The sequence below is a fragment of the Euprymna scolopes genome, chromosome 20, assembly GCF_053919585.1.
Source record: "Euprymna scolopes isolate OS-2025 chromosome 20, ASM5391958v1, whole genome shotgun sequence".
NCBI lineage: Eukaryota > Metazoa > Mollusca > Cephalopoda > Sepiida > Sepiolidae > Euprymna > Euprymna scolopes.
Window position 1 is genome coordinate 1,590,909 of NC_136501.1, and position 288,358 is coordinate 1,879,266.

At 33.4% G+C, this 288,358-nt stretch overlaps 3 protein-coding genes across 7 annotated transcripts in view; 2 read left to right on the forward strand and 1 right to left on the reverse strand.

The window, feature by feature from the left end:
* LOC145241287 (calcipressin-2-like) overlaps window positions 1-18,464 on the forward strand; it is a 179,249-nt gene extending 160,785 nt beyond the window's left edge. Inside the window, exons 3-4 of the mRNA XM_080104035.1 lie at window positions 13,630-13,795; window positions 17,031-18,464. Coding sequence (XP_079960161.1) covers window positions 13,630-13,795; window positions 17,031-17,173 — 309 coding nt within the window. The 3' untranslated portion in view covers window positions 17,174-18,464. The remainder of the gene's footprint in view (window positions 1-13,629; window positions 13,796-17,030) is intronic.
* A 9,515-nt stretch (window positions 18,465-27,979) lies between these two features.
* LOC145241286 (TBC1 domain family member 15-like) lies at window positions 27,980-121,849 on the reverse strand. Of its 5 annotated transcripts, XM_080104030.1 has the most exons (17): window positions 121,664-121,829; window positions 114,041-114,145; window positions 89,137-89,251; window positions 87,513-87,726; window positions 84,678-84,789; window positions 76,072-76,116; window positions 67,276-67,470; window positions 55,101-55,160; window positions 45,740-45,868; window positions 44,726-44,829; window positions 43,301-43,395; window positions 40,561-40,677; window positions 39,359-39,459; window positions 37,867-37,966; window positions 37,439-37,536; window positions 33,689-33,805; window positions 27,980-28,807 (listed from the first exon to the last, which is right to left on the reverse strand). In XM_080104030.1, the coding sequence occupies exons 1-17, from the start codon at window positions 121,688-121,690 to the stop codon at window positions 28,472-28,474; spliced, it is 2,070 nt and encodes a 689-aa protein (XP_079960156.1). In that variant the 5' UTR covers window positions 121,691-121,829; the 3' UTR covers window positions 27,980-28,471. The 5 variants fall into 5 exon arrangements, with proteins under 5 accessions (XP_079960156.1, XP_079960158.1, XP_079960157.1 ...); XM_080104032.1 differs by lacking the exon at window positions 55,101-55,160 and having other exon boundaries at window positions 121,664-121,849; XM_080104031.1 differs by lacking the exon at window positions 76,072-76,116 and having other exon boundaries at window positions 28,334-28,807; window positions 121,664-121,838.
* Window positions 121,850-122,239: 390 nt separating this feature from the next.
* Window positions 122,240-190,730, forward strand: LOC145241288 (ras-related protein Rab-21-like). The gene is made up of 6 exons (XM_080104036.1): window positions 122,240-122,935; window positions 171,972-172,031; window positions 175,097-175,204; window positions 180,663-180,781; window positions 184,399-184,487; window positions 189,432-190,730. Exons 1-6 carry the CDS (start codon window positions 122,783-122,785, stop codon window positions 189,551-189,553), a joined length of 651 nt encoding a protein of 216 aa, XP_079960162.1. The 5' UTR covers window positions 122,240-122,782; the 3' UTR covers window positions 189,554-190,730.
* The last annotated feature ends 97,628 nt before the right edge of the window (window positions 190,731-288,358 follow it).

The following is a 288,358-nucleotide window of genomic DNA, read 5'->3' on the forward strand; positions in this document are numbered from 1 at the left end:
AAGTCTGCTATACAACATTTTTATGTGCATGTGTTGGAGAAGGGGGTGTGTATATGGAAGTGTTATATATATATATACTAGCAGAGAAACCCGACGTTGCCCAGGATTGAATGATGATCAATGAATGTTTCACACTCCCATATTTTTATTGTCATCGAAATCTGTGAAATGGCCCATTTTTAAATCAAATCAATTGATTGCCTGCTCTAGTTGGGAACCCATCACAGTGCACTGGGAGGAAGCTTCACATGCCCCCCTGCTTCCGCAGTAACTTAGTGCACGATACATCGTAGTTTACATTGCAATATAGACTACAATGTATTATGGAGTAAGGGACATTAAAGTTTAAAATGTAAAAACCAAGTATCATGCTTCAATCGTGCTCTCAGCAGAAGCATTCATTTCGAACGCACCTCTGATATATCAAGGAACCTGCTGTTGATTTTATATGCCTGGCCTTACTGCTTGTGCGGTAATAAACCTTCTCGAATGCACTTGGGGTGTTAGGTTGTGCAAAGTGTAAAATCTGGTCAAAATCACCTTCTTTCATTGGATTATTTTGATTATCGATACTTTTCAAAGACATTCTGCTACAAAACCTATCGAAGAATACTGCCAGGCACAAAGTACTTTTGTGTGAAACGTCATAAAAATCGGCCCAGCCATTTTTGAGTCCATAAGGAACAAACTCAGACACGCAAAGTTCCTTTTATATAATAACTAGCGGGGGATACCCGGCGATGCCCGGGTGTCTTGAGGTAAATCAAAACTCCGAGGGGGGGGGGGTTTAAATAATAATTAAAAAAAAATGTTTTGGTAGGTGAGTGTATGAGGATCGAACCCGTACCCTTGAGTTGGAAATTAATGTGTATTCAAAAAAACAAAAAAAAAAACGTGCTACGTTAACCATTGAGCCACGGCGACAGACAAAGTTAAGCATGTTTGAATTTATCTATTTAACTATAAAAAACAGGCGTGCGCAATAAAAATTAACTCTGCTGCTTCCATTTGACCTAATTAAGAAGGTCAAATAGAGGTCATGCAGCGTTTGGGTTGTTTACCCAAATTTGACTGTTTCTTCCCCCAACAGATGTTGGGGAAGGGAAAGCAGCTCCCAATTGTACTGATATACAAGATTGATCAAAGCTGATTGCTTCTGGACGTTTTTCCCAACGCAATGCTGAGAAGACGTTGTTTGAGTTTAGTTTCACATATTTATACTAAAAAGCCCAATCAACACACGCGAAGCCAAAATAGCAATAATTTTGTAAAAGTCGACGTAAATAAATCTATAAGCTACATGCGTTCCCAAATCCTACATATTATTATCTAGAACCTATATACACAGTTTTAAACGATAGTAACGAACCCGGGAGCGTGTGCGAGAAAAGCCTTTTGAAGACATACACGAAATGGTCACACATTTTGCCTTTTATATAGATAGATAGAGATATATAACTTAGTGTTGAAGCTTTTGAAGCAGTGGATAGGTTTTTTGTTGATCACATTTGGATGTGACGGGATGTTTTAGATTTCAATTGTGTATGAAGATAGACTTGCTATATCCGTCCACACTGATCAGTTGTAGACAATACCTATGCACTCACACATACATACAATTCAATTCGTTCTTTAATCCTCAAACTATAAGAAGTATTAAAGTAGAAGGCTTTTTGGTATCTAGGGACCTCAACAGTAAAGAGGTGAGATTTTGTTGCTCAACAAATTTGTGGGGGAGGGGGTTATGTACGTCGAGGGATACAAATACACGTACATCAGAGCACATTCTATTAAAATACTTGTAAAAGAGCACAGGTGTACAAGATTGTATCGATGGGACAGGGGTTAGTGTGGCTGATAGTGAAGGACCTATTAACTTTGGAGACTCTATTTTGGACTCTGTCTAAGAGGGAGGGACTAGTGATAGTTGCACCAGCCCAGGTGTGTGTGTGTGTGTGTGTACAATCACGCACACACAAAAATCTTGTCTGATATTTTCAACATTCAGAAATTTATTTTTGTCTTTAAATTAACGGGCGAAAATAATGTATTGCAGTTCTTTTGTGTTTTTAAATCAACAAAAACACAATATTTCTCAGAGGAGCCACTATTCTAGAAAAGAACTCTGTTCTTTCATTAGTTGTATTTGTTTTTTTTTTTTTTTTTGTTTTTTTAAATATTTTTCTATAAAATGAAAATCTGAAACAAGAGTCAATTCCAAATTTGTAATTCTAAGTTAATCTCGCCGCAGATCACTTAAATCCGATGAATATTGATCCAATCGGCAAAAGTCGATGTCAGTGGATTTTTCTTTGAGATAAATCTGCATCATTTTCCTGAAATAGAATCGCATAAAAATAGATTCGCTTATCGCCATTTTGTTTGTTCAGTTAGGGGAGGGGGGGTCTTATTTTTGATTATTTTCTGTCAAATAAGTTGTCGTCATTCTCATTAATAAATGATGAATCAAAATTTTGTCAAGTCTTTTTAAAGGACTTTTTTCAATCACTTTCGATAGATTGAAAGCGTTTATTAAAAATAAAAAAAGAGAGGCATCTGAAAGCCGAGTGTTAGAATATACAAGCAGGGCTACCCGGCGTTGCCTAGGATAAATGTGTAACATATTTCTATTAAAACTTTTATCTCTCTGTATCTCTATACGGCATAATAACATTGACACCCAGATTCTCATTATATAACCGAAATTAAGCAACGTTGAGCCTGACAATCCCAGATGGGTGATCAATTTGAGAATTCCAGGCACTGTAAGAGGACGTCGATACCTCCCTGCAAGAATTGCAAAAACCTAATGTCGTCATCTTCCCTAATGGGAATGCACATGCGACTGGGGACCAGTTGTGAATTCCATACTCTCATGGAACTTCCTCCTTTGGAGGAAGCCAGTTAAACACGCATAGGGTTAGTACCGCTTCCATCTCTATCTTTCTCCTTCTCCACTCAACCCATTTCTTTCTAGCTGGACATAAACACTGACAATTCTCTTTTCTATAACAGATTCCGCTAGGAATCCGTTTTGGAAATAGGGTACGATTATGAATATCTCCAGTATCAAATAATCCTTATACACTGTGAAATTTACTTTATGTATGAAAACCAAAGAGGGGAGGTATAACATATGAGAAATATTTAGAATCAAGTTTCCCCTTACTGTTATTTCAGATCATTTGAAACCATAGCATCAAGGCCAGAGGTTTTTGGAGCAATATCAGATATTTTGTAATTCATATGAAAAACTAGGAAAACAAATGACTATGATTAAAACATTTTATGATGTAAAAAAAAGTGCCAAAAAAATAGGCTCTGAATGATGGATGATCCCCTTAATGTGCGACATTAAGGGCAAATGTCACTTAGCCCATTACACAATTCACGTCACTACCTTTCCAACAAGCCTTCATTTGTTAAATTTTGATCAATATTGGCTGAGATTTGGAACTTATAAAATTGCCAAAAAAAGGTGCTCTCTCTCTCTCTCTCTCTCTATATATATATATATATATATATATATATATATATATATATATATATATATATATATATAATCACCTTTTTTGGCAATTTTATAAGTTTTTTTATTTTTATTTTTTATTTTTTTTTACATGGAGTTCACCACTTATCAAGGCCCAATGACCACTCGGGGATAAGGATTATTGTGTGTACACTAATCAAAGGGATAGTGTAGCAATAGTATTGGAGAATTGGTAAGGTGTCATTACTGGGGGGGGGGGCGGTTCATCAGTAATACAGTTCCAAAGCACCTTTAATCTCCAGATTTTAAATGAAACAGTAATCAAAAATTGTTCGAAGATGACTGAAAAAAATCAGTTGAAAGTACTTGCAAGAAAAAAAAAAAAAAACAGATTGATGCAAACGACTACGGAACTTTTCTACACAAATTCAACCGAGACATAACAATGATCGTTCAAAAAAAATGGAAAAATTACAAAAAAAAGATCATTAAGCAAAAACGCTCTGTGCTTTTTAACAATATCTCACTGAATGAAAACATGCTGCCTAAATACACAATATATATGTGTGTGTATATATATATATATATATATGTGTGTGTGTATGTATATGTGTATGTATATATATATATATACACACACCCACACACAGTTGAACATTTTAACATTCTGAAAGGAATAAGCGGTAAGATGGATATCTTTAAATTTAGAATATAGACTTTTTTGCCAGTTTTAATATATATATATATATATATATATATATATATATATATATATATATATATAAGTGAACGTGTCTGTCTGTGTACATTTTCCTTCGCAATAACTCTGCAAATTTTCAGTCTACAGACTCGAAATTTGATATACAGGGTACTTGAAATTTGGGAAAATCTTTGATCTGTTTTCGGCCAGAAATTTGTCTGTTAAGGGGTCAAAGTTCAACGATTTGACCTTTGAGAACTCTACCAAACTCCTCCGACAATTTGGGGTCTAAACACTTGAAATTTTAGATATAGGTTCCTTGGACATGGCTCTAACTTAATAACTCGATTTGAGCCTAAAACAATAAATTTTAAGGGGTCATAATAGGAGTCAAATTAAAAAAAAATTGACCGTTTTTTTTTTGCTCAACATACACCTTCAAACACCCGGACAACGCCGGGCACCCATGCTAGTGTATATATATATATATATATATATATATATATATATACGTTTTATTTTTTATTACCGTATCATTTTGTTAAGTTACATTATTGTTTCGGCTACACGGCCGTTTTTTTTTGCCGTCTGTAGCGTCCTCAGACTTTTACAGAAATGTAAAGTCTGAGGATGCTACAGACGGCCAAAAAACGGTCGAGTAGCCGAAACAATAATGTAACTTAACAGAAAGATATGGTAATAAAAAATAAAACGCATATTTGCTCTACAACAGTATTGAGCACTTTCTTCAGTTTTTATTAATTACCATCTCCACTATATATATATATATATATATATATATATATATATATATATATATATATATATATATATATATATATATATAGAGAGAGAGAGATAAACTGATTTTTGTCTACTAATAATAATCTTCAAGACACTAATTCTAAATGGTTAGTTTGACTTTAATTATATTATACCATTTAGATGTGTTCATAAGCTCTGATCGTCGGTCAATCTGTTAAACTTAAATTAAAAAAACCTTTTCATCATAAAGAGTGAATTAGCACATATCTATTCTGCTTTTAAATCCCCCCCCCTCAAACATTAATCTACTTTTTTTTTGTCCTTTAGTCTCTGTTACTTTTATTATCAACTATTAAAATTGATGTTTTCATCTTAGTTTCGTTGAAGCTTATTATATCCATCACACAATTCCGAAGGTTAAACGTACATTTTTTTTTTTTTTTTTTTTTTTTTTTTTACAATTTCTGTTTGTATCAGAAATTAGTAAAACATTATCTGCATTCTTCTGTGTCAGCTTATCAACAATTAACAAAAAAAAAAAAAAAAAGTTATTTTAAAAATTATTTCGAAAGATAATAAAACACTTGTTGTTCTAAAAACTGAATTTATGTATTTCTGTATTAGATAAAATGGAATTTTTCTTTTTGATTTTGCGTTAATGATAGTCCTACCTCCTCCATTACTATCTCCTCCATTATCAACAAATGCCACTCCAATCTCATGGATGCACAAAGGGATCATTTTAGAGCAGTGCTGAGGATGCGTAGATCCCAGCAGCAGTTTAGTGTAAGGATATGAAATCCAGTAACAAGAACAGAGCAAAGACAACCAGCATTCTTCCATAGCAGCAGCAGGAGGATGCTGGCAACTTCAGTTCATCAAAGGATTGCCTATTTGTATCATCATCATCTTTGGTTTAACATCTGTTTTAGATGCTGGCGTGTGTTGAACGGCTTAAAGAAATTGACTTCCAAACTAACCTATATCTGAACAGATCTTTACATGGATAGAACAATAAAATTGTCGCCCTAGAAAAGATGACATAATTCCATTTCCGTTTGATGAAAACCAGTTTTCTTTTTTTTTTTATTGCCGACCATCTACTAATTGACCAGTTGTGTACAAATAATGTTCAATGAGTGAGATTGGAGATGCGCCGTTGTACAACTCGTGCTCTCTACCAATTCAAGTTATGACGACAGGACCATTTCCAGTATCCTCAAAATGCAAATTCGGATGGTTCAATGCTTGAGTGCATTGCTCAGTACATTGGATAACCCACGGTTATGGTCATTTGTGTGCTTTCAAATGACGGCCACATCATGCCACCTCACATCTTCGAAGTTGGCTTGAATTTCAACACCAAAGTGAACCTGAATGCGCTGAAGAGTGGTGGCCGCTGGCAGACCGTCGGTTGTGATAGCAGAACTCAGCGCTGGCCCACAAGTCCAAAGAGACCCAGGTTTGGCTTCAGAAGGAGTGCTACGACTTTGTATCCTTGCTTTCACTTGCTCCCTTCCTCCTCCCTTGACCAGAACCCACGGTTACATTGAATAGATGTCAGCTCTACTACGTAGTCAAGTTACCTGAATTGATTTTTTTAATAAAAGTTTTAAAATAAAGTTGTGTTGGTTTTTCTTTTTAAGGCGACAATTTTATCGTTATTCCACCATGCATTTCTCGCACGTCTATCCGTATCGCTTCCTCCCATGTTTTCTGTGACCTTCTTCCATAAACTGAATTTGCTATCGTAACTGTTTTACAAATACTAACCTAAGAACTTTCAGCAATCCATTTTAATATGAACAAACTATTGGAGTCGCCAACAAACTGCATGAGTACAAAATCCATAGCTGCAAAAGATGCTGGAAATTCAATTCATTTAAGGATTGCCTATTATGTGCCGTCAAACATATTAATATATTTGAGTTTTTACGATCATTAAAAATAGATGAAGGAAGTGGTAGTCGGTAGGTGAGAGGTCTGGAGAGTATGGCGGATGAAGCAGATTCGTAGTCCAATTTGTTCAGCTTCTGGTTTAGCAATGTGCAGTCGGGCATTGTTGTGGAGGAGAATTGGGCCTTTTGTGATGACTAATGCTGGGTGTTGTTGTCGAAGTTTCTGATGCATTTCATCCATTTATTGACAGTACTTCTCCGCCATAATGGTTTCGCCTGTATTCAAAAACTAACATCCACATAACTTTTGCTTCCCTGATTTTTCTCCTTTAGTCCTCACATTCCATGAACACTGTTTCTGGCAAAGAGGGAAGAATTGCTGTTTTCTGAATCAGAATCATTTCCATCTAATACTTATCGTTGGCAATGTTTTTGACTTTTAAGTAGTATTTTTATTAATTCCTTACATGAAATGGCTTTATGCCTTGTCTGGAGCAATTTCCATAATTATTTTAAAAGTCGATAATGTCTACTTTTTATAATAACACGTTTTATATATTTTTTTTTATTGCAATACTTTCAGGTGAGTGATTTGTATATTCATTTATCCTCATCTTCATAGTTGTTGTTGTTTCCACCTGAAGAAGGCCAGAGGATGAATTGGCCGAAATGTGGTGAGACAACAACAACAATGAAGATGAGGATAAGTCTGCAAAAAAATAAAAATGGAGAGAATGATATGCAAATTACATCTTCTGCACCGTGAATCCATTTTTTTTTTTTTTTTTTTTTATGTAGACAATGAGAATTGTGCAAGTCTCGATGCGAGGATGTTTTGTGTTGAATGAACAGGTCATCGTTACAAGATTAATCCATCACTATTTTTGGAATTGGTTCCTATGGTAACCAACTCTTGTCATCACTGATTACCTGTTTTTCCTTCCCAATTTGGATGAAACGAATTGTAAATCACTCAACATAAATTATCTGTTTAAGATCACTCCCCTCATTCTTTATCCCCACCCCCTCATTCTTTATCCCCACCCCTTCATTCTTTATCCCCATCCCTGTATTTCTTTGTTTCCATGCCTTAAATGGTTTTAGTTTAAATTTTGATAAAAACAATAAAAAATTACTTTTTAAAAGTCAACGTTTTATTATAACAAAACCAATCATGAATTCTGAGGATTCGCAAAAAGCTTAGAAGCATCTTTAATAAAAATTAAAACTTTTGAACAAACTGTTTTGAAACCACATTAAGATATGCAAATATTTTATTAAAAGAAAAACATTAAATTTTTTAGCCTTGAAATTATTAAATTCATTGAATTATAAATTTTTATCACTAAATAACATTTATTGATAATGAAAATAAAAAATTTTTCTTTTTTTTTTTTTTTTTTTACTCAGATGAGACTTCTATAACGCAAATCTTGCAAATGTATTTTTTTTTAATTTTCAATTTAAATCGGAAAGTAAATTCACAAATTTTAATATGAAAAATTTTTAAATGAAGAAAAAAAAAGAAATATTTTTATTTCTTCTGTATTCATATTATTTGGATTATTTAATTCCAATTCTAATCTTAAGTTTTATTTTCATAATGTCTTGGTTGATTTAACCTCCAACCTTCTTCGGGTGTATTTTGTCACAATTGTGACTTTTTCTGTCAAACTCTGGTAATCTGCATTGAATTTTGAATGGAACCAATGATGCAATGGATAAAGTACTTTGTAAAATTCAGTTGTAAAAATTACACTCTTCTGATGGTTAAAGGTTCAATCTCCAGCACGGGTTTCACCCAAAATACAATTACAAATTACTTGCAAATTCTAACCAATCATGGCTGATGGAACAAAAGCATGTCATGCCTGGAGATAAAAAAAAGTTTTTTTTTTCTGATTTCACAGTTTGACCCCAAATTTCCTAAGTTTGATGATTACACTTGAAAAATGTCAAAGGTTATATTAACCGAAACGTGAAAATAAAACTCAAGATGAGAACAGTCGTCCGAAGAATGCAAATAATGAATTATCAATTTTCATCGAAAAAAAAATTCAGAACCGTAATTTCTTTTGTAGTTTTTAAATACAATTATCTCCCTTTTTCTTGATTGATCCTAATGTCATGGTCCAGTGTTTAGAATGAAAATCTGTCAACATTACAGAAACATGCTAGTTTCAATTTTGTCTCTCATCTAAATTTGTTTTTTGGTTGCAAACAAACAAGGAATTCGACCTTGTTATTCACTCCTGTTAATTTTTCTCAATAACCTTGGAATTTTTTTGTAAATTTTGCACAAACAAGAATACATTCTTAACACGTAATGGGCGCTATGTGAATATTTTTGATTTGTAGTTAATAATTGTTTTGATTTATAGTTAATAATCTTTTTTTTTTTTTTATTTATTTTTTTTTTTTTATTACATTTTCACCCCAAACAAGGCACATTGCCACTTTGGTGTAGGGGGCTACTATCAGGGGAAACATTTACTGGGGCACTATGTAGGGATTAGGGCAGCGAGATGTTGGTTCACGTTGCACTTGAACTTATGCATGTCAGTACAGTTGGGGAAGCAGTGACCTGGAATGGAATTCCAAAGTCTAGCAGTTCTGGGGAAGAAACTACTGGAGTAGAAAGATCTTTTACATCTAGGGATCTCTACAGTGTGGGGGTGGGATTTTGCAGCTTGTCGGGTCTGTCGAGGGTGTTCACGTCGTGGGGGCACAAGTGCTTGCAGTTCTTCAGAGCATTCACCATTATAATACTTGTAGAACAGGCAGAGGGATGCAACGTTTCGACGATGGGACAGAGGCTGAAGTTTTGATGCCAGTTTAGGGCCTATCAGATTTGCGACTCTCTTTTGAACCCTGTCAAGGAGAGAGAGACTAGTAGCCGATGCACCGGCCCAAATATGACAGCAATACTCCATACATGGGCGAATAGTGGCCTTATAGAGGTACAGGATACTTTCGGGTGTTAGAAGTTTTCTAGCACGGTAGAGAGAGCCCACCTTCCTCGCAGCGGCCCTGGCAATGCCCTCGATGTAATTGTTCCAGCTCATGTTTCCTGTGAACGTTAGGCCAAGGAGCTTGAAAGACGTACTCTCAGCTAAAGAGTTGTTGGCCATTGCTATAGGTGGTAGAGAAGGTTTCTTGTAATTATTGAATGAAACCAGTTTTGTCTTGGTGGCATTGAACGTTACCATCCATTTTTGTCCCCATTCCACTACTGATTTGAGGTCATCCTCTAGTGTTTCTGCCATTACTTTAGATATATGTTCATTTGTTTTCCTGTCGTGCCTGCTATAGAGTGTGGTGTCATCAGCATATATACCCATCTCAGAGGCAATTTTATCGGGGAGGTCATTTATGAATATCAGGAACAGCAGAGGACCAAGGATAGATCCCTGGGGCACTCCGGCATTTATATTATATTGTTTAGACGTACGACCGTCGAGGACAACCTGGATTTTTCTCTTATCTAAGAAGGATTTAATTATGTTAAGTATTCTACCAGTGATACCGTAAGATCTAATCTTCCTGAGGAGACCCTCATGCCATACCCCGTCAAAAGCCTTAGATATATCTAGAGCTACCGCTCTGCCCTCTCCCGCTTTGTCCAGTGAATGGTATATGCGTTCAGAGATTACAGTGAGGATGTCTGCCGTGGAACGGGCTTGTCTAAATCCATATTGATGGTCGGTCAGAAGTTTAGCATCTGTAAGGTGCTGGACTAGAGCATGGTTAATTAAGGTCTCAAATATTTTGGCAAAAAGTGGGAGGAGGCTAATAGGGCGATAATTTAATGGGTCAGTTCTTTCGCCAGAATTCTTGAATACTGGTACCACAGAAGCAGTTTTCCAGCAGCTCGGAAAGCAAGATTCATTAAGGCATTTGTTGTAGAGTTTGGAGAGAACTGGAGCTACTTCGGCTGAGCACTTTTTTAATAGCACAGCTGGGATGAGGTCGGGTCCACATGCTTTGGAAGTGTCAAGGTTTTTTATGATAGCATGCACCTGAGCAGGGGTGATTTCCAGATCGTCTAGCTTGGCGTCTGTCCGCATAGGAAAGTCAGGTAGGGGGTGGTTTAAAGGGTCCAGTGTAGAGTTGGAGGCAAACCGACTGGCAAGCATGTTAGCCTTCTCGGTTGCTGAGCAAAGAACCTCGTGATTGTTGGTTAGTGGGGGAATCGTTGATTGCCCATTATTTACTACACTGTTGTAGATTTTCCAGAAGTCACGAGTTCCTAATTTTTGTGCTTCGATGCGTTTTTTAGTGGTTTCCGTAAATTCCCTCTTAGATTTCGCTATTTCTTTCTTAACGTTACTTCTAGCTTCTATGTACTTTTGTCTGTTTGAACTGGACTTATGTCGGTTAAACCTTCGGAATGCATGCTGCCTTTGAGCAATGGCAGTTCCGCAAGTCGAAGTAAACCATTGGGGAGAGTGGGGCTTGCTATAGAATTTCCGCATGGGAACATGCGCTTCGATTGCAGTTTTGAACCATTCAGTGGTCTCAGTTGCACACTGTTAAGCAGGAAGAGAAAAAATATATTTCCCCATGGGGCGTCTCTGATAAGATCTCTGATAGCTTCCCAGTCAGCCTTTTTATAATATCTCGTTGTTTTGAGCACTGGCTCTTCAGTTTTGGGTCTAGAGTTTAGGGCGATTTCAACCATTATTACCGCATGATCAGCGTTCCCAAGTGGGCTGTCGGCTTTCGTTACACAATCATCAGGAATTGTGGTCAAAAACAGATCTAATAGTGATGCGTGTTGTTCTTCCTGATCAGGGAAGCGGGTTGGAAAAGTAACAATTTGCGATAGGGAGTGAGATACAGAGAAGCTATGAGTTGCGCTGCCTGCTGCATCTGTATAAGTAGAGAATCCAAGCCAGTTTTTGTGATGGACATTAAAGCCACCAAATACATGTACTTGGGCGCTAGTGTCGAAAGAGAGTGCTGTGTCTATGCTGTCAGATACTTTGTTTATTATGGTGCAGTCTTGGGTCGAAGGAGAGCGGTAGAGAAAGTAAAAGTAGCTAATGTTGTGTTGCATGATTAGTCTAAAGCACATAAAGGCTTGATCATCCGTTTCTAGGTTTGTTTCTCTAGTCAGGGGAAGGGTATTACGAATGTAAACTCCAAGTCTGTGCATATGTCTGTCAGAGTCCTTACGGCAGAGTGGGAGATATCCAGGCATGTTAAAGTAGTTAGAGGGGATGGAGGAGTGTAGGTTAGTCTCACTTAGTGCTAAGATATCCGGGGTATTTGTTAGGAGAAATGCTTCAACATCAGCTAAATTAGTTCTAAGCCCACGGATATTTGTGAATGCAAGCCTCAAGGGAGGAGGCAAGTTGGATTTGTTTGACCCTAAGCCTGGTTTAAGCTTATTTTTAGATTGTACTGTCATCATGTTTTTTAACGAGTTTCAGTTGGGTTAGGGGAAGCCGAACAGGAGGTTATGCAGAATATCACACATGCATCACAAGTAGACCATCAGCTGACCCTCCATCAACTAGGACTGTGGCCTCAGGAAAGCCCACCGGGGATGAGTGCAGGGTCCCTTTCCATGCGTGCCATGGCACTGCAAACATCCCGATATTATTCAACTGTTGATGGAGCAGCCGCTCTAAGCGCTACCAAAGAGTTAGAGGTCCTGTACTACCAGTCGGAAACAGCAGCCAGTAACTGTCAATCCGGTACCCTCAACCCATCAGAGGAAGGTCAACCCAATCTAATTGCTCAGGCATATGTGGTACTCAAGCATTCTCAAATGCCCAGCTTTAGGGGTGGGGTGTGTCGGGAGTGGGGGAAACGGCGTTCATTGCCCTAGACAAGAAACAAGATCTACCAATGGGTGTTTCTGTCGAATCACTGATAGTATCTCTGCGCCTGACTAATAGGCAAAGAAGGAGTATGGAAGCCGGGCGATAGGCAGGACCTATCTACTCCTTAAACCTGACGTTGTCCCAGATTGAATGATGATCAACAAATGTTCTACACTTTCAATATTTTAATTGTCATCAAAATCATTGAAATCGTCCATTTAAAAAAAAATTTTTTTTATTAAAACGTTCATTTTTTTAAATTTTCAATGAAATTGATTATCTCCTCTAATCAAGGATCCATCACAATTTATTTCCCTGCACTTATTTAGTCCACAATACATTCATTGCACTGTAAAGAACCTAGTGTTGATTTAAAAAAAAAAAAAGTTTTTTATACAATGGCTTGAATTACAGTTTTAAGTGCTAAAGTCAAGTATTATGGTTCAGTTATGCTTTAAACAGAAACATTCATTTCGAACGCACTCCTGTCTCATCAAAGAACCTACTGTTGATTTTATACCACTGATCCCTCTGCTTGTGTGGTGCTAAAACTTCTTAAAACCATTAAACATCACAAATACATTTAACTTTGGTCAAAAGCAGACTGTTCCTTCTTTAATCAAATTTTTCCATTATCGTTAATATTTATCAGAGGCATTCTGATACAAAACCTGTCTAAGAACACTCCCTGGTGCGAAATTTAAAAAAAAAATCAGCCTGGCCGTTTTGGAGTCCATATTGAACAAACTCGCGCATAAAGACAAAATATGTCAATAATGATAATTTTTTTCATAATAAATTTGTTTATTTATTTAAAAAAGTAGACAAATTTCTTCACACTTTGAGGGTTATTGTATTTAGAGTATAATTTTTTCATTTTTAACTGATAAAATCTGGTTATTTGACTAAATCTTTTTTTTTTTTTTTTTTTTTTTTTTTTTTTAGCCGACTAAATGTCTTGGCAGCCAGGCACACCTCGAACCTCCAAAACCTGTTCGACAACACTTGATCTCTCCTCCAGCTTCTCCGCCCGTCGGGTGGGAACCCACCTTGGAGTCTAACCCTGTGATAAACTATGACCTATTGGCTGCAGTGGCCAACCTCAGTCCAGGTTAGTATGAACTTCTTAAAATAATTTGAATAAATTTTTGTCGTACAAAATTTAAAAATTATCCTTAAAGCAAAGCAACACATTAAATGACGCAAACGACATCTAATGCATATATATTTTTTTTAAATTTATTAAATTCGGCATTAAATAATCCAAAAAAGGGGTTGGTATGCCGTGATACAAAACAACAAAATCATCTGATCACGACCAAATTTGATGTAATGGGTTACGATTAAAGGACAGTGGGATGAGAAGTGGTGGGAGGAAGGGAACGGATACATGTATTCAACATAAAGTTTCATCGTTCAAAAATGGGTTCAATCGCAACGCATTACTTCATTTTCTTTCGAATCCCGAACGCCACAAAACGATGCAACATGTGATGTAAAATAGTTGATTGGAATGTAAATCAATTTTATTGCAATACTCGATGGTCACCCGGCGTTGCCCGGTCATACAATTCGATTAAACATATTTTAATTTGTGCATTGTGTGATGATCATTGTGCAAATTGGGTAGCATTTGATTATTTAAAAGGATGGCTCAACAAGAACTTGTTTACATTGAACTTGAAAATGACCATGTTGTAGTTGGTTGGAAAGCAAACCTGTGGTATAATTCCACAGGTGCACAGTTTTTGGCACAAATAGTGTGGGGGGAAATTGTTAGTGGTTGTAGTTTGACGAGTTTTTTTTTGTGAAAGTTTTACAGGCATAAGGACCATATATTGAAACTCAGTTGAGCACTTGCAGATTCACAACGTCTCTTCTGTGAGAAAGAAGTTGTAAAGAGGAGAAAAGGAAAAAAGATTTAAAAAAAAAAAAATTTTTTTTTTTATTGATTGATTGCTTTGTTGCGTGCCATTATTTGGCATCTTCACTTTGTTGGGTTATTTTTTCTAGCAAATACATTTTTAATGATTTCTTTCGAGGGACATTTTCTTGTTTGGCCCCAACATGTGCCAACAAGAAATGAACTTTGAGGCAAAAGGCCAAACTTTCTTCCACCTTTTTTTTTTTCATCGTCACAAGCGTGAAATTTGTTAAACTTTTGAGATTTTTGTCGTTTTGATTATTAAGAATTATTGATTATTAATTTGATTATTAATTAAAAATTTGATTATCAAAAAAAGTTTTATTAAGAACGGCTGAAAAAAATTTTTTGATTCAATTGCTGTAAAACAAAAATTTTTATTTTTTATTTTCAATCATTAAAAGACGCTAATTGACATTCTTGTCGTATGTACATTTGATTTCTGCATTCAGTTATGAAAATGTTATTTCACACAAATAAAATCAAATCTTCATTTAATTGTTTCTTAGTCAAACATTATTAACGTTTCTACCACATTATACGTAGTTATTTCTAAAATTTTGAGATGATGATTGAAAATTTTTTTTTTTTTTTATTACATTTTCACCCCAAACAAGGCACATCGCCACTTTGATGTAGGGGGCTACTATCAGGGACATAAGCTACAGGGGTACTATGCGGAGTAGAAGGCTTTCTTACATCTAAGGATCTATACTGTGAAGGGGTGGGATTTAGCTGCTTGTCAGGTTTGTCGGGGGTATTTATGTTGAGGGGGTACAAGTGCTTGCAGTTCATCAGAGCATTCACCATTAAAGTACAAACAAAAGCAGATATTGAACATATGTTTTATTCTTAGGGGAGAGGAATCTTTCATCTCTATGTATTATTTGTTTTATCTACCCTAGGACTGGTATTGTTCATGTTTTATTCCTAGCATAGGTAATTTACAGCATGTATATGAAATTGTATTATTTGAGTTATTCAGACTACTGTTCTCATCTTGAGTTTTATTTGCACATTTCGGTTGATGTAACCTCCGACCTTCTTCAGGTGTATCTTGTTGAACTCCTGGAATCTGCACAGAATTTCGAACAGAACCTTTTATTTAATCGATGGAGATAGCATACTTGCGTTCCATCATTCATGACCTTAAATAATTCGCTATTGCATTCTTTGTATCACCTGCACTGAGGATTGAACCTTTAACCTCCAAAAGAGTGTAACTTACAAATTAATTTTACCAAGTACTTTATCCATTATGCCACGTCTCCTTGCAATGAGAACAGTAATCTAAATAATCCTCATCTCAAAAATTCAGAAACGTAATCCGAATTTGCACATTTCAAAAAGCATTTTTTCACCGATATTAACAAATATTAACAATTAATATAGATATGCCGAAAAATTGAGTCATAGGAAAGCCTTTAAAAAATAGTGACCTTAAGATTGAACCTTTTTTATGATCTGCGGACCCACCCTGAAACCCACAGTTCAAATTCGTGTAATGCAGAGCCAACCCTCTTTTCCTTAGTAGAGAAAAAGAAGCATGTTTTCAACACCCGAAGAAGGTCGCAGGTTGCAGCGACCGATACGTTATGCTGATAACACCCAGGATGAGAATAATTATCCGATTAATCAACATCCCACAAGCATGTGAAATACATATTCAACTGAGTTCGGTGAAACTTGTACATGTGACGACATTCACTCAGAGTGGGTTAAGCTGGCTGGAAATGAATTTGCCGCATCACGAGTCAAGTCCGTCCATCCAGGTCTGTCTGTTGCTGACTCCATGGCATACTTCAGCCATTACTGATTCCAAAAGATGAAATCTCAATTAGAATCAAAAATTGCTTTCTGTCAGCTTCGTAATCACCTTCGGTTGCAAAAAAAATCCGACTAACAAAAAATGCTGCATCTACCAGTCCTTCATTTACGCAAGTACTTGATATTCAAAAGCTTGAAATCTTTTGAGCGTGTTTTTTTAATTGCAAATTCTCAGGATTTGGATCTTTAATCACGTCACAAACATCAGAATCCGCCCAAAATGTAACTTTCAAGACTTCAGCAAATACTTATCAGGAGGCTTCGATTGTTTGGGCTTCCACCGCCTACCCTGATTCATAAGGCAACAGCATCAACACACTAGTGAGATGGCGCAAGAAAAGTGGTGAGTGACTGACAGGTCTCAGACACTTATCTCAGTTGGAATGGACCTGGGAGCAATGGTAATTGAAGGATGTCTTCATATTTTATAATGATCTGAAATTTGGGCGTCACCAATTGAATGTATTTTAAAATCATTCCAAAAATAATTTTGAATTTAAAACAAGTTTAACTTGAAATTGAAAAAAAAATTAATTTTGCATGAATACGATTTATTTTATTTTTTTAACTGGATTTATTTTTTTATTTCGTGCAGGTGAGGCCCATGAACTTCATCCACCAACAGAGGACCAGCCAGGTATTGTCGTCCATATTTGCGAGGACCCGGATGGATTCAAAGGTTCTGTCACACCTAAGCCACGGATTGTCCAAACCAAGTGTCCTGACCGAGTGAATTGATTAACCAATGGAGAGGAAGAAAAAAAAAAAGAAAAAGAAAGTCATGACCTCCCCCTCACCCCCCCCCTTTTATTTTTTTTAAAAACAACTTGGAAGATGGCGTGATGAAAGCGGCGGTATTCTTGAAATTCTGAATGTTTGGAATTTGTGTGTAAAATGAATGGAACTTTTGAACTTTTAAGTGTAACTTTGAATGGCATTTTTGGATCGCGTGTCACATTTTCACGATTCATTTTCTTGAACCTTAACCCCCCCCCCACTACACTTTATTTTTGTCTGTGGTTCAACAATGGCTAATTGACAAGATGTTCAAATGTTTTTCATTCAGTAACTTCACAAGAAATTACCACCTAATAATAAATAGATACACGGTGAATGAATGCACAAGGCAAAAAAAAAAAAAAAAAAAATCTGAAATATTTTTAAAGACAAAATTATCCAAATGTTTTAAAGAAACATAGCACAACAGTGGAGTTAAAAACTGTAGACATTTTTTTCTTTTTTTCTTTTTTTTTGCATGTTTGGTTGTGATGCAAATCTGCTATACACAAAGTCTATAAACTGTAACGTTCAAAAGAGTTAAATTGACGTGCAATTGTTGGTATTGATATCATCAATAAAAGCCGAGAGGGGGAACTTTCCTTTCAATCAGCGCATGAGGAGACAACCACCGATGATGAAAAGCTGATGTTGGTAAATGATTGAAAGAAGAAAAAAAAAAATGTTGTCGACAAAAAACGTAAATGGAAATCAAAGATGTTGAAATGAACAAAATTTGAAAAGGTGTTGGCTGTTTTGAAGTTGGTTTCTTCTATTAATCTTACGAACATGAGGATTTTTATCATTGGTTGTCATCACGTTAAATTCTGACGTTACTCTCGTGATGACGGGAGTTGAAAAAAAGAAAAAGATTTGTTTACAAATGAATGCTCGGCTTTTATTTTTATTCAATGTTTTGAGTGGATATCATCACAACGCAATCATTGTTGACCTCCCCATTCCCGACCTTTGCTTTTCAGCACCCCCACCTCACCCAGCACACCTTAAAAAAAAACTTAATATTTTTCTGTTCTAAAGTGAGCAAGAAAAAAAAAAAAAAAAAAAAAAAAATTATGCATTTTCTACAAATAATCAAGACCAAAACAGATTAGATTGTAACAAAAAAAAAAAAAATTCAGGACCATCCCCCCCCCACAAAAAAAAACCTATTCAACAAAACAGACTTGCCTCATTTTGGTTTTTCATTGGTAAAACAATGAAATTATTATTGCTATAAATATCATTTTTATTATTGTTTTAATGCTGTGTATTGTTATTTAAAAAAAAAAAAAAAAAAAAAAAATCAAAGTCTTTTTTTTTTTTCTTCTTTCAATATTTATTTATTTTCCATTTTCTACTTTTGTTGATTAAAAAAAAAAAAAAATAAATGTGTACATAAAAAGGCTTATCGGAAAGAAAAAGATCCAATCAATGAAGAAAGGAACAAAAAATTCTGTGATTGCAGAAAACAAGTGATATTTTTTTCCTCTTGCAATCACGTCCACCCATTCGTGCTTGAATTTTTTTTTTTTTTTTTTTTTTTTTTTATTACATAAAATTTGGTTTAGTTTAAAAGAAATTTTTGGTTTGACACACATTTGACAGTGTAATATATAACTTTTCTCCCCCAGAAATGATTTGAATAGAAAAAGTTTAATTTTCTTGTTTGCAGCTTTTTTTTTTTTTTTTTTTCTCTTGATTAAAATTTCACATCACAATTTGTTGTTTTTCAATTATAAATGATTTATATCCCCACACTCAGATCATGCACCATGGGGCAAAGTGTCTCTTATCGAAGGATGAAATTTGAAGATGTCATTTTCCGAAGCCCAAACCAAAGTGCAGTTACTCAAAATGACAATACTACTAACGAGCTCATTGGGTCATCAGAGGTTTCACATGGAGTAAAGCTATTTTTTTCTCTCCAAACAGTATGTAAATGACGTAACTGAATGGATCAAAGCACACATGCAGAAATTCTATAGCAAACCCCAAATCATTTACTTTGACTTGTGCAGTTGTTATGGTGCATAGACAGCAAGCACTCTGCCGATTGTTTGCAGCTGACAAATAGTGATTCAAATTTACAGCAAAAAAAAAAAAAATTGTCAAGTTTAATAACGACAGTTAAAAGTATGCATTCGAGAAGGACCAGGAAACACTCAAAAATGAAAAAATTGCTATTTCTTAAAAATGTGGCAAACAATTCCTTCACAATTCATGTCAGTGTCTACAAAGCTTCAGTCTCTCTTCCATCACAACGTTGCATAGTTGACTGTTATAAAAAGACTTTTATGGAATTTCTATGGAAGCCCCTTCCCAACATGCTGAAAAAAATTACTGTAAAAAGCTTTTCTCAATCTTTAGAACATCCTTCTTCCAAACATCTTGTTACACAACTCCCCACTAAGTTGTCCCTATAAATATCACACTATTCTCTCAAGTTCCTAGTGGCAATGTGTCTTGTTTGAAGCAAATATAAGGGGGGGGGGGTTATATAAAAATAAAAAAAAAATCTCCAAGACGCCAACAATTAAAATTTAATAAATTATGAATCTTCATCTGTCTTTCAGGATGCTTTACCACCGAATCTATACGACTTCTCAAGTTCTCTCATGGCAGTTTGCAAGTCCCAAACCCTTTCCAATCCTGTGTCCTAAAGCAGGTTATTAATGAAGATCATTCTTCTACTACGGTTTGGGTATCCAAAGAACTAGCTGGCTTCCTCTTCGCTGTGTCTCATGCAGTGACCAGCTACTCTCATACTTCTCTGCTGTACTTTCACGGATACAAGATTGTAAAAAAAAAAAAAAAAAAAAAAAAAAATTTCCAAAGTTTGTTACAAACTTTTGAATTACTCATTCACGCAAATATTTCTGTCAAAGAACAAGACTAACTTATATATTTTTATAACCTGATCATTTACCATGTAACTTGTCAGTGTTGTGGGTGGGGGCGTTTTTGGAAGAGCTGTTGCATCCTGGCATGGTCCCCAGCTCCCTGGTTGGTAAACACAATAGTCCATCCATTACATCATGTTGTTGGATCTTAGTCTTATCGTTACCAACATGACTAATTGTGCTGAACTGAATGTTTTAGCAAATGAGCAACAAACTTTTATAAAAAAAGGAACTTTGTGTGTGGGAGTTCTTTCCCTCTGGGCTGATTTATGAAATTTCACGTGAAGGTATTTTGTAGTAATTGTCTGTATTTTTGAGACGAGGTGTTTTCATTGAGATTGTCGGACTGACTTCCTCATCTTGGTTGTTATAGTCACAACATTTTGGCCGTTGTGACTATAACAACCAAGATGAGGAAGTCAGTCCGACAATCTCAAAGGTATTTTGTGCTTGGCAGTGTTCCTAGCTTTTGTGTCTTTGATAATCAAAATAATCCAATGAAAGACGAAACAGACGATTTTTACCAAAGTTAACACTTTGCACAGCCTAACATCACAACACAAGCAGTAAGGCCAGGCATACAACATCAACAGTAAGTTTCTTTGATAAAACATGGGTGCATTCAAAAATGAATGTTTGTTTACAGCACAACTGAACAATGATACTTGACTTTTACATTTTAAACTTTAATTCAAGCCATCTATTATATAAAAGTGAAACTGCACATTTTTGCATGTCTGCCGAAGGCTTTTTTCGGGGGGGGGGGTTGTACTGATTCTTAGAACTTTATACTCCTTAGATGATAATATCTAGGATTTATGAAAGGAGGTCATGTCTATCTTATTTGCATGACTTTTACATTTCTTGCACCCCACATGTTTGTGTGGCTTTTCAGTATAAATTTTTTTTTTTTTTTTTTTTTTTTTTTACACGGTGGTCACCACTTATCAAGGCCCGGAAGCCACTCAGGGATAAGATAAGAAACTAAAAATCGAAAGTGCTGTTCTCAGCCTTTTGTACCGGCATGTCCATTAAACAATCAGCTTTGATCAATCTGGGGAGAAAAACCCCTCATGCCAGAGAATTGCTGTTCATTTGGACACCCCCTTTTTTTATGGGGAGCTGGTTTTCCAACATCTTGGGAAAACAAACAAATATGCAAAAAGCTTCAAGCTTAACTGGCTCTGCATGATTTCATTTCTCTATGGCGTTATTTTTTTTACCTAGAAAATCAGACGTTCGTTTAATTTTGACCTCACTTCTCTGCCGTCTTAGGAAAGCGTGATCGCGATGCTAACTTCGCTTCAGGGCTTGAGCCTACCAAAACTTTTCTTTTACACCAAGTAACCCCACTAGCCTCTAATATAAATCTCACCTGTCTGTTTAAATGTATGTCTGCCTAAAACTTTGGACTGAGGCAACAGATTTTCACGAGATCGGTATCGTTTGTAAGCTCGACACTTCAGAAACAATTATCGAAAAATTAAAAGGGGGTGGGGGATAATGAAACATCACATGTAAAACATGAAAAGAAACTGGAATCTTAAGGAGTTTCCCATCATTCTAGGAACAAATCAGGCAAGTATATTCAGTGAACCAAGTGCAAGAGAAATGTAGACAATTGCACTCAAAGGGACAGAATCTTAAAATGATCTCTTGGTTAGAATATCTGAAATTGAGTAAAGGTCTGGCATCCCCAGCAAAACAAATAGAAAGGGCAGATAACTACATCGCATATTTCGGCCAACAGCTTTATAATTGAATTCTGAATCAATTATTTAATATCAAAATTCTTTTATAAAAATCACTAGAAGTGAAATCGTTGACTAATTTATGGTAGCTGTAATTATAAAATTTTATAATTTTTTGTTTCACAAAGATGTGAAACAGTCAGCTGTTATAGGACACCAGTTAAAATCGTTTAACAACTTCGTATTTCCTGTGTCGTTCAAGTCCGGCTTTGATTATATTGAACATTTTAATTTAAATGCAAAATTTCACCTTGGTCGGATAATTTGAGTTATCAAGGTTTCTAAAATATAACTTTCAGAATACATCATTTGAAGATAAAAAAAAAAAAAAATGGCATAGCAAACATTGATTGTGACGTCAATAGTATCACAGTGTTAAGAATTTAAAAAATTCCTAACAGAACAAAGTTATTCACAAGAAAACAGAAGGATCGGTCAATTTATTTTAGCGTTAGCTTTAGGGAGTGGCGAGGAGTTTTTGCAAGTTTACAAACAAGACTTGTTTACAACGATTGTCGACAGGTAAGAGTTGGACACAGTGGAAGACAGGTTGGTTGGAGCTGGAGCCAGATTGAGCTTTACAAGATAGAGATAAGCTGACAAACATGACCTCTACAGAACACGAATGTTAGACGATAGATGGTGTCACACACAGACAGCAACTGACATTGCAGAATAGTTTTTATACTTGTGAATGCCCTCAACCTCTGGCAGCTGCCAACATGAGAGACAACAACATGGTGAGAAGAAATCTACAGCACAACGTTGGGGGTCGCAATCATCAAGCAGGGTAGCACATGGTTGTATTATAGCGACGTGGTAGATTTGTTTAATGAATTTAATTATAAATTTAAGAATAAACTTTTTGACATCACGGGTACAAGAGTCAAATGTTTTGTTTGAATTTTAATTTTTTTCAATTAACACAAACAAAAATTTGAACTTTTTTTAAATAGCATATTAACTCTTGTGAAATATTTTACTTTGCATGCTTTTCATTCAAAGAAATGAGATGCATACTTGTGACAGAAAAGTCACATAAATTGAACAGTTTTATTTTTAGAAAGAAAATTTGGTACTTGTACAGTTTAATCAAGACATTCGAAAAGGTTATATTGTACGTATCCGTTTTGGACTGAAGATCTCCGGGGGGGGGGGGGGAATTAATTTGATAGATTTTTTTTACAACGTAAAAAAAACACATTCTTAGAGGGTGTTGGAGTCAGCCATTATGGAATTTGTTAAACATGCCATGGGGAGATAACTCCATTTAAAGCGCCGACACTCCCTCCCTATCTTTATTACTAGCTTTTCTTCCTAAAAATCAAACCTTTTGTGTCAATTTTTTTTTTTTTTTTTTTTTTTTTTTTTTTTACAGTGAAAAACAAATTCATTCTATAACATACGTTGAATATAACCTTTTTTCGATATTTGTATTTTTGAACATCTTAAACTGTACATGTACCGCAAACTTGAGTTTTTCTAATTCTTCAATGTTAAGATTGGCTTTCTAAAATTTGGAGTTCTGTTTTCACCATTTTCAAGATGGTGTCATGGGACATTTAAGAAAATCAGATTTTTTTATTTTTACGAATTGCTTAAATCAATTTACATGATTTTTGGCGCATGATTATTTTTTTTCCAGTCACAGATATGTACGTACATCTTACAGAGTTTTTATTTTTTGGAGGTTGGGGGGGGGCGACTATTTGATCGACTCTTCATATTTTTTTTGTTTTCACAAAAACAGTTTACAAACTTCATTTTTGCGATTCCAGTTTTGGTTGATTGTTGTACACATTGTCATCGCATTTTAGTGTTAGAAAGTAGAGGAGAAGGCTTACGTATCTGAAACTGAAAAGTTGTTTCCAATAAAAAAAAAAAAAAAAGCCATAAACAATGAAATCAAAATAAGATTTGCAGTTTTAATAATCTTTATTGTAATCGTAAAAATTACTTTTGGTTTTGGGAATTGCAACATAAATTTTCCCTTTTCATATACACAAAATACTTTACAAATAAATATATACAGCAGCATTTGCACGTCATCTCAAAGATGACCAGACAACAGCAGAGGAGTCTGCCTCTCAAATTTAGATGATCACATTGCTATTACAGATTTGAAATAAAAAATGAGGGGTGGGGGCGAGAAACAAAAACTGCTCACAATATTTACTTCCCTTTTTTTAAGCTGATTAAAAAAAAAAAAAAAAAGACGATACAAAAAAAAAAATTTTTGACTTTGGATCATGGAATTCTAGAGAAAAAACCTTCCAGTTGAGTTGAGATGAGAGACCTATTTTCTAAGACAATACTTTCCACCTTCATTTCTATTTTATCGGCATTGCCGTGCAAACCAAATCTAAAGATGTCATTACATTTAGTAATTTTTTTTTTTTTTTTTTTTTTTGTAGACTTGCAAGAAATTTAACAGAAGTTGACCATTTTGTACTTAGCGGATTAGTTTAAGTTTTGTGAAAACAAAACAAAAAATGGGGTGCGTGGAGCTTGCAAAATTCACTAAATGTAATTTTGTAATAAACAAGTTTAAAGAAATCATTTTTCAACTTCAATACAAAGGTAAAAAGAAAACTTAGTTTTTAAAAAATTAAATTGAACTGAAAATAGAAAGCATTTTTCGTTATCTTCTTTCCAGGTCAAGCGTAAGTTTGGTGAAAAGTGTTTCTGTGGAACGAACTGGATTTGAACATCGCATACACACGTTTTCAGTTCATATGGTAACTTCTATTAAGGAAAAAAAAAAGCTACTCTAATTCTAGTACTCCTGGAAGGTCTTTTATTAGCTTTAAATGTTTTAGAATTTTGCTAGAGGAAATTGGCATAGTAATAGAAAAAAAAAAAAGAAAAAAAGCCGTTTATCCAGTTTTCATGCCAATATAAGCGTCAAAAATTAATACTTGTCGTAGACAATGAACATTAAAATCAATTTTGGGGAAAAAAAAAAAAATCTCACTTGAAAATTTGGGAAGCAGATATTGAGAAAAATTTCTGCAACAAAAAGTTTTTGTTAATCTATAAAAAAATAAAAATAAAATAAAAAGTATTAGTCAATATTGGAAATGTTGAAAGTTCAACTTTCACGATTTTAACAATTTTCTGAAAAAATAAAAACATTTAAAATCCCCTGGGAAAAAAAAAAGTCACTACAGAAAATGTTAACAGTAATAAACTTAAAATGTGTGACAGAATGGATAAACTCATCCAACCATCTAATTTTGTCACTTGTAAATAATATTTGAAAAAATGAAAATTAAACTGGTTTGAATATTGCATGGTTTTAAAAATATATATTGATAATCACCTTTTAACATTCAATCATACACCCACCCCACACCCGCTTTTAAGTAAAAAAAAAAAAAAAAAAAAAAAAAAAAAAAAATCGACAAATTTAATACTTCTTTTCAATGACGAAAAGTTTTGATAAATAATGGTATGAAATTATTTCATGCTACAAGACTAACAAGATATTTGATATAATTTTAAGTTTTTATGTTAGTTTTTCTCTGGTGTCAATTTTATTATTGACTGAGTTGATAAAACAAATCAAAGAAATTTGGGAAAAATAAAATGTGGAATTATTTTTTTAAAGCGATTTTATTGCTTTAGCAGCTTAAAAACATTTTTAGTTTATTTTATGAATAAACATGTTTTAAAAACATTTTTAGTTTATTTTATGAATAAACATGTTTTAAAAATATTTTTAGTTTATTTTAGGAATAAACATGTTTTAAAAATATTTTTAGTTTATTTTATGAATAAACATGTTTTAAAAATATTTTTAGTTTATTTTAGGAATAAACATGTTTTAAAAATATTTTTAGTTTATTTTATGAAAAAACATGTTTTAAAAATATTAAGTTCTTTGCTCTAGGTACCCCACCAAGCCAGGAATTCAGCCAATGACAGTTATAAGCTGCTGATGAATATTAAGATGCTGAATAATAAATCAACTTTTAATTTCGAATTTATATTACAAGTGCCTGAACTATAAAAAAAAATATCTGGATAAAATACACAATACATCAACATGAAATGCTGTGGAGACAGGATGTATGGAAAAAAAAAAAATAACAGGATAAACATTACAGAAGAAAAAAAAAAAAAAAAAAAAAAATATCTTCCCAGTTTTGTGCACATAAAACTTTATGAAGATGTTTGTTGATCTCAACAAAACCGGTAAATCTCATTTTGATTTCTTCTGGTGTTTAACTGCTTTTCCAGGCATTTACACAACTTGAAAGGAAGCTTTTTCTTTGAAATTTTTCATGAAAAACTTTCAAACTTCCTTAACTGTTGATACTAAAACAAAATCTGTCTATCAGAAAAGTCAAAATTTTCTGTAGAAAATCATTTTCATGTTTAGAAATTTGTTAAAAAAAAAAAAAATAAATAAATAAAAATAAATTTTTTAAAAGAATCCAAATTTCAAGTGTTAAAATGTGAGATGATTGGATTTTTTTTTTTTGGAGTAAAAAAAAAAAAAAATAAATAAAAATAAAAAAGCAATGCATTAAAAATATTAAGATATAAATTAAGGTTTACAATTGTTAAAAACTTAAAATGTTTCTTAGCCAACGATCAAAGATGAAATCCAATCAACGTTTCCACAGAAAACATGCAAGAATTCTAAATAAGTTTAACTTTTTCAAATTTTCAACCATTTTGCTGAATATATAAATTCTAATTTTGCATCTGCCTTAAAAGTTTCATTTAAAAAGTTCGTCTAGGTTTTCTTTTCAGTGACGGTAAAAAGTATATAAAACTGAAATTTGTCTGCCTCATACTGCTTCCAGAATGGTGCGCCCCATTTTCTTTTCAATGTATGCATTTAAAGCTAAAACGGGCAAATGTACATTGAGAGATAATGCTATTTGCCGGGTTTTATATACTTCAGCCTCGAATAAAAAAAAAAAAAATTTCTCTATTATCTCCTTCAAGAAATACAGTTTATCTTTAGTTTGGAAATAAAAATCAACCAGCATCTTCGACTTCAGTTAATACACTTGGATTCCACCATTAAAATTCATATTCAAAATTCATCGCATTAAAAATCGTGTTGAACATGTTCATTTACACTTTTCTCAAAAAAAAAAAAAAAAACAAAAAAAAAAGTTTCCAGGTTGATTCTCAAGTTTTTAAATTAGATGATAGAAAGTAATTACTGGCTAGAATCAAAGTTTAGAGAAAAGTCAAGTATTAAGACTCATTTGTGCTCATAAACAAAAAGGTAAACTGTATTTCTCCGTGGAGCCACTACTCTAAAAAAAGAACCCAATTGTATTAGAATTACTTTTTTTGAATACAGACGCAAGAGGAAGACAAATTTAGTGAATTGAACAATCCACATTTTCTTTAAAGATTCTCATAAAAAAAAAAAAAAAAAAAAAAAAAAAAAAAAATCAGAATATTTACAAAATTTACGTTGCAACGCCATTGCAGTTGTTCGACCAAAACAAAAAAAAACTTTAAAATTCTAGCAATTGTGAAATATTAACAAAAATATTTTGAATTTTAGATTTCCAAACACATTCCTACCCGATCTCAACTGTCAAGAAATCAGGTATTTGCAAAGTTCGATTCGGAGAAGGTTATTAAAAAGCTACAATTACAAAATACTTTGGTCCAACAAATCCGATGTCAACGGCACTTTAGGTATTTAAAATCAAAAATATAAGAAATGAATTTCTCTCCTTTCCATAAAAAGCTGAAATTTGTATTTCTTGCAACATTTATTTACTGACCCAAAACACGATAGAATTTTCACAGGATTAAATCATTTTGAAAAAAAATTTTCATTTTTGTGCTCTAACAATTCATTCAGGCCGAGAGGAGGGGAATGGTGGGGGAAAAATATGAGAAGATTTGACAACCAAGTGAAGAGAAGGAATGGAGAAAATGAAATCGGAAGTGAAATTCTAAACTAAATAATTTTTGATACAAGATTGGTTGGTGCTTATTTAACCTATTTTCAAAACAAAAACAGAAAAATCTTAAAACTATGATGTATGGAGCAGACTGATCACAGAACACATTTAAAAAAAAAAAAAAAAAAAATTACAAATTGATAAAGTGCTTTTTTTTTTTTTTTAAAAAAAAAAAAGGGAAATCAAATTTTGAGGAAACAAGATAGTGTGTTTTGATCTGCCATGTTTACTGAAGGAAGGCAACTCAATCCGAACTACAAATTAACCTTGTAATTTCTACAGTATAGTACAAATTGCTAAAACTTGAAAACAAACTACTTGATCAATTTATTGGATTTTTGGAATATGACATCTTAGTTCTCTAATGGGTACATACAAAGAATTTTTCTGCAATTTATTTTAGAATAGGTTTAACGCTAAATAAGCGTCAATTGGTTTACTAAATCCATTCACACCTTTTTTTTCTAAACTTCCAAATCGCAGCTCACAGTAATTTCAGTTAAGAGCTAAAAAAGTAGACAATGTTTTTGCACAGAAATTAATTGAGCTTAAAATCATACTCAGCAGGATTACGGCTCTCATTCAACAGATACCAAGAAAGGATCCCCTCAAAAAAAAAAAAAAAAAAAAAAAATAGGATCAGTTGCTATTAGACATTTATATTCACAAGTAATAATTATGCAGTCCTGAAGTTGAAGGCTCACAGTTTTCTGGCAAGATTTCAATACTACTGTCATCAGGGCTCATCCGCCCCATACCACTGCCGGAAGCGTGTGCACAGTTTTCTTTCAAATTGGAAGGAAGTGCTGGTGCTGTCAAACCTGAGGGAGTTGTACAACTGGAACTGCTGTTGGAACTTGAAGGTGATGAGGCATCCATTTCAAGCATTTCTTTTATTGGCAGCGGAAGTTTCTTGGTCTTTTTCAGCTGTAAGTAAATACTTTCAGCTTTGTTTAACATTTGATCCACGTTGATCGTGAAACACATGTCATTTATGTGCTGCGGAGAGGAAATAAAAGATGAAGTACATTCATTTTGATAACAGTTCACGTTATTAGCATATTCAAAAAAAAAAAAAAAAAAATTCCAGACCTTTAATTACAATTTCAAAATATATTAGAAAGAATAAAAGTTGCATCAGATCAATGAGGACGAAAATGAGAGGAAAGTGGAAAAGAACCCATTTCAAAGCTAAATGCTTCTCCTCAAGAGAAGCAGCTTACATACAAAAACAAGAGTAAAAAGGCAAACTTATAAACATTCAGATTAGAAATGGAAATATGCGTGTGCAATTTTCAGCTGAGTTTCAAACTTTATGATTGGTTAATTAGTTAAGAGAATCCTTTACATATACTCAACTTGTGTGTCCGAAGCAAAGAAAGTGTAGAAAAATTTCAAAAGAGTAAAATAAAAAATAAAATGGTTCTTATTTAGAATTCAACAGATTTAAAAAAAAAAATTTTTTTTTAAATCTGTTAAAATATATAACCTGTAATGGAATGAAAAATGCCATATTCTAAAAATCATGTAAATTGACCTAGTAGTTTTTTTAACTAAGAAAATCAAATTTTATCAGGAAACGAAGACGGAGCAATGTTCAACAAACAAAAGGAGATAACTCAAACTCCAGAAATCCAAAACTTTTGTAAAAGCTAGGATTTTACTTTTAAATTTTTCTACACTTTCTGGTTAAAAAAAAATGATTTTATGCTTTTGACAAGAGTCACCACGCATCAAAGCTTAGAGACCACTCAAGGATAATGGTTAAGGAGTGTACAGTGATGGTAATTGAGTAGAAATTGACTAAGGGGCAGCTCAAGAAGAATTTGTTGACATTGAACTTGATAACCAAGTTGTAAATCAGCTGGAAAGCAAGCAGAACAATTCCACAGACAGGCAATTCTAGGAAAGAAGCTTTGTTCATGGAACTTGCAGCTAAAGGAATGCTTTTTGTGAAAATTTGGCAACGGGAGATCAGATTGAAGCTCAGACAAGCACTTGCCGTGAAAATAGAGCAGAGCTACGCTTGCAATGTGTCTGCTGTGAGAAATAGGAGGAAGGAGTCACTTGTATTTCAAAACCTATTTTGAACTGTTAAAGTAGGATGGGGGTGGGGGTGGGGCTAGAGTGGCTCCTCCACATACAAGTAAACGATTGTGTCAGGAATGAGACCTTCTGGAGCAGCAGAAAGACAACCATTTTTTGCAGCATTCTTCACAATAGATTAGATGTGAAGCTTTCATTTCGGGTCAGGAGTGAAAGTCAATGGAAGGAGCTTGAAGCTTCTTGAAGATGAGACATTCATATCAATTGGGGCCAAATGAGGATCAGAGCATTGGTGGTGAAAAGATAGAAGCTTGGTTTTAAATGTGTTAAAATTAACCATCCACCTTTCACATCGCTGCTCCACGTACTCAAAGTCAGAAGAGAGATTTTATGGCATATCAACCTATGTGGGCATTTAATGTCGGAGTCTTTTTTTTCATATACAATAATAGTTATAAGTTTTATGTATCTGGTGTTAATGTCTATGTTTATATAGTTAGATATTGTTTTTATTTATTAAATTTTGTTGAGTAACCCTGTTATCTTCAGATACTTAAGGGTAGTTGGGTCTACATGAGTGAATATGTTCTTTACAGTTTTTTCATTATATAGATTCAGTCGGTTTGTTTTCAAGTCTTCACATCTTGTTAATATATGATCGACTGTGTATGGCTCCTGACAGGGTATGCAGGGTGGGGCTTGTTTTTTTGAGTAGGTTAGGGTTATAGAGGTATGACCTATTCAGAGTCTTGTTATAATTTCCTCCTTTTTGGTCATTCTTTTGTTTGGTTTCTGTTTTCCTATGGTTTCCTGGATTTGGTATAGCTTGTTTTTAGTAAAGGAGTTCCACGACTCCTGCCATGTGTTTCTAATATATTTATTAATGATTCGTTTTAGATCGGTATGAGGGATCTTATCTTTGGTTATGGTCAAATTTAGTGCTGCTTTTGCTGCTTTGTCAGTTCTATCATTACCCTTTATGTTGATATGACTGCGTATCCAACAAAAGAGAATGTTTTTATCATTAGGAATATCATCAAATCTATTTAGGGTTTTCGTGATTATTGGGTTCGTTGGTTTCCTGTTTTCCAGTGTTTCGAGTACTGATTTGGCATCCGAACAGATCATGAATTGTTTATCTTTAGAAGATTCTATAAGATCGAATGCCATACCAATGGCTGATACTTCGGCACTTTAGATCGATGCTTTGTCTGGTAATCTTTTGATTAGGATTGTTTCATTGTGTATGGCTGCACATCCAACGTTATCTCCATCTTTTGAACCATCTGTATAAATTGTTGAGTGTCTGGAATATTTATCTTTAATTATTTGGAATTTTTCTTGATATACGATTGGATTGGTTTTTGTCTTAGGGTATTTAATAAGGTTTGATATTATTTTTGGTTGTTTTGTCAGCCGGGGGGGGGGATATTTAGGTTTTACAGATTCATGTATTGTTGCAATATCTATCTGGGTTTTATTTATGGATTCTTCCATACGTAGGCTAAATGGTTTTATAGCATTTTCTTTTCTATCAAGGAGGTTTTTGTAATGGGGGTGGAAGACACATTTATAAGCAGGATTAGTTGGACATGAAGCCAAATTTGCATTATATTGTAGTCCTAGTTTTTCTCTTCTGACAATGAGGGTTCATCTGTTTCTACATATAAGCTTTCCACTGGGGAGGTGGGGAAGGCTCCTAGGGCCAATCTTAGCCCTTGATGATGTATTACGTCTAATTCCTTTACATAAGACTTTCTTGTGGATCCATAGATATAGCATCCATAATCCAACTTGGATCTGACAAGGGATCTGTATGATTTAATTACCGAGTCTTTGTCTGCACCCCAGTCTGTATGAGCTACTACTTTTAAGAGTTGGATGGCTTTGTTGCATTTTTGTTTGAGGTATTTAATATGGGGAATGAATGTTAGCTTTTTATCGAAGATGATGCCCAAATATTTATACTGATCAACTATAGGTATAATTTCATTGTCCAGTTTCAGTATTGGGTCATGGTGCATTTTCCGGATTTGGCAGAAATGGATGGCTTTTGTTTTTTTTCTTTTGAAAATTTAAACCCGTTTTTTGTTGTCCATTCATTTATTTCGTTTAGACACAGTTGTAAATGGCGTTCTATTCTTGTAATATATTTTGATCTATAACAGATCAGGAAATCATGCACATATAGGGCACATTCTGTTCCTACATTTATATTTTTGACGATGTTATTTATTTTAATGCTAAAAAGTGTGACAGACAGGATGCTTCCTTGTGGTACCCCCGTTTCTTGTTTTTTACTGATGGATAGAGTATCACCTAATCATACATTGTCTATCATTTATAAAACTTGTGATAAAAATGGGCATTCTGCCTTTTAATCTTAGTTCTTGTAGATCTTTTATAATGCCATGCCTCCATGCCGAGTCGTATGCTTTTTCAATATTGAAAGACTGCTGTAAAATGTTCTTTCTTGATAAAAGCTTCTCTGATGAAGGTTTCTAGCCAAATCAGGTGGTCCATGGGGCTTCTTTCATTCCTAAATCCTGACTGATAATCTGTAATCAGATTATTTGTCTCAAGGTACCATACTAATCTGCTGTTAATCATTCTTGCCATTATTTTGGAAATACAGCTAGTGAGTGCTATATGTCAGTAATTCATGGGATTTGTAGAGTCCTTTGAGGATTTAGATATAGGGATTAATATAGCCTGCCTCCATATTTCAGGGACGTTGCCACTTTCCCAAATAGCATTAAATATTTGTAGTAGGTAGTCTGTAGACGTATCAGGAAGTTGTTTTATAAATTGATAGTGGATTTGATTAGGGCCAACAGCGGAGTCGTGAGCTTTGCTTAGATATACTTTCAATTCATTTTTAGAAAATGGCTGGCTGTATTTTTCTGTATTATTTGTCTGAAACTGGAGATTTTTCTTTTCTGCTTTTTCCTTGATAATTTGGAATTTTTGGTTAGAGTTTTTGGAGGAGAATTTTTTTTGCAAAATTTCAAGACAATTTACCATTTCTTTCTTGTTAGTAATTTTTTGGTTATTATAGATCTGGTTATTATAGATCTGGTACGTATGGATTGATCGTTCCTTTTATATTGATTCAGACATGATCAATTACTCCGTTTCCTTAGAGCATTTTTGATTTTTGTTGTAGCTAAGATTAATTCATGGCTTCTTATGACGCCTTTTGAAGTGTTTAACCTTTTGTGGGCAAAAGTCTTGCATTTATAAATATGGACTTTTCCATTCCTAAGGTTTTTTGCATCTTTTTAATTGTCTACCATAACAAGTAGGTTACCATTTTTCATTAACTGTTTTAGGATTACTATTTTCAGTTAATACCTTTTCAATTAGAAATAGAGACAGATCGCTGGTCTTTTTTCTTTCAAAGGTTTCAATAACTATGAATCTTGGGAAGTTTTCTTTATCAATATGTCCAAGATTAAATTCTTGCTCACTGAGCTGGTGACATCTGAAACGTCAGAGTGAGTTCTCTTGGTTTTTCAGAGTTATTTAATTATTAGATCCATGTATAGTTGTTGATTAGTTTTTCATTTTTCTTGCTCCCCACCCTCCTTGGAGCCCAAATGTGGGAGATGTTAGGGGGGAAACCCATTCGCCTTTTCATTCCAATAATATATATATATATATATATATATATATATACATACATACATACATACACACACTTGCTCGATTTACATGATTTTTAGAACATGATCAGTCACGTATATGTACATACAGATTTTTAATATGGACAATTCCAAATAATTACCAATAAAAATTTTAAAAACTTCTTTGAACAATAATTTTTGTCCTTACCTTTAAGATTTCAGTGAAACCAAATCGGTTTTCCATTAATGTTGCTCTTTCTGAATCCAAAATGGCTAAACAGATAAGTAAATGATAATTGCGACACGGCTTTTCAGTCCACAAAACCTGTGGAAAAAAAAAAAAAAAAAAAAAAAAAAAAATTTTAATAGTGTTTATGCAATGATGTTTGAGGATATGTGTTGCATGAAGAGAAATGGTAATGAGAATCTTAAAAGTAAATTTAGATTTGAGGATTTCAGAGAAAGATTAAATCTGAACAGTAGAGATGTGTGCAGAACAGATGACTGTTGATTTGGTCACATTGAAAGACTGGATGAGTTATTGGGTTAGTATATATAGAACAGTTGAAGTAGCAGGGTCAATTGGCAGGAAAGGCCAAGAAAAACAGGAAGAAATGATAAGCATGGATTTAAGCAAAAGAAGGATAAAGATCTGGCCAAAGATGGGTTTAGAATTTCTTAAAGCTGTCCAACACATGCCAGCCTGTAAAATAGATGGTAAGTTGATGCATAATAAAATATAGTTTATCAAACAGAAAATCATCCTTGCTCCATTTGGGAGATCGTACTTCCAAAAGATAATTGTTACATCGAATACACAAGTACATTTTCCCAAAGGCTCACATCAAATCTCAGACTAAATCTGCCAACATAATTGCCCTCTTTTCACAATTCAAAAACCTCAGTAAACAAAAATTATACACCATAATTCCAATGTAAAAACACTAAAAGATCCTTGAAGCACTGTATCAATTACAAGTCTAGCCACAAGATTTTAAAATGCCTAACTTAGTTAACGACTTCAAATCCTTAGCCGACAAAAATACAGAAAAAAAATTTTTTTTATTCAATTCTTAATTAGTTACTGCACTTTGCATGTGATCACATGTTGCATATAGTATCTAGTCACCAAAGTGTACATTTAAAACATTGCTGCACAAACAAATCTGCTTGAAGATCAGTGAAAACAATCGAAAGATACATTACTTGAAAGTACTTTGGTCAAGCTACGAGTTGGAATAGATACATCGAGAGCATAGCCAAGGCTGCTGCAAAGAAGGTGGGTTCTCTCTATCGTGCTAGAAAGTTACTTAAGCCTGAAAGTATCCTGTACCTCTACAAGGCCACCATTCGCCCATGTATGGAATATTGTTGACACATTTGGGTTGTCGTATTTGCTACTAGTCTCACTCCTGGACAGGGTTCAAAAGAGTCACCAACCTGATAGGCTCGAAACTGTCATCTAAGCTTCAACGTTGTCCCATCGATAAAATGTTGCATCCCTCCATCTGTTTTACAAGTATTTTAATGATGGATGCTCCAACAAACAAGCTCTTGCACCCTCTCAACGAAAATACCCGATAATCCCAAGAAGAAGTAAAGTCTCACCCCTACACAGTAGTGATCCTAGATATAAGAAAGCCTTCGCCTCTAATAGTTTCTTCCCCAGAAATGCTAGACTTTGGAACTCCCTTCCGGGTTTCTGTTTTCTCCACTGTACTGACATGCAGAAGTTCAAGTGTAATGTGAACAGACATCTTGCTACTCAACTCCCTACATAGTATCTCTGCAACTTATGTCCTTGATAGTAGCCCCCTACTTCAAAGTTTCATTGTGCCTTGTTTGGGGTGAAAATGTTAAAAAAAAAAAAAAAAAAAAAAAAAATTAAAAAAATAAAAATTAAACTCAAACCAAGATTGAAACCAAAAACTAAAGACAGCGAGTTAAGTACGATAACCATTAGGCCAGCTTGTTTATGATCTTACAAGTGTTTTCAAACCTACTTATTTCATAAGGAAATTAATATGTTCGTGCATGCACAGTCATGAAACAATTGGCAAACAGATAAAAATCTGACGATCCACAAATACCAATTTTTCAATTTTCACCCCTTAGCAGCCATTTTTTTCCAGATGATTTGGGTATATAGGTTGAAAAGTGTCCTCACATACATTCTCATATATATATATATATATATATATATATTATTGCTCTGTTTACCACATTGAGCTCTCATACCCGGATTTCCTCTGGAATTATTCCATTATAACACTATATATATATATATATATATGTGTGTTGATTTTTAAACAATGATATGGTTAATATCGTTTTCAACCATGAAGATCTTTTTCCTAAAAAAAAAAGGGAAAAAATCGCCCATATTTTTGGACATAAAAAATATTTACTTTTATTTTACAGTAATCTACGGACATGCAAGTTTCGAGGTGGTACTAGTAGAAAGATGCTGCCCTGGATCAAATGAGGAATTACTGAAATATGTGAAATCACCTATTTTTCAATCAAATCAATTGATTGACTGCTCTAGTAGGTGACCCACTGCGCTACACACGGATGAAGCTTCACATGCCTCCCAGCAATGATTTAGTACACAATACATTACGGTCTACATTGTAGATAACCTACCATTTCTTAAATATACTTGTGATGTTAACTTTTGCCAAAATCGAACTGTTCGTTTAATCAAAATTTTTTGATTAACAATACTTATCTGAGGCATTCTGATACAAAACCTAAGTATGAGAAATATAATACAGACTGACTTTAACCATCTAATAATTTTTTTTTTTTTTACACACAAGTACTTCCATGGAATGTGTTCCTATTAACTTACTTGTAACTCCCCAAAAAAGCAGGACAATGATGGCAGCTATTTTGGCGGCTGCCTCATACCCAGCGCTACAATCGTTAAAAAAAAAAAAAAAAAAAAAAAGTGAAAATACTTCCGGACCACCTGACGAGCATCAAATATCACTCATTCACTGTAGAAATTCTTAGATTTCCAAAAACATTTCTCGGATCCTTTCTTCAAACTGTTTACCTTTGGAATTCCCTCTCTGCTCTTAATCATAAAACGTGCAGAAATTTAAGTGTAATGTGGACAAACATCTTGCTGCCAAACTCCCCACCCAGGTCCCTCTTAATAATTAAGACAAATTGCATTATTTTTTTGTAAAGAAACCATTAATATTTTCAAACCGACAAGTTTCAAAATAAATTTTTTTTTAATTTGAAAGACGTAATATAAGAGTGGCGTTTTAAGTCTCGTGTTAGTGCTGCCACAAGTGGAAGGTCAAAGTTTCTTTTCCCAGGTGTAAGTCCCTCATCCTAACTTACAGAGTGAGGAAGTTTTTTTACTTGGAAGTCATGACTTATCAAGGCGTGAAGATCACTCGAGGATAAAGGTTAATGAACATAAGGTAGTAGTATAGTAATTAATGGTGCAAATTGGGTAGAATTTGTTTACATTGGATTTGAAAATAACCATGTTGTATTCAGCTGGAAAGCAGGACAGCGGAACAATGTTTCACAGGAAGGCAGTTCTAGGAAAGAAGCTTCGTTCATGGAATCTGCATTTAGATTTAGGCACAGACAAAGAGTGGGGAAAATCATATATAGTGGTTGTAGAGAGTCGAGTGGTTTTTGTGAAAGTTTGGCAAGGGGGAACCATTGATTGGAGTTCAGTAGATACACATACTAATGGTGATTTGGTGGAACAGTTCAATCATGTTTTTCAGGCGACGGTCGAATACAAGGAAAAAAAAATTGAATTCTTGTACTTTATGATGCTGGTTTGTGTCCGATGCTGTCAATTCAAAAGTGGCAGTTGCAGACAAAGACGGTGCCAATGTACACAAAAGGTGACAGAGTGCGAAAGTGAGAAAGAGAAAAAGCGAAAGAAACGAAAAAAAGGTGAATACATGCTAGACAATCTTACCTCCCACAATCTCTGAATATCTGGAAAACTAAATTCTCTTTTAAATACGATTAGAAGCCACCGGAAGCAGAAATAGAAATTTCCAGAATCATGGCTTTCTGAAAAAAAAAAAAAATAAAATAAAATAAAATAAAAATTTTAAAAAAATTTAAAAAATGAAAATTTACATTTATCAAACAAATATTTTGAATTTTTATAATACAGTATTTCCCACTATATAGAATATGATCCCACCCTTTGCAAAAAAGTTTCTAAAACTTTATTCCGCAAAAACATGTTTATGCAAGATGGCAGAAGTCAAAGTTTGGCCAAACTTATGACACATACAAACTTTTTTTTTGACAGTCGTTGTCTTATGTGTTTTGTTTTTTTTAGGACAAATTTCAAAATTTTTATTTGACAAATTCAGAATAAGAGTATTTCTTTACCAAGATAACTGCAAAGCTCTGGATCAACAAAATGCATCAGTGTATGCATCTGAGCTAATTGTGTTTTCATTCCTTGTTGGTCCATCTCAAAGTTTGAACTCTACAAGAAAAGAAATATGTTTAACATTGGCACTGAAAAATTCAGCTGATAGATTTGTTTATATTAAATTAAAAAAAAACAAAAAAAAAAACAGTTGATCAGCAAAACAAAAAGTATAAAAAATGTAGCCAAAAGACAGAGAAAGTGGTTCACAAAAGCGATCGAAAATAGTTAATCAAGGTGTGAGTAAAGAACCAGACATCAAGGTCGCTATATTGTGGCTTGGACTAGTTCGAAAGAGCTTTAGGAGACAGAGATGAGGAGCTGAACTGATCCAACCAACAAACATGGTCTCAGACAAGATGTGGATTTTAGTGTTTAGAAGGACATTCTGCAGTGGTGTCACATGTATGCACGCACATACCAACTTATGAAATGTTAGTAAAAAAATAAATAAATACTTACCCCACCAATAACCTCAAGTCTGAATGGCGAGTCCCCACCCCCAAAAGAAACCCTTTGCTTAAGCCTACAACCAATCCTAAGTGCGAGTGGCATTTCCCACCTTTAATAAATCCTTTAACCTTAAATTCAATTAGCAATTTGTCTAACGACATGTAATCGCAAAAAAAAAAAAAAAGAAACTCATTGGAGGGTGTTAATCCATAATACATTTATTGTACCGATATGTTATAACTTCATTTTTTTTTTAAATTTGAAAAGATTTAGCATTGTATACTTTGTCTGTGTGTGTGTGGGGGGGGGGGCAGGATTCCATTCATTATGTCGCTCTCATGAATTACATTAAATTACATTACTTCGATTGGCTTTAGTCTCTTTGTACAAACATTTGTCAGGACAATCTGCCACGCGGATAATTTTCCCTTCAAGTAAACCATGGCCAAATATTCAAAATACAAATAAACTTCTCACATCAATGTTACTTCAGGTAAGAGTACCAAACTGATACTTCACCAAACTAGATGAATTCTGCTTCTGTAATTCAATAAGATCAAAAGATACACTATGACAGTCAATTGGAGAGAGGAAAATTAATGCTCTTCCCTTATTTTACTTTATGTTAAAAGGCCAAAAGAGAACTTTAGTTGAACACTCAGATGTTTTTGCATCTATGCATCTCATATAGATATAAAGTGTAAGCCCCTAAGAGAGGGGTCCTTTAATTTTGAAGGCATTACACAGAAGTAAAACTGAAAACAAATACAACTGTTATTGCTTTAAAAACAGAAAATAGATTCAACAGTTCTTTTCATACGTCCAATCATACAATAATTCAGTTTTCCTTGTTCTGCTATTGACTCTTGACTGAATGAAAGAAGGAGGAGAGATGTATTCATACTCTTAGCCCCCCACCTTGCATAACCCCAATGCAGCATTTGTTCTTTCATACCAGTATTAATCCTAACAAAAAAATAAAATAAAATAACTGACCACTTTGTCCATAAATCCAGCAAAGCACCAAAAGGCATCAACTTCATTTTCCATAATAACCAAAATTGGAGACAGCAAATCACTCATTCCTTGGACATAACCTGACAAACAAAACATTGAACGGTTTAAAGATGAGATGTGAGAACCACCAGACACAGATTGAGGGAGAGGGGATGGAAAAAAAATACTAATTTGTCTTTTAGAAGAATTGGAAACCCCAATTTTAACAAAAGTATTAAAAGGATAACTTTTTAAAAGAAAATTTATGTACAGGAAAAGTTAATTTAAAAATTAACATTTTGAAGCGTTTTTTTTTTTTTGGTTAACCTCCCTTAATCAAAAACAAGTAAAAATTTGCAAAATGAAACTTTTATCTATTCTGAATTTTTGAGGTGAGGTATGAATGTTTGTATTTGGATTAATCAGACAATTATTCTCACCTGTAGAATTATCTGCACAACATTTCAGTCGATGTAATCATGTAAAAGTTGCCATGTTTTTTTTTTTATCAGGAGAAAAAGGAGAGATAAGCTTTGCATTCTAAGGTTTTGAATTTTTAGATATAATTAAAAGTAAGATTATACAAATTATAAAGATAAATTATCAGGGAAGACAGGTTATTTATAACTTATAATTAAAGTTTTTTTTATTAAATTCATTAACCAATTGTAAGCTCTTAGAAACATAACATTTACAAAAAATAAAGTTTCAGTATTTATTTTTTTATCATTTTTTATTTTTTTTTAAACGCATGCGTCTCATGTTATCAGTTTATTTTAACAAGATGTAGTTTAAAAACTTTGTTTAATCCAAATGATACAAAGACTTTAACAAAAAAGTTACTAGCGGTCTGACAAATCATCACTGAAAGTAAGGAAGACAAGGGAGATAAGTCAAAATTATAGATTGTCATTACCTCCCCTGAATTAACTTTTTTCACATTAAAACTAATTTGATAAATTTTATTTTTACTTGTAATTATTTTTCATAATTTTTATAATACATACAAATTTTCAATAAAAGTATAAAAATAAAGCTGTAGTGTTATTTTCTTGAGGGCAACAAGTTTATCGTTCCACCTTGTAATCATAATCCAATATTGGATGAATAATAAGATTAAACTTAGTCCAATTTAACGCAACAAATAAAAAATGACAATGTTTCTTGTAAATGATAAAAATGTGATTTTGTTTTACACTTACTGAGATCAAAGTTATACATGCAGTAAGTTCTGAGAATGTCATTAAGTACTTGAAGATTATGATTGCCATCGCCTTCAAAGAATTTGTGGGTACGATCTGTCCGGGAAACATCTTTTTCTGGAGTAAAAAAATAAATAGCATTTGTGGGAAGAGTGAATAACTATCAGCAAGGAACGAGGGAACAAACTCAAATTTTCAAATAACCAGTTTTTCACCGATTAGGATAATAAAATTTAATAAAATATAGAAATATCTTTAAAAACCTTTACAGAATGAAGATTTCATATTCTAAAAAAAAACAATCGTAAATTGTAATTAAAAAAATCTGATAATACATTTTTTTTAAAAAAAGTAAATCAAATTTGATGACTAAACAAGACATTATGTTTAGATTTGCCAAGTTTTATAAATAAAGTGTTCAAAATCAACCCTATAATAGAATTTAATTTACCATTTAAAATCACTTAACAGTAAAATATTTTCTATTAAAAACAAAAAACTTGATTAATTTATGTGATTTCTGGAATATTACTTATGTGACAGGTACATACAATGATTTTTCTGCAATTTAATTTAAAATAAGTTTAATTCTAATGAAGCAATTTTTTTTCCTTATAAATTTATAAGAAAAAAAAATGGTGCTTAAATCTGTAGGATGCCTGTAATGAAACAAAATCATATTCTAAAAATCATGTAATTTGATCAAGTAGTCTTATTCAAAAATTCGGTATCCAAGGAATGACTGCCTTGCCTTACATCCTGAAAAAAAAAAAAAAAAAAAAAAAAAAAGTCACAGGAAACTAAGGGAGATAACCCCATATTAGATTTATGCTGTAATACCTCATTCTCATTGATTGCTTAAAAAGGATTTTTCTTTAGAGATAAAGTTATTTGATAAATTTACATAATTTTTGGAATATGATATTTTTGTTTCATCACTGTATGTACATCATACACATTTAAAAAGTTTTATATAGGGTGAATTTTTTTTAGTATAGATACAAGTTTTACTTTTTATTTTTTTTTTACACAGTGATCACCACTTATCAAGGCCTGGAACCCACTCAGGGATAAGGGTTATTGCAAGTACAGTATGTTAGTGTGGAGATTTAATGAAGTGTTTACTTACGAGGGCGGTTCATTAGGAATTTGTTAACGTTGGACTTGAAGACATCCAAGTTGTAGGCAGGTGGGAAGCAGGCAGATGGAACAGAGTTTCATAGGCGTGCACTTCTAAGAAAGAAGCTTTGTTCATGGAATCCACATTTTGATTTAGGCACAGATAAAGAGTGGGGGAAATTTTTCACAGTGGATTCAGCTTGACGGGTGTTTTTCGTGAAGGATTGGCGAGGAGGGACCACAGATTGGAGTTCAGACTAGCACCTGCCATGGAAATAACGATAAAACAAGGATAGGCTCGCAACGTCTCTTCTGTGGGAGAGAGGTTGCAGGGTAGAAAAAAGGGCATCCCCCACTAAGCCACAAAGTCTATTTTGTACTCTGTCAAGGCAGGATAGGCTGTTTTTAGCAGTTCCTGCCCAGATATAGCAGCAGTATTCCATCCTTGGACGTACTTGGCTTTTATATAGATAGAGACTTGCATCAGTAGGGAGATATCTTCTGGAGCGTTAGAAGGATCCCACCATCTTTCTAGAGACCTTGGCAACAGACTTGATGTACGTGTTCCATTTCAGATCAGGAGTAAAGGACAAACCCAGAAGCTTGTCGAAACATGGGGCTTCTCCTAGACGAGAGCCATCCATTTCAATTGATGCCAGCTGGGGATCAGAGCGTTGATGATGTAAAGATAGGAGTCTGGTTTTAGATGCATTAAAGTTAAGCAGCCACATCTTTCCCCACTGAACCACGCGCTCGAGATCAGAGGAGAGAGAATCAGAGAGAACTTTGTCATTTACAGCCTTTGATGTGTTGCCGTAGATGGTCGTGTCATCAGCATAGATGTCAACGAATGATTTAAGTATGTATTTAGGGAGATCATTGATGTAGATCAGGAAGAGAGTTGGGCCAGGATTGACCCTTGAGGGACTCCAGCATTAATACTGCAGGCCTCTGATTTTTGTCCATCGACCACTACTCTTATGAGCCTATCGGAGAGAAATGATTTAATGATTGAGAAAACATTTCCAGTTATACCGTAGCTGGAAATCTTGTGAAGTAGGCCCTTATCCATACCTTGTTGAAGACCTTTGATATGTCAAGAGCAATTGCTCTAGAAATGAAGCCTTTGTCAAGAGATTCACTAATCCTGTGAGATATAACCGTTAGCACATCTGCCGTAGATCTTGCAGAACGGAAACCATATTGTGTATCACTAAGGTTATTTCTGCTGAGGTGGTTGACTATTTCTCTATTTAATGTGGATTCCAACAATTTACTCATAACACACAGGAGACTTATTGGTCTGTACTGAGAGGGAGATGACTTATCACCTGAATTCTTAAATACAGGGCAAACTGAGGAGGTTTTCCAGGGAGTCGGAAAGCACTTCTTAAGGCAACGCTTAAACAGTTTTGTAAGTATGGGAGCAAGTTCTGGTCAAAGCTTTTTCAACACTATAATTGGGATGCCGTCAGGGCCAGTTGCTTTACTGGAATCAAGGTTCTTGATTAGCTTGTCGACCTCATGCACAGATATTTGTATGTTACTATTGGTATGCCTATCAGTCTGGATATTTGATACCAAAGATATCGTTTACAAGTTATATTACTCGTTTACTTACCTATAAGAGCTTTGCTGTCTCGTAAAAGGGTAAATCTTTTTTCTTGTTCTTCACTAATAGTTTTCCATTGTAATTTCATTTTGAAGTAATCATCACTTGAATAAAAAACAGATTTTTGTTCTTAAGTACATTTCATGGCAACATAAGATGTTTTTTCTTTAACAATTCTTTCAGTTTTGTCATCAGCTGCATGTATTAAAAACATCTTTACACATTCATATGAAACGAAAACAAAACTCATTGAATACTTAATAGAATTCAATCCTAAAAAACTTGAAATTGCTAGTTTTTTTTGTTTTTTTTTTTAAACCAGACGAATAAAGAAATAAAAATAGATTGAAATATTCTCAAATTTGAACAATCAATCAAGAAGTTAAATTATTTAAGTCAATAGGAAAACTTTTTCATAGTAGCAGGTCTGGTTATAGTCAGCTAACATACCTCCTAACTTGCAACGTGGCTGCTACCAAATGTGATACTTTTGCTTTTTTCTCTCATGTCTAACCCCCCTGTGCATGTACTCTTTGTTACATTTTTTGATCATTTTTAAAAAAAAAAATTTTTTTATTTAATAACCATTGAAATGTTTGCAGTCTTATAAATCTAAATATCAAAATTAGTTTTTTTTTAAAGAAAAATTGAAAACACTTTAAAATCTTTTAAAACTATTTTGCGATATATTATGTATTGGATTTTTGTTATTTTGATTTCAATTTATACTTTCATAAACATTATATGAATTCAAATAAACTTATTTTTAAAATTAAAAACAAATGTATTTTTATAATTTCATAAACTTTTTTATAAATTTTATAAGAAATCAGTTCATTTTTTATTTTGTTATTAAGAGTGAAAATAAAATGTTTTTTTTTCATTTATTTTAATTTTTTTATTGTATATTTTTCAATAATAGCCTTTTCTTCTATTTCATTTCAATAAATCACTTCACAACAGAAATACTGAAGAACAATAAAGTGAAGGAACTGATTCGCCTTGTCACCGCTTCCAGTAACAGCCACACTGGAAGTTAGGAAGTATGTTAACTGACTATAACCTCAGGTCTTTAATTGATTTGATCTAAACTATTTAATATATTAAGGGGGTCCAAGGTGTTTTATGAATTGAAAGAAAAACTTTTGAAGATCATTGAAAAAGATAAACCATCGACAGAAATTTAACTTTGAGTAAAAAATTCTTTTCACGTGAATTAAAAAGGAGGGGGGTATTAAAAATAGGGACCAGGATTTTCTTGAAAGCTAAAAATGCACTATCTCTACTCATCGTAGGTTCACAACGTCCAGAAAATAAATAAAATAACGGATACACAACACGTTCATTAAATGCACTTGGGGGGGGGGGGCAGTTTAATGATTAACTAGAATCGATATTTACAAATTGAAGATAGAAAACAAATTTGTTAATTACACTTTTTTCTTTCTTTCTTCTGCTCTGCTTTTGTGTGTGGAATCCCATTTGTAATAATTCAGAAGAAATTTCCATACTTCCACACGTATCGAAGGCTCCACACCCTACAAATGAATTAGAAACAGATTGCGTTTTAATGGAAATTATTGGATTTTAATAGGGGAGTTGGAAAAAAGAAAATTTTTTAAATTCATACTCAAACAATTTTTACTTTTAAATTTTAGTTTCAAACTTAAATTGTATGCGTGTCTAGAAATGACATTCACCAATACTTTGAACAATCACTCGAGTTATTGCATCACAACCCAAAAGTGATGTTTTAAACAGTGTAAATATCATGAGGTTTTAGTTAAACTTTAAATTAATGGAAAATATTTGTGTTTGGAAAGTAAATCAACTCAAATTGATATTTTGTGGGTCAAAAATTGTACAGCAACAACAAAAACATTGTGATTAAACAAAGTTTTTATGCATCAAATTCCTTGCTTGAAAGTAAAGAAACTGTATGTGGCTATTGGTGCAATGCTTTAAATATTTCTTCAGGAAAAGTCAAGTATAAAAACTCCACATAACAATCATAAAAAAAAAAATCTCTTGGAAAAAAAAGATAAGTCAACCCCAAAACATGTGCAACTCATTAGCAGCTAGAATGCTGCATTTTCATGAAAAACGAGAAATTGGTTAGAGAAGCCAATCGCACTTTTAAATGACATCTAAAACAAGGTTTCTTAGGATGCAACCTAATTAGAAAAAACAAAAAAATCTTCATAACGTATCTATTCATCACGGAATGGAAATGTGATAAACTCATCAAGTAGTTTTTTTAAATAAAGAAAATCATTTTTAAACAATGTAAAGTGATGTGAAATCGATAATATTACTAGGCTGATCTTGCAAGTTTGAATTATTGTAGATTGATATGTCCTTGGAGTTTGTTTTTTCAAAATGGCGATGCAGAGCAGGCCTTTGATTTTTTTCTTATTCATAGTTCAAATATAAATAAAGATTCCTTACCCCGTGAAATATGACATCTTTTACTTCTTCAATTTTGATAACCCTGCCATCTTTATCCATCATTCCAGCCCATTGGTGAGCTTGTAACGGTTCTCCACGATTTACTGTTGGTCGTGGCGGCAATTTTGTCTGAAGCAGAAAAAAAAATTTTTTAAATAAAAATAAAAAAAATGTGTATACACTAAGCAGATAAACAATATGACTACAAAAGATTCAAATCTATGAAATAAACATAAAATATATTTGTTTGAAATCTCAAAAGTTCTAAACAGATTAAAGTTTAAATAGCAAATCAACTTTTAATATTTAAATAAGTACTTGTGCAGATTAGGTTTTCAACCAATGCATTTTGCGTACAAACATTATGTACTTACATAAAGTAACAGCGTTCGTGCACAACTACAGCCAGCCCACACCACTGGACTGATCATGAATAAACCTGGCATGATGGTTCTTCACCTAGAGATGATACACACCATTTTCCAAGGCAAATGGTCATAGACTATATCTATACTCCTCTACAGCCCACACCACCACTGGACTGATGACCAAACCGGACAATGATGGTCGCCGACCTAGAGATGGTGCACATCATTTTTAAAGGTCAAGGTCATTATTTGGCAAGGCTCTTCATAAACTCCCCACCTAGGGATGGTGCCCACCAAGTTGGGTTTGCCACCTCAGACAATGGTTGCTCTTACAACATTCACTTACCACAAGGGTGTCCGAGATGCGGAGACCCAAGAAGCGGATACTCGAACAAAGCTCAGGTGTTTTTGTAAGTAATTAGCATAAATTCCAACAATTAAAAAAAAAAAAAATGATCCCGTAGAAAATGTGATAGATGTAAAAAAACTTATGTTGTGACATTTTGTTGAAAAACTTAAAAAGCAAGGGAAACAAGTCAGTTTATTATACAGAATTGGTTGCACAACTCTTCTACACTGAAACATACAAAACTATTCGATAAATTCTATTTTCACTTCTATTTTTCTACCATATTTTTGTTTTAATTTATACTAATTTTGACACGACATGCAAGTACATAATGTTTTCACCTGAAATGCGTTGATTTAAAACATCAATATTCTACACAAGCACCCATTTAATTACTTTTGATTAAATGAGAAAATTCATTTCTTGAATATACCGAGTGTGAATACGTTACTTTTCTACCATTGGTTATTTTTCATCCGGCTGCACGGAGAAGTATCAAGGATAGAACTGTCTGTCAAGGCGAAAGGTCCAAACAGATGGGGGGGGGGGGTTGCAAACATAACCGGATAAGAAATTCGATCATCAAATAAAGGAAAATTAAATGAAGTTGGTGGCTCGATCAATGTTACATTTCTGAATTTTTGAGAGGAGGATTATTTGGACTATTGTTCTCATTTGGAGTTTTATTTTTCATGTTTCCGTCAATGTAACTTCAGAGGTATCTTATCGATATGGTGGATAAAGTACTTGGTAAAATTCAGTTGTAGGTAATTCTCTCCTGGAGGTTGAAGGTTCAATCCCTCAGCAGTGTAGGCAACACTCAAAATACAACTGCAAATTATGACTTCTACCCAAGCAAGGCTGACAGAATGAGAGCATGCTACCCTGTGGATTACATAAAGTGTTCTGCTAGAAATTCTGTGGATTCAGAATTCGACAGAAACATTCTAGTTTGACAAAATACACCTGAGGAAGATTGGAGGTTACTCTGACCGAAACATGAAAATAGCATTCAAGATGAGAACACCAGTCGAAAGAATCCAATTAATGTTTTATTCCAATGACAACATGGGGAAACAACAAACGACTACCTGTTAGAATGTTAAAAAGAACAGAGCTGGTTTGTATTTTACGGATGCAAATAGTTGACAGCAAAAATAGCTGCAATTGAGAATTTCTCAACCTGTCCTAACTACAATCATGAATTGTTTGAAGTTCATGGTAAAAATTCCCATTTTTAACAAGACATGTCATAAGAGGAAAAAGAAGGAAAGATGAGAGGAAGAGAGAAAGTGAGAAGGAAGAAAAAGAATGAGAAAATCCAGTCAAATAGGAATGGTAAGAAGATAAGGCTCTAGCGATTTGGAAGAAATCAATTTTATCTTATATATAACTATATAAACAGCAAAATCCCACCCCTTCACTGTTGAGATACCTAGATGCTAGAAAGCCTTCTATTAGTTTCTTGTCTTTGACTGCTAGACTTTGGAATTCCTTCAATTTCCTGCTCAGATTATACTAACCTTAAGTTTAAATGTAAAGTGAACAGAAATCTTACTGCTGAACTTCCCAGTCAGTTAAATACAATTCCAAGAACTAACCAGTTATGTTCCAAGAGGCAACATGTCTTTCTTTGGAGTGTGAAAAAATTTTTTTTTATTTTATTTACATACAAGTTGATTTTGACCAAAAGGCGAAGAATTCGCATAAATGGGAAGCCCTAGCAATTAGGATGGAGATCCACATTTCCTGAATACGCATACATGTGCGAGGACATTCCAAAAGTAATGCGTCTTTTCACCTGAATGGATGAGAGGGGATTGCAAATTGCATCTTTTTGATAACTGATGCATTCATGACCTGAAAGTTTTCATCTGTTGCAGATATTGACGGTGTGAGACTAAGAAAGCAACCCCATCATAAATGTGCATCAAAAGTAGAGATAAGTCATCGAATTTCTGGCAAAAGTACATTGAGAATGGTGGCGACGATGCAAAAAAGTTCTCGACCCTTAAAAGGGTGCTTGTTTTAATGGTATCACTCCTGTCTTTTTAGCTCTTCAACTTTTAGAGTAAAAATAAGAGGCATTACTTTTTGGAACTACCCTTTATATATAAGAGACACACACACAAATACACACACATATATATATATATATATATATATATATATATATATATATATATAAATAAAAATAAAAAAACGAGAGAACTCCCATTCCTGCTATTTACTTGCTTCCCCACGAGGTGGTTTTTCATTTTGTTTCGCTAGAAATAAGTTTAATTCCAATCTTCCAGCAATTCGGTTCCGAACTGATTAATGACAACAATACCACGAGGAGAATAACAAGAAATCAGAAATGGAGCTAATGCCCCCCCTTCCCCCTCCAACATGTACACGTTTCATTTTATTTACTTTTCAATAGAACAGCATCTTTTACACATTTGGGAACACATAACTCAAAAGGATGAGGATGACAGAAATTAAGTGACAATCAAGATCACCAAACATAGTTCATAAATATTTCTTGTTCAATGTACTGAAGGATCTTGTTTACAAAAAAAAAAAAAATTCATTAAAAATGCCCAACTGTTAAAATGTTTGGAGATTTCAACATTGAATTTAACACATCATTTTAAGCAAATTGGTCCTACACTGTCGGCCAACCAAACCCCCGCCCCATCATCGCAGTACTGCATTCCTGCGCTTGTTTTAAAAGTACTTTAATGGAATATACTCTGATTAACTCGGCACTTGTGCCCCTTGATGTAAATAATGCCTTGACTAATAGACAAGCGACAAAATCCCACTCCATCATTGAGGTCCCTACGTGCTGGAAAACCAACTCAATTTCTTCTCACAGACTACTAGACTTTGGAATTCCCCTCACAGTTTCTTGCTTCCCTAACTGTACTAGCCTGCAGAAGTTTAAATGTAATGTGAACAGGCATCTTGCTGCTCAACTCTCCACTTGTTTGAGATAAAAAAAAAAAAAAAAAAACTTAACATGTATAAAAACTCCCTCTCCCATCGTTTTAATAATTTTAATTCCAATCATCATATTCGGTTTAATACCAGTTTTAATTCCTAGCACGTATTCTGTGGCTTCAAGAAATTGACTTCCAAACTAATCTATCTCTGGCCAGGTCTTCTTTCATGTCGATTTGTATCACTCCCTTTCATGTTTTTCTTAAGAAAAAGCCTCACAACGAGATGGATTGCCTTATTGCAAGGAGTTTTGCTGAAAGTTTTGAAAATAATTTTGCCATCATTTTTTTTTTTTAAAATGAAGGTTATTAAAAACAAAAACAAAACTTCAATATTAAATTTAGAAGAAAGCATTTAGAATCCAATGCCGAAATAAAAAGAGCAAGTCATGCGATGAACATTATCAGAATATCATGCAAATATTGTCAATTCAGAAACAAAATATTGACAAAAATTTACAAAACTACAAAATTGTGCGAAATAAGAGAGAGAAAAAAAAAAAAAAAAAAAAAAAAAAAAAAAAAAAAACCCAAAAGTGATGAGAGGGGAGGAGGGAGGTGGGGGTGACAGATACATGCAAGTTACATTTTTTAACTTGATGAAAAATAAAATATCGGCACCAATTCCAATAAAAACTGGAATTGGTGCTGAAGGCTTAATTCTTTATACTTGGAGTATTAGTACTCATGTCAACCTACAATATCCTTAACTTTTTTTAAAAAGAAAATTTTATTTTAGTGAAGAAATATTTGGATTTATTCTTATAAAATAAACCGTCCTTATTTAGAATTCAATCTAATAATAAAAAAGTACAGAAACATTTTTGATGTCTGTACCTATCACGAAACAAAAATGTAATATCCCAAAATTCATAAATTGATCAAGTAGTATTATTTTTTATAAAAGAATTTTTTTAACGGTTTAAAGCGATTAATGTGAAATCAGTAGCATTACAAGACTGGTCTCACAAGTTTGAATTATTGACTTATCTGCTTTTTTTTTTTTTTCAAGATGGCGACAGAAGACTTCCTTTTTGCTTACTCATAAAATTTGTTTTTTTTAGTTAAAAATTACTGGATCAATTTAAGCAATTTTTGGAATATGACATCTTCATTCCGTGATGGGAACACGTGAAAGATTTTTCTATATTTTTAATTAGATTGAATTCTAAAGAACCAAATAAACCGTAATCCTATTTGATTATGGAAATGGATTAAGTTTTAGGATATAAAATTTTATGAATGAATATATTGCTGAATAACTCCCCCCCCCCCCACTGGAATCTTGGGGTAGGTGCTCTAGGTACAGGGAATTCAAGGTTCTAAACTAAGCATAAGTTTAAGTACACTCATTTGTACTATTAACAATTGCAAAACGTTCAGGATTAAAAAAAAAAAAAAAAAAAAATTTCCAGAGTTCAACATGTTTTATATGGGTTTTTAAGATGTTGAAATGCTCTAGAAAAGCGATTCTCACCTTTGAAGAGGGGGGGGGGGGTAACTCATCAAACCCCCATCACATTAGTTTTCTTCCTTATATTGCTGGATAAAAATTTAATTCTTTCTCAAAACAGTTGTTGCAAATAAAAAACCTTGACACTTCAAAAGCATGTGGACCTGATCTCATCCCAGCTGTGCTATTAAAAAAGTGCTCAGCTGAAGTAGCTCCAGTTCTCTCCAACCAAATGCCTTAATGAATCATGCTTTCCGGGCTGTTGGAAAACTGCTTCTGTGATACCTGTATTTAAGAATTCTGGCGAAAGAACTGACCCATCAAATTATCGCCCTATTAGCTTCCTCCCACTTTTCGCCAAAATATTTGAGACCATAATTAACCATGCTCTAGTCCGGCACCTTACAGATGCTAAACTTCTGACTGACAAACAATATGGATTTAGACAAGCCCGTTCCACAGCAGACATCCTCACTGTAATCTCTGAACGTATATACCATTCACTGGACAAAGCGGGGGAGGGCAGAGCGGTAGCTCTAGATATATCTAAGGCTTTTGACAGGGTATGGCATGAGGGTCTCCTCAGGAAAATTAAATCATACGGTATCACTGGTAGAATACTTAACATAATTAAATCCTTCTTAGATAAGAGAAAAATCCAGGTTGTCCTCGACGGTCGTATATCTAAACAGTGTGATATAAATGCGGGAGTGCCTCAGGGGTCTATCCTTGGACCTCTATTGTTCCTAATATTTATTAATGACCTCCCCGACAAAACTGCCTCTGAGATGGGTATATATGCTGATGACACCACACTAACAGGCATGACAGGAAAACAAATGAATACATAACTAAAGAAATGGCAAAAACACTAGAGGATGACCTCCAATCTGTAGTGGAATGGGGACAAAAATGGATGGTCACACTCAATTCTGCCAAAACTAAACTGGTTTCCTTCAATAATTACAAGAAACTTTCTCTGCCACCAATAGCAATGGCCAGTGACTCCCTGTCTGAGTACATCTTTCAAACTGCTTGGCCTAACATTTACAGGAAACATGAGCTGGAAAAATTATATTGAAAACATTGCCAGGGCCGCTGCGAAAAAGGTAGGCTCTCTCTACCGTGCTAGAAAACTACTGACACTTGAAAGTATCCTGTACCTCTATAAGGCAACCATTCGCCCATGTATGGAGTATTGCTGTCATATTTGGGCTGGTGCATCTGCTACTAGTCTCACTCCTAGACAAGGTTCAAAAGAGAGTCGCCAATCTGATAGGCCCTGAACTGGCATCTAAGCTTCAGCCTCTGTCCCATCGACGAAATGTTGCATCCCTCTGCCTGTTCTACAAGTATTTTAATGGTGAATGCTCTGACGAATTGCAGACACTTGTGCCCCCACAATGTAGACACCCTCGACAGACAGCTAAATCCCACCCCCATGCAGTAGAGATCCCTAGATGTAAAAGATCTTTATACTCCAGTAGTTTCTTCCCCAGAACCGCTAGACTCTGGAATTCCATTCCAGGTCCCTGCTTCCCTAACTGTACTGACATGCAGAAGTTCAAGTGTAACGTGAACAGACATCCTGCTGCCCAAATCCCAACATAGTGCCCCAGTAGTTGCTGCCCCTGATAGTAACCCACTAAACCAAAGTGGCAATGTGCCTTGTTTGGGGTGAAAATGTAAAAAAAAAAAAAAAAAATTAAATTTTTTTTTTTTCAAATACAAAACAGACGAGATATTTTTGATAAAGAGTAATGATCAAAATTAGACTCATAAATACAGCTGATCTAAATAACAATTTTTCTCCATCTCTTCCAAACACCAACCTAGTCCAATTATATTAAGCTACCAGTGCCAGTGATAAGCATAGAATAATAGATTTGGATAAATCATACTAAAAAAAAAAAAAAAAGCAGCTTAATTTATTACATAACGTCGTTTGTCTATGGGAACATAAAATGCTCAGTATTATATTTTAGTTCTTATTCTCAATAGAATTTATCGACTTATCAAGTTTTAATGTAGAAGAGTTGTGCAATCAATTCAGTAGGACAAACAGACATATCTTCCTCGACTTATATTGACTAAAATTAAGAGTCCGCCATTTTTAAATCAAACGCAATCGTAGCATTTTCTTTTTTTTTTTTGAGTACATTTAGCACAGTGGATAGTTTTTCATAATTATTATGTGTGTGTGTGTGTGTGTATACATTTTCCTATGCAATAACTCAATTTTCAGTCTACAGACTCGAAATTTGATATACAGGGTACTGAGATTTGAGAAAATCATTGTGATCTGTTTTCGGCCAGAAATTTGGCTGTTAACTCAAAGTTCAACGATTTGAGCTTTGAGAAATCTAAACACTTGAAATTTTAGATATAGGTTCCTTGGACATGGATCCAACTTGACTTTAGCCCGAAACAATAAATGTTAAGGGATCATAATAGGGGTCAAAGTTTAAAAAATTGACCGTTTTTTTTTTTGTTTTTTATTTTGCTCAACATACTTCCAAACACCTGGACATCGCCGGGCTAAAATGCTAGTTTATACTAATTTCAACAGAACATGCAAGTATGTAAGGTTTTCACTTGAAATACATTGGTTAAAAGAGCAATCTATACAAGCACCACATTTTGTTCTGCTTCAGTCTTATACAGAAATCACCATGGTGGCACCAATAATCATATCAGGTTTTAAATATCTTAAATGAAAACTCTTCATTGAAATGCTAAAACAATGATTATTTTCAAAATCGGCCTATTTCAAAAATAGGCTAATTTTTCATTTTTCTGTTAAGAAAAACCAAAACTTTCTGGAATAAAATTAAATCATGTTTGAGTACTGACAAGCATTTACATCAACTTAGATTGAAAAGTTAAAGAGGATTTTTTTTTTTTTTACAACTTAAAAAAAATTAAGTGACTAGGATTGATTAGTTTTTAAAATCTTTAAGAAACTGTTTTTATTTCTTAAAGATTTTAAAAACTAATCAATCTTAGTCACATAATTTTATCAACAATGTTTTTGTTTCTGAATTTTGGAGATAACAATTTGTATTATTTGGACTACTGTTCTCATCTTGAGTTTTTCTCACTTTTCGGTTGACTTCAATCTTCAGGTTTATCATGTCGAACTCCGGAAATTTGCACGAAAGTTTGAACGGAACTCTTTATTCCATGTTTGATCCTCAGTGCAGAAGATGCTCAAAATATGCAAATTACTTAAGACTTCTACTCGATTACAGCCGAGACAGAAAGAGCATGCTACCCTTGTGGATTAAATAAAGGGTTCTGTTCAGAATTTTGTGCAGATTCCAGAGTTCAACAAGATTCACCCGAAGAATGTCGGATAGTTACATCGACTGAAATGTGGGAAAAACACTCATAGTAATCTGAAGAATCCAAATCCAAACTTAAAACATTAAAATTTGGAGAGTGAAGAATTATTGCATTGTTTTTATTCAGACCATTATCCTCACCGTTAATTTTCGACTACATTTCAACAAATGTGCTGATATTCTTACAGTGTAGTGTTCAACCATGTTTTTTTTCTCCATATTTAAATGACTTTTTTTTATCCCAATTTTTCTTGCATTCTTAAATATTTCAGTTTTAAACTTTTTAGATGAGGATTATTTCGACTACTGTTCTCATCGAACATTATTTGCACAACGTTTCAGTTGATGTAACCTCCGACCTACTTCAGGTGTATCTTATTGAACTTTACATTCTGTTAAACTCTGGAATCATGGCTGAAGAAACAAGAGCATGCTATCCCCATGGATTAAATAAAGGATTCTGATTGAAATTCTGTGCAGATTTGGAGGTCAATAAGATACACTTAAATAAAATCCGGTCACATCAATCAAAACAAATAACACTCGAGATGAGAGTAGTAATCCAAAGAATTTGAATGCTTAAATGATTGGCCGTTTATTTTAAAAATTTGTATTCTAAACCATACATAACAAAAACACGAATATCATGGATGTAAAATGTTGCATTTTCCTAACCAGTGAGAACAACAGTCCTACTAAAAGATTGCAAATAACTTTGGAAAATAACATTAATCTGTGCAAAAATTAAGGTGGAACGGCTTGAAGGAGTATGGCTATATCGTTGATCTTTTGAGACTAAGAGTGCGGGAAGGAAACAATCGTCACTGAAAAAATAGATTTAAAGCTTTCCCAGTTTTTACCCTTTTAAACTTGGGTCGGCTTGGTGGTTTAGAGTCAGCAACTGGCCTGTCTGGTTTCTTCTGAAAAAGAGAGTTGTAGAAAGATGGCAACTTGAGTGAACGTGCAAGTATCCATGATGGAGTTTCGTGCTGCAAGGTGAAAACGTGGATAGGAATTCAAGACAACCTTTGATGGCACGGCTAACAGAACCACAGATATGTTAAAGTGTGACTAGGAAAAATCCGAAGTGAAAGAAGAAATCGAAGAAAAATTAACATGCCAGAAGTAAAGATTACTAGTTGCAATTTTTTTTTTTTAATGTTACACATTTTAACGTAAAAAAAAAAAAAAAAAAAAAAAAAGAATCCAGAATTATTCAAAGGGAAAATGGGGGGGGGGGGGGGCTCCAAGTCAATTGATTAATAGGAAATTAAAAAAAAAGTCAGTTTGTAAATTTCTAAAGCTTGCATACAAAAACGACTTTCAAAATAAAACTGAAAATTGTTTTTATATACAGATACATTGAAACTTTTTTGGGGTATCAGAACCGGAAAAAATTTCAACCTTGTTTCCAATACCATAAACGATTCTTTTAAATCTGTTTAATTTTTTTAATTTTTCAATTGTTTGTCCTAATGATAAACATTGATTTTAAACTACCAGTTTAACTAAAATATATAGATTACATCTTCATTACAGAAATATAGGTTTTTACAAGGATTCTAAAAGGAAAACAAAAACTCCTTTAGCTAAAAATAAAGAAAATTTTTTTAAGTGTTGTATTACATAATAATGACCCTTCTACTCTAATAGCTTCTTCCCTCACACAACTAGGCTTTGGAATTTCTTCAAATTCACTTCAAAATAATTTTATTCATAAAAATAAAATTATCTGATCAATTTACTTCATTTTTGGTATATTTTTTCCATAGGTAAGTACATCATATAGGTTTTTCTAAATTTTTGTTTATTCTGGAGAAGTGCCAAATTTTTAAAGGTTAAAATTATATTCTTTCTCAGACTATTTGAAAACTTTGTTGATAGATATTTCACAAAATTGTTCCAATTGCTTTTTTTCTGATCTTGTTTTTTCTCTATTTTTATTCAATAAATATAAATCGACTTCATTTCTATTATACAAAAACATTGATAATCTTGCCAAGTTGGTTGTTTGCATATTGAATGTTTCACATGGTTGGAGAAAGCGTGAAGTAGAGAAGTATGGAGGGGAGGCAAATAACACGGCATAATAGTTAAGACTACGGAAAAAAAAAAAAAAAGCATTTGATTTTTGGTGAATGAAAGATACAGTGAGAAAGGAGGAAAGTAGCAATACACACGGGTGATAAAACGCTTTGGATAATTACGGATTTCAAGGGGATTCTGCTAAAATCATATTTTAAAAACCAAAGCACTTTAAGTCCTCAAAATACCACTGTTTTGTTTAAAAATGAATATACTTTCAAATAAATTAATAAATAATAATGTACATTATATATTTTAACATTTTTAAGCAAATAAAGTGCTAAAAATGTTAATGTCATAAAATGGCGTTTTCAGTAAGAGTTTGTAACGCCCCCCCCCCGATTTGTAAATGGTCATACTGCGATTCTCAAGAATTTCATCATGTAATTTGGAAATTAACTAGAAGAGATATATCTTTTAATAGATTTGGTTGTCCGAAATTCTTTTTTACAGCTCATTTTTTGAGGTGTTAGGAAAAAAAAAAAAAAAAAAAAAATTCCTCGGACACCCACTGTTAAATAAATCAATCTTTACTACATTTATCCGTTAAAAAGTAAAAATGTAACTGGCTTTATCTTGTGGTACCAAGCAATTTAAAATCATGATGGCTGGAAAAAAATCGTTCTATTTTTAAAAAGTATATAAAAAATATGTTCTTACATATTTAATTGGAGCTTATATTATCAGAACATAATTAGCTTTAACAAGAGCTATTCGGTTATCAGAATATATAATTTTAAAGCAATCCGGCACTATTTTTGGTCAAATTTTAATATAGTTGCAATACAAATATGTAACGTGTGCACTTTCATCCATTACATTAGTTTTTAATGGTGAATTAAAGTGTTTTGTTAAAAAAAAAAAAGAAAAGAAAAAAGCAGTACCCCCCCCATTATATTTTTTTTGCCTTTTTTTTTTTTTTTTACAATTTTTTTTTTCAGTGGATTATAATCGAATGGACACTACCCAATTATATATATATAGATATATATATACATATATCACACAAAATCAATTTCTAGGAGGTGCTCAGTTTCTAGTTACTTGCCTCGACACAAGGTCAGTTAATGTGAGGAATATCCAGCTTCCCAAAAAGGGTCAATCTGGATAGAAACAAACATAAAAATTGTCTCAGTCATGAAGGATGTCTCCTTCATTGACAGAGGACAGAAAAGGCGAAGTGTAGCATCAGAATACTACACTGTGATCTTGGCCCGAAGTTTAGGTAGAAAAAAAAAGTCTTAAACTGGAAAGTGTAACAAAATAATGTGTCACTCGGACAAGAAATGTAATTGAAAATAAAAACCAAATTTATCAAAAATTTGTGAACGATTTGTTAGCTTTAGCAAAAAATGTTTTTTGATATTTAAATAAGTGGGCAAATTTTCCAAACATCACGTTTTGTGCTAGTGACGTCCCTTGTTTTAAATGAAATTTATTTTTGTCTATTTGTCGTAATTCTTGTTAAGTTTCACACCCCTTAAGAATTACGACAAAAACAAAAAAAAAACATTTAAAAGTTATTTGATGTCCAAAATCTAAGACATAACATTTTCAAAAGCCAATAATTATGACCCACTAACCGTAAATATGGGGGTCAAACGCCTTAAAAAAAACCCTTAATCCTACCTCTAACCCTAGGTAAGAGTGGCAAGCCTTCTCTTAAAACCTTCTTTAGCCCTAACAATAACGCTAAGTCTAAGTGGCAAGCTCCTCAAACAAAGTTCCTTGGTAAGCTACATATAAGTGTCTAAAAAAAAAAAAAAAATCTTCGGTAAAGAAAAGTGCACCATTTATCACCCATAAAATAAATTAGTCAACTGTTCTAAAACGCTAGAATGGTCTTGAAATGGTGAATTATTTTACATTAAAATTTATGTGAATAACCCCCACTCTAAATTCTAAAATTGTTTTTGTTTTGTTTCTATCAAGTCTTCAGGGTGTTCACACAATTTTCCTTAGCTCTATCATTAACCCAAAGTCAGAGTGGCCACCTCCCCACCCTCTCATAATTGCATAAATAAAAAAAAAAAAAAAAGCTCACAGTATTTATCTCAGGAAAAAAAAAAAAAAAAAAAATAAAAATGGTTAACTGCCCTAAAACGCTAGAATGGCTCAACATGGAGAATCATTTTACATTAAAAATAAAATACTTGTTTATCTTTCATTAAAGAAAATTTTAAGGTATTCACACGTAATTACCTACAAAGGTAAAATCGCATATTTTGGAGAGGTGGTCAGATGGGGTGGGGGTTAACGGAGGTATTAATCTACAATAATACCAAAGAAATATTGCAATATATTCATTTTTAAACAGTCCTAGATTTCGATTTCAGTTATTTGTACATATAATGCATTACAATTCAACTTTGAGTTCTTTAACTTCTTTTAATGGATACATGGCATTTTTAAGGAATTGCAGCATATTTATGTGCATTTACTGCAGATTATTTGGAAACCATTAATTTCTGGAGATTTCCAGTAGCATATTCTAATTCCTAGCATAAAAATACACTTATATGGTAAATTTCATTGCTTAATCTTCCGTTTTAACAAAGGTATAGCATTTTAACTGAAAAAGTAGTGTAAAAAATGTGACAAAACGCATATGGTCTTAAAGAGGGAAAATATCCAAATGTGTGAGGCACAAAAATAGTTATAACTTCCTTAATTTTAATTGGATTTAAAAAATTTAAAAAGATTCCTTTTTAGCTCATCAAGCTCTTTCTATAGATACCAATATTGAAATATTTTAAGATATTACAATTTTTTTCATGTGTATTGATAAGGAAAGAGAAAAAAATGTAATGAATCATGAAGTTATTTGCACTACAACCAAGAAGACTAATCTGCTTGTCTGGCGGTTCGCCTCCAACTCCTCTTCAGATCCAACAAAATACCCTCCTCCCAATTTCCTTTTGTGGATAGAAGCCACACCTGATCTGAAAACCGCTCGTGTTCGTGATATAAAAACCTAAACACCTAAAAGACACGTGGCCATAATCGCATTCCTGCCATACTATAAAACAATGCTCTGCTGAGGTTGCCCCAGTTCTCTCCAAACTTCAAATGTCTCACCAAATCTTGCTCCTTGACTGCTGAAAAATTACTTCTGTGGCACCAGTTTTCAAGAATTCAGGTGAAAGAACCGACCCACTCAATTATCGCCCCATTAGCCTTCTCACCAAAATCTGAGTCCTTAACCAAGCACTAGTCCACCATCTCATAGATAAACTTATTTCCTACCAACAGTATGGGTTTAGGCAAGTTCATTCTACTGCAATTATTCTAACTAATCTCCAAATGTATATACAAGCACTGGATAAGACAAAGGAGGTGCGGGCAGTAGCCAGAGAGATCTGACTTTGACAGGGTTTGGCATGAAGGTCTTAAGAAAATTAAATCTCATGGCATTACTAGTTGAATACTTAATCAAATCATTCTTAGACAAGAGAAAAATTCAGATTGTCCTTGATGGTTGTACGTGAAAACATGATAAAAATGCGGATGTGCCTCAGGGGTCAATCCTTGGACCTTTATTATTTCTCATATTCATAAATGGCCTTGCTGATAAAATTATCTCCAAGATAAGTATATTTTAGATGATACTGTTATATTGTGAAATATAAGATTACCATTAAACCTATGATATATAAACAAAACAGATTGCATCAGCAGGAGTGAAGACACCCAAACATCAGGAGCAGCCAGATATGACAGCATCGATACTCAAGCGACAATGGCACAGACCTGTGCTTAACTACAATATTCAACCGACTGTTTATGACACATTTAGTTGTCAGAAACGATGCTTTTTGTACCCATCCTTCCACTATGATACACAGTTCATTATAGCAAAGAATTATTGGGCAAAACATTTCCCAAGGAATTAGCTACGCTAAGAGAGAGAAGGCCAGAAGATTTTGACAGATGACATGAAAATATGTGATAAAAATATTTATAAAAGGACAAGTGACAAACTGTCTAAATTCACTCAGACACTCCAGGATTAAATAGAAATAAAACACGGAATCAGGGAAACAAACATTCTTTACGTCAGGGCTAACCATATCCTTATGACGCATCTGTCAGCAAAAGTTTACGTTGCTGCGTAAGCTGAACAGCAGTGGTAGCGGAGAAAGATGCAACAACTCGTACGAGTTAAGAGTTCTCTTAATAACAGCAGCAAACTCTAACGTCTTTGCTCTTTCTTTCTCATAGTAGAAGCTGTTTTCCCACCGACAAACCTTAATAACAAGGACTTTGTTATTTTCATCTTTTTTAATTACTTAGGACTTCTACCTAGTCATGGTTGATAGAACGAGAGCCGAATTCCTTCGTGGATTAAATAAAGGGTTCCATTTAAAATTTGGTGTAGACCCCCTTTCCTTAGAGTTCAGCAAGATTCATCTAAAAGGCCAATATGATCCTCAGCCTTATTTTCAACCATGCGCTTTCGAAGTGGATGAATTATGAATTAATCGAGTTAGGAAAGTAATTAAATCACTAAATGAATATTTTAGCAAGTTATAGCTACCTTCCTGGTTTGCTACTCCAACAAGTGACAGGGTCGGGATCTCAGACGGACAGCCAGACACGCAATGTTACAAGTAAATAAAAAAAAATTATTGTAATTCCCGAACCTCCTCGCCATAAAAATACAATAGGTTCACTCAACGGGCAGATATATCGTCAATCAGATAACTGCAGCTAACAAAGAAACAGTGAAAGTTGTTTAAAAAAAAAAAAAAAAAAAAAAAAAAAAATTTTCCCACGTTGAGAAGGGGATATCGTGCTGTTTTGAGTTGACGCGGCATTATTTGTGTGGGTTTTCTCAGTCACTAATTCACAAAACACCAAATATCTTGTGGAATCGAATCGGCTTAAGTTAATTTGAGTTTGCTTCCCAAGTTCTTAACAGATTCCATGGACAAACTCTTAGTTTTTGCTGAACTTTCACAGAGCTCTGATGGGACTGCTACAAGACACTGAAAGGGAGTCTGGTGAAACTGCTGATGGGAACTGACCAACTGTCGAAAAATAGCTCTGCACTTCTATTTATCCTGAGAAGTGTTGGGTAGGGGTGTAATCTCTCCCCTTGAGCAACCAATCAACGAGTGTCATTGACTCGCGCAGTAGCAGATAGGTCCATCATCAATACCAATCTGACTGACCCAATGGCGTTCCAAAGCCAAATATGATCTCATAACCATGGGTCAAATGTTCAACTCTAAGATAACGTTTTTCTCTTTATCATCAATTGAAATTACATTCCTTTTGCAAAGATAAGTCTTTAAAATTTTTTTAAATAATTCAATCAAAAGCTCCAAGGGAATCAGCTTTTCTGTTTTCACATGGAACATCTATAACAGCAATTGAAAATAAATATCCAACCAAAATAATTGATTATTCAGCCATGCTTGCATTTGTCTATGTTCAATTCTATTACAAAACCCCCAAACATACAAATGAAAATCTTAGAATCAACAGCTCCCTCCTGCCCGGAAATATCTTTAACCAAACCATTAATATTTGTAATTTTTACATGGTTATTGCGTCATCTATTATCCAACCAGACATGCACATACTAGCCGACATATTGCTAATGTAATCAAGGCCCATAGCTCGACTTTGGGGCTGATTTTCCAGAGCCAGCCACACTGAGGAGGCACCAAGGTTCTGTTCAAACAACAGCATTACATATATTACATTTTTATGGCATGTTTAACACCATGATAATTGAGTCTTTTGTGTCAGTTTTTACTGCTGAACTGAACTCAAACAGGAAATAAGACTATTCCTTCCTTATTCTAACTAATGCTAACAGAAGCAATAGAGTAATGATAACTTCGCCTTTTTGAATTTGTCCATTTCCTCCTTTTGTCTACCTTCCTATTGAATTTTTTCTTTCTTGGCTGGCAGGTAGTTACAAAGTGTATGCTGTGCCTCATGTATATTGTGTACCGAGTGATCAGATTGGGCCCCTCTAACCGGATGTCCAGCCTAAGGTAATAGCACCAATGCATTGGCGTTCACATGGCCACTCATTGATCTTGATATGCTCAGAAACCAGGATCTTGTCCTCAGACTTCATGAGTAGCCATCCACAGCCAACAGGTAGCACATTTTTGAGGATTCTTCTCTGTAGAGGCAGAGTCAATACATTTTATAACCTCAACCAACAGAGTAAGGTCAAGAAAAAGAAAAAAAAAAAAGGGGGATAAAAGAGTTTTGCTAAAAAGTGAAAAAAGAGAATGTTGATAACATTCATATTTTTATCATTGATATTATTGGATGGCGGAGTTAGTATGGAATATTGCAGTAATCTAAAGGAAATGGCACTAACCCTATGCGGGTTTAACTAGCTTCCTCCAAAGGAAGAAGTTTTATGGGAATATGAAATTCACAAGCAGTCCCCAATCACATGTATATCCCTGCTAGGGGAGATGACGATGTTAGGTTTTCGCAATTCTTGCAGGGAGGTACGAACAGCCTCCTACACACAACGCCTGAAATTCCCAGATTGGTCACCCATCTGGTACTGACCAGGCTTAATGTTGCTTAACTTTGGTGATCTGACGAGAACTGGTGTGTCAATGTGATTATGCTGTAATATGATTTGGAAATTAAGTGTAGATATAATTTATAAGGTGTAATGCGTTATTTGGTATGGTTGATTGGTGATCATCTTAGGTCAACTGGAGCCCAATATGAAAGATATTAGTTAGTTTGGTCATGTGACATGGGGAGATTTGAAGTTAGATTTCAGTTGCAGATCACACTTTAGTGATGAAACCTAAAAAAAAAAAAAAAAAAAAAACAAAAAAAACTAAGATTATCACCTCTGAACCATAAGAAAGGCCGACAATATCCAGAGTCTGAAAAGGCCAACTACAGAATTCATGGTGGTATCCATTACACTAATTTCTCTAGATTATGGAATTGAACATCTTCCAAAATATTTGCTTACTTAACCCATTAGGCCCTAATTATTCTATAAACAGAACAAATTTTTTAAATCTATAAAATATATAATAGTACTGCTTACTGCATAATTAATCTGAAGAAAGGATAAAATTAATCTATATTCAACTTTGAAAGTTAAAACATTAAATAATGAAATTTGCTAAAATTCTATTTGTTCAATGATGTATGAACTTGGTGGCTTACTATTGCAAGACTCATAATTTTTTGGTCAAGATCAAAGTGTAGTATCTGTTCTTCAGATGCTGCACTTCTATTTCTTGTTCTCTTTCGGTGGAGGAGAAATCCTTCACGACTGAGACAATTTTTATTTTTGTACCTTTTCTCCACGTTAAAAAACGACCCTGGTGTCTAACTCTGTCCCGTGGGGAGGCATAGTAAATAGGCTCATAATTTAGCCAAAAGTGCAACGTAAATCTTTGTGCAAACTCCTTACCATAATGTGGATGGTCTATGACTTATTTCTGACTTGTTTCTGGTAAATGTTCCAGAGATTTGCTGCTGCATTCAATATTCAGTTTTTTTTTGTTTTGTTTTTTTACAAATCGTCCAGTGGAGATATATAGACACTCCATTGTGTCGGCCACCCCCCAGCAGAATGTTACAGTTAGATGTCTGGTGACACTACTCCTGTGTGGTAGAAGCTGCACTTGCTGTTATTGCTTAGACCATTCATTTTCTTAAAAGCATTAGTCATAAAGCCTTGATATTGGACAGCCATTATAATTCTCTCCTGGTCGAAATGGAGCGATCCTCTTTTCAGCCACTATATGGAGCCTTCTTTATCTATATAGTCCTACGTGAATTTATTCAGAAAATACTTGGCATGTTGTTGGTTGGCCCATTCTTCCAATTTTTTGCAATGGAACTTCTTGGTGTATTTCTGGTGACTCTTATGGACTATTCTGTAGCAGACTTGTTTTTTTTGATTCTGTCTCATTTTAAAGACAATCTTGTCTGAAATGTTTGGCCAGTTTCGTGAGGGATGTAGTTCTGCTGGCTCTTGTTTCATGGTGTTCGTGTACCATTTTAAAATTTGGGAATTCAGATATTGTCTGGTGCCCATGATAGTTGCACGATAATGGTCAATCTGAGAGACTCATACCTCCTGCTCCTCTGGGCAGACACTGTTTTCAGTATATTACTTTGTACAGTGACAGCATTTTCCGTGTTTTAGTGTCCAGTCTGTTTATATCCTTTTGTGACTAGTCGACAATACCAAAACTGTATGTAATCACAGACATTGTTGGTTAATGGCAGTTGTTTTTGTAAATTCTGTTTTACAGATTTTCCTTACACATCGTATTATCTGCTGATTTTTCTCATCTTGACATGTGGAATTGAATCGCTTTCTTCTCTGCCAAAGTATATTTTTCCTGCTCTTTCGGTCCTTGATTTCAGTATCTTCAAGTTGTATGTTTTCAATTTGGACCTTCCCAGCTTTGATGGAGCACTTGCCACATTTGTCCAAACCAAACTTCATTTCAATATCTCTGGAGAAGTTATATACAACTTGAAAGAGTCGATAATTCATTTTCCGAGTTGGCATACAGTTTGAGGTCGTCTATGAAGAACAAGTGGATGACTCTTGTTTGGGTCTTGTTGGTGGCCCTGGCTCAGATTGTAGGGACTAAAGTTTTTGTTGAGTAACTTGCTTAACGGATCTATTGTCAGGCAGAAGAGGAAAAGAAATAGGCTATCCCCTTGGAAGATTCCGCTTTGGCTTTAATTTAGGGATTTTTACAATTGTTTGTGTCGCAGTAGTTTGCCACATTTGCATATGTAAAGCCATACTCCTCTCGATCGTTGGATTTCATACAAAGGCATTGCAATAGTCACGTATGAGGAACACTATCAAATGTCTTTTGGTAATCAATTCACACCATAGGTTTCTTTGTTTCTTATTCTCGAGGATGGTTTTATTGATTGATAACTGATCCTTGGTGCCTAGATACATTGCCCTGCACCCTGCTTGTTCTTTTTCCAAGTAAGCATCAGAGGAGAGATGTTGATAGATGCTGTCTGCGACCAGGCCTGTGAAGAGTGTGTGTGTATAATAGTGAGACAGCAGATGAGTTTGTACTTGCTAGGGCGTGGTGTTATTTGTTTTCACTATGAGGGTTGTATCACCCTTTAAAAGCTATGCTGGCATGGCTTCTTCACCCCCTTCAATATGCTGTTGAAGTAACTGCTATAATGACCCTGCAATGATGTTAGTTGTTTAAGCCAGAAATTGGGTAGATTGTCTATGCCAAGCTTTTTGCAGTTCTGGAACCCATTTAGCTTTCGTTTTACACGGTCAACTGTTATCTCTGGCATTTCTGGTTTATTTTCGTTGCCCCCCCCTTTTTTTTTTAAAAAACATCTTGAATCCATTGGGCTTCTTTATTGTATGTTACTTCGCTTTTGAAGAGAGGCCTCCAATAATTCTCTACCTCCTGCATTTTGGGCGGCTTATTTACCATTATTGTGTCCCTTATTAGAAAAAAAAATATTTTGCTTGAACATTTCGGTTTTTGCTTTCTTGTTTATTCTTTTGGCAAGCGTTGGGATCTTGCCCTCTAGTTCTTTGGCTACATTTTTAGCTCCTCTACTCTTGTGCTATATTTCAAAATGTATTTTGAAATAAAAGATAAGGAAACAGTGGCTAGGCTGGTTGGTTGGTTGGTTATTTTTGTTGTACGGCATATCAACCCTTTTCAGGTTATTTAATGCCAAATCCAAAGATTTTGAAGAAAAATCTTTTAATAGAATATATTTGTTGTTTTCAAGTCGGTTTCTATTTAACCCATAGTTGGGACCCTAACAGGTACTGCCACTTCAGGTCAGAGTGGACCTGGGAGCAATGGCAATTAAAGGGTGGCTCCACACTCCCCAAAGCCCGCACGCTAGGGGCTCACCACTGGATATAGTTTAAGGTCATATCCAGGACCAGTGGCTAGGCAGAATAAAATATTGCTGCATCACATGAGATGCAATTTCCAAATAAATTCTAACGTTTGACAACATCGTCTCATTTCTATGTTTTATGTTGTTAAATCCTATTTGGAATCATGACTTATGCCAGATGCAAACCAAATTAATAATTTCAGATTGAAATGTTAAAATGTATATTTTCAAAACCAAGTTAATATTTGTTTTAAAAACCTATAATAAATATGCTTAATATACCTCAGAAAAAGAATTAAAAATAACAAATGTTGGCGCTTGTTGACTAATCTTTAAACAAACTCATTTCAGGTGAAAACATTACGTACTTACGTGCAATGACAAAATTAGTATAAATTCTCCCCCAAAAGAGAACCAGGAGATGTGCTAGATGTATTAACTAAAATTCATCCACAATTATGTTCAGTTTAAAGGTGGATCCTTAATTAATCAAGGAGTATCTCTCTTATCTGTCAGAATTGGTAGCACAGCTCTTCCACATTAAATATACAATAAAACTCAATTTGATTAATTCTATTTTTATTTGTAATTATTTTTCTACTGGATCAATTTTTTTTTATAATTTATACAAATTACATGCAAGTATGTAATGTTTTCACCTGAAATGCGTTGATTTAAAAAAGACCAATATAAGCAAGCACCAAAAATGTCTTCCATAAAATGGAACTGCATCCATGTTATGTAAAGGTAATAAATTAACGAGCAAGCGATACACCAGCAGCACGGATAAGTGAAATAGTTTAATTTACACAGATCCAACAAATATAAAAAGTTAAGATGACAAAGACAATAAAAACATGCAAAGATTTTTTTTTTTTTTGAATGACAGGTTGAGGTGAAGGGGAGGGGGGTCTTATGAAGATGCATTACAAAAATTATACAAAAAAGTTGAGTAGTCTTGAAAATGGCAGTTGCTTTGGATAGGAGCGGAATTCCATGCTATAGGAATAGGAAGCTTACATCTTCCAATCCAGGAGTAAAAGAGAGTAATTCGCAGGTAGAAGTTATGCCAATTACCTTGGTGATGAGTTCAAATCCAGGCTCGTCCTGGTGGTTGATCTCCATACCAGCAATGTCTTCATTTAGAACCTCTGCCATCTCTTCTTTTGGCCGAGTACTCATAGTCTCTGGTTGTAAGAGAACGTCCTTAAAGAAGTTAGTAACTTTTGAGAAGCCACCCAGAGTGCTTGTGAACGGATCATTCAGAAATTTCTAAATACGAAAGGAGAGAGAAAAAAAAAAGAAATCAAACTTTTCTTTCTCTTTTTCCAGATAAACTCTGAAGAAACTATTTGAAATTAATTTTATTTTATTTATTTTTAAATCAGAATGTTCTCATTAGATTTGTAAAAGTGATCAGTTTCGACTGAGCATAATTAGGAATTAATTTAGAATGAAGGAAGGGGTAAATTAATTTGAATGATCTTAAAAACAAAATGTTTTATTGAATCTGCTCAAATTAGCCATTCCTACACACATCAGTTCATAAATTTTCAAATGAAAATCAAAGTGGAACAAATAATGACAGCAACTGAATGGGTCACAAATAGTCCAATATATACAAGCCAGAATCTTGATGTAAAATAGCAATAAACTATCATGATGAAACCAATCTTCATGTGTAGGATGTAAATAATTCATTTTTAAAGTACAAATGCATTTTAGTGCGATATTAACAGTGTTTGTCCAAAATTCATCCTATATTAAAAAAAAAAATCATCTGTATGTTGTACATACTTGTGACAAAAAGAAACTAACAAATTCCAAAAATCATGTAAATTGATCAAATTTTATTTTTAATTAAGAAAATCAAATTTTATAGCTAAGTAAGGAGCAACTGTTTTGAGGCGCCATTTTGAAGACAGGCTGAAGGAACAATGGAGAACTCCAATTCAAACTTGCAAAATTAAAGAAAACAATTCTAAATATGGGGAGAGGTGTGTAGGGGTAGGGTGGAAAATTTGCTTAAGTTGAATTTTCTTTATAAAAAATAAACATGATCAATTCACATGATTTTTGGAATACACTGTCGATCATATCCAGTATGTACATCGTACAGATTTTACCTTATGTTTTAAAAGTGGAATTCTGGACAAGCACCCAACATTTGGGATTTTTTTACTTGATTGATTTGTTGCCATTAAAAATAAAACCCTGATTCTACAAATTTTTTTCTTCAAACCAAAGCAATTACTTTTATGTTCGATAAACTTCAGCGTTTCAAAAGTACTAAACCCCAAGTTTTAATACTTGAGAGCAATTCACACCGATACCATCATTCCTAACATTTTCTATATAGCAGCCTGTTAGATTACCATCAGATAAAATTGGATCTTTTTGTTCCATGCACAGGGTAGAAAACCAACTGGAAAGGCAGAACGTTGCAGGAAGCCATGCCAAATCTAAACTGAGCATCGAAGGAGAGATGACAGCAGGCTGACAGAATTGAATGCTGCATTTTTAAAAAAAAATCTTTCATGGTCACCGACCTCACAATAATCATCATATCACAACTATCATATTTGTTGAAATGAACATGGCATGTGATAGTTAAGGTGTCATTTCATTTTAGAATAAACACCAAACTATTAGTTTCCAAGATATATGGGTTATAAAGTTATGAAACTGAACCAGTTTTGACATTTTTTTGCAAGTGGTTAGTACGGTATGACTGTGGGGACCTTAAGTATAGACATAATTGTCAAAACTTAAACGCAAGGATTCAAAATTTTTACTGAGTAGTTAAAGTTAGTTTTAGTAAATATTACAATTAGTAATCAGTGTTCAAATAATGAAAATTATTGAAAACCACACGTATTGTTACATATTTAAGTCGGTTATCATTACCATTATGGTTACCATGTTACCATTACGTCTCCATCATGCTCTACACGAAATCTAGAGATTACTGACTGCCATCACCAGCATTAGTCTTTATACTTCGACAATGAAAAAAAAAAAAAAATAACATCTGGTTTTAAAAATGATTTTATATTTTTAATTTAATTTTCATATTTTTATTACATTCAAAGAAAATATTTAATCATTATTTTCAACATTTTGAATTTTTATAACTTTCATACAAAATTTTTTTTTAAATCTAAAAATTTAACAGCAAGTTAAAAAAAAATTAAGTGAGAAAGTTAAAAATTTTGTTATTCAATTCAATCATTTTGTTATGAAATCCCTTTTGAAGTGTGGGTAATTTTTAAAAAAATATATACTACAAATATGTACCAGTATAAATTTTTTTCTCAATTTGACAGACGTTTTTGTTCTGGTTTGAAAATTAACAGATCAATTCAATTTTAACATTTGCAAAAGCATACAATTTAAATAAAAATTAAATATATCCAGAGACTTACCTCCTGTTTTATTTTTATCAACTTTATATCATTAAACTAGATTTAAGACTAAAATAAAAGGTTCTTGTCTAGTATTTCTTAAAAATCTGCATGATGTATATACCTATGATTAAACGAAAGTATATTCCAAGAATTATGTAAATTGATAAATTAATTTTACTTTTAAACAAGAAAATCTAATTGATTCACTGACTTAGTTGGATTTGAATCTTAGAATTCACCCTCAGCCATTTCTTTGTTCATCCGTTCATTCATAAAATTCTCAATAACTACTAATCACATTTTTCTGAAATTTTGCATGAAGTTAAAACTACCCATGAGGAAATGTAGCATTCTCAGATTTTTGATAAAAATTTTGCTTGCATCACAAAAAAAAAAGAGGGGGTGGTAAAAATGGCCAAAAATAGCACTTAGCGGGACACAGAATCCTTTCTGACCATAGATTTTGCTGAAAATTACCCAAAAGCAAGATTACATGGATATACATCTGGAAACGTAATATTTGAGCCCCAGGGTGTTTTAGGAGTGAAAAACTTTGTGGCTGATTTTATTTTTCTCTAAAAGTTCATATTTGTGTCTAAATAGGGTTTTTTTAAAATGGTACCAAATTTTAACAAATTAAGACAGTTTGTCAAAACTGTATCATTTGGCTGTTTTAGCCCTATGTTTTACATCAGGCCAGAGGTTTAAAATGGTCAAAATAGGTAACAGTTCTACAATTGATTTTGTAGAACTGTACAAGGGAAGTAACTGTTGTAGACTCGATTTTATAAATCGAGATTATGTATTCATAGAATGAACTTTAATACATGCGATTGGTTTACAATATAAGTTTACAAACTAGTAAGCAGTCAACTCATTTTTTAAAAGTGCCTTCTACACATGACTGAAGATCCGACCTTTATCAAACTATACTTTTGTGGGGAGGCAAGTAAATAAGAACATGTCAATTCGGATTTGTTTTACAATCCAAATTGACTACGCATTTATTCCAAGTCATGTTACGTGTGGATGTTAGGCTGAGGAGTTTGAATAATAAACTTTCAGCTAACGTTCATAGTCAGTCATGAAGATTTTGTCAGTGATAAAAACCTTCAAATTTTTGTACTTTGTACGTAGATCATTTAGAGTTTTATTAGAAAGGGTCTTTCTTGATCTGCCATGAAAAATAGAAGAATGAAAAGCCGTGTGAAGTGTGGTGCTGTTTATTTTACTGGCTGAAGTACCAGTGGGATTGCAACAAGAACAGCTGGATGTTCCATATTCCGAGAGAAAGTGTTCGCTTGAGGTAATCAGCTATAAAGTTAACCACATGACTCTTCAGTCCCACCACAAAATATGACAAAGGCACCATATAGCTTTTGGCTTGTTTTATAAGTATCCAGGAGCGACCGGCTTGCTTGCCATTTCGAAAAAAAAAAAAAAATCCAGTATAAATTATGGAGTTATGTTGAAATGGCCTACAAATTTCAATTGTTTAAAATGATTTTCTTTATAAAATGATTAAAAAGTTCATCAATTTACATATTTTTGGAATATATTTTTTTGTTTCGGCATGGATACAGATTTATTTTTGTTTCTTAATATATTTTTTTTCGGCATGGATACAGATTTATTTTTGTTTCTTAATATAGGGGGAATTCTGGACAAGAACCAAATGCTTCATTTTTAAACAGATTCATTTTAGATTATAGTTGGACAATCTTTTTTTATTATTGTAAGGACAGATATTGAATCTGAATAAGCAATCATTTGGTTTGAATTTATTTTGTCAATAGCTATGTTAATACTGCATTATAGAGATTGTGCCTAGGAGTAAAAAAATAAAATGCAATAATTTAAAATAATCTAACTCACTTTAGCTATATTATACAATCAGGAGTATCTTGAATAAAATGAGTTCTCAATTTGAAAATGTAGCATTACATGTTATTTGCAATTGTTAAATTTTAAAAAAAAGGAAAAAAAAAAAAAAGAAGGTTAGTATATAGTAGCATAAGTATGAAAAATCTGGAATTAAAAAGTGAAGTTAATAGAATTGCAAGGGATTTGTTTATAAATAAGCAAAAGTTATTTGAGATATGCAAGCAACCTAATTTTTCAAAACGCAAAAAGTTTAGTGTCAACGCCATTTATTCAATACTTACCTTTCCTAAGAATGGAAAAAGGTTAGTAATGAAACAATTAAAACAGAAGTTTTTGTTTGGTATAACCATGTATGTCATGTGGTTATGTATTAATTGGGGCAAAACGCTTTTAGAATTAGATTTCGGTATTATTTGCCAAAAGGAAAAGTTATTAGGTATGATCAACTGGGTTTAACCCTACAATCACCTTTAAACACATACACAAGGGTATGTATTTGATGGTTAGTTTAATCATAACTTCGAAAGGATTTGAAGTACTGACAACCAATGTTCTATGTGAAAGAACATTAAACTACCTAAATGGAAGAGCCCTTGAGAATGTTGAGGTGTTTAAATATTAGGAGGCACAAACAAAAACATGTATCACTTATACAAGATTCAAAATAAAGCCATCAACAAAGTGTTTAATATGCCAAATGTTGATGCGAACCGCATTGCTCTATGGTGCCGAGACAGGAGACTTTCAGCGACTGAAAGTATTCAATCATCACCATAGTCGTTTTATCTTGTGAATAAGTTTCCCCTTGTCTGTTGCCAATGCAATCGTGACACATTGGTCATGCTCCACCCAGTCTTGACAATGGTACTCATGTCGAAATTAGTAAAATATCCAAAAATTACGAAAAATGATAAAGAAAATTATTGAAAATAGTTTGCAAAAAAAAATAGCATATTATATTCAAACAAAAGGTTGTAACTTAATTTGGAATCTGTTTATTTAAAGTACATTTCAAAAATGATAATGGCAGATCAATGGATCATGAAAGTACATGTTTAATGTAATAATGTTACTAATTTGACGGGAGAAGCAAGTTCGAAAACAGTTTTGACAGTTTTCATTTTCATGTAATGGGTTAATGAGATTTAGAATAGTTTTCAGATGAAAAATTTTAAAAAATTTGATGTTAATATTTTGTCCCATAGTTTGTTTTTTGGAATAATATTGATAATTTGGTGTTCATTCAGAATAATGAAAACTGTAAAATTTAATTTCAACTGAAAGCAATTGTCATGTCGAAATTAGTAACATATTCAAAAATTATGAAAAGTGATGAAATAGAAGATTACCTTACAGATGCTAAACTTCTGACCAACCAACATTATGGATTTATGCAAGCCTGTTCCACAGCAGACATCCTAATTTCTGAACATATATACGATCCACTGGACAAAGCAGGGTAGGGTAGAGCGGTAGCTCTAGATATGTCTAAATATCTAAGGCTTTTGACAGGGTATGGCATGAAGGTCTTCTCAGGATAATCAGATCATACGGTATCACTGGAAGAATACTTAATTAAATCTTTCTTAGATAAGAGAAAAATTCAGGTTGTCCTCGACTGTCGTACATCCAAACAATATGATATAAATGTGGTAGTGCCTCAGGGGTCTATCCTTAGACCTATTATTCATAAATGACCTGACAAAATTGTTTGTGAGATGGGTATATATACTGACGACACCATGCTCTATAACAGACACGACAGGAAAACAAATGAACACATATCTAAAGAAATAGCAGAAACACTAGAGGAAGTCCTCTGATCTGTAGTGGAATGAGGACAAAAATGGATGGCCACATTCAATGCTGCTAAACTTGTTTCCTTCAATAATTACAAGAAACCTTCTCTACCACCAATAGCAATGGCCAAAGACTATCTGAAAGTACATCTTTTAAACTCCTCGGCCTAACGTTCACAGGAAACACGAGTTGGAACAATTACATTGAGAGTATTGCCAGAACCACTGAAGAAGGTAGGTTCTCTCTACCGTGCTAGAAAGCTACTAACGCCCAAAAGTATCCCGTACCTCTATAAGGCCACCATTTGCCCATGTATGGATTATTGTTGTCATATTTAGGATGGTGCATCTGCTAGACAAGGTTCAAAAGAGAGTTGCCAACCTGATAGGTCCTGAACTGTCATCTAAGCTAAACACATGAAACTAGTTCCCTTTGAAGTGATCGCCCCTGGTTGCAATGCATATGTACAGTTCCAACAACTTCTGGAAGGCCCTACGGAAATCCTCTTGTGAGAGCATGTCAAGGACGCTCATCACAGCTGCTTTCATCAATTATCTTATAACGACAACTTAGTTATTCCCTCAGCTCAAGGAAAACCTTAAAGTCACAGGTAGCAAGGTTTGGACTATGAGGAGAGTGATGCCCATCTTGGTCAAATAGTCTGACAAGCATGCAGTTGTAGACTGCACCTTTGGACAATCTCCCACATTTTCAGTTCTTCAAAGAATTGTGTGTACAGTTCCCACACTGACATCAAACTGCACTTATTGGCAGTCCTTATCCATGAAATTCTTTATTTGGCCAATCAACTTTAGTGTTCTGACTTCCTTACTCCTCCCACACCTCATTATCCCTAAAACTCCTTGCCTCTTATGCCACTCAAAAACTGATGCTCAATTCATGAAAGATGGTCCAAAAGCAGTCTGAAGCATTCCATACATTTTTGTGGCATTTTTTCAAAGTTTAAAAACAGAATTTTATTACATATCCTTCGCAAATGTCCTCATTGCATTTTTGAAATTTACCAGCCGTGATAAGCAGGCTTTCGTAGGGTGTATTGCAATTCCTGCTATAGCTGTTCATTTGACCTGAAATCATAAACAATGGTCGTCATCTAATAAGAAAAATCCAGGTTGTCGATGGTTGTACACCTAAACAATGATATAAATGCGGGAGTGCCTCAGGGGTCTATCCTTGGACCTCTATTGTTCCTACTATTTATTAATGACCTCAGACAAAATTGCCTCTGAGATGGGTATATATGCTGATGACACCACACTCTATAACAGGCATGACAGGAAAACAAATGAACACATATCTAAAGAAATGGCAAAAACACTAGAGGATGACCTCCAATCTAGTGGAATGGGGACAAAAATGGATGGTCACATTCAATGCTGCCAAGACTAAACTGGTTTCCTTCAATAATTACAAGAAACCTTCTCTACCACCAATAGCAATGGCCAGTGACTATCTGAAAGTACATCTTTCAAACTGCTTGGCCTAACGTTCACAGGAAACACGAGTTGGAACAATTACATTGAAAGCGTTCAAGAAGGTAGGCTCTCTCTACCGTGCTAGAAAACTACTAACACCCGAAAGTATCCTGTACCTCTATAAGGCCACCATTCGCCCATGTATGGAGTATTGCTATCACATTTGGGCTGGTGCATCTGCTACTAGTTTCTCGCTCCTAGACAAGGTTCAAAAGAGAGTTGCCAATCTGATAGATGCCAGTTCAGGGCAGGGCCTAAGCTTCAGCCTCTGTCCCATCGACGAAATGTTGCATCCCTCTGCCTGTTCTACAAGTATTTTAATGGTGAATGCTCTGGCGAACTGCAGACACTTGTGCCCCCACGACGTAGACACCCTCGACAAACCCGACAGGCAGCTAAATCCCACCTGCACACAGTACATATCCCTAGATGTAAAAGATCTTTATACTCCAGTAGCTTCCTCCTCAGAACTGCTAAACTCTGGAATTCCATTCCAGGCCACTGCTTCCAACTGTACTGACATGCAGAAGTTCAAGTGTAACGTGAACCAACATCTTGCTGCCCAAATCCCTACATAGTACCCCAGTAGTTGTTGCCTCTGATAGTAGCCCCCTACACCAAAGTGGCAATGTGCCTTGTTTGGGGTGAAAATGTAATAAAAAAAAAAAAAAAAATTAAAAAAAAAAAAAATGTATAGCAATAACATTCTGAATTTTCAAAAATCTATGCAAATTTTAAATACCTGTACAAAAAACGTTTGGAAACTTATTTAAATATACAAGGTGCCTTCGATAAAATTCCAGACGATGTTACTATCCTTGTTTGCTACATTTTAAAAATAATGGCAGATCATTGAATTGTGAAAGTAAATGTTTAATGTAGTGTAATATATTACTAATTTCGACAGGACATCGTTTTGGAAATTTTTCAATTAGTCATTATTATTTCGAACAAATGCTACTAATATATTCTAATGGAACAAAAAAAAAAAAAAAAAAAAAAAAAATGGATGCGTGAGCATAATATCTAACTCGAAATTTGTAATGATTCTTCCCTTCCAAATCCGAAGTGGTTACTAAAAAAAAAAAAAAAGCGCATACAAGCCAAACAATTCCCCAGAAAAAGGATTTATGCGCACAAGTTTAAGTTTTATCGGACATTAATATTGCAAGCTTCATGCTGGTGGAAGAGAGAGCAAAGGAGGGGGGGTAGATAACTGATGGCTTTGAGGTTTGGGCTAGAAAAAAAAAAAAAAAAAAAAATGCTCATTATTACTAGCTACTCACTTGTTTGTGCCTTACAGAAGGATTGCCAGAAAAAGCATCTTGAATCTGAAAGAATAAACGATCTTTAAGGGATGCAGTAGTTGATGCTAACAGAATGGACGACTCCCTAGGGAAAGTTCTCATCTTTGGAAAGAATCAACAGTTAACCATTTTCGACATTTGTAGGATTCAAAGAAAACGAATAAATCATGAATGATATGAACGAGATCGACACCAATTGTCGAAAGATAGAAACAAGGATTGATAACTTGTTGGATTAGAGACAAAAATAAGTTTCTTCAGTGGAAAAGAATTTTTTTTCAAAACATTTCCAGATCTCGTCTAGAATTCCACCTATATTAAAAAACAAAGAAAACTGATTTATATGGAACAAAAATGTCATATTCCAAAAAGTACACAAATTGATAATTTTGTTTTAAACTAGAAAAAAAATCATGTTTAATGAGGAAGCAAGGACGAGGTGTCTCACTGCCATCTTAAACAAAACGAGATAACTTAATTCAAATTTAAGATTTATTTATTTTTCGCTCGTAATAATTTATCTTTAATTGCTTAACCTTTTATGATCTGGTTGAACTAATTTGTTCAGTCATAAGTAAATAAATATAATGGCATAAATAAAATGGAAATTTATTCAAACACACCTTGTACATATTAGTTCAGTATCTGGTAGATGCCAGATACCTCTAGATTGCAACTGTCCATTGCTTACATTCAGTATGCCACCATCTAAAATTAAATATTTTTTTTTAATCATCTATATCATAATTCAGGTTATAAATGATTAAAATCAAAAAATTATTTTATGTAAAAAAAAAAAAAAAAAAAAAAAAAAAAAAGTGATTTTTGGAATATAATCTTTGTTCAGCGATGAGTATATACAAAGATTTTTCTGTATTTTTGTTCGAATACAAGGAAATTCTGGACAAGCACCAATTTTTTGTGGAAGATTGTATTTTCAAGTGTATTTGCAAATCCTAATGAATTTTTCAAAGAAGAAAAAAAATTTGGTAGGACAAAGTTTGGGTTCTTTTATACTGAATGAACAAAAAATATTGAATTTCAAGTAAAACAAAATGGAACCTACATAATGTTATGGCACAAATAACATCCAAAAATTACAAAAAATAAGGCAGAAAATAATTTTGGATAAAAGGAATTTGTAAAAATGAAACAAAATCACTGTATTACAAAAGAGACAAACTAAAAAAATCTGTTGCTTAGGTCACATGATGCATGTAATTTATTGGATAAATTTCTATTCCAGATATAAACTTTATCAACTGTTTTTCCATTAATTATTTTTCTTATTGTTTACCATAATTTTTGGATATGTTATTACTTGCGATATAATTACATAGATACCATTTATTTTTACTTGAAATTCAATATTTTGATTTTTGCTCATTTGATATAGAAGCATCCAAAGTTTTCCTTAAAACATATGGTTTTCTGCTTTTTTACTATCTGCTATCACTGGTTGGATTGACCTGCCTTTGTCCCTGAACAAGTATAGCATTTCTGTATACAGCAGCCCACTTTCATCGATCATTAGCTAATTCAGAAAATATAGGCAACTTATCCAAATTCCATAGACAAAGACAAACTACTTCTGGGTGTGAGAATGCTACTATATCTCCTTGTTGCAAAAATCTGACTGCCCATTAACATGTTTGTATCAACCAGGTAGCAAAGGATCTTATGGATGACCACTCCCTTAAGACACCCATAGTAATAACTTTGAAATATTTGTGGGGGAGGGGAGAAAAAATACTAGTGAATTAATCCTGAGAAATCCGAAGATTAACCTAAAAAAAATCCTTTAAATAAAAGGAATTAAAAACAATAATTGGTAGGAATATTAATACCAGTTTTGGTCATTAAAGAAAAAAGCTCCTTTATAAAAATAAAAAAAATTGAAAAATGAAGGATCATTAAGAGACGTTAAAATCGTAATTTTTTTCTTTCACAAATGAAAGAATTTTCACTTATTTTAATCTTCATGTATGTTTAGAACATTTTCTTGAAATAAAACATTTCAAAAGAAACCAAGTATTGCCTAGATAGGATAACTAGTCTTGGTTAAGTTATTTTAAAAATTGCTTTCCCTTAGCAAAAATATTTCATATGATCCTGGTACCATTTATACCAACATTTTTAGAGTCGTTGTACATTTTATGAAAGTTTGAGATTTGCTTTCATGAGAAATGAATTCGACCTTATTTTACATTTTTTATGACTATCATTACATGCTGTATGACCGAAACAGCGTCATATGAAAATCTTCCTGCATATCAAGTTTTGTTGAAATTCACTATTACTTTTAGAATCTAAATGAAGAGTTGGAGCATTATTTCATGATCTATTCATGTAGACTAATGCAAGAATTTAATCTTAAGCCCTTGTCCATTTATATAAATCTTAGTCGTTTGTGTGTTTGTATGTCTGCTCAAAAGTTGTCATCTGCGTCAAACCAACATGAACCTGATACTGTTAGAAAAAGCAATCAGACACAATATGGGGGGGGGGAATTTTTATGTAGAAATGTTTTGTTTGAAGGGGGGGGGGTCAGATAAAAATCTTAGTTTTGACACCGTTAATCATGCAAGTGCGAATGGTAGATTTGTTGTTTCATTTTAAAAAGCTAAATTTGCAACGTGATAGCATTGGTGGCTGTCTTGGTTCAAGTTATCGTGTGTTTGTTTACGAATTTAACTTTTGCAAGTTAGTGCCCACCATGCTACATTTTTTTTAATAACGCTTTCTCTTTCCTAACTTTTTAAATTTTCAACTTCCTTATGCCACCAAAGTTGTTTTTTTTTTTTAACTATTAAAATAATAAATTAAAATATATTTAACCGTATTTTACAATCGTTTCTTTTCATGTCATACACAGAGTCGTTTGTATGCATGTATGTCCAACTAAGGTTCCAAAACTACTAACCAAAGATACACAAAGTTTATTTTATTGATTGGGGTTGCCCTGAATGCACACCTAAAATTTAGAAAAATATCCGAGGGTAAATTGGTCTAAGGTTTATTAGAAGGTATAACTAATTTGAACATTTTATGATGTGATTATTTACCAGCTTAGAAAATGTACGCACATTTTTTTTCCATATTTAAATTTTAATAAATGTTTACTCCGGATTTTATTGGTATGACTTTATGAATTTAGTGAAATAAGGCTTGCTTGATGCTTAACCACAACCCCCCCCTTCTGAATCCGCACTGCTTGATGAGCATAGTGAAGCAAGGATTGCTTAATTCCAACTGTACCTCCTATTTAGATTTTTTTTTTGTTTGTTTCCTCCCGCTGGTTAATGCTGGGGTCATTCTGCTAGTGAAAAATAAAAACATTTTTAAAAAAGTTATCAAAAGATTAGATTCATTTTAGTAACTCATTGATGAAACTAAACTCTAAAAATGTGTGGTTTTGAATTATCTTAGTTTACATGAAGACGTACAAATTATATTCTTTGTTTTTCATACTTCCAGAGAAATCATACGAAAAGAGAGTGGGGGAAAACACTTAAAAAGTATTTTTAACTAATGGGTCACCACTTAGCAAAACCCAAGAGCCGCTTGAGGATAGAGTTAAAGAGATTATCCATAGGATGATGATCATTGCCATGAAAGGATAGAAGACAATGGGTATAATGGGCAGATGATAAAGAGAAATTAGTCTAAGATAACTCATCAAGTATTTGTTTACATAAAGCTTGAAAACGACCATGTTGTAGTCAGTCAGAAAGTAATCTAGCATTATTTTGTTCAGACTGGATGTTTTCGAAAAGAAACTATTCATGCAATTTTCGTTTGGCTTTTGTGGTAAAAAAAAAAAAAAAAAAAAGGAAGTTCTTTGTTGTGTGGTAGTTAGAAGAGATCTTGCTGTGAATGTCTTACAGAACCGAACCAAGAATTGGGACTGTCAAGCGTCTACCATAAACACAATGATACAGTAGAGAGAAGCTAGTAATATCTGTGAACAAAACTGTCAAGATGGGATCGTTGCGGAATCGATTAAGTGCACCGTCAAAACAGTGCAGAGGGTCCCAAGAAAACACTTCCCCAGATATGACAGCAGTACTACATCTTAGGATTTATCTGGCGCTTATACAGGTAAAAGACTTGGGGGTAAGGCACTTTCTCGAGCAGTAGAATAATCTAACCATTTTTCTATCAACCTTAGCAACAGATTTGATGCAGGTTTTTCATATCAAATCTCAGGTAAAAGTCAGCCCTAGAAATTTAAAAGGGGTTTTCTCTAGGAGAGAACATTCATTTTGCCTGGGGAAATGAAGAATCTGAGTGTTGGTGATAAGAGAAGCATGATCTTAGATGTTATATGTAATAAGCCCCCCCCCCTTCCCACATTGCACCACATGCTTCAAGGAGTCAGAAAGATTTTGGTTAATGCTCTTTAAAGTGCTGTCATAGAGTCATCAACATAATTGGTAACAAATTACAAAAAAGTCTACACGAGTAATAATATTTTAATGTTCATTTTATATACAGTCATGTGTGGATAGTTTTAAGTGACTTTCTTTGGCCACGTCTTTATCCTTTCTCTCAAGTCCATTTTTATAACCATTTTCCTTGGTTTCCCCTATAAACTGGACCTGCTACCTTAACTGTTCTACATCCAAGACAAGAACTTCTTTCCTTTAAACATTACCATTCCACAAAAATCTAGTCTTCTGTGCACATCTCCACATATTGTCCAGCTTTCATCTTTCAGATGTCTTTAAAACTCATCACATATCCATCATATCCGCATCATTTTTTCTCCAGGCAACACATGTTCTCAACCTCCGCTAATCAGGTTTCCCTTCTATATGTCATCACCCTATGTACATCTGACGAACTTTTCATCGACCATGCTAACATTGATGATTAGTAAAGGCAGAAGTTCTCTAAATTTACTCCAAAAATTATTTCTTGCGCCTTCTCCACCTTGTGCTCCAATTTTCTCCAAAATAAAACTGACAACCATCCAAACATACGTTATTCACAGAGTTATCCATCTCCATTGTATTAAACTTCTTGCACACAAACTGTTTATCCCCTCAATATTCCAGTAATTCCACTGCACTTTATGTGTACTCCATGCTTACAAGCATCACAAAAAAATTTAGTTGCACCTGACTTGCCATAAGCTGAGCAGAAGAACTTTCCTCTTTTGGAGAGTTTTCCAACTCTACACCCACCAATCTCGCTTAGAGTTTTGGTAACATTCACCTTCAAACCATTTCTTTCCATTACTACAAGTTTTCCATTGTTTCACAAGCAAATATTTCATCATACAGAATCTTTTGGAAAACTCATGTGAAACTCCTTGGAAAGAACTTATAAGGCACAAATGAAAAGCAATGCATTTTGTATAAAACACTGTTAGACTTTGGAATTCCATTCCAGGTTCCTGCTTCCAACTCTACTGACGTGAAGTTCAAGTGCAACGTGAACTAACATCTTGCTGCCCAAATCCCTACATAGTACCCCAGTAGTTGCTCCTGATAGTAGCCCCCTACACCAAAGTGGCAATGTGCCTTGTTTGGGGTAAAAAAAAAAAAAAAAAAAAATACTTAAACATTCAAGCTAAAAAAAATAGTAATCAAAGGGCAATAACTTAAATTTAACGAGTTATTTCCCCTTTAGTATTCTTTATATTCAAAACAGAACATTAAAAATTCACTTTTGATAAATTCAACCAGTTTATATTCAATCATTTGTAAATACATCACTTTGCATCCAGGTCCACCATATCATGAATATAGGAGTCACAGACATTTATGGTTATGAAGATACCATCAAATTCCCTTTACAACAAATCCAAAATATCTAGAATATTTTCCAGTCGTGGTAAAGATTGATTAAAAAAAAAAAAAAAAAAATCCAGCTACAATTCTGATCATAGTTGTTCTGGCCGTTGTCTTTAGGTGTATCTCTCCAAATTTAAGACTAGTTCAACTGGGAAGTTTTCAAGTTCAAATAGATGCACCTGAAGGTAACATCAGAACAAGAACTGGAATAATCCAAACAATCAAAAACGGCAAAACACGGTTTGTCAAGAAAGAAAGAAAAGAAAAAAAAAAAAAAAAAATCGTATAAATTATCAGTCACAATACAAAGAGAAAAGTAAAAAAAAAAAAAAAAATTAAGATTAAATCATTGGTGTATTAGGTTGGCCACAAAAGCTATTAAAGCCTAAAATACTTTTTAAATTTCCAAGAACTTATAAACAGCCACAGCGCTTATGCAAGCAACATTCCTTTGGCCAATGTTAAATATGCATGCTTAAATGCAAATTTACCCAGCATAGTGAAAGTTATGCAAGAATGTAAGTTTCAGGTATAAACATTAAAAGATGCTTTTGTCTGAAATGTTAACTTCAATATCTTCGCAAATATTTTAAGTAAATTTAAAGTAAATAAATCAATTCTCTCACACTTCTAGTTTCAAGGCAATACATGTCCCGTGTTTGAAAAAACAAAAACTCCCAATGCTGACTTGGGCCAAAAAGGTGTAATTGGATTACTTACAATTTCCAAGAGATTTATTAAAATGACAAGCACCAGCTGATCATCCCAGAGATGGGTGACACTGGCTAAATTGCGAAACAAGGGTTGGGCAATCCTAAACACTCATTTCCAGAGTCAGCATTTTTTTTTTTACTTACATGGAAGTCACCACTTATCAAGGCCCGGACGCCACTCTGGGATAATGGGATAAGGGTTATTGCGTGTACAGTAATCAATGGGATATGGGATAGTATCGTAGTAATTGTTAGTATTGGAGATTTGATAAAGTGTCTTAAGGGGGCGGTTCATCAGGAATTTGTTTTTGTTGGACTTGAAGACATCCAAGTTGTAGTCAAGTGGGAAACAGGCAAACGGAAGACAATTCCATAGGCGTGCACTTCTAAGAAAGAAGCTTTGTTCATGGAATCTACGTTTTGGTTTTGGCACAGATAAAGAGTGGGGAAAATTTTTTACAGTTGTTTCAGCTAGACGGGTGTTTATCGTGAAAGATTGGCAAAGGAGGACCAGGAATTGGAGTTCAGACTAGCACCTGCCATGGAAATAACGATAAAACAAGGATAGGCTCGCAATGTCTCTTCTGTGGGAGAGAGGTTGCAGGGTAGAGAAAAGGGCATCCCCCACTAAGCCACAAAGTCTATTTTGTACTCTGTCAAGGCAGGATAGGCTGTTTTTAGCAGCTCCTGCCCAGATATGGCAGCAATATTCCATCCTTGGACGTACTTGGCTTTTATATAGATAGAGAATTGCATCAGTAGGGAGATATCTTCTGGAGCGTTAAAAGGATCCCACCACAGAGCACTTACCATGGAAGTATCGATAAAACAAAGACAGGCTCGCAATGTCTCTTCTGTGTGAGAGGTTGCAGAGAAGAGAGAAGGGCATGCCCACTAAGCCATCCCCCACTAATACCAAGAAAAGTGGAGAACACAAACACAAACAGCACCTGGTGCTCCCAAATAGTCACCGATTTTAATACGGACTAGACTCAATGATGCTCAACTTCAGTGCTCTAACAATTTTCAATAATCATCACCGAAAAGCTGTCCGTACATTGTGTGATCAGATGTTAACTGTACCTTGGGAAATGAAAAGGCAGGAAGCCTGATCTGGTAGCACAAGATTTTTGGTCAGTTTTGAGACACGTATCAGTCTTCAAGTCACAGCTAATTAGACATCAAGTTGGATTTGGTCAAGACAAAGATAACGCAGAGAAAAATACCATTTTTTTTGGCATTAACCCTACATCAAATGGAGATTGTTGACAAATCAATGATTGAAAGTAAATGTGTTTCACTACAACACTATAGCAATATGTAAAATTAAGTGCCGATAGTCAACACAGGAACCAGGTGACAGGTAATGACATGATTTTGCCGAGTTTGCCCATTCTGGCAAAGTCATTTTTTATTTGACCTACAAGTCAGGACCATCAAAAAGTTTCACTTAAAAAAAAAAAAAAAAAAAAAAAAAAAAATCCTTGGCAAAAATTAGTGATGATCCTAGAATGTAACTCCATGAATTTAGCCTGAGGATTTTCCTCTGGGATGAAATAAACTTGTGTAGTTTACTTGCCATAAGTAAACATTTATATCACTGAAGCTCTACTTGTGTATTGAGCATGATTGAAGTAAATACTGAAATAAAATATTTTATCATACATATATGTGCGTGTATATAAAATACATAAAGTCAATATGAAGGTTACCAGATTAATGACTGCAGTAAGATTGGATTTATGAGCAAACCATTTGACAGAATGTTCATATGAAAACAAAAAAAAAACACCCCCATCCAAGATTCATAAGCATAAAACTCTTCAAAAAATATTTCAGATGATAAGTTTTAATTTATTGCCCAGTATTAAGTGTCTTTTTTTTTCTTTTTTTTTACTGGTCTACAATAAAGTTTGTTAATCATATTTAATCAAATTTCGTAAACATGTAAAGAGTTTACAAAATGTTTTGTTCTGATAAAGTTTTTAAAATGAAATTTAAATAAAAAAAATTAATATAAAATTTTTTTATAAAATTAAGGATCAATACTTTTAAGAATTAACTGACTTACAGACACTAAATGTTCAGAAGAATCAGAGAAAAGATGGAGTTCATCAAAAGACTTTGACAGCATATCAGGATCATGCTCTTCTACAATATATAATCGGTTATCATTCGTCGATCTGAAAGAATAAAGTTTCATTATTAAAGCAAGCTAACACTGAAGCAAGAAACTTAAATTTCTAGTAATAATCACAATAGTAAAACAAAATGTTGATCATACAAAAAAAAAAAAAAAAACTAATTTTAAATTTGATTGGTCATGTACTAGAACTGTTATAAGCATTGTTGATCATAGTTAAAAGATTTTTTTCAGCTGATCATTTACTTGACAAATCGTTGTGGTTTGTTAAGACTAATGAAAATAGATTTAGAAGCGAGTTCTTTAATTATTGTCTAATCAAACCAACTCTAGACTATGTTCGCATTTTTCTCAGAACCAGGGGGTGGGGATGTAGATCCAGACTTCTCAACAGGATGTAAGTGATGCAACAACTAAAAAAACTATAGAATTGCAAATCTATGGCAGTAAAAAAAGCTCCAAATGCATCTCTTATTAGAGGATCTTTTGCCAAACAGCTCGTTCCACAAAAATCACTTTCACTTGGGATGTTGGCAATCTTTGCATGGTCCCTCTCATAAATCTCCAATGTATTTTTATAAAAAATTCTGACTAGAAAAAATATTAGGGAAGCCAAGATCAATAACAGAATTTTCTGATCCATGTTCTGATGATTAGAGATGACTTTTTTTTTTTCTTTTTTTTTTCTTACATAGTGATCACCACTTATCAAGGCCCGGAAGCATGAAAGTCCTCTGCTACATGTATGATTTCACAATTACTCAACTCAGCTTGAAAGTGAACAGCAACTAACTATAAACATCTAAATCAATCAACCCCCGATGGTGAGAAACAATATTTTAGTGGCGGGGGGGGGGGGGGGTTAGATAGAAAATAGGCTATTGTTACTCTTTTTTGTTTTTATTTCCTTCTGGAATGTACGTCTTGCTTTCATTTCAGTGTTAAGTATGGTTATTAAGTGACCATTATATACGTGGGTGAATATATAACCAACCCTGTATTGAAACGCGAATCCAGAAATGGGGGGGGGGGCGAGGTTTGAGGAAAATTTTTTTGAAGGAGTGCGGACAAAAAATGAAAACCACCGATCTAAATGGAGTCTAAGTTCCTTTTCAAAAATGTGAGGGCAACAGGACATGGTCTTTGCTAGAAAACGATCCAAAGATCATTACAGTTTGAAGAAACTTATTTTACATTAAAATGACCAGGTCGACTATAACTTAGCCACTTATTGTTCTGAACATTGTCTTAAAAACTAGAGCATCCCTTGCTCAACCGAGTGTTTGATCTTGAGTAATTTATTTGCTTCTATAAGGCAGTTCTCTTGGTTGTAAGTAATTGGTCATTGCGACTTTTGTACTTCAAGAATAGCTTGTTCAATGCTTTCTTCACAATCATTGTCAACACTGGATCTTGCAGAACAATTTTATTATGCAGATACGTCAGAATGCCTATGATCCATCCTGCTAAGCACAGCTCCCATATGTTCTTTGCAGTTCTCCAACTCGCGCTCTTCAAGGCACACTGAACTGCAGTTAAGATTTCCGAACATTTTGGATTGGACACAAATCATGATGAAAGTCACTTTTCTAATCATTCATGTCGACAGCTTTCAAACTCACAAATCGCATGCAGAAACAGCAATTCGTGATATTTTACCTTAATTAAATAGTTCTAAAATTAAAAATAAATTTGTCCCGAATACCCTTCACACAGACTGACAAAAAAAAGGATTAACATGCATAATATAAATCTCACCTGTCTGTTTAAATGTATGTCTGTATGTATGTCTCGCAAAACCTTTTGACAGAGGTGACAGATTTTCACAAGATCTGTATCATTTTGAAGCCCAACCCTTCGGACGACAAATATCGAAAAATTAGCTAAAGGCATTAATTCCTTAATTCTCAACTGGGCACTTTTCTACAGGGAGGGGTAACAAAAAATCGTTCTTTCATGACAATTTAGCCAAACACACACATGCGCAAAAAAGTTCTTTCTTGAATTAGTTTAAATATATATATATATATATATATATATATATATATATATATAAAAAGTGACGAGTATCAACGAGTTGCTTTTTGTTTGAACTAAATTTAAAAGAAAAACTTTCGCTGAGATATTACAAAATATAACTGTAAATTAAATTTCTGTTATTATTTTGTTAAATTTCCCCTTCAATAACACTTTAAATTTCTTCAGCAAATGTTGGTGAATAGAACTAATATGATCTGGTTGAGCTAATTCAGTCAGAAATAAATGAATATAATAGCGTAAGTGTGAATTGATTATAACACGCCTTGTACGTATTAGTTCAATATCTAGATAGATGCCAGATAACTCCAGATTGCAACTGTCCATTGCTTATATTTTAGTATGCCGCCATCTGTCTCAGAGTGGAGAATTTTGTTTGTTTATCATAAACACTTTTCAATCACTATAGATAATAATCAAGGTAAGTTTATGAAATGAAAAAATTCTCAGTGGTTATTTAACTATTGAACTTCATAATTTTTCCAGTTTGAAGACAATCTTAGTATCATTACCTTTTAAACTAACTAAAATTAACATTAAATATATTTTTAATCATCTACATCATAATTCAGGTCATAAAGAGTTAATAACCCAAAAGAAATTTTGAAGCTGAATAAAAAAAAATAATTAAAAAAAAAAAAAAAAAAAAAAAAAAAAAGCTACATTTTAGACAAAATACATTTTTCATCAAATGGAAAAAAAAAAAAAAAAAAAAAAAAAACTTACCTTTTTATATGAACATGATTATTTAACAAAGTGAAAAACTCTTTGGTGCCACCGGAATGAAAGTGTAGCGCTGGATAAGTTGTGCCATCTTTAAGAATAAAGATTAGATAACTCCAGCCGTGGTGGATCGCACTTGTTTTAATGCTCTTCAAATCAACCAGGTCAAAGCTTATATTGTATTTTTTGCGAGTTTCAATTCTGGAATTAATTGTAACTGAAATAAAAAATAAAATTTGTTAAGTATTTGGTGCTTATAAAAATTTATGTACTTTTAGTTAAAAAAAAAAAAAAAACAAAAAAAAAACACTGCAAGTTTCCAATTTTCTGGAAAAAATTAACTTTCTACTGGATGAATTGTTGGATATATTACTTTTTTACTATTTTTGAACAAGCATGAAGTAGCTTAACAAATCGATCTTGGAGTGCAAGTGAAATATCGCTACGATAGCTAATGTTGGTCAAATACGAAAACATGAAAATAGTACCAGTTTAGTAACTCATCCACCTTATCCAACGAAAAAAAATCTATTAGACTTTCTTAGAAAGTATTGTAGCGGTTAAGCATACTAATGAAAAAAAAAAAAAAAATCCCATTTTCAATCGTTCATTGTTAACCAATACAATAAGAAAACTAAATTTTTAATTTCATGCAAGACTTTTTTTTTTTTTTTTTTTTTTTTTTTTAAATATTTCCCACCTGAAAAATTCTACTCAAATTACAGTAATGTAATTTTGGAGTAAACTTTGTCTTATAACAAAAAGAAATGTGGAAACCACTAACCTTTCCCTCTAAGACAGAATACAAAGGAGAATTTTTTAAACTTCCATGTACAGAAGTCGTAACCCCTTAATGTAAATGCCCCCGACTCCTTCACTATAGAAATTTCTAGATGTCAGAATATTTCTAGTTTTTTTCCCCTCGGCCACTTGTATTTAAGGTCCCTTTCCTGCTGCCAACTGTACTAAAAATGTAATGTCAAACATTTTGCTACCCCCACCTAATTGCTTGAGTCATATGTACAATGCTCATAAAAAGTTAAATTTTGCTGTAAAAAATAGGTTGGTTGGTTGGCTTTATGGCATATCAACCCTTTTCAGGTTATTTAATGCCGAATCCAAAGATTTTGAAGAAAAATGTTTTTAATAGAATATATTTGTTGTTTTCACGTCGGTTTCTATTTAACCCATAGTTGGGACCCTAACAGGTACTACCACTCCGGGTCAGAGTGGACCTGGGAGCAATGATAATTAAAGGGTGGCTCCACACTCCTCAAAGCCCACAAGCTGGGGTCTCACCACTGGATATAGTTTAAGGTCATATCCAGGACCCCCATTGAGGGACTTTTACCCTCTGCAGGGGGGCAGTCGGCGTATTCTAATGCCCCACCAACAGGGCCTGTAAAAAATAGGATATTTATAAAATATTAATTGATCAAAGTTCTTAAATTAAAAAATTTAAATTCATCCATAACTTTTATATATAGCATTTAAAACTGAAAAATCACATTTTCCTGAAAATATAAAGTCAACATTGTGTTTTTCATTAAAATGGTTTAAAAAAAAAAAAAAAAAAACAATGAAATTTGGCACAAAAAAATTTCATCTCAATCCAAAGTTTATTTACCTGAATCTGTATCCCTTTCTGCTTTGTAAGCAACAGCATTTCCTACAACAGCCCAGTCATGATCATCAAGGGAAGAGACTTCTTCAACTTTCCATTCTATGAATAATCCTGGCGGCTGATGGAAAAAAACAAAAAATATGTAAGCTAGATTATCCCAGTTATACCTCAATAGCAGTGAATCTGACAATTATATTTGATTCTGCTTAGCAAGTTAAAAGTAGAAATTTTCAATCCATTCTTTAGACTAAGAAAATTCCAATCAATTTCATTGATTACATTTTTCCAGTCTAATAATTCTTACAGTAATGGAAAATTAGAGATTCACTGTTTAATTTCATTAAATAATCAACAGCTGATTATCCAATGAAATTGTTACAAATAAAACTTTCAAAATGGCGTCTACATTCATTGGATACATAGTCATTGATATCTATGATTTTGTTTTCATTATGAATACGTTTTAAGCACTGTAACGTGCTTACTTTTAAAATTTCTTACGAGTCTCCACTAAAAATAGAAAACATTTGTGCCAATAATGCCCATGGATTGCAAACAGTTGTCCACTCATGATAAGTTGGTTTTTTTTTGACAATTCGTTGTTGGATAGCAGTTTATTATCTGTCAGACAATAGTGCAATCACTAAACACTTTAAAACATTCATTCATACATGTAATAATATTTTCTTCATAAAGCAAAATTTGCAAGTCATTTTGATGCATTTAAACTGCATTTCAAAAATGTTTAAAATGGTACCACTCCCGTCTTTGTAGCTCTTTGACTTTCCGAGTTTAAAAAAAAAAAAAAAAAAAAAAGAAAGAAAAGAAAAGAAAAAGAAAGAGGCTTTATTGGAACGACTCATTTCTAGTATATAAAAGGCACTTTTTGCACTTGTCTGAGATCATTCCCTATGGACTCCAAAACGGCTATACTGTTTTTTTCTTTGGAATATCATAAATGTACTTTATGTGTCTGAGAGTGTTCTTAGATAAGTTTTATATTGCGGAGGGGGGGGGGGGGAAGGTAAAAAATCCGATTAAAGAACAGTCCGATTTTGATTTAAGATCTTTATAACCTAACATCACAAATACATTTTTTTTTAACATAGGTAAAACCACTTATCAAGGCCCAGAGGCCACTCGAGGAAAAGGTTAAGAGTGTACAGTAATCAATTGGACAATATAGTAATCGTTAGTAATGGAAATTCTGTAAATTTGTTACGTGGAACGGCTCATCAAGAACTTGTTTACGTTGGACTTGAAGACAACCATATTGTAATCAGCTGGAAAGCAGGAAAACGGAAGACAATTCCACAGAAAGAAGCTTTGTTCATGGAATCTATGTTTAGGTTTAGGCACAGATAAAGATAGTGTTTTCAGCTAGACGAGTGTTTCTTGTGAAAGTTTGGAGAGGGGGTACCATAGATTGAAAATAATGATAAAGCAGAGAAACTCGCAACATCTCTTCTGTGAGATAGAGGTTGCAGCGAAGAGAAGAGGACATCTACGAGGCTACAAAGTTTATTTTGAACTCTATCAAGGCAGGACAAGTCCTTTCTAGCAGCTCCTGCCCAGATGTGGCAACAGTATTCCATCCTTGGATATACCTGGCTTTTATATAGATAGAGAATTGCATCAGCAGTGAGATATCTACTGGATCGATAGGAGCCGACCATTTTTCAGCGGCCTTGGCAACAGATTTGATGTACGTGTTCCATTTAAGATCAGGAGTAAAGATCAAGCCCAGAAACTTGTCAGAACTCAAGGCCTCCCCAAGGCGAGAGCCATTCATTTCAATTGATGCCAGATGGGGATCAGAACACTGATGTAAAGAGAGAAGCTTGGTTTTAGATGAATTAGAAGTAACCAGCCACCTCTTTCCCCATTGTACCACGTGCTCAAGATCAGAGGAGAGAGAATCAGAGAGAACTTGGTCGTGTACTGTCTTAGATGTGCTACCATAGATGGTAGTGTAATCAGCATAAATGTCTACAAATGTAATTTGGAAGATCATTAATGTAGATCATTTATGAAGTTTCATCACTACACAAGCAGAAAGGCCTAGCATCAACAGTAAGCACTTTGATAAGACTGGCATGTTCGAAATAAATGCTTCTGTTTAGAAAACAATTGAACTATGATACTTGAACATTAATTCACGCTATCATAAAAATAATTTTACAAAATTAACAGGTTCGCTACAGTGCAATGTAGATTACAATACATTGTAAACTAACTCACTGTGGGTTCCTGACTAGACTAAGCAAGCAATCGATTTGATTGCAAATTGGGAGATTTCAATTTTGATGAGAAAAATGGAAACATGGAACATTCAGCAATCCTAATTCAATCCTGGGCAATGTCGATTCCCCTGCTAGTATATAAAGCATTAACTGTTTCATTCTAAATTATGTTTAACAGTAGCGAAATTTAACATTGTCTAATGACTTCAACATGTAAGCACTTGTTTTAGCATATTCACTATATTTACTTCCTTTGAAACCATCTTTCTTGCATAAAAAGTTGATAGACTACCATTTGATTTAAGTATTTATGGAATGACAAGTAATTTTTATTCTCACTTCTGTATCTGTAAGGTTTCTATCTTGTGTAGTTTTTGACTTTTAGCAACTTTTGATAAGGATTCCTAAAAGAATTAAAAGTACTTTGACAACTAATTTCAAAAACAAGAATACTTCTATTTAATAGACAAATTAATTATTCATCAAAATTGATTTCTTCTAAACGCTTAGCCGTTTATGGGAGCAAGTTTCTAAAGTCCATATGGAGCACGACTTCAGTATTTGTGTGAGCATTTGTGAATATTGAGTTTTGACCGAATCATTGTTATTTTTATCAGCAAATATCGACAGACTTGTCAGATCCTGTTCAAATTTAGTCGCGTTAAGCTTTACGTAAATATTTATTAAATAAACGCTGCACTCATCTGACTGTGAAACTGATACAATCTTAGTTTAGCAACAGCAAATGGAACACACTTCCACTTCATAAACGTCTCGTTGTTAGCATTCTTAGTAACCCCCCACTTTCCAGTTAAAATCTGATCAAACTTAATTCTTATACAGTTCCAGTCGTATTTATTAATTTTTTCACACACACACACACACACACACACACACACACACACACTTTAGATGAAAGATATTTTCAAGCTTATGAGAGGTGTAAAAAAGCATAAAATGCCGTTTTCTATTTCGAACAATTCTTTGCTCTTTGTCAGAAAATGTAGTGAAATAAGTAAAAATAAAAAAATGAAAAATATTAAAACTTATTTACAAATTTATCCAAGTCATACGTAGTAAATGCACACACTATAAATACCATACAAATTCCATGTATACATAAAAAAAAAAAATTAGAACTCAAAGTTAATTTGTAATACGTTCATATGTACAAGAAACTGAAATCTAATACTAGGAATATTTAAAATAAATATATTGCAAGATTTCTTTGGTATTATAGATTAACACCTGCTAAATCGCACCCATCTGTCTATAAAATATGCGATTTTCTTTTTATGACATTCATATGACCACACTAAAAACTTGGCAGAAATATATAAATTTAATTTAAAATAATCTTAAGCTTTAAGGAAGTTTTTTCTATATATCCTATTTTTGTTTAAAAAATTATATGTGGTTTTAAGAGTGTTTAAATGGCAAGCCTCCCCCCCTTACAAACTTCAGGTTAGTGGTAAGGCTAGGGGCAATGGTGAACACATTAAAAACTTGGCAGAAGAAGAAAAAAAAAAAAAAAAAAAAAAAAAAAAAAAAACTTAGAATGGGGGAATTAGTTTCACAAATTGAAAGTTAAAATAATCCATGATTTCTAGGTTGTTCTAGCATTTTAGGGCAGTTAATTTATTTTTCTATGAAACAAAACTTGTTTTTTCTTTAGGGGGATGGAGTGTTTATGATTAGGTTTTAAGATGGTTTATACAATGGAGTCTTTCTACTCGGACTTAGGTTAGTAGTTATGGAAGGGTTTTTATTTTGAAGCAGATAACATTCGGACTTAGAATTAGGGTTAACGGAGATTTGGGGGAATGGGACTTATGGTTCAGATATAAGTTTAATGTACGACAGGTTCAAGGCAGGCACTTTTAGGAAGTGGGTTTGTCACTGACCTAGATTTAGCGATTCAAGTGCAACTGATATTTACAAAATCAGTAAGGGTTTGGGTTTTTTTGTTTATTTTTTTTTTACTTATGAACAATGCCCCCCCCCTTAGCAGCCACCAATATGAAAGACTATGACACGGCCAGATTAAAAGATGAAAGAAAACTCTAGAAACAACTTGGGTTAGCAATCATTGTTGAGCCAGGTAGCATACTTGGTTTTATCAGAGGATATGAAACAAAGTTAGGCAACTAAATTGAATAAAGTTTTACTTTGAACATTAAAACCATAAAACTGCACGCATAACAATCTAACGTGTAAAACCATAACGTAAAAATCGATTCATTTTTATTGTTTTGAGTCGAAGTACAAAAACTTCAATTTATGGTGTTTGAATAAACAAACAGCTGCAGAGTCCCCTCTGCACAAGTGAAAAATTTACTTTCACCATGATTAATGTTTGTAAAAATTAGTTTTTAAATTTTCGTTATTTCCATGGCAGGTGCTCGTCTGAGCTCCAATCTCTGGTCCCCCCCCCTCGCCAATCTTTCACGAAAAACACCAGTCTAGCTGAATCCACTGTGAAAAATTTCCCCCACTCTATATCTGTGCCTAAATCAAAACGCGGATTCCATGAACAAAGCTTCTTTCTTAGAACTGCACGCCTGTGGAACTGTTCAGTCTGCCTGCTTCCCACCGGACTACAACTTGGATGTCTTCAAGTCCAACGTTAACAAATTCCTAATGAACCGCCCCCTTAAGTAAACACTTCATCAAATCTCCACACTAACGTAATGTACTTGCAATAACCCTTATCCCTGAGTGGCTTCCAGGCCTTGATAAGAGGTGATCACTATGTAAAAAAAAAAAAAATCCAAGGTGTGGTTATTGAGAAAAGTGAACAAACAGATAAACGATTGGGGCCAATTTTATACCTATAACAGCCATTGGGGGGGGGGACCAAAGTTATCCTGGAAAATCGATTCAGGCAAAAAATTAATTTCACTATGATTAATGTTTGGTCAAAAAAAAAAATAAATAAAAAATCCAAGGCATGATTATTAAAGTGCAAACAGATGAATGGGAGTGAATTACTAGATCCAATCCCTCCTTTGCTGGGGAATCAAAAAGGTGGACAAGTTTTTATTGTTAATCTAATGAGCAAGATTACCAAATGAAACAATGTGTTAAAAAAAAAAAAAAAAAAGACATTGAAAATACATCTGGAGAGGGAACGCACCTTGTATGAAAATATAAAAAAGATAGCAAGAAATAAGGAAACAAAAAGTAGGTCTTTTCAGTGTACATGGATATGCACATAGATCAAAGAAAGATCAAAGCAATTGACTTACTGCAGGCCAAATTGTATAATTATCAAGAGAAAAATGTTTTGTAACACGATCATTTAATAAACACTGTAGGCATTTCTGACTTTGTTTATAATCAATTTTGGTTTGTTTATGTTAATCTGATTTTGATAAGTGAATAATCACTGTTTCTCTGTTTTAAATAGATTTGAAAAGCAGAAAGTAATACAAATATCAAAATATTTATATTAATCAAATCCATGTTCTCATCTTGAGTTAAAAAAAAAAATAAAAATAAAAAGAGTCACCTCTTATCAAGGTTCGGAAACTATTAGAAGATAAGGGTTAATGAGTGCATGGTAGCCAATGAGGTAATATCGTAATTGTTCGTGGAAATTTGGTAAATTGGATTTCTTAAGGGGGCAGCTCATCAAGAACTTTGTTTACATTGGACTTGAAGACGACCATACTGTAGTCAACTGGAAAGCAGGAAAACGAAAGACAATTCCACAGGCGTACAGTTCTAAGAAGCTTTGTTCATGGAATCCACATTTAGGTTTAGGCACAGATAAAGTGTGGGGGAAATCATCGATAGTGGTTTCAGCTAGATGAGTTTGGCAAGGGGTTGGGGCCCATAGAGTGGAGCTCAGACGAGTACTTGTCATGAAAATAATGATAAAACAGACCTATTCATAACGTCTGTGGGAAAGAGGTTGCAGGGAAGAGAAAAGGGCATCCCTACCAGGCTGCAAAATCTATTTTGAACTACTAGGAAGGATAGTATGCTTCAAGCACAATATTTCGGCCAATGTAACCTCCAACATTCAGGTGTATAAATCGCCATATTTGATATAGGAAAAGGGGTAACTATACTTCAGAGGTTTAGTATTTAGGTTCTAGTTGAAAGTAAAATTAAAAATAACTATGGTTTACTGGCATCCTCTTGTATTGTAAATTTACATTTTAAGAACTTATAGTTGATTAATGGATCTGATTAAAATTTTGCCCCCACCCCCTTTACGGATAAAAAAAAAAAAAAAAAAATGTAGAAATAACATCTCCTTGCGTCTTGGTTGATCTTTCTATATTTTAAAAATTTTACTTCAACTAAAACCTAAATACGAAATCTCTGAAATGTAGAGCTATCTCCCTTTCCCCAATATCAAGCATTGTGATGTATACACCTGCAGAAGGTCAGAGGTTGCACCGACCGAAATGTGCAAATAACACTCGGAATGAGATTATATTAATTCAAATATATATAAAATTAGTAAATAAAATTAATTTCTCATACAATGATTACTTTTTCAACTATTTTAATAACAAATGCATTTAGTTTTACTTTTTATCAAATTTTTAGTTCCGTTTAATTAGCAATACCCATTGACCATAAAATGCTTTGGATAATTAAATTTCAAGGTACACAAAAGTTTAAGTCTTCAAAAATACCATTTTTTTTTTCAGAAATAAATATCCTTTCACATGCATTAATAATCAAGATGATTTATTTTAAGTTTTGAATCGATCGATAAAAATCTTAATCGTATTAAACAGCCATTTTAATAACTTTATGAACCCTCCATTAAAAGTTCATTAGCATTCCGAGAAATTTAGTCATGACATTTGAAAAGTAGTCATAAAAAAACAAAAACCCATCAATCTCAATTATTGTCAGGATATGAAATTAAGAAAATGAACAGACCAATTTATATAAAAACCTTCAACACGACGAGTATCGAACACATTTTAAAAGTGTTTTTCATGCTCCAACCATTAAGTAAATCAATCTTTATGCATCAAAATTATAATTGTATGCAGTTTTCTCTTTGTGGTAACAGTTGTTAATTATCCTGTTTGATAAAAAAAAAAAAAAAAATATTGTCCCTTTTTCATTAAAATTAAAGGATTTGATTTATCGCTCATAAGTTATTAGCTGGCAGCAACAACCGTTTACTTTTAACTCAACATTTCTGGAAAGCATGTTCAGCATACTTATTTAGAGGAGAACATTTCCCATAGAAAAATATTAACACATAAAAGCCTCAAAATGTACCTGAAGAGTGTGGTAATCCCCTAATGCAACCAGGTGGCTGCTGGCAAACCCTGGGTGTGGCAGCAGGACTCAGCACTAGCCCACAAGTCCAAAGAGACCCAGGCTTGGCTTCAGAAGGAGTGCTAGGACTTTGTACTCTCTCTCAACCTGAACCTGCTGGACTACTTTGTTTGGTCATACGTCGAGAACATCACCAACATGACCTCCCACAGTACCAAAGCCAGCCTGATAGCAACCATCTGCCGAGTATTTGCCAAGCTCCTGCTGGCGCTTGTGAAAAAAGCATGCTCCCAGTTCCAGAACCATTTCAATGTGGTGATTGAGGCTGAAGGCAGCTACATTGAATAGATGTCAGCTCTACTACATAATCAAGTTAATAAACCTGTAGTGCCATTTTCTTTAAGGTGACAACTCTATCGTTCCATCTTTAGAGCTACCCTGCATTGCTTTTGGCCATAAAATAGAAAAGTTTAAATTTTTTTAAATGTATTCAGTTTTTTTTTTGTTTTTTTAAACATCTTACATTATCCCCTTCCTCTCGTTTTAATGTATAAAAAAAAAAAAATATCTAAGAAATTCACCTGAACATTATGTTTTAAAGTAATGAAGCCTATATTTGTTTTAAAGCATTCCTGGGCAACACCGAGAATCTAGTCTTTCCCTCAGTTTAACACTAATGAACCAGATACGTGTTTATATTTACACCGAGTTTGTCTAGCATACAGCACTATAATGAAACATTATCAATGTGGAATTAGCTGCTCCCCCACCCCACCAATAATATAAAAAGAAGCAATGTCAAGGAAAGAACCTTAAGACATGTTAAACGCTTAGGAATTAGAAATTCCTTTTTAAAATTACATGTTTACATTAAAAATTCTGAAATATCGACCCCCCCCCCCTCCTCGACGAATTTTACTGCAGTAGAACTAAAGGAGTATTTATTTATTTTTTTTTTTTTTCAAATTTGTTTGAGGTAATATTGAATAAAAACTAGCTATTGAATAGCTGGTATAGCATTCACTCTGATCAAGTTATGATGGCTTCTAAGTAAGGAAATTTCTTGGGAATATAAATTCACATATATCTGGGTCAGGGAGAGATAATATTAGTTAGTGTATTTTTTTTTCTTTTTTAAGAGAGGTGAGGTCTTCCGAAATGGTCACCCACTTGGTACAAAATAGACTGAAAGTCTGTTTTCTTCACTCATTTTCACCTCAAACAAACGTATTCTAACTTGGACATAAGGGGCTACTATTTGGGATGATATTTAGTGGAGTCTATGTGGGGAGTTGAGCAGCAAGATATTTAAACTTCTACAGTCAGAGAAGTAGGGAGGGAATTCCAAAGCTTAGCAGTCCAAGGAAATAAACAAAATAGGTTTTTTGGCATCTAAGGAAATTAACAGTGAAGGAATTTTGTTGCCTGTCAGGTTAGTCAAGAACATATACATGAAGGGGGCTAAAGTGCTAGGAGTTCACAGCACATTCCATTAAAGTGCTTATAAAAAAGGCACAGGGATGCAACATTGCAGTGATGAGACAGAGGTTGGAGCTTGGTCAATAGTGCAGGACCTATTAGATTGGAGACTGTCTAAGAGGGAGAAACTAGTGGTAGATGCACCAGCATAGGCGAATGATTGCTTTAGTTTTGATTATCTTATAAGAAACCATCAACATATATAGTGATTTCTGGGGCACTACGTGTTTGGATAGCAGCCCTTCATTAGCTACTGGATTAATGGCATTTATTGTAGTAAAATGCCACTAGACCAGCTGCTGATAAAGGAGTGGTATCCAAGCATGCTTTGCCCCAGAAACCGCCAGTTACATAATTATGCAATAGCAGGTAAGATACACAAGATCATAAAATGGAAACGTGGAGAAAGAAAGGAAACACGATTAAACATAAGAAATAAAAATCAAATGAGATTTTACTGGTTTCATTCAGATAAATGTATTTAGAAATTTTCGGAAAATGTTCATTTATCTGAATGAAACCAGTGAAATCTCATTTGATTTTTATTTCTTCCTTTGTTTAATAGTGTTTCCTTCACATTTTTTATACATACATAGTAGGGATCTACCGATTAGCAAATTGGCTGATTAATAGGTTTTCTAATGCCGATTTATCAGCAAATTTTGTTGTCATGATATCAATATCAATCAAATTATATTGTAAACAAGGACAAGTTAACTCCCTTTTTTGCTTGCCATTGAAAATTATTGAAGAGACATGTATTGTCTACACCATATTATCAAATAACAGGCATGATATGTTAACATGGAGATTTTTTTACAACTGCACTGAATTTGAGGTAGATAGATGTAAGCATATGGAAAATTCCCCTCCTTTCTCTTCCTATAGAGTTATTTTGTACTTAAATCATTGTACAAGAAAACTTACTTCATCTTTCGGCTTTCATGTTGAGAAATCGTACAGTAAATTGCGACGATGTGCGAACTGAAAAGAAAGCATTCTTCGGTCATAATCTAGTTCTTCATTTTTGGACTTTCTACCATTTTTATTTTATGTTTCTGGTTTAAATAATAAGTTTAATATAAATTACTAATTAGATATAGTATATTTTATTGAAATAAATTACTAATTAGATATAGTATATTTTATTGAAATTACTAATTAGATATTGGACAAAAAAAAAAAAAAAAAAAAAAATTATTAATTTAAATTACTTAACTAAATATTATCAACCTTCAACCATTATGGCAACTGCTGGAAGTATTTTGATGTCAATCCTAAGAATAAAAATACATCTGTATGCAAGTTATGTCAAACCATCACATAAAAGAGTGGCAACTCAGCAAAAACTTTTACAATGACTAATGTTAAACCATCTCAAAGATTCATTAAAAAAAAAAAAAAAAAAAAAAAAAAAAAAAAAAAATTGCAGATAAAAAGCACAGAGACAAACGTTCCAGGAACAAGTGGCAGCAACTACGAACCTCCAGCAAAACACCAAACTACTATAGAATCAATGTTTGGAATATTAATGATCACAGGTAACAAGAGATCTATTATCTGATAAGAGAAAGGATTGCTGTTGACTAAACCATATTCTGTAACATCTGATATTGGATTTAATAGGCCTATACAAAACTGTGCAAATAACATTCTGTCAAAAACATTTCACTGCAAAATTTGATATTTTTTACAAAAGTAAAACAAAAATTCAATTGTCTCTTGCTGAAATTAGCATTTCATGAACTACAGACATTTGGACAGCTACAACAGATAATGCCCTTGTAATGTATGCTATAGGGTCTTACCTTAACAGCTTACCAATAGAGATCGGTTCCAAAAAATTGTCCGGCTACAAAAACCATTTGAAGAACTCAAAGAAGCAAGTTACAGAACTACAAATATATCCCTACAATTTTAGCTTTGAGGTCATTTCTTTCCAAACTTGATCAATCTAATTCTGATATTTCTGATTTTAATGGAATCCTTACCACTGTTAAACAATTCAATGAAACAAGATTTTCATCCTATCTAAATGATACTTGTGTCAACTTTCATAGATCAAGATTCAAATTTCAAATGAATTACGTAGAAAACACTATTCTCCACGTTAAAAAACGACCCTGGTGTCTAACTGTCCCGTGGGGAGGCATAGTAAATAGGTACTTTATACTGATGATAATGAAACATTCAGTAGGATACAAAATGGCTTCAATAAGTTTCCAAACTTTTTTGTACAGGCATTTAAAATTGTCGTAGGATCTTGAAAATTCAGTATGTTATTGCTATACATCTTATGAGATGACTGACCAATTTTTATGATTTCAGGTTCAAACGAACAGCTACAGCAGGGATTGGAATACACCCTACTAAAGTTTAATTATCACAGCTAGTGAATTTTAAAAATACAATCTGGACGTGACGACACATAAGAACAATATGCAATAAAATTCTGTTTTAAACTTGGAAAAAATGCCACAAAAATTTATCGAATGCTTCAGACTGCTTTTGGACCATCTTGCATGAAACAGGCATTAGTTTCTGAATGGCATAAGAGATTCAAGGAAGGCAAGGAATCTGAGAGATGATGAGAAGTCAGAACACCAGAGTTGATTGGCCAAATAAAGAATTTCATGGTTAAGGACCATCATGTGTCTATAGAGACAATAAGTGTACAGTTCGATGTCAATGTGGGAACTGTGCACACAATTATTCACAAGGAACTGAAGATGCGGAAGATTTGCATAAAGTTTGTCCCAAGGGTGGTCAGAGAAAATCAGAAAGACGCCATGACAAGCTGATCAATTCAGTTCTTGATGTTCTGGTGATGAAAGCTGGATCTACTACTATGATCCAAAGACCAAAAGACAGTTCCCAGTGAAAGCATGCTGCTCTCCCAGACCCAAGAAGGTCAGACAGAGCAAATCCACCCAGAAACTTGTGATCTTTTGACTAGCAATAGCAGACACCATAACGTTCAGCACTGGACAAGGTGCCCACTGCTACTTAATTTGACACTCAGTCTTTAAATCAGTAATAAGTACACCAAAATAAAACTTATAACTGGATCCACAATAAAGTTTACTTTAAAATGATATTTTAATATTTTTGTTGCAATATGTATATTCGAAGAAATCGCTATTTAAATCCAACTATTAACGACAAAACATGTGAGAATAGCATGTCTGCTGGCAGTAGAACAAATTTTGCAAATAAGCAGTCGGAGTGTGTCCACATAAACACTTGAAGTAGAAGTTGCAGCCATTAACGATGTTTCTAGTGGTTTTAGCTGATCAGGGAAAAGAATTGTCTTTGCTGTGGAATTGGAACACAACACGCATGTCTTTCCAGTCAAAAGTTAGAATATCTCAAAATTGATGCTTTGTAGTACAAAGATAAAGATAGAAACTGTGTTCAAACACTAATAGCGAATACATTAATTTCTTTTGTCCTAAAATTTGAAAAGAATTGGATAAAAACTTTATGCAGGCATCGATAGAAATAGTGACAAACACAAAACGTGAGAATTTTTGCGTTTCGTGACGCGCGCAAAGAACCTGTAAACAAAATGTTTGTCAACCGAGTTGAACACACAAAGCACTTATCCAGTTAGTAAAAGAATAACTTACCTTGCCTATGGTAACATTTATTGGGTTTGTTTTACAATTCACAGAGGTATGAAAAAGTGGTCAAAGAAACAAATGTTACCAAAGGCAAGTTACTCTTCTACCTTCCTTGATAAATTTTTGGTGATGTAAATATTTATTCTGTTCAAAAAACTAGTGTCAAGTGTTACATTAGAACAAGAAAAAAATTGCCGCGATGTCCAAGTCTTGACAAGGACTTAAAAATAAAAATTACACAAAATAGAAACTCAGATAATTGTCACAGTAACTTGAAGTCGTGAAAATGAAATTTAATTATCCTTATTGGTTTAATGTACTTGAAAACAATTGTAATCTGTACAAAATTTCCTTTCATTTGATATGCTACAACCCATATTTTGTTAATTTCTTTGAATCGTGTCATGGTGGCTATTTTGGATTTCCTGGTCACCATCTTGAATTTTATTATGATGCCATAATGACAAATGATTATGTCCATTAGAATAATACTTTCTATGATGATAAAGCCTTACCATTTTTCTTAGCTGTTTTTATGTTTCTACTTAAAGCCATTAAAATGAAACTGAAATATGCTAATTAGTCTGCAAGTTACCAAGTGAGGTGGTCGTAAATAACACCAACTGAATCTTCATGGTATTATGACAATATGTTCAAAGTTTTATAATACTTAAGATCTGAAGACAGCTTTTTAAAGATGGACTAGTCTGTAAATTGTGCAGATTTCCTACCATTTTCAATCAAGCTTATATGCATTTGAATAGAACTAAAAGCAAAATGTCCAGTGAACCACACATTTTTTGGTAATTTGAAGGGTCATAACTTCAGTTTTAATGGGCCAATTAAAAAAAAAAAAAAAAACTAAAGATAATATTTCTTTGTTTTTATGTTCTTTTCAATAATACTTGATTTGAGTTTATTCGATTCAAAGAAAAAAAAAATGGTGTGGTATTGCTATTTTGACAGCACGGGCATGATCTTACATGTACTGAGAGTCAAGGAATACTAGGTTGAAGTTTTAAGGAAGTTCAGGAAGAGAATCTGTCGGAAGATGCCAACACTCTTTAAATCTGGTCAGTGGCATTTCCACCAGGACAATGCACCAGTCCACAACTCCATCTTTGTCACAGACGATTTGACCAAGATGGGCATCAAGACAGTTCCTCACCCTTATAGTTTAGACCTTGCTCTCTGTAACTTTGAGTATTTCCTAAGCTCAAAGAAAACCTTAGAGGCTGTCATCATGAGACAACTGAGTAGACGAAAGACTGACAAGGGTCATTCACACGCTTAAACAAGACTTCCAGGGGCTTTCTAGAAGTTGTTGGAACGGTAGCCAGAGAAGATTACTTCAAAGGGGACTAGAGTTTCATGTGTGCACTATTAAAAAAGTGCCCATACGGAAAAAAGTTTGGAAAGTTATTGAAGACACCTCATGCACTGCTTCAAGCTCCGTGAGGGTCAAGAAAATCAAAGTAAGTAAAACTATCTCTTTCAAGCTTTGATGAATTAGCTTTGAATAAGCCTTCAGTAACAAATCAAAACAGAGCAAATAGAAACTGAGTTGAACCTAGAGACTGTAACTACAACAGAAATCCAAGAATCAAAATTTAAACTCAAAAGGAGTAAATCCCTTATGGTTAAGTGCACAAAAGAACTTGACCATTACATAACTTTACAAGTACTCACAAGAAACGATGATCCATTTCGGTGGAAGACTGCTGAGCAAACTGGCTTCAAATATTTAAGTGAACCACCTTTATCAATGGAGAGTAAGAGGCTCTTTAGTACAGGTGGTAATGTGTATGAACCTATGAGGAACATGCTGTGTCCTGAGAATGGAGAAACCAATGTTTCTACATTACGACTTAAAAGTATTCAACTTTAAATACTGAGGAGACTGTGAGAGCAGAGGAGGCAGCAAGAATAGAAGAGGAAGTGGAGCAGCAGCAGGTGCAGAACTTTAGCTTAAAGTTATTCACTTAAATTACAATTTGTACTCTGTAGTTTTTTTTTTTCCTAATTATATTCATTTAAAAATTGGAAATTGTATTTTATAATCTTTATTTAATAAAAGGCAAAAAGCCATAATAGTGGGCAGATACTTAAATGTTAAGTTAAATTAGCAATTACTATGTTAATGCGTCAAAACCATCTGAGGAGTCGCTTGGCAGTGATGAAATGGTTTAAATTTAAAAGAAAAGTAATTAATTGGCAAAGTGGACGATAAGGCCGATTCCATTCCTAACATTAATGGACAGGAATACAGAGTGAAAACTGGCCCCAACTCTTAGTGTTTTGTCCAAATGAAATGAAACTTGGGTCATAACTAGTTTATTATATTTAAAACATCACATCAAAACACTAGGGTCTTTGGCCTTTTTTTTCCGTTCTACAGCATATGTTCTAGATGGCCTCCATTTAGCTTTTGTTTTTTGGGAGTCACCCTGTAGAACTGAAAAGACAAATCTAAATAAAGCCTGAAAAATTCAATTAAATAAATACAGACATTGGCAAAGGGATAGGTATAAAGATTAATATACAAACATCACAATTCCTAATTATTATTCAAGAAAAATCCATAAAGCAAAGTTTAAACTAATCTTTTACTGCTCAACCAGGTTAATTTTACAAAGTTAAAGGATGAGAGAAAAAAACAAATTTGATTTCAGATGGTTAAGACAAAAAAGACATTTCTTTTAGGACACATGTACTTTAATTCAGGAATTTATTTGTAATATCAACGTAATGACGTCAAAGAAGCATATATCGTATATAAAAAAGGTACTGCCTATGCGAGGTTGTTCCCTATGGACTTCGAAATGACTGGGCTGATTTTTGTGAAATTTCACACAAATGTACTTTGTGTTTGGGAGTGTTCTTAGACTGGACTGCTTCCGATAGGTACCGAAAATAAAAAAATAAATCTGATTAAAGGAACAATCTCATTTTGACTAAAGTTAACACCCTTATAGAGCCTAACATCACAAGTGTACTTTAGAAGTTTTATGACCGCACAAGCAGAAACCCAGTGTATAAAATCAATAGTAAGATCTTTGATAAAACAGGGGCGTGTTCGAAATGAAGGTTTCTGTTTAGAATACAATCGAATCATGATATTTTGCATTTTAAACTTAAGTTCAAGCCACTGTACAAAGTTTTTTTATAAAAAATCAATATTAGGTTCTCTACAGTGCTATGCAGACGATAATGTATTATAGACCAAGTCATTGTGAGGAGGCATGTGAAGTTTCAATGCACCATGGTGGGTCCCCGACAAAAACAAGCAATCAATCCATGTAATAAGAAAAAATATGAATGCTTTCACCAATTATAAGTTTTGGAAGTATGGAATATTTGTTGATCCTCATTCAATCCTGGGCAACACCAGATCTTCCTGCTAGTGTATGTGTAATAATGAATAAAATTGATAAAGTGAAAAAATAATCTTTATAAAAAAAAAAACTCAATATACTAAAAGCTCTACACAAATAAATGGAGCCATCTATACTCCTATAAATTCGTTTCTCTTTTGTGTGTATTGATATTCATATTAAAAACCCTCTTTTCTATTTATTTAAAAAGAAAATACAATGTTCTTATATATGGGTCGTAGAATTGCATTCACTAGCAAACGATCTAGCTAATTTGCATATTCTTTTAAACATTCATTTTAATTAATTCCCTATTAGTTGCTTCGGTTTTCTAATGGGATAATCATCTTTAGTTAACTATTACATGTAATTATATTCATGCAGATATTCTACATGATTTATACTTGCATAATATTTGCGTAAAAAGTTTATAGTAAACACAAAATTGTTTTCATATATATTTATGTATGCGTATATATTTTCGTTAAATCTATTATTTTTCTATATATAAGTGAAAGTGTCTGTATGTGTATTTCCCTACGCAATAACTCAATTTTAAGCCTACAGATTCAAAATTTCATATACAGGGTTATGAGATTTGGGAAAATCGATGTGATTGGTTTTCGGACAGAAATTTGGCAATTAAGGGGTCAAAGTTCAACGATTTGAATTTAAGAACTCTACCAAACTCCTACAATTTTTGGTCTAAACACGTGAAATTTTAGATATAGATTCCTTGGACATCGATCTAACTTAATAACTTTATTTGAGCCCTAAACAATAAATTTTAAGAGGTCAAAGTTTAAAAAATTGACCTTTTTTGTTTTGTTTAGCTCAGCATACACCTCAAAACACCCGGGCAACGCCGGGCACTCATGCTAGTTAAGAAATAAAGGATGAAAATTTAAAATTGAAAACTACATGAGATCAATAAAACTTAGGCCATGGCGTTTCAAAGTTTCATCAGAAGAAAAAAGCCAGGATTAAATGTGTAAAAAAGTTGGCATGAGAAACATTAACTTAAAAAGTTTAAAAGTTAAGTTTTATTTAACTTTCAATCTTCATCCTTCGTTTATACATATTTTTAAATGTGTCCATTCAACATCCACGTTTAGCAATAAAAGTACCTTTTCAAACTTAAGCATGACCGCCCTACCTTGTTAAAACGAAAAGTTTAATTTCCTGTCAAGAGATTAAAAGCCAAACAGGCTGCTCCTGCTGATAATTACACAAGCAACAAACTGATAAGAAAATTCATTGGTTAAAAAAAGAAAAAAAATTTAGTGATGTGAAGTTGCTCAAGTAATGCCAGCATAGTTTTATGTTTATACTTATTTAAAAGGAGAGACAGAGAGATGGGGGAAAGGGGTGGGGGAGAGGGAGGAGAAAGAGAAACTAGGTAGGGTCATAAGGGCAAAAAGATAAGGTAGATATTGCTTAATTATTTTATTTATTTATTTTTTTTTTTTTACTCTGGACACATTTCCAACAAGCATTCACTTTTTCTTGCCAGATAATAAATGTCAAAGACGGATTTAATTTCTGATTGGTTATCAAATTAAGGAAGGAGAAGAGAGAAATAGTTGCCAAGAGGGAAGAAAAAAAATCTATCAAGAAAATACTGTCCTAAATAATTTTCAGGATTTCAGTAGCAGATTTTGCAAGCTTGAATTTTATTATGTAGATAGAAATCTATAAAATAAAGTTTTTTTTCTTGTTTAGAAACTAGGATTTTCAAGCCTTTTTTTATTTTTTTTTATTACTCCTTTTCACCTTAAACAAGGCACATCACCACTTGGACATAAGGGACTACTATTTAGGGTCATATTTACACGGAACTATAGGGAGTTGAGCAGCAAGATGCATGTTCACATTACAATTAAACTCATTCAAGTTAGTACAACCATGGAAGCAAGAAACAGGAACAGAATTCCAAACTAAAGGGGAGGAAACTATTAGAATAGAAGGCTTTCTAGTATCTAAGACCTGCACAGTCGGGGGGGGGGAGACTTTGCTGGTTGTCAGGTTAGTTGGGTGTATGTATCTCAAGGGGGCACAAGGTCGTCTGAATTTTATATTTTGGAATGTTTGTAGTGTTGTTTATTGCTGCTTTTTATAGTCCATGTCTCGTGCAATTAACATGTATACAAGTGGCATTCACCCTAGGCAGGTTGAACCATTTTCCTCTGAAGGAGGAAGCATCATGGAAATATTAAATTTACAAGCAGTATATATATCCTACACAGGAGATATTAGGTTTTTACAGCACCTGGTATTTGCAAGCAGTAACCCATTTGGTACTGACCAGGCTCAATGTTGCTTAACTTTGATCTATGAAACCGCGCATGCCAACATGATTATGCTATATATTATAATTAGCATTGCAGACATCTCCACAAGGTTATATATCAAAGAACTCCCTATCAGATACTTCCACCACATAATCTTGCTCTTCATATCAAGTGTTACATAAAAGAAAAAGAAAAAAATATCCTCTACACAAGTTTAAAGTTCCTATCTAGATAGGTTTCTTAAGTAAAAAATTTAGATCACAACTGAAATATTTCTTGTTAATTATCCTAGATTAATTCTTTTAGGCAATGGGCATCGTTCCAGTCTTTAACAGTTTCCAATATGGCTGCCAATGTTTTAGAGAAGATCACCCCTGGTGGTTCCAAATAATTAAAACAATACTTTCTATGTCACATGATTAAATTAACCAATCAGACTCTTTTCTCATTAGTTGGCCTTAAGGTCAAACACCAGTCATACCTTTTCCATTTTGAAAATCTAAATCTTGAAACTTCTGCCACAGATAAATTAATGATAAACTTACTATTTTTTTTATATCCATTTATAACAGAAAATCTGTCATTTAAATTTTTTATTATTACAACAATTGAACTAATATTTATGCCATTTCATTCACAGGAGAAAAAAAAATCCATAGAATTTTGATTTGGTAAAATAAGTATGCATGTTAAAAAAATAAATTTTTAATTACTAAATGCACTATGTATTTTCAGAACATTTTATTTTTAAATTTAAAATATAAATTTAAAGCCCTCTTTATCTGCATTTTATGGCTTGTAAATGGAAGGAAACACTTTCATAAGAAATAAAAATCTTTCCTTTTTCTTTGAAGCACAACTTTTAATTTTATTTTCTAGGTAAAAATATAAGACTACCAGAAACTATCCAAACAAGACAGTACATGCCAAGTTAAAATTTGACAAAAAACTTATTTCTGAATATGGAGGAGAGAAAGGAAATTTATTTCACTTATCAGACCCACTAAAATAACGTTTCTGGCTTTTTAAATTAGTTTTAGGATTCAATATTTCTCATAAAAAAAAAAAAAAAAAAATAATCTAACCCTTTAATCTTCAATGTGTAAAACTTTTGTGTGGTTAAAAGTGGGGGGGGGGAGCATGAAGAGCTGGTGCGAATCAATAGTTTTTATTACTTTTAGAATACCAATTTATTCATTTGAAAGTGATTAAAAAAGAATAAAAGCACATGAAACTTTAAAGTCAAGGAAATAACCACCATAATGTGGAATTGATATTTCTATTCAATCTCAACAACTATCAATGTCATGAGGTCAATCAGTGCCAATAGCTTAATTTTGAGAAAATTAAGATTTGTGTCTATTCAGTGTAAGCTTTTTGCATACTTTGTTATTGATGTGACCCTGTCGGTTATTGAAGCGATATTAAGAGAACGAATATGAAAATCAATTTAGATGAAAAAATCTTACAGACCAACAAGCATATCAATAGATTTACTTTTATAACAAATATGAACCAATGATCGCACTAAGAGACAAGTTCTTGGTGTGTGGGATCCAACATAACAGAGGAAACAAGTTTATCAGCAGAGCAAATAGGAATTTGTTCAAGACACACTAAGGGAACTAAAATAGGATTGTTAACCAAGGTTTGACAGTGAGTGGAACAAAAGAGGACAATATATTTAGAGTTAGTTTCGGAGTGGCAAGAAATTTTGCGACGGTTCGAGACTGTTTACAGGCAGTTTAAGGCTTTCAATGGTTGAAGACAGTTTCCAGTTTGACAATTGAACACAGGCCATGGTTCAAAATGAGCTGACGTAAGTTAATGTGAGGAATTGCTCAGCAACCGAGAAGGCTAACATGCTTGCCAGTCGGTTTGCCTCAAACTCCACACTGGACCCTCTAAGCCACCCCCTACCTCAATTTCCTATGCGGACAGACGCCACGCTTGACGATCTAATAATCACCCCTGCTCAGGTGCATGCTATCATAAAAAACCTTGACACTTCAAAAGCATGTGGACCCGACCTCATCCCAGCTGTGCTATTAAAAAAGTGCTCAGCCGAAGTAGCTCCAGTTCTCTCCAAACTCTACAACAAATGCCTTAATGAATCTTGCTTTCTGGGCTGCTGGAAAACTGCTTCTGTGGTACCAGTATTCAAGAATTCTGGCGAAAGAACTGACCCATTAAATTATCGCCCTATTAGCCTCCTCCCACTTTTTGCCAAAATATTTGAGACCTTAATTAACCAAGCTCTAGTCCAGCACCTTACAGATGCTAAACTTCTGACCGACCAACAATATGGATTTAGACAAGCCCGTTCCACGGCAGACATCCTCACTATAATCTCTAAACGCATATACCATTCACTGGACAAAGCGGGAGAGGGCAAAGCGGTAGCTCTAGATATATCTAAGGCTTTTGACAGGATGACATGAGGGGCTCCTCAGGAAGATTAGATCGTACGGTATCACTGGTAGAATACTTAACATAATTAAATCCTTCTTAGATAAGAGAAAAATCCAGGTTGTTCTCGACGGTCGTACATCTAAACAATATGATATAAATGCGGGAGTGCCCCAGGGATCTATCCTTGGACCTCTGCTGTTCCTGATATTCATAAATGACCTCCGACAAAATTGCCTCTGAGATGGATATATATGCTGATGACACCACACTCTATAGCAGGCACGACAGGAAAACAAATGAACATATATCTAAAGTAATGGCAGAAACACTAGAGGATGACCTCCAATCAGTAGCGGAATGGGGACAAAAATGGATGGTCACATTCAATGCCGCCAAGACAAAACTGGTTTCATTCAATAATTACAAGAAACCTTCTCTACCACCTATAGCAATGGCCAACGACTCTTTATCTGAGAGTACATCTCTCAAGCTCCTTGGCCTAACGTTCACAGGAAACATGAGCTGGAACAATTACATCGAGAGCATTGCCAGGGCCGCTGCGAGGAAGGTGGGCTCTCTCTACCGTGCTAGAAAACTTCTAACACCCGAAAGTATCCTGTACCTCTACAAGGCCACTATTCGCCCATGTATGGAGTATTGCTGTCATATTTGGGCTGGTGCATCGGCTACTAGTCTCTCGCTCCTTGACAGGGTTCAAAAGAGAGTCGCAAATCTGATAGGCCCTAAACTGGCATCTAAGCTTCAGCCTCTGTCCCATTGTCGAAACGTTGCATCTCTCTGCCTGTTCTACAAGTATTATAATGGTGAATGCTCTGATGAACTGCAAGCACTTGTGCCCCCACGACGTAAACACCCTCGACAGACCCGATAAGCTGCAAAATCCCACCCCCACACTGTAGAGATCCCTAGATGTAAAAGATCTTTCTACTCCAGTAGTTTCTTCCCCAGAACTGCTAGACTTTGGAATTCCATTCCAGGTCACTGCTTCCCCAACTGTACTGACATGCATAAGTTCAAGTGCAACGTGAACCAACATCTCGCTGCCCAAATCCCTACATAGTACCCCAGTAGATGTTTCCCCTGATAGTAGCCCCCTACACCAAAGTGGCAATGTGCCTTGTTTGGGGTGAAAATGTAATACAAAAAATATTTGTTCAAACTCCTGTTTTCTCACAACTAAGTTCAACTGTAATTTCCACTGTCATCTCTGTGCTTGGTTAATAAACAAAGTGTCAAAGCCGGCAATAGGCAGAGCTTATCCACTCCTCAAGCAATTTAGGTTTGCAAATCTGAGAATTTTTTGGAGTCACCAGCTCTAGGAAGCTTGTCAAAGACCATCACTAAAGAGGTCTCCCTCCCCCAGTTTTAATATCAGTTTTTTTTCTCCTAGATGGATTATTTGAGAAGTTCTACGAGTCCATCACCCCGAGAGGGGCAACCATGCGGCTGGTTTCTACGCCCTGTATGAATGAGAATATTAAGTATCATACCTAAACATAGTTCCACAAAAACTAAAAATATGGTTAAACGACGATCAACAATCTTGACATCATTTTGCAGGACAAGGTAGATGATTCCAAATAACTTTTGAGATTTTAGAAAGCCATTCTTAACATGAGGAGGGGTGACATTGGAAAAACTTAAATTTTCTTTATAAAAATGAAACTAATTTACATAATTTTTGGTATACAATATTTTCTTTTCATCATGGGTACGGGTACATACAAATATTTAGCATATTTTTTTTTTAACACTTAAACCTGGTTTAAGTAAAAAAAACAAAACAAAACAAAAACTGTTCGGGAGTAATGCTGAAACCAGTTTCAGTCTAAACAATTTAAGTGGCCAAAATAGGACTTAAACGAAGAGATAATTATAGGAAGTTGCCTTTAATCTATATAAATAAAAATGTAAAGTATGTTTGTTCGTAACTGATAATATAAATAACCACTGGACCGATTGCTTCGGCATTTTGGTATAGTATTTTCATCGTACCCATGTGTGTTTTTATCTCTAATTATAGTGTTATACATAATTTTTCTTTAATAAATTAGGTGGTTTTCTTTGTAACAATGTTGCTATTTTTTAAGGGGAAATATCAGTGATTTACCAGTTATGTAACGTGGATGAAACATTGAACTTTCAGAACATTTGTTTAAACTGTAGGATGAATCTATACAGACAAAATTTCATGAAGAAAAAGAAAAAAAAAAAAATTCTACCGTAAGTAAGTTATAAATACCATGATAACAGAAACGCATGTACTTAGTATATTTTGTTGTTTCTTAACGCTTTTAGTACACTGTACTAAAAGCGTTAAAAAACAGCAAAATAGTTTTTTTTTTTTTTTTTTTTTTTTTTTTTTTTTTACATCGAGGTTACCATTTATCAAGGTCCAGGAGCCACTCAGGGATAAGGGTTCGGTATTGTTTGGAAATCAAATTTGAAAAACTGGAAAATAATTTTTTTAAATTGACAAACTCAGAATAAAAAAATGAAACTTTTTCTGCTTTTGTTTTGAAAGCAGAAAAAAAGTTTATTTTTAAGAGAATACAAATGAAACTCGTTAATTAGCTGACTTTATTCATCTCAGCGCTGGTCAGCGAATAGCGAGCCATTTTCCCTGTTAAGCGGTTTTGAATTTCTATAAAATATAACATTTTAAAGAAATTTCCGCACAATTAATTATCAAATATTTACATATTACACATGAAAATAATTCTGAAACTATTATCTATATGAAAATGGATGATATGCCGATTTATCAATTTTGAAATATTCGTCAACTTTGCTCGGTCGTAACTTTGCTTCCTGTTGTCGTAAAAATATAAATCAAAGTCCAGTAGAGATGAACTTCTATGCTTATATAGCCTGTAAATTAAATTTGAAAATAATATTTAACAATAGCGCGGATTCCATTTTGACTTTCACCAATATTCCTGTTAATTACATAAACTCCAACAAAAAAAAAAAAAAAAAAAAAAAAAAAAAAAAATCATAAAAATCAGTGAAGCTTAGATATGTAGGCATGGCAGACGAGCCTCATTCTGACATTCAGAAAATTTAGGTAACAAGCAGTGAAGCTACCGAAAAGTAACCCTTTTGAATGTAGGTGGATATAAACAATATTTTTAAAATTAATTTCTTAATTTTACTTAAAAAAACGTAAACATATATAAACAATATTTTAGAAAATAATTTAATTTTAAATAAAAATTGATTATAAAGAATTTTTTAAAAAAATAATTATTGAAATTATTGCAAAGTGTTTACATAGTTGGTCTTTGGGATAACAGAGGCGCTTGAAACTTCCCTTCCAAAACGAAAAAAGATTTAGTGTTTTTACTATTTTAAAACACTTTTTCTTTTAAAGTTTGAAACACAAGTAATGGCTAGTTAACTTAGAACAACAAGTGCGCATGACGGAAACTCTTCAGGGTTTAAATGTATTGTAATGCTTTTATGGTGGTCGAAAAACGTTTTTTAGCCGCCATATTACTTCCTATTTACTTGCCTCCCCACGAGGACAGAGTTAGACACAAGGTCAGTTTTTAATGTAAAGAAGCATTTATTACTAAAAAACGAAATGGTGAAATATAAGAGCAAGTTAAGCTAAAAGTAAAAGTTTTTAATTCAAAGAATTAAAAGAAAAAAATTCAAAGAAATTTTGAAACTTATAACGATAAAGAAAAGGTTACTTTTAAAGTAGTTAAAATTCTTGTACATCATATTAAATAGGTTATGAAAAGTTTTGACGTTTTTATAAATTTTTGAGAGCATTAATCTCACTTCAAACAAACAGTTTGACTGAAAAATATAAAATCGTAATGAAAGAATCGTAAATCTAAGGTATTTTTTAACGATGTGATTCCGATTCCCCCCCAAAATACGATTCTTACTATTAACAATTCCGATTAATCATCCCACCACTACTAATGAGGTCCGAAATAAGTTAAAGCTGGAGAGAGTTTCCAAAATGTAACTAAAATCTGAAAACTACTTGCTTCAGTTGACTCATAACATGACTAATTTTTTTTAAGGGTATTTGATCATCGCAACTAGAAACCTAAGAGAATTTGCATCGTCAAAACGAATCCTCATAGTAACAATCATTTGAGGAAATCAAATACAATATTTGGTGTATGTACTTATTTTTACAAATAGTTTTTTTTACTCGCTGTAATAAACATTCAACTTTGAAAACTTACCTTTTCTTTTTCTACAAAGAAAATTCTTCCTGGAATATATGCATCCTTATCTTTTGATTCGAGAACGTGCGTGTGAATAAAAACACTGTCTTTTTCATAAAGGACCTGTGATTAAAAATAAAATTCAGTTTAATTTAGCACAAAAAAAAAAACTACTTCAGTAGATTAAATTGTTCCCCATATAAAAAAAAAAAAAAACCTGAATGATGGATGTATAAAAAATATGGGTGTTCAAAAAGTCTTGGGCACATTTTGACATTGAATATCAAGAACTATTAATAAGAATCTGAAAAGAAATAAAAAAAATCTTACAAAAAGTTTGATGCATTTTGCTTTAAAATGGCACCACTTCCATCTTAAGCAGATATGAGGACTTGAAACGTGTCCAAGACTTTTGGAACCCACTGTATTTTTCCTTCCATCACAATATCTCAGTCTTTCAGGACACTTCCCCACCAGATCTACATGACTTCTCCCGTTCTCGATCTCGCATGACACTTTGCAAGTTCCAAACACTTTCCAATCCCATGTCCTGTAACAGGTTTCAATGTAGGTCATTCTTCTACCACGGTTTGGATGTATCCAGAGAACTAGCTTGTTGGCTTCCTCCTCACTGTCTCATGCAGTGACAGACTACTCATCCTTCTCTGCTGTACTTTCAGTGATACTGGTGGTTGGTCACTATAAAGCCGTTGGCTTGTGTGGCTCCATCACAAAAAAAAAAAAAAAATCACGTAAATTAATCAAGTAGTTTTCTTTCGATAAATAAAATCATTTTTAAGTGATAAATGGTAATTTGTAGATATTCCAATGCTGATCTTGAAAGTTTTAATTAGGTTGATTTATTTCCCTTTTCAAAATGACAACCTTCCTCACTTACAAAATTTGATTTAGTAATAAAAAATAAAATTAAAAAATGAATATCAAGACTACTCAAGTTACATGATTTTTGGAAAATATTTTTTATGAGCATGTACATGAGATTTTTATTTTCAACATGGGGTAATTCTGATTAAGAAACAAAGTGATCCAGCTCAAAATTCTGGCCAGATTCAATAGCTGGATTAGCTCCATCTAAAGTAGGTCAGCGATTACAAAAAACAAGATGAAAAATAGTACAAAAAAAATAATTTATATAAAAATGCACATCATTTATTGAAGTTTTCAAGTCAAAATAGTGAATTGAATCAAAATTATGATTTTGAATTTTTTTTTTTGATGGAAATTGATAATTTATATTATTTGGCATGGCTTAACGGATAAAGTACTTAATAAATTCAGCTGCGACACTCTCCTGGAGTTTGAAAGTTCAATGTTCAGTGTGGTCGATATAAAGAATACAATTGCAAATTACTCAAGATTTCAACTTGGACATGGCCGACAGTACGAGAGCATGCTACCCTTGTGGATTAAATCATGGATTGCGTTCAAAATTCAAGATCTGCAATTTCAGAAAGATTGCAGAGTTCCGTAGTTGAAAGATTTTTTAAAGTTTTCCTTTTGTTAGGTGCGCAACTGAAGGCGATTGCTGAGCTTGCATTTAGACAAATTCAAAGCAGAAAATGATTTCTAATAGATAATCGAAGAAGTTATGTGGCTTAACATGTGAGCACTGAACTTGTCAAGTTTTGACCAACTTCAAAATCAAAGATTATGGTTCAGTTATACTCTTAAAGGATGACGTGTTTGCACATACCCCCTACCGTATCAAAGATTCCTTTAAAGTGGAAAATTTTTATTTTGGTTGTGTAAATTATTGAAACCATATTAAAAAAAAAAAAATACAAACATTAAGAACAGGAACTCTTCCTTTAATCATCACATTCTATGAGCGAGGGTTCTGACAAAGGGGGAAGAATTGCTGTTTTGAGTCAAAATCTATACAGCTTTTTCTTGGCTAGTTTTTGACCATAAAGTAGTATTTTTTATCTCCTTACATCAAGTGGCTTCATGAACTGTATGACGCGATTAAAAAAAAAAAAAAAAAAAAAAAATCATTTTATTGGAAGGGGAGGTAATTAGAACAGTGTTTTCATGCACAACTTCAGGTAATCATTACCTTAAGTACTCTAAAGAAAATTCAATTGGACAATAGCAAAGATTTGACTTATTTGGGTGCTTGTGTAGATTAATGATGTTTTATATCAACGTATTTCAAGTGGACACATTATGTACGTTAGTGTCGTGTTGAAATTAAAATTTAAAAATAATCACAGACAAAATTGCAAATAAAAATAAAATTTCTCGAATTATTAAGCTTTATTGTATGTATCGAGTTGTACGATACGTTATGTACGGCAAACAGAGTTATCTCCCTTGACTGGAAATCGCTCCAGACAAGGCATGAAACCATTTTATATAAGAACAAAAAATATTTCAAGGTCAAAAACTTGTCAACGATAAGCGTTAGATGGAATAGATTCCAACCCAGAAAACAGTAATTCTTTCCTCTTTGTCAGAAACATCGTTCATGGAATGCAAGAACTAAAGGACAAGATTAGCGAAAGGAGAGTCACGCGGTTGGCGAAAGTAAAGCCAAGATCCACTTTCTAACGGGTTTTTTTAAACACAAAATGCCAGAACGCAATTGTGGATTATTTAAAAATATATACAACACATCAACTGGATAATTTTTCTGATAATTTATACTAGGTACGTGCAAAATGAATGCCGGTGCTCAAAATGTATAAAAATTTTGACCCCTCCCTTAAAAAAAAAAATAAAAAAATCAGGAAATTAACCAATTTTAATGAAATTTTCTGTATTTATCAATATAATGGACTAATTTTTATTTAAATCTTAGTGGAAATGTATTTTGTTTAAACAAGAAAAAAAAAACCTTTTAAAGTTATGGTTTTCAGTAGTAAAATAAAATATGCAAGAATTTATTTTTGCTTTATATATATATATAATAAAGCATCGTAAATTGTAACAAAAATAAAATAATTTTTTCAGGAACATTACGAAAAAAGCCCCTAAAGTCCATATTAATGAATTCGATATAACTCGAAGAAAAATGAATTTCTCGAACTAACTACCGATATTACCATTGAATCAAGCATTGTTTATTTAACATTTTCACATAAAAAAAAATTATAATTGCAAAAGATATTTCTACTTTTTTTAAATTACAGGTTTCACATAATTTTTATATGCAAGATTTTAATTTCCTTGCTCGCAAGAAAAAACTTTCGGCGTAACATTTTTTTTTTTATATAATATTGAACAATAATTAAAAAATAATTTAAAAACAGGAACATCGAAAAAAAATTAAATTAAAAAATACAAAAATTGCTACAAACGTTCAGAATAGGAATGTACAGATGCACGTCTGTGGGGAAAAAAATTTTCCCACTTTCAATTACATGACGTCATTTTCAGTCTTTCGACTGGCTGAAATTTTGGGCCTCCATATATTCCGTGTTTAGAAAAATTTTAGTTTGTTGCGTTTTGTGAACGGCAGAATCACTCGGTTTTGGGCTAATTAATTATCTTTGAAATAGACCCAGAAAACTAATATTTATCTTTTAAAGGATTTTTACAATGAATTTATTTGACTTCAAAATTTAGCTGAACTGAGTAGCTCGCCGTGAAAACATTTTTCATGTGTACAAGTTTTTTTTTTTTTTTCCTTTTGGAAATTAAGTTTAGTTCTTAATCTTTTAAATACAATCAAAACCTACAAAAAAAATTATAAATCGGCTTTCAAAACTAGCCCCCCCCCCATCGTTGTCCGCCAATTTTTGCCCATACCTAATTTATACTTATTTCGACATGACATGCAAGTACGTAATGTTGTCACCAGAAATGTTGGTTTGAATAAAATATCACTAATCTACACAAGCAGCCTTATTTGTGTAAACAGGTATTTAATATAAGCGGATGCGCGCCTTAAAAATCCCCGTAAATTTCGAATATTATAGCTATTTAGCTAACTTTAAAGGCTTTGTTTTTTTAATGCCACAAGAGGCCACAAATATATAAACTAAAATAATTTGATTTTAACTATTTTTCCAACTGTATTTCCATGGAAATGCAATATGATATGTGGTGATCTAACAGTATCGTAAAATCCGCCACAAGTCGACGGATTAAGGTTGAGCAACAACAGCTGGAAATTCTAAAATAAAAATACAAATGACGAAATCCAATATTGTCGAGTCGAACAGATTTTTTTTTTTTTTTGCGTTTGTTTTTAAATTTTCACGATTATATAAAATTAGCAAGGTAAGACAAAGTCTGTATTTTAAAGTGAAATAAGTTTCAATAATATTTACCTCACCTATAAAAGGTAAAAGAAATGAACATTTTTTTTTAAACACAACTAACGAATAAATGTTACGTGATAAATATTTTAATTTATATTACCTTGAAAAATTTATTAATTTTAATTTACAAATATAAAACTATAAACAAAGTTGTTTTAATATAAATAGGTAAATGTTACCTTAGGCTACGATAGAATACCGACAACTAATTTGAATTTTTAGGAGTATTCGAGGTCGCTGACAACGAATCTGATAAAACCCGTCGCAAATTTACCGTTTGCATGGTATGAACCCCTGAACCCTGGGACTATTTTACGCTATTTCACCACCTTCAGTCACGGCTACCTAGAGTATGGTGCTGCTTCCGAAGTGAAATGGCCATATCACATCGAGGAAGAATCTTGAGCGGATATTTTAAGTTAAAAAAAAAAAAAAAAAAAGTTAATTTTTTTTTTTTTTTTTGCGTTACCTAGTTTTTAATTGATCTAAAAGTTTTCATGAGTTTACAAAAACATTGTTTTCCGTTTTTTTTTTGAGGGGGGGGGGCATTATAGAACTTTGAGTTTAACATGTGCTTCCTGCAGTTTAATGAACCGTTTTTCCGTACCGCACAGACATTTACCGCGTAGAATACCGTTTAACATTTCACAAAAAGTCTGTTTACATTGGGGGGGGGTGCAGGTGGTGGTGGCAGCCTCGAAATAAAGGAATTTAAAGGCTTTTAAACTGTCGAATACAAAGTTGGTTATAGCCAATATTGTCTACGCTTTCTGACTTCCGGCTTCTGCTGCCCATTTGGCTGGATAATTACAACATGGTCAAGCAGAAAGGACATTCTTAACATGGAAGTTATCCGAGAGAAAGTTAATTATTAATCAGAAGGGATCATATATTGCTTGTCACAGTCGTCCCGTCTGCCGAGCATAAACTGAAAGTTAAAATAAGCAGACAATCTTGACCAGAAAATTTAAACTGCCAGAATATTTTTCTTTATTAAACCATGATCATAAAAACCACTAGCAATAGACAGAGGCTATCTAGCTAATTAGGGAATGCATAAAATGTAGAACTATCATGATAATGCGGAAACTCCGAAAATGTGATAGTGACATGTTTATTAGGGATCTCCAACGCACGCGACAGATTTACCCCCTCCATCCACATGTAACTAATCAAATATAACTTTTGTAACATTAAAAAACTTATTCAGGTAGGTAGAAAACTAAGTAACTTACCTTGCCTTTGGTAACATTTGTCTTTTCAGTTTGGTGTCCATTTGCAAAACATGCTCGCACACCAGTATCTTAATGAGTTTTATAACAGGTTGGTCCAATTAATATTGAAATGACCAACGAATAATGTTGAAATTAAATTACACTTCTGGTCAAAGCCAGGTACGTACAAAAGTTCAACTATCGAATTTGAAATAATTGTGGCCAAGTGACCTGAACAATAAACTTCAAACCGAGATAAATATTTCAGTTAAACTTTCAAATGACAATCTAATTTAAAAAGGTTTTTCTGTATCACTCAACTTTTTTTTTTTCCACTTTAAAAATTTATTGAAGTCGTGTTTTTATACAAATTAGGTCAACTATAGACATTTTAGTTTATAATTACACGTAGATTTGTCTGGACATATTTGTAAGGTGTATATTTAAAATTGCCACAGATTCATATTTTGTCTTGTTCATAAATGTGACCGGAATGCCAAAGTTTTAATAAGGTTTCAGCTTAAGATTTATATAATTCCTATTCGCCGTTTCGGGTAATATAACTGCGAAATTATTTCCATATATTCTCAAAGTGAACTCTTAATTCACCGAGGTAGACAGTATGGTTGGTTCTCATTCCGAGTCAGCCATGATCAGGTAATAATAATAATAATAATAATAATAATAATAATAAAACAAAACAAAACAAAACAAAAACAGAAAACTGATGCAGATGCACGTACCAGTCACGGAACGAAGAGGTCATATTCCAAAAACCATATAAATTGACAAAGACATTTTATTTTTTAATTAGAAAAGAAAAATTTATGAGTAAGCAAAAAAACAGACCGTCTCGCATCACCATCTTGACAAAAAAAAAAAAAAAAAGAAAAGAAAAAATCCATAATTCTAACTTGCAAGGCCAACTTTAACCTTGTAATGCTAACGCTTTCACATGAATCATTTGAAATTGTTAAAAATTGATTTTCTTTATAAAAATAAAATTACTCCACCAATTTATATAATTGGGGGGGGGGGGGTATGACGTTTCCGTTCAGTGATGGGCACGTACACCAAAGATTTAAAATTATGTTGAATTCTAAATAAAAATAATGTATGGATTATAGACCATGAATCTCCAGAAGACCATCACTTGAAAACGATTATTAGTAAACATCTTTAACGCCATGGAATATATAAGTTCAGTTCAAAATTTCGTATAAGTTCAGAGTTCGAAAAGATACACATTAAGACGGTCGCAGTCTTAACTAAAACATGGGAATACAAAAATAGCAATTTGATAACAAGTCGAAATTATCGATTCTTACCTAAAGAATCGAAAAAGCTAAAAATCTCGAACTGTTGTTGATTAAAAATTGAAAGTAAACATACAAAGTTAAGAACCCCCCGCCCTCCGCCCAATGATCACTTAAATGACAATGTAGGTTGGATTCATCTAAGTCGTAGACGTTTACATATTAAGACATACCTTGTGGTTACGTTTAAAGCTCCCACCATTTTTTGTTATAAATATATGTGTGTGTGAGAGAGAGAGAGAGAGAGAGAGAAGATGGATAGGTGGAGAATTAAATTAAAGTAGGAAAATGTAAACTCAAGAAAAACAAATCTATCTAGCTGAGAGAGTATACTTTATATATAACTAGATAGTACGAGGTATCGGTTCCAATAGTGTGCGATTCTAGAGTAGTTAATAACAGAGTTGGTATATGTAGACGTTTCGTTTACATCTTCGGGTTGGTGATCTCTTCAGTGACTATTTTATACACACGTGTGTGTGGGGGGGGTTCATACACAAATCGTACACACGGATGGAAAACAAAAATTGAACGTAGACATTTATTTTTGTTTTGTAATTGTCAACTAATAGGAAAAAAATAAAGTGAAATTCATTTAAGATGGTAGATACTCAACAGGTTTCATTTTCTTCCTCATTAAGAAAAAAAAAAGTTGGACGATTATTTAAAAAAAAAAAAAAAAAAAAACATTACGTCGCTTTCATGTTTTTGTTTTCCTCCCTTTCTTAACGCGTGGATAATAGACTCGGATTTGCTCTCGCCTTGTGTTAATTAACTCCTATAAACATACTGTCTCCTCGCGGTAGGCGTACTAACATGTCTTACCTTGTCAGAAGATGCCATCGTGGTCATTGACAAATGACTGGCTATTTAAGAGGCCAGACACCAATGTCGACTTTCTCGCCCTTTTCTACCTTTATTCCGTACTCGAAATTACTTTTCTGAACGAATGAGATTTGACGGGTATGAATCAATCCCAAGACCGCATATAAACATAAATGATAATAATAATAATAATAATAATAATAATAATAATTTCAATTATAAAATCGAAAAACAAAATTGAAAATATATATAAAATAAAAATGAATAAAATCAAATATAATTTTTAATGAAACACGGTTTTAAACTATTTATTAAAAAAAAAAAAAATTTTTCAAGTGCTTAAAAAGCCATAGTCGTCTTCCTGTGTTCTAGAGCCGCACATAAACAGGAAAATAATAGCAATACTTATATATTTTTCTATTTTTAATTGGAAAATCGAAAAACAAAAAGATAAAAATCTAGATATAATAATCATAAAAATTAATAAAATTAAATTTAATATTTAATCAACTACCATTTTAAGCTATTTATTTCAGAAAATTATGTACTTTTTCTAGTGCTTAAGCGGCCACACTCGTCTTCCTGTAATTGTACCACATGATTCATGACGTCACATATTGTCAGCCATCTTTGATGTTGTCGTCTGGTCTGTCAGACGTCGGCCGACGGTCGAGACAACAACAAAAAAAGAAAACCAAAACAAAATATGTCTCACTATCCCATGACTTAATTAGATAATCTTTTTCTTTTTTACTGTGCGATTACGTTCACTGCAGGAGCCGATATAAATTCAAAAAAGAGGATAACTAACACAGCCGTCTTCATTGAGTGTAATTTCTGTTTACAACTGGGTCTTTTACCTCTTCCCCTCAACAAGCGGTTCGAGCCAAATAATAATAATAAAAAAAAGTCTGAGGAGTGTCAATTTAACACCGTGATTTATTAGTTTTGAAAAAAAAAATCTAAGATTTCCAATTGTATCCATTTTATAATCTTTAACACGCCTGTGTGTTTTTCCGATATAAATATTTTTGTATGTGTGTGTGTGAAGAATAATCGTCTACGGAAAGACACAATTCATAAAAGAAGAATTGGTAAATATAAAAGTTGAAAGCGAAAATGTCTCTTAGCAGTGGCATTGCCGGTCAAAATGACGGACGAAATTATTCATTTAAAACAGTCTTGTTGGGTGAGGGTTGTGTCGGCAAAACATCTCTCATCCTCCGATATGTGGCGAACAAGTTTAATGACCAACATGATTTCACTAAACAGGTGAGAAAAAGCATGATTTTTTTTTCCTTATTTTATCTATCACTTATATTAATTTGGAGTCGAATGTGGGTTGATTATCAATCATTAACCAAACATTACTGTAAAAATGGTTACTCGTTCTGTCCTACGCTACGTGGTTCAAAACTGATCAATGAAGTTATCTGGTCAGGAAGTGTGATCATTTTAGGTTATATTTATATAATAAAGTGAGATGAAAAATGAAGTTAACTTTATATTATCAGAACAATAAGAAAAACTGGGTTTGTATTACTGTACACATAGATTCAAAAAAGTTGTCAAAAAACAAATATATAACAAATAAATGTTATCAAAAGCAAGATAAGTTACTTTTCTACCAAACTGGATATATTTTTCGTGTTTTTATTCAATGTAACGTGTTTATTCAGCTCGAAAAACATAGTGTTTACCGATGTATTGGAAAATTCAAGATGGCGTCTGATTCTCTCTTTAACACGGTAAGTTTGGGAAAAGGTGTTATAAATAAAAACCCAGATAAAATACTGTTAAAAACTCGCTCAATATATGTTACCGTGACATAGGTTGACATATATTCGGCGGGTTTTTAATAGTATTTTGTATAGTTTTTTATTTATAACACCTTTTCCCAAACTTACCGTGTTAAAGAGAGAATCAGACGCCATCTTGAATTTTCCAATACAGCGGTAAACACTGTATGTTTTTCGAGCTGAATAAATATGTTACATTGAATAAAAACACGAAAAATATATCCAGTTTGGTAGAAAAGTAACTTATCTTGTCTTTGATAACATATATTTGTTTTTTTAACAACTTTTTCGAATCTGTGTACAGTAATACAAACCCGAAAAATTTAAGGGGAACTTAAAAAAACAAAAACAAAAAAACATGGCATTTCGAAGCTAAATGTTTTTTTCTTAAATTTCCTCTTAGCTATTCCTTATTGTTCTGATGACATAATTTTATTCATCTTTCATTTAATATTGTTTTCTGCTCAGCTTGATCTTGAAAAGTTTTTCTTTTGTTAAAGATTTACTCTTTAAAAATAAAGGTGCTAATGCACTTACTGATCCGCGCTATTTTTAAAATGGTATTTCCAAGTTTAAGTTTTATGGGTTTTTTTTTTATTCAATTGTAAGGTTAAAGTATAGAATAGGTACAAAACACCCTCCCCCTCATGTTAAGAATGGATTTTTAAATAATAACGTTATTTCACCACGGATCAATAATTGTACTAGTACCTAAAATTTAACCAAGTTTTAAATTGAACTCTCCTACGTTTATAATTTGAAATATTTGTTACTGTGATTTTAAAAGTCGAAATTTAACAATCATATAGAATGGCGTATTTGGGGATAGAGAATGTTGAACTCTAAAAACGTACATAACCAGTAATGTCTGGATTTACTTAAAATTTGTAACCGGAGTCAATTATATTTATGTCGGTCGTGGCCAAACCCAAAGATAATAATCGGCATTTCTCGGAGCCCCTATTCTACGAAAGAACTTTAGAGTTATCTGATTTTTTTTTCTTGTGCGCTTTTGTACCATGCTATTTTTTAAATATTTTCAAGTTGAATTAAAGTTTTACGATATCCTTTTTTTATTGTTAGGTTTAAATACAAAATAGTTACAAAACACCCTTCTCTTCCCATGTTAAGAATGGCTTTCTAAATAACGTTATTTCAGCACGATCCAATAAGTGCACAGGTACCGTTTTTTTTTTTTTTTTTTTAATTTTTTTAATATAGTTAAAACCGGACTTGCTAAAACGAACTTGACGTTGGTCCATGACCTTCTAATTCAGACCAGGAAGTTGAAAATGACAGTTTAAATATTTAAAAATTAATTTTGAAATTTGCACAACCATTTAAAAAAAATAATGGAATAACCATAACTATTTTTGGTGCTTATGCACTTGTGTTACCGTGCTATTTTTTTTTAATAGTATTCTGACAAACCTGAACGAGCTTTCCCCTCTGCCGTAAAATTCCTTTTCACGTTTTATTTTTTCTGCGAATTATCGTCGACAACAGATTAAATTTTCATATTAGATGGGGAGGGGAGGGTGTTTTGTAACTATTTTGTGCTTCCACCTAACAATTAAAAAAAAAAAAAAAAAAAGATATCGTGAATCTAAAAAAAAAAATGAAAAATAACGCGGTAGCAAAGTGCACAAGCATCAAACTTTTATCATCTGATTTTAACGTGGGGATCACTTTTCAATTCTAACCTTTGAATTTAACTCGAAAAAAAAACGGTACATTTTACACCATAGCAGATACGTGAGACCTTAAAAAGTTGTGCTGATTGACCACAAAGTGGGGTATCAATTTATTAGAACGTTATAATTGAAAAATACACCCCCCCTCACGTTAAGTCATTAAATAAACTTAGAAAAAAACTCCTATGAAATTTAAGTATGTTATCGAGGATAATCCACAGAAAAAAAATATATATATAAAAAAAGAATTAATTTTACGGCGGGGGAAAGCTCGTTTAGGTCCGCCAGCATTTTCAAGTTAAATTAAGTTTTACGATGTCTTTTTATTAAATTGTTAGGCGAAAATACCGAATAATTACAAAACACCCTCCCCTCATATTAAGAATTTATTTTTAAATAATAACGTTATTTCAGCACGATATTTTTTCCGGATTTTTCGATGACCGAAAACCATTTTTAAGCTAATACATTAGCGAATAGGAAATGTCTGTGGCTAGAATTACAGGTACTTATTTAGATTAATGGTACTAGTGCAGAGAGTGATCCGGACGTAAATAATAACATTATTTAAAAAGCCATTCTTAACATGGGGAGGGGAGGGTGTTTTGTGCCTATTGTATACTTCAACCTTACAATTGAATAAAAAAAAAAACATAAAACTTTAATTAAACTTGGAAATACGATTTAAAAAATAGCGCGGATCACTCTCTGCACTAACACCAGTTTAATGAAGGCATTAAAAAAACTGAAAATCTATCATAAATCAAGGTCATTAATTATCCGACGAGACCATATGCTAAGGTTTTGATCCTCTTCTGTCGAAGAGTTTCAAGTAACACTAGTAATTCACATGAAAAATATGAGGGTAGGGTTACTGGCTTAGTAGGAAAATTGGTATTGGCATATGTCTTTGTGGTTCTTTCATTCTGCAGCCAGGCATGACTTAAAGGCATTTGCTGATGGGGGGGGGTTAATGGTGTTGGAACTTAGCCTGTTCCAAATAGGAGCCACTCTACTAGAGAAGAAGTGGCCATGGGAGCCAGAATGATGCTGGATCTGCATCTTCAGATTATGTCCTCTTGTGAATGGGTTGAGGGCTGGAGCGAACAAGTTGTTGCCACAGTTGTTGCTAGGTCTGTTATAATGAACATTGTCAAAACCCGTTATTTTGTAGGCCTGTAATATATCAACATGCTGTCCGCTGAATTCTAGAGTAGGAAGGTTGAGACAAATGAGGCGTTCAGAGTCGGGCAAATTGGAGATGCCTTGTACAAGTTTTGTTGCTTTACGCTGGACTTTTTCCATAGTGTCCTTTTCGTTTTTTAACTTCAGGCACCAGACCACAGAAGCATTATTCCAAGTGTAGGCGGATTAGGGACTTATAAACAAGCAGGAAAGATGTATCCAGAGTTCTAAACGGATGTTTGATGGCTCCGAGAATCTAGTTGACTTGGAATTCAACATGCTTAGTAAAGGACTTGGGTTAACAATTACTGAGATCCTTTTTCTCATTAATCTCAGTGTGCACAGCTTTCATCATTATACTTCATAGTGTATGACTGGTTGGGATTGTTATTACCTAGATGCATTATTGTACAAATCTCAGGATGGAACTGCATACACATGATGTTCAGCCAGGATTGGAGTTGGTTTAAGTCACTCTGTGATATTTTTTGGCACTTAGCATGAAACCAAAGCATCTCACTCTACAGCATTATCATTATCACACACCTTGCCACAAAAACCACACTTACACTCAACATTGGAAGCTGGGTCTGAGTTATTGGAAGGAGTAGTGTTATGTGCAGTAGCTATAGCCAGTGTTGAAGCGGTGTTAGATGCACTAATTGGGCAAACAGCTGTAGAGTTAGAGACATCAGCAATGGGAGTGTTGCCAGTGAGAAGATCTAACGCCATATTGTTGTTTATTTCTTGTTATGAACAAATTTAGCATATTTTACCGATTTGTTTTGAAAAGTATCTTTTTTTCCTTGGATGTGCTTATTAATGTTATCGGAAGATTTAAAAAGCACAGCTTACTTGGTTAATAAATATCTTGAAATTAAAAAAATTAGCATCTTTTGCCTTTTTTTTTTTTTTTTTTTTTTTACTAATTAATTGTAATTCGGTACTTGTTTAGTTCAATGAAGACATTAAAAAAATGAAAATATTGAAAAAAAATTTCCTGTTAATATGAAAGTTAAGTCTGTTATCGACGATAATTTTACGGCAGGGGAGAAAGCTCAAAAAAAATAAGGTCCGCCAAAAAATTACAATTTAATAGTGAAAAAAAGGCATAAGATGCTAATTTTTTTCATTTCAAGATATTTATTAACCAAGTAAACTGTGCTATTTAAATCTTCCGATAACATTAATAAGCACATCCAAGGAAAAGATACTTTTCAAAACAAATCAGTAAAAGATGCTAAATTTGTTCATAACAAGAAATAAACAACAATATGGCGTTAGATCTTCTCACTGGCAACACTCCCATTGCTGATGTCTCTAACTCTACAGCTGTTTGCCCAATTAGTGCATCTAACACCGCTTCAACACTGGCTATAGCTACTGCACATAACACTACTCCTTCCAATAACTCAGACCCAGCTTCCAATGTTGAGTGTAAGTGTGGTTTTTGTGGCAAGGTGTGTGATAATGATAATGCTGTAGAGTGAGATGCTTTGTGTTTCATGCTAAGTGCCAAAAAATATCACTCAAACTCTATGAAGCCATCTCTGGTGATCCTGATAATGTTTCATTGCATCTCCTGCAGGCAGGGGGAACCTGCAGGGCATGGCTATACAGAGACACCAGCTAGAAATACGAGAAACATTGGATTCTTTGGTCACAGCCAACACAGAGACGAAAGCAACTCTGAAGTCTCTGGCCTCAGCCAATATGGAGACCAGAACAACTCTATCCAAGCTACAAGCCAGCATGAAATTAGCTGACTGGAACTTGGGTAATCTAAAAGGTAATTTGGATGATAAACTAGCTTGGATTGAGAAACAACAAACTCATATTATGACCCAGAATTCCACCAGTATTCAAGACATAAGCCATAGAGCAAAGGACATAAAGGTATCTCTTAAGGCCACAAGCTCGGACTACAGAATGGAAGAACCACAAAGACCTATATCACTACTAATTTTCCTACTGAGTTAGTGACCCTACTCTCATATTTTTCATGTGAATTATTAGTTCTACTTGACACTCTTCAACAGAAGAGGATCAAAATCTTATGGTCTGAATACCCTAGTTGGGTAATCAATGACCTATACTTATGATATAATATTGTCAAAATGAACATTTTGTCTGGCCACCATTCTAATATTGACCGAATTTTCTGTGAAAAGTATTTCGTCTCTGATTTTTATACACAGCTTATTTTGAAAGTGAAAAGTCATAAGTCTAGATTTTTTTTTAAAAGTTTATCAAAACAAAAACTAAGTTAAAGATTTTGGTACTTGTGTAGATGTGCGGTCTTTTACATCAACACATTTCTAATAAAAATGTGTATTTTTTCGTGTGATGTTGAAATTAGCATTAATTCCAAAAATTATGAAAAATGATCCAGTAGATGTGCTAGTTGTCTTAACAACAAAAAATAACCACAATTATGTTGAGATTTTTTTTTTGTTTTGATAATGGCGACCCTTAATTAAAATCAAGTCAGTTTGTCATACTGAATTGGTTGCATAACTCTTCCACATTGAAACATACGATAAAACTTGATAATGCGATAAATTCTATTTTTATGTGTAAACATTTTTTTGTACAGGATCAGTTTTTTTAATGCTAAACATGACACGTATGTAATGTTTTCACCTGAAATGCGTTGTTTTAACACATCACTAATCTGTACAAGCACCCTGGTTTTGGGTGTTTATGCACTTATGTTACCATGCTGTTTTTTAATAGCATTTTCAAGTTAAATTCAATTTTTATAATGTTTTTATTAAATTGTCACATGAAAGTACAGAATAGTTATAAAACACCTTCCCTCTCCCCATGTTAAGAATGGCTTTCTAAATAACCTTATTTTATCATGGCAACAGAAGTGCATAAGTACTCGATTTTTTAAAATACTTTTTTAAGCAAAGTCATAAAATCACGATGTGAGTTTATTGTAAGAAAAAAAATCTGTAGATATTAAATTTTTTTTGTTTGTTAAATATTATATGAGGAATCTTTTCGAGTTAAAATCGATTAAGAAATACACATTTTGTATGTAGAAATACACACTTTAAATAAGTAAACATTAGGTAAAGTTATCCAATATTGTCCAAAAGAGACAGCCATTTTGGATAACTTGTTGTGTTTACGTATTCAAAGTGTGTATTTCTCAATAGATTTTAACTAGAAAAGATTTTTCATAATATTCAAGAAAAAAAATTAATTCCTACAAAATTATTTTTCTCAAAATAAAGTCGCATGGTGATTTAGTGACTTTTCCCCTTTTTGTAAATTTGTGAATAAAAAGTGATGAAAACAGAACCCTAAATAAAAGCTGAATAATTTTTTGATTAAAAAAAAATAAATAAACAATACAGATTCTTTGCTAAATTTCTATTTTAGACACAAAAGTAATTTAGTAAAATGGCTTTCGGCACTATTCTAAAGCAACTTAAAATCCTGATTTTAGCAACAACAAAAAATTGGTTAAAAGGATTAATTTATAGCTACTTGATTCGTTTGCAAGACAACTGCTTGGTACTTGTAGAAAATGGCGTCCATGTCATAGTTGTAGTTTCAGAAATTAGTAATGTCATTCAGTTATCTCCCCTATCGATTATGCGCTTTGTTTTTCAGCACAATATGAAGCTAAAAAAGGCGAAAAGGGAGATAACTGACATTTTCAGATTTTGAAACTGACATAATGGAGACCGCCTGTGAATTTAACATTCCCTTGACACTTCCTCCTTCGAAGGAAGTTGGGTTAGCCCGTGTAGGGTGAATGCCATACCTGTAACATCGGTAATGTCTTGCAGACGAATCAACTATATATTATTACTGTTTCATTTTTTTTTGTGCAAGTTTACAATTCCACCTATTTAAAAAAGCAAAAAAAATTTAAATTTTGATGTACGTATCCACCATGAAATGAAGTAGTCATATTCCAAAAATCACATGATCAAGTAGGTTTTTTTTTTTTAAACTAAGAAAATCAAATTTCATGGGAAAGCGGTTATGGTGCGTCTCTGTCTGCCATTTTTAAAATTCATCAGTAATTACCCCCTTAATAACCTCTTTGGAAATAAGAGATCAAAACCAGCCTTATAATGGCTATGGTAATATATTTTAATCCCTAAAAATCGTAAAAAAAATTTTTCTTAGTTAAAAAAAAAAAAAAAAAAAAAAATACTGATGAATTTACGTGATTTTTTGGAATATGACGTTTTTGTTCTGTGACAGTTACATGCACCATAAATATTTTTTTTTGGTTGAACCCTAGACTTGCACCTATTTTATTTTTTAGTTAAAAACAATAAGTTATTTGAGAATAAGTGTTGAAATTCATTTCACTATTAACTAAAATATAAGCACGGCCAAAAAATGGTAGAAAAAACAAGTTATTGTTTTTTTTTTGTTTTTTTTTTAAACAAATTAAAATCCATTATTCTTGAGCCGCTTTTTTTTTCCAGAAAGATAAAAGCCTGCATTTTATCATATGAAAAGCAGAATAATATAAAACTTTTTTTATTTTTAATAGAATTTTAATAGAATTTTAATTTAAAAAAAAAAAAAAAAAAAAAAAACATTTACCGCCATTTTTTTGTCTTGATGGATAACATATCTACTTTTTAGAAGGTCTTTGAATCAATTTTATTTATTTTTTTGTCTAAATTAGATTTAGGGTGATTTGCTATAAGTATATGCAAAAATATTATAAGTACCTGAATTTCAAATAATTCCATCTTTTATCGCCGTCTATAGATTTTGCATGGCGAAATTAAAAAAAATCCAAAATTTAATGATAGTTTTGAAGAAACTGCGGTAGCCTTTACATGATAAAATTTCATTTTAAATGAAATCATTTAGTTTTGTAACTTTCCATGTATTTTTAACGGTTGTTTATTTATTTTTTTTAATAACGATATCTTGTGACCATTTTATAAAGTAGAATAAACTGTCCATCAGAGATTGTTTAAATTTTTTTTTTTTTTTTCTGAATACAATAATTAAGACACCAGGTCAGGTGTGTGTTTGTATGAAGTGGGGGTGGAACTCCTGACTGGAGCAACATGTATTGGCTGTTTTGGAGAGTTTCAGGAAGACACCTCTGGCATTACCTCCTCTTTACCAATTATGAGGCGCCATCATCGGAGAATGTCGACAAGGCCAAACCGAAATGCCACCCCCCTCTCCTTTTGGGAGTGGATTTAAATTCCTCACTATAAACAGACTCGTTTACCTTTGCCACAATCCCGGTGGGGGGTAAACATTTCTTCGGATTTTTTTTTTTTTTTGTCTTTTACTCTGTATTTTATTATTTGTTCTAGAACTTCCAAAAATTAACTTTTTTCATAATTTCCTCAAGAATTCATCTTTTTTATGATTGCTACTTAAAAGCTTGGCATCTCTTCTGATTGATGTTAGCCATAGATGGCTCTTCTGTCGAGCTACACTCTTGCATAATCGTTCACAGATGTGGCAGGGAAACTTGTCAGTATTGCTGGTTCTTGTAGAGGGACTATATTATGCACCTTTCAGTGTTGTCGTTTTATAAAGACAAAATCACTAGTAGATATTTTTTTTCGGCATTCCGGCATATTCCCCAAGACATTTGTTGAATTACTTCCCCTGTTTTCTGAACAGTGATAGATGATTTGGCGTCTCTGACAAAACATATTTCAACTGAAGAAATTTATATTCTTAGACAAATTATTATTAGTAGTAGGATTTGTGTTATAAGTAGTTTGGCGTAAGAATGATATTTGGACGATCTGGAAGTTAGATTATAATCAATTATTACTAAATTAAAAAAAACTGGTGCTTGTCAAGAATTGCCACCAATTGAGGGGGAGGGGTATTGGCATTTATGCGCTAAGTTTGAATGACAATCTTTTTTGTTATTTCTGAATTCTACTCTGACCAAATTTTTCTTTTTGCACTTTTTCCTTGGTGGCTTCGTAACCGTTTAGCCATATTAAATTCTTTGCCGCTTCAGCTTTTGTTTTCCGATTATCCTTTTCAAGTTCTTGGTCATTTACTATGTTATCAATCATTGTGGATCTGTTACCCTCCCTATCGTTCTTGCAGATTCCAAGAGTCTCTTTGTCTTGGATTGTTGCTAATAAATTCCAGGATCATATCTATTGGATGCTTTGTTGCAATGTCTTTCCATTTTGTCATGGTGCTGCCACACGTCAAACGTTTTTACGCTTTGTCACCTACCTTGGTCTGTAGGTCTTTTACTACTGTCATAGCAAATAATTTGTATGCGCTGTTCAGTGCTAGACAGCTAACAGCTCTGCAATCAGATCTAGTACCATGATCATCAGGATGAACCATTTGTTTCAGCTTCTACTTTTCTGCTGCATCTCTGAAGTGACAGGGCTTCCCAACCGGAACTCGTATTGGCACTGGTTTGAGCTACTTTTCTCTCCAACGCTCATTGTTTCTGTTTAATCAGATTCACTATGATGCCTTCTCCACTGCTTCCTGCACGTCTGTCACAATTTTTTTTTTTTTCTGTGTTTGTACAACAAAAACGATATTGAAGTATGTTGCTTGGCTTTTGTTCAACATATTCTCAAGTTCCCAAATGATAATCTTCCTTGTTCCGTGCCTTTTCTTGGCACTCAATTAGGAGATCACTATATTCTTCTGCAGTTGCAAAATTATCCTTCCAGGGTACACTCAACTCCAACATAACTCCAACCTTCTTTTTCTCACTCCAGTTAATGTTATTATTTAGAAATCAATTCTTAATATGGGTAGAGGAAAATGTTTTGTAACTAATCTGCACTTTCACCTAAGAATTTAATAAACAAAATATACCATAAAATTGAATTTTATCCATTTTCAGAATTTTTTTTTTTGAAAAGTCTTTAATTCAATATTGTCTTTAAATATAAGAATATTCGTAAACTAATTTTTTTTTTTAACAAATATTTATTTACATATTTATTTTACTGTTTATTTACAGACACATTTTCACAAAAATACATATTTGAAAAAACTATGTACATAAACATTCATTAAAAAAAAATGTTTACAAATATATTTAAAAGCAATAATCGTTATCAAAAAATTCTACAAAAATGAAAAACAAATTGTGGAATGTAATTGGGCAGGGTCATCAATTTAACTAACACGATCTCGTATTTCCTACGACATATGATATCAAGAACATAATAGTTAATATGCGTGCTCGGCAATGATTTTATGAACATATCGGATAAATAAAAAAATAATGAAAACAAATCGATCTGCTGAAGAATTTTCAGGGTTTTAATAACAGGACACTTATTGCAGGTTGACTAATTTCTCTAATTCAGCTATCAACGTGATTCACCGCTACAGACTTAACTACTATGACTTTAGTTGTTGACCAGCACCACTTCATCTTTATCATCACACTCGACTAGCCCTGAACCAAGCCTCTTAACAGCTGTCTTTTTTTCATTATCTGAGATGTGATTTGTTTGTTCTTTTTAGAGCAATTTCTTTTTGAGCAATTTCTTTTAGAGCAATTTCTTTTAGAGCAATTTCTTTTAGAGCAATTTCTTTTTGAGCAATTTCTTTTTGAGCAATTTCTTTTTGAGCAATTTCTTTTTAGAGCAATTTCTTTTAGAGCAATTTCTTTTTAGAGCAATTTCTTTTTAGAGCAATTTCTTTTTAGAGCAATTTCTTTAATCTCTCTGATGTCCATGCCTGACCTACATTGTTGGGACGCAAGTTGATCACGCACTTATATTTAGTTTCACATTTGTTTAAATGATTCTGGTCAAGCATGACTATTACAACTACTAGGTTGAATAAAAGTTGTATAGACTGAAAGAGAAATTGTTCTGAAAAGGACAACTAGATGACCTGTATCTATTGTGTCAAGAAAAAGATGTTAATTTGTTCAGTTCACAACTTATCGAATATGATGAGCAGAATACAAATATGGAGTTGAATAGCTTCTGTGTTGATTGAGCATAACTTGAATTTTTGCATGTGTCATTTTTCTTTATATGGTCACTTTCCATAGGCGGTCCTACAAATCTTTATGGATTAAAAAGATTAAAGGTTTTGGAAGTTATATCCAAATTTATAGTATAAAATATTATCTAAACAAAATTGGTCAGTCTTATAAGAATTTGAGGTGCTTGTTTACATTGGTGATTTTTTAAACCAACGCATTTCAGGTGAAAGTATTATTACGTACTTGCATGTCATGTTGAAATTAGTATAAATTTAAAAAAATTACAAGAAATGATCGCGTGGAAAAGTCATTACAAGTAAAAATAGAATGTATCAGATTATCGAATTTTATTGTATTTTTTTATGTGAAAGTTATGCAATCAATTCTGTATGACAAACAAGGGAGATAATCCTTGATTTAAATTGATAAATTAAGAATTCACCATTTTTAAACAAACACATTTCAGAGCAAAATTGTGGATGACTTTTTTTTTGTTAAAAATGCATCCAACATATCTACTGGATTATTTAAGAAAATTTTTTAATTTATACTTATTTCGCTGATACATAAGTACATAATGTTTTCACCTGAAATGTGTTTGAAAGATCATTAATATAAACAAGCAACGAATTTGGGTTGATTAATAATTCGATGACCAAACCGTAGCATAATTAAATTTAACTTTGAAAAAACAATTTCCGTAAAGGAACGCATAATAAAAGCAAAACTCCCTGACAATTCCGGGTAAGTAAAACAAGAACATTAAACGTGATAAAATAGTTATAAACATAACAAATTCTGTTTTTTTTAGCCAAACATATTTGTCAACCACACTCTTTGAATATTTTTAATCAGGTGTTTTTTGTTTTTTTTGTTTTTTTATAAAGTGGGTGCAGATTTGTAGCTTATACGATTCCTGTTTGCCTTAAACATGAAATTATTTCAAGTTAATAATATAGGATTTGTAATAAAATGCTACCTTTCAAATGACTTATCACATAAGACTACTGCATTTTATTTTTTTTTAATCTATTATATATAAAAAAAAAAAGGTGTTTGTATGTGTGTTGGTGTCTTCCCCAAACACATTGCACCATGACAAAATTGGTATTTTTAGAAAAATTAATCTCTCAGATGAAAAATATCTAAAAAAATTGGCCAAAAAGATTAATTCTGTGCTAGTCAACTGTGCTGTTTTTTGTAAGGAGGGTCAATTTTTAGTGTTGACATTTTTGCAAGTCATACGCCTAGCAATCTCAATATACATCGTGACATCATAAGTCGTCATGACATCATAAGTCGTCATGACATCATAAGTCGTCATGACATCATAAGTCGTCATGACATCATAAGTCGTCATGACATCATAAGTCGTCATGACATCATAAGTCGTCATGACATCATAAGTCGTCATGACATCATAAGTCGTCATGACATCATAAGTCGTCATGACATCATAAGTCGTCATGACATCATAAGTCGTCATGACATCATAAGTCGTCATGACATCATAAGTCGTCGTGGCCATGACAGCTAGCGTGTTAGCTTTTTACACCTTTTTGTATCACAGGTTCGGGCCTGCCTGTCTGCTAATTTTTTTTTTTTTTTTTTTTTGTGGTCACAAGGGTATTCACTGCTGTTCTGATTGAAACAAAAGTTTTTTGGGGTGGTGCTCAATATCCTTTGTATACCACCTCTCTCCACATGGGCAGCACCGGGTATCCATGCTAGTCTGTAATAAAACTGACCATCAGTAATTTCTTTTGAAGCCATTTCACCATTTTTAACATAGTGAATGCACTTTGTTTACATGCTTCTTTTTTTTTTTCTACAAAATTTCTCCCTGATGCATTATGGTTTGTGACACAATTTTTGTTTTAAATTGCATCAATTTAAAAAGTAACAATATTTTCAGTGTAAGAAAAAATATTCAACGATAAAGTAAATAAAACTGAACCTTTCTGAGACAAACATGAAAATGAGTGTCGGTTCCCAGTGAAGTGATGTATCATAAAATATCGCTTCAGTATTGCACTATCGAGCTATTTAAATGAACTTTTCTATTTTTATTTGAATATAAAATTAGAAAAAATATTTTCAATAGTGTGTGTACATATATATGCTGACGATGTGTACATACATATGCTGACGATGGCTAAGAGCCAGAAACATGCATGTCCATAGGTATACTTTGATGCACGTAATAATATTTAACAAAAATATATTTAAATATCTATAAAAATTGTCTGTGTAGATTTCCCTTCCAAACTACTCTGTCAATTTTCAGTCTACAGACTCGAGATTTGATATAAGGGATATTAAGATTTGGGAAAATCTTTTTAATCGGTTTTCAGTATGAAATTTGGCTATTAAGAGGCCAAAGTTCAACAATTTGACCTTTGAAAACTCTACCAAACTCCTCCACCAATTTTGGGTCAAACACTTGAAATTTTAGATGTAGGTTACTTGGACATGGATCAAACTTTTTAATTTGATTTGAGCCCAAAATAATGTTAAGGGGTCAAAATTGGGGTCAAAGTTATAAAAAATTTTACCTCTGCGGTCTCTATCAAATTACTCAGCCAATTTTTTATCTAAACATGTGAAATTTTACATAGTGTTTTCAGACATAGGGCAAGCTTTTTAATCAGTTTTTGGCCGAATATTTGGCTGTCAATGATGTCAAAGTTCAAAAGATTTGACCTTTGCAGTCTCTAGCAAACTATTCAGCCAATTTTTGGTCTAAACATTTGAAATTTTACATTAAGGGTATTCAGACATGCAGCAAGCTTTTTAATCAGATTGTGGGCGAAAATGTGGCTGCCAAGAGGTCAAAGTTTACAGAGTTGACCTTTGCAGACTCTACCAAACTCCTCTGTCAATTTTGAGTATAAACACTTGAAATTTTAGAGATAGGTTACCTAGACATGTCAAACTTTTTAATATATATAAATATACATATGCACATAAAATTATGAACAGTACATAGGGCCCGAGCAAAGTCGGGCTGAACTGCTAGTATGTATATATATATATATATATATATATTTATTTATTTATTTTTTGTATTACATTTTCACCCCAAACAAGACACATTGCCACTTTGGTGTAGGAGGCTACTATCAGGGGCAACAACTACTGGGGTACTATGTAGGGATTAGGGCAGCAAGACGTTGGTTCACGTTGCACTTGAACTTCTGCACGTCAGTACAGTTGGGGAAGCAGGGACCTGGAACGGAATTCCAAAGTCTAGCAGTTCTGGGGAAGAAACTACTGGAGTAGAAAGATCTTTTTACATCTAGGGATCTCTACAGTGTGGGGGTGGGATTTAGCAGCCTGTCGGGTTTGTCGAGGGTGTTCACGTTGTGGGGGCACAAGTGCTTGCAGTTCGTCAGAGCATTCACCATTAAAATACTTGTAGAACAGGCAGAGGGATGCAACATTTCGTCGATGGGACAGAGGCTGAAGCTTAGATGCCAGTTCAGGGCCTATCAAATTTGCGACTCTCTTTTGAACCTTGTCAAGGAGCGAGAGACTAGTAGCAGATGCACCAGCCCAAATATGACAGCAATACTCCATACATGGGCGAATGGTGGCCTTATAGAGGTACATGATACTTTCGGGTGTTAGTAGTTTTCTAGCATGGTAGAGAGAGCCCACCTTCCTTGCAACGGCCCTGGCAATGCCTTCAATGTAATTGTTCCAACTATATATATTACTCGAACACAGTTTTAACTAAAAGTTTGGAATCTGTACATTAGAACCTTAAAAATAGAAACTACTCACCTCTTTTTAACACAAGAGTTTGTCATTGGTTTAATGGATACCATTATGAACTATGAAATCAACTATACTCAGTTCAAATCCTATTACATTCCATTACATGTGAACCATACAGAAATCGTGGCTCATTTAATAAATCATGATATTGTTTTTGTATTAAATATCCTTGCAAAACGGTTGCTTGTGAGAAGATAGGCTTTTTGCTAAAAGGTGCAGTAAACTATTTTTTTTCTATAGTTTATAAAAGAAAGAGAACCCTGTTACTAGAGTTTGACCTCTAAATTTTAAGTTTAGCCATGAATTATGTTTAAAATAATAGTTTGATGGATTGAAAATAACTTGAATTTCTCATGGTCATCGTGACCTTCCATCTCCCCCTTCTCTAGTTGAAGCAAAATGGCAGTAAACATTGTTTACTAAGCCTTCCACATTTGAAGCTGATTTAAACCCGTGCTGTTACACCGAATGACACAAAAGGCCCATTATGTATTAAAACTTTGTAATAGGCAGCAGTAGGTAATGTTAACCCAGATATTATAGGGGGCATCGAGAGTGGTCCTACCGATAGAAACGCATTTTGTCGCATAAAATTGACTTTGTATCATCTTAGCTACAATCCAGCTGATGCATTATGGTCAAATTTGTTTGGGTTAGCAGGGTTTTTTTTTTTTTTTTTAAATGGTTTTGAAAGTAATAAACTACAATATAGCCATAACAAAACTTGAATATCATTTGCCTAGTTTATCTTTTTTCATCTTGTGAAAGTTATCTTTTTTTTTTTCTTCTTCCCTGAAGAGGAATTAAATTTTGTCCACTTTTAAAATTTTCAAATTGCTTTCAAGTTCAATACTGCAAGAGTATGGAATTGAAGAGAATATTGTAGTGAAAATGATTTTCAATCTTCTTCCAAAAATTTGCATGTTGTGTTTGAAAGTCCAGTTTTCAACTGTCAATTATAAAATAATCTATGACTAGCATTAAAGGTCATGTAGCAAAAGGTCAAGTATTTTGGTTCATTTGTGCTCCTAATTCAAAGCGTGGCATTTTTCCCCTCTGCATCAAAATCAACAGAGTCTATGCCATTTCTGAAACGGATTTTACAGTATGTTGCTAGGCCTGTGCACTTCTACGAGGTCCACTCTCCTTGGCTTTATCTTCTCTCTTTGAGAAGGGGTTAGTTTATTAATTGCTTGGGTTAGCCCTTACTGGAGAATGCTAACAGGGCTGCCCAGACATTTTTTTGCAGGCCAGGATATTACTCCTCTGGGATGCTGGCTCTTCAATTCCACTTTTTAACCCTACAGTCACATTTTTCCATTGTGGAAGTGGAAAAAATATCAACTTTGCTATCAGTGAACCAACAAATGAACCCAATTAACCTTTAATGATGCATATTCCTCAACAGCATAATCACGTTCATATATTGGTTCCCGTTAGATCATCAAAATTAAGCAATGTTGAGCCTTGTGTAAATGGATGACCATTACCAGGTGCTATATGTGATCTCTGCATTGTTTCTAGTTGTCCTGAACTTCTCCTTGCCACTGGAATCGAGCAGCGTTGATTCTGATAAGGTTGGGGATTGTGAAACCCTTGCTTCGTAGTTATACATATAGCCACCCTTACAAGGAGTGTCCATTGTCTTTCAAATCTGAACGGAAGCTATCACACACTCTTAACTTTCATTTAAAGGCTAAATGCTGATTTGTGACTGATTTGAACAAATTTTATTATTCATTTGTTCATAATGAATCTGCATAAAATAATCGGTTAATGTGAATTATTTGGAGATCCCCCCCCCCCCCCAAGGATTTCTTATTCATACTCAAGTCTGTATTATTTGGATTCTTTCGACTACTGTTCTCATCTTGAGTGTCATTTTTATAATGTTTTGGTCGATGTAACCTCTGACCTTCTTCAGGTGTATCTTGTTGAACTCTGGAATCTGCACAAAATTTCAAACGGAACCCTTTACTTAATTCAAACGGAACCCTTTACTTAATTCAAACGGAACCCTTTACTTAATTCAAACGGAACCCTTTACTTAATTCAAACGGAACCCTTTACTTAATTCAAACGGAACCCTTTACTTAATTCATAATGGTAACATGTTTTCATTCTGTCGGCCATGACTGTATTTTAAATTGCTCACACTGAAAAATGAATCTTCAGAAGAATGTCACTTTTCCAACTGAACTTTTCTAATTACTCTAATCACTGTGCCACAGGTCCTACGTTAACGGTTGAAGAAGGTTACATCGACTGAAATGTGAAAATGACACTAAAGATGAGAACAGTAATCTGAAGAATCCAAATAATATGAATAATCGATTCTCATCTCAAAAATTCAGAGACGTCATACTCAAACGTTTGCTACTCTGTCTTCTTTACATGGCACCAGTAGCATATCTGAAATAGCAACACCTAGTGACTTTTCTTGGTCATTTTAATCCTGCAATAGTTCCATGGGTTGTTTTGTCACGGAGTTCTCAATTCCGAGTTGGCAACTTATTTCTGTTTCTCCCTCCCTGTACTCTCCTGACTCGGTGATATGGCACAGTTGTATCTCAGTTTTCCTTGGAGGTGAATCAGGTTCAAAGGTAATGTTTATGTAATGAACTCATATTCCTTTTCTTGCTATTTCAATTTATGGAAACACTTTTTTTTTTCATCATAGATATTAAAAAATAACACGAACTGGGGTATCTTATGGGTATTTTAATTAAACGTGATCTCAATCTAAGATTTAAAAATTTTTTCTTAGTTTTATAATTTATTTTATTGTATTTCATATTAATATCAACAAGATACAAGTGATTCAAACTGTTCAACGGGAACTGTAGATATATCCTGAACCAGCGGGATAACTATATTTTTTGAGTAGTGGGTCTTCAGTTTTAGGGCGAGAATTTAGGCTGATTTCTACCATTATCACAGTGTGATCAGCATTCCCGAGTAGGCTGTGGGCATTTGTTGTACAGTCATTGGGAACCGTTGTCAGAAAGAGATCTAGAAGTGAGGCATGTTGATCTTGCTAGTCTGGGAAACGTGTCGGAAATGTAACCAACTAAGATAGGGAATGGGATATAGAGAAGCTATGTGTTGCGCTACCAGCTACGTCTGTGTGATTAGAGAATCCTAGCCAGTTACTATGGTGGACATTGAAGTCACCAAATACATGTATTTGTGCGCTAGTATCGAGGGAGAGTGCTATATCTATGCTGCCTGAGACTTTGTTTATTAGGGTACAGTCTTGGTTTGAGGGAGAGCGGTAGAGAAAATACAAGTAACTAATATTGTGTTGCATATTTAGTCTGAAGCAGATAAAGGCCTGATCCTCTGATTCTAGTTTTATTTCTCTAGTCAGGGGGAGGGTGTTACGAATATAGATTCCAAGCCCATGCATATGTCTGTCCGAGTCTTTACGGTAGAGTGGGAGATAACCAGGCATGTTAAAGTAGTTAGAGGGAATGGAGGAGTGAAGGTTAGTTTCACTTAATGCTAAGATATCCGGGGTGTTTACAAGGAGAAATGACTCAACATCATCTAAGTTAGTTCTAAGTCCGCGGATATTAGTAAATGCAAGCCTCAAGGGAGGAGGCAGGTTGGTTTTCTTTGAGTTTGGTCCTGGTTTAAACGTAACTTTTTTTAGCTGGAAGCTAGGAAAAAGAAAATTGGAGAAAAAGCATGCATATATATGTTTGCGTGTGTGTCCACTGTATAGAGAATGAGTTTTTTTTTTTATTTATTAAGTAGAAGGATGTAAAGATAGAGTTGCGACGTTAAAGGATATCAGGAAAAAAGGTGTGCAAACTTGTACAACTGTGGAATGGTCATAGGAATGACGTTATGAGTTTGAGTGCAAGTGTTGCGGTCATAGACTGTATTGCCATAGTCTATGAAGCGTGCGCAATGGTCAGCACGATGGGTTGAAGTTGGTTCGCGTTGGTCGCGAATGTGTCGACTACACACTTACGGTCACAAGTGGGTCTGCGAGGAAATTTGTCCGTCCGTAGAGAGCGGTGTCAACGTTGTTCAGGTGCTCGGGCGTACTCAGTGAGTCGGTACGGTCTGAACGTCCAGGATGAGTGTATCAGTGTGCATGATGCAGCTTACTCATGTTAGCTGGAGAACTTCAGTGAGGTGAGGTGAATCGTTGTGAAATCCAGGAGTGTACAGTGGATGAACATCTTTGTGTTGGTTGTCGTGTTTGTTGCTAAAAAAGGTTGATATCCTGTGAGATGTTGCTGGAAAGGGTTGATATGCCGTGGAGAGGCTTGATGCGCGTAACATGACGCTGGAGAGGCTTGTTGTCGCTTTTTCCTTTCCATAATTGTTGAAAACTGGAGTTGAAATAGCGTGAGAGTTGCTATTTGAGTTTTGCAGTGGGCTTGTTGCCACCCGTTCTCCATGATGAAATCGAAAGCTGGAATAATTTTTTTATATTTGCACATGGCAAAAAAAATATTTCGATAAAGTGAAGAAGGTTTAAAGTTTTGATACGTAGGTAAAACACGTGTGTGACGTAATGCCTTGAGACTTCGTCGTCCACAGCAAAATCCATATATAAAACGCGTGCGTGATGGTATGTTTGTTAGACTTCGTCATCCACAGCAAAATTCATACATAATTTCTGGCGTTGAAAATACGTGGAAAACACGTTGAAATTGCTATTGAAGTTGTTAGGAACCTCGTTCAAATAAGGAAATAATTTTTGTTCGTTGTAGCAGTGGATGCATGTCGCTGGAGTTACGTCTGTGCTGTAGTGTGACGTTCGTTCGTTTCAGGTGCTCGTTACATGTGCGTAATCATGTCTCTTCGTGCAAAGTGTTTCTCGGCTGAGGTAAACAAGAACTGGTCCTCGGGAAATAGTTTTGTTGAACAAACTGGTTATTAAGAATGAAGGCAACAGGAAAATTTGACCTTTTAGGTTCTCGAGGTCATATTTTGCTTCGATTATGACGGAGAACAGAATAAAAAAGTTTGAGTTAAATGACGCGAAAAGAACGTCTAAGAATATTTCAGGGAGCACGTTATATTCAGGACGTCATTAAAATTATTTTCTCGATTGGATTATAACGGAAATGTGCATCGTTTGCGAGAAAAATCGAAATGTTCGTGAAAATAGTAGGTATCGTCGAAATTTTAACAGACATTGTTGTTCAAAAATACGATTGGTCATAAAAATGTGAAGAGAATAAAATGTCTATTTTTTATATGTGCGTGAATATAGATAAAACTTATTGTTCTCTTTTTATTATTATTATTTAGGCTGCGACGGAAAATTTTTTTTTTTCGAGGTGATTTGTTTACATTTATCTGTCCACGAGTAGTAAGAAAAAAAGATGGCGGACGATAGATAATTGACGCACATGTGTTTAGATGTAAAATTGAAAATGCAACGAAAAAGTTTTTTCTCCTTTTTTTTGAAAATTGTGTTTTTCTTTTTGTTTTTTTGTTTTTTTTTTAGTATATTTCGCTGATTATTTAACGATATAACGGCATATTACATTTGCGACAGTGAGGACATTTTAAAAGTTTTTGGGAACAAAGATTGTTCAGCGTTCGTTAGGTCACCATTTGAAGAAATATCACGTCGGGGTCACCAGATGTTGGAGACAGGACAGTCTGCAGTGTGTTAGACGATCCCGTCTCCATGTGAGTAATGGTGGATGGATGTATTTAATGGTAGAGGAATTGAAAAGACAAAAGGTCGCATAATGAAGACGAAAATATACCGTTATATATCAACAAAACAAATGCAATTTATTTGCATAAATATACAGTGATAGGAGTGATAGGAAGATGAGTAACGTTACTTGCGGTTGACTGGCTAGTCAGGACGCGGTGGTAGCGGCTCATGGCTCTACCGGAGCGGTGTTTGTCACATCTTGACTGGTCGAGCGTTCAGCGGAAAAGGGGGTGAAATATGAGAAACAGGAAGTGACATAGCTAGGTCGCCCTTCTGAGTTAAAGGGCGAGAGTTTTCAACTCCCACAAACTTGAAGCATAAAAACTTTTTTTTTCAAAAATGGCTGGATTTGGCATTTAATAACCCAAAAAGGGTTGATATGCCATAAAACAAAAAAATCATTCTTTCTTACCACCTATGAATGTATAAATAATAAACGTATGAATGAATAAATTTAACAATGCATTTCAAATAAATAAATTTAACAATGCTTTTTCAAATAAATATTTAGACGAAATATAGATCTCTCTACGCATGGTTGTGTTGGTTTTATTTTGTTCTGTATAGATATCTTTGCTTATTCTGCTTTTTACTTTTGCATCTACTTATATACAAAGTTATCCTTTTCAACATTTTTCATTGATAAAAAACAACTATTGCTTCTCTGATAGCTGGGAAATTATCTCCGCCGTACCACTAATGAAGAATTCTATCAAAAGAATTGATCTGTTCAATTATCGTCCCATTAGTCTTTTGCTTTGAGTCTTCAATCAATTAAGTATGAGTCCATCTTGTGAATACTAAGCTTCTTTCTGACTAACAGTATGGATGTAGGCAAGCTCGTTATATTGCAGATATTTGAACTGTCATCTCTGAAGACATATACCATGCAAGGGAAGCTAGAATTGTTTATCCAAAACCTTTAACAAGGTTTAACATGAAAGGCATCTCATGAAAATGAAATCTTATGGTATTTCTGGATGAACACCTAACGTAATTAGATTCTTTCCTAGACAAGAGAAAAATCCAGGTTGTCCTCGATGCCTCGATATTAATGGAGGTGTGCTCTAGGGATCAATCTTTGAACCTTTATTATTCCTGATATTCATGAATGACCTCTATAATAAAATTGTCTCTGAGATAGGTATGTTTGTTGATGACATCACACTCTATATTAAACACAAGGGTTAAACGAATGTACATATATCTAAAGCAATGGCAGGAACCTTAGAAAATGGCTTTCAGTTGGTAATGGAACGTGACTGTAAATTTGTGGTAATATTTAATTCTAAGACGAAGCTCTTTTCCTTTAACAAGAAAAACAACCACTAATTGCTGTTACAAATAACACCTGAGCTGAGAGCCCATCTTTCAAACTCCTCGGCCCAACATTCACAGGCAACATGAATTGGAACAAATACATTGAGGAGATTATCAAGACTGCAAAAAAGTGGGTTCCCTCTACCATGCTAGAAAAAATTACACACACCAGAAAGTATCTTATATATTTACAAAACCACAATTCACCCATGCATGGAATAATGTTGCCACATATGGGCTGGTACATTTACCACTGGTCTCACTCTTGGACAGGGTTAAAAAAAAAAGTCTCAAATTCAATAAGTCCCATCACTTCAATCTCTCTCCCATCACTGCAATGTTTCATCCTTGTGTCTGTTTTACAAGTACTCTGATGGAGTCATTGCACTTTTCCCCATCAATGTACATAATCCTGACTAATCTAATCTGACCAGCAGCAAAATCCCACCCTTTCACTGTTGAGATACCTAGATGGTGAAAAGTTTTCTACTCTAAGAGTTTCTTCTCTCGAACTGCTAAACTTTGGAATTCTGTTTCCTGCTTCTCTGATTGTACTAACCTGCAAAAGTTTAGATTTGATTTGAACACATCTTTACAGTTCTTTGTTAGACACAATCCCAAATAGTAGTTCCTTGCATTTCACGTGGCGATATGCTTTGTTCGGGGATAAAAAAAAAATCTGTATTCTATTCTGGTTTGTTTTATTCATGAAACACGTTTAAAACATAAAATTGGCATTTGCATTCATTGAAAAAAGTTCTTTATCTGCCTTCGCATTTTGTTTTGGGTGAGTGAACATGGACTAAACTCTCAAATCCTTTAGGCATGATGATGATGAGGGGGGTAGTTAGGGCTATGACAACAGCATATTCTTTTCATTGTTTTGACTCTCGAGTATATATCCAACACAGTTAATCAACCGAGTATCACATCACTCTATATAAAAGCATATAAGATATCAACGGATACACACTCGAGAGTCAAAACAACGAAAAGAATATGCTGTTGTCCTAGTCCTAGTGATAATAGCAATCTTGATCAAAACAAATTTAGGAGACATTTTTGTGGACTGTTATCCTCATCTTCATAGTTGTTGTCTCATCACGTTTCGGCCAACTCATCCTCTGGTCTTAGGAATACTATATCTTGTAACTGTATTCTCAGTAATTACTGTCTTCCATAGTTGTTGTCTTATCACATTTTTGGCCAACTTTTCCTCTGGCCTGCTTTGGGTAGCATTGAAACCACTATCATCAGATAAGTGTTATCTGGAGCCATAAAAACTCCATACCTTGCTCCAGTTCTGTCCAAACTTTACAATAAATGCCTTAACGAATCTTGTTTTCCCGACTGCTGGAAAACCGCCTCTGTGGTACCAGTCTTCAAGAATTCTGGTGAAAGAACTGACCCACTAAATTATCGCCCCATTAGCCTCCTCCCGCTTTTCGCCAAAATATTTGAGTCCTTAGTTAATAAAGCCCTAGTCCAGCACCTAACAGCTGCTAAACTCTTGACTGACAAACAATATGGATTCAGGCAAGCCCGTTCAACAGCAGATATCTTAACTGTAGTTTCTGAACGTATATACCGTTCATTGGATAAAACGGGGGAGGGTAGAGCGGTGGCCCTTGATATATCTAAGGCTTTTGACAGAAGACCATCGTGCCATACCCTAAGGAAAATTAGATCATATGGAATCACTGGAAGAATTCATAACGTAATTAAATCCTTCTTAAGTAATAGAAAAATCAAAGTTGTCCTCGACGGACGTACATCCAAACAATATGACATAAATGCGGGAGTGCCTCAGGGGTCTATCCTTGGACCTCTATTGTTCCTGATATTCATAAACGACCTCCCTGATAATATTGTTTCGGAGATGGGTATATTTGCCGATGACACCACTCTCTATAACAGATATGAGGGGAAAACAAATGAACACATATCCAAGAAAATGGCAGAAACACTAGAGGATGACCTCCAATCCGTAGTGGAATGGGGACAAAAATGGTTGGTCTCATTCAATGCTGCTAAGACTAAGCTTGTTTCCTTCAATAACTACAAGAAACCTTCTCTACCACCAATAGCAATGGCCAAGAACACATTGCCTGAAAGTACTTCTTTTAAACTCCTCGGCCTAACGTTTACAGGGAATATGAACTGGAATAGATACATTGAGAGCATTGCCAAGGCTGCTGCAAGGAAGGTTGGCTCCCTCTACCGTGCTAGAAAACTACTTACACCTGCCAGTATCCTATACCTCTATAAGGCAACCATTCGCCCATGTATGGAGTACTGTTGTCACATCTGGGCTGGTGCATCTGCTGCTTGTCTCTCGCTCCTGGACAGGGTTCAAAAAAGAGTCGCAAACCTGATAGGTCCTGAACTGTCATCTGGGCTTCAACCTCTGTCCCATTGACGAGATGTTGCATCCCTCTGCCTGTTCTACAAATACTTTAATGGTGAATGCTCTGACGAACTGCAAACACTTGTACCTCCCCGACGTAACTACCCCCGACAAACCCGACAAGCTACTAAGTCTCATCCCTTTACAGTGGAGATCCCTAGGTGCAAGAAAGCCTTTTACTCCAATAGTTTCTTCCCCAGAACTGCGGGTCTTTGGAACTCCCTTCCGGGATTCTGCTTTCCCAACTGCAATGATATGCAGAAGTTCAAGTGTAATGTTAACAAACATCTTTCTACTCTTCTCCCTTCATAATGACCCCGCTAATTAATTCCCTAATAGTAGCCCCCTGCTTCAAAGTGGCACTGTGCCTTGTTTGGGGTGAAAATTGAATAAAAAAAAAAAAATTGAATAAATAAAAAAAAAAAAAAAAAAATACCTCTATCCACTATACCACATTTTCTCTACAGTTTCAGGTGAGCATTGTCTGAAAATAGCGGTTTCAATCCTCCCTAAGGCAGGCCAAGAGGATTAGTTGGCCAAAAATGTGGTGAAACAACAACTATGGAAGGCAGTAATTATTATACAGTTAGGAGACTCAGCATTCCTATCCTGTCACTGTTAACCACCTGAAGAAGAGAATAAAATGAATGCACGCATTATAAAGGATTTTCAAAGGATTCCAAAAAACATAAAAATGATATAACAAAGACATATTCAAGATTTTGTAAAACATTCAAGATTTTTTTACTTAAAAAAAAAAAAAAGACATAGTTAAACAAAAAGTGACAAAAAAATGAAAATAAAAATATTCCCGGACAACGTTAGGTAGGGACAGCTACTTTGTGTATGATTTAGTTTATTCACAAACAGCTGTTTCAATATATCACAATTCTTTAGTGTCACTAGAAATGAGCGATTCAAAAAAATTTAATTCCTATAAGTCAAAAGCACCACCATAATATATAATTTTGGGCTTTGTGTGTGTGTACCATTAAGGAGAAGGCTACTTGGTGTTGGATTCCGGTTTTAAAATCTGAAATTGAGTAGTGCTTATCAAAACCAGTGTCATAATTTTATACTGCTTGGGTTTTGGCGGAATTTTTAATTTCACTAATTTGTAAACATTTCCTTAAGAGTTAACAAAATATCTTTTAGCACTAACCCTAAGAGAGTGGCAAGGTCGTAAAATCATACATGTAATTGCCTAAAAATGGTAGACCCCTCCTCCCGACAGACATTTTATTTAATTATTTGTAAAAAAATAAAAATTTAGTTATAAATATTAAACTGATCTTTATGTTAATTAAAAAAAATAAAAATGTTGGAAAAAAAAAAAAAATCTACCCCCTCCCCCAACATAAAATCTGACTTAAAATATAATGATAAACACCGTTCGTCAATTTCAGATTTTAAAACAGGAAGTTATCACCAAGTAGATTTTTTTCTCTTTAAACTATATTTGTTTATATTTATATATGTATATTTATTTGTTACAAAAATTCAAATCGACATAGTATCTTCCCCAGGGATCAAAATATGCTGACAAAAGCCATTGAGCAATATATAATTAAAACTAAAGAAAACACAGTATTTTTTTTTTTTTTTAAGTCCGCTCGCACAGCTTGAAACCTAAGGTACCATGTTTCTTAAAAACATTGCAGAAATTCAACTAAAAGCAAAATGGAAAGTGTCACACGAAAATAAATGAATACGAGTGCATATCTAAATGCATGAATAAAAAATGCATCCCGTCGACAGTCACTATAAACCTATAAACTGTCAACAAAATCTGAAAATAAAAACAATTTTAATTGATAAAATTAATCAATTCTTATGAATATTTATAAAAATGAAACTTCATGACTTTGGCTATTGAATCCAATCTATATCTATAAAAGTGAGAATGTGTGTGAGGATACTTCTCAACCTATATACTCAACAAATTTTTGGTCCCCCCGATTTATCGGGAGGGACCTATGTTTTTAGTAGTGTCCGTTAGTCCAGACGATTGCCAGATAACCGTCCATTAGTTTTTCCTGAAATTTTGCCACAAATTGTATTTCATTAAATAGATGTGCGCAATAAAAAAAAGTTTCTTTCGTTTTTGCAAAAATTCCTGTTGTCTCCAGAGACTCACAAGAGGTAAAAAAAAATGCTCCAAAATGGCACGTTTTGCCCCATAACTTTTGATCCATCCATTAGATTTTTCTGAAACTTGGCCAAAATGTGGAGCCCATTGTTCTTGATATAAATCCAATATGGGTGACCTTGGCAAAATTCTGGTTAACGTCCCTGGGGCCTTTCAGTTCTAAAAACGCCCTTTTTTGTGGCTGTTTTTTCATTTTTCTCAACAAAAACTAGATATGTCTGACTATGTAGTGGTTTTTCACGGTAGTCAACTCAAATATACATATGTTAAGGCCTGAAACTACACTGTTATCCATTTATACTGGGATTCGCCATCCCCAGGGGCTCAAGAGATCAAAATGCCCCAAAATGACACTTTTTGATCCATCCATTAGATTTTCCTGAAATGTAGCCAAAATGTGGAGGCCATTGTTTTTAATATGAATTCTGTATGGGTGATCCTGACAAAATTTTGGTTTGCATCCCTCTGGGACTTTTAGGGCTAAAAAAAACATGCCTTTTTCGAGCTCTTTTTTCATATTACTCAACAACTTGATATGTATTTTTTTTTCTTTTATTACATTTTCACCCCAAACAAGGCACATTGCCACTTTGGTGTAGGGGGCTACTATTAGGGACACAAGCTACAGGGGTACCAGGTGGGGAGTTGGGCAGCAAGATGTCGGTTCATGTTACACTTGAACTTCTGCATGTCAATACAGTTGGGGAAGTAGGGACCTGGCAGGGAGTTCCAAAGTCTAGCGGTTCTGAGGAAGAAACTACTGGAGTAGAAGGCTCTCTTACATCTAGGGATCTCTACTGTGAAGGGGTGGGATTGTACTGTTTTTTTTATTTATTTTTTTTTTTTTATTCAATTTTCACCCCAAACAAGGCACAGTGCCACTTTGAAGCAGGTGGCTACTATCAGGGACTTAATTAGCGGGGTCATTATGAAGGGAGATGAGTAGAAAGATGTTTGTTAACATTACACTTGAACTTCTGCATATCATTGCAGTTGGGAAAGCAGAATCCCGGAAGGGAGTTCCAAAGACCCGCAGTTCTGAGGAAGAAACTATTGGAGTAAAAGGCTTTCTTGCACCTAGGGATCTCCACTGTAAAGGGATGAGACTTAGTAGCTTGTCGGGTTTGTCGGGGGTAGTTACGTCGGGGAGGTACAAGTGTTGGCAGTTCGTCAGAGCATTCACCATTAAAGTATTTGTAGAACAGGCAGAGGGATGCAACATCTCGTCGATGGGACAGAGGCTGAAGCCTAGATGACAGTTCAGGACCTATCAGGTTGGCGACTCTCTTTTGAACCCTGTCCAGGAGTGAGAGACAAGCAGCAGATGCACCAGCCCAGATGTGACAACAATACTCCATACATGGGCGAATGGTGGCCTTATAGAGGTATAGGATACTGTCAGGTGTAAGTAGTTTTCTAGCATGGTAGAGGGAGCCAACCTTCCTTGCAGCAGCCTTGGCAATGCTCTCAATGTATCTATTCCAGTTCATATTCCCTGTAAACGTTAGGCCGAGGAGTTTAAAAGAAGTACTTTCAGGCAATGTGTTCTTGGCCATTGCTATTGTAGGTGGTAGAGAAGGTTTCTTGTAGTTATTGAAGGAAACAAGCTTAGTCTTAGCAGCATTGAATGTAACCAACCATTTTTGTCCCCATTCCACTACAGATTGGAGGTCATCCTCTAGTGTTTCTGTCATTTCCTTGGATATGTGTTCATTTGTTTCCCCCTCATATCTGTTATAGAGAGTGGTGTCATCGGCAAATATACCCATCTCCGAAACAATTTTATCAGGGAGGTCATTTATGAATATCCGGAATAATAGAGGTCCAAGGATAGACCCCTGAGGTACTCCCGCATTTATGTCATATTGTTTAGATGTACGACCGTCGAGGACAACTTCGATTTTTCTATTACTTAAGAAGGATTTAATTACATTATGAATTCTTCCAGTGATTAATGTCGGGGGTATTTATGTAGACGGGGTACAAGTGCTTGCAGCTTGTCGGAACATACACCGTTAAAGTACTTGTAGAACAGGCAGAGGGATGCTATATTGCGTCGATGGGACAGAGGCTGAAGCTTGGATGATAGTTCAGGTTGGCGGCTCTCTTTTGAACCTTGTCTAGGAGTGAGACTAGTAGCAAATGCACCGACCCAAATATGACAACAATACTCCATACATGGGCGAATGGTGGCCTTATAGCTTTCTAGCACGGTAGAGAGAACCTATCTTTTTCACAGCGGTGCTGGCAATGCTCTCAATGTAATTGTTCCAACTCATGTTTCCTGTGAACGTTAGGCCGAGGAGTTTAAAAGATGTGCTTTCAAATATAGAGTCTTTGGCCATTGCTATTGGTGGTAGAGAAGGTTTCTTGTAGTTATTGAATGTTACCATCCATTTTTGTCCCCATTCCACTACAGATTGGAGGTCATTCTCTAGTGTTTCTGCCATTTCTTTAGATATGTGTTCATTTGTTTTCCTGTCGTGTCTGTTATAGAGCGTGGTGTCATCAGCATATATACTCATCTCAGACAATTTTGTCAAGGAGGTCATTTATGAATATTAGGAATAACAGAGGTCCAAGGATAGACCCCTGAGGTACTCCCGCATTTATATCATATTGTTTAGATGTATGACCATCGAGGACAACCTGGATTTTTCTCTTATCTAAGAAGGATTTAATTATGTTAAGTATTCTACCAGTGATACCGTATGATCTGATTTTCCTGAGAAGACCTTCATGCCATCTTGGGCTACCGCTCTACCCTCCCCTGTTTTGTCAAGTGAATGGTATATACGCTCAGAAATTACAGTTAGAATGTCTGCTTTGGAACGGGCTTGCCTAAATCCATATTGTTGGTCGGTAAGAAGTTTAGCATCTGTAAGGTGATGGACTAGAGCTTGGTTAATTATGGATTCAAATATTTTTGGCAAAAAGTGTGAGGAGGCTAATGGGGCGGTAATTTGCTGGGTCAGTTCTTTCGCCAGAATTCTTGAAAACTGGTACCACAGAAGCAGTTTTCCAGCAGACAGGAAAGCAAGATTCATTAAGGCATTTGTTGTAAAGTTTGGAGAGAACTGGAGCTACTTCGGTGAAGTACTTTTTTAATAGCACAGCTGGGATGAGATCAGAACCACATGCTTTTGAAGTATCAATGTTATATGATAGCATGCACCTGAGAACGGGTGATTTTCAGATCATCTAGTGTGGCGTCTGTCTGCAAAGGAAAGTCAAGGAGAAGGTGGTTAGTAGCGTCCAGTGTGGAGTTTGAGGCAAACTGACTGGCAAGCATGTTAGCCTTCTCGGTTGCTGAGCAAACAACTTCATGATTGTTGGATAGTGGGGGAATTGTTGATTGCCCATTATTTACTACACTGTTGTAGATTTTTTAGAAGTCATGGGTTCCTAATTTCTGAGCTTCGATGCGTTTTTGGGTGGTTTCAGTAAATTCTCACTTAGCTGTCACTATTTCTTTCTTACAGTTGCTTCTGGCTTCTATATACTTCTGTCTGTTTGAACTGGATTTATGTCGGTTAAATCTGTGGTACGTGTGCTGCCTTTGCGCGATGCCAGCTACACAAGTTGAAGTGAACCATTGGGGAGAGTGGGGTTTGCTATAGAATTTGCGTGTGGGAACATGTGCTTCAATTGCCGCTTTGAACCATTCAGTGATCTCATTTGCACAATGTTCAGCAGAAAGTGAAAAGATATTTTGCCATGGAGTGCCCCTGATGACTTCCCAGTCGGTCTTTTTATAATATCTCGTTTTGAGTAATGGCTCTTCCATTTTGGCTCTAGAGTTTAGGGTGATTTTAACTATTATCACTACATGATCAGCATTCCCAAGTGGGCTGAGGGTGTTCGTAATACAATCATCAGGAACTGTGGTCAGAAACAGAAAGTGATGCTTGTTGCTCTATATTGTGATTTTCCTATGTTGCTGAATTCAAATATACATGTTTTAAGGCGTGAAACTGCCCTGTTTGTTTATTTTTCACAGGGATTCTGCGTTCCCAGCAGCTCAAAAGGGGTCACAAATTCCCCAAAATTGCAAAAAATGACACTTTTTACCCCCATAACTTTTGCCTCATCCATTAAATTTTTCTGAAACTTAGCGAAAATGTGAAGGCAACATTGGCCCTTCACACTTCTCACATTCATCATTTCTTCACTATTTTTTGTGGCGTCATCTCACATGCAGCGCCAGAGGGGGACCACGTATGCATAGCTTGTTGATCTACAGATTTAAAATTTGGTATATAGGGTTTTCAGACATGTGGAAAACTTAAATAGGTTTTCATCTGGAAAAAGAGCTGCTAAGGGGTCAAAATTGAAAAAAATTGGTACTGGGGGGGGGGTAATCGGATTTTTATTTGTTTGTCAACTGTAAAGATCTTATCAAGCTGGTCTAATGGTTATCATACTGTCTTTAGGTTTTGGTTTCGATCTCAACTCAAGTGAATTTTTTTTTTTCACTTACAAGAATTGGACTGTTTGGATGGAAGATAATTCTCACATACACATGTCTCAGTTTCTGTTTTTTTTAAATTTTTTTTTTTACTTCATTTTTTTTATAAGAATTTAACGTTATGTTTAATACTGGTACATCTAGTTAAAAATAAACTCATTAAAAAATACATTTCGTACTGATAATTTTCAATGTGTTTGTTAAAAAATGTTATTTAGTTCAACACTTGATAAAATCAGTAGCAAACATATTGCAAAAAGATTAAGTAACACGTAGTATATTATAAACAGATTAATGTTTGCAGCATTTGATGATGATTGTAATCCGTAGTGTACGATTTTCTTTGCTTGATCCATTTTTGATTTGGTCGGTGTCCAGGGTTCGCACAGGCTTTTTCAAGGCAAAAGTCAAAATTCAAGTCTTTGAATTTTGACTTTTGCCTTTAAAAGGCCTTATTTCTATTATTAGCTTGAAAAATCCTTGAGAAAATGGAAAATATCTTGAAAATCATATTTACGTCCAGTAAAAATTTGTTGCAATATTAATAATAAAATCGAAATAAATACCATTTAAATAATTTTTTTAAGTATTAATAAAATACCATTTAAACTTTTTTTTTTTTAAATATTGAAAATAAAATAGAAATACTTTGTTCTAAAATTCCATCGTATTTACCTCCCTTTTATTACAAAACTATCTGATGTTCCTATTTACAATGCCTCCCCACGGGACAGTTAGACACCAGGGTCGTTTTTTAACGTGGTGAAAAGGAACAAAAATAAAAATTGTCTCCGTCGTGAAGGATTTCTCCTCCACTGACAGAGAACAAGAAATTGAAGTGCAGCATCTGAAGAACAGATACTACACTTTCATCTTGTCCCGAAGGCCAGCGATAACATTGGGTAGTTTCGTGATAAAGGGGCATAATTATATCCACAATAGCAGAAATTCAAGATTTAAAAGTAAAACACAGTGTAGACCAATCTACAATGGGGGAAAATAATATTTAATCGCGCTTGGTTGTCTAAATATAAGTGGGTCAGGAATGTAAACATGATTGTCAACAGGTATTTTTTGTTTTTAATTGCATTTTCACCCCAAACAAGGCAGTGCCACTTTGATGTAGGGGGCTACTAACTGGGACATAATTGCAGGGACACTATTTAGGGAGTTTAGCAGCAAGATGACTGTTTACATTGCACTTGTACTTCTGCATGTCAGTATAGTCGGGGAAACAGGAACCCGGAATGGAATTTCAAGGTCTAGCAGTTCTGAGAAAGAAACTATTAGTGTAGAAGGCTTTCCGACATCTAGGGATCTCTACCGTGTAGGGAGGGGACTTTATTGCTTGTTGGGTTTGTCAGAAGTATTTACTTCGAGGGGGTACCAGAGCTTGTAGTTCATTGGAGCATCTACCATTAAACTACTTGTAAAACAAGCAGAGGGATGCAACATTTTGTTGATGGGACAGAGGCTGAAGCCTAGCTGACAATCTAGGACTAATTAGCTTAGTGACTCTCCTTTGAACTCTGTCCAGGAATGATAGACTAGTAGCAGGTGCACCAGCCCAAATGTGACAACAATACTCCATACATGGTCAAATGATTGCCTTGTAGAGGTAGAGAGTACTTTCAGGCATAAGTAACTTTATTTAAAAAGACCCCACCTTCTTTGCAGCAGCAGCAGTAGTGGCGGTAATGCCCTCAATGTATCTGTTCCAACTCCTGTTCCTTGTGAACGTTAAACTAAGGAGTTTGAACAAAGTACTTTCAGGAAATGTATCATTAGCCATAGCTATTGGTGGTTAAGGTTTTTTGCAATTAATAAAGAAAAAAAGCTTAGTCTTAGCAGCATTGAATGTGACCATCCATTTTTGTCCTCATTCCACTACAGATTAGAGGTCTTTGTCTAGGTTTGCTGCCATTGCTTTAGATATGTATTCATTTGTTTTCCTCTCATGCCAGTTATAGAGCATGGTGTCATCAGCAAATATACCCAGCTCCGAAACAATTTTATCAGGGAGATCGTCTATGAATGTTATGAATAATAAAAATCCAAGGATAAATCCCTGAAGTACGCCTTCATTTATACCATTGTTTTGATATACGACCATCAGGGACGATCTGGATTCTTCTCTTATTTAAAAAGGATTTAATTATGTCAAGTATTCGACCAGTGATACTATATGATCTGATTTTCTTGAAGACCATCGTGCCATACCCTATAAAAAACCTTAGATATATCTAGGGCTACTGCTCTACCCACCCCTATTTTATCCAGTGTATGGTATATATGTTCAGATTACAGTTAGGATATCTGCTTGTTGTGTAGAGATTACAGTTAGGATATCCGAATGAGCTTGCCTAAATCCATATTGTTGGTCAAACAGAAGTTTAGTAGCTGTAAAGTGATTGACTAGCGCTTGGTTAATTATGGATTCAAATATTTTAGTGAAAAGAGGGAAAAGGTTAATGGGTCGATAATTTAATGGGTCAGTTCTTTCAACAGAATTCTTGCAGACTCGTACCACAGAAGCAGTTTTCCAGCAGTCAGGAAAGCAAGATTCATTAAGGTATTTGTTGAAAAGTTCGAAGAGGATTGGAGCAACCTCAGCAGAGCATTTTTTTTGATAGTACAGCCGGGATGAGATCGGGTCTACATGCTTTTGAGGTGTCTAAGTTTTTTATGGTATTATGCACTTGAGAACGGGTGATTTTCAGATCATCTAGTGTGGTGTCTGTCCACAAAGGAAAATAAGGGAGGGAATGGTTTGCTGTGTCCAATGTAGAATTTAAGGCAAACTGACATGTTAGCTTTCTTGGTTGCCGTGCAAACAACCTCATGATTGTTGGATAGTGGCGAAATTGTTGATTGCCCATTGTTTACTACACTGTTGTAGATTTTTCTAGAACTCATGAATTCCTAATTTCTCTGCGTCTGGTTTCGGTGTATTCGCTTTTAGCTGCCACTATTTCTTACAATTACTTCTAGCTTCTATAAACTTTTGTGTGTGTACTGAACTATGTCAAATAAAATCTGCAGTATGCATACTGCCTTTGAGCAATGGCAACTCTGCAAGAAGTCAGCCATTGGGGAAAGTAGAGTTTGCTATAGAACTTCCATGTAGGGACATGTACTTCAATTGCCACTTTGAACCACTCGGTGGTCTCATTTACACTGTTCAGCAGAAAGAGAAAAGATATTTCTCCATGGGCCATCTCTGATGAGATCCCTGATAGCTTCCCAGTTGGCCTTTTATAATAACTTGTTGTTTTGAGCAATGGCTCTTTAGCTTTGGGTCAAAAGTTTAGGGTGATTTCTACCATTATCACAGCATTATCAGCATTCCTGAGTGGGCTATGGGCATTCATTATGCAATCATCGTTAGGTTAGAAATAGATCTAGAAGTAAGGCTTGTTGGTCTTACTGATCTGGTACACATGTTGGAAACGTAACTGTCTGTGATAGGGAATGAGATATAGAGAAGCTACGTGTTATGCTACCAGCTGCATCTGTGTAAGTAAAACCAAGCCAATTTCTGTGGTGGACATTGAAGTCACCAAATACATGTACTTGTGCGCTAGTATTGAGGGAGAGTGCTGTATGTATGCTGTCAGAGACTTGGTTGATTAGAGTACAGTCCTGGGTCGAGGGAGAGCAGTAGAGAAAACAAAAGTAACTAACGCTATGTTGCAGGTTAAATCTAAAGCACATGAAGGCCTGGCTGTCTGATTTTAGTTTAGATTCTCTAGTCAAAGAGAGGGTGTTTCGAATATAGACTCCAAGCCCGTGCATATGTCTGCCTAAGTCCTTACGGCAGAGTGGAAGATAACCAGGCATGTCAAAATGGTTAGAGGGGATGAAGGAGTGTAAGTTAGTTTCACTTAGCACTAAGATATCCAGGGTGTTTGCTAGGAGAAATGATTCAACATCTAAATTAGTTCCTGTGGATATTTGTGAATGCAAACCTCAAGGGAGGAGGCAAATTGGGTTTGTTTGAGTTTACACCTGGTTTGATTGTAATTTTTTATTGTACTGTCATTTTATTTTATTTAAAAGTTTCAGTTTAAAGGTGAGAGATGCTGAACAAGCACACAACACAAGTAGACCATTAGCTGACTCTTCATCTGCAGGATTGTGGCCTCAGGAAAGTCCAGCGGAGTTAGGTGCAGGGTCCCTTTCCATGCGCGACATGACACTACAACCACCCCGATATTATACAACTGATGATGGAGCAGTCACTCTAAGTACTACTAAAGAGTTAGGGCTCCTGTACTATCCGTCGGAAACAGCAGCCAGACAAACTGTCAAACCGGTATCCTCAACCCATCAGACAAAAATCAGCCCAATCCAATTACATTGGCATATATGGCACTCAAGCACCCCCAGAGTGTCCAGTTTTAGAGAATGGGAATGAGGCTGGAGTGGGGAATAGTGTTTATTGTCCTAGTCAGGAAACAGTCAACCACTGGGTGTTTCTGTCAAGTGCCTGTGGTTGCACCTCTGCGCCTGGCTAATAAAAGCCAGGCGATAGGCAGAGCCTATCTACTCCTCAAGCAGTTTAGGTTTGCAAACCGGTAATTTGTTCGAGTCCTCAGCTCTAGAAAGGTCGTCAATCAGAACTGAAGCCTCCCTCTTCTTTATTTAGTGCTAAGACATATGAGATCAGTAGCAAAGATTTAGCTTCATAGTTTTCCTTTTAGACGGATGACCTGGGAAGATCTAGGGGTCCATCAGCACCATGAGAGTTAGTCTCGCACCTGGGTCCTAAATCAGATATTTCTGCGAACCCCCGCATGGGCAGTTATGATTTATTAAGTTAGTACTAAACGTTATATATCTACTGTAAAATTACACCCCTCAAAAAATAGAAAAGCATATTACTATGCTTTCAATCCCCTCCCCCTTTTCAGTAACCATGTAAGAAAAAGTCATGCAGTGGAAGCATCTAAATTTGCAACTTGTTGATTTGAGAGATGAGCCAATATATGGTTAAAATATTGTTCATGTGTTTAGCAATGGTATAAAATGTATAAGTATGATTGAAAGTGATATTAGGAATTAAGATAAAATTTGACGCATGAACTCTGAATATTCAAGTTGATAAGAGGGATAATAAATGTACTTCTTCAATATAGATTAAAGTTGTAATATATCTATGATTTGAAGTACATTTCGGTACAGCTATAACTGGAAGTAAAGTCTTAGCTATGGAAAATTCAGTATATACAAATAGATATAAATAGAAATATGGACATATTTACAGTAGATACAAGCATATACAAATTGTAGATATTAAGTATACTACTTAAATAAAGTTCTGGCTTTTAACATTTAAAGATAAATCCTTTCATTAAAATTTGGAGATGTATTGCATAACAAAAACTATCAGCTCAATTTTTTAATTTGAATTAGAAAAAATGATCTGAACTAAGATTAAAAACAATATTTGTGTGTATTAGGAATTCAAAGATGGTGGTAAGGCGAGATTAAACGGTTTTAAAACCAGTTTAGATAATGTCTAAAAGTACAGAACATATGCAGTTATTTGGAGTCAGAATGATTATCTATTTGCAAACTGGCAAAGATTTATCGGGTTTAGTGTTGACAGAATTCAATGACAGGCATTTAGACAAAATGGAATAAAAACAAATGAAGAAGACATGATGGTTTAGGATTTTTTTTTATTAGAATGGACATGATGTATGTAATGCTTAAAAATTAAATGATTACCAGAAAATAAAATTATTATGAAAAAAATTTAAATAGAATAAAAATAAAATGAAATTCCTGCTGTCTATTAAATTTTTTTGGTTTATTATATCATTGTTTATATATCAAATTTTGTTTTAAAAAAAAACTTGAATTTTGTCTGGAGAAACACTTGAAAAACTTTTGAAAACAGACATTGACAATCTGTACGAACCTTATTGTCTTTTCTAAAGACATATCTGACATTTTGGTCAAACAAAAGTTTCTCTTAATATTCTACTTTATAGGCTTTTACAGTGACGATTAAGAATTAGATTCTCAGTAGGAAATCTTTCTTTACAGCCAGATTGTGCAGTCATTGCCAAGATGAGGGCCAGTTGAGCGAGGATACCGAGATTAGGGATATCTTTTAGGTGATATTTTGTCACCAATGCTCAAATTTTCCACATACTGTTTATGGAGTAATGTTGTGTTTTCATAACTTTCTTCCCATTGAACAGCATTAAAAAGGGAGTTTTATACTCATCTAGTGATCCTCTCCATCTTCAACCTCTTCATGGATGTGCTTGTGTCCAGAGTGGGGAAATTGTTCACTCATTAAGCTAATAGAACGGAGACTCAACACACCAAATGCGCACAAGTGTTTATGAACCTGGTGTGCGTGTAATATGTTACGTTATTAATAAATGTGCAACACAGTTTTTTATAGTGTGATATTATGCTTACCTTTATACATGTTGTACAATATGTATTGTAATATGATTACCCTTGTCTATGTTGTACAATATGTATTGTAATATGATTACCCTTGTACATGTTGTACAATATGTATTGTAATATGATTACCCTTGTACATGTTGTACAATATGTATTGTAATATGATTACCCTTGTACATGTTGTACAATATGTATTGTAATATGATTACCCTTTGTACATGTTATACAATATGTATTGTAATATGATTACCCTTTGTACATGTTATACAATATGTATTGTAATATGATTACCCTTGTACATGTTGTACAATATGTATTGTAATATGATTACCCTTGTACATGTTGTACAATATGTATTGTAATATGATTACCCTTGTACATGTTGTACAATATGTATTGTAATATGATTACCCTTGTACATGTTGTACAATATGTATTGTAATATGATTACCTTTGTACATGTTGTACAATATGTATTGTAATATGATTACCTTTGTACATGTTGTACAATATGTATTGTAATATGATTACCTTTGTACATGTTGTACAATATGTATTGTAATATGATTACCCTTGTACATGTTGTACAATATGTATTGTAATATGATTACCCTTGTACATGTTGTACAATATGTATTGTAATATGATTACCTTTGTACATGTTGTACAATATGTATTGTAATATGATTACCTTTGTACATGTTGTACAATATGTATTGTAATATGATTACCTTTGTACATGTTGTACAATATGTATTGTAATATGATTACCTTTGTACATGTTGTACAATATGTATTGTAATATGATTACCCTTTGTACATGTTGTACAATATGTATTGTAATATGATTACCTTTATACATGTTGTACAATATGTATTGTAATATGATTACCCTTGTACATGTTGTACAATATATATTGTAATATGATTACCCTTGTACATGTTGTACAATATGTATTGTAATATGATTACCCTTGTACATGTTGTACAATATGTATTGTAATATGATTACCCTTGTACATGTTGTACAATATGTATTGTAATATGATTACCTTTGTACATGTTGTACAATATATATTGTAATATGATTACCCTTGTATATGTTGTACAATATTTATTGTAATATGATTACCCTTTGTACATGTTATACAATATGTATTGTAATATGATTACCCTTGTACATGTTGTACAATATGTATTGTAATATGATTACCCTTTGTACATGTTGTACAATATATATTGTAATATGATTACCCTTGTATATGTTGTACAATATGTATTGTAATATGATTACCCTTTGTACATGTTGTACAATATATATTGTAATATGATTACCTTTATACATGTTGTACAATATATATTGTAATATGATTACCCTTGTACATGTTGTACAATATGTATTGTAATATGATTACCCTTGTACATGTTGTACAATATGTATTGTAATATGATTACCCTTGTACATGTTGTACAATATGTATTGTAATATGATTACCTTTGTACATGTTGTACAATATATATTGTAATATGATTACCCTTGTATATGTTGTACAATATTTATTGTAATATGATTACCCTTTGTACATGTTATACAATATGTATTGTAATATGATTACCCTTGTACATGTTGTACAATATGTATTGTAATATGATTACCCTTGTACATGTTGTACAATATGTATTGTAATATGATTACCCTTGTACATGTTGTACAATATGTATTGTAATATGATTAAACTTGTACAATTTGTACAATATGTATTGTAATATGATTACCTTTGTACATGTTATACAATATGTATTGTAATATGATTACCCTTGTACATGTTGTACAATATGTATTGTAATATGATTACCCTTGTACATGTTGTACAATATGTATTGTAATATGATTACCCTTGTACATGTTGTACAATATGTATTGTAATATGATTACCCTTGTACATGTTGTACAATATGTATTGTAATATGATTACCCTTGTACATGTTGTACAATATGTATTGTAATATGATTACCTTTGTACATGTTATACAATATGTATTGTAATATGATTACCCTTGTACATGTTGTACAATATGTATTGTAATATGATTACCCTTGTACATGTTGTACAATATGTATTGTAATATGATTACCTTTGTACATGTTATACAATATGTATTGTAATATGATTACCCTTGTACATGTTGTACAATATGTATTGTAATATGATTACCCTTGTACATGTTGTACAATATGTATTGTAATATGATTACCCTTGTACATGTTGTACAATATGTATTGTAATATGATTACCTTTGTACATGTTGTACAATATATATTGTAATATGATTACCCTCGTACATGTTGTACAATATGTATTGTAATATGATTACCCTTGTACATGTTGTACAATATGTATTGTAATATGATTACCCTTGTACATGTTGTACAATATGTATTGTAATATGATTACCCTTGTACATGTTGTACAATATGTATTGTAATATGATTACCCTTGTACATGTTGTACAATATGTATTGTAATATGATTACCCTTGTACATGTTGTACAATATGTATTGTAATATGATTACCTTTGTACATGTTGTACAATATGTATTGTAATATGATTACCTTTGTACATGTTGTACAATATGTATTGTAATATGATTACCCTTTGTACATGTTATACAATATGTATTGTAATATGATTACCCTTGTACATGTTGTACAATATGTATTGTAATATGATTACCCTTGTACATGTTGTACAATATGTATTGTAATATGATTACCCTTGTACATGTTGTACAATATGTATTGTAATATGATTACCCTTTGTACATGTTGTACAATATGTATTGTAATATGATTACCCTTGTACATGTTGTACAATATGTATTGTAATATGATTACCCTTGTACATGTTGTACAATATGTATTGTAATATGATTACCCTTGTACATGTTGTACAATATGTATTGTAATATGATTACCTTTGTACATGTTATACAATATGTATTGTAATATGATTACCCTTGTACATGTTGTACAATATGTATTGTAATATGATTACCCTTGTACATGTTGTACAATATGTATTGTAATATGATTACCCTTGTACATGTTGTACAATATGTATTGTAATATGATTACCTTTGTACATGTTATACAATATGTATTGTAATATGATTACCCTTGTACATGTTGTACAATATGTATTGTAATATGATTACCCTTGTACATGTTGTACAATATGTATTGTAATATGATTACCCTTGTACATGTTGTACAATATGTATTGTAATATGATTACCCTTGTACATGTTGTACAATATGTATTGTAATATGATTACCCTTGTACATGTTGTACAATATGTATTGTAATATGATTACCCTTGTACATCTTGTACAATATGTATTGTAATATGATTACCCTTGTACATGTTGTACAATATGTATTGTAATATGATTACCCTTGTACATGTTGTACAATATGTATTGTAATATGATTACCCTTGTACATGTTGTACAATATGTATTGTAATATGATTACCTTTGTACATGTTATACAATATGTATTGTAATATGATTACCCTTGTACATGTTGTACAATATGTATTGTAATATGATTACCCTTGTACATGTTGTACAATATGTATTGTAATATGATTACCCTTGTACATGTTGTACAATATGTATTGTAATATGATTACCCTTGTACATGTTGTACAATATGTATTGTAATATGATTACCCTTGTACATGTTGTACAATATGTATTGTAATATGATTACCCTTGTACATGTTGTACAATATGTATTGTAATATGATTACCTTTGTACATGTTATACAATATGTATTGTAATATGATTACCCTTGTACATGTTGTACAATATGTATTGTAATATGATTACCCTTGTACATGTTGTACAATATGTATTGTAATATGATTACCCTTGTACATGTTGTACAATATGTATTGTAATATGATTACCCTTGTACATCTTGTACAATATGTATTGTAATATGATTACCCTTGTGAATACCAGTTGTTCTGTGCAAAACGTGAAGTGAATTGTAGCGTGAAGTACATTGAATAGAATGCAGCTTTTTTGTTTTTTTTTTATCGTGTCTTCCAATTTCTGAGTGTTCTCTTTTGACGTCTCGTTTGAGATGAGCACATTGCTGATAAATTAATATTTGTCGTTTTTTTCATTTCAATCCAAATGTTTGTTACTTTCGGTGTTGACAACAGCTTATGTTCAGTTATGGTAGCTGCTGTATATTCAAGGTTATCCCTGTGTATACAATCCCTGTATATGCAGTCACTTTGTTGAATTAAACTCACATCAGATATTTATAGTTCATTCGTTCGCTAGCGAGACTTATAAAAATTTTGCCAAATTATTTCAACTTCTCACACTCCTTGCTTCTTTCTGAACTCATAAATAAATTCACTTTAGCAAACCACTAAAAATACCTGCAAAGAATTCTGTCTCTGGATTTGTTAAATGTTGAAATATAATGCTTACATTAAATATATAATGCTTACTTTAAAAATTAAAATATGAGTGAATTTAAGGAGAGTACAAGCAAAGGTGGGCGCTCTCTACCATGCTAGAAAATTGCTCATACCTGGTAGTATCTTGTACATCTGCAAGACCCATGCATAGAGTATTGTTACCACACCTGCCACTAGTTTCAACGTTTAAAAAAAGGGTTGCCAACCTAATAAGTTGCACACTATCAACCAAACTTCAACTTCTGTCCCATCACTGAAATGTTTTTATTAGTATTTTAATAGAATATGCTCCAAGGAACTCCAGGCACTTGTACTTCCTCGACATAAATACCACAACTAACCCAACAAGCAACAAAATCCCACCCCTACACTGTTGAGATTCCTAGATGCTGGAAAGTCTTTTACTCAAACAGTTTCTTCAAACTGCTAGATTTTAGAATTCCCTCTTAGAATCTGTGCTTCCCTGACTACTGACATGCAGAGATTCAAGTGTAATCTGTTCACTTTTATCTTTTCATGTGGTCAAAGGTCATCACAAATATGTGGTCAAAGGTCATCACAAATATGTATCCATTATTTGACATTAAACATATGCAATGTGACTCGATAAAATGTCTCATAAAAGTTAACTGGCAGTATTTTAGTGCATTCAGTTGTGTAACTATTCTAACCAATTTCATTTGAACGTCGACGATATTATTGAGATCTGCATATTCACATTTAATCGCAAGTGTTGAACATACATTTCTTTTCTACTATTTATATAAAATAAACTTTGATTTTGTTCCCTATGGACTTGAAAATGGCTCGGCTGATTTTTATGAAATTTCGCATAAAGATACTTTATGTGCCTCACAGTGTTCTTAGATCAGTTTTGTGTCGGAATGTCTTCAATAATTATCGATAATCGATAATCGATAATCGAAATAATCCAATGAAAGAAGGAACAGGCGATTTTGACTGAACACCTTACACAGCCTAACATCACAAGTTATTTTTATTTTTTTACAATTTATGATATTTTATTTTCTCAAAAAATAAAATAAAAAGCAAAAATAAATTCATGCATTTTTTTTTTTTTTTCATTATATTCTGTGATCATTATTTGATAAATACTGAAAATTTAATTAAAATTGGTTAATTTTCTGATTTTTTGTCAATTTTTAAGTTAAAGGAGTCAAAATGTTTATACATTTTGAACATCAGGATTCATTTTGCACAATTGTGAAGTATTTCTATAAAATTATCATTTTTCAATTTCAAATGAACACTGCTTTGTCCATTTTGGTTTTGTTCAGTTTTTATTGACATCAGGTGGAAAAATATGTTGTCAACATTTTTTCAAAGTTGTGCGTTGTCATTTTTGTGTGCCTCACTTTTAAAGAGAGATAATTTTTCCTTCATGTAATATTTTGATTTTCTGTTTGTTTTCTACTTAACACATTTGTATCCTTTGTTTTGTTTTTTTTTGTCACAATTCAGTTGAAGAATGATTAAATCAGATATTTAGAAATCAAAAAGAAAAAAAATTACAAAAAAATTCTTTGAAGTTTTTACTCCAAGTTTTTAATCAATAATAATAAACGATAAACTTTATTAAAAATAAAAATTCTGTAATCCATCAATTTTCATCATCTCGTTAAAAAGTATTCACTGTTTTTCTCAAGTGTTTTTTTTTTTTTCATAATAATGCAATTAAAAACCTGTAAAAATAAGAATGTTGATTCCATTTCAAAAATGGTGTCTCCACGCCTTCAAAAGTGCACGTGAACAATTATTTTTATCTAAAAGTGCTCATTCTCTCCCCAAAATGCACTGTCTGAAATAATTGAGGTCAGTAGTTTTGAATGATTAGAGGCTACAAAAGTGTGAATGACAATATTTCAGATATTCATAACGATTTTTTTTTTTTTTTTTCCACTTTTTTTCTGTGATTATTAAATAAAACAATGGAATTGTTTTACAATGGCTTTTTTTCAAACTATGAAAAGTTGACTTTTTTTTTTCTACTTCATAGCAACTTTTTTTATTTTTTAAAAAGCATCACAAGATGTCCTAAGCATTTTTATTGTCTGGTTTGGATAAGTTCTTTTTATGAGCTAAACATGGCTTTTATTTCAATCATGATACTAATGACGCCCCCCCCCCCCGTGTTAGCAAGTTAAAAGGGGGGGTATTTTTTTTTTTTTTTTTTTTTTTTTAGTGATCACCACTTATCAAGGCCCGGAAGCCACTCAGGGATAAGGGTTATTGCAAGTACATTACGTTAGTGTGGAGATTTGATGAAGTGTTTACTTAAGGGGGCGGTTCATTAGGAATTTGTTAACATTGGACTTGAACACATCCAAGTTGTAGTCCGGTGGGAAGCAGGCAGACGGAACAGTTCCACAGGCGTGCAGTTCTAAGAAAGAAGCTTTGTTCATGGAATCCGCGTTTTGATTTAGGCACAGATATAGAGTGGGGGAAATTTTTCACAGTGGATTCAGCTAGACGGGTGTTTTTCGTGAAAGATTGGCGAGGGGGGACCAGAGATTGGAGTTCAGATGAGCCCTGCTATGGAAATAACGATAAAACAAGGATAGGCTCGCAACGTCTCTTCCGTGGGAGAGAGGTTGCAGGGTAGAAAAAAGGGCATCCCCCACTAAGCCACAAAGTCTATTTTGTATTCTGTCAAGGCAGGATAGGCTGTTTTTAGCAGCTCCTGCCCAGATATGGCAGCAGTATTCCATCCTTGGACGTACTTGGCTTTTATATAGATAGAGAATTGCATCAGTAGTGAGATATCTTCTGGAGCAGTAGAAAGATCCCACCATCTTTCCAGCGACCTTGGCAACAGACTTGATGTACGTGTTCCATTTCAAATCAGGAGTAAAGGTCAAACCCAGAAGCTTGTCAAAACATGGGGCCTCACCCAGACAAGAGCCATCCATCACAATTGATGCCAGATGGGGATCAGAGCGTTGATGATGTAAGGATAGGAGTTTGGTTTTGGATGCATAAAAGGTAACCAGCCACATCTTCCCCCACTGAACAACGCGCTCGAGATCAGAGGAGAGAGAATCAGAGAGAACTTTGTCATTTACAGCCTTTGATGTGTTGCCGTAGATGGTTGTGTCATCAGCATAGATGTCAACGAATGATTTAAGTATGTGTTTAGGGAGGTCATTGATGTAGATCAGGAAGAGAGTTAGGCCCAGGATTAACCCCTGAGGGACTCCAGCATTTATATTGCAGGCCTCCGATTTTTGTCCATCGACCACTACTCTTATGAGCCTATCAGCAGAACAGAGAAGAGGAAGTTATTCATTAACATGCACAAAAGGAAACTGATGAAAGACTGGGTATAACAGGTCAACAAGTTTTGCAAAAGACTGGGTATAACAGGTCAACAAGTTTTGCAACAGTTGGAGGCGGTTTACAGACAACCTTGGGTTTGTGTTGACAACAATTACGTTTGAGAATAGTTGGGAGTTGGACACCGTTGAAGATAAGTCGTGGCTTGGATGAGATTGAGATGATCTGACATCAACTGACAAATACGGCCTCAACAGAACCTAGATATAGATTTTAGCATGTGAATCGATGGTGTCACACACACATCCAGAATTTAACTGATATTTGGAGAATGTGTTGGAGTTTTGTTTTTATTTATTTAGTTTTTTTTTTTATATTTGTGAACCTGTGCCCGTCCCCTCCTCTGTGACATATTCTGTATACCAGCAGAAAGATTCAGAAACTTTGGATAACTAGCAGTGTTACCCAGCATATAGCAGGCTGAAACGAACCTTCAAATGGCACATATCAAAATCTTAGCAATGGCGTGATGTGTTATTCAAACTTTGCTCTGTCGAAAACAGAGGTTAAAGGCTAGGATGCTGACTTTAGATGTGATTGTACAGATACAAATGGGAAAGCTGTGTTCAAAATGGGTTCCACAATCTGTCAAATACAACACATCGACAATACAGTGTTTGCAATTCAATGCAGTAAAAAACCTTTTGCATGAATGGATGAAACTTGGATCCACCACTTCATTCTGGAGTTGAATCCACAATCACCTGTATGAGCCATCACGTGAAAGCCATCCAAAACGATCAAAGTGCAGGCATCAACAAGCAAGATTTTAGACTCCATATTTCGGGTTACGCAAGATACTTTGTTCATCTATTAGATGAAAAAGAAAAAAATAATAAATAGGGAGAAATTGACAAAATAATGGGCCACAAATGAAGAAGAAAAAAATACTATTTCATCAAGACAATGCATCATGTTGCAAGCCGATAGTAAGACTACATGAATTTCACTATAAGTTGATTCTGCACCCACCCTATTCTCCAGATCTAGTCCCTAGCGACTACTGATAGTTTGTAGACATCCAAAGAATGCTCCAGGGAAAGAGATTTGGCTCCAATGAAGAGTTATATTGCAAACAAAGGTGTATTTTGAAGCCAAAGACAAATCTTTTTAAAAACGGGCTTCAAATTGTTAGGGTAACATTGAAATTGATGTCAAAAAGTGATACATCGTTATGTTGATGCGTAAAGTCAAATTTTATCTTCAAGTTTTATTGCGACTTGAGTGGTGTGTGTATATTTTATCGTCTTGTATCAAAAGCTATTGATCACTAATGTGACCTTCATCTTTCTATTTGCATTTTCATAAATATTTTTTTCACAAATCTAAATATTGGTCCCCCGATTTATCGGAGAGGGGCCTATGTTTTTAGTGGTATCTGTGTGTCCGTGCTTCCATGCGTTCGGACGATTGCCAGATAACCGTCCATTAGTTTTTCCTAAAATTTTGCCACAAATAGATGTGCATAGTAAAAAAAATTTTTTTTTTGCAAAAATTCCCGTTGTGTCTCCAGGGGCTCAAGAGTTCAAAAATGCCCCAAAATGACATGTTTTGCTCCATAACTTTTGATCCGCACATTGTTCTTAATATAAATCCAGTATGGGTGACTCTGGCAAAATTTTGGTTTGCATCCCTCTGGGACTTTTAGTGCTAAAAACGTCCCTTTCTAGAACTCTTTTTTTCATATTACTCAAAAATTTGATATGTATGTCTATATAGTGATTTTCCATGTTGAATTCAAATAAACATGTCTTAAGGTATAAAACTGCACCATTTGTCCATTTTTACTGTGATTCAGCATTCCCAGGAGCTCAAAAGGGGTCACAAATTCCCCAAAATTGCAAAAAATGACACTTTTTACCCCATAACTTTTGCCCCATCCATTAGATTTTTCTGAAACTTAGCGAAAATGTGAAGGCAACGTTGGCCTTTCACATTTCTCACATTCATCATTTCTTCACTATTTTTTGTGGTGTCATCTCACATGCAGCACTAGAGGGGGGCCATGCATGCGTGGCTTGTTTTATCTATTTTTTTTTTATTTATTTTTTTTTTTCAATCCCTGTGAATTAATCGGTGCAACTTTGTAATTGATAAGCTTATCGCTCCCATCTGTCGCCCAGATTGCAGAGTTCATGTTTTGATGAAACTTGTTGCACTTGGCTTTTGTTAAAAAATGCTGTCAGCAATATTTTTAGTGTATAACAGTAAAAAACAAAAAGTAAATTTTAAATTTCAGGTATTTAGGATTTTTGTCCAGAATTCCTCCTATATTAATAAAAGAAAAATCGGTATGATGCACATACCTATGATGGAACGAAAATGTCATATTCCAAAAATGATGTAAATTGATCAAGTACATTTTTTTTTTTTTTTTTGAAAAGAATGTCATTTTTTTTTTTTTTTTTTTTTTGTGAAAAGAATGTCATATTCCAAAAATGATGTAAATCGATCAAGTACATTTTTTTTTTTTTTTTTTTTTTTTTTAAGAAAATCAAATTTTTGGAGAAACAAAGGGAGATAACTCAAGATCAACATAAGCCTTGTAATGGCTACAATTTACCATTATGCACTTAAAATTATTTAAAAATTTTCTATATATTAAAAACTACTTGGTCAATGTACCTGATTTTTGGAATATGATCTTTTTGTTCCATCATGGATATGTACATCAAAGATTTTTCTGTATTTTTCTTTTTTAATATAAGGGATATTCTGAATAATCACTGTATTTAATCTTTGCGTGTTTAAAAGTGAAACTAAGTTTAAATGAATGTTACTTCATTTTTTTTTTTTTTAACTTTGAAAAATGATTTTCTACCGCGTTTGTTTTGAAATCAATGGAAAAACATTAATTTTTACATATGCACTTTTTCTCATAGAACCAAAGAATTGATACATTTTAAAAATGGAGAAGCTAATTTCTTTAAAAAATTCGAAAGATATGATTTGCGTAATTATGCCATCGCAGACTACGGAATTGTTTAAGAATTCAAATCCAATCGTATTAATTGGTTCAGTTATACATTAATATTATGGTCGAGACATCAAAGGGAAGAAACCAGCTCAACCTAAATGGGCTGGTGAACACTTGCAACAACTAAACAAAGTTAATACTATTACAAAAGCTGCAGTCTTTTGTGGGCTCTGGATTTTGAAAAAGAAAAAAAAAAAAGCAACTTGTGTTTAATGAATCGTTTACAGTTGGAATTATTTTGACATTAAATAAAATGGACAAGTCAAACCTTCACTTTTTTTTTCTTTCTAATCTTTTATTTCTTTTACATTTTGAGTTTGATTTTGCCCAATGGATATGATTACTGACTATGGAATCATTATTTTGTTCAAATCTGAGTTTATCTATTATAGTTTTTTATGCATTTATATTGCCTACAAAGGAATGAATGGACCTATAATTTCTTCCCAGCTATCGCAAACATAGCAACTTGTATTCAAGTAACCGTACATATGAAATTGCTTACAAACAAGACATTAAATAACCTTAAAAAAAAAAAATGTTTGCTATGTCGTGAAACAAGTAAACCTAATATTCTATATTTTCTTTTTCCAGGCTTCATTTTTGAACAAAAAAATCAATATTGGTGGCAAGAGGGTGAAATTAGCAATCTGGGTGAGTTTTATTTTTTAATTAACATTGATAAACATTCTTTACTTCTAAATTGTCTATCAATCTTGACCTATTTTTAGCGTGTGTGTCCTCTGTCCACATATTGTTATTGCTGTAGAGATGGTGATGATTGCTAATCTTTTTTGTTTTATAAAATAATACATCCTAATAAGTATGCTAACTTGCTATTGTTTTTCTAATTTCCGTTTAATAAGTCTCTTCTTTATAATTGGAAGAGCGCCAAGAAATTTTTTTTTCCATCACAAATAATATTGTTCAAATATTTAATCTATGCAAGTTTTTGCTTTTTTGTCCAGAATTCTCACTATATTAAAAACTAAAATACTAAAATCTTCATTATGTTTGTACTCCTGACAGAATGAAAAGAAAAAATCATATTCCGAAAAATCACATAAATTAAAATAATTTTTTAGCAAATTATGGGAAATAGGCATTACAAGGCTGTTTGAATTATGGAGTTATGTGCCCTTGTTTCTTCAGAATGACAACACGAGACAGTCCTCTTTTGCTTACTCATAAAATTTTTTTTTTTTTTTTAGTTAAAAAAAACTTTATCAATTTACATGATTTGGAGTATGACATTTTAGTTCAGTCACAGGTACAAGCATCATACAGATTTTATTTTTATTTTTAATTTTGGACAAGCCCCCCCCCCCCACACACACACTTTTTTATATGTAAGTTTTTTTACCAATATGTCATGTCTGTAAGACATTTCTTTTTTGTTTTCATGCCCAAAATTTCCATTGTTAAATGCCGAGAATGAACGAACAAATTTTAATGTCCGTTTTTGATTGTTTATTTAAAAAAAAAAAAAGTGTTATAATTCTTTTAAGTTGCACAAATTATCTAAAATGCTTCTGATAATTTCTTTTGGAAATCTTTGATCTATTAATGGGGAAAAAAAAACATGATTTATTAATGGGAAAAAAAAACATGATTTATTAATGGGGAAAAAAACATGATTTATTAATGGGGGAAAAAACATGATTTATTAATGGGGGAAAAAACATGATTTATTAATGGGGGAAAAAACATGATTTATTAATGGGGGAAAAAAACATGATTTATTAATGGGGGAAAAAAACATGATTTATTAATGGGGGAAAAAAACATGATTTATTAATGGGGGGAAAAAAACCATGATTTATTAATGGGAAAAAAAAAACATGATTTATTAATGGGGGAAAAAAACATGATTTATTAATGGGGGAAAAAAACATGATTTATTAATGGGGGAAAAAACATGATTTATTAATGGGGGGAAAAAAAACCATGATTCATTAATGGGAAAAAAAAACATGATTTATTAATGGGGAAAAAACATGATTTATTAATGGGAACAAACCAGATGATTTATTAATGGGAACAAACCAGATGATTTATAATTGGGGGGAAAAAAAAGATATCTGATGCTATACATCTTCCTATATATTGCATAAGCCTTATTTTATCTCTATCTTTTATGACAAAAGAATGCAAAAAATAAGCATGAATAATGTGTGATAAGCATAATCATTTTAATCGCATTCGGTAATTAAAATTTTTTTTCCTCATTTTGTTGCTCATTAAATCTGCTTTTCTGTTAAAAGAATGTAACTATGTAAAAGCTTGTAACGATGTAGCTGTTATCATGAAAATCCAATTAAATATATTAACTAGTTTTTGAACTAATGCTACATTAAAATAAATCAATAGTGAAGGGGTGTGGACTTTGCTGCTTAACAGGTTAGTTGGCACAAGTGCTATGAGTTCATCAGAGCACATTCCATTACTTATAAAACAGGCACAGGGATGTGATATTGCGGTAATGGGACAGAGGTTACAGCTTGACAGATAATGCAAAACCTATTAAATTTGAAACTCTTTAACCGTGTCTTAGAGAGAAAAACTAGTAGATGCATCAATCTAAATGTGGCAACAATACTCCATGCTAACCTTTTCCTTTATTTACATAACTATTTCGTTTTAAGATGATTTCATTATTCGATGCAATTACGTTACGACACCATGCTTTAGTCGTTACTTTTTTGAGCAAGGTTGAAAGAAAAAAAAAAAACAGTTGTTCGAATTACATTCAGACACTTATTCTAAACTAACAGGGTTTTATTTAATGAACATTGAAGCTTTCCTGGGCAATACATGATAACTATGCTAGTATATATCTAACGGTTAAGACGTTTACACATGAAAAGTAAAAAGCAAGATAGTTACAGCAAAGCAGACTCTCAAAAAATGCAAGCAATGATTTTTATGACTTTTATTTTAATTTATCAGAAAATTCTTTTCATCAATCATACTAAAAAAAAAAAGCAATTCTAAAGAAATATTTTGTTTTTTTTACAGTAAAAATCAATTTAAAAAACAATTTGTGATTTATGAAGTAAAACATTTTACTAATTTTGTAGACTTGAAAACATTTTCTTTACAGCGATTTTTTTTTTTTTTTTTTTTTTTTTTTTTTTTTTTTTTTTTTTTTTTTAATCCCAAAATTATGACAGATGCTTTTTGTTGTTGTTAGTGAATAAATTTAATTTTCTCAGTTAAGATAAATATTTAAAAGTTTTAGACTCAATTTTTAAAATATTTTAAGTATTTTTTAGTATCAGATCTTTCATTCAACATTCTAACTTATTAATATGGCAGCATTGGTTCTTGTCTAAAAGCAAAAATGAAAATATGTATGTACCTGTGATGAAACGAATATGGCATACTCAAAAAATCACAAATTAAGTTTTATTTTTAAATAAAATCAAATTTTATGATTAACCGAAGAATTCCCGTCTTATCCACCATTTTGAAAACAATTTTAAAAACAAAGGGAGATAACTCAACATAATTCTAACTTGAAAAATTTTTAATGCCTGCAAATTATTAATCGCTTAAAATGATTTTCTTTATTTAAAAATTCTGGATGCGAACTGCAGTGTTATTTTTTTACATCCAACATTTTTATTTCCTTTATGTGTCACAAATTATTTCCCCCACCCTTTTTTTTTTTTTTTTTTTGCATATGTCGATTTTAATTCTTCCATATTTATTTTCAGGATACGGCCGGTCAAGAAAAATTCCATGCGCTTGGACCAATTTATTACCGAGACAGCAATGGTGCTATTTTAGTATATGATATCACAAATGAAAAGTCTTTCCAAAAGGTTTTTTATAAACAATTTTTTGCTTTTTTCACATTGAATATCTCGCATTCTTTTCTAAAATGTTATTTTTGAGACTGTGAAATAGAATTTTTACTGCATAAACTACAGTGTGTCTCACAAAAAAATGCACTCGCACTGTTATCAGCGTTATCTGAGCAATAATGCTCATCAGTTTGAACATTTGTGAACATGATTCTTCAATTAGATTTGGTTTCTGTATTTGAAGTTCAATCTATTATGTTCATAAAGGTTTTATAGTCAGTCAAAGTGAGAGTACATTTTTTTTTGAGACACCTTGTATTTATAAAAACTGCTTATTTTCTTGTAACAATTATTTAACATTATAATCATTGTAAAATCGGTATTTTCTTCTATTATATAAAATTTTATATTATATTTAAAATTTAAAATATTATATTTTCTTCTATTATATAAAATTTAAAATATTATATTTTCTTCTATTATATAAAGGAAAGCTACATGTTCAATCAGCTGTCTAAAACTCTGAAAAGATACGTTTGATTCTTGAACTGTATTAAAAATTCTCCAAAACACAAATCTCAACAAAATAATCTAACACAAACGACACCAACTTGATATTTTTTTCTTTCAATTTATTTTAGAATTAGATCCACCGTAATGCATTTTGGTTTATTCACAAACAATTGAATCATTTTAATCTTTTGTTAATAGTTGAAAAAAAAAAAAAAAGAATGAATTACTTTGACCTTGTCTAAATTTGAAAGTTTTTAAATTGTTGAATAGAAAATCATTCAAATTGGCTTTAAAATACTTAGCAAATATTCATGTATTAACAGAATTGAATAAATTTTTATCTTACCCTTCCTCGTGCACTAATTTTTTCCTTGGTTACCTCATTGGAATAGATGTAGCTGCCACCATGTGGATTCACAAGGACAAAACGTGAGGGTTACACTATGTCGTCTATAGCGTTCTGCTTACAAGATAGAATTTTATTTTTATGCAACGACAAGAAATGAGCATTTTTGAGATAGAAGAATTAGGAACTTTCCTCCCGTGAGAAAACTATGAAGTTGACATGACAAGTTGGAACCACGTCAACTGTTCAGTGAGAGAAAAGATTTGGCATCATTTGTGTTGGGTTATTTTTGTTGATGAAATTCATGTTTTGGAAAATTTAATTCTCCAAAACATGTAAATCTCATCAACTATATGTTGCAATATTTTGGACATATAATGGGGTATGATCCCACACAGTCGGACGACTCTATTTATAAACGATGCTGCTAGGAACTGACGAATCAAATTAATTCACGTTCTGCTACCAACCAATCAAATCAGAATTGCTCCATAAATATTAAACCTTTTCCGTAGCAATTTCACGTTTTTTTTTCCATCTCGACACGGTAAGAATATTTTGCTCTGTGGAACTGTCTACTGCGAACAAGTCACCTCTCAAGACTTGTGTGTAACAGCGAACCATCGAAAACTGTTCTGTCTACTGCAAACCAGTCACCTCTTAAAACTTGTTTAGAACAATGAACCATCTGAAACTGTTCTGAAACTAAACATGGCTTACACTTCTAGACTATAAATATCAAATGATTTTATAACTACAGATTTTAAGATTTATATATTATGATATGACCCTTGAAGGTTCTAAATTGAATTTATTCCCAATGACATATCATGTTAATAAGAGGGAAAAAATGTAATATGCTGGTTGTGGTATGTTATGACCAAAGTGAAAAGATCATCTAAGGTTCTTTGATCAGTACTGTCGTGAAATAACCCAGAGCACAATTCGACAAGAAAAAATTACCAGACATAACAAGATTATATATCTATAATATAAAGCTGAACGTCTGTGTGTGTGTCTGGTCACGAATAGGCTCCTATATGGTTGACTATAGAAAACTGATCACATATAATGATAGATGTATCGAGACACAGGAATGGGTATGTTTGATCTGGCATAATGATGATTCATTAAAATTGTGGGGTCTGCGTACGCACCTGGTCCACAAAGTATGGAAATAAAAAAATTTTAAATTAAAAAAAACGTTTACAAGTGTTTTTGATATAGATGTACATAATAATACTTTGATAAGTATGTTTTAACTTAAATAGGGATGGTATGATAAAATTGTGGGGTCTGCGTTCACACCTGGCCTCCATAGAATGGAAATAGGCACAAACTTTAATAAAGATTTTTCATATCTGCGTAAGTATACTTTGATAATTATGTTTCAGTTTAAAGAAATATAGTATAATAAAATTATGGGATGTTCGTACACGCATGACCTCCATAGAATGGAAATATGTCACAAAGTTTAACAAGGTTTTTTAATATAGATCCACAGAATATTGTGATAAGTGTTTCAGTGTGAACAGGTATGGTATAATAAATTATGGGGTTTATCTATTTTATTTTTACTTTCATCATATTTTGCTTTGGTTTTGATACCCCTAAATTCGAAGCTATCTCTTTACAACCCTTCCTTTTCATAACCTATCATACTTTCATAAATCAGAGTCCATTTTCTGTAGGCTGTTTTTGAACCCAGTCAACAATGGGTACTTTTGCTAGTATATATATATATATATATATATATATATATATATATATATATATATATATATATATAAGTTAACAAATTTACCGAACTTCCATTACTATCGATTACTATATTGTCCTTTTGACTACTCTACACTCTTTAACCCTTATCCTTGAGTGGCCTATCGGCCTTGATAAGTGGTGACCCTATGTAAAAAAAAAATATATATATATATATATATACACACACACACACACACACACACACACACACACACACATGAATTCACATTTTATTGTGCAATAAAATTTAATAAACACAAAATAAAACATAAAATGCAATGTCTCAATGGGTCAAAACAAAAGGAAGCAAAAGAAGGGAGTTCACAAGTTAACCAATATCTCTCTTTTTCATTTTATATTATTTAAGATAATATATAGTCACACGAAAACAAATGTCTGAAGATTTGAGTTTGGCTATTCATGTGAGTGGACAGGATTGAGATAAAAAGGAGTGGGGATTAATATCACAGAGTATTTAGAAAAGCTATGAGAGGAGGTTAGAATGATCCACAGAAATAAAGTATTCAAGAGAAGTTATCGTCGAATTTCAAGCTTTCTGAAATTTTAACAGTTCTTTGATATTTGCAGTAACAGGTTTGTTCCCTCATTTGCGGTAATAAGCATAATTATTTGAGGTGCCTGCCTTTTTTTTTTTTTTTTGCTGCATTGATAAATACATAGAGGCATGTTGGCCCTTTATCCCATCTCGTTATCTCCAAATTAAGTCAATTAGGGCATGTGGCAAATTTAACAAATTCTCTACCACTGATTTTATCATCTTGCTTCTTCCCCCCTGTGACTGTTGATTTTAGAATAATTTTTTCCACATGCAGTTTGATTTTGCGTGCCAACTTTATTTTAAATTCTCTTCTTCCTTCTCTCTTTATGAAATAGGAAGAACAAATATGGGGAGGGTAAGGGGATGAAGAAATGTGTGATATGATGTGGAAGGGTGTTTGTCTAGACCGTTTCTCTTAGTAACACATGGATGTCATGAATGATTCACTTTTCACTGAATAAAAATCTGATCAATGAAGGGGAGAGAGGAGAATACTTGACATCACGGATTTTAGCTGACTCGTAATTTTATTACCACTTAATCGCACTCGCGCATAACTATTAACAAAATTATAATTTTACAATCTAATTTCAATTTAAATAAAAAAAACATTAATAATTAATAAATCATAAAATATGCATTAAACCAACACTATTTTATTAATATAAATATAATTGTTTACAAAGATAATGTGTACATCTATAATATATATAATTTTTAAAAAATTCAACTAAATTTAATTTCTAATTTTTTTTCCATTGTTATATATCCTGTTTTGTGTAATATTTTTAACTTGCCTTCATATCTTAGCATAATCTATTTTTCCATTTCACCAACTGACAATGATAATTTGACACATTTACTATCGCTAACATCTAAAGCTAATTTATAGAACTCAATGCAAAAGTATAATTTTGCTGATCTTTGTTGGTATTGGAAAAAACTACAGTGCTACGGTTTTGACAGGATGCTTAATTTTTTACAATGCTCACTGTTCAAGGTTACAAACCCCCCCTCCCCCTCTCTCTTTCTGAGTTCGCTTTTGCTGATCTTTTCATATAGAGAAAAGATTTTGTTGCTGAAGAATTCCACAATACTTGAGGATAGCTGAGTTAATCCATTAATATATTAACAGATCAACATTAAAATAACAACAAATCAACACAAATTTAAGCAAATAGCAAAAAAAAAAAAAAAAAATACATATATTTTGTATTAATAACACGAGTGAATCTGCATAACATATTCCACCATCATCTTAATTTGCTTTAGTTTGTGTTTATCGTTTACACCTCTGCATTACTTTCTATAAATTACCTTTATATGCAGACAATGCTTCAAACAAACTATACTGACTTCTAACATGTCCCTTTTTTTTGCCGGGGGGGGGGCGGTCTCTAAAAAAAGGAAGGATTGGACCTACTAATTCACTCCCATTCGTTTGTTCACACTTTTCTCAATAACCACGCTTCGGATTTAAAAAAAAATTTGTACAAACATTAGTCATGGTGAAAGTAAATTTTTGCCAGAACGGATTTTCTGGGATGGTTTTGGTTACCCCCTCCCCACTAGGGAGCCATATAGGGCTAAAATTGACCTCAAATTGTTCATTCGTTCACACGACTTGAATTTTTAAAAATTTTGCACAAACATTAGTCATGGTGTAAGTAAATTTTTCACTCGTGGAAGAGAACCCCGCATATTCGGCTTTTTTTTTTTTTTTTTTTTTCTCTTTTTTTTCTTTTTTTTTCTTTTTTTTCTTCTTTTTTTTCTCTTTTTTTCTCTTTTTTTCTTTTTTTCTCTTTTTTTCTTTTTTTTTTTTCTTTTTTTCTTTTTTTTTTTTCTTTTTTTCTTTTTTTTCTTTTTCTCTTTTTTCTCTTTTTTTTTCTTTTTTTTCCTTTTTTTTCCTTTTTTTTTCCTTTTTTTTTCTTTTTTTTTTCTTTTTTCTTTTTTTTTCTTTTTTTTCTTTTTCTTTTTTTTTTCTTTTTTTTTTCTTTTTCTTTTTTTTTTCTTTTTTTTTTCTTTTTTTTCTTTTTTTTCTTTTCTTTTCTTTTCTTTTTCTTTTCTTTTCTTTTCTTTTCTTTTCTTTTCTTTTCTTTTCTTTTTCTTTTCTTTTTCTTTTTTTTCTTTTTTTTTTTTTCTTTTTTTTTTTTTTCTTTTTTTTTCTTTTTTTTTTTTTTTTTTTTTAAATTTTGCAATACTATCAAATTTAGGTCTGTCAATATATATCATTCTCAAAAGTTATCTTTTCTGATATTTCTATAAATATTAAATATTTCTGTTTTTTTTCTTTTCAGGTGCAAAATTGGGTCAAAGAATTACGTAAAATGTTGGGGGATGACATCTGTTTGGTTATTGCTGGGAATAAAATTGACTTGGATAAAGAGCGGCACGTGGCTGTTTCAGAAGCAGAAAGGTAGAATATTATCCTTAAAGAATGTATATTTTTTATACATATATATTGAGAATTTGTAAAGAAAATAGCTTTAAAATGAAGAGAATGTTGTAGTTTGCTTAAAGCATTGTGTTTAATGTAAAAGGAGTTGTGCTTGAAGGCTATGACAATGCAGTTTATATAGGAACACCATCGACACAAGCTAATGAAGTAAAAGAACTAACAATGCAGATTTTTGCGATCCATGATGGAAAACAAAAGCTGAGTCCAAATACTGTCATGCCAGTTATCTCCAGTCGAATACAGTCGGACAATCTGGCACAAAACGGAGCATCAAACATCTTTTCACCTTTGCAACTTTATAAGACATTTAAGAAATTGGTTAATTCTTTTCTTGCAATTTAACTACAAACAACCTTCTCAACTACTGATTTCCATGACAATGTCCTACCTAAAAGCATATTCTTCAAACTCCTCAGTTTAATATTCACAACCAACATGAATTCGAACAAATACATTGAAGACATTATCAAGGCTGCTGCAAAGGAGGTGGGCTTCCCTCTTCCATGCTAGAAAATCACTCTGGCCAGAAAGTATTCAATGTCTTTACAAAGCCACAATTCACCTATGCATGGAGTATTGTTGTCACATCTGGGCTGGTGCATCTTCCGCTAGTCTCTCACTCTTAGACAGGGTCCAAAAAGAATCTCAAATCTAATAAGTTCTCCATTATTGGCCAAGCTCCAACCTCTGTCCCATCGCCGCAATGTCACGTTCTTGTACCTGTTTTACAAGTACTTTAACGGAATGTGCTCTGATGAACTCGTAGCACTGGTATCTCCTCAACATACATACTCCCAACTAACCTGACAAACAGCAACATCCCACCCCTTCACTGCTGATATCCCTAGATGCCAAAAAGTCTTCTACTCTAATAGTTTCTTCCCTCGGAATGTTAAACTTAGGAATTCATTTCCTGGTTCTTGCTTTTTTGACTGTACTAATGTACAGACATCTTGCTGCTCAACTCCCCATCGTCTTCTATTAGACGTGATCCAAAATAGTAGCTCCTTACATTCGAAGTGGCAGTGTGCCTTGTTTGGGCTGAAAAAGAATTTTTGTTTAAATTGCAGCTTAATTCAAACTGATTTATGTTGGATCCAAAATCAATTGAGCATCACAAAAATTGATTTAGCTGCTAAATCTTAATAGAAAAAAAATCTATTGATAACAATTTCAAGATTCTCCAGAAACAATGTTGTCTAACATTGAACAATTTCACACAAAACAAACTGCAAAAAAACTAAAGTAATTGAATAGAAAATGACTTCTTCTTAGTCTCATACACAACTATCTAGAAAAACTGATTATATTTCTAAAGCTTCTTTCTTAGAACTGCACACCTGTCAAACTCTCTTCCGTTTCCCTGCTTTCTATCTGACTACAATTTGGTCATCTTCAAGTCCAACATAAACAAGTTCTTGATGAGCCATCTCCTAAAGTAATCCAATTTACCAAATTTCCACTACTAAGGATTACTATGATATTGTCCTATTGACTACTGTACACTCATTAACTCTTATCCTCGAGTGGCCTCTGGGCCTTGATAAGTGGTGACTCCTATGTAAACAAAAATGTATGTAAAATAGTTTTATCTTTAATAGGTTTTGATAATTAGATATGGCAGCCTCCTTGAGAAGATATTGCTGGAGTCATTGCCAGAAGTTCTTTGTAACCCTGTGCCTTCTTGGTTGAAATTATGCCAATAGAAATGTCATAGAGAGAAGAAAAAATAATTTTGAATATTAAATGTAGTTGCTCCATGCAAAAACTGGCAACATCGATCCAGTTAAAGAAGCTTTGAATTGTAAAGAATTCCAGGAAAAAATTGGTAGTGTTAATCCAGTCAGGATCAGCAGAACATAGTTTCATTTTTTTGTGTCAAGATGAAATTTAGATTCAATATATTTTAGAAAGAGGGCTTTGAATATGATTGGTTTATTCTTATCAATCCTGGTTATAAATATAATTGTCTAAATCTTTGTGGTCTTATTCTTCTAATTTGCCAAAAATATTTGGAAGAGGCTTAAAAATCTGACTTTTGCTGACCAATGTTTTCCATTAAAGAGATCAAACACTGAAACATTTCCCTTAATATCATTGTTGGAGAAGTTGCGATAATTTAAAAAAAAACTTGATAAAGTTCATCTTGCTGATAAAGACCAACCATGATTCTTGTTTATGGCTGACTTTTTTTTTCCTTTTTTTTTTTTTCTTTTTACATCAATCTGGATTTTAATGTCGATTGAATTATTGAAAAAAAAAGTTTCAATGATGTTCAATTTTTAGATAAGTTTCAGTTTTCTAAGTTTTTAATGTGTCTTCATCTCTTCTCCAAATTGTGAACAAGTATTCGTTTGCATAACAAACTGAATACGCTGCTAAAAGATAGTTTTAAAAATTTATTTTGGTGTTCATCCAGAATTAAACTTATATTTAAAAAAAAAATCTTTGATTCTAATCTACCCATCACAGAACGAAAAGATCATATTCCAAAAATCAGGTAAATTGTTCAGGTAGTTTTATTTTTATAAAGAAAATCATTAAGTGATTAATAGGAAATCGTAGCCATTACAAAGATGATCTTGCAAATTTGAATGGAGTTATTTTTCTGCTTCTTCAATGCAAGGCAGTTCCTCTTTGCTTACTTATAAAATGCGATTTTCTTAAAAATAAAACTCAATTTACATGATTTTTTTTTTAATCAAAAATTTTCATTTCATCACAGGTATGTATGCAATATAGAATTTTTTGTATTGTTTTTTGATACACGGTGAATTCTAGACAAGAATGTTTTGTTTTGTATCATCTGAAAATTTGATGTGGGCGACGAAGAGTGTCATCACTCTCTAACAAGTTTTTATGCCCCCACCCCCTTAATTTTTTTTAATAAAATTCAAACTTTTCAGGTTTAAAGGAAATAAATTTGAAAGAATAACCTTAACTTTTAGCAGGTGTCTTTTTGCTATGTAAACATAACTTAGTTTCAGTTATGCAAACACACACACAATCTCCATTATAATAATGTTCTTAATGCCATTTATGTAAAGAATTTGAGAATTTATTTGGTATTTAAAAATAATTTTTCCACATTTTCCTAGAATTTTTGGCTCTTGTCCAGAATTCCCCTTATATTAAACAAAATATAAATAAAAATATGTATGATGTACATGCCGGTAAGAAAACTATCATATTCCAAAAATCACAAATTGATCAAGTAGTTTTATTTTAAATAAAAACATCAAATTTTATGAGTAGCTAAAGAACGACTGTCTTGTATGCCATTTTGAAGAGTCTAAAAAACAAAAATAGCTCAACTTTCACAAGTTTGAATTATGTTGTAATTATCATTAATCAAGGAATTATCATTGATCACTTTAAAATGATTTTCTTGATAAAAATAGAACTATTTGATCAATTTACATAATTTTTGGAATATGATTTTATTTTATCACAGGTATGAACATCACGCAGATTCTTTATTTTTGTTTTTTTTAATATGAAGGAATTTTTGAAAAAAACCAAATTTTTTTTTATTTTTCTCCAAAAAATTTACTGAAACTAATTTTACTTTGTAGCTATGCAGAATCCGTTGGGGCGAAACACTTTCATACGTCTGCAAAGCATAATAAAGGAATTGATGACATGTTCTTAGATATAAGTAAAAGTAAGTATATCTTTTTTTTTGATTGGGCATTTGATGTTTTTTAATTAGGAATTTCAATTTATTCATCAATTTCTTCAGAAAATCTGCAAGAAAGCATTTCACTTGTGTAAAATGTTAGAAATTCAGCTAAAAATTTTCAGGATTTTTGTATTTTGCTTTTGTTTTATGATGCTGCATATTTTTTTAAGCCATTAAGTGCCAGATTATCTACAAATTTTTTTTACTATTAAATCAAAATTTTGCATAGATAAAACTGGATTAGAATACACAAATTGAAAAGGAACAGTTATCTTATCTAGAAAGTGAAATATTGACTCTCGTATATATAGGACACTGGATATATGTGATATATTTTATAAATCAAGAGGCTATAAGACTTACATAATATAAATTTTAAAAAGAAATTATTTCATGTCCCATTTATAGAACAGTGGGACCTAATGGGTTAATATTTTAAAATTTATTTCATTAAAAGGATATTTTTAAACCGGTTTCATTAAAAGGATATTTTTAAACCGGTTTCATTAAAAGGATATTTTTAAACCGGTTTCATTAAAAGGATATTTTTAAATTGGTTTCATTAAAAGGGTATTTTTAAACCGGTTTCATTAAAAGGGTATTTTTAAACCGGTTTCATTAAAAGGATATTTTTAAACTGGTTTCATTAAAAGGATATTTTTAAACCGGTTTCATTAAAAGGATATTTTTAAATTGGTTTCATTAAAAGGATATTTTTAAACCGGTTTCATTAAAAGGATAGTTTTAAACCAGTTTCATTAAAAGGATAGTTTAAAACCGGTTTCATTAAAAGGATAGTTTAAAACCGGTTTCATTAAACCTATTTCATTATGATAATGAACAAAGCAGTTCACACAGCGCCTTTGACAAAAAGTTCATTGCTTAATATACAGGTTCATACATCATGGAGCAATTCACGAGAACTTTTACGAGGGTTCCAACAACATTCTGAAAGAAGTTGAATTTTTATCTTCAACATCCCCCTCTTACTCCTTTTCCTCCTCCTTCTCTATATTTAAAACCTTTTTTTTTGGGGGGGGGTTCAAGTTTAATTTGAGCTTTGTTTTCAAAATTCTAAACATTCAGAATAAATAATGCATTTGAGGCATCTTCTCAAATTTCAAAGTTAATGAAGGAAAAAAGAAATGTTAACTATAAAAAGAAAGTTAAAGAAGAGATGGATTAGAAATAATTTCTTATAAACGGATTGAAATTCATTTCTTGAAATTTTGGTCCACCTTAATTTTAAAATATCAAGCATGGCTAAAATTTTTTTAAATATTTTCAAATCCGAAAATATGCTTAAATTCAAAACCAATTTAGCTTTTCTGATTGTTGATTCAATAAATTTATCATTTTTTTTTTTCCTTTTAAATACAGCACTCTTGGTAGTTGCAAAAATTTCCAATGCAAAACTTAAAATTACATAATCTTTTAATTGATGCAAACAATTACATATAATTCTTATTTCCATATATATTTTGTGATATGATTATAAGTCACTTTGGGTGATTCTGCAGGGTAATCTGTGTGACTTGGCATATCGTCTAGATTCCATTTCTGGGGCTATAAATGCTGCATAAGTTCTGATCAGCTCTGTGCTCATGCTGTATCTGTGGCACTATTGTTTTGCTGGACTCCAGACTCCTGGTAGTTCTGTCAATTCTCCTTAAATTTTGTCCTGTTATGTTTTGGCATGGCAGAACCAGCTCCTTGGGTCAATAAGGTACAATAGTTACATTCCCTTCGATGAACGGGTTATTCCCGTTCTTTGGTTGAGGTTTAGACATCATTAATTCTCTGGAGAGAATTAATGATCTGGGCTGAGGGAACTGTCATGCTGATATTGAAACACAATGAAATTGAAGAACACATTTTTTTTATATAAAAATATAAAATCTATTCACTTTAAAGAGCATATAAAACTCAAAAGTCTGCAAGGCTGGACATTGCACAACTTCCACAAGCAAAATGTTATCTTTCATTCTGACACAAATGAAATAGAGAGAAGAACAAATGAAATATTAGAAAAGAACCAGAGAAATGTTATTAGACTTACATATTCTGGTACCTGTTCAGGAATGAAGACCTGTATAATCCTACTTCGAGCTCTGAACGCCATATTACCATTTTTTTATTTTTTTATTTCTTTTTTTATCTTTTAGTATCTATAATTTGCTAGTTATAAATAAAATGGATGTCCAGCATAAATGTCAACCTCAAAGAATATTGTTAAATACATGTTTACAAAATGAATACCACTGTTGGATTCATCCAAGCTTTACTGATCTTGGGATAGGGATTTGTTTTCAATTGCATCCACGTACAGACACCACAAAAATAGTTTGTGTGTGTGTGTTCAGTAGTATGAACATGCACTTTCATTTTCGTGATCATCTCATTCGTTATGCTGCTCCAAAGTTGTTCAATTCTGTCAGTGCTTCAACAAAGGAATTCTTCTTGCAAACGAAAATCACGTTAAATCAAATTTCAAAAGAATTAACACGTTTATTTTTTATTTGGATGTTTAAAATGGTACTTGTCTTCCTAGGTTAAATAGCAGACTTACAAAATGAGATTTTTACCTGACCAAACTAGAATATAAGTTCCATCTATACAATACTTTAATCCTAATCCTAAAGCCTGGAGAGGCACATTGGCTCAACTGCACCATGAGCCCCAGAAAAACCAATCTCCTCTTTAAACATCCAACTTTACCCTCTCATTCCTGGAGGGCCAGCTCTCACTGCCCCCCCCCCCTTCTCATTTTTTGGAATCTCTCCACCCATGCCTGGATTCTGACTTTTATCAGTAGTCACCATTCAACCACCCAGAAGCTGCCAACTTGAGATATCTACTAATGGTACGACGATGTTCAATCGAAAGAGCTCATTTGCAGATAATCTTGGGCATTTTTTTTTTTTCTAAAATGTTGCTGACATGATTCTCCATTTAATAAGACACTTATTTTATATAAACAAAAAACATCTCTTGGTGGTCAAACTCCATCCAAATTATTTGTGCTCCCAACTTTGGATGAGTATCTGTCACCTGCAACATCTATCATTCGTATGCACCACTAAAACATGTGATACCATGGTTGATCCCCCAGACTCTGGGAGGTGGAAGAGGACAGAAAGGAGATGTGACAAAAGAAGAAAATAGACTTTTCTTTTTTTTACTCATGTTCACCCCTAACAAGTCTAGATTACCACTTGGATGTGAAGGACTACTATTTTGGATGCTGTCTTTGTGCAATGGCAGCTGCACAATCTGTAGTGAACCATGGGGGTGAGTGGGGCTTGCTATAATGCTTCCGTATGGGAGCATGTGCATCAATGCCCACTTTGCACCATTTAGTTGTTTCATTGGCACACTGTTCAGCAGGAAAAAAGGGCTTCTCTGATGTGTTCTGATGGCTTCCCAGTCAGCCCTTTTGTAGTACCGTGTCGTTTTGAGCAATGGTTCCTCACCTTGGGGTTGCAATTTAAGTGTGATATCCACTGATACCATTAGGTGGTCTGCATTTCCAATTGGACTGTAAGCATTAGTCACACAATCCTCAGGTACTGTGGTGATGAATAGGTTGAGAAGGGAAACCTGCTGAGGTTCACGATCTGGTAGGCCAGCTGGAAACATTACTGTCTGTGTGAGGGAATGGGCTACAGAGAAGCTATAAGTAGAGCGTCCATCTGCATCTGTGCAACCTGAGAAACCAAACCAATTTTTATGGTGGACATTAAAATCAGTGCTGCATTAATACTATCAGAATTATGATCGATTAGAGTACAGTCCTGACTTGAGGAAGAACGATAGAGAAAATACAAGTAACTAATGCAGTGATGAAAAACACATAAAAGCTTGGTCATCTGATTCAAAAACTTTCTCTAGTTAAAGGGAAGAGGTACAAATATAAAGCCCATGTATATACCTATCGGAGTCCTTACAGCAGAGAGGGAGATATCTTGTCATGTTAAAGTAGAGAGGATTGAGGAGTGTAAGTTTGTTTCACTTAATGCTAAGATATCCAAGGAGTTTACTAAGAGGCAAGATTCTACATCTCGATTACTTTTAAGCCCATAGATATTTGTGAATGCGAACCTCAAGGGAAGAAGCAAATTGGTTTTATTTGGATAGTTGTCTCGTTTGATTGTGACATTTGTTTGGGCTGTCATTTCATTACGTTTTTGTTTAATTTCATGTTTGGAGGAGGGGGAAGGGGTGAACAAAGTGGGCCAGTTTTGACACCAAGACAATGAGACAGGAATTTGTTAATGCAGACGAAAGAGAAATAAGGGCAAGGTTTAAATTAGTGTGACAAATGAAGATAGCAAAAGAATTGAACAATAGATATTTTTAGTTTTATTGGAGTTGCTATAAGTAAGCAACAAATAGAAACGATTTACGGACGACAAAGCAGGACTTAACATCAGTGAGTTTTCATGACATTTGTGAGTTGAGACTTTACAACAGAGTTGAGTTGGAACTCTGAGGAAGATTGTCATTTGGAAGTTTCACAGGACAGTTGGAGTTGGGATACAGTGGAAAACTGATCATTGTTTGTGCCAAGTTGGGAAAGATTTGTAGAGCGAGATGAACTGATCGACAAACTTGTGCTTGACACGATATGGACTTTATCATTTAGAAGGTTGATCATGTTGCATGCATCTAGTCCAACCAATGTGCAGCGTTAGCATTTTGTTTTTCTTACTCGACAGTCAACAAAAATGTGAAGAAAATGGTAATACAGCCATAATAAGAACAGAAGATTGGGAATAAAGCCATGGCACATGACGTTTGCGGTAGGTGGAGCTGTCGAGTGGCGCCACATGGTGTCCTTTGGATGAGTATCATATGCAATACCAAAACATGCAACCGAGTGCATGTTTACAGTTGAAATTAATTTTATTTTTTTTATTTTTTCAGGCATGATTGAAAAAGCTGACAACAATATGCAGAACAAGAAAACCTCAACGACCAATCGAAAGAGTATTATGGTTGTTGATGACGAACAGTTGGAACAGAAGCCAAAAGGAGGTTGCTGTTAACCCCATGACATGCGGTGTCACTTACCGAGTGTTTTGCATCTTTAGAGAGTGTGTGTGTGTGTGTGTGTGTGTGATTATGGTGGCTGTTACATGCGATGTCAGTGTCTGATGCTGCTGCTGCTGCTGTAGGGTAAGTGTGGAGGAAAATGGTCAAAATGTTTCGAGGTGAAAATGCCAAAGTGTTGGGTGTGACTACAAAAGTTTGTCACTCTTATTTAACTGTCTATAATTTTGAGATTTTTTGTCTTCGGAATGTATTTTCTTCCCTAACCTTCCCATAAACATGCAGGTCTATGCAAATCAAAACTATGCTATTGAATGCTGCCAGTCTGTGGTGTTGAGTTTGGTAGATCAATGGATTTTTTAACATTTCGCCGTGAAGAATCATGAAATCCTATTTTTTTTTATCCTTGTCTCCCCCTTCCAAGCAGTCTTTTGTCTTTATTCTTGCATTTTTGAATAAAAGAAAAAAAAAAAGCTTAATTTGATATAAAAATCTTTGCTTGACTTTCTACTGTGAATAGATTTTTGAAATGTGAAGGTGAAACGTCAAACTCCCCAAATCTGATATCTTTTTTTTTTTTTATTCTTAGAATCCCCTCTCAAAATTTAAAAATTTTATTTAATTGTTTACATATTTACATTTATTTCTTTCCCTTTATTTCTCCAACTTCTGAATAAATATGAGACACAAAAATAAGTGATGGTAAAAATGATTTAGGCGGGAAGGAGTATTTTTTTTATTTTGTTTATTAAACAACCAAGCAGAACTTGAAGTAAACCCAGCTATGAACCCCTCCAACTTTTATGGTTCTTTAAAATAACCATGCTACAAAAGAGTTTCCATATTTTCTTCACAATTTATTAAAATTTCTTAGAATCTCAGCCGAAATATTTTGATTAGATTTTATACGTATGGCATGATAATAATGTTAGAGCTGTTAACCATGTGTCATCTCTATAAACTACAGCTGGACAAGACTATAATCACCATTTTTATGTTAAAGTGATCCATGGGTCATTTTATTGTCTCTTTTGACACATTTTAAAAAAAATAAAAATGCTTTATTTTGGAAAGAGAAAAACTTTGTTTTTTGTTCAGGAATTTTTTTGATGTTAAAAAACAAAAATAAAGATACGTATGCAAACATGATGAAATAAAATCATATTCCAAAAATTATGTAAATTGATCTAATAGTTTTATTTTTATAAAGAAAGTAACTTTTTACGATTAATTGAAATAACTGCATAAACCTTGCAAGTTTTAATTATTGAGTTATCTCTTCTTTTTTTTTTTTTTTTTTTTTTAAATTGTTTTCAAAATCTCATACAAGACCACCACTTTTATGTTATTCATAAAATTTGATTTTGTTAAAAATTAAAACTACTTAATCAATTTGTATTTTTCCCCCCCATTTCATTATGGGTACATGCGTCGTACAAATTTTTTATTTTTGTTTTTTAATATAAACGGAATTCTGGACAAGAACCACAAATTTAAATGAATTAAAAATAAATGAAAATACTTTTTTTCTAAATTACTAAATTAACACTTAACATTTCTTTGGTTGTAAATAAAAAAAATACTGTTTTAAAATTAAATTAACACTTGACATTTCTTTGGTTGTAAGTAAAAAATACACAATCAAAATGGACTGGGATTCTTCGAGTTTGACTATTTGGCTACCCACATTTAAAGTTGGACCCTTTTATTTTGTGATTGGAATGTAAGGAAACAGGAAAGTTAAAAATTTATATATATATATATATATATATATATATATAATCGTGTGTTTGTTTACACAAAGAGTGAAATATAATTGAAAAAAATTTTTACCCAAAACAACACACAAATATATATGGAAGAGAGAAAGAGAGAGAAATAAAATTGATGTTTATATTTTGAGAGTGATTTCTTCATTTGGATTTGAAATGATACAAAAATTTGCATAAATCTTTTCCTCTTATATATCACTTACCTTAACTTGAATTGAATTCTAAATTTTTTTTTTTTATATAACTATCAGGCTTTTAATTTTCTGTTGTGATAAAATGAGGTCCGAATCAAAGGCCAGAACACAGATATGACCCATTTCGACATGCGTACTGCAATCGCTTGCATTTGACTCCACGTTATGACTGCAGTAAATATTTGCAGCACATTTAATAAAGTCCAATTCTTCACTATCTGCATTCAACTAAAAATGTATTTTTATAAATGGTAGTGATGATTAAGGCGAATCCACTTTCAATGCCTTTTCATTGCTTTGCAGCTCTTGAAATATGCAAAGCTACTATATATATATATATATATATATATATATATAAAGGTTTGACCGAAGAAATAAACAAAAAGAAATTTTAATCAATCGTTTTTTGTTTTTAATTTATTTTGTTGTTTTTGTTTTGTAATCAAGTGAATCAAATATAATTTAGATTTGTTTTCAAACTTTTTTTTTTCTTTATTTTGTTTATTTTTCAATATTAAATGTTGGGTTCTTGTAAAACAACAAAAATGTTTTTGTTTTTTTTTAATATTAAATTTTGGCTTTTATAAGCCAGTAAAATTTTTTTTAATTATTTGAGTTTATTTATTTAAATTAAAATTATTTTTGTTATTACGTGAAAAAAAATGTACAGAATTTAAATAGTTTTGTGTCGACAAAAAAAAAATGTTTCTTTGGTTTACAAGCACAAATGAACCACAATATTTGACTTTTTTACTCTATGAACTTTAATTCTAATCATAGATTAATTTCTTTCTGCATTTTAAAGACCTAAAAATACCTCTTAACTGTTGAAATGCTATTAATTTACAGGGTGTCCAAAAAGTCACTGAAGGGTTTTAAATCTTTGTCATTTTACCATTAATTATTATTTTTTTCTCTATTTCAGATATTTTACAGATAATATTTTGGAAATTAATTATGGATAAGTATAATATTGAACAAATGTACAGCATAATCATGTTGACACACTGGTTCTCGTCAAATTACCGAAGTTAAGCAACATTGAGCTAGGCTAGGAAGGCTAGGCGTTGTATGTACCTTCTGGGAAGGTTGGGTGTGAGGCCAGCACCCTCACTTCGAAAAAAGAATTCCTCTCTACAAAAGCATCTACAAAGTTGTAGATGGCCTATGCCCCTCTAGGGGTTCAAGGCTATAGATGAATGAATAGCATTGAACAACGTATGCAAGTTATGAAATTGTTTTAGCGAAATCAGGGGTCAATTGTTTTGACTCAGTGCTTATCGATGGCATTTTCATGTGAGAGATACATTTAAGAGATACACCACAATTTGAAACATTGTGCATCGATTTGAATGCCAAGGAATTGTACTTGATCTTCTGCAAGATGGCAGACCTCGAAACATCATCATACACGTGAATAGAGAGTGTGAGGGAGCGTCGAACAGCATCCTGAAACATTGCTTCAACGACGTTCCACTCAACTTGGGGTATGTCGAAGTTCACTACACAATATTTTAGACAGTTTAAAACTTTTTCCTTATAAAGTGCAGCTTGTTCAACACTTGAAGTCTGAAGATTTTCAAAGAAGGGTTCAATATGCAGTTCAAATGCAAGAATATGTCCAAAATTACCCCAATTTTCTGCAAAAGTTGATTGTCAGATGAAGCCCATTTTCATTTGAATAGATTCATTAACAAAGAAAATTACAGATTTTGGGACTCTGAAAATCCAAGGGCAATTCATCAAAGACATTGCATCCCATAAAGTGCACTGTATGGTGTGCAGTAATGGATTAAAATATTATTGGACCTTATCTGCCACTAGTCTCTCGCTCCTAGACAAGGTTCAAAGAGTCGCCAATCTGATAGGTCCTGAACTGTCAGCTAAACTTCAGCCTCTGTCCCATCGATAAAATGTTGCATCCCTCTGCCTGTTCTATAAGTACTTTAATCGTGAATGCTCTGACAAACTGCACACACTTGTGCCTCCTTTGACTTAAATACCCCCGACAAACCCGACAAGCAGCTGAATCCCACCCCTTCACAGTAGAGATCCCTAGATGTAAGAGAGCCTTCTACTCCAGTAGTTTCTTCCCCAGAACAGCTAGACTTTGGAATTCCCTTCCGGGTCCCTACTTCCCCAACTGTACTGACATGCAGAAGTTCAAGTGTAACGTGAACCGACATCTTGCTGCCCAACTTCCTACACAGTACCCCTGATGCTTATGTCCCCGATAGTAGCCCCCTACAACAAAGTGGCAATGTGCCTTGTTTGGAGTGAAAATGTAATAAAAAAAATGTAATAAAATATTTTTTTTAAGCTCAAGACGAAAATGCTGTCACTGTTACTGGAGAGAGATACCAGACTATGATTAGACTTCCTGTGCCCACAAATTCAAAATAGGCCTGGATTATGGTTCCAAGATGGGGCAATGGCACGAAACATCATGGAGCTTCTCAGGCAATTCTTTGGTGACAACATTATCTCTCGCTATAGCAATGTCAAATGGCCACCACGTTCCCCAGACTTGACTAGCCCAGACTTTTTTCTTGTGGGGATATCTTAAAGAAAGAGTCTGTTAACAAACCCCAAACCCCGCAAGAATTTAAGGAAAACATCAGGAATTAAATAAGGGAGTAAAATCGCAATCCAGAGATTCTGCAATCTGTCATGAATAATGTTTTGGAAAAAGCACAAATATGCCAAGCTGAAAATGGGCAACATTTAAAAGACATGTTTTTTCATAAATATTCTTTGAATTTTGTGTTTATTTTTTTTTGTTAATTTTCAATGTCTTAGTCAGATTGTGTTAAAATTAGAGAAAGATAAAACTAATCTATTTAACTTCAAAACCCTTCAGTAAATTTTTGACACCCTATATTTGCATTCATTTTTTTTTCTGTTATTACAAATACAAAATGGTTACCATACTGTGTGAGAAATATGATATTGGTTTTGAAACTTTTAACTCTTTATGACCTGAATTATGATGTAAATGATTTAAAAAAAAAATATTAATAACTCGACGGTTCTTGTGGGGTAAAAACAACTTTTCTCTTTTTGAACAAAAATAAAAATTGAAAAAAAGTTAATCAACTATTTAAAAAAACTTTGCGTCTGTTTGCATCATTTGTTTTGAAATGACATTCCAAGAATATTCAGGAAGGATTTCGTTTTCTCTAATTTGTTTTATTGTAATCCAATCACAGAACTTCTTGCCATTCGATCTAGTTCTAATTTTTCTTGTTTATTTAACCCTTTGATCTGAATTATGATGTAGATGATTAAAAAAAATATTTTTTATAATCTGAGCAAGCCTGGGTGCCCGGCGTTGCCTGTGTATGTGGAGGTGTGTGTTGAGCAAAAACAAAAAAAAAGGTAATAGTAGGCAGGCAGGCTCAAACTCATATCGCAAAAGAGGAAAAGAATGTGAAAAAAAAAAATGTGATGTCTTTCCTGTTGTCCATCGCCAAACGGGAAGTGATGTAGGTTTAAATAAGGGCTAGTCCATCAAAAAGAGGGGATGACTTTCGAAAATATTGGTGAAAAAAGCGACCCCTCTCTGTAGAAAAGTGCCTAGTTGAGGGTGAAGGAGTTAATGTTTTTGGCCAATTTTTCGATATTTGTCGTCCAAAGGGTCGAGCTTCCAAAATGATACCGATCTCTGTCAAAAGTTTTTGACAGGCATACAAACATACATACATTTAAACAAGTGAGATTTATATTTTAGATGATGTAAATGGTTAAAAAAATTTATGACCTCAATTATGATGTAGATGATTAAAAAGATATTTGTTAATTTTAGATGGCAGCATACATAGGCAGTTGCAATCTGGAGATATTTGGCATCTACCCAGATACTGAAGTAATATGTGCAAGGCGTGTTTTAATCAATTCCCATTTTATGTAAGCTATTATATTTATTTATTTCCGACTGAACAAATTATTCAACCAGGTCAGAAAGGGTTAAACTGTCAATTTGAAAGTTATTTCTGGCTCCAATTTATTTATGAGCTCAAGTCAAGTATTAGAGTTCATTTGTGCTCCTAAACTGAAAACAGTATTTTCAACTGAATATTTCATGCATTCAGGAATCATTTTTATTCCTGATTTACCGATATTTTATTTGAATTTTAAAACTAAGAAATTAAAATCTAAATTATTTTAAAAAGAATATAACTGCACAACATGATTGGCAACATTAACCGCCACTAAACATATTTAATGAAAAAGATTAATATTACGGTGGGCAAAAGCAATTCTATAACGATGGGAAGAAGGAAAAATATAAATTTCCAAATTACCTATTTTAATGTTTTGCATAATTTGTGTACATAAAAAAAAAAAAAAATATGGAAGCTCAGATTCGCAACAATTTTAAGCTTGATTTATGAATTCTCCAATAACTCCAACTCGATTACACCCTACAATAACACTTATGACGTATTAACTTGCTTCCAAGGGATCATATCCTCAGGAAAACCAATTTCATTTGATATCTTCTTCTGTTTTTCAAACTTTGAGTAGTGGTAGCAAAACATTAGTACCTTGTTTTAAGCAATAGATCATGACTGGACCTTTTTTTTGCCAGAAATGGAGGTGGGGGGGGGCCTGGTGACTGATCTTAATTAGCCTCTATTATAGCTGGACTGCCACTTCCAGAGATAGTAAAATCTTTTACACTATTGTTTATCTTTTTCTGTCTGCGATATAAACAAGTTGAGGGGTAATTTTTATCTCTGCCACTATTTATTTTAGTTTTTATTCATATTTTTAGGAGTACCTTATTGTATATGCTTTATTATTTAAGCTTTTATTATTAAAACCTGTCCTCTATTAATAGAGGCGAGGGGGGGGGCTGTTCCCAGCCTGGTGTATGTGTTGGATGCCTTGAGCAAACAGCAGACCAGTTTTTTTTTTTTGTTTGTTTTTTGTTTGGTTTATTTTTTAAAATTTGGTCAGGGTTTTTTCTTTATTTTACTTCTAATGAGAAATATCCTCATGTCAGTGTCTCTGACAAATTCGTATACAGAGAGACCGAACACACCCGCAGATCATGTCTTATAGGCATTCAATACAAATCTGCTTACAGAATATATTTCAGACTAGATATCCGATATGCTCAAACCTTTGTCAAACAATGACGCAACACACTCGATGAAAATATTACAAGAGATTAAGCATTTGTCCAATGAGTGCTACTCCTCAATATCAACGCAAATATCGCCTTCATATGACGAGGCTGTTAGGCTTATGAATATTTCTTGTCTGATTTATCTGATGAATGTGGTTTTATTAGCATTATTCAAACTTTTCACAAAGTTTTGGGTGGCATAACCTTTTCAGATGCGTCTTATAGAATCGTTTATTTAATCCACATGATGGATTGTTTTCGTTCCATCAGCTATGACGAGAAAGAAGGCTTATGTAATTATTAATATTCTCAATATAACTTGTAAAGAGGATTGGACTTTCAACCTCCAGGAGACTGTCATTTAGAACTGCTTATACTTAGTACTTCTATCCATTGCGCTATAGATTAATGGGGTTAGCATATTTGGAACTTCGTTCTATTCCTTTGTGTTCACGATAATTTGCCGGCTCTTACAAATCCAACGAAGTACTATGAAAACAAAAATGGCTCCCAGCTCTGCCGACATAAAAAAAGCAAAACTCAAAAGCAAAACTCCTCCACAATTACATACAAAAAAAAAACTTGTCTTATTGTAAATTTATTCATTATATATTGTCATGTGGATACGTGAAAAATAAGTTTTTGTTTTTTGTCCAGAATTCTCCCTATATTAGCAAACACCAACATTTATTTCCCCACATCAATAATCAATAATCAATAAATCTACTCTAAGATTTTTTTTCTTTCAAAATAATTGTAGAGAAGTTTTACTTGTGACTATAAATATGCCGGGTTTTTGTTTCCATCACGTTTCCTCAGATCTTAACGGAACTTGGATACGTGAGTTACCGTCATTGATGTACAAGTGCATGTCTGCAGTAACAGAATTGCAACGTTTTAAAACGCGATTCAGATTTTAATGGAAACGTCTCCTTATGTACTTGCCTCCCCCACAACGGCAGAGTTAGACACAACTTAGTGTGCAGAAAATCAGCTGCCACCAAATAATCAACACCGTGGATTAGAACAAAAATGTAAATTGCCTCAGTCTAGAAGATTTTCTGCTTTGTTGATCAAAGAACAACTACTACACTTTGATCGTTGCAAATTATTTTTCAGCTTTTCTTTCACACCAAACGCACTAAGTTGAGCAAAGCAATCAAGCTCAGCTCAAAGATAAGATTTATGCGTCCCCTTTTCCACTCAGTTTTCTTGGGTGCTTGTGAAACATGGAACCTTTCAGCAGAATTAAAGAGGATTCAGGCTTCATAAATGAGATGCTTCAGAAGACTGCTTGGCATCGCTTCCAAAGACCACATAACCAATGAGGAAGTCAAAAACAGAACAAGGCAAGCCTTATTTCCTTTTATTCCTTCAACCGATTCTAAAATCAAAGCTCTAATTTAACGACATACAGTCGTGTGAGCAATTAGTGCCTTTTGCAGTTTAACAACCACAAAATTGCAATGAGTGATCATTCGGCTTGTTTTCCAGTAGACTTGATACATTACAACCTGCCACACTGCATGAAAGTTAATAAGTTCTATTACAGATTTCTATATGCAATTGTAAAACCCAGTATGTTACATTGCATACAGAAGTTAAATTTCGATATAGTTTTTTTTTTTTTTTTTTTTTTTTTTTTTTTTTCACAAATTAAGCGTTACATTTCATATGACCACTAAAGTCAGCTTATTTTTTTTCTTTAATTCATTGAAATATTTTTGGGGAGGGGGGGGGGATAATTGCCTACAAAAATTGACGAGACTCTCCATGCTTGCCTAAATCTGTTTTCACTTGAGCAGCAGAGGACGCAAGGAAACATGATTCTAGCATGCAACATAATCAACAGGAATTTAAATCTACTTTTCAAGGAGTTTTTCACCCCGTCGTCAAGTTGCTGTCTCTGGGATCCACAAAATATCTGCCACCGTTGTTGTTTTTCTCAACAGAAGAAAGGCAGAATTCTCTGTCCATTTTTCTGCTCCCTGGAACAGCCTGCCAGCTTTCCATAGTTTTGTTGCAATTTGTTTTAACCAAATTTGATTCATATTTGAAGACACTTCATTCAAAATTTTTACAAAATTAAAAATATTTGAACTCAAAATGATTATCTCCCCTTCTTCTCGTGCTGTAAATAAGCGTTCAAATATATAAGTATCTCTCTGTTCGGCTGGAGACCTTTATCCCCCCCCCCCCAATAAACAGATGACCATTCCTGTAATGATCGGGTCGCTGTTGATTTTGCGGTGAGAGTTTAGCTTTGTGCTGTTCTAGGAGGTCCACCCTCCTCGAACAGGCTTTGCCTTCTCTCTTTGAGAAGGGGTTAGTTTATTGCTAATCGTTTCAGGTGCCCTCATTGGGGAATGCTGATGAAGCTGCCCAGGCACTTTTTGTAGATCAGATTACTTCTCCTCATGGGGCAGTGACTTTTCAATCCCATTTTCCGACCCTGGTGTCCATGTTTTTGCAGTGAGAACTAAACAATCTCTCCATACGACGTTGCCAGATGAGTTGGTGACAATTTTTTGTGTGTGGTTTTCATTCTTTCCATCTTTCGACACAAAATCCATCAGCATCTTCATCTTTTTATCGTTCCAATTTGCATAATTATTTTTCTTGCAACCCTAATTTTTTTTTAAATAATCAAAATTTTTTTTTTTAAATAATCAAAACCTGAAAAACAAAAACCACAATTCTTTTGTCCTTTTATAACTTTTGATAATTCCTTCCAATCAAACCACCATTGACTTAGTTTGATTAAATTGGACAATTTATTGATTCCATGCGCCAATATTAACTCGCTTGGAGTTTCTGCATTTTGATAACAAAAAATGGTTCTTGTCCAGTATAGCCCCCATTATTTAAAAAAAAAAATTAAATTTTATGATTGTCCGAAGAATGACAAGAACAAATTAAAATTTAAGATGAAAATAAAAAATTTTTTCTTCTAAAAATGCATTCTTCATTTCAAGAGATTTTAATTTTAAAAATTTTTCAGAAAAAAAAAATCTATTATGGTGGATGGTTGCAATGACTCCTGTTTAAAAAAAAAAATTCTTTTAAAAAGGAAAATAAAATATTTAATTGAATTTTCATTAAATTTTGTTTGCTAAATTTATTTTTATCATTTTTATTTTTTTTTTATTTTTCAACAAGTTTGAATGAAAACGAAAATGACCTAATTTTTCTCTCCTCCAATCAAAAATGTTTATTTAACTTGAAATTCTTGTAAAATCCTGGAATAATAAATCAATTTAAATTTTACAACTGTTCTTTTCAATGGAATTCTTCTGTTAACAACAAAAAAAAAATCAAAAGAAAATATAGGTTTTTCCTTCAGAATGTCACCATTTTGTTAGCTTGGTGATTTAATCGGAGCAAAATGGACAGTGCACTTGTGTGATTACAAGAGATATGAGTGGATGGAACAAGGTCATTATTAACCAGCAGAATATGACCATTGTTGACCAAGAGAATTACACATGGTGCTTTATAGAAGTGAAACCTGGCCAGTGAGGGTTGAAGACATGTGTTGCATGGAGAGAAATGATATGACGTACGTGAAATGCGTATCTTAAAGATTTGACTTCAGTAGATTAAATCTGGACAGTATCAGGAGACGTGCAGAAAAGTAGACGTTGTTGGTTTGGTCGGATTGAAAAATTGAATGACAAATCTTACGTTAGTAGATATAGAACAGTTGAGGATGCTAATCTGGTCTCCAAATAATAGCCGTTCACAATTAAGTAGCTCTCTGCATTGTTTGGAGTGAAATGACAAAATAATTTTTTTTTTGTACTTTTAAGCATTGGCAGATGAAAAGTGCAGTTGAATTTGATGTCCGGTTAAGATAAAGGATAGTGAAACAAGTGTACAAGAATGGAGACAGATGAGAATTCATTTGAATGAAAATTTGTTTGAACGGTGAACATAGAGATTGTTCAGAAGTTTTGTGTTACGTTGGTGATGCTTTTTGGAACACAGGATGAAGCAGGTGTTAGTGTGATTGCAAAAGTAGATGAAGTTTTAAAAAAACAAAAAAAATTCTGCTAACCACTGCTTATTAACCAACAAAGCATTACCATCTAAACCAAGGGGAAAGTTTATTTGTGTACACAGTGTGATGTATGAAAGTGAAACCTGGCCAGTGAGGGTTGAAGACATGTGTTGCATGGAGAGAAATGATATGAGAATGATATGGTTGATGTGTAATATGAGTATTAAAGACAAGTTTAGATTTTATCTCAAGAATAAATCTGAACAATATCAGATGTGTGCAGAAAAGGAGACTTTGATGGTATGGCCACATTGAAAAAATGGATGAGAGGTTTTGGGTTAGTGGATGTAAAACAGTTGAGGTAGCAGGATTATTTCACAGGGAAAAAGCGAAAGAAAGCGATAAAAATGAACTTGAAATAAAGACCTGGCCAGAGATATATTAGTTTAGAAATCACTTTCTTAAAGCCGTCATACACATGCCACTAAGAAGCTTTGTAGAAACACTATCTCTCTTTCTCTCTCAAGTGAGAATGTGCGTGTGTGTGTGAGGAGAATTCTCAACCTATATACTCAAGGATTTTTTTATCTGCAGACTTTGTATATAGGGTATTTAGACATGTGGAAAACTTTTTAATTGGTTTTCATCTGGAAAAAAGAGCTGCTAAGGGGTAAAAATTGAAAAATTTGGTACAGGGGGGGGGGGGAGTCATCAGATTTTTATCTGTTTTTCAACTGTTTCACGACTGTGCATGCATGAATCGTTCACATGACAGATTCCTTATGTTAAGAATAAATAGGTTAGAAAACACTTTTCAAACATCGTGTCAATCATGCCTAATGGTTATCGAACTTGGCTCACTGTCTTTAGGTTTTGGTTTTAATCTCAGTTCAAGTATTATTATTATTTTTTTTTTTTTTTTGTACTGATAAAAAGTGAACTGTTTAGAAAAAAATATAATACTCGCATGCACATGTCTCAGTTTCTGTATGAATTAAAATATAATATTTATGCTTATTTTATGATCTGGCAATGCCGGGTGGCCTGCTAGTATATCTACGAACAATAACCCTCTAGGTACCAGAAATGGAAATCCTCACTTGAAAGGTACCTAAAGGTTTCTCATTTTTAATCAAATAGTCTTTTGACTATTAAACATTGAAAACGCTTCTTTTTTTTTTCTTTTTTTTCACCCTTTTCTATTTAATAATATTCCTGATTCAGTATCACTCCATTTATTCTCTTTAAAACACTAATAAAAACTAGTGGGACCTGTGGAAATTCCACAGGGGACTCATTCATATGTAATATATTGATGTTGGCATTCTGTAGACGTTCAGTGTAAATGAAGTCGCTCTGATATTGTTGTTTGTATACTGCAAAAGTATTAATCTAAGCTAGCACGAATGCCTGGCAAAGGCCGGTTGTAAAGTAAAATAATTTAATTCTTGCATATTTCGTATATATTATTATAGAGTTAATGTTCTATCGATTTTTATATGTTATAAATTTGCGATTTTAAAAATAAAAAAATATATCCATATGACTTGGGTGCATTAGCTTGAATCGAAACCGAAATAAAAACTTATAAAAAAATATATATACAGTGATGATCATATTTATTGGCACGGTAAAATAAAAGTTAAATTTTGTCTAATAAATTCTAAAAAAGGGATTAAATTAAAGAAAATAACAAAGTATATTATGTATTTTTAACTGGCCTTTCCAATGCAGCAATCGGATTTTAGAAAAAATAAATAACAAAGGAACAACAAACATAATTGCAAAAAACCCTTGTTCAAAATTATTGGCACGATTTATTTAATAATCAATTGTATAGCCTTTGGCCTTGATTACCTTCCTCAGTCGCTTTTCATAGTTTACAACCAAGTTGTTGCACTCTTCAGTAGTAATTTTAGCCCACTCTTCCTGACAATAATCCTCCAATTGAATAAGATTCTTAGGCTTCCTTTGCATTACCCTCAATTTTAATGTTCTCCATAAATTTTCAATTGGATTAAGGTCTGGGCTTTGTGATGGCCACTCCAAAACATTAATATGATTGTCCTCAAGCCATTTCTTAGTCAGTTTAGCCGAATGCTTTGGGTCATTATCTTGCATGAACCACCAACGACGACCAAGTGAGAGCTCTTTAGCAGAGTCTTTCAGGTTTTCATCCAATATTTTAACATAATCTTCCTTTTTTATGCTACCTGTGACCTTAACAAGTCGCCCTGGTCCAGAGGCAGCAAAGGATCCCCAAAACATCAAACTGCCTCCACCGTGCTTCACTGTGGGTATGGTGTTCTTAGGCAGGAAAGCTTCGCCAGATTTTCTGTAAATATAAGACACTTTATTATGGCCAAATAACTCTATTTTCGTTTCGTCAGTCCATAGAACACGTTTCCAGAATGCAACATCTTTATCAATATGACGTTTTGCAAAGGCTAGCCTTGCTTTCAGGTGCATAGGCTTCAATAAGGGAGTCTTTCTCGGACGACATGCTTTTAAACCAGCTCTCTTCAAAACTCTACCAACTGTATGTCGAGATACATTCACTCCAGAGGTGCTCTGTTCATCAACAATCTCCCCAACAGAGATCCTTGGGTTTTGTTTTACTTGTCGAACAATTTTCCGTTCATCTCTTGGGGAAAGAATCCTTTTTCTCCCTCTACCCTCTAAACTCATAACGTGGCCTTGCGATTTGAACTTATTTATTATGGCTCTAACAGTGGATTTGGGAAGGTTTAGCTTCTTTGAAATCTTATCATAGCCCTCCCCATTGGTATGGCATGCTACAACAAGCTTCCTGACGTCTTCGCTGTGTTCCTTAGTTTTAACCATGGCGATTGAAAATTATAATTTAGTCACTTATAATAGTTTAAATAAATCGCTATCTAAAAATTATCTGAAAAAAATTATTCACTGAATTAGCGTTAAACAAGCATAATATGGCTATAAAAAAGTTCAGAAAGCACGTAAACCGGAAATTGATTGATATTATACTGATACTAAAAGAAAAACAAAGCCGTGCCAATAATTTTGAACAAGCGTTTTTTACAATTATGTTTGTTGTTCCTTTGTTATTTATTTTTTCTAAAATCCGATTGCTGCATCGGAAAGGCCAGTTAAAAATACATAATATACTTTGTTATTTTCTTTAATTTAATCCCTTTTTTAGAATTTATTAGACAAAATTTAACTTTTATTTTACCGTGCCAATAAATATGATCATCACTGTATATATATATATCCTTCAGCCATAAGCGAAACCAAAACTTATGAAGAATTCTTGATAAAATTATTTATTAAAAAAAAATAGATGAATTAAGTGCCATCAGCTATAATCGAAACCAAAACTTAAGAAGAATTCTTGGTAAAATTATTTATGGCAAGAAATATAAATACATTTTTTTTTTTTTTTTTTTTTTTACACAATGATCACCACTTATCAAGGCCCGGAAGCCACTCAGGGATAAGGGTTATTGCAAGTACATTACGTTAGTGTGGAGATTTGATGAAGTGTTTACTTAAGGGGGCGGTTCATTAGGAATTTGTTAACATTGGACTTGACTTGAAGACATCCAAGTTGTAGGCCGGTGGGAAGCAGGCAGACGGAACAGAGTTCCATAGGCGTGCAGTTCTAAGAAAGAAGCTTTGTTCATGAAATCCGCGTTTTGATTTAGGCACAGATATAGAGTGGGGGAAATTTTTCACAGTGGATTCAGCTAGATGATTAAACGATCTGGATGCAAGGGTGCAACAGAAAATAACACACGCTATCGTATTAATTTATAGATTTTGTACCACACAAAATAAAATCATATACATATATATATATATATATATCAAAGAATGAGAGTTCAATATAGAAACGTTGTTTTAATTTGAATAAAATAAAATACGCATCAAATACGCTTGAAACCAAATCACAACGTAATATTAGGAAAATAAACAAATATTTTACTTGTTTGAAATTTATCACAAATATATTTCAGAGGTAGACTCCATCTTCAGTGTGTTGTTTTCTTTTTTTTTTCTTTTTCTTCTTTCTTGCCATGTTGTTAATTTGGAGAGAGGAGTCTGTATAGAGCCACGCGTTGTATCTAGCAGTTGTATTTTGAATTGTTTGATGCGCATTTTATTTTATTCAAATTAAAACAACGTTTCTATATTGAACTCTCATTCTTTGACGTTATTCCCGTGTTACCTGTGCACAATTCAAACAATTCAAAATACAACCGCCAGATACAACGCACGGCTCTATACACTCCTCCAAATTTACAACATGGCAAGAAAGGAGAAAAAGAAAAAAAACAAAGAACACACTGAAGATGAAGGCTACCTTCGAAATATATTTATGTTATAAATTTCAAACAAGTAAAATATTTGTTTATTTTCCTAATATTACGTTGTGATTTGGCTTTCAAGCGCATTTGATGAATATTTTATATATATATATATTTTAATATATATATATATATTTTAATAAGAACACTATTAAGCTTAGCTACAGTTGCACAAATAATCTAGAAAATAAAATTAAAAAACACAACAATAAAATACTAAATAACCACAACTATAATAACAATGGTCAAAATAACTGTAACTGCCTTAACAAACCCCAATGCCCGCTCCAGCAAAATTGTCTCTCAACAAATGTGGTTTACAAAGCAACTATTGCCCCTGCTGAAGACCCACAAAACAAAAAATTTTACATTGGCCTCTCAAGCACCACGTTCAAAGACAGATTTAGAGTGCATAAATGCTCCCTAAATAACCCCAACCACCCAAATAGTACTTCATTAACTAACCACTATCTACTACTTACCCGAAACAACCTCACCCCAATTATTAGCTGGGAAATTCTTAATAGAGCTAGTACCTGTAAATCACTAAACTCCCCATGTTATTTATGCTTAACTGAAAAATTACTGATTACTAATTTTAGAGATAGAGATAAACTTCTAAATAAAAAAACTGAAACCTCACTTAATTGTAAACATTATAAATCCCACCTCTTAAGCAACTTCTCACCCTTCTAATAATAACTATAACCCACCCCTAAAATCTAACACTAACGAATTACACACACCCTATTTACAACCTAAACTATATAGTCCCCCATTCATTTTAAAAGAACCCCTCCACAGAACCCCCACCTATTTATCCCACCATTTTTTAGCTACATCTCTCTTTACCAAACTCATTTTTGTACCCCCCCCCTTTGCCTTAATCACTCCTTATGTCATTATTTAAAGGTTCTCGCCCCATAGTCTCTTATTGGCTATTTCCATAATTAGGTCTCGATTTCTATTATTTCAATTACGTACTTATCACAATTGGTATCCTTCGACTTGCCTCTCGGTCTATTATCTACTTGTTAACAACTAATCATTTACTTACCTTCTATTTTAATTAATTATTTAATTTACCATCTACATATAACATATATAATACGCTTTTCTCTTATATTTACCTCTTACTAATTCTTTCAATAATAATTATCATATTTTTTAACACGAAGCTTATTTACATATTTTTCGTATTTGTGTTTGTACATATACTCAAGCACATGCTCCTCCCCCATTGATGTGTGTATTTTTTACATGTGTACTCATGTGTATGTATTTGTGTGTTTTTGTTATCTACTTACTATCTACATTTTATTAATAATTATATTAATTTTTATTATTTAATTAACTTACTGATATCCTTAGTTTTTTTACTTTATTAAATAAACCTATAACGTATAATTCACCTATTTACCCTTCTATTTCTCATTTCTTTCTTTCAACTTAACGCCCGACAATTCAAAAAACTATAAATAATAAATTAAAAACAAAAAATTAATTTTTTCAATCTCTCCCTGCCCAGCTAATTTATATATATATATATATATGTATACATATATATATATGTATGTATATATATGTATTTGTGTTTGTGCGTATCTTCTACATGTGTGTATATGTATGTGTTTTTTTATATATATTTGTATTTGGTTACGTATCTTCTACATGTATATTTGTGTGTGTTTTTCTGTGTGTATGTGTTTTATTCACTTATTATAAATATCTCCCTAATAATTTTATGAATTTTATTATTTGGTTAACTTACTGATATTCTTACCTATTTCTATATTAGTAAAATAAACTTGTAACTTATAATTCATTAATTTATATTTTTCTCTTTCTCTCTTTCCTTCAACTACAACGCCTGAAAATTTAAAAATTATTTATAAAATATTTTTCAATTCCCCCCCTCCCAGCTAATTTATATCTATATGTATATATATGTATGTATATGTATATGTATATATATATGTATGTGTAAGTGTTTGCATCTTGATGTATGTGTATTTGCATATATGTTTATATATGTATATATGCGTGTATTTTTACGTATCTGTGTATGTGTACATATATATATATATGTGTTTGTATATGTATGTTTGTGTATATATGTATATATATATATATATATATATATATATATATATATATATATATATGTGTGTGATCACGCATGTGCTTTCCCCCATTTACGTATGTGCATTTGCTGTACATATTTATGCGTGTGCTTATATTTGTGTGTTACTTATTAAAAATGTTTTTTTTCTATTATTTAAGTTACTTACTTAAGCTTTCACCTATTTTATTTTATTTCACTAAAATAAACCTGTAACGTATAATTTCTACCTGCCCGGCTAATTTATTTATATATATATTATAGTTAATTATATATATCATTACACTATCAAAATAAACCTGTAAAGTATAATTCATTAACTTATTTTTCCTTTTCTTTTTCTTTCCATTTTATAAACAATAAATATCTTTCAATCTCTCCCCGCCCGGCTAAATTACTTTAAACCCCATTTTCAACCCGTTCCTTCACTAACATTAACTCTCCAACCTGTTGCCATGGTGATCCTTTAAATTAACTGTTACTTATGCCGTTATCAACAAAAGTAGCGTCTTTTAAGTTTAAACCGTTAAAAAACACGTATATAAGAATTTACACATAATTAATATTTAATTATAAACCCCTCTCTTTTTAATACACTCCTACTACTTTAAACTCCAACGTCCTCTCCCCACCACTCCCCCTTCTTTTCTAACTCCCCTTTATCTACGATCTTTCCATTTTTATTTGACTTTATAACTTAGTCCATCTATGTATTCTGATGATGCTAGTTGGATTTTTCCTCTCTTTGAGGATTTTCCTCTAGTTGAAACAATTTGTAAACTCATTCTGGACTCACAGTAATAAATTTCCTATATATATATATATATATATATATATATATATATATATATATATATATATATATATATATATATATATATATATATATATATTAGTAATTTATAAAATATATATGGCGATTAAGCTACACTGAATATTCTGCGTTTCATCCAACTATAGGATTCGTCAGGCTTTATATATATACTAGCAGACCGCCCAGCATTGCCTGGTCGTAAAATACGCTTAAATATGATAGTTTGATTAATGCAGAGCTCGTATTTATTATTATACTAGCAAGACCCGTTAATCGGCGTTGCCTGGTGGAAGTATTCCCCCCTCCTCTTGAAAAGTTAAAATACAGTGGCTGTTGTTGCTCAACCTCCAACCTCCTCATATTAAAAACGGCTTTCGGAATAGACACTCCACCCACCTCCTTATGTTAAGAACAGCTTTCGGAATGAGCACCCCAACCTCTCTATGTCAAGAACGGCTATCGGAATAGACATTGCATTTTATATATCGGCATCTTTTTTTTTTTTTTTTTGTAATATAAAAAAAACTACATTTTTGCGTTATTAACATTATAAAATTTTCTTTTGTAATGTTTTCATTTTTTTTTTTTTAATTAACGTTTATTAAAGAAAACGGGTAGTAAGTTGCATCTTCCTTCATAATCTGACAGACCAACGTCCTAAATTCTCGATTAAAAATGGAGTTATCTCCCTTACATCAATGACGAGAAGAGAATTTATTCCCGAGCGTGCAAACAAATAAAACGTAACCTAATAAAAAAAATACAAGAAAGCACAACGAACAGACCAGTACAATTCAGAGTTATCCCCCTTTAAGTATATTCGTATTGTAACTGGCGAAGTACAAAAAACAAATAAAAAAATAAAAAAACTAACATTCCAAATCCGATTTTTTTATGGCTTCTTTCACATGACCTCCTCCTTCTCCTCCTCAACAATCAACAACCTGGGTGTATCAGAAATTTGGAGGAAATTTTGACACCCCTAACAGAAAACTGCGAATAAAATATAAAAAACTCGTAATTTCTCTTTTTAAAGTGGGTTGTTTATTTTCTGTATGGAATATACTTCCAAAATGAACTATTAAAGTTGTTTAAAAAAATAATAGAAATATTATTTTTTATTTTTAAAAAACAGTGTTTACAAAATGTTTACAAAATGTTTACAAAATGCCGACGTGCCTTCATGCAGCCATTTTTTTACGTCATGAAATCAAGTTTACGAGTTAAATATTTTTCAATTTTTAAACTTTAAAAATCTATCAAAATTTTTCTATTGGTTCAATTTTTACGATATTTTCAGGGTTGATCTGAAATTTTATGCTCTTTCCAATAAACCAAATATACTACTTTAGAGAAACTTTTTTCAAATTCACCCACCCCATTTTGAAATGTCTATTAAAATTTTAATGATTAATTTATGTGCCAAATTTTGATATATCACAAATTGAAGATAAAAGATCAATAAAGAAAATATTTTAATTTAAAACAACGAAAAAAGAATAGTTTTTTGGAAATTTACCTGTAAAATCCAAAGTGTAAAACTTTTTTTTTTAAACCACTTTGATTTTTTTTTTTAATGCACGCTCATGTTATGCTTACATCGTCAAGTAAATACCAGACGCTGACGGCAAATATTTCTATTTCATTGAATGTTTTCTTTTTTTAGATATTTAAAAAAAAAAAAAAATTAATCGATAAAGAAGTATTAAAATATATCAATAAAAAAACTTGTGTATTTCTTAAAAGAATTTTTTTTTTAAAATCGACGAAGCGGATTTTTTGTTCTAGGAGAAAAACTTATAGTGAATGTGCGTTTCCTTTTTAAATACGGAGGATGAAAAATACTAATTTGCTTAACACACGCAATAAAAAAGAGACATTATTTTCATCCGTATTCCATAAATTTCATTTTAGCAGGAGCAGCTTCGCGCAAAACACGTTGCGAAAATGCGATTTTCTACGACCCTCGCTTTAAAAGATCCTTTTATTTAAAAAATACATGGAATTTAACATATCAATATGGATAAATTCTTAACAATTAAGGATGAAATTACCCATTTAATAGTATATTTTTTTAAGTAAGTGATTTTTTTGGCATTTATATATATACATATATTTAAAAGCAAGTCAAAATATGTTGATTTTCTTCTTTTTTTTTTTTTTTAAAGAAAACCGCTTTAAAAAAATAAATATTACATAATTTACTATTAAACCTGTTATATTTTTTTTAATTTTGGTCTTTGCTCCTTTAACTGAAAAAAAAAATTAGGGTTTGAATTACATTTTTCAAGTAGTTATAAGCTTCGAAAAATAGTAACTTGAATCATTAAAGTTATGATCTTCATTTTTAATGGCCACTTTCTGATACACCTATCCACGACCTGATGCAATTTTCCTTTTCAAAAATATCAACCAATAAGTGGAATGATAAAAACTTTAGTGAGTGTTTACAAAATATTTACATGGAAAACTGATCAGCTTTCTAATAATTAAAATCGTTAAAAACAAACAAAAAATAAGAGTTTAATCTAAACTGTGTTTTTTTCCAATATTTGATAATAATTCGAGATTTCTTTCTTTTATTTATTTATTTTTTTTACTTTTGTGCCGCTCAAACATGGTATAATGTCATTTGGACATAGGTACGTGCTAAATGAATTTTGACCGTTCCTTTTACTCAAAACTTCACCAAAAAAATCAGCAAATTAACTAATTTTGATGGAACTTTCAGTATTTATCGAATAACTAACCGGGGTGCCCGGCGTTGCCCGGGTGTTTGGAGGTGTGTGTAAAAGAAAAAAGTAGTAGTAGGCAGACAGGCTCGAACCCGTACCGCGAAGGATGAAAAGAACGTGGAAAAAAAATTACGCCTTTGCCGTTGCGTCCATCGCCAAACTGAAAGTGGCGAAGGTTTAAATTAAGGCTAGTCAATCGAAAAGAGGGGTTGACTTTCGAAAATTTCGACGAAAAAGCGACCCATCCTTGTAGAAAAGTGCCCGGTTGAGGGTGAAGGAATTAATGTTTTTAGTCAATTTTTCGATATTTGTCGTTCAAAGGGGTGAGCTTCAAAATGATACTGATCTCGAAAAAATCCGTTGCCCCTGTCGAAAGTTTAGACATACATACATACATACATATGTACGAGCCTTTTTCAAGTCTCACACAAAACACACATTCATATTTCAAGCTGTCATATACATACGCGCACACAAACATACGCGCCCACGTCCACACATGTACACATATTCACGTTCGCGTATATATACACACACGCTTACGTATACACATGTACTCACACACGCGAACACGAACACACACATGGACGACGTCACTTCCGCTTTCTAAGGAAATACACATGCGCAAAAGACACTCCAGAAGCGAGTATAAAACATGGAGACAAGTTGTTTCTAATTCTCTTTTTAGGATCAACTCTCAACTAGAGAGGTTGGGCGAACAAGCCGCTGCCGTTTCGGCGCGCGCGCAAGCGCACCCCACGCCCACTTCCTACTAAGTATGGGGCACGAGCTAATGACTGTATGTATACATTCTCCCTCTTTCTCTCTCCATCTACTACTGGCCACTAAGAACACCTTCGCGTAGCTGACTACTAACTGATGACAACTCTAATATCCTCTTCCTTGCCTACACGCTGGATTCTCATTTCCACTACAACACTCACTTCAATTCCCACGCGCAAACAAACAATAATGACCCAAACTTCAGATGAAAACACATTTCCTTTCCTTGCTACAACACCAGTCCTGCAACGGACGTTGGTTACATACGCGCGGACATGTTATAACTAAAATGTTCATTTCTTTCAACAGCAAATAAACGACGTTTATCTTATCCATTACTTGAGTCTTTGTTTCCTTCAATTCCCATTCGTTTCATTATTCTTTTGTAACGGGATTGGGGTATTTATATATCCTAGTCCCCTACACATACATAAATTTAAACAGACAGGTGAGATTTATATAATAGATGATCACGGAGACATTATTTTTACTTGCACTTTAGTGGAAATGTAATATTTTGTTTAAACAAAACACACATGTCGCGATTTCAAATCACCACCTCCATTTTTCTTTCTCTCTCCAATCCTGTTGTTTCTCTTCGCCTTCCCCTCCCTTAAACAAAGGACGCGATAGGCTAACGCGAGCTAAACGTATGAACATATCCAGGTTCAACGTATACATTCACATTCCCTTTCTTTCTGTCATCAACTTCGTTACGCAGTTCGGAATTCAAATATATCAAACAAAACGTCAATAATTCAGGCAATGGATTTTTTCCTTTTTAGGCGAAATTAATTTAAATGGAATCAACAAACTCTCAAACTACTTTTGATTGCATAAATTTCGCCCTGGAATTAATTAAAGTCGTTTGTTTGTCTTATTGGGAACGACATCACTAATATCACTCATCACCAATGGATACAACCCATTTCGGTCCTGTGTTATTCTTTATCCTCATATATCATTTAAAAAACGTTTACATGTCATTTTCATCTCATCTGGGTAGATTTTAAATAGCCTAAGTTCATAGAATGAATGCGGTATTGTGGTGATTGCAACTAGTTTTTAGGGAATAGACCAGTGGACGACCCCCGACAACCCCCCCCCCGCATTCCTTTAGGGCCTCATGCCTAATCATAAAGTTGTATCATTTTTTTATTATATAACACCTGCCCGGCACTTGTATGCCCTTAAAAATGTATTATAATTTTCATGATAAATAAAGGCCGTAAAGTGTAGTATCTGTTCCGGCAGATACTGCAGGCTATGACTAGCTATAACTAGCTATGACTAGCAAAGACCAGATGTGGGGGCAACCCCACATGCCTGACCTTTAACCAGTTCCCATTTCCCACCTCTCGGGAGCTGGTCCCCTTTTTCCCTTCCCCCTCCCTTCACTCCTCACATTAAAAATTGGCCTTGTGCCTAATTTGCTCGGTGGGGGAGCAAATAAATACCATCTGTTCCGGCAGATACTGCAAGCTATGACTAGCTATGACTAGCTATGACTAGCAAAGACCAGATGTGGGGGCAACCCCACATGTCTGACCTTTAACCAGCTCCCATTTCCCACCTCTCGGGAGCTGGTCCCCTTTTCCCCTTACCCCTCCCTTCACTCCTCACATTAAAAATCGGCCTTGTGCCTAATTTGCTCAGTGGGGGAGCAAATAAATACCATCTGTTCCGGCAGATACTGCAGGCTATGACTAGCTATGACTAGCTATGACTAGCAAAGACCAGATGTGGGGGCAACCCCACATGCCTGACCTTTAACCAGTTCCCATTTCCCACCTCTCGAGAGCTGGTCCCCTTTTTCCCTTCCCCCTCCCTTCACTCCTCACATTAAAAATTGGCCTTGTGCCTAATTTGCTCGGTGGGGGAGCAAATAAATACCATCTGTGCCGGCAGGAGGCGATGATAGAGGATCGGAGAGGTGTGAGTCCAGCCTGGCTGATCTGATGGCCAGATGCGGTCTGGTCGTCAGGTTTCATGTTGAGCATCCGGGGCGGGAGATGTGAACGTGGACCAATAGCGTTTCCTCCTATCCAAATACTTACTTGGACAGGATGTTAGTTAGGAGAGGCGAAGTAGACTTCTTATCTTGTCCCACGTTCACTTGGCTAGGCCAGACGGACCATAAACTAGTTATGGCTCGACTGAAGTTAGGAAATAGGCTAAAGTTAGAGGCTCACTGGAAGTTAAACACTTCCCTTCTGGAGATACAAGACTTCCAAGAGAAGCTAATAGAATTAATTCAAAAAGCACTAGTGGGGGCGGTAACCGGGAGTAAGTGGTGGGTAGGTCTAAAAGCCAAAATTAGAATCTTCTCCATCAAGTATGCCCAGCGCCTCGCACTAGATAAGGCCAAGACGAAGAAGAAGCTAGAGCAGAAACTAGCCCGGGCTACGGGGGAGGGTGATAGGGTTAGTCAGAAACTAGCTAAGCAGGACCTTCTGCATGAGAATAGCGAGCGTTATGAAGGTCAAGTAGTCAGAGCTAGGCTTAGAAAGGTAGGCAATGAAGCAGTCAATTCCAACACTGACATGCGTTGTGAAATTTCTAGGCGTGGCTCGGACAAGTACATTGCAAAGGTAAGACATCCGGATGGACGCACCCTGGAATCGACTCGGGAGATCTGCGAGGGTTTCAAGAACATTTCGAGGAGCGTTTTATACAGCAGCCCGATCTTCTGGTCCTTGAGTTTAGCAACTATTTGGTTGACTCTTCCTGCCTCATGGTAGCTAGAGCGGCTAGTTGCGAGGGCCGGGTGACGGAGCGGGAGGTTTTTACTGCGCTGAAGCAGGTCAGCTGTGACAGATCGCCGGGACTTGATGGTCTGCCATACAAACTGTATTTGAGGCTGTCGCCCATGTTTCTGCCTCTTCTGACAGATGTGTTCAACCATTGGTTTGCTCAGGAATCCATCCCAGGGCAAGTCACCAAGGGAGTTATCACATTGCTGAAGAAAGGTGACGGGCATGGTGGGAAGAGTTAGACGATTACAGGCCCATAACTCTGCTGAACATAGAGTTGAAGATTTTGGCCAAGGTCCTGTCGAATCGGCTGCAGGTTGTTATCGACGAGTTTGTTGAATCGGAACAGAACTACGCTGTGAAGGGGAGATCGATTCAGAACAACTTGCACCTGATCCGCACGATCCTAGAGGGAGGGATAGATGACGACACGGAAGCCGCGCTGATCAACTTAGATCAATCCAATGCTTTCGATAAGGTCGACCATCGTGTCTTGGCATCTGTCTTAGAGGCCGCCGATTTTAAACTGGACTTCTGCGAGAGGTTCTCCATGATGTATCAACAGCCCACAGCCATCGTGCAAGTCAACGGAAAGTGCTCGAAACCCTTTGTTATCTCTCAGTCGGTTTGTCAGGGTTGTCCGTTGTCGCCCCTGCTCTATGTCTTGGCTTTGGAGCCCCTGCTCTGCAAGCTGAGACGTGGGGAGGCAAATTTGGCCCTGCGCGGAATTGCAATACCTGGTGGCTCAGCCGCTAAAGTATCCTCATATGCTGATGATGTCACGGTCTTTATGTTGAGCTTCAGAGACATCGAGATTGTGTTGGAGGTGCTCGCTCAGTACAAAAGAATTACAGGGACCAAGATAAACTGCAGCAAGTCGGTAGGATTGCGGTTGGGCACCTGGAGTGGCAACGCCAACTTCCCGGCGCCCTTCAGCTGGACGGATGACCCGATTCAGATCCTCGGCATGTGGTTCGAACCGGGTCTCCAGCTTGAAAAAATTTGGTTGGAGGTACGGTCAAAGGTGGAGGCTGCAGTCAATTCGTGGCTTCCTAGGAAACTTTCCTTAAAGGGTAGAGCTGAGGCGTGCGCCACTTACGTCTTTCCTCTCATCCTTTACTAACTGGCCGTACTTCCCCTGCCTGCACAACACCTAACAGCTCGTCGAACTCTTGTCCTCGCTTCTTTGGGACAGAGGAAGACACTGGGTGAGCAGACAGGTCTGTATTCAACGTCCATGTAAGGGAGGCTTGGGAATGCCGGACTTGAAGTGTCATCGAGACGCTGAGAGGCTAGCCTTCCTGACTCACTATATGCAAGATGACCAACTGTGGCACCCCGTGGTTACTGCCGCCTTCCCTGACCTCATTCTCGACCCTTTTATTGAGAGCCGTCGCAGGCCACGGGGAGAATCTGCCTACATGAAAGAGTGCCGAGCCATGCTAAAACGACTACAAAGGTTCAGCAACCTTGTGACTGCTACGCGTAGGGAACTCCACAGGGATCTAGTGAAAGGGACCGACGACGACCCGCTATGTACGCGTTTGGGTTGGTAGCAGAGTGAGATCCACTCCACGTGGGGCTGAGGGCCAGATTTGAGTCATCTGAACAATTTGGAGTTCTTTCTGTTCTGGCGATTGGCCCGAAATGCACTTCCACTCAACAACATACAATGCAGTTTTGGAGTCGCCTGATTATCCCTGTTGTGGGACAACGCCCGTAGAAACGACTGATCATGCTTTCTTTGATTGCCGCGAACTCCTCCAGTACTGTTCGTATGTCAGCGAGGTGATGGCTCGCATCGATCCTGAGCATCCTCGCCCGATTACCGTATCCAATGTCGTGGACAACGTGAGACTGCCGTGGGACCAGAAAAGACAAATGGTCTACATTACGATCCTGGCCGTGGCGAGATTGGTGATTTGGATGTCGCATCTGCAAGGTTGCCGGGGAAGGGGAATGTTTTTTCTGATCAGAATCTGATAGCTTTCTTTAAACACCAACTACGGGTGAAGATCAGATGTAATAGAAGAAGGCTGCATCGCGCGGCATTTGACAGAAGATGGATACATGTAGCAAGTCTGTGTGTACGAAAAGGAGCCAAATTTGAATACGTGTTCCCTGCCTAGGTATGGAACGTGCAGTTCCGTAAAGTAAAATTAAACAAGTAGCCTCTCAGCTAGCTGAGTGTGTGTTCCATCCCTCTCCGATTAGAAAGCCTCCAAGATCCCCACTCCCTCCTTCTTGCAATTTTTGATTTCACCCCCTCCTCTAAATTTCACCCATCTTGGAGAGAAAAAATACAAACTAACCCCAATTCCTTACCCACAAAATTTTCTTTTCTCTATTCACCCCCATCTAGAGGGCATCCCCACTTAGAGACTGACCCGCAGAAGCGAGGTTCCTTTTACAAACCTAGTGGAATGGGCAGTCTATCAACTAGACGAGGTTGGGAGGGTCCTACTAATCACCCCCTCCCTTTTTTCTTTTTTTTTTTCCCCGCCCTCGACACAAATGAATTATTGTACCATTTTTATTGTTATCTTTTTTTTTGTTTTTACACGTCAATAAAAAATGTTTTAAAAATTGGAGTTAAGTAGGGCATCCCCCAGTATGAAAGGGTTAATGCGGTATTATGGTGGAAGAAGGTACTAGCTGAGAGAAACTTTTAATTTTGTTTAGTTCTGGAGTGACAAAGATGACCAACGACCCCACAATCCCCCCTTTTGAGTTGGCCATGTCCCTAAGTTTTTTGTCCATTGTTGATTTTCAATGTATTTTTAACATGAATAAAGGATTTAATATCTCAAAGACCATATGTGGAGACAGCCCCACATATAAGACCTTGGTCAATGTAGGGCCTTTTGCCTAAATTGCTAAGTGGGGAAGCAAATAAATAACCGGCCACTTGATCGGGGAGTAGGAGGAGGCTCCTGAAGCAATGACTGACGCTACCAGTCACGTCAACCAAATCCATCAGCCGAAAGATTCCCAGTGACATCAGCCGTCTCAGCAGCAGTTCAAACAGCCCTTATCAGGGCTAAACAACTAGCCCTTATCAGGGCTAATAAGTTTTTCTACTAATGCGATTCATTACTGCTTGCCTCCTGAGACCCACTAGCAGCGAACTACACTTCCAGTCTCCAGCGATTCCAGCTCACTCCAACGGCTTCCTGCTCATTCCCGCAGCCTTTACAGACCTTGGTGTCTCTAGCTCGCTCCAGCGCCTCCAGCTCACTCCTGCAACCTTCCAGCCCTTGGGGCATTCTAGCTCCTCCTGCAGCTTTCCGGCAACCTCGCTCCTCTGGCTTGCAACCTCGCATGCACCTGGCTCCTTCGGTCTGCAACCTCGCATGCACCTGGCTCCTTCGGTCTGCAACCTCGCGTGCACCTGGCTCCCGCCCGACTGTCCATTCCTTAACACAGACCCCTACGCTCTCAGTGACGTCCGTTCCTTAACACTCACCCTCCGTTCTCAGTGTTGTCCGTTCCTTAACACTGAACACCTCATTCTCAGTGTCCACCGTCCGTTCCGGATCGCTCTGACGTCCAGACCCAGCGAGCAACCCTAAACCACGCTACGTCCTTCCAGACAACCAGCATCCAGATCATACGCTTCCTTTGCAAATAAAAGGCGAACCCTCGTCTTTAACTAAACAACCTGTGTCTGTCATTTTTCTTTGCCTTTTTGTTGTTTACTTTTATCCCGTGCCTACCTTGTTAGTTGTTGGGTCAATTGTCCCCGGACAACCGGCCCCACAACACACATTTACTAAAGTTATGGTTTTCAGTAGTAAAAAAATATTAATATTATTATTTTTTGCTTTTTTTTTTTTTAAATAAAGCATTGTAAATTGTAACAATAAAAAAAAAAAAATTTTTTTGCAGGAACATTACGAAAAAAAGACCCTAAAGTTCGTATTAACGAATTTGATATAACGCGAAGAACAATTAATTTGTCTATGCCAGTAAATAAGGTATATAACCGTTTGAAGGGACGAAGAGACTTTATCCTCGAGCGTACAGAAAACAAAACAAAATTGAAAGCGTAAACACCAAAATGAATGAGGCAGACGACAACTGAAAATAACCCCTTCAATTCAATAATAGCGCCAACTACTTAGATAATTATGGTGAGCTACGATGTTCACTCTTTCGCTGCCGGAAGTTCAAGTGCCCCGAAACGTTTTCTGCGCATGCGGCTAGAGGCGCCTTTTTACTAAATTACTTAAAAAATTCAATGTTTTGATTTTCTGACCAATCAGAGAATTAAATTCAGTGTCTGTGGGAGCCGATGAGAATCTTTAAAAGAGCCCTGTATTTTCCAAAAAAACAGTTAACAGAAATTCAGAGATAGTGTTGGAAGGCATATATCACTACTGTCTGCAACTCAACTCTAACACGACAACACTTTGAACATAACAGTCAGTTAATCAGACAATGTAGGCGAACACACAGACACAGAAACAGTAACTAACTTTTGCATTCCCCCTTTTATTATCGTATGCTCACTTGAAATTAAGTTTATGAAAATAATTATTTTAAAACTTCTCACATTTTTCAATGAACCTTCCAGAGTGATTAATTAACTCTACTCCAAAAACTTTCAGTGAAAATTATTTTATATAGTTGAGTGAGGAAGTTTTCTTTACGATTTACAGACCCGTGAACTAATCACGGCTCTTGAATTATCAACTCAAACTTCCTCGAAATCTCAAACTAATTTCCCCCTTTTGTTCACTCATAAATGAACTATTATTTTCAATGAAAATATTTTCTAAAATGCAATAAATCTTTTTCCTTTTATAAATTGAGAGTTAACCTTGTTTGTTATGTTGATATATTTTCTACGAAAGAACTTCGTAAATTCGACTCCCTGTCTCGCTCTCTTTACTTGTTTTCCCTACAATAATAACATTAATTAATAATACATAAACAATAAAAAAAAATAGGAATAGGCCAAATAATCATTGAATTAAACATTGTTTATTTAATATTTTCACGCACAAAAATATTTTCTGTTTTTTTTGTGTTGTTTTGTTTTTTTTTATTTTTTAGATTACATTTTTAGAGTAATTTTTATATGTAAGATTCTAATATTTTTATATGCAAGATTCTAATATTTTTATATGCAAGATTCTAATATTTTTATATGCAAGATTCTAATATTTTTATATGTAAGATTCTAATATTTTTATATGCAAGATTCTAATATTTTTATATGTAAGATTCTAATATTTTTATATGTAAGATTCTAATATTTTTATATGCAAGATTCTAATATTTTTATATGTAAGATTCTAATATTTTTATATGCAAGATTCTAATATTTTTATATGTAAGATTCTAATATTTTTATATGCAAGATTCTAATATTTTTATATGTAAGATTCTAATATTTTTATATGTAAGATTCTAATATTTTTATATGTAAGATTCTAATATTTTTATATGTAAGATTCTAATATTTTTATATGTAAGATTCTAATATTTTTATATGTAAGATTCTAATATTTTTATATGTAAGATTCTAATATTTTTATATGTAAGATTCTAATATTTTTATATGCAAGATTCTAATATTTTTATATGTAAGATTCTAATATTTTTATATGTAAGATTCTAATATTTTTATATGTAAGATTCTAATATTTTTATATGCAAGATTCTAATATTTTTATATGTAAGATTCTAATATTTTTATATGCAAGATTCTAATATTTTTATATGCAAGATTCTAATATTTTTATATGTAAGATTCTAATATTTTTTTATATGTAAGATTCTAATATTTTTATATGTAAGATTCTAATATTTTTATATGTAAGATTCTAATATTTTTATATGCAAGATTCTAATATTTTTATATGCAAGATTCTAATATTTTTATATGTAAGATTCTAATATTTTTTTATATGTAAGATTCTAATATTTTTATATGCAAGATTCTAATATTTTTATATGTAAGATTCTAATATTTTTATATGCAAGATTCTAATATTTTTATATGTAAGATTCTAATATTTTTATATGTAAGATTCTAATATTTTTATATGTAAGATTCTAATATTTTTATATGCAAGATTCTAATATTTTTATATGTAAGATTCTAATATTTTTATATGTAAGATTCTAATATTTTTATATGTAAGATTCTAATATTTTTATATGTAAGATTCTAATATTTTTATATGTAAGATTCTAATATTTTTATATGTAAGATTCTAATATTTTTATATGTAAGATTCTAATATTTTTATATGTAAGATTCTAATATTTTTATATGCAAGATTCTAATATTTTTATATGTAAGATTCTAATATTTTTATATGTAAGATTCTAATATTTTTATATGTAAGATTCTAATATTTTTATATGCAAGATTCTAATATTTTTATATGCAAGATTCTAATATTTTTATATGTAAGATTCTAATATTTTTTTATATGTAAGATTCTAATATTTTTATATGCAAGATTCTAATATTTTTATATGTAAGATTCTAATATTTTTATATGCAAGATTCTAATATTTTTATATGTAAGATTCTAATATTTTTATATGTAAGATTCTAATATTTTTATATGCAAGATTCTAATATTTTTATATGTAAGATTCTAATATTTTTATATGCAAGATTCTAATATTTTTATATGTAAGATTCTAATATTTTTATATGTAAGATTCTAATATTTTTATATGTAAGATTCTAATATTTTTATATGCAAGATTCTAATATTTTTATATGTAAGATTCTAATATTTTTATATGCAAGATTCTAATATTTTTATATGCAAGATTCTAATATTTTTATATGTAAGATTCTAATATTTTTTTATATGTAAGATTCTAATATTTTTATATGTAAGATTCTAATATTTTTATATGTAAGATTCTAATATTTTTATATGCAAGATTCTAATATTTTTATATGTAAGATTCTAATATTTTTATATGTAAGATTCTAATATTTTTATATGCAAGATTCTAATATTTTTATATGTAAGATTCTAATATTTTTATATGCAAGATTCTAATATTTTTATATGTAAGATTCTAATATTTTTATATGTAAGATTCTAATATTTTTATATGTAAGATTCTAATATTTTTATATGTAAGATTCTAATATTTTTATATGTAAGATTCTAATATTTTTATATGCAAGATTCTAATATTTTTATATGTAAGATTCTAATATTTTTATATGTAAGATTCTAATATTTTTATATGTAAGATTCTAATATTTTTATATGTAAGATTCTAATATTTTTATATGCAAGATTCTAATATTTTTATATGTAAGATTCTAATATTTTTATATGTAAGATTCTAATATTTTTATATGCAAGATTCTAATATTTTTATATGTAAGATTCTAATATTTTTATATGCAAGATTCTAATATTTTTATATGTAAGATTCTAATATTTTTATATGTAAGATTCTAATATTTTTATATGTAAGATTCTAATATTTTTATTTGTAAGATTCTAATATTTTTATATGTAAGATTCTAATATTTTTATATGTAAGATTCTAATATTTTTATATGTAAGATTCTAATATTTTTATATGTAAGATTCTAATATTTTTATATGTAAGATTCTAATATTTTTATTTGTAAGATTCTAATATTTTTATATGTAAGATTCTAATATTTTTATATGTAAGATTCTAATATTTTTATATGTAAGATTCTAATATTTTTATATGTAAGATTCTAATATTTTTATATGTAAGATTCTAATATTTTTATATGTAAGATTCTAATATTTTTATATGTAAGATTCTAATATTTTTATTTGTAAGATTCTAATATTTTTATATGTAAGATTCTAATATTTTTATATGTAAGATTCAAATATTTTTATATGTAAGATTCTAATATTTTTATATGTAAGATTCTAATATTTTTATATGTAAGATTCTAATATTTTTATTTGTAAGATTCTAATATTTTTATATGTAAGATTCTAATATTTTTATATGTAAGATTCTAATATTTTTATATGTAAGATTCTAATATTTTTATATGTAAGATTCTAATATTTTTATATGTAAGATTCTAATATTTTTATTTGTAAGATTCTAATATTTTTATATGTAAGATTCTAATATTTTTATATGTAAGATTCTAATATTTTTATATGTAAGATTCTAATATTTTTATATGTAAGATTCTAATATTTTTATATGTAAGATTCTAATATTTTTATTTGTAAGATTCTAATATTTTTATATGTAAGATTCTAATATTTTTATATGTAAGATTCTAATATTTTTATATGTAAGATTCTAATATTTTTATATGTAAGATTCTAATATTTTTATATGTAAGATTCTAATATTTTTATATGTAAGATTCTAATATTTTTATATGTAAGATTCTAATATTTTTATTTGTAAGATTCTAATATTTTTATATGTAAGATTCTAATATTTTTATTTGTAAGATTCTAATATTTTTATTTGTAAGATTCTAATATTTTTATATGTAAGATTCTAATATTTTTATTTGTAAGATTCTAATATTTTTATATGTAAGATTCTAATATTTTTATATGTAAGATTCTAATATTTTTATATGTAAGATTCTAATATTTTTATATGTAAGATTCTAATATTTTTATATGTAAGATTCTAATATTTTTATATGTAAGATTCTAATATTTTTATATGTAAGATTCTAATATTTTTTATATGTAAGATTCTAATATTTTTATATGTAAGATTCTAATATTTTTTATATGTAAGATTCTAATATTTTTTATATGTAAGATTCTAATATTTTTTATATGTAAGATTCTAATATTTTTATTTGTAAGATTCTAATATTTTTATTTGTAAGATTCTAATATTTTTATATGTAAGATTCTAATATTTTTATATGTAAGATTCTAATATTTTTATATGTAAGATTCTAATATTTTTATATGTAAGATTCTAATATTTTTTATATGTAAGATTCTAATATTTTTATTTGTAAGATTCTAATATTTTTATTTGTAAGATTCTAATATTTTTATATGTAAGATTCTAATATTTTTATATGTAAGATTCTAATATTTTTATATGTAAGATTCTAATATTTTTTATATGTAAGATTCTAATATTTTTATTTGTAAGATTCTAATATTTTTATTTGTAAGATTCTAATATTTTTATATGTAAGATTCTAATATTTTTATATGTAAGATTCTAATATTTTTATATGTAAGATTCTAATATTTTTATATGTAAGATTCTAATATTTTTATATGTAAGATTCTAATATTTTTTATATGTAAGATTCTAATATTTTTATTTGTAAGATTCTAATATTTTTATTTGTAAGATTCTAATATTTTTATATGTAAGATTCTAATATTTTTATATGTAAGATTCTAATATTTTTATATGTAAGATTCTAATATTTTTATTTGTAAGATTCTAATATTTTTATATGTAAGATTCTAATATTTTTATATGTAAGATTCTAATATTTTTTATATGTAAGATTCTAATATTTTTATTTGTAAGATTCTAATATTTTTATATGTAAGATTCTAATATTTTTATATGTAAGATTCTAATATTTTTATATGTAAGATTCTAATATTTTTATATGTAAGATTCTAATATTTTTATATGTAAGATTCTAATATTTTTATATGTAAGATTCTAATATTTTTATATGTAAGATTCTAATATTTTTATATGTAAGATTCTAATATTTTTATATGTAAGATTCTAATATTTTTATATGTAAGATTCTAATATTTTTATATGTAAGATTCTAATATTTTTATATGTAAGATTCTAATATTTTTATATGTAAGATTCTAATATTTTTATATGTAAGATTCTAATATTTTTATATGTAAGATTCTAATATTTTTATATGTAAGATTCTAATATTTTTATATGTAAGATTCTAATATTTTTATATGTAAGATTCTAATATTTTTATATGTAAGATTCTAATATTTTTATATGTAAGATTCTAATATTTTTATATGTAAGATTCTAATATTTTTATATGTAAGATTCTAATATTTTTATATGTAAGATTCTAATATTTTTTATATGTAAGATTCTAATATTTTTATTTGTAAGATTCTAATATTTTTATTTGTAAGATTCTAATATTTTTATATGTAAGATTCTAATATTTTTATATGTAAGATTCTAATATTTTTATATGTAAGATTCTAATATTTTTATATGTAAGATTCTAATATTTTTATATGTAAGATTCTAATATTTTTATATGTAAGATTCTAATATTTTTATATGCAAGATTCTAATATTTTTATATGTAAGATTCTAATATTTTTTATATGTAAGATTCTAATATTTTTATATGTAAGATTCTAATATTTTTATATGTAAGATTCTAATATTTTTATATGTAAGATTCTAATATTTTTATATGTAAGATTCTAATATTTTTATATGTAAGATTCTAATATTTTTATATGTAAGATTCTAATATTTTTATATGTAAGATTCTAATATTTTTATATGTAAGATTCTAATATTTTTATATGTAAGATTCTAATATTTTTTATATGTAAGATTCTAATATTTTTATTTGTAAGATTCTAATATTTTTATTTGTAAGATTCTAATATTTTTATATGTAAGATTCTAATATTTTTATATGTAAGATTCTAATATTTTTATATGTAAGATTCTAATATTTTTATATGTAAGATTCTAATATTTTTATATGTAAGATTCTAATATTTTTATATGTAAGATTCTAATATTTTTATATGCAAGATTCTAATATTTTTATATGTAAGATTCTAATATTTTTATATGTAAGATTCTAATATTTTTATATGTAAGATTCTAATATTTTTATATGCAAGATTCTAATATTTTTATATGTAAGATTCTAATATTTTTATATGTAAGATTCTAATATTTTTATATGTAAGATTCTAATATTTTTATATGTAAGATTCTAATATTTTTATATGTAAGATTCTAATATTTTTATTTGTAAGATTCTAATATTTTTATATGTAAGATTCTAATATTTTTATTTGTAAGATTCTAATATTTTTATTTGTAAGATTCTAATATTTTTATATGTAAGATTCTAATATTTTTATTTGTAAGATTCTAATATTTTTATATGTAAGATTCTAATATTTTTATTTGTAAGATTCTAATATTTTTATATGTAAGATTCTAATATTTTTATATGTAAGATTCTAATATTTTTATATGTAAGATTCTAATATTTTTATATGTAAGATTCTAATATTTTTATATGTAAGATTCTAATATTTTTATTTGTAAGATTCTAATATTTTTATATGTAAGATTCTAATATTTTTATATGTAAGATTCTAATATTTTTTATATGTAAGATTCTAATATTTTTATTTGTAAGATTCTAATATTTTTATATGTAAGATTCTAATATTTTTATATGTAAGATTCTAATATTTTTATATGTAAGATTCTAATATTTTTATATGTAAGATTCTAATATTTTTATATGTAAGATTCTAATATTTTTTATATGTAAGATTCTAATATTTTTATATGTAAGATTCTAATATTTTTATATGTAAGATTCTAATATTTTTATATGTAAGATTCTAATATTTTTATATGTAAGATTCTAATATTTTTATATGTAAGATTCTAATATTTTTATTTGTAAGATTCTAATATTTTTATATGTAAGATTCTAATATTTTTATTTGTAAGATTCTAATATTTTTATATGTAAGATTCTAATATTTTTATATGTAAGATTCTAATATTTTTATATGTAAGATTCTAATATTTTTATATGTAAGATTCTAATATTTTTTATATGTAAGATTCTAATATTTTTATATGTAAGATTCTAATATTTTTATATGTAAGATTCTAATATTTTTATATGTAAGATTCTAATATTTTTATATGTAAGATTCTAATATTTTTATATGTAAGATTCTAATATTTTTATATGTAAGATTCTAATATTTTTATTTGTAAGATTCTAATATTTTTATATGTAAGATTCTAATATTTTTATTTGTAAGATTCTAATATTTTTATATGTAAGATTCTAATATTTTTATATGTAAGATTCTAATATTTTTATATGTAAGATTCTAATATTTTTATATGTAAGATTCTAATATTTTTATATGTAAGATTCTAATATTTTTATATGTAAGATTCTAATATTTTTTATATGTAAGATTCTAATATTTTTATATGTAAGATTCTAATATTTTTTATATGTAAGATTCTAATATTTTTTATATGTAAGATTCTAATATTTTTTATATGTAAGATTCTAATATTTTTATTTGTAAGATTCTAATATTTTTATTTGTAAGATTCTAATATTTTTATATGTAAGATTCTAATATTTTTATATGTAAGATTCTAATATTTTTATATGTAAGATTCTAATATTTTTATATGTAAGATTCTAATATTTTTTATATGTAAGATTCTAATATTTTTATTTGTAAGATTCTAATATTTTTATTTGTAAGATTCTAATATTTTTTATATGTAAGATTCTAATATTTTTATTTGTAAGATTCTAATATTTTTATTTGTAAGATTCTAATATTTTTATATGTAAGATTCTAATATTTTTATATGTAAGATTCTAATATTTTTATATGTAAGATTCTAATATTTTTATATGTAAGATTCTAATATTTTTTATATGTAAGATTCTAATATTTTTATTTGTAAGATTCTAATATTTTTATTTGTAAGATTCTAATATTTTTATATGTAAGATTCTAATATTTTTATTTGTAAGATTCTAATATTTTTATATGTAAGATTCTAATATTTTTATTTGTAAGATTCTAATATTTTTATATGTAAGATTCTAATATTTTTATTTGTAAGATTCTAATATTTTTATTTGTAAGATTCTAATATTTTTATATGTAAGATTCTAATATTTTTATTTGTAAGATTCTAATATTTTTATTTGTAAGATTCTAATATTTTTATATGTAAGATTCTAATATTTTTATTTGTAAGATTCTAATATTTTTATATGTAAGATTCTAATATTTTTATTTGTAAGATTCTAATATTTTTATATGTAAGATTCTAATATTTTTATATGTAAGATTCTAATATTTTTATATGTAAGATTCTAATATTTTTATATGTAAGATTCTAATATTTTTATATGTAAGATTCTAATATTTTTATTTGTAAGATTCTAATATTTTTATATGTAAGATTCTAATATTTTTATATGTAAGATTCTAATATTTTTTATATGTAAGATTCTAATATTTTTATTTGTAAGATTCTAATATTTTTATATGTAAGATTCTAATATTTTTATATGTAAGATTCTAATATTTTTATATGTAAGATTCTAATATTTTTATATGTAAGATTCTAATATTTTTATATGTAAGATTCTAATATTTTTATATGTAAGATTCTAATATTTTTATATGTAAGATTCTAATATTTTTATTTGTAAGATTCTAATATTTTTATATGTAAGATTCTAATATTTTTATTTGTAAGATTCTAATATTTTTATATGTAAGATTCTAATATTTTTATATGTAAGATTCTAATATTTTTATATGTAAGATTCTAATATTTTTATATGTAAGATTCTAATATTTTTTATATGTAAGATTCTAATATTTTTATATGTAAGATTCTAATATTTTTATATGTAAGATTCTAATATTTTTATATGTAAGATTCTAATATTTTTATATGTAAGATTCTAATATTTTTATATGTAAGATTCTAATATTTTTATATGTAAGATTCTAATATTTTTATTTGTAAGATTCTAATATTTTTATATGTAAGATTCTAATATTTTTATTTGTAAGATTCTAATATTTTTATATGTAAGATTCTAATATTTTTATATGTAAGATTCTAATATTTTTATATGTAAGATTCTAATATTTTTATATGTAAGATTCTAATATTTTTATATGTAAGATTCTAATATTTTTATATGTAAGATTCTAATATTTTTTATATGTAAGATTCTAATATTTTTATATGTAAGATTCTAATATTTTTTATATGTAAGATTCTAATATTTTTTATATGTAAGATTCTAATATTTTTTATATGTAAGATTCTAATATTTTTATTTGTAAGATTCTAATATTTTTATTTGTAAGATTCTAATATTTTTATATGTAAGATTCTAATATTTTTATATGTAAGATTCTAATATTTTTATATGTAAGATTCTAATATTTTTATATGTAAGATTCTAATATTTTTTATATGTAAGATTCTAATATTTTTATTTGTAAGATTCTAATATTTTTATTTGTAAGATTCTAATATTTTTTATATGTAAGATTCTAATATTTTTATTTGTAAGATTCTAATATTTTTATTTGTAAGATTCTAATATTTTTATATGTAAGATTCTAATATTTTTATATGTAAGATTCTAATATTTTTATATGTAAGATTCTAATATTTTTATATGTAAGATTCTAATATTTTTTATATGTAAGATTCTAATATTTTTATTTGTAAGATTCTAATATTTTTATATGTAAGATTCTAATATTTTTATATGTAAGATTCTAATATTTTTATATGTAAGATTCTAATATTTTTATATGTAAGATTCTAATATTTTTATATGTAAGATTCTAATATTTTTATATGTAAGATTCTAATATTTTTATATGTAAGATTCTAATATTTTTATATGTAAGATTCTAATATTTTTATATGTAAGATTCTAATATTTTTATATGTAAGATTCTAATATTTTTATATGTAAGATTCTAATATTTTTATATGTAAGATTCTAATATTTTTATATGTAAGATTCTAATATTTTTATTTGTAAGATTCTAATATTTTTATATGTAAGATTCTAATATTTTTATATGTAAGATTCTAATATTTTTATATGTAAGATTCTAATATTTTTATATGTAAGATTCTAATATTTTTATATGTAAGATTCTAATATTTTTTATATGTAAGATTCTAATATTTTTATTTGTAAGATTCTAATATTTTTATTTGTAAGATTCTAATATTTTTATATGTAAGATTCTAATATTTTTATATGTAAGATTCTAATATTTTTATATGTAAGATTCTAATATTTTTATATGTAAGATTCTAATATTTTTATATGTAAGATTCTAATATTTTTATATGTAAGATTCTAATATTTTTATATGTAAGATTCTAATATTTTTATATGTAAGATTCTAATATTTTTATATGTAAGATTCTAATATTTTTATATGTAAGATTCTAATATTTTTATATGTAAGATTCTAATATTTTTATATGTAAGATTCTAATATTTTTATATGTAAGATTCTAATATTTTTATATGTAAGATTCTAATATTTTTATATGTAAGATTCTAATATTTTTATTTGTAAGATTCTAATATTTTTATTTGTAAGATTCTAATATTTTTATATGTAAGATTCTAATATTTTTATATGTAAGATTCTAATATTTTTATATGTAAGATTCTAATATTTTTTATATGTAAGATTCTAATATTTTTATTTGTAAGATTCTAATATTTTTATTTGTAAGATTCTAATATTTTTATTTGTAAGATTCTAATATTTTTATATGTAAGATTCTAATATTTTTATATGTAAGATTCTAATATTTTTATATGCAAGATTCTAATATTTTTATATGTAAGATTCTAATATTTTTATATGTAAGATTCTAATATTTTTATATGTAAGATTCTAATATTTTTATATGTAAGATTCTAATATTTTTATATGTAAGATTCTAATATTTTTATATGTAAGATTCTAATATTTTTATATGTAAGATTCTAATATTTTTATATGTAAGATTCTAATATTTTTATTTGTAAGATTCTAATATTTTTATATGTAAGATTCTAATATTTTTATATGTAAGATTCTAATATTTTTATATGTAAGATTCTAATATTTTTATATGTAAGATTCTAATATTTTTATATGCAAGATTCTAATATTTTTATATGTAAGATTCTAATATTTTTATATGTAAGATTCTAATATTTTTATTTGTAAGATTCTAATATTTTTATATGTAAGATTCTAATATTTTTATATGTAAGATTCTAATATTTTTATATGTAAGATTCTAATATTTTTATATGCAAGATTCTAATATTTTTTATATGTAAGATTCTAATATTTTTATATGTAAGATTCTAATATTTTTATATGCAAGATTCTAATATTTTTTATATGTAAGATTCTAATATTTTTATATGTAAGATTCTAATATTTTTATATGTAAGATTCTAATATTTTTATATGTAAGATTCTAATATTTTTATATGTAAGATTCTAATATTTTTATTTGTAAGATTCTAATATTTTTATATGTAAGATTCTAATATTTTTATATGTAAGATTCTAATATTTTTATATGTAAGATTCTAATATTTTTATATGTAAGATTCTAATATTTTTATATGTAAGATTCTAATATTTTCTTTGCCTGAATGAATGTTTAATCTTCAGTGTAACATTATTTTTTAAATTTTTTTTTTAATATATTTTCTAATTTAATGCAACATCTTAGGACTTTACTAATTATCTTTAAAATAGACACAAAAAAACTAATATTTATCTCCCAGGGGATTTTTACAATGAATTTATTTAACTTCAAAATTTAACTGAACATGTTAGTTTCTGAATGTTGCTATGAAAACATTTTTCATTATAACATTTTTTTTCGCGTGTACAAATATTTTTTTCCTTTTGGATATTAACTTTAGACTTTAATCTTTCAAATACAATAAAAAAGACATCAGAAATTGATAACTTTTGACACCAACAGTTTTTAATTCATCTCCCTCCAAAATTTTAAGTAAACTATTTGAATAATAGCTCTGATAATTATAAGCTAGTCAGCAGTTGAAGAAGCAGCAGCAACTGCTGTCAGCTACTTCATTTGAAAACGACGAGTTTTGTAAACGTAGTTTACAAGTTTATTTTGAAAAAAAAAAAAAAAACTTGTTTGAAATTTTTGATAATTTACAAAACTATGTCCCCTTTTCAGCTTTCCGCCATTAATGCCCGTACCTATGTGACACAAGGTTTTTTGGGGCCATGTTTACAGGAGACTACGTTTGAACTCCAGCAGGTTAGTACAATCAGGGAAGAAAGGAAACAGAGGGAATTCCGAAGTCTAGAAGTCCGAGGGAAGAAACTATTGTGGTACAATAAGGAAGCCCTCCCCCACCCCCACCATTTTCGGGGTAGCTGAGGCGTTTGCATTAATAAACTTTATACCTAACTTCTAACCCTGTGCCTAACTTGTTCTGCATTTGTGGGGAAGTGAAAACGTGTCATGCAGATGTTGTGTGATTTTGACTGACAAGTGTTTATAGGAATTTAACCAAGTCAAAACGATCCGAGGCTCGAGGTACCTGAAAGTTCAACATTGCATGTGGGTAGCTGAATTTGAAACAACAAAACATATGCCTTAAAATCTCTCTCTCTCTCTCTCTCTCTCTCTCTCTCTCTCTCTCTCTCTCTCCTTTAATGAAGAAGAAGAAGGAAATTTAATTGTAATTCCATTTTATTTTAACACTTGCGCACATAGCAGTTTTGTCGCACACGGTGGTCGACGACTAAACATGCTCCTCCATTGTTAAATGCAAAACAAATTTTATATTTTTATAAAATTGCATTTGTTCGCTATTTTTGTGCAAGCGTTAAATTTCAGCATGCCATTAATGCCATTTAATGTCGACAATGGAAACGCTGTCTGCACGCAATGACTCAAGAAGCGACCCATGCTAGCCGGTTATAGCCGACAACACATCCGCCCGTTGATATTTCCAAGTGCCTATTTTTTTATATCGTGGCTAACACCGAGGAGCTGGTTTCCTCAACAAAGTAACACTCCCCGGAAAACGAGTGTCATGCTATTAAAGTAGAAGGCTTTGCAGCATCTAGGGACCTCTCAGTGAAGGGGTGGGACTTTGTTGCTAAACGAGTTTGTCGGGGATATGTACGTTGAGAGGGTATACAAGTGCAATGAGTTTGTAGGAGTGAAGCTAAGTGACTTCAGGCCACATACTACTACCATGAAGAAAAGACATTGTTTCTTTAATCCTCTCTTTCTCTAAAAGAACTCAACTAACCAAGATACCCAAAAATCTATTCTCTTTTATCTTCTGCTGTTGCTGCTCGCTCACCCCCCCACTCTCTCTCTCTCTCTCTCTCTCTCTCTCTCTTTGACCGATGATTGACCTAAAAAGGAGTGGACAATCAGTCTCCAGGCTTCTACGTTGTCACGCGTGTCCTGCGAAGAGCAGACAGAATTCTAAAAGTATGTAAAAACTAAGAAAATAAAATATTCCTCTCAAGCTAATATTTGTATCCACTTTGTCAGTTATAAAAACCAATAAACAAATATTACAAGTTCATGAAAGCACATTCCATCATGGCAATTCTGACGATGATGTATGGGAGATAACTCTATCTGACTGTCTACAAAGACGATTTCAATTTTAAAATATTACCTTTTTATGTTTTGTTGTTTTTTAAATCAAATTTAGATGGTTTTTTTTTCTAATTATTAACTTATATAAATAGTTTGATTCTTAATTAATTAAAAACCTCGATCCCTATAATGAGAGATGACTAAAAGGTTTCCTAACCTTTTTGGCCGAGACAACGTTCCTGTTGTTCCTTTCAGTATAGAGTGGCATCTTAAGGTTTCACAGATCTCTTATCTCTTCACTTCACCTTGTATAGCTTTCTGCCACCAGTCCCTTTAAGAAGCTCCTTGAGAAAACGGACCTGAACCCGAGCGCCGTAAGGACGCCGGAAACACTGTAAAAAATCATGGTTCATAACTTAACAGGGCAACTGTGTAGTTTAGCGGCGTAAGTTATTTGACAGACAAAAATTTATAAAAACTATTTATTTTTTATATAAAACACATTAAAACACATTATTAGACCCTAAGGCGGAAATAAAACCCGAAAAAATTTCATTTTTATTATTTTTTTCAACATTTTTTTTATTAGACTAAATGTATGACAATCGAGACCGCCATATTGTTTTTTAAATTTGGCCTTTCTAAGGTTTGACAGATTCGCCTTTTTTAGGCAAAATTTGGCCTTTTTTACGCTCTTTCATGAACTATATTTTTGGCCGCCATTTTTTTTTAATGAAACAGCATAAAAAATGGCCAAATTTGGCCTGAAAAAGGACAATCTGTCAAACCTTAGAAAAGCCAAACTTTAAAAGCAATATGGCGGTTTCGAATGTCGTACATTTAGTCTAATAAAAATAATAAAAATTAAATTTTTTTCTGGTTTATTTCAGCCTTTGGATCTGATAATGTGTTTTATATAAAAAAATAGTTTTTATAAATTTTTGTTTGTCAAATAATTTACGCCGCTAAACTACACATTTACCCTTAGCAGGCTGTGTAATGTTATGACCCTTTAGGTTGGGATCGTAGCGTAGTATCTGTGTTAACTGTGGCAAGCAGGGCCAAGGATCAAACATTATTTATTATTACAAGTTTATTCAAGCGACAGCGGGTCGCTGGATCAATTATTATGATAAGAAGAATAAACAATTAAATTGGGAAAAATGATTGACATATATAATATAATAAATTGCAGAAGGAGTGTGAAAATAGAAAATAGATGCAAACATGATTTTTGGGTTTGCATAAACTAATAACTAGATTGGGGTTACATCAGGTTGGTCTGAGACAAGTAATGATGTGACGTAAAGAAACACGTGATGTATGTAGATTTGAGAAGATTCTAGGCAGTCGTTAGCTGGACATCAGAGAGAACGGACGACTCAAGATGACGTGGGAAGCGGGATCACTTTGGACAGCCAAGATGTAAAGAACGTGTAATCTCTGACAATGCCGGCCGGATCATGAAAATAAACGTTCATAAATAATTCAGGTATGTGTTGTGTTATTTACATATGTTTAACAAAGAACTGTTGTCTACAACTGTTTCGATACGTCCACGTCAATCGTTTCCTGTTAGAACTGTTGCATAAATGTTAAAATGTACACACTAGATGATCAACTAAATGATACAACGTATATACATACATGTATTTACACGTACATGAATATACAGAGAAAAAGATAAACCCAAGTATTAAACATGTACGCTGTTATGGAATATATTCACTAGGGACTGCCAAAATTCACCACAGAATTATCCCACCCTATATGTAACACGATGTAACCTTATTATAAATTAATATTATCAATATAACTTTTGTACCATTTAAAAAAAGAAGGGCAAAATAAACCAGTAATACTTTTAAAAATTTTTTTTCATCGAACGAAAATAATGAACATGCGAGACGAAAATCGTGTTTACATAATTGGCGCTTTAAAATAATGTCCCCATATAGTAGACATTCCGAACGTGAAAACATACCCGTATTTAATAAATCTAGCAAAAATCAACTAATGGTCAGATTTTCGTGAGATTTTCGATACTTATCCATTTTAGAATGAAATTACATATAAAATGCAGTTTTCGTAAAATATACGAGGGGAAATATTTTTTTTAGTGCGTGCCCTCCTTCCATATTTATTTTTTCGAAATTCGAACAAAATATATTTAAATCTATCGAAATTTCTATTTATTATGAAACATAAGAGTTCAAATAAGCAAAAAATATTTATTTTTAAAAAATTTAAATGCACATATTGAACAAAAATTTACCTTGAAGATGCAATTAAAAAATTGATATAAACTTAGTATTATTGTTTTTTGTTTTTTTAAATAGCGTTTTTTCGAATTAATATATACTATAATCAGTTGAATTGCCAAGAAAAAGAAACGTCGTAAACATTAATTAATTTTTAAAAGATTAAAAAGATTAAAATTCCATTAATTCAAAATGTTCCGTTACAGTATAGATTTTTAGTTGTGTTTAATTTTTTAAAAATATTAAGTTTTAATATAAACATGACTCTTGCCAGCAATTTTATCGCCATATTAAAACCAATTTGAAAATATTATTGCACAAATATTAAGCATTTTGTAGGCCCCACCCCTCATATTTTGTTTGTCTCTTTTTGCCAAACAAAATATGGAACCCCGTAGGTAACCAAATGAACATTCAGTAAAACCATATTTCATATTTAATATACAAATGTTTATAATATTATTAATCGTTAAACTGTATAAATCTTAAGACCTAACAAAATTATAACAAAGATTAATTATTAATTGCAATTTGAAGAAGATAAACAAAGGTTTTAAAAAATCATTAAGTCGCTTCTGCTTTTCCATAGTTCGTATAGTTAACACAAATCTGACGTCACGGAAACATGCGGTCCATTTTTCACAATCGTTTGGCAGACCCTAATATTCACATACAACATATGACACGTTTTGCAATACATATCTCCCGTCTGACTATATAACAGCTGGAGTCTCGTTCATTATTGGAAAACAAATTTGCGACTACGTTTTTTTTTTCTTTTTTTTTTTTTACTACTTTTTTCTAAAAAAAAAATGTGAAGGTTTTTTAAAAATGTAACTTTTAATATTAAAAAAGAAAGGAAATGCGACGAAAATTTGTTTTGTTTTCTTCACTTGCATCTAAGAATCTCAAAAAATATGGTCGATCGTTTAGTTGGTTTCTCGTCACATTTTAATTTGAAATTGATTTTTAGATTCACACATCTTCAGAGGATTCTTCATCTATTCATCCGTCCATCTTTTTTTTTTTTTTTTTTTTTTTTTGTCGTCACCACCACCGGCGTCGATGATTACACACATGCTGGTTGACTGACTGACTGGTTGCTTTTGGCGCGTTCACCCGTTTTATCGTGGACAGACCGGCTCCCAGCGAAGGCTGTTGAAAAAATCTTTTGGAATTTGCTTTCCTCGCAATCCGATTGGATGAAAAACACATCCATGTGACGTAAAGTGCCTTCAACCACGGCCACCGAGAGTAAGAAGAAAGCTTGTTAACTGAAAAATGTCTGCAGGCAATGTAGGTAAGATTTGTCAGACTGTCAGTACTATATGAGGGCCATTTGAAAAAAGAGCAATAAAACATTTTTTAAAAAGAAAAAAGAACACAGTTCGATTAATACCGAACTTTATTCAATATAAAATATAAATATTATCTATGTAAAATTAAGTAATTTTAAAGCAATATACAATTTAATACTAATAAAACTGAATTATGAATTTAGGGAACAAACAATTAAAGAAACATTAAACAAATATATTTTGGCCTTCGGAATAAGATCACAGTGTAGTATCTGTTTTGATGCTACACTTTACCTTTTCTGTCCTCGGTCAGTGGAAGAGAAATCTTTCATGACTGAGATTATTTTTGTTCCTCTTCAGAGTGCCCCTTATTGGGAAGCTGGATTTTGCCCACAAGATTATATGTTGAAATATTTGAATAACTATTAATTTAAATACAGAAATTATATTTAAAGTTTTGGTTTTCTGTTCTTCTATGCCCATTTTTCCCCGTTTTTCATCAAAATGTGTAGCGTATTAGTTGTCTCACAGGCCATCATCAGGGATCGCTCACTGGCAGTAACCTGTGGTGTTCCCTGGAGACCAAGTGACAACAAGTTTCCCCAGATTTCCAGTGTTCTCCACCTCTTGACCACTTGTGCAGATGATTGCATGTTATCACAACAGCCATTGTCACTGATGTCTCGTTGGCATTGGCCATTGGTGTTTCCTAGGGTTTGGGTGACAAAATGCCTCCCCAAGGTACCAGATTTGAACTGCACACTTCCAGTGGAGATTTGGTTAGTACTCTCCCACCTCGGTCTTTCCATCCTCCCTGACCCTTCACAACTAGTTGGTGTGGCGCCAGTCGATGTCATCTACACCAGTTTTTATTATTATTATTATTATTATTATTATTATTATTATTATTATTATTATGATAAGGGTGCTTGTGCAGTGTACGCACGTGTATTTTAAATAGTATTTCCAAGTTAAATTAAATTTGGGTTTATATTACCGTACACATAGATTCAAAAAAGTTGTCAAAAAACAAATATATAACAAACAAATATTATCAAAGATAAGATAAATTACTCTTCTACCTATCTGGAAAAGTTTTTAGTGGTTTTACTCACTTTAAAACATGCAATCGGTTCGAAAATCATACAATGTTTACCGATATATTTGAAAAAGAAAAATGTTGGCATGCTCGCTATTGAACTCGATAAGTTTGGGAAAATGAGTTCAAACAAACAAATTATACAAAATACTGTTAGAAACTCCATCGAATATATGTCCGCTTATGTCACGGTAACATATATTGAGCGAGTTTCGTACAGTATTTTGTATAAATTTTTTGTTTAAACTCGTTTTCCCAAACTTATTGTGTTCAACAGCAAGCATGCCGCCATTTGCATTTTCCAAATACATCGGTAAACACTCTATATTTTATCGAGCCGAATAAACACTTTACATTAAATAAAAAACACTAAAAATTTATCCAGTTAGGTAGAAAAGTAACTTATCTTGCCTTTCATAAGATTTATTTGTTATACGAGAGGCGTGCAATAAGTAATGCCCCTTACCTACTTCCAGTTATCTGATCTAGCTGAAATTTTGCATGTGCAATGATTTATATCTCTACGGGTTATATGGCAAATTACAGCTCTGAACTAATTGTGATTTCTGTTTTACAGGTGTTTGAACTGAGTCAGGTATGAAATGGAGCCTGTTGAATGTTGAGCAGTGATCCGGTTTTTGTATTTGAAAGGACGCACACCACAGGAGACTTTTGATGAAATGAAAGAAAATTATGGTGATAATGCCCCATCATATGACCTTGTAAAACGCTGACATCTTGAATTCAAACATGGCCGGAAGTCTGTGGAAACAGCTCTCAGACCTGGTCACCCCCCCCCTTCTGCCATTGATGAGGCATCTGTCCGTCAAGTTGAGGCTGCCATTTTGGAAGGTCGGCGCATTACTATTCGCCAAATAGCCGAAGATGTCAAGCTTGGTACAGGGTCTGTGGAAACTATCATTCATGACCATTTGCATATGCATAAGGTGTCTGCCAGATGGATTCTCAGTTTGCTCACACCATTCCAGAAGTGAGAACGCATCGAGTGCTCAAGGATGAATTTGGAGATGTGCCAAGAAGATGAGTCAAATTTTTTCAAAAGACTGATTACACAGGATGAAACCTGGGTCCATCACTATGATCCAGAGACCAAAGCCCAGTCAATGCAGTGGAAGCACTTGGACTAACCACCTCCAAAGAAGGCAAGGGTGAAGCCCTCCGCTGGCAAGGTCATGCTCACAGTCTTCTGGGACCAGGACGGAGTGTTGTATTGTATTAGGAGTCCCAGCTTAAATGCTATCTAGGTAGTTTTTAGAAATAAAGAAAATAAGAATGTTTATTTTCTCATTAGCTTAGAAATAAAGAAAATAAATAGTTTAGCAAGGTTAGTTTTGACAGCTGTCAAACTCAGTCACCTTGAGTGGCCCAGATGGAGTGCACCGGAAATTGGAAGGTGACACTGAATTCTGGGTAACTTCCGGTGATGACGAGACGGTTGAGAGAGGGTCTAGGCGGCAGATTACGCGGACGGGAATTTGGGTGCCTCCCGAAAACAACCAGGATCCGAGATGTAGAATTTGCCTTGAATAAAGATTGAAATTTCAAGTCCATCTTGTTTGTTCATCAATGAATCTGTCTGCAGTGACCCGACTCCCAACAAGATGGAGAACCAACGAAGGAGAGAATATCATCGCTGGCCAAGGCAAATTCAGGTATGTTCGCATTGCATTGTTGGCGCATACACATCATCGGAAACATCCCTAAGCAAGGCAAAAAGACATTAGAAGAATCACACACACCCACAGAAAAAGAATATTGATAAGAACACACCCACACACGTATATATATATAAGGACCTTTAGGTATAATACGCAAAGACACCCACTAATGAATGTACGTCTAACAGATCCCTTCTAATATAACCAATATGCAACAGGAGTAGTGATGACAGATTTCCTGGCAAAGGGTACCACAATTACAGGAGCCTATTATGCTTCACTTTTGAGGAAATTAAGGGAAACTATCAAAATCAAGAGGCGGAGCAAGATCAGCAAAGGTACCCTCCTCCTGCAGGACAACGCTCCGGTCCACAACTCGCATGTCACCAGATCAGAAGCACGGGCGTGTGGTCATGAAATCCTTCCCCATCCCCCTGCTCTCCTGACCTTACACCCTCTGACTTTCACCTCTTCCCAGCCATGAAGTTGTTTTTCAAAGGAAAGCGTTTCCCAGATGATGCAGCCTTGATTTCTGAAGTCACATCATGGTTGGAGGACGACCTGGGGTGTTCTACAAAAACAGTCTACAGAGCTGCATCAAACGATGGGAGAAATGCATAACTCTGGGTGGTTCCTATGTAGAGAAAGACTAATAACTGTGCCAAGCTTCGTTGCTCTACTCCTATGGGAAGTGGATCAGGGGCATTACTTATTGCACGCCTCTCGTATTCACTTATTTGTTTTTATATTTTATCCTTTCACCTTAATTCTTTTATTATATTAACTATTTCTAATAATTTATACTTCATTTAAATACTAAGTTGTAATTCTAATAGCCCTACTATATATACGAACCTAGCATAAATATCCCATTTCTAATAAACCCCTTTCATAGTTATAACCCATTAATACATATGATTAAATACACATCCACTTTCAATCACTTATCCTATAATCTTCGCGAGAGTTTAGATGCTCATATGCACACATATATTAAACCCATCATTCCATGCTGTATACACCTTCCTTCATTTTATAATAAAAACTATATTCCTCCCATATCACAATCATTTTAGTTCTTCTATTCCCTCCCCAAACAGTTTCAATATTTTACCTTCCCTTGCACAATTATTTCGCTCCTAATGTAACTATCGCTAGACATTGCATCCCTATTATGCTGCCTAGCATCTTCTCTCGTCTTCTGATGAGAAGCATTAGATTTCGAAATACCATGGTATAAAGAGTTTTACTTATCCTACAACCCTAATTGACATCCATAGTGAATAAACGAATAAATCTATATACATTAGTATATATTTTTATATTGTTGTTTTTATTTTATTAATTCTATCTATCTATCTATATGTGTGTGTGTGTGTGTATATATATATATATATATATATATATATATATATATATATAAGAAAAGACAGGGAGGTAATTAAAGTTACATTAGAACTTCATTACATTATCATGTCAATAAGGCTGAGAGTGTCAATAAGGATGAGGGTGCTTACAATAATCGCTCCTCTTAATCGAGTAGAACTTCATCTATCCAGACAGGCTAGCCCTTTCTTTCCTCTAAAAATCTACTTTTTCAAATTAACTTTGTTTCTATATATATGTGTATAATTATATATATATACCCTCCTTCTTAATTGTACATATATATTATATTATTGTATATATATATATTATATTATTGTATATATATATATTATATTATTGTATATATATTTTATATTATTGTACATATGGTTTCTGCTCTGCTAGATCTATATCAGATGTGCTAACGGTTATATTACACAGGATTAGTGAATCTCTTGACAAAGGTTTCCTCTCCAGGGCAATTGCTCTTGACATATTGAAGGCCTTCGATAAGGTATGGCATAAGGGCCTACTTCACAAGATTTCCAGCTACGGTAGTACTGGAAATGTTTCTCAATCATTAAATCATTTCTCTCCGATAGGTTCATAATAGTAGTGGTTGATGGGCAGAAATCAGAGGCCCACAGTATTAATGCTGGAGTCCCTCAGGGGTTCATCCTGGGTACAACTCTCTTCCTGATCTACATTAATGATCTCCCAAAACACATACTTAAATCATTCATTGGCATCTATGCTGATGACACAACCATCTATGGCAACACATCAAAGGCCGTAAATGACAAAGTTCTCTCTCTCCTCTGATCTTGAGCATGTGGTACAATGGGGGAAGAGGTGGCTGGTTACCTTTAATGCATCCAAAACCAAGATTCTATCCTTACATCATCAACGCTCTGATCCCAACCTGGCATCAATTGAAATGGATGGCTCTCGTCTTGGAGAGGCTCCATGTTTTGACAAGCTTCTGGGTTTGACCTTTACTCCTGATCTAAAATGGAACACGTATATCAAATCTGTTGCCAGGTACGCTGAGAAAATGGTGGGATCCTTCTACCGCTCCAGAAGATATCTCACTACTGATGCAATTCTCTATCTATATAAAAACCAAGTACGTCCAAGGATGGAGTACTGCTGCCACATTTGGGCAGGAGCTGCTAAAAACAGCCTATCCTGCCTTGACAGAGTACAAAATAGACTTTGTGGTTTAGTGTGGGATGCCATTTTCTCTTCCCTGCAACCTCTCTCCCACAGAAGAGACGTTGCAAGCCTGTCTTTGTTTTATCGCTATTTCCATGGCAGGTGCTCGTCTGAGCTCCAATCCCTCGTCCCCCCTCGCCAATCTTTCACAAGAAACACCCGTCTGGCTGAAACTACTGTCAATAATTTTCCCCACTCTTTATCTGTGCCTGAATCCAAATGTAGATTCCATGAGCAAAGCTTCTTTCTTAGAACTGCATGCCAGTGGAACTCTCTGCTGCTTGCCTGTTTCCCACCTGACTACAACTTGGACGTCTTCAAGTCCAACATAAACACACTCCTGACAAACCGCCCCCTTAAGTAAGACACTCTATCAAAACCCTCAATACTAATGATTACTACAATACTATCTCATTGATTACTGTACACGCAATAACCCTTATCCCTGAGTGGCTTTCAGGCCTTGATAAGTGGTGACCCCCATGTAAAAAAAAAAAAAAAAATTATTGTACATATATATTATATTATTGTATATATATTTCACATGAATTCCTATTCGCCTTTTCTTCCTTTTTTTTCATAATACTCCGAGTATTTGCTCTCACGTGACAATGTAATTCATCTTTTTGCATCTTTTTATATCCAACGATTAACTCCTGATGTGTTTTTTGGTAAAAGGTGCGCCTAGGGTTTGTTCGTATATTATTTTCAAAACGCTGTATAGTTTTTGTATCGTTAAAAAGTTATTTAAATTACTGCAGAATCAGTGCAACAATGCTCAGATCAAAGAAATGAATTTTTTTCACGCTTTAAAAACAGAGCGAAATTAGGTCGATTAGATTTTCTATTTTATTCACGTTTTGAAGAAAACGTCTCTCCATTTTATTTTAGGAAATGAATTTTTGCTTCCAAAGTTACACCCTGTCTTACAATTGAACAGGCTTTCGTCCAAGATGAAATAAATAAATAGACAACTTGATTCTTACATAAATTCTAAGTCTGCCTCCTTCTTCTGGATAAAGAGCTTCTTAACTTTCTTTGATTTCTTTTGGTTCTCCAAATATTTGGCAAACCGTGAAGCATTCTCTGGCCAACATATTTCCCTTAAACTTAATAAGCAACTTGTTTGCTTGTTTGCTTGATATTTGGGTGCAACTGATACTGAAGGCAAGAATATTTTTAATTATTGTTTATTGTTTTGATTACAAAGAAAATTCTATATCAAAATTAGATCAAGTGGAAATTTCGACTATCATCAATCAAAGAACATTCCATTAAAATACTTGTAAAACGGGCACAGGGATGCAACATTGTGGTGATGGGTTGGAACAGGGGTTAGAGCTTAGTTAACAAAGTGGGACTTGTTAGATTAGAGACTCTTTTTTGGACCCTATCCAAAAGGGAGAGGCTAGTGGTAGATGCACCAGCCCAGATGTGGCAACAATACTCCATGCATGGGCAAATGGTGATCTTGTAGAGGTACAGGATACTCTCGGGTTTGAGTTGTTTTCTAGCATAATAGAAGGAGCCCACCTTCATTGCAGCAGCCTTTGCAATGTCCTCAATGTATTTGTTCCAGTTCATATTTCCTGTGAATGTTACGATCCAGAAAATTGAACACTGTTCAAAATGATGAATAGAACATTTCATCGGCTGATATCCTTACGTGCAAAAACCGGAATAATGAATATCACAGTGTTATGAGGCAAAGCAAGGCTCACACGGGAACACAATTTGATGAGCGATTGTTTTCTGCAGCAACAAATTCATTTCTGTTATGTGAGTTGACTGGATCATTTGTTTTCATTTGTTTTTTTTATTCAAATTTTTTCATTCATTTTTTATTCATTCAAATTTTTTCATTCATTTTTTTCATTCATTTTTTTTCCATTCATTTTTTTCATTCGTTTTTCTTCATTTATTTTCATTTAGTTTTTTATTCAGATTTTTTCATTCATTGTTCATTCATTCATTTTCCTTCATTCATTTTCCTTCATTTGTTTTCATTCATTTAAAACATAAAACACTGAATATATCAAGAAAATTCATGGGGGTCCGAACCGAACCTACATACACAGGTTGGAGATTCAAAAAAGTGTATACGAAAACAAGTTAACTGATTACATGTAGATGCATGCACAAATTCATTCATGTGATTAAAAAAAGGTACCGGTGCATGTGTAGTCTAGTTCCTGTGAAACATTGTTCCGGCATCTGTGTTTGTTGCCAATTGGAAGAAACGGTTTATTTCTTTTCGTTTTGTTTTTGTTTTGTTTTTTTATTTGCATCTAAGAATCTCAAAAATATGATCGATCGTTTGGTTAGTTTGTCATCACGTTTTAATTTGAAATTGATTTTTTAGATGTATTCACACATCTTCAGAGGATTCTTCATCTATTCATCCGTCCATCTGTTGATTTTTTTTTGTCTATCCATCAGTCTGTAATTCTTCTTCTTCTTCTTCTTCTTCTTCTTCTTCTTCTTCTTCAATGAGATGAGATGAGATGAGATGAGATGACAATGGCTCAGTATAGACTAACTACATGGGTGTGCCAAGTTCGAATCCAATTCGACCACAGAAACACTTTCACTTAGGGATGTTGGCAACCATCATGTGGTCCGTTCCGTAAGTACCTGGTATCTTTGTAAAAATAATTCCCATTATAAAGATATCAGGGAAACGAATGACAACAAAAATCACCATCATGAATGATAATCAACAAACAAACAGTCATTATCATCAGTTTAACGTTCGTTTTACATGCTGGCATGTGTTGGACAGCTTTACGAAATTTTCAGACTTTTTTTTTGTACAAAGATTTAAAATTGTTGTGGATTCTTAAAAATTCAGTAAGTTATTGCTATACATCTTATGAGATGACTGACCATTTTTTATGATTTCAGGTTCAAATGAACAGCTACAGCAGGAATTGGAATACATCCTACTAAAGCTTGATTGTCACAACTGGTGAATTTCAAAAATGCAATCTGGACGTGAAGACACTTTAGAAGAACGATATGCAATAAAATTCTGTTTTAAACTTTTTTAAAAAAGCCTACAGAAACGTATGGAATGCTTCAGACTGCTTTTGAACCATCTTGCATGAATCAAGCATTTATTTTTGAGTGGCATAAGCGATTCAACAAAGGCAGAGAGTCTGTGAGGGATGATAAGAGGTGTGGGAGGAGTAAGGAAGTCAGAACACCAGAGTTGATTGGCCAAATAAAGAAGTTTATGGATAAGGACCATCGTGTGTCTATCGACAGTAAGGGCACCGTTTGATGTTCATATGGGAACTGAAGATGCGGAAGATTTGCATCAAGTTTACTCCAAGTTTGCAGTCCACAACTCCATCTTTGCCACAGACTATTTGACCAAGATAGGCATCAAGACATTTCCTTACCCTCCCTATAGTCCAGACCTTGCTCCCTGTGACTTTGATTCATCCCCTAAGCTCAATGAAAACCTTAGGGACTGTCGTTATGAGACAATTGAGGAGATGAAAGAGGCTGTTCTGACAATCATTGACACACTCACACAAGAGGTCTTCCATGGGGTGTTCCAGAAGTTGTTGGAACAGTACAGCAAGTGCATTGCAGCCGGAGGAGATAACTTCAAAGGGGACTAGAGTTTCATGCATGTACTATCGAAAAAAGTGTTCATACGAAAAAGTCTGGAAACTTATTGTATGTTGTACATATCATTTTCATCATTAATCGCATAGATTGAATGGATGTATGTCAAGAAAATTCTCACCTTTGTATGGAAACCACTTAGTATCGTACAAATCCTAAGTGCTTGATGAATAGAGGCATTCAACATTACAAAGACTCAATCTTAGCCAAAGAAATAAATGCTGACAAAATCAATTTTTTTGACGCCAAAAAGATTCCAATCCATCTGTCCTATTGTCGTCAAATGTTTAGATCTGATCGACAAATTGTGGCTTACGTGGCCAGCTTTTATCAGTATAAAAATCCTTATGAGATAAAACCAAGTTTAGCAAACAATCCTTTTTATACATTAAGGTCTCCGCAGAAGATGTTTGTCATCAAAGGTTTGCCTTCTTATTGGAAAATTCTCGTTCTCATCTTAGAAATTGGATTCTTATTTATTCCAAATTTAGAAGCTGTTAAAGGTTAGTAGATTATTTCAAATTAAAATATTTTATAAAAAGTATTTCTCAGTTTTATTAAATAACGGTTTGCAAGTTTAGCCAAAGATAACAAATCTGTACTGTTTTTAGCTCTTGAATATAGTTCTTGACCTTAGTTTTCTTTTGTGCTGGGCCAGAAGTTATATTCATCTTAGATCAAATTTGCTTTGATCATTGTTTGGTTGCTTTGTTTTACAGCATATGAACCCTTGTCAGGTTATTTGATCGAAAGTAATGCACATTTTACTTAATCTCAGATCAAGAAAAGAAATGAAAGTTTTCAAAATGAATGATTTTGGAAGCTCAAATATTAATATTTGTAGGATAATCCTAACCAGATGAAAATGCTCAATAATTGGGATAGAATTGGAAAATTTATAATTTTGTAAAAATCAATGCAAAGTAGATTAGAAATTACAACACTTATTCAACACAAGGGGTATAAACGAAAATGTCCTTTCTATAGAGTTTCAAAGAATGGCTAAGTGGGTAAGGGATTTATATTTCAATAATGTGGAATACAAATTGAAACGGTCCATATTGAGCAGGGAATATAAACATAGTAAATCTGGAATAATAGTATCTTATGATAATCTACTAAACAAGAAGCAGGAAGTTGTCCAAAATTGTTGCACAGAGTCAGATACAAACTCTCCCATCAATATATATATATATATATATATATATATATATATATATATGTACATCATCTTTAAGCTATTAAGGAAGCAAGTTTTAGCAACGCATTTGTTGTAAAACAAATTCAATTTATAATATCATATAATCAATTCTTAATGCTGTAATACTTTAAGTTATGAATTTATTGTATTTTTTACTAGAATATCTTGTCCTTTTCTTTTCCAGTTTTAACAACTAGTCCTTTTATTTTCCTATGTGTAAATCTTAACCATATTACTTTTCATGCTCGCATTTTACTATGTAATCCATAGTCTTCCCAGGATTTTCTTTGAAATAAAATTTTCTCTCTCTGTTTCACTTGTTACCTATGAATTATCAGCGACAGTACAGCTGAGCGACAGATCGAGACAATTGTGATTTATTAGCACTTTAAATTCCCGTAAGATTTGGGGTAGTGTAAGATTTGGTTCTATGGTAACCAACAGCCAATCAAAAAACAAACGCTTCTCTGTTCCTTACAGATTCTGAGAATTTTTGAACACAGTAATGTTATTATAACTTTTGTTTTACTGAGCGAAAATTGAAAATGTTTATTTCAAAATATAGCTGAGAAGGTGACCTATAAACTGTAAAAATTGTTTGAAATTTGACTGCAAAATGAGTGAGCTGAAAAGATTTAAAGCAGTTCTAAAAGAGTAAAACTAACACAACCATATACAGGGTGACCCAAAAAAACGGGCCCCAACTCTAATTAGGTCCCATTTCTTCGTGTTTTGTTCGAATAAAATGAAACTTTGGTCATAACTAGTTTATTCTATTCAAAACATCACATCAAAACACTAGGGTATTTGGCCTTTTTTTCCATTCTACAGCATATGTTCTAGATAGCCTCCATTTAGCTTTTGTTTTTTTTGGGGGGGTCACCCTGTATTCAAACACGGTAGTGTTTGAATGATATATATGGATATATCTATACTCGTAACCAAATTGAATATTGAAATACTCATATCTTTGGTTCTATGAGACGAAACTAGATGAAAATCTGCAGACTTTTTGAAGATTATAATGGGTAAAATTTTGTGACAATTCGTAAAAAAGAACCTATATTTTTAAACCAATAAAATATGCAAAAACTTTCCTACATTTGTATAGCGTCATGGCAGGTCAGCTTTAGTTTCACTGCTTTGGGATGAATTTTGCTTAGGGATTTTTTTTACTTGGTTGTCCTCCCTGTGGCCATGCCAGATCACTAATATATATATATATATATATATATATATATATATATATATATATATATATATATATATATATATATATATATAAGAAATCCAGCAGAGTGCTCAATTAAAAGGAAAATCCGAAATATAAGAGCATATTTATATTTTGGGTACAGAAAGTTGTTAGATGAGACAAGTCATTGGTACCGTCGGTTTCAAGTCCGATAGTTAGGACCATTTAAGATAGTATTGGCTGAAGAGAGTTTGATATGGAAAGCACTTCTCCTTAAGGCAGCACTTAAACAGTTTCGCAAGCATGGGAGCAAGTTCTGGTTGAAGCTTTTTTAACACTATAATTGGGATGCCATCAGGGCCAGTTGCTTTACTGGAATCTAGGTTCTTGATTAGCTTGGCGACCTCATGCACAGATATTTGTATGTTACCTAGCTTGTTCTGTGTTATAGGAGGAAATATGGGGAGTTGATGGCCTTCGTCGCATAGGGTAGAATTAGCTGCAAAGTTCTTTGCAAATAGTTTGGCCTTGTCTGACGCTGACGAGATGACCTCTGGTCCATTGATAATGGTTGGGATAGAACGCACACTTCTGTTCAGGATCCTATTTGTTATTTGCCAAAACTGGTGGGAACTAAGCCGCTGATCAGCTACCTTGGATTTAACAGACTGGGCATATAGCTCTCTTGCATTTTTTATTACTCTTTTACAGTGGTTGCTGGCAGTCCTGAAAGCAGCTCTAGTTTCAGTGCATCTATTACGTTGGTAGCTATGGAAAAAGTAATTTCTGTGCGCGATAGCAGCAGCACATTCTGGGGAGAACCATAGCTGGCTGTTAGGTTTTTATTGGAATTTTTTAGATGGTATGAATTGGTCTATGCCTACAATTAACCATTCGGTCAGATCTGATACTATAGAGGACACTTCCTTTTTAAACATGGAGTGCAGAGGTAAATCAGATATGAATGTACGGAAGCTATCCCAGTCAGCCATAGAGTATCGATATACAGTACGGTGGAGGGGTACGTCTGGGGGCTTCTTACATTTCGTTTTTATCTTAACTGTTACGATGGAGTGGTCGGAGGATCCTAGAGGAGAATGAACGGAACATGAACATAGCTCAGGGGAAGTTGAGAGAAAAAGGTCTAAGAGGCTTGCATATTGACCGGGTGTATCGGGCACACGGGTGGGTTCACGAACAATCTGAGTGAGGTCATAAGCAATGGCAAAATCACGACAAAACCTCCCCTCATCATCTGTCTTATTTGAATGGGTCAGCCATTCCACGTTATGGACGTTGAAGTCACCACAGAATGTGGATGTTAGCCGAGGGATGTGAAGACAGTATGTGGTCTATTTTCTCAGATATGCTCTTAAAGATAGTAACTTCGCTGTTGTGGGCCTATAGAGGGCAAATATAAATGCAGTGGTGTTAGAAAGTGCAACCCTGAAGCACATATAGGGTAAATTAGGATCTTCTCTAGAGATATCCCTGCCACATGGGAAGCAATCCTTAATGTAGGCACATATTCCATGCCCATGGCGATCTTGGGTGTCAGATTTAGCTGTTAAATTAATATTAGATGGTTTGATTGGCCAGCAAGGAAGCAAGCATTTTCAATACAGGCAAGCTTGCAGTAATAGTATATATTAAGTATACTACTTAAATAAAGTCCTAAGTTTATCCACTCGAATAGAGAATAATTTCCGGCATTTTTTCTTTTATCGTTAGTTGCCGGCATTTTGTTTGACGGTTAAGACAGGAGAATATAGACAAGAAGACAGGAGAATACAGACAAAATACATAAATAAAACACGAAAAACAAGTTTAAACAAGGTTACATAAAAAAAACAACAAAAAAAACATTTAGGATTAGTTTTAAAAAAATACTTAACGTTTTTGCCATAGTGTTCACTCCGCCGTCTTTTTGTCAACTGGTAGCTGGCATATCATGTTTTTCTAGAGCGTAAGATTATGCCTTCATGAAAAATTTGCTGTCCTATACTTTAAAGAACCTCAACATTTATTAAACTGTAGGAGAGAAATAGCAAACAACTGTGTTCACAGGATAAAATTTACGGTAAATTTTCAGATTAGGTCCACCTCCACAATTTTCTTTTAAATGACGACTTTTAAAGGTTTTCGACTATGCTGAATACGAAAATCGCCTTGCAAATTTTGTAGAAATAATTAGTTATTAAGATATAAAAAGTTGTATTATGCATTGTATTCTTTGGCGGCCATCTTTGTTATGCGCATAGCTTTGTTTATGGTGCGCGCACGCGCATAAAAACGATGGCCGCCAAAGAATACAATGCATAATAAAAATTTTGATATCTCCATAACTACTTATTTCTGCAAAATTTCAATGCGATTTTCGTAGTCAGCATAGTAGAAAACTTATAAAAGTCGTCATTTAATTGTGGAGGTGGACCTAATCTAAAAAAATACCAAATTTACTCTAGGATAGAGATACAACATAATTTTAAAACTAACAATAACAATAGAAAATAAACAAATAGAATAAATAAACATGCATATACGTAAACTATCGCGCACACACACACACACACACACACACACACACACACACACACACACACACACACACACACACACATATATATATATAAATAAGCTAACATATTAAATTTAGAAAAAATTTAAAAAACTTAACCTAGATTTAAAACAGGTCAAGACACTAGATATCTATGCTAAATAGCAAACACAAAGGAACTGGTCAACCGGAGGTCAAATAGGCCTTTGTCCTGTAAGTGCCTGCTCATTGGCTGATAAGGCAGGGTACGGTGGATACTAGAAAGCTGATTGGCTCACAAAAAACTAAATATAAGGTGCGTATATAAAAACGCGAGACAACCACAAAATTCTCGCATAAGCCTGCAGAATCCTAGAGTGAATAATCGCCATATATATTTTATAACTTACTATATATATATAATTTAATGGATAAACCTACCCAGTCTTTTAAAATCACGCGTGACTACGCGTAATTATCCGGCTACAGAAAAAAAAAACCCACAGCTAACATCAAGTGGACTTAACTTAAAATTCTTCCATTCAACATCATGACGAAGAATAAGAAAAAAATATATATATATACATATATATATATATATATATATACAGATTGAAAAAGGAGTGTATATCTCCAAAATATATCTCCTTCTCTTTAAAAATAAACATCCGTTTATTTTATAAAGTTTAAAAAAAAAATCGCGTTGTTATTTGGCTTTAAAGTGTTAAATGTAACACGTCTCTTATTTGATTTTCATATGTGTGTGTGTGTGTGTGTGTGTGTGTGTGTGTGTGTGTGTGTGTGTCTTCTAATCAATTCATCAAAAAGAAATCAGTGTCCTTGTGGATCTATGAAATGAATGAAAGTGTGTTTAATATTATGCGAACCTCACAACAACACAACAAAAGGAAATCAATTTCTGGAATAAACGTCTGGGTTAGGGTCGATGAATGATTGTATTTTTGATGTATGATAAAAAAAAACATTGATACAAATTGCACAAAAAATGTTTCTTACAAAAAGAGTAAATGCTTTTATTTCTGTTTATAGAATGGTCCAGGTTTACAGTGAAAGCTGAAGACAACGAAGAGCTGAGCATCTCATGTCCAACTTCAATGCACATCTTAATTGTGCATGGAGGATACGGAAACAAGGACCATAATTGTTGGGACAATTTTAATCAATACAAAATAGCTCTCAAGTATGTATATTTTGTTACCTCATTATTATTAGTTCCTTTTAAAAATCAAACACTGTGATGCTTGGAAATTCTAGTGATAATTAAGCAGAATTTGATTATTGCATAAAACGGTTCAATAAGAATTTTTTTTACAAGAAACGTTTATTTGCTTTTATTGAAAAAATTAATAATAGCATTGTAGTTGTTCCTATTTATTTGCCTCCCCACGAGGGCAGAGTTAGACACAAGATCGGTTTTCAATATGGGGAAAATTCAGCGCCCCCAAAAAAGAGCACTCTGGATAGGAATAAAAATAAAAATTGTCTCAGTTATGAAGGATTTCTCCTCCACTGACCGAGGTCAGAAAAGTCAAAGTGTTGCATGAGAACAGATACTACACTTTGTAGTTTTTATCATTTATTTTCTGTAAATGTCAAATTACAAATATTAAACAAAAAATTAACAATTAGGCACAAGACCAACTCAAAAAATGGGAGGGGGGGTCTGTAGTCATCCTTGTCACTGTAGCTTTTAACTTGTCTAAGGGGTATTTTCCCTAGCTAAAGTTCTCACTTGCAACAATCACGCCAAGGACTGTCTTACCTACTTTTCCCAAATCGATTTTTTTTATGATTATTACTAGCATTGGATGCCCGGCGTTGCCCAGGTGTTTGGAGGTGTATGTTGAGCAAAAAAAAAAAAAAAAGAAAGTGGCAGTAGGAAGGCAGGTTCGAACTCGTACCACAAAGGAGGAAAAGAACGGGGAAAAAACATGACATCTTTGCTGTTACGACCACCTCCAAACTAAGGCTTTGACCCCTATTATGACTCCTTAACATTTATTGTTTTGGACTCAAATCAAGTTATTAAGTTAGATCCATGTCCAAGGAACCTATATCCAAAATTTCAAGTGTTTAGATCCAAAATTGGTGGAGGAGTTTGGTAGAGTTCTCAAAGGTTAAATCGTTGAACTTTGACCCCTTCACAGCCAAATTTCTGGCCGAAAACAGATTACAAATATTTTCCCAAATCTCAGTAGCCTGTATATCAAATTTCGAGTCTGTAGACTAAAAATTGACAAAGTTATTGTGTAGGGAAATGTACACAGACAGACAGACACACAGACAGACACACAGATACGTTCACTTTTATAGATATATAGATAGATTTGAAAGAAAAGATTGATTTTTTTTTGTTTTTGTTTTTTTTCTTTTTATTATATTTACAAATAAACAATTTTAGCCAGAATAGAAAAAGATTTCATTGGTGGAAGTGGGGAAAAAACAACTAAAAAAGAAAAAGTTCTTAGTAGGGCCCTTCCAACCCTTGCAAGATGGCAAACCGCCCACTATTTTCTGGCTTGATGAAGACCGAAAATAAGCAGGTCGATACCTAAGGGGTTTGAAAAAACTAAGTTTGGGACAAAATAAAAGATGGGGAAGGGGTTCACTCCAAATTTGGTGAAAAAGAGCCGGGGTCGAAAAAAAAAAAAAAAAAATTGGGGGGGATAGGCAACTTGAAGTTCTCTATCGGGAGAGAAGGGGGGACCATTCATCTAAGGGAAACAAGACTTACCTTACTGGGACTGGGCTCCGGCAAAACTCGGAGCTGTGCGCACCATGGCTAGACAAGGAACACATACTCTAACTTGACTCCTCTTCGTACACACAAAGAACACATACTTTAATCCATCGTATTTTGAATGTAATCTCTTCTTATCAGTTCTGATCTTGACCTTCAGTTGCTGTTTGAAGAACGTGACCAGATCACTTTTCATTCAGTCTCAACGTCCACACAGGATCTCAAGAAACAACTTCTCCCCATTCCACAGCACCCTGGCATTGTGCACGACCATTGGACACATTCCGTGAGGATGCTTGGGATCAATGCAAGCCATCACCTTGTTGACATACATTCAGTACTGACGGAGTTCGCTGTGATCGAAAAAAACATGCTCCGGTGTTTCTTTGGCTGAAGTCTGCAGTGGGGGCACTCGGGTGAACTTACTAGTTTGACACTGCATTATATGGTGTTGAGGGGCAACACATTTCGGGACAGTCGCTGGATCAGGGAGAATTCAGAGTTGTTCATTATTCCCTTTCCTGGTGCCCAGCTCCACCTGGAACGGATTTCCTCCTCAGACAACCTCAGACACTTGATGAGCAGGTTGTCGGCAGGCCCCTGACTAATTCTTCATATAGTTGCTTTCTCAAAGCCTGCAAAAGGTTGCTGAACCTAGGTAGCCTCTGTGGCTTGGCATTCTCTGAGGAGCTGCGTGTCACCTTGCGGCCTTTGACGTGAATCAACCATGTGATTGAGGATGAGGTCAGGAACGGTAGCCTCGACCATGGGGTCCCATGCAGACTCTTCCGGTAAGATTTTACTCAGAAAGGTCAGCCTTTTGGCATCACAATGACATTTCAAGTCAGGCATTCTCAAGCCTCCCTCACAAAGACATTGAATACAGACCTGCCTGCAAACTCAATGCCTCCCCTCATTCCAGAGCAGCTAGGACAGGCAGTGACAGAGGGCTTTAAGGTGCTTTGCAGGCAGGGGAAGTATGGTCAGCCGATAGAGGATGTAAGTGGTGCATGTCTCCGCTCTACCCTTTAAGGAAAGTTTCCTTCATTGCCACAAAGCAACCACAGCAGCAACATTTGACTGTACCTCCTACTAATACTTTTCTAGCAGGAGACTCAGTCTGAACCACACGCCAAGGATCTGAACCTGGCCATCTGCCCATCTGAAAGGCGCTGGAAGGGTGGTGACACCTCTCCATGCACCCAAGAGCAGACCGACCGATTTGCTGCAGTTGATTTTGGCTCCTGTAACCATTTCATAGCGAGTGAGGGCCTCTGTCACCTTTTCAATATCTCGAAAGCACAACACAAAGACAGTGATGTAATCAGCGAATGTAGAGATTCTGGCCAGCATTCCACCGGGTAAAGCTATTCCATGAAGGATCAAACTTACCTCCCCGCTCCTCAGTTTGTGAAGTAGTGGCTCCAATGCAAGGATGTAGAGCAGGGGGGGCATCCTTCATGGACTGACTGGGAGATAACGAGGGGTTTTGAGTGCTTTCCGTTCACTTGCACCATGGATGTTGGTGCGCGATACACAGATGAGCCATAACTATTTTATGGTCCAAATAATCTAGCTAGTGGAACTCTGGACATACTATGAAGTCTAAGTCACCTCGTCTGACTAGCATCCTATCCAGGTAGGTGTTTGGGTAGGAAGATACGCAATTAGTCCATGTCTACATCTCCCTCCCAGGGTATTCGACTCAAAACCTGTTGACCAGATCGCATCTAACCATTAGATCGACTAGGTTCGTTTCACACCTCTCCACCCCTCTAGCTCCCCTTCCTACCTTATCTATGTTGGAGTCAAGGATAGCATTCCAATCCCCCACTAGAACTACCTGCTTTGGAAATGCAGTGAACGCATCAAGCTGCCAGAAAAAGAAGACCATCTCCCAAGCAGTGCTAGGCACATCAATCGTGATGACCCGAAACATGTACTGTTTGACGGCAACATCTGCCGTTGAGTTAGGGTTAGGGTTAGGTTGCCATGATTAGTCGGCCATCCTCGTCCTTATATTCAACATTCACTGCAGCAGACAGGGTGCTTTTCACCAGTAAGGAGATACCCTTTCCCCTGAAATTGCCATATGCTGAGAAGATATCATAATCTGACAATCCTTGAGCGAAACAAAGTGAGTCTCCTGTAACACAGCCATATCGACTCCTAGGTGGAAGAGATCCCGCCGGAAGTTAGCCGCCCGGTTGGAAGATCTCAGACTATCCAAGTTAAGAGACATGATTATGTACTCACCCTAGGCACTGTCACTCCCGATTGCAAAATCCTTCAGTGAGGTGGTCAACGTTGCCAGTTCTTTGAAGTCTTTTTGGCTGCGCATGATGCCGCCGACATCCAGGTGGAATGTTAGCGTTATGGCCCGGTACAGTGATAGATGCACTAATACTGGTACCCTTCCCTTGCATTTGGGCAAAAGTTTGTCAAGGGAAGGGTCATTGTCTCTAATTAGGGGGAATTTGTGATAGGCTTCCTTCACGGCTTCCAGCATCTACCAGACCAAGCTTTTGGCTGGCAATCTGTCATCACGAAGGGGGCACGTTGAAAGTCTGCAGGGACTTGTGCTTATACCTCCATCTGACAGAGATTTGACAGAGGTTTAAGACTGGTCCTCTGTTGGAATACCAAACAGAGTGTCGATTTTGCAAACGTCCTCTTCAGTTTTGAAGGGGAGGATTTTAGTGTCTTTTCTTTCACTTCTGGGTTCAACTAAGGTGGGCCGTAGTGGTGGGTGTGTGAATGCTAGTGTCTGTTTTTGGTATGTTGTGGTGACTTGTTTGGAGTCTGGTCTGTGCAAAATTGGTGTATGTGCTTTTGCTGTTTTGGGTGGGGGAGTTTGTTGTGTGTGTGTGTGTGTGTGTGTTTTATTTGTTTGGGGGGGTACATGTTCACTGGTGGGGGGATATGGGCCACTTTATCTATGCCCTCGTTTTTAGTCTTTTTTTGTCTTTTTTGGTTGAGCTCAGGGGAGAAGGGCTTTTGATTATGTTCTCTTCCTTGCCATCTCCTCCTCATTGTTTTTCTCTTCGTCCCCTGCTTGTTGAGTGCAGGGACGTTTTGTTGCTTTTCTGGTTGCTGTTGTTCCATTTTCTGCATCTACTGCTGTTGCTTTGGTAGCTGTTGCATCTACTTCTGCTGCTGTTGCTGCATCCACTGCCACTGCTGCTTCTGCGGCTGCTGCTCTTGCTTCATCTGCTGCAGTTGTGGAGACTTTTGGGGCAGCTCTTTGCCATGTGGCCTTGTTTTTGGCAGAACCAGTAGTGCGGACAACAGCCCTCCACCACTACCATCATGCTGGTGCGCTTGAAGGTCAACAATGCTGATATCGCCAGGAATCCCTCTTTCTTCGGCCTCATACCCACTGTGTAGCAGCCCAGGTGTGGGCTGGTTTCCGACCGTACCAGGGCCACTTGCTCTACCTCACCAAACTAACTCTTGGGTGGTACGTTTAATACTTGCACCTGACTCCTCCTCTTGCCCTGGTACGCGGGTATTAACTTGACTCTCCCACACTTGGAGAGTCTCTCTGCATCCTCTTTGGTGGGTAGGAGGATGTCCCACATGGCGAAGCTCCTTTGGTAGACATATAGTGCTGGAGTGTTCAGTTTGTGGAGGAGCCCTACCATGTCTTTTTTTTTCAGCACCAAGAGGCAGTTTTCGGGAATGTTTGAGGTGACTAGGAATAGAACTCTGCCCTCGAACACCTTCTAGACACCCGGCACTGACTTTATCTCTGCCCCCTCAATATATTGCCTGTACTTGGTGAGGTACAGGTCTCTGTACTCTTGAGAGGACGATTGTTTTCCCACAGTCTTTGCCCATGTGGATCCTCTGGGTGGTCTTTGGTGGGGTTGGACCATGACTTTTTGTTTTGCGGAGGCTTCCTGTTTTGTGGAGGGGGGGTACCTTTTTTGGAGCAACCTCTATTTCAACGTCCTTTGGGGCCAGCTCTTCTTTGGTTTTACTGGGATCGGCTCCACTTTTGGGGAAGCCGTCCTCTTGGGGAGCATTGTCTCCTTTATTGTCCTTGGGGGCAGCTGTCCCTTCTCTGTTTGTGAGGTCCAAGAGGTATGTCTTGTTTTTCTGGTTGGCTCCCCTTTCGATGTAACTACAGAGCATACACAAATAAATGACAAGAGTCTATATTCCAAATTTCTTGATGTTGACCATCTTACCATTTATTTCTTTACATACATTGACATGCACAATTCTTGACAGCATCTGTTTTATAGTGCAGAATACTTCATGTAATTATTATGTCAATTTTTTAATATATTCTGTTCTTAACTCATCACTGGGATGCCATCAAGGATCAAATGAGATCCTCCATGGGGAAATATCTTTTATCTTCCTGCTGAACAGAGTGCAAATGAGACCACTGAATGGTTCAAAGTGGCAATTAAAGCACATGTTCTCACACGGAAGTTCTATAGTAAACCCCACTCTCCCCAATGGTTTACTTCAACTTGCACAGCTGCCATTGCTCAAAGGCAGCATACATACCGCAGATTTATCCGATACGAATCCAGTATAAATAGACAAAAGTATATTGAAGCCAGAAGTAATTGTAAGAAGGAAACTTTACAACAAATTCCTTCACGAATCTTGCCTGACTGATGAAAAACCGCTTCTGTCAAAAGAACTGACCCATTAAATTATCACCCTATTAGCCTCCGCCCTCTTTTCGCCAGAATATTTGAGTCCATAATTAATCAAGCTCTAGTCCACCACCTCACAGCTGCTAAAGTTCTGTCCGACCAAAAGTATGGGTTTAGGCAAGCTCATTCTACTGCAGATATCCTAAATGTAATCTTTAAACGTATATAACATGCACTGAATAAAGCAGGAGAGGCTAGGGCAGTAGCCTTAGATATATTTAAAGCCTTTGAAAGGGTATGACACAATGGTCTTCTCATGAAAATCAGATCCTATGATATTATTAGATGAATACGTAGCATAATTAAACTCTTCTTAAATAAGAGAAAAATCCAGTTTGTCCTTGATGGTCATAAGTCAAAACAATATGAATGCGAGTGTAGCTCAGAGGTTGATCCTTTGAACTTTGTTATTTCTGATATTCATAAATGACCTCCCTAATAACATTGTCTCTGAGATGGGTATATTTGCTGAGGATGCCACGCTCTATAACAGGCATAAAGGGAAAACAAATGAAGATGTATCAAAGGAAATAACGGAAACACTAGAGGAAGACCTCCAGTCTGTAGTGAAATGGAGACAAAAATGATGATTACATTCAATGCTGCCAAGACAAAGCTTCTTTCTTTTAATAACTACAAGAAACAATGGCTAATCATACATTATCTGAAATTACTTCTTCAAACTCCCCGGCTTAACGTTTACAGGGAATATAAGTTGGAACAGATACATTGAGAGCATTGCTAAGGCTGCTGCAAAGAACATGGGCTCTCTCTACCGTGCTAGACAGTTACTTATGTCTGAAAGTATCCTGTACCTCTACAAGGCCACCATTCGACTATGTATGGGGTATTGTTGCCACATTTGGGCTGGTGCATCTGCTACAAGTCTCTCTCTCTTAGACAGTGTTCAAAAGAGAGTCACCAATTCAGTAGGCCCTGCACTATCAGCTAGACTTCAACCACTGTCTTATCGACGGAATGTTGCATCCCTCTGCCTGTTTTACAAGTATTTTAATGGTGGATGCTCTGATGAACTACAAGCCCTTGTGCTCCTTCGACGGAAATAACCCTGACAAACCTGACAAACAGCAAAATCTCACCCTTACACAGTAAAAATCCCTCGATGTAAGAAAGTCTTCTATTCTAATAGTTTCTTTCTTAGGACTGCTAAACGTTGGAATTTCCTTCTGGTTCCCTGCTTCCCTGACTGTACTAACATGCAGAAGTTTAAATGTAATGTAAACAGACATCTTGCTGCTCAACTCCCTACAAATTATGTCCCAGACATCTTAGTGGCACCGTGCCTTGTTTGATGTGAAAATACAATAAAAAAAGAGAAAGTTTTACGGCATATCAATCTTTATGTGTTATTTAATAACAAAACGTTATATGGAAGCTAAATGTTACTAAAGTTTCAGAGGAACCTTCTAACTATATCTTGTCATATAGTTTTGTTGCTCGTAGAATCTTACAAATTTTATTTGGCTCAACTTTGTTGAAGACTTTTTTAGGTTATTTTCTTGGTAGTTTCTGAGCCTGTCAATATGTGATGCGCTGTTGCCATGTTACTCAGATTAATGCTTCTCCCTCTTTCACTAAGTACAAGTAGGTGAAATAGGTGTGTGATGCTCTTTGTCACATCCTTCATCTTTATTCTGATGGTTTGTGTTACTTATGTGTAATTTATTATCAAAGCAGGAATTTTATGAATCCGTCCATTGTTTAAGGATATATGTGTTTATTTTTGGGTTTAAGTTTGTATAATTGATTTTTCTTGCATTTGTTCTTTTGCTGACTGTTATCCTCATCTTTATAGTTGTTGTTTCACCATGTTTTGGCCAACTCATCCTCTAGCCTTCTTCAGGTGATTAACTGTGATTGGATAGGAATGCTGAATCTTGCTACTTTATCCTCAGTAATTACTGCCTTCCATAGTTGCTGTTTCACCATGTTTTGGCCAACTCATCCTCTGGCCGGCTTAGGTAGGATTGAAACTGCTGTCTTCAGACAATGCTCATCTGGAATTGTAGAGACTCAGTGCCTCTATCCCTTGCACCACGGGCCCTGAAGTGCAGTAAAGATTGGATTTTATGGTCTTATAATTCCGATTTTGTATTCTTATCTAATTTTCCATCGTCGAATCCGTACTAAATGCTGATATTTATTTATTTTTTTTTTAATTGCTTGAGATGAGGCTTCATAATTTGTGCATTCTTTTTGTGGATTGTTATCCTCATCTTCATAGTTTTGTTGTTTCACCACGTTTCGACAAACTCATCCTCTTGCCTTCTTCAGGTGATTAACCATGACGGGATAAGAATGTTGAATCTTGTAACTGTATCCCCAGTAATTAAAAAAAAAAAAAATTATTTTTGGAATCTTTTAGAAACAATTATGAAGATGCACATGATGATTATTGTTGTTGTTGTTGTTGTTGTTGTTGTTGTTGCTGCTGCTAAGCGAGTCATACTTCTGGATGCTAACAAAGATCAATTTATGTTCTAATGAGCTTCAGGAAGGCCCAAAGGCTACTCAAGGATAACGAGTGTCAAATAGAAAGCGTCGTGTTTATACAGGTATTAATGAAGGCAGTTCCTCCTTCTTTAAACAGAAAAAGAGTTGAATGGAGGATTTTTATTGATACTAAAAGAGTGGAATTTTTTAGCTGTCAACTTATGATTTGAGTGTCAAAATGTGTAGCATAAAGTTATCAAGGCTGCGACTTGGACTACTTCGTCTTAAATATGAGTAACTGTTGGAGTCGATATGATGTAAAACTAGCAGAAGTCGTCAATGAAGTTGGTGCATCACTGAAGACAAACTTTAATGCATCAAAAGTATTTTAGCTATAATAACACATCGAATCACAACAATAACAACAACAATAAATGTAAATAAAAATCAATACAATTTAAAAAGGTTTTCTATTTTTAGTTATTATTTATATTTACTTCTTCAGATGTAATTACAAAGAAGAATGCAATTTTGCAAAAGTTGATGACGGCATGAAAACGGATTGTCCTGCAGGTGTGAAAAAATATTTAGATTTGCATTATTATTGCATAATAGGTGAGTCGATTTGATATTGCTTTCTTCAAATATCTTATTAAGTTAGCTTTTATATACATAAACATATTTTATATACATAAACATATTTTATATACATAAACATATGCGTGCACACACACACACACACACACACACACACACACACACACACACACACACACACATATGAATAGTTGTACACACTTTTTTTCTCTTGACAGATATTTATCTAAAAAGTTTGTGAAATTCACATCTTGTGCAACACATTATGTTGATAAATAAATAAATTATAATTACAAATTATTGAAATTTCTATCAATATTCTTGGTCCTGGATATGACCTTAAACTATATCCGATGGTGAGGCCCCAGCTTGCAGGCTCTGGGGAGTGTGAAGCCACCCTTTAATTGCCATAGCTCCCAGGCCCACTCTAACCCAGAGTGGTAGTACCTGTTAGTGTCCCAACTATGGGTTAAATAGAAAATGACTTGCAAAAAACAAATATATTCTATTAAAAAAATTTTATTCAAAATCACCGGATTCGGCATTAAATAACCTGAAAAGGGTTGATATGCCGTAAAACAAAACCAATATTTTTAGTTCTTTTACTTCATTAGCTTATGCCCAGTGTTCCTACACAAAACTGCATTGACATAGCCTTTGTCACAATGCTTTAAGCAAGCTACAACATCCTCTTCTGTAATTACTCTTTTGTTGTGGACTATGATCGAAATGAGATATTGAAGAAGTAAGATATTTCTTGAGGTATATATCCCATAAATTATATTTCGAATTATAAAATATATTCAGTTTAATAAAAGTGAATTTCAGAGCATGCATACTATTAGTTTTCACACCAAAAGATATTTTTAGGTGTATGAGTTGATTTCAATCTTGTAGCACATAGAATGATAATTAATATATATATATATATATATATATATATATATATATATATATATATATATATGTATATATATATATATGCTTATTCAATTATATTTCACCTTTTATTTATACTAATCCTTTAATTTATGAAGCTCAATGCAACTACAGAGCATATAAAATATAAATCACAAAAGTCTATATTCCAAATTTCAATGTGTTGACCATCTTACCATTTATTTCTTTAAGTAAGTTGACATGCACAATTCTTGACATCACCTGTTTTGCAGCGTAAAATCATTCATGTAATTACACAGGCGGCAAAAAGAAAGTCTGTACTTGTAATTTTTTTCAAAAACTGCAAATTTAAGCTAAATTTAATGTAACTGTTTAAACAAACTATACCTCATTTGATTTGCCTTTTATTCTTCTATAATGTTCATATTTGACTTTTAATTGAAATATTCTAGTGTTCACGTCAATTTTAAAAAATAATTTCAAATTGAGGAGACAAAAAGAAAGTCCGCACAAAGGAAAATTGTTATTTAAATCTAACTTTAGGACATTAATGCAACACAAATACAACAGGAAAACAATGAACTAGTAAATATTTAGTAGCATAGCCCTTCTGCAATTTGACAGCCTGCAATCTTTTGGGAATTCCTTGAATTAGACTGCAGCAATACTCTGGGGAAAGGGCATCCCACTTTTCTTTAATTTTTGTCCAAAGTTCTTCCAAATTTGAAATTTTATCATTGCGTAGCTGTTGCTTGATGTAATGCCATACATTTTCGATAGGATTGAGGTCTGGAGATTGTGCAGGCCAATCCAAACATGGAATATCATGCTCTTCCAGGAACCTCTTGACATTGCCAGTTGTGTGAATAAGAGCATTTCGACCAATGTAGGGTAGAAAATGCTCAGTCAACATATTAATGTACTTGATCAAATTAATTTGACCTTACAAGCGAACTATAGGCCCTGGACCATTGGTACTAATAATGCCCCACACCAAAACTGAACCTCCACCACCTTGCAGTGTTGAAACTGAGCACCTAGGATTAAATTCTTTGTCTTTCCTCCGACGGACGTACTGCCTACCATCACTGCCTAGCCTATTATACTTGCTTTCATTACTAAAAAGCATTTTTGACCAATATGAAGAGTCATGATCTTCATTGCATCTGACAAAATCCAGACGGCACTTTCTGTTCTTTACAGAAATCATTGACTTGCATCTTGCAACATATCCTCGCAAATTAAATTCCTTTAATCTGTTCTTGACAGTAGAAAGAGAGCACTTTTTAACACGTTTGTACTGTTTTTGGATTTGGGGAGCCGTTTCAAATCTGCTTCTTAGGCTGCAGATCTAGATAGCATTGTCTTCCCCGTTAGAAGTAACTGTAGTACGACCAGATTTAGGGGCATCACGAACACTGCTGCTGTTTTGATGCTTTTGCACAGTCTTTTGTACCGTTTTCTCATCACATTTGCGGTCGATTTCTCGATTGGATAAACCAGAAGGCTAGAGATTACTGAGCTCCAGACGATCACTAAGACTAAACGTTACGTTGTATACCCTGAAACAACAACAACTACGATAAGATGCTTTGTTGCCTGTCAGTGGATATTTTAAACTGATTTATGGGTGATAATTTAAGCTGGTTTTAAGCGAATTTGTTGCTGCAGACTTTCTTTTTGCCTCCTCAATTTGAAGTTATTTGTTTTAAATTGACGTGAACACTAGAATATTTCAATTAAAAGTCAAATATGAACAGGTAAAATTATAGAGGAATAAAAAGCGAATCAAATGAGGTATAGGTTGTTTAAACAGTTACATTAAATTTAGCTTAAATTTGCAGTTTTTGAAAAAATTACAAGTGTGGACTTTCTTTTTGCCGGCACTATATAGTTTAGTTGTAGTTTATATATATATATATATATATATATATATATATATATATATATATATATATATATATATATATATATATATATATATATATATATATATATTTACCAGTGGTGAAAAAATCGGACTAGAGTGCTCAGTTGCTAGTTGGATTTTTTTCCTCTCTTTGAGGATTTTCCTCTAGTTGAAACAATTTGTAAACTCATTCTGGACTCACAGTAATAAATTTCCTATATATATATATATATATATATATATATATATATATATATATATATATATATATAGATAGATAGATAGATGGATGGATGGATAGATAGATAGATAGATAGATAGATAGATAAACTACATCATTCTTTATATGTTGCTGTTTTCTTTCTATTTTCTATTTTTCAGGCAAAAATAAATTACAGTTCTCCTTACTTACAAGCGAAGACAAATCGTATAATTTTGCATGTCCGCTTAACACTCTTGTGTACATTATTGATGTAACATACAGTGATGTAAATAAGACTTGTGTAATTGGTGCAAAAGAAGGCATTTCCGACGGGTAGGTAAACCTTTTTATAGATGATTAATCGGAACTTGTAGACTTGTCTGTCTTTTTGTTGCGGTTTTCATAATCAAACATTGTTGGTAAAACGAACAAACATTAAACATGTGATGCAATTGTGGGTTATTGTTGGTGACCACGAAAAAATACAATTAAATAAAAGTCTTGTACATTACGTGTGCGCTTCATTCTTCTTAGCATCACTTTCCGTGCATGTGCTAGTGGCTGTTGATCTTCTGTTTATTCAACTTAAATAAAATTCAAGCATGGAGACACAAGGAGACTTGTTAGCATTTTTAAAGGCTTTATTGGGGAAAACGATTCATTCATGCAGGGAGAGACCAGGAGTGACTCTTTATAAAAAAAAATATGCTAAAATTATGTTTTTTCTTACTAAATTTTCTTATGTAGCTTAAAAAATGGTTGACGAATGAACAATCCAGATGATCCCTACATTGTGTGGACAAATCTATCTCTTGGTTTCTCCAGCGTTTTTTTTTTTTTTTTTTACATAGGCATCACCACTTATCAAGGCCGAGAGGCCACTCGAAGATAAGGGTTAAAGAGTGTACAGTAGAAATTGAATAATATAGTAATCGTTAGTAATGGAGATTCAGTAAATTTGATAACTTATATGGAACAGCTCATCAAAAACTTGTTTACGTTAGACTTGAAGACAACCATATTGTAGTCAGCTGGAAAGCAGAAAAATGGAAGACAATTCCATAGGTTTGCAGTTCTAAGAAAGAAGCTTTGCTCATGGAATCTACGTTTAGGTTTAGGCACAGATAAGGAGTAGGGAAAATTAGTGATAGTGTTTTCTGCTAGACGGGTATTTCTTGTGAAAGTGTGGCGAGGGGTGACCATAGAATGGAGCTCAGCCGAGCACTTGCCATGAAAATAACGATAAAGCAGAGATAAACTCGTAACATCTCTTCTGTGAGAGGTTGCATGGAAGAGAAAAGGACATCTCCCACAAGGCTACGAAGTCTATTTTGAACTCTATCAAGACAGGATAAGTCCTTTCTAGCAGCTCCTGCCCAGATGTGGCAATAGTACTCCATCATGGACGTACCTGGCTCTTATATAGATAGAGAATTGCATCAGCAGTGAGATATCTACTGGATCGATAGAAGGATCCTACCATTTTTCCAGCGGCTTTGGCAACGGATTTAATGTATGTGTTCCATTTAAGATCAGGAGTAAAGGTCAAGCCCAGAAGCTTGTCAAAACATGAGGCCTCCCCAAGACGAGAGCCATTCATTTCAATTGATGCCAGATGGGAATCAGAGCGTTGATGATGTAAAGATAAAAGCTTGGTTTTAGATGCATTAAAAGTAACAAGCCACTCCTTTCCCCATTGTAGCACGCGCTCAAGATCAGAGGAGAGAGAATCAGAGAGAACTTGGTCATTTACGGTCTTAGATGTGCTACCATAGATAGTAGTGTCATCAGCATAGATGTCTACGAACGATGTAAGGATGTGATTTGGAAGATCATTAATATAGATCAGGAAGAGAGTTGGACCCAGGATGGACCCCTGAGCGACTCCAGCATTAATACTAAGAGCTTCTGATTTCTGCCCATCAACCACTACTCTTATCAACCTATCACAGAAATGATTTAATAATTGAGAAGACATTTCCAGCTATACCATAGCTGGAGATCTTGTGAAGAAAACCTTTATGCCATACTCTATCAAAAACCTTTGATATGTCAAGAGCAATTGCCCTAGAAAAGTAGCCTCCATCGAGAGATTCGCTAATCCTATGAGATATAACTATAAGCACATCTGCTGTAGATCTAGCAGAACGGAAACCATATTGCGTGTCACTAAGAAGGTTATTTTTGCTGAGATGGTTGATTACTTCTGTATTTAACACAGATTCCAGCAACTTACTCATGACGCACAGGAGACTTATTGGCCTGCACTGTGAGGGAGATGAGCGATCACCTGAATTCTTAAATACAGGGCCTACTGATGAGATGAACTGCTTGGCAACCTGAGTCGAACATGTAACACAATTCCCATCTCACAATTCAGCACCTGCTTCTAGCATGTTTTATCTAGTGAGCTGAACTCTTATCGCCTCATTCACTAGATGCACTGGGTTTGTCGTTCGCTGCCAGGGCGTCCTGACATGTACTTTATGGAAAACTCTCAAAACACATAATAATTGACATAATCTCTACCTACTGATGTAGGGCTCCAATATATAACAATTTGAATAGGAGCTTTTGTTGCATTGCCTCCCCTCAAAGTGGAAGAGTACACGCTGAATGTCAATAAATCAAATAAATGCTTCTTTGTTATCCCATGCAAATTAGTAATAAACAATTCAAGGATTTTTGTGAAGCACTCAAGAATTGTATGGCAATGTCTTAGCTGGTCTTACCTACAGTGAAAATAAAAAGCCAACACACGAGTTATTCAGTGAGTAGCTGCTGAGGTTGCTCTAATAACGTGTCATATTGAGTTGTTTCGAAGGAGTCGTTTGGGATTGTGTTGGATCATTTCAATGGAGGTTCAAATCAACGGCAGTGTTCAGGTTTGAAGTGACAGTTGTTCAGGATCGTGTTGGGTTGCGAGGACAAAATTTTTGGATCGTGCCAGAGCGCGTGGATGGAATTGTTCGAGACTGTGTTGAGTTGTGTATATGACACCATTGGATGGTAACATTTAATGCTACTAAGACTAAACTACTTTGCTTTAACAATTACAAAAAACATTCTTAGCCATTGCCATAGCTAATAACGCTCTACTGGGAACAGGAAAGAAACAACTTTTGAACTGTCAGAATTAATCCTTTTTTTTTCTAAAAGACATATGTATATAGAAATCCTTTTAACACAACAACGAAAAGTTTATTTAAATAGAAGAAAGTTGAAGTCTTCAAGTGAAGAAATGAAAAGTTCTTTGAGCTGCTGAGCGACTGCGATTCCCAATAGGGCTTAGTTCTTTAGGGGACAAATGGAAAAAATATGCTCTGCAGCGGATTGGTCAGAATGTGACTAAATCACCTAGTAGGGACAGTTCTCTGCAAGAGAAAATATGTCTTTATTTCTGACTGCTACATGCATTGTTTGAAGTTTATGCTCATTTCACACAGAACTAACTCTCCAAAATCAAGTGATGAAAATGTGTAACTTTGTTGTGTCAGTATTTTGGAGTGGGAGTGTGACGGCATGGACACAAATGCGTATATAGAGATTAAGAGCAGAGAAGAAAAAGGAAAAGATGTGTGACAGTTGGCAAGTTACTCTCAGCGAGCATATGAGACTTTTCTCTCCTGCTACCCTTTTGAGAGTCCAACTTTGTGAAAATTGTTGTTGTAGCAGAGAGATTTATGGTTTTTGTCTGGTGCCGTGTATTGAGAGCCAGCTGTGTCTCGTGCCATGTATTGAGATCCGGCTGACATGGCGCTCCTAGAGAGAACAACGTTACAAATGCACCCAAACTATAATTTCTCTGTTTCCAGAAAAGAGAAAAGAATCAATCCTGAATCTCTCAGAAACCTCGTTCGGAAGTATTACTCACAAGAGAAAATGTGATTCATCTGACTATAAACTCCCTGAAACCATTTTGTAAAGAAAGTTTCATATTCAATAACGATATTTTTTTTATACTAAAAATGTCTTTTTCTTTTGCATATTATTTTCATCATTATCATCATTATCATCATTATCATCATATCGTATGAATCTGAAGATTCTATTGTTGGCATTGGTTTTCCCAATATTTTTCTAGTCAGAATACATTCTAGAAAGATATTGGGGATTACGGGAGGGACCACATGAAGGTTGCCAACATCCTAAGTGAAAATTATTTTTGTGGAACAAACTTGATTCCAACTTGGGACACTCAGGTGGTCAGTCCATGTCATTAACCAATCGTTTCCTTTCAATCCCCTGACTATTATTCTTCAAGAAAGAGACTTATATTTACCGGTTTTTTAACCCCTGGGTCAAATTCTCAAAGGTGTCTATCCTGTAATGAAAACGTGCAAAAACCTACAATTCAAAACAAACGATACAAAATGACTAAAGTCTTGAATTTAATCTTTTCAAAATAAAATCTCAGATGATCAATCAATTTGATTTCAGGTGTTGGAGGAATGAATGCAGTTTCCATAACATGTTTCATGATGTTGCAAATTTCTGTCCACACGTAGAAAAGCAGTTATTGATAACATATGTATGTAATGAAGGTTAGTACAGCTTATATATATATATATATATATATATATATATATATATATATATATATATATATATATATATATATATATATACTAGCAGGGAGATCCGATGTTGAATGATGATCTTTTAAATATACGAGGTGCCTTCAATAAGTTGCTAGCCATTTTTCGGATGGACACTTTTATTGATAGCACACATATGAAACTCTAGTTCTCTTCGAAATAATCTCTCCAGCTGCAATGTATGTGTTGTATCATTCCAAAAACTTCTGGAAGTTCTGTTGCATGAACATGTGAATGACCCTCATCACAGTTTCTTTCATCTCTTCATAACGACAGAGTCTAAGGTTTTCCTTGAGCTTAGGGAATAACCAAAACTCACAAGGAGCAAGGTCTGGACTATAGGGAGAGTAAGGAACTGTCTTGATGCCCATCTTAGTCAATTAGTCTATGACAAGGATGGAGCACCCTTGGAACAAATTTCGCACAAATCTTCCGCATCTTCAGTTCCTCGCGAATAATTGTGTGTACAGTTCCCACACTGACATCAAACTGTGCACTGATTGTCTCTATAGACACACGACGGTCCTTATCCATGAAATTCTTTATTTGGCCAATCAACTCTGTTGTTCTGATTTCTTTACTTCTCTCACACCTCTCAGCATCTCTCACAGACTCCCTGCCTTCCTTTAATCTCTTATGCCACTCAAAAACTGATGCTGGATTCATACAAGATGATCCAAAAGCAATCTGAAGCATTCCATACGTTTCTGTGAATTTTATTGCATATCGTTCTTCTAAACTGTCCTCACGTCCAGATTGCATTTTTTTTTAAATTCACCAGCTGTGACAATCAGGCTTTAGTAGGGTGCATTCTAATTCCTACTGTCGCTGTTCATTTGAACCTGAAATCACAAAAATTGGTCAGTCATCTCTTAAGATGTATAGCAATAACATAGTGAATTTTCAAGAGTCTATGACAATTTTAAATGCTTGTACAAAAAAGTCTAAAAAATTATTGAAGGCACCTCGTTTATACCTATTTCTTTTGATATTTGTATAATGTGATGCATGTGCTGAACAGAGCGCTCAGTAATAAAGTCTTTTGCCAGACTTAGCTAGGTACAATTAATAAGAAAGAAAGATAAGGTTGAAAAAAGAACGTGGAAACGCGTTGCATTTAGCTGTTTTGATAAGCATATATATATATATATATATATATATATATATATATATATATATATATATATACAGGGTGACCCCAATAAAACGGGCCCCAACTCTAATTAGGTTCCATTTCTTAGTGTTTTGTCCAAATGAAATGAAACTTTGGTCATAACTAGTTTATTATATTCAAAACATCACATCAAAACACTAGGGTCTTTGGCCTTTTTCTCCGTTCTACAGCATATGTTCTAGATAGCCTCCATTTAGCTTTTGTCTTTTTTTGGGTTAACCTGTATATATATATATATATATATATATATATATATATATATATATATATATATATATATATGTATATTATATATATATATGTCAAAATTGTGTTTTCCGTGATATAAGGGCTGTTTGAATTTTAAAATAAAATAAGCCAAATTACAACGCAATATTATGTAAATAAACAAATATTTATTTATTTAAATCAAATATTCGGACAATATACACCATCATTCGAATTATATATATATATATATATATATATATATATATATATATATATATATATATATATACATATATATATATAGTTGTTGTATTAATAAATTAGGTAAGTTTTACATAATTATAATTATTTGATGACTCAATAGGATAGAATAAAGATTAAACTCACTATTATATCGTATGAATCTGAGGATTGTATTGTTGGTATTGGTTTCCCAGATATTTTTTTCTAGCCAGAATTCTTTCCAGAAAGACATCGGGTACTTACAGGAAGGACCACGTGATGTTGCCAACATCCTAAGTGAAGTGATTTTTGTGGAACGAACTGGATTTGAACTTGAAACACTCAGGTCGTCAGTCTCTGCCGTTTACCACTTGATCAAAGTCATTTCCCAATATTAAAATGAAAATTAATAATAATTATCCTTTTAGAATGAATATAAATAGTGATGAACCATGTTAAAGATAATCGAACATTTTAATAAATCAGATAAATTTTTTTATAACTGAATTGAAAACTAATATAAACTGTACTAATAGAAATTATATTGAAAATCACAAATAAAAATATAAATTTAAGTCATAACCGGGTGTAATGATTGAACAAATATTCAATATTTTTTAAATATTAATCATTTTTTTAATGAATATTTATTTACTTCCTGATATAACGTCATGTGTGAGATAAAATTGTTTTTCTAGAACTGGATTCGAACCTGGTACGACCAGGTTTTGAGTCTGTGTTGTTAACCACTTAGCCATTGTTAAACCCAAAATGTATTAATATGTTGGGCAAGTGTTTGCATGAGATTTGCTGTGACTACTCGAAGCACTTGTACCCCTCGACGTAAATACCTCCAAATAACCTGACAAGCAGCAAAATCCCACCCCTACACAGTAGAGATCCCAAGATGCCAGAAAGCCTTCTACTCTAATAGTTTCTTCCCTCAAACTGCTAGACTTTGAAATTCTCTTCTGGGTTCCTGCATCCCTGACTGTACTGTCTTGCTGCTCAACTCCCTACAGATTATCCCTGCAAATGTTGTCCCTAATAGTAACTCCTTGCATCCAAGTGGCACTATGCCTTGGTTGAGGTGAAAAAGCAAAAAAAGTAATCACAAATAAATGAACCTTCAACATCAACAGTTCGCACGAGCAATCCTCCACTCGCCCTTGTAGTGGACGTTGCTAAATGCTGTCTACCACACCGAGAAAGTCAAAATCTATGAACAAACAACAAATAAAGAAACAACGCTCACCAAAATATGTAACTTACAAACCATGTGAATTTATTACAGACGACTGGAACAAGACATACTTATAAAAACATCAGGAGGAGAAAAATCTCCACACGTCCATGATGTCCCAGATGAAAAGAAAGTGAGATAGAAAGAAAGAGAAAAGAAGTTGATAACGCTACCTATTGGTTTAAACATGCAACTCTGGAAATAAGGAGCGATAACCGTTTATATCTCAAACTTGAGGGTATTGTGCATTGTGTCCCTGTGTGTGTGCTGCGTGCAAGCAAGGCTGAATATAGTAGTTCGACAAGCGTTCCTATATAATCCTCCTGTCTCTCCTCGAAATCATCTCTGGGCCTTTTTCCGTCAATCTTTTGACTATTATTTGAGCTGATGCCTCATGATGAAGAGCAGTGCTAAATATTTTGCTAAAAGCAAGATGTAGCATCTGTTCTGTTGAAGGATAGCATCAGAACAGATGCTACACTTCATTCATATCAGATAACAGAATAGAACAGACGAAATAAAAGTGAATAGATATGATCAACACAAACCAGAATTCGTACCAAAGAAGAAACCGACCACAAATAAAAGTGAAACTAGCAATGAAGTATGTTATCTGAAAAGAGATTCCTTTACACGTATAGAACATAATCCCAAATTTATGTTATCGCTTTTACAAACAGTTTTTTAAAGTTTTTTTTTTATTTCAGAGGAATACCTGGTTGTCCCAGTTTTTGAGGGGACAGCAGAGGTGATCGAGTGTCCCGCTTCTTATATAATAGATGTCCTTCAGGCCACATATTCCTGTCCACGTAAACAGTGTCAATCGGACGATATTGACATTTACATCAAAAACAGGTAAACAAGATAAGTATTTTTATAATACATCATCATCATCATCATCATCATCATCATCATCATCAATAGTTGAAGCATTCATTCTGTGTTTTTTGTAGGGGTGAAGGGGAAAGGGTCTCAAATTTTCCTTTTCTGAACATCAATTCAACCGGACCTTTATTTTTAACTTTACATTTTATTCCTAAAAAAAAACGCTCTCCCTTACCCTAACCCTAACCCTAATCCTAATCCTAACCCTTACCCTAACCCTAACCATAATCCTAACCTGTCTCTACCTGACATAGCCTTGAAGTTAAATATATTTAAGTACTATTATGGTACGTGTTCTTCAAAATTGTCTGATTTATTCCTTAACCCCAGCTCGTTTAACTTGTTGGTCTAGTGGTCTTCATCAATTTAATACTTTAATACCTTGTTTTCATTTTCTGCGCATGCTTTACCCTGTTATCAGCCACCAACACAGGCTGATAACACAGTTTCGGTAGCTAAGACGGTACTGCTACCGTTTAGCGCCATCAGCAGCATTCACAAGCGAACAGAGTAATGGAAAAAAAAAACTGAAATTCCTGATCGGTTGTAAGTATTTACAACAAGGGTCAGTTCACAGATGTTACTGCAGAGAATTGAATAGTCAACGGATTTTCTGGATGTTTTTTTGCGTTTGTTCTTAGACGACCAGAAAACGTTCTACTTTGATGTCACCAATTGGATTCGTGACTTTGACAAAATCCAACTTAATGCTTGTAGGGTTGTTGTCTGCAAATGCTGCAAAGCACGTTTCAAAGCCTGGCCATGTATGCCAATGTTAGTAAGGAAAGAAACAAAGGATGCAACCCACAAAACCACAGCATCCAACTTCATTGGGCAGCATGTGACACTGCCAGCCCTTCTCTGCTTGTTGTTGCACTCTTGTGCAACCTCCATACTTTCTTCCCACGGGACAGTCAACTGCACTAGGAGAACATACTTCTTTAATCTGACCAAACAACTATGTCTGGGTGTTGGTTTGTTTGTACAACATGTGCTGGAAAGTTTAAATGAATGGAACTCCATTCAGAAGTCACCTTCCAATCATCAGCTTTGAAACATTTGTTTTCCGCATTCACCTTCTCTGATAACACGGATATCTGTTTTCTTTGCAGTTACAAACTACCATAATAATACAGCCATTAACTTCTTTCAAAGAACTGCAGACTTGTGACAATTTCTTCTCATTGTTTTCCTCCTATTTATATCCTTGCTCTTTTAAAGACTAAGATCATTAGGCATCTCTTGCCTTTGCTGTAATCATCCATTTAGTTCTTTACATCAAGTGACTTCATGTTTTGTTTGAAGCGACTTCCATAAAAAAAAGTTTTAGTTTTAATGCAAGTAAAAATTGAATTTCACAAAGTAATTCGTTAAAATGGCTGACTTGTTTTCTAAGAAATCGAAATTCATTCTTGTGGATTTAATTTCTTGCACATTTTTGATAAAAAATAGAAATTTTTAACATTTGTTTCATTTCAATAAAAAATGTGTAAGCTGCGTAAGATTTTGATTTGACTCCAAAACGGTAAACAATAAAAAAGAATAAATCCCGGATCGAAATAAAACAGAATGACTAGCAATAGAGAATAACGAATGGGCGATATTGTTAGCACAAATACTTTTACTGTGATCTTCATTAAAGTGTATATACTATATTATTTGACGAAAATAACGTTACTCTCGTCAAAAAAGGAAATGTTTTCAGAATTTCATCATTCGTGTTTCTTTCACCTTTTTTTTCTTTCACCTTTTTTTCTTTCACCTTTTTTTCTTTCACCTTTTTTTTTCTTTTACTTTTTTTTCTTTCACCTTTTTTTTTCTTTTACTTTTTTTTTCTTTCACTTTTTTTTTCTTTCACCTTTTTTTTTCTTTCACTTTTTTTTCTTTAACCTTTTTTTTCTTTCACCTTGTTTTCCCCCCTTTTTTTCTTTCACTTTTTTCTTTCACCTTTTTTTTCTTTCACCTTTTTTCTTTCACCTTTTTTCATTCACCTTTTTTTCTTTCACTTTTTTCTTTCACTTTTTTCTTTCACCTCTTTTTTTTTCTTTCACCTCTTTTTTTTCTTTCACCTTTTTTTCTTTCATTTTTTTTCTTTCAGTTTTTTTTTCTTTCACCTTTTTTTCTTTCACCTTTTTTTTTCTTTCACCTCTTTTTTTTCTTTCACCTTTTTTTCTTTCGCCTTTTTTTTCTTTCACCATTTTTTTCTTTCACCTCTTTTTTTCTTTCACCTCTTTTTTTTTCTTTCACCTTTTTTTTTCTTTCACCTTTTTTTCTTTCACCTCTTTTTTTCTTTCACCTCTTTTTTTCTTTCAACTATTTTTTCTTTCACCTTTTTTTTCTTTCACCTTTTTTTCTTTCACTTTTTTTCTTTCACCTTTTTTTTCTTTCACCTCTTTTTTTCTTTCACCTCTTTTTTTTCTTTCACCTTTTTTTTCTTCCACCTTTTTTTCTTTCATTTTTTTTTTTCTTTCACCTCTTTTTTTCTTTCACCTCTTTTTTTTCTTTCACCTTTTTTTCTTCCACCTTTTTTTCTTTCACCTTTTTTTTCTTTCACCTCTTTTTTTCTTTCACCTTTTTTTTTTCTTTCACTTTTTTTCTTTCACCTCTTTTTTTCTTTCACCTTTTTTTTTTTCACCTCTTTTTTTCTTTCACCTCTTTTTTTTCTTTCACCTTTTTTTTTCACCTCTTTTTTTCTTTCACCTCTTTTTTTTCTTTCACCTTTTTTTTCTTTCACTTTTTTTCTTTCACCTTTTTTTTTTCTTTCACCTCTTTTTTTCTTTCACCTCTTTTTTTTCTTTCACCTTTTTTTTTCTTTCACCTTTTTTTTTCACCTCTTTTTTTCTTTCACCTTTTTTTTTTCTTTCACCTTTTTTTCTTTCACTTTTTTTTCTTTCACCTTTTTTTTTCTTTCACCTCTTTTTTTTCTTTCACCTTTTTTTTCTTTCACCTCTTTTTTTCTTTCACTTTTTTTTCTTTCACTTTTTTTTCTTTTACCTTTTTTTAAGAAGAATCACTTAAAGATTTTGCTTTTATTTTTATACAACCATAACTATGATGAGGATTTCCGTTATTTTGTTCAAAATTGGAAATATAGGGTGGCACGATAAAATTGCCGCCGTAGAAAAGACGACATGATTCCATTTCCGTTTGATGAAAACCGGCTTTCTTTTTTTTGTTGCAGACCATCTACTAGTTGGCTAGAGGTGTACAAATGCAAAGAGCGATAGGAGCCTTGTATCATGTCTGAAAGTGACACAATGTTCAACAAGCGAGATCGGAGATGCGCCGCTGTACAACTCATGCTTTCTACCGATCCAAGTTATGACAACAGGATCATTGCCAGCATCCTCAATGTGGATTGCCATGCCACAAATAACAGGGACGTGCCCAAGGTGATGAAAACAAAGTTTCTGGCCACAGTTATGGTCTTTGGTGTGGTTTCAATAGAAGGCCACATCATGCCACATCTTTGAAGTCAGCTTGAAAGTGAACATCAAAATGTACTTGGATGTGCTGAAGAGTATGGTGATCCCCTGGTGCAATCAGATGGCCACTTGCAGACTTCGGGTGTAGCAGCAGAACTCGGCACTGGCCCACAAGTCCAAAGAGACGCAGGCTTGGCTTCAGAAGGAGTGCTATGACTTTGTACTCTTCTCTTACTGCCCCCCCCCTCTTCTTTCATGACCTGAACCTGCTGGACTACTTCGTTTGGTCATACGTCGAGAACATCACCAACAAGACCTCCCACAACACCAAAGCCAGCCTGATCGCCACCATCCGCTGAGTATTCACTGAGCTGCTGCTGGCACTTGTGGAAAACGCATGCTGCCAGTTCAGGATCCATATTGAGGTGGTGATTAAGGCTGGAGGCGGCTATATTGAATAAATGTCAGCTCTACTACATAATCAAGTTACCTGAATTGATTTTTTTCAATAAAAGTTTTAAAATAAAATTGTAGTGTTGTTTTTTTTTTTTAGGGCAACAACTTTATTGTTCCACCCTGTATTTTCAAATTTTCACCAGTTATGAGGAAATAGTTCCCCTGCCTTGTAGATTCCTTGTAGATTCCTTGTAGATTCCTTGGGAAAGGCAAAAGCTAAGGGAGTAAACCTTGACCACAAATCAAGTTTGGCGTCGGGTGAAACATTGCAACAACATTCCAGCAACATCTGCATTTGCATTAACTTCGACCGCACTTGTTTTTCCATCGGAGTTTGTTTGCAATGCCGGGGAGGTGGGACTCTGGTAACTGAGCAAACGTCTTTATCACCTGCCTAGGCCTGGATCCGGAGAGAGGCAACGCCAGTTGCGACTTTATAATCACAGCAGGCACTGCCATACACCAAACTGGATGCAGAACGCCATTGTCTCATTAGACAGAAGGTTGCCATCACTATATTTTTGTGCAATATATTATGCAATATCTGCTGGATAGATATCCAGCGGATATTTGCATAATATAATATCCAGCATAGATATCGAGCAGATATTATATTATGCAATATCCGCTGGATATTATATTATGCAATATCTGATGGATATTATATCTATAATATCACTGGATATTATATTATACAATATCTGATGATTTTTAGTGTTTTAAAAGATGTGATTAATATTGCTTTTGGTGAATTATAGAATAACAGAATGACTAATTGATTAAAAGCATAAACAAAAATCAAATTAGTCGAGGGCAACCCAAAGGCTCCTTTTTTCAAAATGGCCATTTAGCCATTATATGGTTACATGTAATCTTGTTTCCCTATCTCACCAACTACTCACTATTCGAAAAGCTTTTTCTATAATTTATCATGTGATCTAGTTGGCCAATCATAGCTTGCTATTTCTTGTCCACCTGCTTTACTCTCTAACGATTGGTCGCTTTAATTATACAGATGTTCCACTCTAACAAAATGCAATATAGAAGAGAATACATTTTATAAAGTGCGCAGTGGCTGTGAATCTGACCTAACGCAACTTGACATCAAATACAGATGTTTACAAGGTGAGCATCATTTTATTTATATTTTTATCTTTCTAACAATTATATAAAACTTTGTGTAAACATTTATATTTCAGGATCGTACGTCAGTAAGTAGAGATTATGATAACTAGTATAAATTTCGGCTAGGGTTACATGGTACATGTCTGGATAACGGAAATAGACCCAGCTGCAGCTGGTGTGATTGAAGTGGGGCGTCAAGTGTTGGCTCCTGAGACAAAACACGCTAGAACTGCAGATGTCAAATGACATTAGACATAGAGATCACATTATGTGTTCAGGGGACAAAACAGAGTTTCTAGTCAGTTGGCGTCGGTAAGCGAAAGAGGCAACATATGTCTGAAAATGTAGAGAAAATCTTGTGAATGTTGCCTTGAGACTCTGCCCGTACGTCACTATCTTAAAACTAAGTTAGAAAAAAAAAAAAAAAAGTTAATACATAATTAGAATTAGTTATTGGTCTCTCCTCCCATGAACAATCTCTCTTTAAATAAAACCTTTGAAAACCAGAAGCTTCCATGAGTTGATGAGCCTCTGTTATATCCCAGTCTCCTTTCATCATGTAATACTTGTTTATACAATGTCACATCCCTTAAATATTAAACAGTTGCACTTTCTTTTGACATCTATATGGAACCATGTGCTATATATTGGGATCCTAGTAGAGATTATATTAACTAGTATGAATTTCGGTGAGAGTTACATCAAGTACATGTCAGAATAACCTAGCAGCAAACGAAAATAGACCCAGCTGCAACTGGTGTAATTAAAAAAGGGAGAGGAAGTCAAGGATTATCTCCCTAGACAAAATGCACTAGAAATGCAGATGGCGAATGATATTAGATATAGAGATGACGTCACGTGTTCAGGAGATAGAACAGCGTTTCTAGTCAATCAGAGTCAAGAAGCAATAGAGGCAACACGTGGAGGCTGACAATGTAGGGAGCATCTAAGTTAAGTTGCCTCGATATTCTGCCTGTGTGTCAACCATCGTAAAACTAAGTTAGAAAAAACAAGTTAATATGGAATTAGAATTAGTTATTGGTCTCTTCCCCCAAGAACAACTTCTTTGAATAAAATCTTCAAAATCCCAACGAATCTCCATGGTGTTTCCACGCATGTGCAGATTCAGCTTAAACAGAAGATCAACGACCGCATGGGGTCACAACCAACACATGAAAGAGTGACAATAGAGATTATGTTAACAAGTTTACAAGAATTCTGGCGAAAGAACTGACCCATTAAATTATCGCTCCATTAGCCTCCTCTCTCTTTTCGCCAAAATATTTGAGTCCATAATTAACCAAGCTCTAGACCACTACCTTACAGTTGCTAAATTTCTGTCCAACCATTAATATGGATTTAGGTAATCTCCTTCTACTGCAGATATCCTAACTGTAATTTCTCAACATATATACCATACACTGGATAAGACAGAGGAGGGAAGGGCAGTAGCCCTAGATATATCTAAGGCTTTGGACAACGTATGGCACAATGTTTTTTTCTTATGAAAATCAGATCCTATGGTATTACTTGACGAATATTTAACATAATTAAATCCTTAAATAAGAGAAGAATCCAGGTTGCCTTTGATGGTCGTACGTCTAAATATTATCATATAAATGTGGGTATACCACAGGGGTCGATCCTGATATTCATAAATGACCTCCCTGATAAAATAGTCTCTGAGATGGGTATATTCGCTGATAACACTACACTCTATAACAGGCAAGGGGGGAAAAGGAACGAACACATATCCAAGGCAATGGTGGAAACCTAGAGGAAGACCTCCAGTATGTAGTGGAATGGGGACAAAAATGGATGATCACATTCAATGCTGCCAAAACTAAGCTCGTTTCCTTTAATAATTACAAGAAACCTTCTCAATAGCTGAAGATACTCTGCTCAAACTCCTCACCTTAACGTTCACAGGGAACATGAGAGCATTGCCAAGGCTGCTGCAAAGAAGGTGAGCTCTCTCTACCGTGCTAGAAAATTACGCCTGAAAGTATCCTGTACCTCTATAAGGCCACCATTCGCCCATGTATGGAGTATTGTTTTCATATTTGGGCTGCTGTATCTGCTAATAGTCTTTCACTCCTGGACAGGATTCAAAAGAGAGTCGCCAACCTAATAGGTTCCGAACTGTCATTTAAGCTTCAACCTCTGTCCCATCGACGGAATGTTGCATCCCTCTGCCTGTTTTACAAGTATTTTAATGGTGGATGCTCCAACGAACTACAAGCCCTTGTACCTCCTTGACATAAATACCCTCGACAAACATGACAAGCAGCAAAGTCTATCAAGTACATCAAATCTGTTTCCAAGGCTGCTGGAAAAATGGTGCGATCGTTCTACTGGTCCAGTAGATATCTCACTACTGATGCAATTCTTTACCTGTATCAGAACCAAGTACATCCAAGGATGGAGTACTGTTGCTACATCTGGGCAGGAGCTCCTAGAAACAGCGTACAGAGTTCAAAATAGACTTGTGAGGAAGCCCTTTTCTCTTCCCTGCAACCTCTTTCCCACAGAAAAGACGTTGCGAGCTTGTCTCTGCTTTATTTTCATGGCAAGTGCTCGTCTGAGCTCCTATCTATGGACCCCCTGGCGGGATCCTTCTATCGATCCAATAGATATCTCACTGCTGATACAATTCTCTACCTATATAAGAGCCAGGTACGTCCAAGGATGGAATATTGTTGTCACATATGGGCAGGAGCTGCTAGAAAGACCTTATCCTGCCTTGACAGAGTTTAAAATAGACTTTGTAGCTTAGTAGGGGATGCCCTTTTCTCTTCCCTGAAACCTCTTTCTCACAGAAAAGACGTTGTGAGCCTGTTTCTACTTTATCGTTATTTTCATGGCAAGTGCTCGTCTGAGCTCCAATCTTTCTTTTGCTCTTTCTTTCCTTCCTTCCTGCCCTTTCTCTAGCATCGACTTCATAAACGTTCAACAGGAGGCGGTAAAGGTTGATCGATTCAATTTTTTCTGCACGGAGGAAATCAATGATGCATCTCTGCTTCTGGCGCACATCTATGTCAAGGGTTGCTTTCTTAGAGTCCAACACCGTCAATATCTGCAACAGAGAGATTAAACTTTCAGAAAGCATTAGTTTAGTCATCATAACAATCCAATTCGGATGGATTAAAAAATAGGAAGCATTACTCTTGGAACGTCCTTAGTAAAATCTGTAGTTTGGAGATGATTTACAGAATATGGGCGTACAAAAAAATTTAATTTGAAGATATTTAAACTTGAAGTATGAAATCATTTTAAAGAATTTGTGGTTAAAGCAATCACGTGTCAACTGTTCTACACTTTCCAAGTAATAATTTCTGGAGTTAAATTCGACACACTGCTTTCAAAATTCGATACTGCTACCAAAACTCGTTACTCCAAAATTCGACATTCTGCTGCCAAAAACTCTCAATTTCAAACACGATGCACTACTGACAAGACTCGCTGTGCCAATGTCCAAACCAAAAATCCACATACGCTGAAAAATCAGGCTTTCTTTTTAATTTCAAATGGGAAGTCTCTCATTGCATATTAGCTGACAATATCGCAAGCATATAAAGAGAAAAGCCGGCCATTTTCTTTTCTTTTTTTTGTTCATTCTTTTTGACTGCACAGGCCCCTACAGGCTACATAAAAACAGGTTTGTACCAATTTTTAAGACGTTTCATCACAGAAAGTAACTTATCTTGCCTTTGATAACATTTCAGACCACAAAAATTATCGTATCTGGTACTAAATTAACAAAACAAAAAAAAAGGGGGGGGGGATGTTGTCATGCTATTAAACAAAAACAACCCAATCAAATCATTGAAATCTGGATCTAAATTATTGAAATTTGTTTTATTTATTGATTTATTTTTTATATTGCAGCAAAAGAAACAAACACATTTACAGTTTTTGAAAATGGTTTGGTAGACTTATCGTGTTTCAACTACAATACAATAAAAATAATCCATGCCAGTTTTGGAAAAAAAACTGAAGAATGTGGAAGCCAACTTGCCATGGAAAAGCTGCAAGAAGCGTAAGTTTTTGGATTCACGAGGTGACTTCAATAAGTTTCCAGAAGAACTGAAGATGCGGAAAATTTGCGCAAAGTTTGTTTCAAGGCCGCTCATCTTTGTCACAGACTATTTGACCAAGGTAGGCATCAAGGCAGTTCCTCACCCTCACTAGAGTCTAGAGGCTGTCATTATGAGATAATTGAGGAGATGAAAGAAGCTGTGATGAGGGTCATTGACACACTCACACAAGAGGACTTTCATGGAGCCTTCCAGAAGTTGTTGGAACCGTCTTGCAGCTGGAAGAGATTACTTCAAAAGGGACTAGAGTTTTTTATGTGTACTATCAATAAAAGTGCCTATACGAAAAAAAGTCTGGAAACTTATTTAAGGCACCTTGTAACTTCTACGTAAGAAAAAAAAATCTTTAACTCTTTCGCTTGACAACAACATTTGTCTACACAGTTTTTTTTTCTTCTTTATTAGATTTCTTTATGGTTAAGGGATGTTGGTTGTTTTGCTTTATGACATTTTGGGGTTTAATGGCGTACCCGGTCATTAATGCAAAAGCTTTTATGCTTCAAGTTATTTATACTTTCAGATATTTATTCATGGTGTTTAGTTTGGTTGTTTTGTTTTATGGTATGTCTGTTATATAACGGGAGTGAATGTATAAAAATAGCATCTATTTAACTGATAACTCTTTAATGTTGTAATGTATACAATGTGTCTAGTTGTTAAAATGTTCTTCTATTTTGTGTGTGGGTGTGCAACACATACAACAAAAAACTACATTAACATTAGTTTGTGTAGCGCACAAACAAATAACATGCATCTCTTTGTCGTATCGTCTTTTTTTCTCATTATCCAAGTTAATCTCCCTCTGAAGAAAACTAACAACAATAGGTTATATATTTGATATAACTTTATTTGCGTTTTGGAGTTTGCGACAGTTACATCTGACTAAGGCTGCATTTCTCCCAGCTTCCAAAACATGGAGATGATATCTTTTGTGTTAATTTATCTGATTTTTCCAATCTGACCCGAAACTCGAAACTAAACTGTACGTCATTGATTGAGATTGTCGGACTGACTTCCTCATCTTGGTTGTTATCGTCACAACGTTTCGGCTGTTTTTGCCCTCCGGCCTTCATCAGGTGTTTTGTATCAAAGTGGGGAACCGTTTGTTAGGAGTCTCAAACCCAAACCCTTTATTATTATTACGGTGTTCGGACTCCAGCTAGGCTCTGGGACATGGTTGCTGATTCTCTGTTTTGAATGTTACTAACAAACGGTTCCCCAGTTTGATACAAAACACCTGATGAAGGCCGGAGGGCAAAAACGGCCGAAACGTTGTGACGATAACAACCAAGATGAGGAAGTCAGTCTGACAATCTCAATCAATGAAAACACCTCATCTCAAAAATACAGACAATTACTAAACTGTACGTGTCTCAAAATCTATTTCATTACGTCATTAACATTAAGATCACGTGATGCCATCACTAAAATCATATCCAATCTTTTTGGTCTCACATTCTTGTTTGTTTTAACATTCCTGATACATTTTGACCATAATTTCTTCCCTCGGACAGCTAGATTTAGGAATTCCCTTCCTGCTACCTGCTTCCCTGATTGTAGTGACATGTAGAAGTTTAAATGTAATGTGAACCAACATTTTGCTCATCTCCTCTAAAAATGTTTTCAAATAGTAGCCCCTTAGATCCAAATGGCGGCATACTTTACTGGGGGTCAACGTGAGTAAAAAAATCACATCAAAAGTTTGTCTTCTTCTCGAAAAAATATTCAGTGGTTAACGATGGCTAATGGTTTAGCGGCACAGAGTGAAAACTGGGTTGCTCTAAGTTCGAATCCAGTTTGTTACACAGAAACACTTTTATCAAACCTACTCTTGACCTTGTGTCTAACGCCCTCAAGAGGTGATAAATAAAAATAAATATTTTTCAGTTGGAGGTTTACTTTCATTGTTGAGATGACTTTTTCAGTGTTGGCTGATATATGTATCTGGTACTGTGCAGTTCTAGGGGGTCCACTCTCCCCTTTTGTGAAAGAGGTTAGTTTATTGCTAATTGCATGAGGCGCCCTTATCGGGGATTGCAGACGAGGCTGCCCAGGCATTTTTTTTGCAGACCAGAGAGCTATCTACTACTAGTCTCTCACTCTTAGACAGGGTCCAAAAAAGTCTCAAATCTAACAGGTCCTCCACTGTCGACAAAGCTGCAACCACTGTCCCATCACAGCAATGTTGCATCCCTATACCTGTTTTACAAGGACTTTAATGGAATATGCTCTTATAAACTCATAGCACTTGTTTTCCCCTCGACATACCATACATATTCTCAACTAACCTGACAAGCAATAAAATCCCACCCTTTACTGTTAAGGTCCGGAAAACCTTCTACTCTAATAATTTCTTCCAACGGTTAGACTTTGGAATTCCCTCCTTGTTTCCTGCTTCATTACTATACTGATCTGCTGAAGTTTAAATGTAATATGAACAGACCTCGCTGCTCCACTCCCCACAGTCCCCTGTTTGACACGGTCCCAAATAGTAGACTTTTATACTCCAAGGGGCAATATGCCTCGTTTTGGGGTGAAAAAGAGTATATAAAAAATTATAATTAGCAGATTGTATATAGTTTCAAATGGAAATAACATCGCATACATGAAGAGCCAATGCATGAAAATTCAAAAGGAGGGCATCAACCCCCCCCACACACACACAAGAATAAAAAAAAATCATAAATAAAATTTTGAACTAGAAATAATCCATTACAACAACTCTGTACTCTTCCATTTTTCCCAAGAGTGATTGTACAAAGATGAGCACAACAGATTTGATTTGATTTGTAGCAGAGCAAAATATCGAACTTGGAAATCTTCACAGAATTTCAAAGCAAGGATTCGTGGCATAGTGGATAGAGTACTTGATAAAATTCAGTTGTAAAGTTACACTCTTTTCAGGGTTAAAGGTTCAATCTTCAGTGCGGACGACATTCAAAATACAATTGCGAATTGCTTAGGATTTTTAACAAATTATCTTCCAAGGAACAAGAGCATGTTACCATCGTGGACCAAATAAAGAGTTCCGCTTGAAAGTGCGCTTAGATTCCCGAGTTTGACAAAAGGATTCCTGAGTTTGACAAGATAAATTTTAAGAAGGTCGGAAGTTACATCGACTGAAACTTTGTGAAAATGATATTCAAGATGAGAATTGTAGTCCGAAGAATCCAAATAATATGAATACAAAAACCTCACGTAAAAAAATTTCAGAAACGTAATATTTTATATTTCGTTTTATTTCAGGTGTAACGGAAAAAGAAGATGTTGTGAATCGGCAACTTCAAAACTGCTTGGTGAAAGTTCTTGTCCGGAAAATAGTTCACAGAAGCTACGAGTCACTTACGAATGCGTACCTTGTAAGAAAAACAATTTGATCTTTTCTTATATATCAGAAACCATAGGAAAAAACAAAAAAAACAATTTCATTACGTTACATAATCCTTTTCTGCAAAAAAAAAAACCATTCCTTTCTGTCAAAAAAAAAACAAAAAAAAAACAAAGTTATTCCTGAACCAAGACAGCTAATAATTACATCTGTAAATGAGCTTGTAAAATTCCATCTGTCAATGAGCTTGTAAAATTCCATCTATCAATGAGCTTGTAAAATTCCATCTGTCAATGAGCTTGTAAAATTCCATCTGTTAATGAGCTTGTAAAATTCCATCTGTTAATGAGCTTGTAAAATTCCATCTGTCAATGAGCTTGTAAAATTCCATCTGTTAATGAGCTTGTAAAATTCCATCTGTTAATGAGCTTGTAAAATTCCATCTGTTAATGAGCTTGTAAAATTCCATCTGTCAATGAGCTTGTAAAATTCCATCTGTTAATGAGCTTGTAAAATTCCATCTGTCAATGAGCTTGTAAAATTCCATCTGTCAATGAGCTTGTAAAATTCCATCTGTCAATGAGCTTGTAAAATTCCATCTGTTAATGAGCTTGTAAAATTCCATCTGTCAATGAGCTTGTAAAATTCCATCTGTTAATGAGCTTGTAAAATTCCATCTATCAATGAGCTTGTAAAATTCCATCTGTTAATGAGCTTGTAAAATTCCATCTGTCAATGAGCTTGTAAAATTCCATCTGTCAATGAGCTTGTAAAATTCCATCTGTCAATGAGCTTGTAAAATTCCATCTGTTAATGAGCTTGTAAAATTCCATCTGTCAATGAGCTTGTAAAATTCCATCTGTCAATGAGCTTGTAAAATTCCATCTGTTAATGAGCTTGTAAAATTCCATCTATCAATGAGCTTGTAAAATTCCATCTGTCAATGAGCTTGTAAAATTCCATCTGTTAATGAGCTTGTAAAATTCCATCTATCAATGAGCTTGTAAAATTCCATCTGTTAATGAGCTTGTAAAATTCCATCTGTTAATGAGCTTGTAAAATTCCATCTGTTAATGAGCTTGTAAAATTCCATCTGTCAATGAGCTTGTAAAATTCCATCTGTCAATGAGCTTGTAAAATTCCATCTGTCAATGAGCTTGTAAAATTCCATCTGTTAATGAGCTTGTAAAATTCCATCTGTCAATGAGCTTGTAAAATTCCATCTGTTAATGAGCTTGTAAAATTCCATCTATCAATGAGCTTGTAAAATTCCATCTGTTAATGAGCTTGTAAAATTCCATCTGTCAATGAGCTTGTAAAATTCCATCTGTTAATGAGCTTGTAAAATTCCATCTGTCAATGAGCTTGTAAAATTCCATCTGTTAATGAGCTTGTAAAATTCCATCTGTCAATGAGCTTGTAAAATTCCATCTGTTAATGAGCTTGTAAAATTCCATCTGTCAATGAGCTTGTAAAATTCCATCTGTTAATGAGCTTGTAAAATTCCATCTGTCAATGAGCTTGTAAAATTCCATCTGTTAATGAGCTTGTAAAATTCCATCTGTCAATGAGCTTGTAAAATTCCATCTGTTAATGAGCTTGTAAAATTCCATCTGTCAATGAGCTTGTAAAATTCCATCTGTTAATGAGCTTGTAAAATTCCATCTCTTAATGAGCTTGTAAAATTCCATCTATCAATGAGCTTGTAAAATTCCATCTGTTAATGAGCTTGTAAAATTCCATCTGTTAATGAGCTTGTAAAATTTCATCTGTCAATGAGCTTGTAAAATTCCATCTGTTAATGAGCTTGTAAAATTCCATCTCTTAATGAGCTTGTAAAATTCCATCCGTCAATGAGCTTGTAAAATTCCATCTGTCAATGAGCTTGTAAAATTCCATCTGTTAATGAGCTTGTAAAATTCCATCTGTCAATGAGCTTGTAAAATCCTATCTGTCAATGAGCTTGTAAAATTCTATCTGTCAATGAGCTTGTAAAATTCCATCCGTCAATGAGCTTGTAAAATTCCATCTTTCAATGAGCTTGTAAAATTCTATCTGTCAATGAGCTTGTAAAATTCAATCTGTTAATGAGCTTGTAAAATTCCATCGGTTAATGAGCTTGTAAAATTCCATCTGTTAATGAGCTTATAAAATTCCATCTGTCAATGAGCTTGTAAAATTCCATCTTTCAATGAGCTTGTAAAATTCTATCTGTCAATGAGCTTATAAAATTCAATCTGTTAATGAGCTTGTAAAATTCCATCTGTTAATGAGCTTGTAAAATTCCATCTGTCAATGAGCTTGTAAAATTCCATCTTTCAATGAGCTTGTAAAATTCTATCTGTCAATGAGCTTGTAAAATTCAATCTGTTAATGAGCTTGTAAAATTCCATCGGTTAATGAGCTTGTAAAATTCCATCTGTTAATGAGCTTATAAAATTCCATCCGTCAATGAGCTTGTAAAATTCCATCTTTCAATGAGCTTGTAAAATTCTATCTGTCAATGAGCTTGTAAAATTCAATCTGTTAATGAGCTTGTAAAATTCCATCGGTTAATGAGCTTGTAATATTCCATCTGTCAATGAGCTTGTAAAATTCCATCTGTCAATGAGCTTGTAAAATTCTATCCGTCAATGAGCTTGTAAAATTTCATCTGTCAATGAGCTTGTAAAATTCCATCTGTTAAGGAGCTTGTAAAATTTCATCTGTTAATGTGCTTGTAAAATTCCATCTGTTAATGAGCTTGTAAAATTCCATCTGTTAATGAGCTTGTAAAATTCCATCTGTTAATGAGCTTGTAAAATTCCATCTGTTAATGAGCTTGTAAAATTCCATCTGTTAATGAACTTGTAAAATTCCATCTGTTAATGAGCTTGTAAAATTCCATCTATCAATGAGCTTGTAAAATTCCATCTGTTAATGAGCTTGTAAAATTCCATCTGTTAATGAGCTTGTAAAATTTCATCTGTCAATGAGCTTGTAAAATTCCATCTGTTAATGAGCTTGTAAAATTCCATCTCTTAATGAGCTTGTAAAATTCCATCCGTCAATGAGCTTGTAAAATTCCATCTGTCAATGAGCTTGTAAAATTCCATCTGTTAATGAGCTTGTAAAATTCCATCTGTCAATGAGCTTGTAAAATCCTATCTGTCAATGAGCTTGTAAAATTCTATCTGTCAATGAGCTTGTAAAATTCCATCCGTCAATGAGCTTGTAAAATTCCATCTTTCAATGAGCTTGTAAAATTCTATCTGTCAATGAGCTTGTAAAATTCAATCTGTTAATGAGCTTGTAAAATTCCATCGGTTAATGAGCTTGTAAAATTCCATCTGTTAATGAGCTTATAAAATTCCATCTGTCAATGAGCTTGTAAAATTCCATCTTTCAATGAGCTTGTAAAATTCTATCTGTCAATGAGCTTATAAAATTCAATCTGTTAATGAGCTTGTAAAATTCCATCTGTTAATGAGCTTGTAAAATTCCATCTGTCAATGAGCTTGTAAAATTCCATCTTTCAATGAGCTTGTAAAATTCTATCTGTCAATGAGCTTGTAAAATTCAATCTGTTAATGAGCTTGTAAAATTCCATCGGTTAATGAGCTTGTAAAATTCCATCTGTTAATGAGCTTATAAAATTCCATCCGTCAATGAGCTTGTAAAATTCCATCTGTCAATGAGCTTGTAAAATTCCATCTGTTAATGAGCTTGTAAAATTCCATCTGTCAATGAGCTTGTAAAATTCCCTCTGTTAATGAGCTTGTAAAATTCCATCTGTCAATGAGCTTGTAAAATTCCATCTGTTAATGAGCTTGTAAAATTCCATCTGTCAATGAGCTTGTAAAATTCCATCTGTTAATGAGCTTGTAAAATTCCATCTCTTAATGAGCTTGTAAAATTCCATCTATCAATGAGCTTGTAAAATTCCATCTGTTAATGAGCTTGTAAAATTCCATCTGTTAATGAGCTTGTAAAATT

What these genes read in the sequence shown, in the direction of transcription:
- LOC145241286 (XM_080104030.1), bottom strand. Translation starts at nt 121,690, where the DNA reads ATGACCACGATGGCATCTTCTGACAAG. An exon ending in GATTTGAACTCATCACCAAG is followed by an intron (nt 55,161 to 67,275) that starts GTAATTGGCATA and finishes TCTCTTTTTCAG; the next exon opens with AAGAAACCAGACAGGCCAGT. An exon ending in AAGATGTCATATTTCACGGG is followed by an intron (nt 44,830 to 45,739) that starts GTAAGGAATCTT and finishes ATTCATTTGTAG; the next exon opens with GGTGTGGAGCCTTCGATACG.
- LOC145241288 (XM_080104036.1), top strand. Translation starts at nt 122,783, where the DNA reads ATGTCTCTTAGCAGTGGCATTGCCGGTCAAAATGACGGACGAAATTAT. An exon ending in AACATGATTTCACTAAACAG is followed by an intron (nt 122,936 to 171,971) that starts GTGAGAAAAAGC and finishes TTCTTTTTCCAG; the next exon opens with GCTTCATTTTTGAACAAAAA. An exon ending in GTTCTTAGATATAAGTAAAA is followed by an intron (nt 184,488 to 189,431) that starts GTAAGTATATCT and finishes TTATTTTTTCAG; the next exon opens with GCATGATTGAAAAAGCTGAC.